At 44.4% G+C, this 239,603-nt stretch overlaps 6 protein-coding genes and 4 long non-coding RNA genes across 21 annotated transcripts; 3 read left to right on the forward strand and 7 right to left on the reverse strand.

The window, feature by feature from the left end:
* Positions 1 to 5,257: 5,257 nt before the first annotated feature.
* mrgbp (MRG/MORF4L binding protein) lies at positions 5,258 to 9,776 on the reverse strand. Its single transcript, XM_052058934.1, has 5 exons — positions 9,566 to 9,776; positions 7,932 to 8,053; positions 6,123 to 6,204; positions 5,957 to 6,031; positions 5,258 to 5,884 (listed from the first exon to the last, which is right to left on the reverse strand). The coding sequence occupies exons 1-5, from the start codon at positions 9,705 to 9,707 to the stop codon at positions 5,673 to 5,675; spliced, it is 633 nt and encodes a 210-aa protein (XP_051914894.1). The 5' UTR covers positions 9,708 to 9,776; the 3' UTR covers positions 5,258 to 5,672.
* Positions 9,777 to 19,367: 9,591 nt separating this feature from the next.
* Positions 19,368 to 45,096, reverse strand: hm13 (histocompatibility (minor) 13). Of its 4 annotated transcripts, none has more exons than XM_052058800.1 (12): positions 44,661 to 45,092; positions 34,893 to 34,928; positions 30,812 to 30,910; positions 27,834 to 27,916; positions 27,652 to 27,740; positions 27,488 to 27,573; positions 27,264 to 27,389; positions 27,135 to 27,192; positions 26,854 to 26,974; positions 22,197 to 22,299; positions 22,035 to 22,120; positions 19,368 to 20,526 (listed from the first exon to the last, which is right to left on the reverse strand). In XM_052058800.1, the coding sequence occupies exons 1-12, from the start codon at positions 44,883 to 44,885 to the stop codon at positions 20,454 to 20,456; spliced, it is 1,185 nt and encodes a 394-aa protein (XP_051914760.1). In that variant the 5' UTR covers positions 44,886 to 45,092; the 3' UTR covers positions 19,368 to 20,453. The 4 variants fall into 4 exon arrangements, with proteins under 4 accessions (XP_051914760.1, XP_051914761.1, XP_051914758.1 ...); XM_052058798.1 differs by lacking the exon at positions 19,368 to 20,526 and adding an exon at positions 20,538 to 20,785 and having other exon boundaries at positions 44,661 to 45,096; XM_052058801.1 differs by lacking the exon at positions 34,893 to 34,928 and having other exon boundaries at positions 44,661 to 45,091.
* Positions 45,097 to 49,126: 4,030 nt separating this feature from the next.
* Positions 49,127 to 79,210, forward strand: LOC127596397 (deoxyribonuclease-1-like 2). 5 transcript variants are annotated; one of them, XM_052058898.1, is made up of 11 exons: positions 49,127 to 49,336; positions 60,213 to 60,280; positions 60,484 to 60,648; positions 60,738 to 60,838; positions 66,042 to 66,053; positions 69,913 to 69,999; positions 73,785 to 73,882; positions 73,953 to 74,065; positions 77,804 to 77,961; positions 78,038 to 78,134; positions 78,587 to 79,210. In XM_052058898.1, the coding sequence occupies exons 3-11, from the start codon at positions 60,490 to 60,492 to the stop codon at positions 78,710 to 78,712; spliced, it is 951 nt and encodes a 316-aa protein (XP_051914858.1). In that variant the 5' UTR covers positions 49,127 to 49,336; positions 60,213 to 60,280; positions 60,484 to 60,489; the 3' UTR covers positions 78,713 to 79,210. The 5 variants fall into 5 exon arrangements, with proteins under 5 accessions (XP_051914858.1, XP_051914857.1, XP_051914860.1 ...); XM_052058897.1 differs by lacking the exon at positions 60,213 to 60,280 and having other exon boundaries at positions 49,128 to 49,336; XM_052058899.1 differs by lacking the exon at positions 60,213 to 60,280 and having other exon boundaries at positions 49,129 to 49,336; positions 60,738 to 60,826.
* Positions 70,006 to 73,366, forward strand: LOC127596448 (uncharacterized). Its single transcript, XR_007961479.1, has 2 exons — positions 70,006 to 70,972; positions 71,409 to 73,366. It is a non-coding gene; the product is annotated as an uncharacterized LOC127596448 (long non-coding RNA).
* A 17,392-nt stretch (positions 79,211 to 96,602) lies between the features above and the next one.
* Positions 96,603 to 135,616, reverse strand: LOC127596363 (uncharacterized). 5 transcript variants are annotated; one of them, XM_052058756.1, is made up of 6 exons: positions 134,865 to 135,616; positions 114,807 to 115,018; positions 103,972 to 104,068; positions 100,601 to 100,693; positions 100,025 to 100,508; positions 96,603 to 97,623 (listed from the first exon to the last, which is right to left on the reverse strand). In XM_052058756.1, the coding sequence occupies exons 1-6, from the start codon at positions 134,889 to 134,891 to the stop codon at positions 96,698 to 96,700; spliced, it is 1,839 nt and encodes a 612-aa protein (XP_051914716.1). In that variant the 5' UTR covers positions 134,892 to 135,616; the 3' UTR covers positions 96,603 to 96,697. The 5 variants fall into 5 exon arrangements, with proteins under 5 accessions (XP_051914716.1, XP_051914719.1, XP_051914718.1 ...); XM_052058759.1 differs by lacking the exon at positions 134,865 to 135,616 and adding an exon at positions 113,584 to 113,663 and having other exon boundaries at positions 114,807 to 114,839; XM_052058758.1 differs by lacking the exon at positions 114,807 to 115,018 and having other exon boundaries at positions 103,972 to 104,133; positions 134,865 to 135,614.
* LOC127596446 (uncharacterized) lies at positions 112,744 to 114,800 on the reverse strand. The gene is made up of 3 exons (XR_007961477.1): positions 114,000 to 114,800; positions 113,302 to 113,365; positions 112,744 to 113,263 (listed from the first exon to the last, which is right to left on the reverse strand). It is a non-coding gene; the product is annotated as an uncharacterized LOC127596446 (long non-coding RNA).
* LOC127596445 (uncharacterized) lies at positions 131,933 to 133,436 on the forward strand. The gene is made up of 3 exons (XR_007961476.1): positions 131,933 to 132,097; positions 132,261 to 132,381; positions 132,487 to 133,436. It is a non-coding gene; the product is annotated as an uncharacterized LOC127596445 (long non-coding RNA).
* A 217-nt stretch (positions 135,617 to 135,833) lies between the features above and the next one.
* Positions 135,834 to 171,747, reverse strand: LOC127596385 (peptidase inhibitor 16-like). The gene is made up of 6 exons (XM_052058812.1): positions 171,362 to 171,747; positions 152,536 to 152,686; positions 150,575 to 150,642; positions 150,146 to 150,255; positions 137,652 to 137,743; positions 135,834 to 136,986 (listed from the first exon to the last, which is right to left on the reverse strand). The coding sequence occupies exons 1-6, from the start codon at positions 171,596 to 171,598 to the stop codon at positions 136,475 to 136,477; spliced, it is 1,170 nt and encodes a 389-aa protein (XP_051914772.1). The 5' UTR covers positions 171,599 to 171,747; the 3' UTR covers positions 135,834 to 136,474.
* LOC127596431 (uncharacterized) lies at positions 140,873 to 150,129 on the reverse strand. The gene is made up of 15 exons (XR_007961459.1): positions 148,328 to 150,129; positions 147,171 to 147,248; positions 146,724 to 146,795; positions 146,268 to 146,344; positions 145,812 to 145,889; positions 145,356 to 145,433; positions 144,900 to 144,977; positions 144,453 to 144,524; positions 143,559 to 143,630; positions 143,103 to 143,179; positions 142,647 to 142,724; positions 142,200 to 142,271; positions 141,744 to 141,820; positions 141,288 to 141,365; positions 140,873 to 140,912 (listed from the first exon to the last, which is right to left on the reverse strand). It is a non-coding gene; the product is annotated as an uncharacterized LOC127596431 (long non-coding RNA).
* Positions 171,748 to 180,556: 8,809 nt separating the features above from the next.
* edem2 (ER degradation enhancer, mannosidase alpha-like 2) lies at positions 180,557 to 198,743 on the reverse strand. Its single transcript, XM_052058765.1, has 11 exons — positions 198,475 to 198,743; positions 194,699 to 194,809; positions 194,582 to 194,621; positions 194,400 to 194,505; positions 192,792 to 192,917; positions 192,450 to 192,661; positions 189,998 to 190,139; positions 189,799 to 189,923; positions 189,579 to 189,723; positions 183,690 to 183,811; positions 180,557 to 183,622 (listed from the first exon to the last, which is right to left on the reverse strand). Exons 1-11 carry the CDS (start codon positions 198,591 to 198,593, stop codon positions 183,167 to 183,169), a joined length of 1,704 nt encoding a protein of 567 aa, XP_051914725.1. The 5' UTR covers positions 198,594 to 198,743; the 3' UTR covers positions 180,557 to 183,166.
* Positions 198,744 to 239,603: the final 40,860 nt, after the last annotated feature.

Below are 239,603 nucleotides of genomic sequence, written 5' to 3' on the forward strand. Positions count from 1 at the left end.
GTCAGCAGCGTCATCTCTCCGCCATCGCAGAATTCGGATGCGAGATAGAGTACGTCCCTGGTGAAAAGAATCCAGTAGCCGACGCCCTGTCACGAGTGGAAATCAACGCCGTCCATCTTGGCGTCGACTACGGAGCCATCGCCGACGCCCAAGTGGCTGATCAGAAGGGCACCGCTGACTATCGTCAGTCCGTCACAGGCCTGAGATGGGAAGACGTACCGTTTGGCGACGACGGACGCACCTTACTCTGCGATGTGAGCAGGCAACGCCCTCGGCCACTCATCCCGAAAACGCTCCGACGTCAAATGTTCGATATTATCCATGGTTTATCACATCCGTCTGGAAGATCAACCGCCAAACTGATGACCGAGAAGTTTGTATGGCATGGAATCAACAAAGACGTACGAGCCTGGGCTCGCAACTGCCTCCAATGCCAAGCCAGTAAGATCGGCCAACATACAGAATCCGGTATCGGCCAGTTTCCACAACCCCGACGTCGCTTCGGCCATCTTCACGTCGACATAGTTGGACCGCTGCCACCTTCAGACAGCTACCAGTATCTCTTCACGTCCACCGAGCGGTCGACTCGATGGCCTGAGGCGATCCCAATGAAAGGAGCCACTGCACAAGACTGCGCCGCCGCCCTTCTCCAAGGCTGGGTCAGCAGATTCGGAGTCCCTGACGATATCACCTCCGACCGAGGTTCTTCATTCACGTCACAGCTCTGGACCGCCCTTGGTCAGCTCATGGGAACGACTGTGCATCATACGACTGCTTTCAACCCCGCCGCCAACGGAATGGCCGAGCGCACTCACCGCACGTTGAAGGCAGCGCTCATGGCCCGCTGCACCGGACCAGACTGGAGTGCCCAATTGCCCTGGGTACTTCTCGGAATGCGGACGACTCCGAAAGAAGGTCTCGGTGTCTCCTCAGCCGAGATGGTATTCGGTGAAACCATCGCCGTTCCCGGGGAGTTCTTCCCGTCCAGCCAAGACGCCGCCGACTCCACGGCCTATCTCGCCGATCTCCGACGCACCGTCGGAAAGTACCGACCCGTACTCCAGACCTACCAAGACCAGCGCAGCAGACGAGTACCGAAGTCGCTGTTAACCTGTACTCACGTTTTTGTAAGGAACGACGCCCACCGCCCGCCTCTAACTCGACCATACCGCGGCCCGTACGCCGTGGAGCAACGTAACGACAAGGCCTACCGCCTCAACATCCATGGTCGACAGGATTGGGTCTCAATCGACCGCCTGAAACCGGCCTACCACGACGACGACGAACCCGCGCCGCTGACCATCACTCGAGCCGGACGCGCCGTCCGCCCGCCCGACCGCCTGCACGCCCAACCATGAACTTTCATCACTATCCTAATTCGGACTCAGCCTGCCAAGGACTTTCTAACAGGGGAGTATTTGTAGCAACCACAAATGCCCTCTGAGAACTCTGACATTTGAATTTCGCGCCGCGAGACTGATCAGCCAATCGGCGGCCCCCGCTGCCGCTCGCTACCAACCAATCACAGCCCCCGGGTGGGCTGGACGTTTGTTTACACTAACGTCCGCTTTGCTGGTATATAAATGATCGTACGTTTGCTGAATAAAAACAGTGTACCACCGCTCTTCGAGTACTTCACTTCACTTCGCCGGGCCGTCGCTCCTTACAAGCCACACTAGATCAAAACACGCGGGAACATATGCAGCATGTGACAATCAGACCAGAAAGGGTGACATGCACGTAAAGGAGGGTAGTCGCTGAACTGTCCCCACTGTAAGTCCCAACTTGATACACCCATGATCGTCCTCGTAACCCTGGCGATATTCAGGTAATTGGTAACTAGTTTACCATGACGCATGTTAGGTGTTAATTTTGGACAGATGATTAATTAGTTGAATGGTATTTGTAGAGCACAATATCTGGAGTGGTTTGGGTTGGAGTTTGACATCTACCACTAGTGAGTCGTGTGAACAGCTGTACAGCGTAAGTGTTCGCAATGTTATAAGATTTAAATATGTTTTTTTACTGTAAATTATATGAACTGTGTTATCTGTTCTTTAGAGGGGAGATCATTTATGTTTGACCACGTGCTTTGTACACGCCCTGTACTTTGGAGTCAGCCAGTCCTCCATCAAGCGCCTTCAGCTGGTACAGAATGCCGCTGCTCGCCTCTTGACTGGTACTCGTAAGAGGGAGCATATAACTCCTACTTTGGCATCCCTTCACTGGCTCCCATTCATTTTAGAATTATTTTTAAGATCCTCCTCTTTGTTTTCAAATCTCTGAATAATCTCGCGCCACCTTACCTCTCTGAGCTCATACGCCCCTACACCCCTGCCCGGCGCCTCAGGTCTGTGGACCAGTCTTTGCTAGACGTACCAAGAACTAAACTGAGGCTCAGAGGGGGTCGAGCCTTTTCTGTTGCTGGTCCATCTCTCTGGAATGACCTCCCACTGAACATTCGGCAAGCCTCCTCGCTGCCCATCTTTAAAGCCCTCCTCAAAACTAACTTGTATTCTTTGGCGTTTGAGTCAGCATGACTTAGATTTGCTCTTGATTTTACTGCTTGGTGCTTTCTACCGCCTTATTACTTATTACTTATTACTTATTACTGATTCGTCTTACTGTTTATTGTATATGTTAAATCGCTCCATGTACAGCACTTTGTATGCAGCGATGGCTGTTTGAAAGTGCTCTATAAATACTGTTTACTTGACTTGACTTGACCCCACACACCGAAACATATCGAGTAAGTGTGGCTGCATCTCAAAACATTGGGTTGTAATGATTATTTGTTCTGCACTAAGAAGTATTGTGGCTTGTAAATAATGTATTTTATTTCTGTTTTCCTATTAAGCAAGCCACTGCTGTTGTCTATTGTGGTGTAATTGTCTGTAATCTGTTAAATAATTTTCTTTGATCTCTTAGATCCCTGTTCGACCTCTTTTAAAATTCAGTTAAGATCTCAGTCTTTCATCTTAATGCTGAACAATTCTTCATTGTTCAGTCGGGAATAAAGCCCACCTAAAAATTATTTTGTGTCCAGTCCAGTCTTTCCAAAGACCCGGCTACAGTTTGAATGCATTATTTGTTATTGATTTTATGTCATTCTATTTTTCAGTAATGTATGATTTGACATGGTCAGTCAAGATATATTTATCGTTAAATTAAGGGTTTAATGTTATATTTGAATTTCTATTCCAGTTACTAAAGCTATTTTTTGTTGTAAGTTGGACCAAGCATAAACTTGGTCCATATTTTTTTCTTTTTTATTCTCTTCTACGTTACAAGGATAAGTTATAAGGATACAGTGTTACGCAAAGGTGTACTTAAAACAATTTTATAGACAAATGATACCATTTATAGTTGTGTGTGTGTGGGGGGGTGTTTTCCTCTTCCTGGGGGGGTGGGGGGGGGGCATGACAGAAAATAATTGAGAACCACTGCTCTAGTCTGTGCTAGAACCAGCAGGATCAAGTACAGCAGGCGTGTCCAAAGTCCGGCCCGCGGGCCAAATCCGGCCAGCGGTCGAATTTCATCCGGCCCTCGGCCCCTGTCATAAAATCAGTGCCGTCTGGCCCGCAGGTTGGGCGCAATGGAACACGTGTTGCATTGACTGAGGTCTCGTAGACTGGTGAGTGATGTTTCATAGAGTACTGCTTCCCTCTAGTGGCTAAATGAGTAATAGCATTCACTAAATGAGTAATAGCATTTAGACACTAGAGGCCATCACTCACGAGTTAACAAGACATCTCTCCGTGTTTATATTGACTGATATGTCATATTTCAAATGATTCATTTCCCTGTTGTTCGAGTCAAAGGTTTTGTGACTATTGAAAAGTCATGGTGATACGTTTTATGTTTCAAATCAATCAATTTGCACTCAGGAGACTTCTATTTAAGAAAAAGTCCAGTGAATAAGCAGTTGTATGTGATATACCTGTTTCAAATGAACCAAAAGAAATTCTTATTCATTCATTCATTCATCTTCCGAGCCGCTTGATCCTCACTAGGGTCGCGGGCGGTGCTGGAGGCTATCCCAGCTGTCTTCGGGCATTAGGCGGGGGACACCCTGAATCGGTTGCCAGCCAATCGCAAAGAAATTCTTAAGATTGTTGAAATTAAAATAAAAATGGAAATGTGAAACAGACTGGCTTACTAAAATTTGTTGAACAATATTGTTGTTCAATGTAAAGAATGTCAGCCAAGGTCGGCCCCCCGACATTTTACCACATAAAATCTGGCCCCCTTGGCAAAAAGTTTGGACACCCCTGAAGTACAGCTTATTCCACCAGGCGTTCAGGATACTCAACTCCCTCGGTGTTCTGTAGGTACCGGTATATATGTCCATCCATCAATTTTCTAATTTGTTTATCCTCGTAAGGGTCGCGTGCGTGCTGGAGCCTCTTTGGGTAGGAGGCAGGGTATACCCTGAATTGGTTGCCAGTCACAACAGATATAGACGAAAAACGATTTATTCGCTACCTTCACCACAACTTGGAAATTAAGTCAGATAACTGACTCAATCGGCTTACTGGTCTTTTCACTAGGTTTGGTTTGCAAAAGAAGAAGCATGGCTCTCCTACAGACATTGTTCAATGTATCATTGAGCAAGTCCTGTTCCGAGTTTTACAGCGAAGTGGTGGAATGGAAACAAGCAGGTTTTCTTGGCAAGTTGACCAAGGGGATTTATACATGCATACATCTTCCGAACCGCTTAATCCTCACCAGGGTCGCGGTGGTGCTGGAGCCTATCCCAGCCGTCTTCGGGCAGTAGGCGGGGGACACCCTGAATCAGTTGCCAGCCAATCGCAGGGCACACAGAGACGAACAACCATGCACACCCTCACTCACACCGAGGGACAATTTAGAGTGATCAATCAGCCTGCCATACATACTTTTGGAACGTGGGAGGAAACCGGAGTACCCGGAGAAAACCCATGCAGGCCCGGGGAGAACATCAAAACTCCACACAGGGAGGCCGGAGCTGGAATTGAACCCGTTACCTCTGCACTGTGAAGTCGACGTGCTAACCACTGGACTACCGGACCGCCCGACCAAGGGGATTTGCCATTCTCAAAAGTGAACAGGTTTATCCATCCATCCAACCACCGATACGCTTATCCTCACAAGGGTTGCGGAGGGTACTGGAGGCTATCGCAGCCACCTTTGGGCAGTAGGACACCCTGAATCGGTTGAAATTTGGGGGAAATACTCATTGGTATTCAATTTGTAGGGTAATAATTAGAGGGTTGAGTGTGTGTGACATCAATTTAATAATGAGCATCATTTGGTTGTTGACAGAAAAACAGCGAAGTAAACAGGGGATTCTTTTCATACATCAAAATGGGACCAAAAAAAAGATCAATCTAAAGCCATGGCTAAGCTGGCAGGCTAATTCCGCATGCTAATCACGACAATACGGCTCCAGAAAAATCCGGATGTCATCTGCTGAGAGACAAAAATGAGATACCAGCACGTACACCATTTCCTGTGTACGCAGTGTGCCGGTCTTCAACTTTCTGTCAGCTAATCACGATTCAAACGCAACTGGGCATTGACTTCCAGTCACTAAAAAAAGGTCATAAAGCGAACCGAGCATTGACCTCTAGTCACTAACAAAGGTCATGAAGAGAGAGACACCAGCTCTTCTCAATTGACCAGTCGCACGGTCATGTACGTCTTCTCTTGGCTCCTCCGGGACTGGCAGGGTTGGACGACAACAACAGGAGCTTATCAGCACCACGACTCCTCTTCCTCTTTTCTGCTTCCTTCCCACCAGCTCCTCCTCCTCCTCCTCCTGTAGCTGCACCATCAACACCACCCTTCTCCTTGTCACGGCTACTGCTCATCCGCTCTGACATCTTGAGCGAGGAGTTACTTCCTGAAAGACGGAGGTGAATAAAGATTATCTCTCCATCCACGTGTGTGTTGCTTCAGTCATCTACATCAGTACCTTCTTCGTGCGTTGCAGGCTGCTCCCGCTCCAGCTCCAGCTCCTCCTTGGGCTCCTCCTCCAAGCACATCTTGCCTGAACCGAAGGGGGTCGTTTGGTTGGTTGAGACGCAAATTGTTTCAATGACACAATCAACAAAAGACCAGGTTAGCCAATCAGCTCCCACCTTCCTTCACTTCCTGGATGATGTCATCAGGCAGAAAGAAACTCTTCTCAGAGTTTGGAAAGGGCAAGATCTCCGACTCGTGCTGCATGCACAAACACACATTATATAGAGTGCAACACATTTCCTCTGTAGGAAAAAAACAAACATTAAAAGAATCCAGTAAAATTCCAGTTTATGCAATGTTCATAATAACTGCCACCCTGTCGGGGAATTGTGTAAAACAAAAATAAAAGTTTAATACAATGATTTGCAAATCGTTTTCACAAACCCTGTATCGGTGTGTGTATTGCTTTAAGAAAGAATCACGTTACCAATACAGGAACTGAATCGTTTGAATGTGCCGCACCAAAGTGTGTTTATAAGGAAGAGACTTGTGTTGGTGACGTAGATGGTGAATCTCACTTTACGCTCCGACGGTGTAGCCATGGTTAGCCTCCAGCTAGCTCCTGGCCAGCTATCCCTGCGCAGCCGACGTGTTTATGACAAGACAATTAATCAGTTTTGATGTGGAGGAGGTGAAGAGACACGTGCTGCTTTTTTTGTATAAGCCCAATCTCTCTCTCTCTCCCCCTGTCCCCTCGCACATACAGTAGCAAACACAACAGAATAAAGTATGCCAGAGATAAGCAGGCGAACGAGAGTTAACAGAGACACACTAATCAGAGTCAACAGCGTGACGAGACACAAGGGAAGATGCTGGCTGGGGCTCCAAAGATGCACAGCCAAATAACTCATGGGATAAATCCGCTCGTGCTGTCATTGGTTGACATTGCGCCGGGAACCAACAGGCATGTACAAAACCTCTGACTCATTCAACATTTTTTTTCTGTATACGGTACTTCGGAAAAAAATAACCCTAAGTAATGAAGCCGCGATAAATGAAGCGTAATACAGCGAAGGATCACTGTACCTGTATATCCTTCTCAGACCTTCATTAGTCCTCAGTCTTCAGGGGGCACATGAAATGCATTTGGATGCAATTATTTTGACCCAACTTGGTTTCGGCTATCACCAGTATTTAGGAGACCCACATACTCCACATGATTCCTATTAAAACTGAAGGATCTAAAATAAACTACGATCCATTGAAACTAAAGTATCAGCTCATCAGCAAGGTCTGAAGAAGCAAGATAACGATCGTGATCATTTGAATCGGTGTGTTGCAGCAGGGAGACATGGAAAACAGGCAGGACATCAGCCCTTGAGGACCAGGGTTGGACACCCCTAATTTATAGCCCAGTTTTAAGAATAATGTACTAGCCAAGCAAAATGTCTTTTTTTGTTTAATAAAAGAACATTTGACCACATATGAGGAAATTCTACTTATCAGAGATGAAAGCGGACTAGCTTAGCGTCATTATTTTGCTTTGGCAGAGAAGCATTACAAAAATGAAGAAATATGGATGAATCAACCTTCAATCTGCATAATTAAGGTTAATTATGTCACTTGAATGACCGTCTTTGAAAGAAAAAGTTCATAATTGAATTCAGCATGGCCACTTGCATAAATGTGTGAAGATCTGTAAAGTGATGTTGAAAAATAGTGAAATAACGTTTTACTGTAATTTAATGGTGCTTTCTTTGAACCAGATAATTAGAGGGGCGAAATAACAAAAGAATTCCCCCAAAACACATTTTTTTACCTTCCACGCAAAAAGCGCGGAAACCTTCACTGACTTTTGAAATCTGTCTGAAGTGGAGTTTCCCACCAGACTTTGCATTTTGAAAAACTTGTCACATTGCTACTCTTAGCAGTGTTTATTACACAACACTAAGTTTATGTGTGTTCATGCGTTTGTGCATCCTTACCAGTGCCTGCATGTCATACATGGTTCCCAGATGATCCCAGATGACTGAAGAGGAGATCTGGCGGCCAATGTTCTGACTAAACTTGTCTCGGATGCAGATCATGTGAAAGTGACGGTTCACTCCTGCGCATGCACACAAATGCACACAGAGACAATCAACTGAATGGAATACAGTAGATGCTTTTGTCTGCTGCCTTGAGGATGCAAAGTCAGCAATGATCAGAATTTAAATTATCTTTATTGGCCAAGTATGTAGAACACAGAAAGAATTTGTCGCCGGTAGTATAGGCTACACTAGTATTGCAATAACAAGAAACTACGACAAACGAAGATATGACATATAAGTATCGATAGACTTCCAATCATGTAAGGGTACCATTGTGCAGTAGTACCACCACAGCTGTGCGACAATGTGCAGAGTCATCGAGAAGAGCTAAAGTGATCAGTGGTACAATATAATATGACGGTTGTGCAGTTAATCGTTGGACCATTTTAAAGTCATCACAGTAGCAGTATTTGTAGAACAATTTTTAAGTGCGCAATTGCACAGAAAGTCCTTGAGTAGTAGCTGTAAAAGGTGGTGGGCCAGCTATTAACACCGAAAAACATGTGTGCGACAAAGTCCGAGCGCAGACTCCCTAATGTTTCTTAAGTCTTCTCGAGTAAGTAAGCGGCGTAGGGTCGACAAAAATGAACCAAAACGACAAAAAAAAAGATAATACTAAGGAGCGCGTAATCGAAGCAGCCACTTGTGCCGGCTCCATCTTGTCTAGAACATGCAACGTTGTCACTGGATCTCCATGTTCCACGATACTTTGCAAACACATCTGTCCATGGGTGCCTGCATTGTACTTGTTACTTTTAATGCCGGACAAAAACTTTAATGATTTTTTTGAATTCAGGTTGTAAAGGTCAGATTTCAGAGGTCAATCAGATCTCAATGATAACTTTGGTTGAATACCTTGGGTGGCTTAGCGTGCCCGAGACCTCGTCTGGTTCCCGGATAACGAAAATTCATTTTTCGATGGTTTAAAAAAAAGAAATATCTGCTAATTGTAGTCAATGATGTAGAGTTAACATTCACTTTGGTTTCTGTCACATCTTCAAAATTTTTGGGGCGCTCTTCTGGGACACTTTTCATTCTCCCCATCGTTGCCTGACCTCTGAGAAGTTACTTTAGAACATTATATCAAATCCAAACGACGACCGTGCATGAATTAGTTGGACAGATTACCGTAATGCACAGTATTAACAATCGCTGTGGCGGGTGGATTGACTTCAATTTTGCGAGTGGAGGCTCGCCTGACCGCAATAAAATAACGCTATCAGGACAGTTGCCGGTCACGGCAATAATAACCACGGCTATGACCATACTATCATATAAAACAACAAATTAGGCCCATTCGAGAATGTAAGTGGTATTATAAAAGACGAAATATAAACCTGACAAAGAAATTGAGGGACTTTTAACTATTTCAGGTTAAGATTTAATCATAAAAATATTCATAAAAGTCGCACGTATAACGGCAATTATTATTTTGAATGATAATGATGCTGAACCATTAATTCTATATGATAGAAGGAAAACGAACAGACAGATGAGCTAAGACAACAACAACTAGCATTTCGTTTTACCGACAGGCTTGTGTCCGATCATGGCGTGGAAAAGGCACACCTCCACCTCGTGGCTCCACACCACTGACTCCTCGCCGGGGATCAAGGACGCGTCCGGGGGCTTCTCGTCGGCTTGGTTCTGTGTCAGGTCGGCCTCCCCCATCGTCGAGACAACAGACTAGACTTGGCTAATTTGGTCGGATGTTTTGTTTGGTTTCTACCGGAAGTTCTGTCTTCGTCTACTTCTTCTTCTCGTTGCTACTTTTGGTGCATTACCGCCGCCTACTTAAATGACATGTGAGTGTGGATAATTATAGTGTATTATAAAACCTATTATTTAACCACAATGTTTCCCAAAATAAAAAAATAGAAATGTAAAACTTAACTCACTCATATTACGGTTGTTATGTCAAACTAATAAAACAAAAATTAAGAATCGATTCTTATATAAGATATAACGGCTATTCCAAATACAGTATTTATTTATGTGGGGAACATTTATGTTTGTACTGTATTTCAAAGACCAGGCAAAGAGCATTTGTTTGTGGAAAGTGGATAAGCCAAGGGATTTTTTTCTACTTTGTAGTCACACACAAAGTACAACAAGGTTAAGACCTCCCATTTGAGAAAATACAGTATATAATTTGGTATAAAGTTCCAAAGAGATGTGGGATAACACAAAAACTGTTTTATCCAATTAAATTTAAATGTATTATTTAGTGGGTAAAATCAAGGAAGGCCCTCCCTTCCATTTTAAATTTTATGGTCATTCTCATACACTTTCTACCACAATGTCTCAAGGTTTAACTACTTTAATTCCCAAACCAAAGATACTTTTCTGAGTGATGATTGGCATCCTATGTCGCTACTCAATAATGATTACAAAATATTTGCCTTGATATTTGCCAGGTTAAATACTGTGTTGAGTTCCATTATTGACGAGTCCAGCTCCGGCCTCCCTGTGTGGAGTTTGCAAGTCCTCCCAGGGCCTGCGTGGGTTTTCTCCGGGTGCTCCGGTTTCCTCCCACATTCCAAAAATATGCATGGCAGGCTGATTGAACACTCTAAATTGTCCCTAGGTGTGAGTGTGTGCGTGGATGGTTGTTCATCTATGTGTGCCCTGCGATTGGCTGGCAACCGATTCAGGGTGTCCCCCGCCTACTGCCCGGAGACGGCTGGGATGGGCTCCAGCACCCCCCGCGACCCTAGTGAGGATCAAGCGGTACGGAAGATGAACATGAACATGAATGAGGCTCTGTCAGAATTTACGCCCAAAAGACACATAAAAAAACATTAGGATAGTTATGCATATTCTGGATACAGCACTCCGGCTTTCCAACGTGACATCTCTCGTCCGAATCTGATTATGCATTTGGGAATAAGAGGCCTCTCTAATGTGGCAAGATGACCTTATTTCTGAAAAGGTGATCTGAACGCCTAACATGTTGACATTTTCGACCGTTTTGAAAAAATTCCTAAAAATTGAGTTTCCATTATTCCGTGAGGGCTTATTCCCAAATGCATAATCGGATTCAGACGGGAAATGTCACGTTGGAAAGCCGGAGTGCTGTAGTTATCCCTGATGGGATAATGGAAACTAAATTTTTTCAAAACGGTCAAAAATGTCAACATGTTAGGCGTTCAGATCATCTTGTCAGAAATCAGGTCAACATGCCAGTTTTCAGAGGCCTTTTATTTCAAAATTCAAATCTGATTAGGACGAGGGTGTTCTGGGTGGAGAGCCGGGGTACTGGATTCCTTCTTTTAGGATGCTCTATAAATGGGCGAAGAAATCAACATGTCAGAACGCAGGCCATCTTGTCACTTTTCAGAGGCCGACATCAGATCCGAATGGTCTTGTTAGATACCTGCAGTGCTCTAGTGTCCTGCAGGTCTGGTTTGATTGAGGGATAACTGAAATTCATTTTCAAGAATCTTTTGAAATAAGCAGAGGAGCTCAAAATGTCACATTTGAGAGGCATTTTAATTGGTAATGGAACTTTCAATCTCAATGCCAGTACTGTGGTTGTATACCTGGCGTTCCCTAGTGTGTTGACAACCTGGTGTGGTTGTGCGATCACCCAGACTGATTTTTTAATTATATATTTTTTAATATCAGATGAAATTGATGTGGAATTACCATTGACTGTATTTTCTATCTCCGCTTGAGAACGCTTTTTTGTGCTGTTGTGAGAGTTCTTGTTCTTCCGGGGTGAATGTATCGTTAACTGACAGCCAAGAAATTAATTATTTTATATTTTTATTAGGGCGGCCCGGTAGTCCAGTGGTTAGCACGTCAGCTTCACAGTGCAGAGGTACCGGGTTCCATTCCAGCTCCGGCCTCCCTGTGTGGAGTTTGCATGTTGTCCCCGGGCTTGCGTGGGTTTTCTCCGGGTGCTCCGGTTTCCTCCCACATTCCAAAAACGTGTGGCAGGCTGATTGAACACTCTAAATTGTCCCTAGGTGTGAGTGCAAATGGTTGTTCGTTTCTGTGTGCCCTGCGATTGGCTGGCAACCGATTCAGGGTGTCCCCTGCCTACTGCCTGAAGACAGCTGGGATAGGCTCCAGCACTCCCCGCGACCCTAGTGAGGATCAAGCGGCTCGGAAAATGAATGAATGAATGAATATATTTTTATTAATTTCTTTTAACCCGAACAAATGACGTTTGTGCATGAGTGGTGGCTCTTTTAATTTGAAGGTGGCCAACGCCGCTCGATGGCAACAGATTACCGTAATGCACAGTATGACAATTGCAGTGGCGGCTTACTTGACTTCGATTTTGCGAGTGGAGGCTGGCTTGACCACAGTGTCCAATCGCAGGGCTGTTTACAATCGGAAGATGGAAAGACTGATCGGGAGAGCTCGTGAAAACTTGACGATAAGGTACCTGGCCCTCCTAAAATTTTCACAAAATGATCAATTTAAGAAATAAAACGGCGGATTTTTTCGCCTGTCCGCGGACAATTGCCATCGCTGAAATTGAATTTTAAAAGAGTTCGAAAAAGGATCTAAGACAGGGGTGCCCAAACTTTTTGGACCGAAGATCTACTTTTCGATCAACTAACCTTCCGGGATCTACCCTTACCGGCACGCGCACACACGTGTGTACGCCATGAGAAACAGCCTGAAACTGAGGCATGCGACGCACTTTTGCAGCCTGTTAACTATCGTAGCTCACACGTACTGTTTTAAAGTGCTTCCCTGTGCCCTCCAAGATTCCTATTCTTTGCTCGTGCCCGAGGTGAATTGTACACGAAGCAAACTCTGAATGAGAATCATGACGATAAAAGATGGAGCGCAACAGCTCTGATCACAAGCTGCAATTACAAACTGCTGAGCGCTAACAACTTCCGGTGACGTAATCACGCGCCACCGTAAATTTAAGATTCACCTGCTTTGTTTTATTTAGATTTATATTAAATATATTTTTTTGTTGGTGTTCCATCGTCATGTATTTCTTCTACAGAGATGTAAGCTTCTGTGGGAAGGCCGAGGTCTTTGGGCTTCACGTCAATAATGACTAAAACAGAATTGGTACAGTACTGCTTGATGAGCTCATTGATGGCTATGTCATTCTTGTGCAACTTGGGCCCCGTATGGTACCACCCTACAATTTTTTCTCTGGCATTGACTTTTTTGAACATCCCATACATGTTCTCCAAGTAGTCGTGGTCCAAGAACCACACGGAGTCATCCCTGTCATCCTCGTCGAACGGTACTGCAAAGCTATTTGAAACGTCAAGTACTTTTTTCTGCCAGGACCCCAAGAGGACGCCCACCACTCTTTTCTGATTGCCAACCTTGCCTATTCTGTTAAAATGGTCGACAACGCTGAGCAATACCAACGGGTGAACGACCACATTTTCCAGCGCTAGCTCCGGCATTTTTCTTTTTTTTTTTGTCCCCTCCGTGAGTCGTCACCTTACCGTGGTGGAGGGGTTTGTGTGTCCCAATGATCCTAGAAGCTAAGTTGTCTGGGGCTTTATGCCCCTGGCAGGGTCACCCATGGCAAACAGGTTCTAGATGAGGGGCCAGACAAAGCACGGCTCAAAAGACCCCAATGATGATAAAAATAAATGGATCTAGGTTTCCCTTGCCCGGACGCTGGTCACCGGGGCCCCCCTCTGGAGCCAGGCCTGGAGGTGGGGCTCGTTGGCAGGTGCTTACACCCATGGCGCCCGGCCGGGCACAGCCCGAAGAGGCAACATGGGTCCCCCTTCCCATGGGCTCACCACCCATGAGAGGGGCCAAAGGGGTCGGGTGCAATGTCAGCTGGGCGGCAGCCAAAGGCGGGGACCCTGGCGGTCCGATCCTCGGCTGCAGAAACTAGCTCTTGGGACATGGAATGTCACCTCTCTGGCAGGGAAGGAGCCCGAGCTGGTGTGTGAGGCAGAGAATTTCCGACTGGATATAGTCGGACTTTCCTCCACACACAGCCTGGGTTCTGGTACCAGTTCTCTCGAGAGGGGTTGGACTCTCTTCCACTCTGGAGTTGCTCACGGTGAGAGGCGCAGAGCAGGTGTGGGCATACTCATTGCCCCCCGGCTCAGTGCCTGTACATTGGGGTTCACACCGGTAGACGAGAGGGTTGCCTCCCTCCGCCTTCGGGTGGGTGGACGGGTCCTGACTGTTGTTTGTGCATATGCACCAAACAGCAGCCCCTCATACGCACCCTTTTTGGAGTCCTTGGAGGGTGTGCTGGAGAGTACTCCTGCTGGGGACTCCATTGTTCTGCTGGGGGACTTCAATGCTCACGTGGGCAATGACAGTGATACCTGGAGGGGCGTGATTGGGAGGAACGGCCCCCCCCGATCAAAACCCGAGTGGTGTTTTGTTATTGGACTTCTGTGCTCGTCACGGATTGTCCATAACGAACACCTTGTTCAAACATAAGGGTGCACTTGGCACCAGGACACCCTAGGCCGCAGTTCGATGATCGACTTTGTAGTTATATCATCGGATTTGCGGCCGCATGTTCTGGACACTCGAGTGAAGAGAGGGGCGGAGCTGTCAACTGATCACCACCTGGTGGTGAGTAGGCTCCGATGGTGGGGGAAGATGCCGGTCCGTCCTGGCAGACCCAAACGTATAGTGAGGGTTTGTTGGGAGGGTCTGGCGGAATCCCCTGTCAGAAGGAGCTTCAACTCCCACCTCCGGCAGAGCTTTTCCCATGTTCCGGGGGAGACGGCGGACATTGAGTCCGAGTGGACCATGTTCCGTGCCTCTATTGTTGAGGCGGCCAATCTGAGTTGTGGCCGTAAGGTGGTTGGTGCCTGTCGTGGCGGCAATCCCCGTACTTGCTGGTGGACACCAGCAGTAAGGGATGCCGTCAAGCTGAAGAAGGAGTCCTATCGAGCCTTTATGGCCTGTGGGACCCCAGAGGCAGCTGACGGGTATCGACTGGCCAAGCGGACCGCGGCTTCGGTGGTCGCCGAGGCAAAAACCCGAGCGTGGGAGGAGTTCGGTGAGGCCATGGAAGCCGACTTCCGGACGGCTTCGAGGAAATTCTGGTCCACCATCCGACGTCTCAGGAGGGGAAGCAGTGCACCACTAACACTGTGTACAGTGGGGATGGGGCGCTGCTGACTTCGCCTCGGGACGTTGTGAACCGGTGGGCAGAGTACTTCGAAGACCTCCTCAACTCCACCAACACGCCTTCCTTGGAGGAAGCAGAGCCTGGGGACTCTGAGGTGGGTTCTCCTATCTCTGTGGTTCAAGTCACCGATGTGGTTAAAAACCTCCTCGGTGGCAAGGCCCCAGGGGTGGATGAGATCCGCCCGGAGTTCCTCAAGGCTCTGGATGTTGTGGGGCTGTCCTGGTTGACACGCCTCTGCAACATCGCGTGGTCAACAGGGAGAGTGCCTCTGGATTGGCAGACCGGGGTGGTAGTCCCTCTTTTTAAAAAGGGGGACCGGAGGGTGTGTTCCAACTACAGAGGGATCACACTCCTCAGCCTCCCTGGTAAGGTCTATTCAGGGGTGCTGGAGAGGAGGGTCCGTCAGGAAGTCGAGCCTCAGATTGAGGAGGAGCAGTGTGGTTTTCGTCCCGGCCGTGGAACAGTGGACCAGCTCTACACCCTTAGCTAGGGATGTGAATCTCAGCACTGAGGACGATTCGATACACATCACGATCCACTGCCAGCGATGCGATACTTAAACGATACATGGAATTTTCTGGCGATACGATGCGATACGTTTCACCGTCGTCACGATGCGATACGATTCGATACACATTAAGTTCAAATCAATGCGATCCGATACAATGCAATTTGTTGCGATATTGTGCAATTAAACATGATGCAAATAAGCAAAGAAAAAAAGCTTTTAAAAAGATGGAATTCAGTATGGTATTACAAAAAGGATGCCACTTTATTCCTTATAAAGAGTAGAACTTGTAAAACAACTTATTTAAGCCCTTTCACAATTGGGTTTTGTGCAAAGAAAATGTAAACAATTTGGCACCTGAGACTCACAGCTGTTGCTATAGTGTAAACACAGACTATTCTCACTGAGTGTCTTATATGAAATATAATAATAATATATATATGTATATGAATCTCTAGCGCAAGATGTCCACCCATCCACTGTAAGTGCAACTCTTTGCGCACTGTTCAGCGACACAGTAATCTCACTTCTCACTTTGTTGTACACATCGGGAATATGTTTGTAAGTGAACACAGACCTGTCTGGTATTTTATACCTGGGTTCCAAAACGTGCACGAGTTGTCTGAACCCCTCGTTGTCCACCACGCTAAGGCTGGAGGTCTTTGCATATGAAATAAGCAGTGGCCTTAGTTATAGCCATTGCGCGGTCACAGTGAGTTGCAAGGGGACTCCCAAAATAAGAGGCAATTTTTTTCTGATCCTGACCTGGTTTACCAAGAGTTTCTCCGGTGTCCGACGAGGAACTGGGCGGGGAAGCGGGAGGGAAACTTGTCGGTGATCTGGTGCCATCGGTTTAAGTGGGTCTGCATATTTGTGGTGCTGCCGTTGTGTGGCTTCTTAGTGCGACATTCCTTGCAAATTACGGAGGTTTTATCAAGCTTTCCGTCTTTCTTTTCGAAGCCGTAGTATTTCCAAACATAAGATTTGAATGTTGCGGCTGCATTAAATATAGTAGTTTCCTTGCTGCTGCGTGCGCTAACTTCCATAATGTTTCGCTCGTTGTGTACTGGACTTTATGTGACGCACGGCTACCGTCCGTATTCAACACAAACGCAAAGCAATGATGGTGCATTCATTGCGCCTAGGAAAGGGCAGATATGTGACGTTTAACATGAATAAAACGGCGATTGAATCGGATTTTACCGATACCCATCAATGCATCGTGATGAATCGCGATTTCACCCGTCAATCGCGTCGTACCCAGTGAATGAGCCGATGCACTCGGATCGCGCACGTGCGCATCCACACCCTTTTCCACACCCTTACCCTTAGCAGGGTCCTTGAGGGTATGTGGGAATTCGCCCAACCAGTCTACATGTGTTTTGTGGACTTGGAGAAGGCGTTTGACCGTGTCCCTCGGGGAGTTCTGTGGGGGATGCTTCGTGGGTATGGGGTACCGAACCCCCTGATACGGGCTGTTCGGTCACTATACCACCGATGTCAGAGTTTGGTTCGCATTGCCGGCAGTAAGTCGGAATCGTTTCCAGTGGGGGTAGGACTCCGCCAAGGCTGCCCTTTGTCGCCGATTCTGTTCATAACCTTTATGGACAGAATTTCTAGGCGCAGCCGAAGCGTTGAGGGGGTCCGTTTTGGGGGCCTCAGTATTACATCCCTGCTTTTTGCAGATGATGTGGTGCTGTTGGCTCCTTCAAACGGGGCTCTCCAACTCTCACTGGAGCGTTTCGCAGCCGAGTGTGAAGCGGTTGGGATGAAAATCAGCACCTCCAAATATGAAACAATGGTCCTCAGTCGGAAAAGGGTGGAGTGCCCCCTCCGGGTCGGGGAGGAGATCTTACCCCAAGTGGAGGAGTTCAAGTATCTTGGGGTCTTGTTCACGAGTGGGGGTAGGAGGGAGCGGGAGATCGACAGGCGGATCGGTGCAGCGTCTGCTGTGATGCGGACGTTGTATCGGTCTGTCGTGGTGAAGAAGGAGCTGAGCCAAAGGGCGAAGCTCTCAATTTACCGGTCGATCTACGTCCCAACCCTCACCTATGGTCACGAGCTATGGGTCGTGACCGAAAGAACGAGATCCCGGATACAAGCGGCTGAAATGAGTTTTCTCCGCAGGGTGTCCGGGCTCTCCCTTAGAGATAAGGTGAGAAGCTCAGTCATCCGGGAGGGGCTCAGAGTCGAGCCGCTTCTCCTCCACATCGAGAGGAGCCAGATAAGGTGGCTTGGGCATCTGATTCGGATGCCTCCTGAGCGCCTCCCCGGTGAGGTGTTCCGGTCATGTCCCACCGGGAGGAGACCCCGAGGAAGACCCAGGACACGCTGGAGAGACTATGTCACCCAGCTTGCCTGGGAACGACTCGGGATCCCCCGGGGAGAGCTGGAGGAAGTAGCTAGGGAGAGGGAAGTCTGGGCTTCCCTGCTAAAGCTGTTGCCCCCGCGAACCGGCCCCGGATAAGCTGTAGATGATGGATGGATGGATGGATTTTTTTGTGAAAATGAGACTGATAAGATGATTAGTGTGCAGTGTATATTAACGCAAAATATATTACTAACATGTACAAAGACACAAATGGTTGATTATTTTTTTTCTCCTCGACACTCCTCGGATCTACTTCGGACCTGTGTTAGATCTACCGGTAGATCAGGATCTACCCAATGGGCACCACTGATCTAAGAGATCAAAGAAAATTATCTAACAGAATAAAGACAATCGTACCATAATAAACAACATCACTGCCTTACTTGATAAGGAAAGAAATTATTTTCAAGCCACAACAATCCATGAAACTTAAAAGTGCAGGCCGACAAATCACTACAATGCAATGTGATGAGAGGACACACGCGACACTTTCCGGCATGTTGGGTGCATACAAAACACGTGGAAAAACACAAATGATCTCGAAAGTTGCTTTTTTAAAACGTACACTTTATGCCTTTAACAGTCTCAACAAACACCGACACGTCGAAGTCCGACTCCGTGCATTATCTTTTCTCGTTCGACTCGGGAGGCATTCAAAGACAGCCTCAGAAAAACGGAAATGGGGAAGTTTGTGAACACACAATAAATGAATGAATAACAAAAAAATCTGAGAGAGTCCAGTCTCCTACATACATACAGCATGTGTTTCCTTCATTGCAAGTTGTATTTTTTTTTTGCGGCTCCAGACCGTAAAAAAATGTTTTTTTGTCCAATATGGCTTTTTAAACATTTTGGGTCGCCGACCCCTGGTCTGGGTAAAAGGAGATTTCACTCCTTTATTGATATTGTTTTTCTTCTCCAGAATGAAGATGACTGTCTTAAGAGCAAATTGATTTGGCACTCCTAAGGGGATGAGAAGTTTGTCTTACCGCAAAATTGCAGAATAATTTAACCTTAAGAATGTTTGTTTGGTTTTTTTTACCATGTGCCCAAACCTTACGGACACCCTGTGTTGAGTGGAATTCGTGTTAACAGGGCCACATTGTATCGCCACAATTGATGGCGGGATTTTCTTATCTTAGTTATAAACTGCAAATTCGCAGATTAATTTCAATATGAATCCCCTCCGAACCACCCATTTAAAAAACGTTTTAGTTTGTGAGCGCATAGCATCGTGGTGAAGCTTGATAACCCATTGGGTCTTGTGTGTGAATGTTCCCATGACATTTTACAGGAAATTACCGAACATCAGATGACACGGCAACACAAACACTTGAGTCTGAGATGTAAAATGTATGCTTCTTTATGCATTGCCAAACACCAAAAACATGCAGTCCTCAACCAAAGGGAGTTGTACACAAGCAAGATAATTATTCATACATTTTCCCCCCTCTCAACATCAAATTAAAAAAAGGAAACTTGAGCAAAAACAAAAGGATCAACAATGGAGAATGAACCGTTGATAACTTGAGGGAAATGCAGCAGATTATGAGAGCAAATGTACCGTTCCAAACAATAAGCACTTCCTAAAAGTCCGTTAAGCAATCGTAACACAAAGCACAGAAACAACAACAAAAAACACACTGATGTGAACTGCGGTTTTATTGTGAAATACCCATTGCACCTTCTCAGAACTCCCTTTATTTTACCCTAATGCACCTAAAAACAAGAAGGATCTTAAAAAAACAAACAGAAAAAGACGCATGATGACAGCCAAACCCGGTCCCATTAGCATTTAGATGCAGGTGCGCAGATGAGGGCGAGGGGCTTTTATAATGAGGTTTCATGATCAAAATAAAGAATTATTTCACACCAAATGCTAGGACAGTACTTTGAAGGCAATTTTAGGATATTTATAACAATCTACATATGGAATATATTTCTACTGGGAGCCTATCTTTCCATGACAGGCTCAGACAAACTGTTTGGTTCGTCACTAATCATGAAGATTATAAAATAATTAGGGTGGAAAAGGCACATCCCAACCCTGTCTGCTTTTGTTGTTGTCTAAAGGATACATGAATAAGAATTAAAAGACAAAAGAATGCTCGTGTTAAATTTCTCAATCACTTCCAAAACAAAAACGTCCTTTTGAGTTCTGAATGCATCGTCCAGGTCAAATGTATGTTGTCACCTCTACCCATCATCCGATTATGACCGTGCCCCTCGCTTGTGAGAAGTCCCTGCCCCCCCATCTGCCCATCCTTGCAACTTATTGATGGAAGAGGGCTCCTGGGTCCCCGCCCTCCTGCAGACAATAAGGGTGTAGAATGCCAAGTGGTCGGAAGTGTTGGCAGGAAGCAGCTGAATGGGATGCGGTGGGCGGAGGCTGGCAAAATGTGGGTGTTTCGAGGCATGGGCGCTCAGTGAATGTTATTGGTCTTTCTTCAGTGGTTCGGACGAGTCATCTTTAGCTAGCCCCTCATCCCCAATGGACTCCTCGTACCTGGAGGAGAACAGATGACGATGATAATGATGATGAGGCCGGACAGGAAGAAGACGTGAGCAGTAGCCGTCTGATGGCAAATGCCATACAGGGACAGTCAGTCTACGTGGCGGCGGCCTGTAAGCGACGCCGGTGGGAGGTATCTGTTGCCATACTGGCAGCGTTCATGGACGCAGAGAGGCTGGCGGGGGAGCTGCTGATGCTTGGGAAGGAAGTGAGCCTGGGAGAGGCTGGAAGGACACCCTCGGATGACTCATAGCTACGTGCTCCAAGGGGAGGGATGGTGGAAGGGAGAAAGGGCCAAGAAATAGAATTAAGACGATGTGAGGAAGAAGGAGAGACTGAAAGGATGACAGTGCTGAAAGAAAAACGTCGACAGTAGGTGGGAGCAAAGGATTGGTGTACCGTGCAGTACTATTTTAGTACCTATCCGATATATAGTAAACGCAGGTCCAGTAATGCCGATGAGGTAGATACATCATCCAATTGCCATTTTCCAATGAATTTTCATGTCCTTTAAGTGTTTTGAGGACGTTTGCCTTTTATATTGGTCAAACGGTAAATCCAGGACATCATTAGGACGTTGGTAAATATAAAATTATACCCCCCCCCCCCACACACAGACGTCAGAATTTTTTTCTTAAACAAGTGATAATTTTTTTCCAGGTATTGTTTTGAAACAATCCAAACATCCAAAAGATTGCTCCATTCATTGAACTTTTCTGTATTTTATGTTTGCTTAAAATGAAGAAGTTGTTCAAGATCAACCCTTCACAACAAATATAAAACATTTCGGATAGAAAATGGTAACCTGGGTGTTCACCTGTTTAACAAAACCGCAATGGTGTATACCAGAGCAAAACTGGAACTAGGCTGTCATCACAATAGCTTCGATCAGATATAGATACCGACCCCACCACTACTGCACACAGGAAGAGAAAGAAGAAGACAGAAAGTGGATGCAGTGCAGACATGAGGAAGAATAATAGATAGATGAAGACAAAGGAGGACAAGGAAGGCAGGATGTGGACGCAGACAACGCGATGGAAGACAGGAAGCGACTACAAACAGTGCGGAGGAAGATGAAGACAGGGAGTGGATAAATACAGCAAAGAAGATAAAAACATGGGCAGTGAAAGCACAAAAGGAGGAAGAGGATAGCGATGAAGACAGGGACTGGAATCCAGACAATGAGCAAAATGAATAGATGAAAAGTGGATGCGGACAGAAGAGGAAGAAGACAGGAAGGGGATACAGACAGAAGAAAGATGATGAGACAGCATGTGGATGCAGAAAAGCAGGGAGAAAAATGAAAACACACAGGGGATGAAGAGGAATTCAGAGGGAGTGGATGCAGACAGATGAGGTAGACAAAGACACCGAAATGCCGGCAGATAGAGACGAGGAAGAGGAATGCACAGGACATGGATGCAGACTGTGTTCAACGAAAGGCGTTGCCGTGACGGCAGCGGCACAGATTGTATGACCTTCTTGCCCTGGTTACTCACCTGAACATCTCGGTAAGTTCTCCTTTGATGAGTGCCACCACAACTGGGAAGCCCACACAGGCAGGCACTAGATAAAGTAGAGCGGGCTGACCAGGACACAAATGCATGTTAGTGAGTCTGAGGGGCGGGCAGAGAGAACTTGAGTGACCCTAAACGGCTCACCTGTGCATGTTTGAAGGTGTGCATAACAAAGATGGTGAGGCCCAGTCCGAAGATGTAGGCCAGGAAGCTGGAGCAGAAATATGTCCTGCTGTTCTTCTTCAGGCTGCAGACAAAGAACAATAAAAAGTAGAAGAAGGAGAGAAATGATTGGCAGAACAAGTAGAATCATACAAAAAGAACAAGTAGAAGGATTAGAGCAAGTAGATGGAAAAACAAATTGGAGAGGTAAGGGATCAGATGGAAGAAACGGGAGTAAAAAAACAGAAGTAGAAGGAGTGCACAAGAACAAGTACCGGTAGTAAAACAAGAAGTTGAATAAGGATCAGAAGAAAATGTCAAAACAAGTAGAATAAGTAGATTAATGAAAGGAGGAAAAACAAGTGGAAAGAGGGCCATGTCGCAGAACACATAAATTTAACCCTTTGATGCACAACATGACCACACCCCCTCTAATGCACAACATGGGTCAAAAATGACCTGCATTCATTTTCCATGTTATTTCATGCTGGCTGAGTAATTTTTTATGTTCTCTTTTTAAATCAATTAATTTTATCATCAGGATTTCCAAGGGTTCCTTAGATACCTTGTTTTTGATTACCACTGATCATTATTTCCATTGTTTCTTTCATACTTCATGAACAAAAATAGTTTTTAATATTACATGACATTTACACACATGGGTCAAAGTTGACCCATTCATCAAAGTGTGACTAAATTACCTTAACTATAATAATTTGCGTCAGGTCATTACTTACGCAGGAGACCAAACATTTGTGTTTGATATTTGCAATGTGTTTGCCATTTTGTCACACAGCTTTGATAAGAGAGAACACGGCTATTGAGTTTCGCTTCATCAGTAGTTTAACAACTATGAACTGGCTGCAATGCATTGTATTCTATTCTGCCTATAGAGAAATCAAATAAAAAATAAACTATAATTTATGTAGGCATTGTGCTAAAACTTACTTTCTCTATTGTACTATACATTCACCTATCTGTGATTCCACTGCACAATTGTTGGATGACATTCTCCTAAATTTCTTTGAACCTCTGGTCTTGGTTGTCTCCCTGTAGAGACAGTTCTTTCTATTCCATAAAGTACCCTTGCGTCACACATCCAGAAGATTCTTAGCCCATATTTTGCAGGCTTTCTGGACATGTCCCGGCGGGACATGCACCTGCCTCGGAATGGCACGAACTACTCATCTATGGTGACACAATCCCGATAAAGGCCATGAATTCTTCTTTGTCAATGTTTCTCCACTATTTCCCTTTTATTGTGGCAGTTCTTCGTCCCTCTAAGTTGGTGCATTTTAGAATCTCCTCAAAGATGTCACTCATGAACAGGTGTCACCAACATTTTTGAGGGTGAGAGCAACTTCATGTGTACCGATTGTGTGAAGGGCTACCAAATTGATACACGTCTGAAATAACATATTTGTCCAAAATACCTTCAATAATATGAGGATGTGTTATTTTTAATACTTGATGATTTAAATTGTCAGACTTTGATCGTGTTTCGAAATGTCTCACAGTACTGCCAATGTTTGCATTTTTAAATCATAATTTCTACTAGCAAATCACAATGTCCAGGCACTGGCGGGCTACTCAAGTGGTCTTCACGGGCTACCTGGTGCCCGCGGGCACCATGTTGGTGACCACTGCTCATGAACATATCCCATGCATCTTTTGGTGAAACAGCTGATGTTCTAGGACAGGGGTGGGCAAACATTTTGGCTCAGTGGCCACATTGACTTAAAATTTGATAGACGGGCCGGGTCAGCACAAGATAGATTTATTAACATATCAGAACATATTAATCATGAACAGAACAAAAGCATTAAAGTATTAACATACTTTTTAATGGGAGCAGTCTGGTTGGAATCGTGTTGTCGCAATTCTCAGAACAGATCTGAGGTGTTCATCACTCATCCGGGATCTATGGGGTGCTTTGTTTGTGTTCATCACACTAAAAGTCTGTTCACACACATATGTCGAGCCAAACAACACCAGCATTCACCGTGCCATAGTATGGATGTTTGGAAATTTGGCTGCACTTAACGAAGCATAAAACTCATCGAGTTTCAGGAAGTGGAACTTGTCCTTTAACATCATGTCACATTGGAGATCTATCAGTTCCAACGGCAACTCCTGTGGCACTGTTTCCGGGTCTTGTGAGAAGGGACATGACACCAGCTGAAGTGCCCTGTCAATTTTTCCAAAAATCACAAAAGCGACAGCAGAATTCCTCATGCAGGTCATCCAGCGATTCTCTGTATTTTTTCCCATGTTGTGGGGCCTCCTTTAACGTAGCCAGTGTGGGGAAATGAGCAAATGACTTGGCTGACTTTTGCTTCGAAATCAAATCAGCTTGCTTTTGAAGGCTTTGACGTTTGCTTGCATTTCATGCACAAACTGGTTTTCCCTTGGAGCTTCATATTCAGTTCGTTCATATGTGTCAGTATGTCCACAGTAAAAGCAAAATCACAAAGCCAATCTGTGTCATTCAGCTCAGGAAATTTGTCACCATTATCAAATTGCTCTAAAAATGAAATAATCTCCCGTTTGAGCCCACACATACGTTGACATACTTTCCCCAACTTAACTAGTGGATATTAGAATGGTACAATAAATCCGTGCGATCTGCGTCAGCTTCTTCAAGGAATTGAATAAATTGACGATGGTGAAGTCCCGTCGCTCGAATAAAATTGACAAGTTTCACAACTGGCTTCACTACGTGGTCAAGCTGCAGCATGGATTTACACAGTGCTTCCTGGTGAATTATGCAGTGTAGGAAAATTACCTCCTGCTCAGGGTTGTCCTCTTCCACCCTGTCCTGAACTCTCTTCAGCATCGGATTCAGATTCGGTGATCCGTCTGTGGTAACGTTGGTGAGCGTTCTCCAAGGTAATTTGTGCCTCTGTATGACCGTTTGCTGGCTCTTGCTAGTTTGAATGTCAGTAAAAAAATTGTCATCGTGCTTGCTTCTTGGATGCAAGTAAAGTAAAGGTGTTTTGTTGAGCCTGCAAACTTGCTAGCAACCTGTCAGCGGTGGCTGTACGTTCTTGTGTTGAAAGGTTGCTGGCGTAATTAGCATGTTTAGTGGTAAAGTGACAGCTGATGTTGTATTCTTTTAAAACCGCAACAGTTTCTTAGCATGTATGACATACAGCCTTGGATGGGACTTTGGTAAAAAAGTATTTAGGCCTTCCTTCTTAAACACCCGGCACTCACTGTCGACTTTTCTTTTCTTTGACATTGCTGCAGATGGCTTGCGATCTAACCAGTAGAAGTAGAGCGATTACTGAATTAGAAATGGCTCGCTCTCTAGAGCGCTCTCTCTCTCTCTCTCATTCTTTCGGGGTACGGGCACTGCAAAATAAAGTCACAGCGCCACCTGGTGTTGAACGCCAGTCATTGCAAGTAAACATGAAATAAATTAAGGGAATTCACATCAAACCTTGTACTGTATTCTGAACCAATCTTCGGCGGGCCGGATTAAAAACCCCAACGGGCCGGATCTGGCCCGCGGGCCGTAGTTTGCCCATCCATGTTCTAGGAGGAGGTCCTGGACATCTCCTTCAAGATGTTTGTGGCTTCTTGTTCTGCCATGAGTGTGGAGGATTCTAATTCCAGGCAGATCCATTTTTACTCAGTCTATTGGACTGAGTCCGAGTTTCCTCTTCAGACGATTGATCAGAAGAGTCTTCTGTGTCATGAGAGGACTCTTCTTCATCCAGGAAAGCTGGATTTCCAGATACACCTAAACCTAATCAAATATGTGCAATTCACAATTGTCACCAAACGTATTTTGAGGCAACATTAGAGCAATTGAAAAACAATGCATGTATTAGAGATGAACAAAGGGGGACCTTTGCAAAGCTGTGAAATATTTTTTCACTCCAAGTGCAAAAGCTAGTAAATACATGTGGGTCTTTCTGGCCCATGTGTGTAACCTTGAAGTCGAAATACAAAAGCTATACCAAAAGAAAGGAAAAGTGGAAATAATGACCAGTGGTAATCAAAAACTAAATATTTACTGCATAGTTGGAAGAGTAATTGATCAAATTAAATGTTTTTAAAGTTACATCATAAAAAAACTCAGCCATGAATGAAATAACATGAAAATGAATATGGGTCATTTTAGACCCATGTTGTGCATTAGAAGGGTAGTGATATGAAAATGTTTTTTATTCAAAAAGTAAGAAAGTAAAAAATAAAATAATTGTGTATGATGGTCAAAAAGAAGTTAATTAAGGAATACCTTGAACACTGAATGATGAAATTAATTTTCACTTTTGACCCATGCTATGCATCAAAGGGTTCAAATAAGTAGAGGTCAGACAGTAGACAGGGAATGAAAGCAAAGGACAGACAAGAAGAAGTACACATTTACAGTCGTTATACGCATATGACGTACGATAAACAGAAGCAGAGAACCAAAAATAAGTACAACAAGAAGGATAAGCACAACAACAAGTAGAAGTAGAGAAACAAATACAAGTCAAATAAGTGGCAAAAGAACCAGTGGAAGAATGACCAGAAGGAGTAGCAAGAGGAAAGATGAATACAACAAGAAGAATAGCAATGAGAAGAAAAATGAGAAAAGAGCACAAAAAACGTACAAGACATATCATATATCAGTCTGCAGGCTTACCTGACGTCAAACCGCAGCAGCAGCGCAATGAAGATACCCGGGATCACAATGTCACCGAGACCGAGCATCGCAAAGTTGCTGGCATCCAGACCTTTCTCCAATAAGTCTTGAGGAAAAACCACTGGCAGGGAGAGACAGTGAGGACGTCAACACGTCAATCTCGGTCTCTTTGAGTAATAATCCCATTGGCGGAGTTCCAACAAATTGGACCAACTGAGTCACGTCAATGCATGTGATGAGAAAAAAAAAAAGTCTCGTTATCAAAAACAACCGATACTCACGTTTAATTGGCGCCTCAAAAGACTTGGCGACGGTCACCATGACATTGGTACCAAATACCTGAAAAACATCAAGAGTGAGTGTCAGCACCAATATTACGTTTATTCATTTCAGGTGAGATCGGCTGTTACCCAGAAGATATCGTAGACAAACAGTCCACCTAGAAGGATGCATCCGGTACTGACATTGTTCAGGTGCAGAAGTTCCACCCCGTTGAGAGCAAACGCCAGGCCAAAGAGATTGTTGGCGATCCAATGCTGTGCGGCCACATCAACGCCGGTGTGTTATTGGCCGGTTCGATGTAAAAGATAATTGGCTTCGAGTGTCTTATCACGCCGACCGCAACGTGCAATACCTTTTTGAGAATGTACCAGACGCCAACCACGCCGCTGGCAAGCAGACACACCAGGTTGTTGGTGTCAAACTCGTAGTTGATGATCTCTAAAGAGACAAAACAAAATTTGACAATCGGCGCGTTCAGGCAAGGGGAAGAGGAGGAACACGTTTTCTTGGACCCACCTTCTTTGTTCTCCCCAGTGCCCTGCGTGAAGAGCAGCTGGTACTGCTTGTTTGGCACAGAAGAGGGAATGACTCTGGACAGAAGAGGACTTTTGGAGATCAAGAAGAAGAAGAAGAAGATGGGTTAACCCATGTTAGATTCCAACCGGGCGCCTTTCAATGTGCAAAGCTGTGCGAATTACCTTATCGTGTGGGATAGCGCCAGCACGCCAAGCACAAAGAAGTAGACAGACAGCAGCAGGTTTATGTATGCTTGAGAAAACACCTGCAATAGCACCGCACCAAACGTTATGTTAAATTATTATGTTAATTTCACCAGCTAATACGTAACCGCAAGTTTGCTGCTAAGTACGTGCTATTGTTGACTGCTACGTTCAACAGCTTGTGCCACTAAATTCACTGATCTAGTCGCCAGCTGAATGCTTCCTTGCCTTGAGTAGAGACCTGCACCCCTGTCAGTTACATCTCTCTAATAACGACTTCTGAGTATTGTGGCAGAGCAGGTTATTGTGCATATTATTTGCACCATTTTAAAATCAACCAGGTCATAAAATTTTCAGCGTGGTCACTGTATCTTCTGCATTATAGGGCGTTTCGGAGTATATGGCGCATCTTCAATGAATGGCCTATTTTAAAACTGGTTTCATGTATAGGGCGCACCGCATTGTAACGCGTATTGAATAGAAGCAACAATTATGGCTGTGATTGCGTTATGCAGCCACTAGATTGAGCTACGCTAAACAGAATGCAGTATAATACAGGTTGATTAATGTAGCGCGTTCACAGGCGCTGCAGCTAAACAAAGCGCTTTAAAGAACATTTAAAATACTACATCCAAGAAATCTGAATATTGATCCATATGTAAGGCACATCGGATTATAAAGCTTTTGAGAAAATTGAATGCTTTTAGGTGTGCCTTACAGTGTGGGAAATATGTTAATTGGATAAATGTGCATATGTTGGTTCAGTGTATTTTGATCGATTAACAATTCAAATTTATATTTCCACACAGGAAAACTGGTCTCACCGCTCACACGGACATTTATACAACTCAACTATCCGTCTACGAGGATTCCATCTCGCAAGTAAAATCACAATACTACTCTGGACTCGTCTGCTCCAACGCTGGAAATACAAAGACTCTCTTTTCTCTCTGGAACAAAATCACTCAATCCCCTGTCTCCCTACTACCTCACTTTTACTCCTCTGACACCTGCAACACTCTTCTCCTATTTTTCAATGAAAAAACAAAAAACAAAAAACAAAAAAATCAACAAAATCCACCAGCACCTGGGGTCCTCTGTACCCCTCCCATCCTCTGACCATCCTACCCCTTGCGAACCGTTATCTTCTTTTGAACTCCCCCATCTCTCATTAATCTCAGACCTCATCATCAAATCCAAGACTTCCTTCTGTCAGCAAGATCCCCTCCCTACAGTCCTCGTCAAATCCTGCTTACCCCTCTCTGCTTCCCTTCATCTCAGCCATGATTCATTCCTCACTGTCTACTGGAATTGTTCCTATCCCCTTCAAAACTGCAGCCGTCACCCCAATCCTGAAAAAAAATGGTTCAGATCCCAATGATTTCAATAAAAAAACATCTCCTTCCTTTCATCTCTAAAATTCTTGAGAAAATTGTTGCCTCTCAGCTCCACTTCCACCTCACCGACAATAGTCTCTATGAACAATTCCAGTCCGGCTTCTGTCCCCGTCACAGGACTGAAACAGCCCTGATAAAAATCACAAATGATCTTCTCATGGCAGCAGACTCTGGCTTAATCTCCATCCTGATCTTCCTTGACCCGAGTGCGGCTTTCAACACCATCTCTCACCCCATCCTCCTTAAAAGACTCTCCACCATAAGCATCACCCACAACCCCCTACGTTAATTTCACTCTTATGTCACTGGCCGCTCTCAGTTCATCCAACTCAATTCTTCACTTCACAATCCCTCCTCTTCTGGTGTGCCCCAGGGTTCTGTCCTGTGTCCCCTCCTTTTCATCATCTACCTTCTTCCCCTTGGCAATATTTTTCGCGATTTTGGTATACACTTTCACTGCTTTGTGGATTACACCCAGCTCTACCACTCCAGCAAACCTGACGCCTCCCTCCTCCCTCTCACACCGTCTCTCAGAAATCAAATCTTGGTTTACCCATAACTTCCTCAAACTTAACAGCAATTAAACAGAACTCCTCCTCGTCAGTACCAAATCGAGCCTACACAAAGCCGTCATTTTCTCCCACACTATTGACAGCTCTACTGTGTCCCCCTACCTTCAGATTTAGAGCCTGGGTGTCATCCTCGACAGCTCACTATGCTTCCACTTCCACATCAATAATAACAATACCCAACAATAACAACATTACCCAGTCCGCATATTTCCACCTATGCAACATCAACCGTCTACATCCCTCACTCACTCCTCACACAACTGCTATCCTTGTTCACAGTCTCGTCACCTCCCCTATCGGCTATTGCAATTCACTTCTCTTCGGTGTCCATCACAAATTCCTCCATAAACTTCAACTTGTTCAGAATTCAGAAGCCCGGATCATCACGAGAACCCTCTCCTTCCATCATATCACCCCCATCCTCCAACAGCGCCACTGGCTCCCTGTCAAACTTAGAATTAATTTCAAAATATTTCTCTATACATTCAAAACCATCCATAACCTTGCCCCCCCAACTCCCCCATCTGTCAAATCTTCAAATTTCCATTCCCTCTCGCTCACTCAGGTCCTCATCCTCCCTCCACCTCTCTCTACCCTCTGCCTTCAGCCGCTCTGCCCCCAAGCTCTGGAACTCACTTCCACAATATTCGTAATATTGACTCTCTTCCCACATTCAAAACCCACCTTTTCAGACTAGCATATCCACCTTAAACCTTTCTCTTCTTTTATTTATAATTTTATCTGTGGTTTTACTATTTGCTCTTGGTTGTAAAGTGTCCTTGAGTGCCGTGAAAGGTGCCTACAAATAAAATATTAAAATAAATAGTATTCTTATTATATTATTATTACAAGCGGTCAGGCATGGTCATCCTAATGAACAATAAATGTGTATGTATTAGGTCCTACCGCTAGACACCAAGTGTTTCTTAGCCATTTACAATCCTATGAATACTTTGAGTCAAGTGTAAGGAAGAACTTGCAAGATGACCTTGAAGAAAAGGTAGAGTCCAAAGAGAGTACAACTGGCAATGATTGGGAATCTGGCAGCATCCCGGCTGGTAATGGTCTCCGGCATGTCAGAAGTGTTCTGCAGACAGCAGCAGGGGTACTTTTAACACTTCCAGTTAGTTTTGTTTGTCAAACCTTTGAATGTGATGAACCACGTATGGCTGCTGCAACTCTTCACCAAAGGACACAGACGTCAAAAAAGACACAATCATAGGTAAATAAACATGGATGTTTATATGACTGAGAAAAGTATAAACGAGCAGGCAGCTGCGTTGAGCCCTGCACAAAAGGTTGGGGGTATTTGGCTTTTCTGTGAAATTAATTTGTCGAAATCTTTGAATGCACACGACCAACCATCCCACGTCTCAGTGCTTTTGGCTCAATTAATAGCTGGATTCAGAACAGGTGTTTGAGTCATGAACATTTCCAAGGATATCCTCGTCGAATTCACAACAGGTGTTTGAGTCATGAACATTTCCAAGGATGTCCTCATTGAGTCCTTTCTGGGACTCTTACAGTCACTCAGAAACCGGCTAATGACTCAAACTCGAAGCTCAGTGGCAATTTCCCTCTGAAAACCTTCATTCCAAAGCCTCGCGATGGCAAAGTGCTGCTGGTTGGTTGTTACGAAGTGTCGTCTTGCGCTCACAAGGTGAAAAGATGAACAGCATGATGAAAAGGACTGCTAAATACAAATTTGAAATCAACCATAACTTTTGGCGGGGAGGATGATCAAACAACTTCTTGTTTCAGATTATTGAAAAAAAAAAAAATCAGCAAAAACCTTGACCAGTTTGACATTTACATTCAAAATGTTTAAAAAGATCAAATTAAGGTTATTTCATCTGCACAGGTTGGAGTGCATTTTAGGTGCAACTTTTACCCAAATGTATTTATTATGTCATTGAAAGAAATCTAACCCAAAAACGCAACTTTTTGTGAGTACCATATTTTCCGCAATGTTGGGCGCACCAAAAAGTCTTCCATTTTCTTAAAAGTTCACCGAGCGCCTTAAAATCCGGTGCGTCTTTTGTATGGTCAGTATGGGAATATGTCGACTCCAAGATGGCTCCTTCCTGGAGACATGCTTCCAATGTTGTAACTTGCTGTTGTTTCACTGAACTGTGTCGCTGCTTGATTAAATAAGTATGTGTTGCAGCTCCGAAAAAAGGAGAGCTGTGGTGTTAATTTTTTAAAACAGTCTCAACAAATACAGGTACATCTTTGTCTATCTCCGTGCTTTCTTCCGTTCAACTCGAGAGTCGTTCAAGACCGCCACCGAAAAACGTAAACTAACGATTACTTCAATGAAACTACAAAAATTGAAAATACATCAAAACTGAAAAGCAAGCGAGGATATAACAAAATAAATTCTATTGCCCCCCCCTACATTATTTATATTGTGATTTCATCATTTGTGAATACACAACAAAGGAATAAATAACTACGACTGACATCTTGTTGTGTTATTTTGACTTCAAGATGGCACCGCGAAAGTGGCTGCCTTTCCAGCAGCTCCTATTTACAGGTACTGTACGTCTTTGTCCGTCTCCGTGCTTTCTTCCGTTCCACTCGAGAGCCGCCTCCGAAAAACGTAAATTAAATCTGACTTCAATGAAACCACTAAGAAAATCTAGCCAGGAAATCACAAAATAAATTCTGTAGGGGGATATATAATTTATTTTGTGACGTCCTCGCTTGATTTTCTGTTTCGATGCATTATTTTCAATTTACATTTTTCAGAGGCGGTCGTGAACGCCTCTCAAGTTGAAAGGACTCTCAAGTTGAACGGACGTCTCTCGAGTTGAATGGAAGGAGCGTAGCACCATCTAGTGGACACATTGTAGATTGTGTCTTTTAGTTCGAAGCGTCTAACATGAAAAAAAAATTACAAAATAGCCATTCATTGAAGGTGCGCCTCATAATCCAGTGCATCTTTTTGTGCGGAAAATACGGTAGTGTATTCTATCTGAAGCCATTCTGTCTTCTAGTTTGCTGATTTGCAACGGGTTTATTTTAATGATACAAATAAGATCCATCCATCCATTTTCCGATCCGCTTTATCCTCACAAAAGTCGTGGGGGGTGCTGGAGCCTATCCCAACTGACTTCGGGCAGTAGGCGGGGAACACCCTGAACGGGTTGCCAGCCAATCGCAAGGCACACACAGATGAACAACCATCCACGCTCACACTCACACCTAAGGACAATTTAAAGTGCTCAATCAGCCTGCCATGCATGTTTTTGGAATGTAGGAGGAACCAGAAGAATACCCACGCAGGCCCGGGGAGAACATGCAAACTCCAGACAGGGAGGCCGGAGTCAGAATCAAACCCCACACCTCTGTACTGTGAGGTGGACGTCCTAACCAGTGGCCCACCAGGCCACGCCAAATTTCAATATGATTATCACATATAGGGGCATGAATTACTGGGAACTTATTCCTGCATAAACACACTTAAGGTTAGAAGTCTACGAATTAAAACACAATCCCGCCACTAGTTTAACCATTCCAAGCAGAAGCAATAAAAGCTCAAAAACGGTTCTCAAAAATATATACTGAATTGAGATTTAAAACCCTCATTATATCTCTGCAGCTCTTCTTTAGGTTATTGTGAAATATTTGCAACTCATGTTGGGTCATCTTTTCGGTTCTTTGCTAAAATCTGAGTTAAAATATTTAAGTAAGTATTTAAAATCTGAAATAAAGGACTGAATGAATGAAAATACAGTATTCCCTCACGTTCAGCAGATGATACATTCCATCATCCCCCCCCCCCCCCCCCCCATGGGAGAATTTCCACAAAGGAGAGGCCGACAATTTTTAAATGATTTGTACCTCAATTAATGGAGGGCTTATTTAATAACTTATTTAAGGTAACCAACTCACGGGGGGAGCCCAAATGGTGTGAGATTAAGCGAATGGTGAGCCCATTGCACAGGACCACGATGACCAATCTATGGAGCCCTGAACTGCTCATCCAGGAGCATTCAAACCTCACACAAATAAAGTGCAGGGGTACCATCTTGTTGGAAAACGACTTGCTGCGCGTTACCTACAACTGACAGTAATTCATCATCATTTTAGTCACGCGGTGCTCAGCAGCCAGGACAGAGATGCGGGTACTTATTTTACCACATTCTTCTTCTGTGGTTATTGCAATTTCGTTTGATAAATGACAAGGTAACACACGTTTAAATGGTTAATCAGCCTTAAAAGACTTTGGAGGCACCGTTCTGGTTACATTACAAATTGTTGCACCTGACTGTTATCAAAGTGCACTTGAGAACCTGATACTTGTTGTTCATGAGATGCATCACATCAACATTAAGACCAAAGAGGTGATCTGATTGGTTCATGTACCGGAGGTGGTAAAGTGTAAAACAATCTTGATTAGTTAATGATATGGCGGGGTTGGGCGAGGAAGTGTGAAAAAACTTTCATGCGGTCGATGCGATTCAGGGTCGTCATGGTGGTATATTAAGATATTTTGTGATGTTTTCTTTAACCAATGTATATTTTCTCAGAGGAAACTCTTGAACCTGCTTTGGAATGATTGCAAGTAAATGATTACAAGTCCGTGCCACTTGGTTACACAACAAACAGCGTGGCGTAGGGAGGGTTGAGAATGGCCACTCACCCCTCCCGATGCACACACTTTAGAGGATAAAAGGAGGGGAGCGATGCTAATTCAGCAGAGTCCGCTATGGGTTACCGTACGAACGCCTAGCTCGTATTGAAGCTCACTCTGCTGAGGGTGTTGGCTCTCCACCCAACTGGCACACGGTAAGAGTTCTTTAGCTTCATACAACTTGTTTGAACTGTGTTATCATTTCTGTGTGGGACCAATAAAGTACCTATTGTTGGTAGCCAGAAGTGTCTTGTCGTTATTTCTGAGTGCCTATCTCCGACGATCCTTTATAAAACTTGATATTCATTCAAATTGAGTATCAGAAGTGTTTCAAAACACATGGTGATATGATGGCGGTTAATTTGTTGCACACATACACGTACAAAGTATGTACGTTTTCATGCTTACAAACAGCATCTTTCATACTCACTCGGATGCCTGACTCGCACGCTTTTTCTCCGAGCTCCTACAGACAAGACAAATGTAAACGGACAAGACAGTCAAGTCAACAGTATTTATAGAGCACTTTCAAACAGCCATCGCTGCATACAAAGTGCTGTACATGGAGCAATTTAACATGCACAATAAACAGTAAGACAAATCGGTAATAAAGGCGGTAGAAAGCACCAAACAGTAAAACCAAGAACAAATCTAAGTCATGCTGAGTCGAATGCCAAATAATACAAGTGAGTTTTGAGGAGGGCTTTGAAGATGGACAGTGAGGAGGCTTGCCTAATGTGCAGTGGGAGGTATATGTGCTCCCTCTTACGTGTACCAGTCAAGAGGCGAGCAGCGGCATTCTGGACGAGCTGGGATGTGACAAAGGCATGAATTACTGTCTCAAAGTGTTCACGTGAGAGTAGAGGTTTTATTTTGGCCAGCTGTCTAAGGTGAAAGAAGCTGGATTTAACAACGGCACCAATCTGCCGATCGAGTTTGAAATCACTGTCCAGTTTAAGGCCCAAGTTTGAGACTGTTGACTTAAGATAAGGAGACAGGGGCCCCAAGTTTACAGGATGGAATGTACAAGGGCCACTGGGACCAAACAATATCACTTGCGTCTTCTTTTCGTTGAATTTCAAGAAATTTTGTGCCATTCAGGTTTTGATTTCTTCCAGACAGGATAGGAGTGGCCTTAATGAGAAGGCGTCTTTCTTGCTCATAGCAGTGGAAGGGAATACCATGTTTCCTTAAGATGGAACCCACAATGGGAGTAGATACAGCGAGAACAGCAGAGGCCCCAGAATTGAGCCCTGTGGAACACCACATGACAGGGGAGCAGTGCGTGACTCAGAGCAGCCAAGGCTGACACAAAAGGTTCCGTCAGCTAAATAGGACCTAAACCACTCAAGAGCACTGCCGCCAATGCCCACCAAGTGCTGCAAACGAGTCAGCAGAATACTGTGATCCACTGTATCAAATGCTGCAGTTAAGTCCAATAAAACTAGACACACGTGGTCTCCAGCGTCATTTGCCAGGAGGATGTCATTAGAAACGCGTAACAGGGCTGACTCCGTGCTATGCATTATCTTGAAACCTGACTGGAAGACCTCCAAGATGTTATGTTCATCCAAGAAAAGTTTCAACTGCATGTGCACCACTTTTTCCAGAATTTTGGAAATGAAAGGCAGTTTGGAAATGGGCCTGAAACTTGACAACACATCTGGATCAAGACCAGGTTTCTTGATCAAGGGTTGGACCACAGCATGTTTAAACTGTTGGGGAACTACACCAGAAGAGAGGCTGCTGTTGATGATATCCAAGACCGATGCGCCAACACTCGGGAGAACCTCCTGAAAGAAGTGCGGGGGAAGAGAGTCGCAAGGGGAGACGGATGGCTTCGTCTGGCGAACTACATCCTCCAAAAGCGCCAAGGACACAGTTTCAAAAGAATTTAGTACAGCTGAACATGGAACATGGACAGAGGGGTCAGATGCAGTATTTGAGACCGGAGTCCTAGCTGTAGAGACCTTATCAATGAAAAACTGAAGGAATCTGTTGCACATCTCGGGTGAAGAATCCGAGCAAGTAGGCACAGAGGGTTTGAGTACAGAATCTATCGTTTTAAATAGTGCGCGTGGATTGTGACGGTTAGCTAGAATAAGGTCCGACAGATATTCTCTTTTGGCCTCTTTTACTGTGAGCTGGTAGTTACGCCAGCAGTCTTTGCAAATTTGATAAGAGACGTGCAATTTGTCTTTTTTCCACTTGCGTTCAGCTTTGCGACACTCCTGCCTAGCTGCGCGGATAATGTCGTTAAACCATGGCTCGGGTTTACGCTTTGGGAGCAGTTTTTGAAGCAGCCACCAAACCCAGGATGGCACGGCATGACGAGTCGAACCAAGAGGTGAGTTCCTCTGTGTTAGACGAGGGTACGCAAAGGTTATTAAAGGCATCAGAGAAACGACTAGCAGTACGAGGGTTAAAAATTTGGCGTTTACAACTTTGAGCGCCAGATTTCACAGCAGCATGCGATAAGACTACCGTATTTTCACAACTATAAGGCGGCATTAAAAGTCTTAAATTTTCTCCAAAATGGACAGGATGCCTTATGGTGCGGAGCGTCCTTTATATGCGCCGAGTTCCAAAATCTGACTGACAGCCGACACGCTGTTTATATAGAGAAAAGGCGGAAGTGACTGTGGCCAGGCATGCGGGAAAGAAGTCGGCCAATCAGGGAAGGGTGGGCGTGTATATATACATATATGGAGAGGGAGAGAGAGAGAGAGAGAGGACAGGCAAGCTAGTCCGCCAATGGTGAAGGGCGGGCTTGTAAGTGGACGCTAAAGGGAGGGACGCCTCAAGCCAGTACCAACACTTGTTAGAGTGTGGCAATGTGCATTGTTGCAAAACAACTCCGGTTTTGGTTTCTAAGAACCCCTGAAAATAAATTCGACAAAAAGACACGCCTACGAAACTCAGTTCAAACTTAAAGCCACCGGTTATCCTTTTGGCATGCGTGCCCATCTCACAGCAGCGGTGAAAAAACAAGTGAAGCAAATGAACTCTGAGTTGCCGTTATTCCCGGAGGCTTGACTAAAGAACTCCAACCGCTGGACATTGGCATCAACCGGATGTTCAAAGTAAAGTTGCGAACGGCATGGGAACAATGGATGATCGGTGGCAAACAACTTTACAAAGAGTGAGAGGCAGCGCTTGGCGAGTTACGCCACAATACGCGGCGTTTTTGATGGATTACGGTACTTGCACAATTGTTCAATTCTTTCTACACACGCACGCACTGCCACCATGTTTCGCTCTGTTCTTTACTTTCAAATGTGGGAAAGCTTCACACGAGAGAAATGTTGACTTTGCTGTTGCTACTCCTTCTTTCCGCTCGGCAATGCGTAGCAACTCACACTAGCATGTGATGCATTCAATGACAACTGAGATGTGCAGTCCTCTGCTTCTGATACAGAGGATGAGGACTTTGATGGATTTCTGGGTGATGATTGATCGAAAAACCTGAGAACATTGTACGATGGCTAAATAAAATACACCCGAACTCAGTTCTGCTTTCGTTGCCTTTTTAAAAATGTGTGTTTAGCTTATCTGTATGTCTTGGCGTGCTACCGTATGCTTCAAGCTAATGTGTTAGAGTGCGCGCATGCATGCCGTATGTTTAAGCTGGCGTATGTTTTACCACTGTAAAACTGCGGCCAATAATACAGTGCGTTTTGTCTATGTGTAAAATACAGAAATGTCACCCATTAATGAGACTGTGGCCATTAGTACGGTGCGTCGAATAGTCGTGAAAATACGGTATGTCAAATAAAACTGCCATGTGATCAGAAATCCCATTTTCAAGGACTTCCAGATTTAACACCGGTAGACCATGAGCAAAGACAAGGTCTAAAATATGTCCTTGTTCATGTTCATGACAGGAAGAAAGAAGCAGGATCAGGACTGAATCCAATTAGTCATGCAGAGGGAAAAGCACACAATTGAATGTTCATAAATGAGCAAAGGAGAAAGAATGATGGCAAAACAAAGCCACAGTAAATTTGATTCTTTTCCACTTTCTCATCTCCAGAAATGTGTGCATGGACCATTTCCAGGGTTTGCGTTTTCGCTCACTTCCTCTTTGCTAGTGGAATAAAAGGTAAACTGACCATTGATGAAAGGAAGACATTTTCTATCAATATCAAAGCAAAGTCAGCGGTAAATATCAGTGTGGCAGTTTAGTTTTTAACGTGAACATCTGATGTCAAAGTTACTTTATATTGCTTGTGTACAAATTAGAGCTGTCGGTTTAGCATGTTTTTATTGGCATTAATGTAAATGAATTTTAACGGGATTAAATTTTTTTCTCGCGAGATTAACGCGGCACACGTCACAGCGGATGTTACATTGCTCTACAAATAAACCAGAAACAAAACAACAAGCGCGCTGCATAGGTCCACACACGTTTGTTTTGCCAGCCACGGCAGCGCGAGACACCGAAAATGGATACTTAAAGAGTTTATGAATGGAAAGTTTACTTTTAAAAAGTTGCCAGATTGTTCCACTGACTAGACCAAAGTTACCTATATGTTTTGCAGTCGTAAACTGAGCTATCATCATTGCACGTCGAGTCTGAAATACCACTGAATGGCCAAGCACACAGCTGATGTGAGTACTCCGCCCCCCGTCTCAGATAAACAGCTATGGAGGCTGTAAATTTCCCCAGTGTGGGACAAATAAAGGATATCTTATCTTATAATTTCAAAGCGAGGAAAATGGATAACACGACGAAGAACAAATTTGCTGAAGCCGTAGCTAAATGTATGGTTACTGCATGTTAGCCTGTCAACATTGTCCACATCTTGGCTCAAGCTGAAATCATTATCAATAACGACTCCACTACGGATTGCCAGCAAGTGCCTCCATTACAAGCTATGAACAGAGATTGTACGTAGCGGAAAAGACTATGGTACACCAAGCGGGAGAAGACACTGTTTTGGGAGAGAAATAAGAGACGAGGTTGATAAGCCTCTGGTGAATAAAGAGCAGGTAGCCTGTCCTGGTTACGACGTTAAACTGCATCAAACTGGTCCTCCAGGTTGAGGGTTGGGCGTGAGGTTAACAACCTCACCCTGTAAAACAAAAACCTGTTACAGAAACGACGAGAGGAAGCCATTCCGGTAAACCACGGTGAAGAAGAGACGGCACATCCTTGGATGTATCTATGACGGGTGAAAACCAGCAGGAAGCCCGACCCCTGATGACCCCGATCTTTGGAACCAAAACCAACACCAGAGTAGGCACATGGAATGTGCGCACAATGTTCCAGTCTGGTCACATGGACCAGGTGCTGAGAATATGAGGGACTATCGCCTGGACATCTTAGGCGTTAGTGAAATGAGGTGGACGGGGCAGGGGCGCCTCATGGTTAATGGACCAACTTTTCTATACTCTGGGAAGCAAGACCACCATTCCCATGGAGTCGGCATCATCCTCTCCAGTAGTGCAGCAAAAGCATTGAATGGATGGAAGCCGGTGAATGAACGGATTATTACAGCAAGGCTCTACACCAGATATGCCAAAGTAACCATCGTACAAGTCTATGCCCCAAGCGAAGCTGCCTCAGCGGACGATAAAAACACCTTCTACAACCAGCTCCAGACCGTGCTTGAGGAGATGCCCAGACATGACATCAAAATGCTGATTGGAGACTTCAACGCAAAACTGGATAATGACAGAAGGGGCCTGAATGCCACAGTTGGACCACATAGGTCTGCAAGCTCCACAAACGACAACGGAGAGAGACTGTTGATGCTAACCAGTACCAACGGCCTCAGCATTGGCAACACCTTTTTTGAGCACAAGCGGATCCACAAAGTAACCTGTGTTTCACCTGGTGGCGGGACCCGGAATGAACTGGACTACATCTGCATCAACACAAGGTGGCGCTCGTCGTTGCTTGACATTCGATCCTACAGAGGTGCAGATGTGGGTTCAGACCACTTCCTTGTGGTGAGTAAAATAAAGCTGAAGCTGAAGAAGGTGAAAAAGGTGCAGCCCAAGAGACCTTACGCAGTGGACAAGCTAAAGAATAAAAACTTCTCAGAAAGCTTCTGTGAGGAGTTGAGTAGGAAGCTCAAGGTATCACAACACCTTGCAAACATTGAGGAGCAGTGGAGTATGTTCTCTTGTGCCATTGCTGAAACTGCAGAAGCAGTTATAGGCAGAATGACAGGTACCAACAAAGAGAGATGGATAACAGACAACACCTGGAAGTTGATTGATGAAAGGAAAGTGGCTAAGATAAAAAGAGAACAAAAGTGGAGGCTCCGGAGCTGGAGGATGGAAGACGAGGAGTACAGACGCGTGGACAGGGCAGTGAAGAAGAGTTGCAGGAAGGATAAAATACAGTGGCTAGAAGAGAAAGCAAGAGAGGCACAGGAAGCAGCAGAGAACAACAACACGACGACCCTATACAAGATCGTGCGGGAGCTAACCAATTCCAGGAGCAGCTCTAGCGTGCCAATCAGGAGCAAGGATGGCAGGACACTTCTAAGCGACGAGGAGCAAGAAGCAAGATGGCTGGAACACTTCAGGGAGGTTCTCAACCAACCAATGCCTCCCGTGCTCTTCAATTTCGATCAAGAGACACCAGCTCCAGCTCAAAATATTACATCGAAAGAGATATCCGAGACTGAGGTTGCCAAAATGATCGGCCACGTACTCCGACTGCCAAGAGAGAGACCGGCAAGTGTGGCCATGGACTGGATGCCAGAGGGTGGATAGAGGAAGAGAGGTAAGCCAAAGAAGACGTGGGGACAGACTGCCAAAGAAGACAAATGGAGGAAACTCGTCGCCCAATGTTCCAAATAGGAACGGGCGCAACTAACTAACTAACTAGTTCAGATGAACAAATGAACAGGACAAGGACTGGGCAGATGGACTGAACCATTTTTTCAACCGTTTCGACCAGTCGTCTGTCCCTTCCCCCAACCACAAACTGCAACCTCTCTCACTGAGGACTTCTTCTCCTCCCCCTCCTCTTTCGACCAGCTCTCATCAACCCAGTATGTCACCTGGTTCCTGCCTGTCCGTCACAACAGAGTAGGTAAGGAACCAACAGAGGAAGATGAATGTGAGGAAGGCAGCAGGTCCGGACAAGATCAGTTCCCGGCTCCTCAGGACCTGCTCTGACCAGCTGTGTAACATTGTCCAGCACATCTTCAACCTGAGCCTGAAGCTGGGCAGAGCTCCACAGCTATGGAAAACTTCGTGCCTGGTCCCAGTGCACAAGACCCCCCACCCTAAGGAGCTGAACAGCTACAGACCGGTGGCGCTGACGTCTCACCTGATGAAGACGCTAGAGAGACTCATCCTCGCCCACCTTCGACCGCTGGTGAGCCCGTCACTGGACGCGCTGCAGTTTGCCTATCAGCCTGGCATCGGCGTGGAAGACGCCATTATCTACCTCCTCCACTCAGTGCTATCACACTTGGAGAAGGCTGGGAGCACTGTGAGAATCATGTTCTTTGATTTCTCCAGTGCCTTCAACACCATCCAGCCCAATTTGCTGGGAGGCAAACTGCAGAACGCCGGAGTGGACCACCATCTCACAGCATGGATCATAGACTACCTCACAAATCGGCCGCAGTACGTGAGATTGCAGAGCTGTGAGTCGGACCGGCTTCTCTGCAGCACTGGAGCGCCGCAGGGGACTGTTCTGGCTCAAATCCTGTTCATCCTCTACACCTCGGACTTCAGACACGTCACTCCAAACTGCCACCTTCAGAAGTTCTCCGATGACTCCAAGATTGTTGGCCTCATTACAGAAGGGGGCGATCGGGAGTACAGGGGACTGACAAAGGACTTTGTGGACTGGTGCCAGCAGAATCTCCTCCAGATCACCCCTAGGAAAACTAAGGAGTTGGTTGTGGATTTCTGCAGGAATAAGTCCTCACCAGCACCGATGAACATCCAGGGTATGGACATAGAGAGGGTGACCTCCTACAAGTACCTTGGTGTTCTTCTGAACAACAAACTGGACTTGTCTACAAACACGGACACCATGATTAGGAAAGGACAGGAAACTGAGGTCTTTTGGGGTTCAGGGGTCGCTCCTTAAGACGTTCTATAACTCGGTGGTGGCCTCGGCCATCCATTATGGCATTGTCTGCTGGTCAGGCAGCATCTCAGCCCGGGACAGAAAGAGACTGGAGCGACTGGTCAGGAAGGCCAGTTCTGTCCTAGGTTGCTCCCTTGACACTCTGGAGGAGGTGGGCAACAGAAGGATGCTAACTAAGCTAAACGCTATGATGGCCTGTCCCTCCCACCCCCTCCAGCCCACCCTGACAGCACTTGGTAGCTCCTTCAGCCAGAGACTGTTACACCCACGCTGCAAGAAGGAGAGATACCGACGCTCGTTCCTACCGACTGCTGTCAGGCTGATGAATAAAAAATAACAATCATAACAATAATAATAATTAAATGATGTGAAGGAAAATTGTAAATAGTACTGCGATTTATCCATTTTGTGTTCATATTGCATTTAATTGAAAGATGTTTGTTGTTTTTTTCTCTTTCTTCTTTCTACATACATTCTTGCTGCTGGAGGCTGTAAATTTCCCCAGTGTGGGACGAATAAAGGATATCTTATCTTATCTAACTAACTAACTAAGCCTGTCGAATACGATGTATGCCACTGGCGCGATTGTTACTCGTTTGGAACTATTTTGTGTGGAAGGTTACAGTGTTCCGTGTCCATATAAATAAAGTGGATGGACCTTAGATGTGTGTAGATAATGTTATATTGCTCTGTTTTGATTTCATAAAAAGAGCTGTTAAAGCAGCTGTTGTGTGACAAAATATTTTTTTCACTGTTGTTGATGGACAGTAATATTGTGTGAGAGATTATGTGTGAATAACTGCTCCAAGTGAAAAATGTTCATGTAAAATTGAAAATCGAAATTGTTATTTCAGTAAATATTTGCATTTTGCACATAGAAAACTGATTTATGATTCTGTGTTGATGAGAGCATTAAAAAAATTAAAAAATAGGACAAAAAAATATAAAAGGAAATACAGAAATGAAAAAATGTGTGAGTAATCACGATTAATCTTTGTTAATTTGAGTTAATTATGACAGTTGCATTTTTAATTTGATTAAATATTTTAATCGTTTGACAGCTCAAATACAAATAGATTTGGGTTTGAGGTTTTCTTCCTATTTCTGAAAATATGTCTGTCTGCAATTTGTGAAGACTAAATGTATGAGCTGAAGTAACATAACGAATGGTGAAAGAATGGATTGTGACATTCATTAAAGCCGATACTTGTAAGCAACGCATGAGGTCTGTTTGGAATGTAACCATAACGGCGATATTGCAATATTAACATTGTGACAAAATTGTCGTTATGTTACGATATCAAAAGAAGCATATTGAGACTGATTTTTTTTGTTTTAAATTACTCTTCACCCGCTTCAACCGAACAAAGCATTGTGAGCTACACAGACCACAATGCTTTGCGCCGCTGATTGAATACAAAGACAATGACATAACAAATAACTGGCTAAGTCACTTCTGTTGTGTGCAAACACAATGCTTTTTTGTGTGCAATACGATAAGCTTTATTTTTTAACAGTATTGAGAGTTTTTAAACAGTACTACAAGCTTTTTTTATCATGCCAACCGTGCCACTATATCGTGACAATTATCGGATCGTGGAGTTCATATTGTGATTCAAGACATTTCCATTACGAATCATGATTTAAATTTTAGTTTTAAAATTTGTGATCTTTACTTTGAACTTTGAACAAGCTAGTGGAAAATGAACTTCCCCAACACTGTTGGGGACATTCAGCCGTTTCTCAGCGAACACTCAAAGCAGCCCATCTCTACAGAAGACGAGAAGACAAACTGTTTTCGAATGCAGCAACCGCGTCTTCAACAACTTTAATCGATCACCACGTTCTCTCTCTCGACCAAGTTCTTGCGTGATCCAGGTCGCAAACGCCGGTGACGGCAAAATAACCACTACGTGTGCAACGAGATGACGTCAACAGTCGTCACACAATTAAACGAGCCCGAAACAATGTTAAAGGACGTAAAAACAAACACAAGCTCAAAATTCAACAACGGTTAACATATTAATTACATAGGCAGCTTTAGGAATCACATATTGTGATATAAGATAGCTTCTCTGGTCGAGAGCTAGCTCGATAGTGCGCGCTGCTACTGCCTGCTAACGACAGTCTTACCTTGGACTTCGAGCAGGCCACGGAGCGCAGAGCTCCGAAGAAGATGGGCACCAGAGCCATGAGCACCAGGCTGCCGTACGCCAGTGCCGTGCCCTCCGGCGTGGCCACGAACTTGACGGTCGCGTTGAACGCGTCCGTCCCGTTGGAGTCAGTGGCGTTCAAGGCTTCCATGAGCGCGGCGGCGGTCTCCTGAGCCGAGGTGCTTGCTTTTTCCACCTCAGACATATCTCACCGGGGATCGCAGCTGTAAAGGCAGGGGAGGTGGATGGCGCTGAAAGTGTGTAGAAAACAGGTCGAGAAACGGAGGACGAAGCCGGAATCGCATGCGTGTCACTCGTGGAATAGATGCGACCCAGCCGGTAAACCACTAAGGCCACGTTTCTTAAAGCAAAGATGCACCACGAGGGAAGACCTCTCACTCTGATGCTATTGTTGTTATTTTTTTCTTCTTCTGCTTCTTCTTCTTCTTTTACTTTTACTTAATGGCAGTTGGCAATTGTCTTGTGGTGCGTTACCGCTACCTTCTGAAATGGAGTGTGGGTCTGGATACAGTAATCGAATATCTGACCTCCAATAATCGAATCATGACCTCCAACTCAAAGATAACTCACTGGTCTTATAGTCAAAATGTCTTCTGTATTCAAGACCATTCTCTGACCCCTCAGCTCTTCAACCAGCTTCCTGACTATACTTGAAACAAGATTCTCTCGATCTTGATGACCCATTTCGAATACTCAGCAATGCAAAGGCTACTCCCACATGCTCCATTATGCTAGCGTGCTCTGTTACGCTTGACCCAAGAAGGTGTTAAAAGAATCACAACTCGTTCTGCTGTATCTACAACTAGATTATTACTTAACTTTTATCTTCTATTGATGAGAATTTGGAATCATAGCTGGCAACTGATTCAGGGTGCCCCCCGCCTCCAGCCCGAAGACGGCTGGGATAGGCTCCAGCAACCCCCGCGACCCTAGTGAGGATCAAGCGGTTCGGAAAATGGATGGATGGATGGAAATGCAATACCCACTTGATCTTCAGATTTTGATGCCTTGGAATACAGTACAATACTGTCACCATAATTATCTACAATATGTCCTTCCACGATGGATCAGATAATTCCACCTGATCTTTTGAGGTCCAAAAGCCAGAAGTCAGCTAGTGGACTTCTCATCAACCACATGTCGGGGTTGATGGATAGATATATGGGGTATGATCCATCCAAAACTTTTAACTGGTGTTTTAGCTCTGTCTTGAGATCCTCCTTATGTCCTCTGAAATTTGCCTAGTACATCTATGCCAATTTATCTTGTCTAATCCAAAGAGCCTTTTCCCCATTTTCAATTTGTAATGCATGTATATGTGTGGTCTCCCGAGCTCCACAGCATAGTTTCAACGCTTGGCTCTGAAACACATCCAATTTTCTTAATAGAGTGCTAGATGCCAACCTATACACAACACTAATCCAACCCTGATCTTAAAACCCAATACAGATATTTGATATTTGGCCCATAGCATTTTTTCAGTTATAAGCGGATTTATCCTTTTCATGGGCTACCCAGTCCTCTGAGCTCCATCTTGATCAATCACATGATGTTTACTTCGTTCTGCACGTCACACGGCTGTATGCACACTGATGTTCTGATTAATATGGTGGCAATGTAATGGGTAGAGCAGAATACCTGGCATCACATGTAAACAGTTACCCAGAGATCTTGAATTGTACTGGTTTCAAACAGATTGACTAAAAAAGTCTCCATGTAACCCCAGTTAATGTAGAGATGGTGGTTTCCATAAATCAGCCAAATTATTTTATACTCCTTCCAGTCAATACATCTTATGCTTATCCTAAACACTGTTGTAGACAGGCCCTGTGATTGGCTGGCAATCGATTCAGGGTGTCCCCCGCCTACTGCCCGGAGACGGCTGGGATGGGCTCCAGCACCCCCCGCGACCCTGGTGAGGATCAAGCGGTACGGAAGATGAATGAATGAATGAATGTTGTAGACAGTATTATATTAACTCTCTCAGCTATATCACATATTTTTAGAACATTTTTCAAAAACAAGTAAATGCATATCAACGTCAGAAATGTAGGATTCTTGATAACTTGAAAGCCAGCTGCTATCTAGCCTCAGGGCTAGATAGTGACCTTCCTATGCGTAGTTTGTATTCTCTCCTGGTTCTAGGGTGGGTTTGCGCTTGGTCCTGCGGTTTCCTCCCACATTCCAAAAACATGCATGGCGGGTCTCTGCGTCCTGCGATTGTTTGGAAACCAGTTCAGGTTGTCCCCCGCCTACTGCCTCAAGCCAGCTGGACAAGGCTCCAGCATCCCCACGACCCTCGTGGGGATAAGCGGATTAGAAAATGGATCAATGGGTGATATTCATTTAGGACAAGATCATCATCATGTTTATTCATTCATTTTCCAATCTGCTTTATCCTCACAAGGGTTGCAGGGCTTGCTGGAGCCTATCCCAGTCGTCATTGGGCAGTTGGCGGGGGACACCCTGAATTAGTAGCAAACCAACGGCAGGGCACACAGAAACGAACAACCATCCACGCTCACACTCACACCTAGGGACAAGTTTGAGTGTTCAATCAGCCTGCCATTCATGTTTTTGGAATGTGGGAGGAAACCGGAGTACCCGGAGAAAACCCACGCAGGCCCTGGGAGAACATGCAAACTCCACACAGGGAGGCCGGAGCGGGGATTGAACCTCTGCACTGTGAGGTCGAAGAGCTAGCCACTGGACCACAGGGCCACCATCATGTTTATGATTTTCATAATTAAAGGAAACGCAACCCTTTATTTGTATAACTTTCTGCCAGTGTTGACATTTTCAAGTGATCACTTCTATAACATTCCTAGAAACTCACAATGTCCCATCACTAATGAGCTATTTTTAGAAGAGACCAGCGGGCTACTAATGTGATCCTTGGGGGCTTCCTGGCACCCATCGGTACCACACTGGTTACCCCTGTGTTAAATGATCAAGCCTACACATGGGTGTTTTCAATAAATAAAATGCTTTATACTATTTAATCACATCATGAAAAGGCAAGATAGACATTGTAAATAAAATTTTAATAATAAAAGTAATTTTCAAACGATTCAATCTGTGAATGGAAGTTAGAAAGAATGAAGCCCCCTCACCATAGAAGCAACCATTGCACACAAAACCCATTAAAGAAAGAAACATTTTCTTTGTAAAAATTATAATAAAAAAATAGACGATCTTTGATATGAAGCCCAGTAACCTCTTTTTGGGAAGAACTTTTCAAGCTACACAGCAACAGCCCCTCTTACCTACAAGGGCGCAAAATTACACCCCAATACATGTCAGCCGAGAGCCCGAGACTGATACGCGTGCCATTGTGCAGTGAGATGACCTCGATATTCATGAACACCTCGACGACTTGAAGTAGGGGCAGACGATGTTGACTCAAAATAACACACTATTTCAAGGAAATTTGCAACCACTACATTTCTGACGTTGAAGGGGTAATTAAAAAACTGAACAATATATCAGTGATTGCTCCTTTGGACCATTATTTTTTAACTTGATTTTTCTCTTCAAATTTTAAGCATGACAAAGTTAGAAACGAAACACAGCACGCAACACAAAAGAAGAAAAAAATCAAAACATGGAATAGGTGCAAAAATCAAAATAATAGGAGCGCTGGAATCTGCGAGTTTTCACCCAAATTAATCAGTTCAGTGATGTAATCTAATACCCTCCCCCCGGCCCCTCTTATCCTTTAAACATTGATGTTGTTTTTCTATACAGTGTCACCTGAGGGATCGAAGGTCAGGCATTCAATTTTGATTATCAGCCTTTGATTTTCGCTTACATGTAGTGATTTCTCCAGATTTTCAGAAGCTTTTGATGATATCGTCGACTGAAGCGGATGACATCCCTAAATTCCTTGCAATTCCTGTGTCTTATTCACAGGATTGAAATTTCTCTTTTCGTGGGTTTCAGGGGCTGGAAACTCAAATTATGAACAAGTAAACAAATTAATACTTGAAATTAAATAAAATTTAAATTACAGGCTGGCATCGATAATTTATGGAATTTTATCTTTTTGAATGGCATTCTGGAAATAAATACACTTTTCCCTGACATAAAATATTTTTGGGAAAGGGTTTGTGTGTTTATATGCGAGGCTAAGTAAAAATGATCCGCACTTTATGCTACAGCGCGAACTTGTGCTTGAATTCGGTGCAATTCTCGTCTTTACGAGAAACGTTCTCGTTCTCGCATGTAATCTGTGTCATTAGGATGTGAAACGTTCTCGATAGGACGAAAAATTAGTTTGCGTGCATGGGAGACTCTGTAGCGACATTTCGGTTTGTATTTCTGTGTGAACATGAATTCGGTTTATTTCCTTTTTTTCATGTCACTCAAGTGGCTCCGGAGCGAAATTGGGAATTTTCAATTTTTTGAATACGTTTGAATGCAGCATAGCTCGGGGCGTGTTCCACTGCTGAGTCAGGAAGGTAGAGCGCTGAACAGGTAGAGAGAGAACAATCAGAGACAGAGAACCAGCTCCAGAGTGTAAAAGAAAGAAAAATAAATTAAGAAAGAGAGATATAGAGGTCCCACCCCGTCAATTCTATGGTTCTATTGCCCGACCAGAGCACCGCATCAACCAACGCTGAATTTTGACCACAGGTACGAACACTCGGAACTGAGCGTCGTGCACTTTACCTTGGCTTCTGTTCACTTGATGTTGAGAGGTAAAAGCAAACGGTACAAAGTAACGAAAAACGCATTTGTTAAGGTGTCGCGATCGTCATTGTTACTAGTTTTGAATCGTCCCCACCTTATGCAATTAAAAACCAGCGTGTGCATTTCCATCGAAACACGAATGTGATCAAATATACCCAAATATTCTCTGCTGTGTGGAGCAACAAGTGCGTCTTGACAATTGATAGTTGAATTCCGTGTTTTTATACAGTATGCTAATGAATAACAGGAGGTAAATTAAAGTTTACCTGACAAATCCAGATTTGCTGAGTTTGAACGCGGATATAACTGAACTCAGTAGCACCAATGAGTCATTCTCGTGGCTAGCTTTTGACAGCTGGCCCATGCTGTAAATTGTGAAGTCATAGGCCAAAAGTTTGATTGACAGGGGCACCATTTTTTTCACCCAACAATAGCAGCAGTGTAGGAATATTTTGGGGGGAATGTTGAAGGGCTGATCAGTAACCAATGTCACTGTCGCTTACTGGTTCTGCCACCTACTTGTTGGTGTTTGCCCCTACAAGCCCAAACACGCTTAGAAAAGGTTTCTCCCCGTTGAGATGTCGCAATTATGCATACATATACTGTAATACAGTATATACAGTAACTGTATATATGCATGTACAGTAACTGTGTGCGTGTGTGTATCAGTTTCTCCAATGTAGGGACAGGCCTAACACTTTGCACAAAATGTGAAATTACTATTTAAATCGATTCCAAATTCAATGGACCAGCTCTACACCCTTAGCAGGGTCCTCTAGGGTATGTGGGAATTCGCCTAGCCAGTCTACATGTGTTTTGTGGGCTTGGAGAAGGCGCTTGATCGTGTCCCTCGGGGAGTTCTGTGGGGGGTGCTTCGTGGGTATGGGGTACCGAACCCCCTGATACGGGCTGTTCAGTCACTATACCACCGATGTCAGAGTTTGGTTCGCATTGCCGGCAGTAAGTCGGAATCGTTTCCAGTGAGGGTAGGACTCCGCCAAGGCTGCCCTTTGTCGCCGATTCTGTTCATAACCTTTATGGACAGAATTTCTAGGCGCAGCCGAAGCGTTGAGGCGGCCCGTTTTGGTGGCCTCAGTATTGCATCCCTGCTTTTTGTAGACGAGGTGGTGCTGTTGGCTCCTTCAAACAGGGCTCTCCAACTCTAACTGGAGCGTTTCACAGCCGAGTGTGAAGCGGTTGGGATGAAAATCAGCACCTCCAAATCTGAAACCATGGTCCTCAGTAGGTGTCAGGTTGGTCCAAATTGACACTCAAGAATAACCAAAAGGAGGAGACAGGAGACTCGATTCTGGTACCAGGAGGGAACGAGGAGAAGCGTTCGGTTTCAGTTCTCCACACGGAACCCTAACGATCTCCCCCTTCACCTCCTCATTTATTGGGAAAAGCTACTACATAGGTGTGTCCAACCTAAAGGGTGGGGGCTGTTGAACACACACTGAACTTGTTTGACTATGTGTGTGTATGTGAGTGCAATTTACGTACATGTGTGCAAATAGACATAAACATCCCGTTGCAGCTGGTGTTGATGTCTCCATTCACGGTTCAGCCTTGCTCGCTGTTTAGTCTTAACAGTTATCTCTTCCCAGCCACGTCCTCGGAAAGGTGGTTGCGACCCTAACTTCTCACACAGTACAGCAAGCAAAAGTGAGCACATAATGAAGAACATATAATGATTATAGATGTGAGTAAATAATAAAGGATAAATCTTTATTGAAAGCATAAGCGTTCTTCATTGCAGGCAAAGCCAACTAATGATTGCAAGCATAAGCGTTCTTCTTTGCAAGCAAAATCAAACTATACTGACAGGCAGAAGCATTCTTCATTGCGAGCATAAAATGGCGACACGAGAATCAACCGAATAATACGTGAATGTATGATTACTAAACAATAATAAACCCAACATTCCCCCCTGTTCATCCTACATTTGCACGTATCATCACACAGAACCTTCCCGACGGTCTTTATTCAGTGGAGTCAATGCCGCACACGCAAACATAGTAACACCCAGGGGCAGGGAGCAAAACGACTAAAAACCATCTATGACCCCCTGACGCCGAAGCGAAATCACGTCATCATCCGAAGAGGCATAATCAACACCAGAATCACTGCCATCAAACAACAACAGAGGATACATCTCATTCACTTTAGACGTCGTGGGCGAGACAGCCGTAGTAATAAGCCGGATAAGCAGCACTCTGATACAGGGAATGCAACAGCATCCACACAACGTCAAGACAGCTGCAAAAAGAGCAAAAGAGATTAGTACATAAAACACCAAATCCTTGTACTCTCCGAAGGCCTTATGCCACCACTCCGCCCAGAAGGACTCATTCACGCCGGAATGGGCCCTTATTTGGCGAGTCAGGGTGCGGAGGCCTCCAATGGCCTTGGCGAGGGCGCCATCAGGCGCGGTGTTGTTAGGTATGAACGTACAACACTGGTCACCAAACATCGCACATACTCCATTGGTCTCTGCCAAGAGCATATCAACCGCGATGCGGTTCTGAAACGCCATCAGGGAGGTGGCCGCCAATTGCTCTTTTATAGCCAAGACGGCTTCTTCAGTAAAATTTCCGAGCCTCTGGACGTTGTAGTGGAGGTAGTTGATCCTGTCAACATTCTTATTAGGGGTAACCCAAATGAAAATGGATTCCCAACCGGCAGCAATCTGGTTAACCAACTTATACTCATCTGGCACGCCACGAGGAACCCCAATTGCGTCTATATAGGTGGGATCGCCATCCCTCCAGGAGGCGTCACGCCGGAACCGGAGAAGGCTACTCTCCGTCATCGACGATAACGCAGCCCCCTGTATATCCTCCGCTGTTGATGGAAACACAGTTACTGGCAAAAGCAGTGATACCAATGCGCAGACACCAGAAAATGAAAAACACTCGCCTGCGATAACCATAATTTGCCTTCAAAATCATTAGAAGTACACCACTTCATCACACCGTATCCGCAGTAACATAAAATAAAAATAAAATAACAAAAGAATGAAAAATAGCTCAACTTTCTGCAGAGAATAACTACATCACCGTCGGGTCGTTTTCCTTTTTCCTTTTACCACCAAAGAAAAGATCGTAAACGCATAAAATCACCTAAGAAATGTATTTAAAATCCATATCTGAACCATTACGACCAAATCAATGCACCATTTGAACTAGAAATAAATCAAAAAACGGTTATAAATTCAATTTCAGCCGAGCAACATCACCAGAGGAGCACAGTACACAAATCACTTCAATCTCCAAAACAAACCCAAATAAAAAAGTTGTGCTCTTTTCTACCACTCATGGTGTGTTCACTTCTCAATTTTTATTTTTTATTTTCATAATGAGATCGACTAGATCGATTATAAATAAAATACTTTTTCCACCAAAACAAAAAAGTATACAACAATTTGTGCCGCAATGTGTTTCTTCATTTCCCTTCCCCAGATCATCTAGATCACAGGTGTCAAAGTCGAAACCCCATGTACTTATGTGGCCCGTGAAAGCAATTGACGCGCATCAACCTCCATAAACCCTGCTAAAATCTGTACCGAAATGCCCAAATTCTATATGAATAATGTCGAGATTTTGTGATAATTTTGTTACCTGTTAAAACACTCAACCAAACAATAATCGAACAAAATATGACTGGCTTCAGAATTGGCACAATTCATCCATATACAATTAATAAAATATAACCATTTAATCAAATTTCACCGTCGTACCGGCCCACGGAAGGAAGGTGTAACCCCAAAGCGGCCTCAAAGATGAGTTTGACACCCCTGGTCTAGATCTATTCGCAATAATGTAGTTTATTAAAAAAATACACCCCCATTCACATGTGCTAAAGGAGAGCACAAATACCATATAAAAAAGGAGAACAGTCGATCATGTGTTAGTGTGATCATATAACAGGAAATGACATGCCACCACTGATATTCTAGCATGTCGACAGAAACACACCCTAAATGAGTGCAAAGGTGTCTTGAAACTTCTTCCGCCGGTCGTTTGATGTTCCCAGTAACTAAAATACTGTGCCCATCGCGTCACCGGACTTCGCTCACCTTCCTCAGTGGATGTTTCTGTCGAGATGACCTTTTACAATGTCCATCAAACGGTGTGGTCATCAACACTTCAAAGAAACACAATGTTTGTTTTTCATGTTTCGAATCAGAGCCATGCCCGCTGGAACCTGCTGTGGAAAAGCACAATCATCCTACAGCAATCTCAATTCATTTTTTTCTAAACATTCTCACATATTGTCAACCGAATCAGCTTAATTTCCTAGTTCACAATTTTGTAGAAATTATCAATAATATATATAGTCTCCCAAACAATATTTCGAACAAAGAAGAAAACACCATTCTCGTAATATTAACATATAAGTCAATTCAATTTCAATTCAATTTCTTTAATCGAATTTTAACCATATACTTTCAGACTTGCTACCAATCCTGCAGATTGTGGATGGCAGGAGCAATAGTGTCTCAAATAAAATGTGAAACATGCATTCCATTTTATAAATTTTCGACCCATTTTGGAAAAGCCTCAACCAAACCCCCTCATTAATTGAAACAATGGTCCTCAGTCGGAAAAGGGTGGAGTGCCCCCTCCGGGACGGGGGGAGATCTTGCCCCAAGTAGAGGAGTTTAAGTATCTTGGGGTCTTGTTCACGAGTGAGGGCAGGAAGGAGCGAGAGATCGACAGGCGGATCGGTGCAGTGTCTGCTGTGATGCGGACTTTGTATCGGTCTGTCGTGGTGAAGAATGAGCTGAGCCAAAGGGCGAAGCTCTCAATTTACCGGTCGATCTACGTTCCAACCCTCATCTATGGTCACGAGCTATGGGTCATGACCGAAAGAATGAGATCCCGGATACAAGCGGCCGAAATGAGTTTTCTCCGCAGGGTGTCCGGGCTCTCCCTTAGAGATAAGGTGAGAAGCTCGGTCATTCGGGAGGGGCTCAGAGTCAAGCCGCTTCTCCTCCACATCGAGAAGAGCCAAATGAGGTGGCTTGGCCATCTGATTCGGATGCCTCCTGAACGCCTCCCTGGTGAGGTTTTCCGGGCATATCTCACCGGGAGGAGACCCTGAGGAAGACCCAGGATACGCTGGAGAGACTATGGCACTCAGCTGGCCTGGGAACGCCTCGGGATCCCCTGGGGAGAGCGGGAAGAAGTAGCTAGGGAGAGGGAAGTCTCGGCTTCCCTGCTAAAGCTGTTGCCCCCGCGACCCGGCCCCGGATAAGCGGTAGAAGATGGATGGATGGATCTATTCCAAATTCAAATTGAGGGGGCGACCTATTCCTGGTAGTTAACCCATTAACTCATTAATTTAATTCACAGTAAGTGTGGGTGTGTGTATATGTATGTCTTTATGGATGTACACACTTTTAGAGTGTAATCTACCATCAGTGGCTTTATTCTTTCAATTTTGTTTTAACAATCTTGTTCTCAGCAGGAGTGGCTATAAACTCCGGTGTCATATCTAATTTATTTACCTTACAGTGGTCTTAACTCACCTTTTGTTGCACTGTTGAGCCCAACCTTTTTCTAGGTTGCACCAGTGCTAAAGTTAGTTACACCAAAATATTTGACATTAACAAAGCTGTAAATGGAATGGAAAATGGAAATTCACTTCCTGAACAATAATTTTAAAAAAAGCCCTAGTTTTGCAAATCTAACAGCAACCTTGCAGGCATACTGCATGTGGGACTGCGAGGCGCCCCGGTGATCGAGCGGTTAAAGCATCAACCTCATGATGCGTTCGATCCCGTGTGGAGATTGCATGTTCTCCCCGTGCCTGCGTGCGTTTTTTCCGGGTACTCCGGTTTGCTCCCACATTCCAAAAACATGCATGGCAGGCTGATTGAACACTCTAAATCAGGGGTCGGCAACCCAAAATGTTGAAAGAGCCATATAGGCCAAAACGCAAAAAAAAAATGTCTGGAGCCGCAAAAAAATAAAAGCCTTCTATAAAACTTACAAAGAAGGAAACACATGCTGTATGTATGTAGGAGACTAGACTGTCTCCGAATTGTTTATGCTATTCATTCCTTTGTTGTGTGTTCACAAACGCCCCCATAGAATGTATTTTGTGATTTCCTCGCTTGATTTTCTGTATTGGTGCATTATTTTCATTTTTCTTAGTGTCATTGAAGTGAACATTAATTTCACTTGTCTGTGTTTGTGTTTGTCGAGACTTAAAAAGCATAAATAAAGTGTACGTTTAAAAAAAACAACACCACAGCTCTCCTTTTTCAGAGCTGCAACATGTATCTATATCTATATGAGCTATACCTATCGCGATCGACCTGCGCATACACAACGCACTTGTCTACCTACCTTCGTCGAGATCTGACGCGGAGGCATGGGGACGCACTTTTGTAGCTCACGTGTACCGTCTTAAAAATGCTTTTCACGGCCCTCCAGATTCTCTTTGCCAGTACCCTCTGTGAATTGTACATGAAACGCCATTTGTTTGCTTATTTATTTATTTATTTGCAACAGCTACCTGCCTTGCATCCCGCCCTGCTAAAAGAAACGTGTGTCGCAGGCTATGACCCACATATTTGTTGAGAGAAATGTTGAAATGTAATATTTATTCTGCACATTTTATAGCATTGGGAAACATTCAGAACATGTGTGTTATGCTTTTACTCCGACAGAAAACATATATTTAAAACAAAAAAAAAAGAATTTCCCACATCTTTTTCCATTTGAAACATTTTTATAAAGCTCCAGGGAGCATGCGGCTCTGGAGCAGCGTGTTGCCGACCCCTGCTCTAAATATTGCCGTTAGGTGTGAGTGTGAGCGTGGATGATTGTTCATCTGTATGCCCCCAGCAATTGCAACCGTTTCAGGGAGTCCCCCGCCTACTGCCCGAAGACGGCTGGGATAGACGTCCCCCGACCCTTGTGAGGATAAAGCGGATCAGAAAATGGATGGATGAATGATGGATGGATACACTGCTTACGTTGCCTGCCAGACAACAATTCACAGAGATCCCGATGTTGGTTATGCTTTCTTGTCCTCGATGTTGTAAATGCATCGAAAACTTGTGAGAACTTGTTAGTTGATATTGAAATCCAATGTCGATTAAGTCCACATGATTACATCACCCAGCAATGAGGGGTACAAGTAGAGAAACGAGAAAAAAGCATCCTATCTTTCTGTGAGCTACATGAAACCGCCACCCTCAAGGTGGGGCCACAACAGTTGGGAGCCTTGGCTGCGAATCTCATTCAACTGAATGGGACCTAGTCAGGGGTATATGTGCTCATTAACATTTATTACTATTATTTAGAGCCGTCAAAAGATTAAAATATTTCATCTATCGGTGATGAAAAATGCAACTGTCATAATGAACTCAAATGAACTAAAAATTAATCGTGATTACTCACACAATTTTTATCGCTTCTGAATTTCCTTTTATATTTTTTGTGCTATTTTTCCCCATTTTAATGCTCTCATCAACATGGAATCATGAATCAGTTTTCTATGTGCAAAATGCAAATATTTACTGAAATAACAATTTCGATTTTCAATTTTACATGAACATTTTTCACTTGGAGTAGTTATTCACACATAATCTCTCACACAATATTACTGTCCATCAACAACAGTGAAAAAAATATTTTGTCGCACAACAGCTGCTTTAACAGCTCTTTTTATGAAATCAGAACAGAGCAATATAAAATTATAAAGTGCACATCTAAGGTAAACTAGCACTCAGCCTATAGTGGATTTAAGCCATGGTTGCATACTTAGTTTTTATCAAGTTTGCTTTGAACACAGCAGTCAGGCTATGTTGATTCTGTTGGTCCTCCTTGCCTGGAAGTCTCTCTACGGTTTTGTGTAGACATCATTTCGGATGACTACATTTGGTTCGATGACAGCACTGGAGACTTTATTTTTAGTGTGGTCGCTAAAACTGCACCGCTGAACTTTCAACGTGCCTCAGCGCACCGTCACTGTCAGATTAACACAGAGAAGCTCTCTTTATATGGACACGGAACACTGTAACCTTGCACAGAAAATAGTTCCAAACAAGTAACAATCACGTCAGTGGCATACATTGTATTCGACAGTCTACCTGCTCTTTATTCACCTGAGGCTCATCAACCTCATCTCTTATTTCTCTCCTGAAACAGTGTCTTCTCCCGCTTGGTGTACCTAAGCCTTCTCCGCTATGTGCAATCTGTACACAACTTGTAATGGAGGCTCTCACTGGCAATCCGTAGTGGAGTTATTTATAATGATTTCAGCTTGAGCCAAGATGTGGACAATGTTGACAGCCTAACATGCAGTAGCCATACATTTAGCTACGGCTTAAGCAAATTTGTTCTTCGTCGTGTTATCCATTTTCTTCGCTTTGAAATTATCCATAGCTGTTTGTCTGAGACGAGGGGGCGGAGTACTCACGTCAACTGTGTGCTTGGCCATTAAGTGGTATTTCAGACTCGACGTGCTATGATGATAGCTCAGTTTACGACTGCAAAACATACAGGTAAGTTTGGTCTTGTCAGCGGAACAATCTGGCAACTTTTTAAAAGTAAACTTTCGTTTCATAAACTCTTTAAGTATCCGTTTTCGGTGTCTCACTCTGCCGTGGCTGGTAAAACAAACATGCGTGTACCTGTGCAGCGCGCTTGTTGTTTTGTTTCTGGTTTATTTATAGAGCAACGTAACATCCGCTGTGACGTGTGCCGCGTTAATCTCGCGAGAAAAAATGTAATCCCGTTAAAATTCATTCAAATTAATGCCATCAAAACGCGCTAAACTGACAGCCCTACTATTATTTTATTTTTTTACCCCAAGCTTTAACATTTAATATTACCTAAAAACCTAGCACCTAAAAATATCAAATTTTCTCGAAAGTCGACAGTGCACCCGAATGTAAGGAGCCTGTAGCTCTCTCTTCCCCACTGAGTTGTTCCCCTGTTAGTGTTCCTATACTATCCAATGGTGATTATTTGCAGGAACCAATTGTAACCTAAACGGGTTCTGCCCAACACAAATTGATGATCTATTATAATCTAAACTGCGTGCTGAACTTAAATCTCCAGCGCCGACCACAGATGACATGAGAGAAAAGCGAAAGATTACTAAAACTAACATCCAAACCTGAAAAAAAAATAAAGGGGCATTGTGAATTGAGTGGAAAATTTTGTTACATACATCAATTCAATCGATCAAAAATAATGGTCGAGTGCCTATTGATGCATCTTGGACGAGGGCAGAAACATTGTTTAAATCTATGTTTTGTTCCACCCCAAATGTATATAGGGGTGTTCACACGGCAAGATTTGCTCCGGTGCTACGCTGGCGCTGCGCCAGTAGAGCGTTCACACGTGCAAATTAGCTCAGGCGTAGCACCGGAAAACAGCATACAACGGAGCAAATTTGATCCACCTCAGGGAGATGGTTTAAAAATTTGCTCCAGAGCAAATGCTCGAGAAGAGTAGATTACGTACGGCGAGAATGCGTTGCTTTCGTGCTTGTCACGTTGTACCCGAAGCGATAGAATAATTGCTTCGTGCACAACAAAATAAGGAAGTGGATCCCAGAAACAGCAGACACAGAAAAAATAGTCAGAAAAAATGAGATTTAATATAACACAAAATACCCGTCTGGACGAAACAACAGAAGACGCTGGTCAAAATAAGGACCAGGAAATAAATAAGGAGACAACAGAAAACGGCGGCCCGGTAGTCCAGTGGTTAGCACGTCGGCTTCACAGTGCAGAGGTACCGGGTTCGATTCCAGCTCCGGCCTCCCTGTGTGGAGTTTGCATGTTCTCCCCGGGCCTGCGTGGGTTTTCTCCGGGTGCTCCGGTTTCCTCCCACATTCCAAAAATATGCACGGCAGGCTGATTGAACACTCTGAATTGTCCCTAGGTGTGAGTGTGAGCGTGGATGATTGTTTGTCTATGTGTGCCCTGCGATTGGCTGGCAACCGATTCAGGGTGTCCCCCGACTACTGCCCGGAGACAGCTGGGATAGGCTCCAGCACCCCCCGCGACCCTAGTGAGGATCAAGCGGTACGGAAGATGAATGAATGACAACAGAAAACGCTTGCGGAAAAATAGCAAGGAGAATAATTTTGGTGAACGAATATAATCTCACACGAGAGGGTATGAAGGCGAGCAATAACAGCCACAAGGCTTTAAGGTAATGAACAAGTCGAGTAGTAATGGGCGAGAGAATTGGCACGGCGTGGAATGCTCCGGCAGTGAGTCGACTGCCAGAGCGTCCAAATAAAGCCTGTGTAATTAACTACAAATGGGTGGCAGGTGCGCAGGCGGCAAGCAGGAAGCTTGCCCCCTGCTGACAAACTCGGGACGTGACAGTGCTCTGTCGGACTTCCGTCATGTGTTTGTTTAATAACGACACAAGACATGGTTGGTAACAGTTGCAAGCACCTCTTGGGTTATACCATCTCAACTAGAACAGGGGGGTGTGGGAAATAGTCCCCAAACGTCACCTTTCCTTTTGTAGGAGACTGGACTGTCTCTGAGTTGTTTGTGTAGTTTGTTTCTTTGTTGTGCGTTGACAACCCTTCGTCCCCCATATAATTTATTTTGTGATTTCCTCTCTTGATTTTCTGTTTGTCGCATTATGTTTGCTTTTCTGAGTGTCATTGAAGTCATTGTTGATTTACGTTTTCGGGGGCGGGCACTCTCGAGCAGAAGGCACAGAGACCGAGAAGGAGAAGGACATGCCTGTACAGTAGTTGCTTGAGTTGTGTATAAGTTAAAAATAACCAACACGACAGCTCTGTTTTCTGTCGTTTTGCTCTGCTGCAGAAACTGCCGTATGACCGGAAGTGGAGCTGCACCGACACTGCGCCGGTGCTGACACGCTCAGCGGCTTTGTACGTGTGACCGCTCCACAAAATTTGCTCCGGTGTAAAATATATCGGTGCAAAATACATCGGTGAAGCGCCGGCGCAAATGTGTGCCGTGTGAACACCCCTTATGTACAGTATATGTGCACAAAATGAATATGTATATGTATGTGACCAGACTTCCTTCAAGTGCCACTTGACAAACAGGGTTTATGTGTTTTATTTCACAGTTGATCATGAGACAGAGTGCTGCTTACCACGGTCTCTGGCTGACCTTCCTGTGTGTGGTGGTCTGGGGTGGCGCCGCATCAGCTTTCAGGATCTGTGCCTGCAAAGTGCACAAGCTCGACTCTCAGAAGGCGTCACACAAGAGACTGCTGCATACGCTTACACGGGTACCTTCCAGATGCACATCAACACACATGCAGACACACATTACTTGCAGTCTTACTTTGTATATGCTCAAAATTGTGCATGTGTATAGATCACTTCTCGCTGTGACGTCACATTCCTCCAGGGAGTGATGGCTTCTGATGGCTCCATTGTCAAAATACTGCTGGCATCACTCAACAGGTATAGTGGAAGGTACTGATTTAAGCCAGACCGACTTGGACTATGACTAACTGCTGTCACATTCCTTTCTATAAGTTAGTGGTGTGAGCCTCATATTGTGGGTCTTGCTTTACCCCTTTTAATGTGTCCATATTGAAAAAAAAAATCTCCGCTCATGCACGCAGCACTTCTGCATTTGCTGTAAGGTGGTGTTTCAACTTCAAGTTGGCAGGTAAACAAATGGTGACAAACAAGAACACAGTCAAACTTGTCACTGTTCTCGCTGTCTGCTGGAATTAATTAGGTACCGTAAAAAATTTATGAATTTCTCCACGAATGTGACCTATTAGACCAAGGGTGCCCATTAGGTAGATCCTGATGTACCGGTAGATCTAAGACAGGTCCCAAGAAGATCCGAGGAGTGTCGAGAAGAAAAAAAAACAAACAACCATTTGTGTGTCTTTGTACATGTTAGTAATATATTTTTTGTGTTAATATACACTGCACCCTAATCATCTTATCAGTCTCATTTTCACTATTTTTTAAAAATAAAATAAAGCAGGTAAATCTTAAATTTACGGTGGCGCGTGATTACGTCACCGGAAGTTGTTAGCGCTCAGCAGTTTGCAATTGCAGCTTGTGATCAGAGCTGTTGCGCTCTATCTTTTATTGTCATGATTCTCATTCAGAGTTTGCTTCTTGTACAATTCACCGAGGGCACTAGCAAAGAATAGGAATCTAGGAGGGCCCAGGGAAGCACTTTAAAACAGTACGTGTTAGCTGCGAAAGTTAACAGGCTGCAAAAGTGCATGGCATGCCTCTGTTTCAGGCTGTTTTTCATCATGGCGCGTGTGTGTGTGTGTGTGTGTGTGTGTGCGTGCGTGCATGCGTGTGTGTGTGTGCGTGCGCGTGCGTGTGCGTGTGCGCGCGTGCGCATGCACATGCGCGTGCCGGTACGGGTAGATCCCGGGAGGTTAGTTGATCGAAAAGTAGATCTTTGATCCAAAAGGTTTGGGCACCCCTGTATTAGACCGAACTTGAGTTCAGCTATTCTTGCAATGCAATGAGATCCAATTGCACTTTTTGCTGATGAGTGTGAATCCTTGCCAGGTGGCACAAATGACACGTTCGGGCGGCACAAATGACACCAGGATGCCAGCACATTCGCGCAAGTACAGAATCACACAGATGGTGTCAACACAGCCAATCTGCATTGTATTTGCCGTAATGTCTGGACTATAGAGCGCACCTGATTATACATTTTTGAAGGGAGTAACATTTTGTACATGCATAGAGCGCACCTGTCTATAAGCCACAAGTGCCAACATTTTACGGACATACTGTATTTTACAGAGGTATTTACAAAGAAAGGTGGTACACAGAAAGCGCTTTCAAAGTTACATACCTTAACTTTCCTTTCTAAATTGTGCCCTGTAACGCGCCAGCACCACAGCAGTAAAACAGCACTAACTGGGCTAGTTAAAAAAAAAAAAAACTCACTGTTCGCCGTCAAGTAATGCTTTTTTTTCAATGAAAAAAATCCTCACTTACGTTAACATTCGGTCAACCATTCCTTCACTAGGCTTTCTAACATCCACACGTTCCTGTCAACTTTCATGACAATGTCTTTCGGGAGGTTTTTTTTTTGGCATAGTAATCCTTGGTGGATGCAGTGCAGCCCAAAACACAGGTAAATGCGCCCTCTAACGGCCAATTGCTTTCAGTGTGACAGATGTCTTCCTCAACATACATGTCAATATCACTCTTAAATTTTCTGCTCGAGCGCTCCTTGGCGGCCTTTAGTAAAATCTTTATATAGGCCGCTTCATTAAATAAGCCGCAGAGTTGAAAGTGTGTGACAAAAGTCGCATTTTCTAGTCCAGAAATGACTATATTTGGTCATGCACTTGGCAAATAAACATGTCATGTGTATGTACCTCCAAGGTGGCATGGAGACACAATGTAGGACAAAGTAATTATTACGGTCTGTGGGCGAAATCGAGATACAAAGAAGCATGTTTGGCGAATGGGGAACGAGGAAGGTGGCGTATTTGGTAAGTGTGACAACTTATTTACGGCTGTTGAACTATGAACTTATATCAATAGCATTTAGCATCAGCCAAAGTCACTGTGTAAAAAAAATTAAAAAAGGTTGAAGAAATAGTTAAATAGCTGGACATATCTGTTGGCAGACCGTAATGTTGGCTAGAGGGAGCGCTTGTCTTTAAAAAGTAAAAATTTGTGATTGGATCTCGAACGCTATCAGCACGGAAATCTCTAATACAGTGGTACCTCTACTTACGAAATTAATTGGTTCTGGATTTCTTAACTGGAAAATGTTGTAAGTAGACATGCGTTTTGTATGTTAACAGAAACTCTTTTTCGGTTCCGTTAGATTACCCTATAGGAAAACACTGTAACTAATTTGGTAATTTTGTTCCGTAATCGTTCATCATGGGAACCCATTTTTCTATTTTGACTGATATTCACAATCAAGAATTCAAAAGTATAATATTTAAAGGGTAAATGTTTGAAAACTATGCATGAACAATGAACATAATTACTTCAGCAGCTGTATGCTCCAGGTTTATTCAATAAAATAAATTGATTTTTCCAAATATGTTGTTTACACTTTTATTGTGCCCATATGGCATCATGAATACAGCATACCACAAAATCTGGATGTATACCATGGGCCACAAGTAAAACTAACACTGTTAACATGATTATGTGTGTGTACTATTTATGTAAATAAACATAATATCAATGGCTACTCACACCCTTTATTAATACAAAAGCATGTCTTAGGAATTGAATGATTACAATCATGTGATGAATCTTTAAAAAAATGACCTTATTACTATGTATAGACTTGTCGTATTGATATGGCTTGATATCCTCTTTGCAACCCCAAGACAATACACTGTGTAATCTACTGTCAATTTGACCAAAGAATCTACCACACATCATCGTTACCTACCGACAGTTAACATTAGTATTACTGCACCTTGTGACGAATGTTTTATTCATAAAGTTACCATGTCTATAAATACTAAATTTTGGAATAACAGACTGTTTTGTCATATTTTTCATAGCGATTAGCCTTTAGATCAAATGACCAACTTCAAGTTGAATCATGCCTCCAGTCATATTTCGCTTTCGTGTTTTGTGCATACATCACATGCCAGCTTGGTAATACGTCCTTCTTTGGATGATTCGAAAGAAAAATCCGATTGGCATTCCCATTTCTTAAATGTAGTAACTAATAGACTTTTTGGTGGGTTTTTTCGGCGCCATCTCTATCCATCATCTACATGCTTTCTCAGTGTGCAGACTAAAATAGCAACCCGCATGCGCACATAATGTTTCCTGTTCGGCCCCGCCACCACTTCATAAAAACAAAACGAAAGTAGAATCGAAGAAAAACACTCACACACCACACTAGAAATACACATACGGTCACAGTGAAATCGCATTGCTCACACAGGATACACACGTTCAGTCAACTAGTGCACAGTGATTTTGACTTTTTGGTACCGTACAAATAATCCCACGGAAACGACACGCTACCGGAAACGATTGTTGCTGTGAAATCCTCAGGCATTTAACCTCCTATTCCAGAGGTCCCCTACCTTTTTTGCCCCACGGACCGGTTTCATGTCAGACAATATTTTCAGGAACTGGCCTTTAAGACCGTATATATACAACAATATATGATATGAGCTGCATGAAAAGTGTGATATTTTCAAAACATAATTAACACGAATCATGACACGAGGAACGACATATACGACTCACCATCGCAACATACGACTCACCATCGCCGCTTATTACGCAGAGGAGGCTTGGTGCGTGTGAATCTCCCGTTGAGATAAAGCCGTATTCGAAAGAGGACTTCTGATACTGTCTATGACATGTAGCCTTCTCTTTCTTGAAAGTCGTAGGCTCCTCTTCTGTCTCCTGGCTGGGCCTTTTCCCCTTCCCGAAAAAACTTTTCAAAGACGTTAGTTTTTTATGCGGTAACCTAGCACATGGCCAAGAAGCGCGGATTCACCTCCGTCAAAAGTAACATACTGTAGACTGATTTAACAGAGAATCCGGTAATTTTTCAAAATAAAACACCTTTCAGATTTCGAAATGAATGAAACGGAAGGAATGTAAGTTATTTATTCTTTCAGTGCAGCCCGGCACCAAATGTGACCCGCGGACCGGTCGCGGTCCACGGCCCGGCGGTTGGGGACCCCTGCCCTAATCCGCCCCCCAGCCCCCGCCCCCAAAAAAATCAGACAGAAATGTTTTCTAAAGCATAGAAATGCATAAGAATATGTAACAAATTCATGTTACAATCATATTATTGCACAATAAATAACAGTTGTGCATAATGTAAAAAAACAATGAATAAAAAATAAAAAGGATGGTTATTTAACTTTTAACTGCGCCCTCATCATTTTTGTCCTCTTTAGTTGATGTTCTCTCTCAGAAGTGGTTTTTGCCTGCCGTTTTGTAAAGAACTCATCCAAGGACGTTTACTTTTGTTGACTTTTAACAATCCTTCAGAAATGTGCAAGGCAACCATCAGCATAGTGAGAAATCGCCGGACTGGTGATCGCTTTTTCTGATTGATTCACATTTACCTGAAATTATCGGAACGCCTCGTGGCCCGAGGGGCGAATAACGAAGATGCTGCACATATCTATCTATCTACACACACAGACACATACGGTAGAAGTCCCTCCAAGCCAATGGGATGCCAGGATGATGCTTGGTAATAGCCAATGGCATCAGAGCTAAAAGTATGTTGCATTCAGGAAACGAATAGCAGCCCATACTGTATTCTTAACTTTCATATCTTCACATTTCTTTCGTAACAAGAGGCAATATTTTCCTATTGAGCCGTTTCATAACTTTTATATGAAGAGATGTTCATAAGTAGAGGTACCGCTGTTGGCTGTACATATTACACAACTCCAGACTATAACATATCGAATGACAGTTATTTCTCTGTTAAATGGCATCCCAAGTGTTTCTAAGATATTGACAGCGGAAACTGTTTCACCCCCCGGCCTTGCAACTGGAAATGCTTCATGTGTTGTTGTACGTGTGGTCCACGAGGTCATCATGTTATTATTAGTTTTGTCAAAATGCATTAGAGGTGTCAGGCTATCTGACCAACAAGATGCTTGTCGTAACCTTTTAACTTGCAGTGATGTCATGTCTGCTTTCTGGCCCTCGACAGGGAAGCTCAAAGGTATGATGGATTTTCCGAGCATGCGCCGTCAAAGCTTTTGCAATAAGCTTTATAATCCAATCTACTAATCTTGATTGGCTGCGTTTGCATTAATCACAACCTGCCAATGCAACATATCGACGGACTTCGAAACTGTCACTCGAGGCTTATGATGCTCTGTGTATGGCTCGACATCACAAATGATATATTTAATTTAGACTATCTCAAATTAGGACTTAAAAGAATAAGTGTGTGTGTGCGTGTGTCTGTCGTTTTGAGTGTCTTGACAAGAACAATATAAGTTTCCATTATTGTTGTTGTTTTTAGGTATGCACGATATTTTTAAGCCAATACTTTTTCAAGATGATAGCAATAGCTTTTTCATTCCTTCATTTCATTCCTACCGACTGCTGTCAGGCTGCTGAAAAAAAAAACAAAAAAAAACAATTAATTAATTAATTAAATGATTTGAAAAACAATTGCAAATGGCACTGCGACCTTATCCATGTTTGTATTTATATTCCACTTAATTGAACGGTGTTTGTTTTTTTTCTTCTTTCTACCCACAATCTTGCTGCTGTAGACTGTAAATTTCCCCAGTGTGGGACAAATAAAGGATATTTTAATTTTAATTCATTTTTAACATTTTCAGCTGAACGTAGTTTGTGCATACCTGGAGGAAACAAATACACAAACCTTTGTGCTCGTCAAATGTGACACCTACCTCAATCACAACAAAAATCAAAACCAGATCTGTGTCCTGAATTGCACGCTTATGTTATTTATTTATTTATTAAAGAAAATACCCTGTTTTGAATAGCTCATCATCGTAAAAAGTGGCAGTTTATTTGCAGCGCAGGCATCTTTGGAGGCTCTTCAAAACACCGTTTTCGTGCTAAATGTTTCAAGTAGCTGATATTCAGTGGTAAGAGTAAGTCACAAATGGCCTAAGTCTCAAGCAAGTCCCAAGTCACTGTGGGGGAAAAAAGCAAACAAATCAAGTCAAGCAAGCCATTACTGTACTTGTTTGAACCAAGTTACAAGTCATAAAATCTTGCTCAGTGACAACATATGGTGGAGTAATTTTTTTTTTTCCCCGACTGATCATCCATCCATCCATTCCCTGATCCACTTTATCCTCACAAGGGTCGCTGGGCGTGCTGGAGCCTATCCCAGCTGTCTTCGGGCAGTAGGCAGTGTACACCCTGAACTGGTTGACAGCCAATCGCAGGGCACACAGAGACGACCAACCATACACGCTCACACGCACACCGAGGGACAATTTAGAGTGTTCCATTGACCTGCCATGCATGTTTTTGGAATGTGGGAGGAAACCGGAGTACCCAGAGAAGACCCACGCAGCCACGAAGAGAACCTGCAAACTCCACACAGGTCGACATGCTAACCAGTTGACCGCCGGGTCGCCCTAATTAAATATGCATCACCAACCAAGAAGAGAACAATAACTAGCGGCATGAATCACACAATAGAACTTAGATAATATATTCAGATGCCCCGCGACCCTTGGGAGGATAAATGGATGGATGGATATATTCAGATGTTCCTGCATAAAATATATATATACAGTATATATATTTCTTTAGGGCGGCCCGGTATCCAGTGGTTAGCACGTCGGCTTCACAGTGCAGAGGTACCGGGTTCGATTCCAGCTCCGGCCTCCCTGTGTGGAGTTTGCATGTTCTCCCGGGCCTGTGTGGGTTTTCTCCGGGTGCTCCGGTTTCCTCCCACATTCCAAAAACATGCACGGCAGGCTGATTGGACGCTCTAAATTGTCCCTAGGTGTGAGTGTGGGCGTGGATGGTCTCTGTGTGCCCTGCGATTGGCTGGCAACTGATTCAGGGTGTCCCTCGCCTACTGCCTGAAGATGGCTGGGATAGGCTCCAGCAACCCCGTGACCCTAGTGAGGATCAAGCGGTTCGGAAAATGGATGGATATATTTCTTTAAGATTGCATCTGATTGGTTAGGTGAAGTTAAAGCATGCGATTCCTTTTGAATTCATTGCACATCTTTTGCATGCGCCATTATCAACATTTTTTTTTCAATACTTAAATTAGTATCCCCATCGAGCTTATTTACACTATAACAGTGAAAATAGAGTAGGGAATATTTTGTTGAAGATGGATTTTCTACAGAAGGGGTATTGCTTTGAACATTGTCATATTTAAGTAAGAGTTCAAAAGAAAGCTACTATTATTATTATTATTTTTTTTGCTTGTTTCATTCTCTACCCATACAAGAGGTGGCATAATTAAAATTAGGGATGCATTAACAAAGAAAAAAATGTCACTTCAGTCTTGAGTTTTCTTCCTATGTGAACGGAAACACTACAGTCAAATCAGTGACAAACAATTCCACCACAAATTATCCTACTCGGTTGTACTGCAACGTTCACAATCACATATTTTTTACTGGTCCCAAACCAATGTGCGGGTTGCTTGCTAAACTGTAATGCTAGTTGAGTTTTGTTATGCCTTCTTAAGTCAGATGTCTTTGTCGTTGAGAATTCATTCCACAAGGTTCAAACAATGCGTATGCCTATTTTTGCCACTGTCATTGAGAAAGTAAGACATTAATTCAAATGAATGATCCACATCGTTGCTTACTTTGCTGTCAATGTTTAGGTCACCTCTTGGCACCAACAGGTGATGGACTGTGTTGCCAGATTGGCATGCATGAAACAAAAAGATGCTTTGTTTTCTTTTTCCCCCTTGCTTTCCTTCCAAAAAAGGCCAACTGTGATGAAATGGGTTTTTTTTCTTCAAACTTTTAAACAAGATAACTTAAACAAGATAACGCTGAATTGGTTGCCAGCCAATCGCAGGGCACACAGAAACGAACAACAATTCGCACTCACACTCACATCTAGGGACAATTCAGAGTGTTCAATCAGCCTGCCACGCATGTTTTTGGAATGTGGGAGGAAACCGGAGCACCCGGAGAAAACCCACGCAGGCCCGGGGAGAACATGCAAACTCCACACAGGGAGGCCGGAGCTGGAATCGAACCCGGTACCTCTGCACTGTGAAGCCGACGTGCTAACCACTGGACTACCGGGCCGCCTATTTCTAAACTGAATTTTGTAATTCTTGGGTAGTCTTGTACGTTAAGTCTAGAAAAGAGTGTATCAACAGAAAAGTATGGCTTCCTTGCGTGTTCATCTTCATTCTTGGATTTTTTTTCCCTTTCTTTGCTTATCTAAGTTTTTTTTTTTTCAATTTTACTGGATTTATTGAAGTCATAATTCCTAATATTGCCCAGATAATTATCTGGTCAATAATTATCGTGCATGCCTATTAATTATCATCATCATCATCGATAGTTGAGTTCATTTAACCCTGCCCTGACTAACGGGCTTACTAACAGCAGCCATGTTGATTGTACTCAGTGACTGGTTGGTGGAAGTGCTTGACCTGTAATTGGGAGATGCGGCGCTTGCATGTGGGATTGTTGGACCGAATGTGGACCGTCATAACGTGGCAAGATGCAGGGTGCCATATGGTGATGGGTGTTGCCCATGACAAATAATCATGTGATGAGTGGTTCTGAAACTGGATTACAGAGAGCTGTATGCATACATATTTTTTCTTGTTTATTTCAAACATGTATCAGCTAAAATAAACATACTAATAATGTGAGAGGGACACTAAAAGACAGGGCAAACAAATTTTGTTTAAGCTTTTAAAAAAACAAAAAAGTCAAAGTGTATATTGGTTAAAAGATATTCAAAAAAGTTAGGGAAGACACCCCCTATCAACAAAAATATGCTTGTGCTAGTGATTGATTGTGTGAGACGCTCGCGGTTGACTCTCAGTACTTTGTGTGTGTGTGTGTGTGTGTGTGTGTTTGTCTCATTTGGAGGTATGACGATTACCGCTACGGCTCAGTGTCCAGCCCCAGTCTGGGAAATTCTGCTGATGACCTGCAGAAGTACGTCTTCATCTACAGGTGAGACACCATCCCCATTTCCCATTATGCACCTCTTTGTGTTGGATGACATGTTGACACGCGGTAGTAGCTAGGGATGGGTACTGACCCCCATCATGAGATTAGTACCTTCTACCTTTTTGATTTTGGTTCTACACCAATACATCCATCCATTTTCTGATCCGCTTATCCTCACGAGGGTAGTGGGGCATGCTGGAGCCTGTACCAGCTGTTCGGGCAGTTGACGGGAGACCCCCTGAACTTTGTCAACCAGGCTGCGCAGCCGAATGAAGTTCACTGTTTTCATGACTGTGGTCACAATGTCCTCCATCCCTGGCACCTTCCCACACTTAGCTTCTTGATGAATAATGGAATGATACGTTATCAGAGGCGTGTGACAATTAATTTTTTGCATTTTCCCCTCCATTAGTGCAACTAAACCCACTTTTCCTCCACACATCGCCGGTGCACCGTCTGTAGTTAATCCTACCGAGTTTTCCCACTGCAATGCATTTTTACTTACGGACTTCTCCACCGTATCAAAAATGTCCTCTCCCGTCGCGGTGCCATGCATTGCAGCCACATCCAATAGCTCCTCAGTGATAGAGAGGTCCAACTTTACGCCTCTAATAAAATTTGATAACTGCGCTCTGTCCGTGTTATCTGTGCTTTCATCAACAGCTAATGAAAAAGCTGTGTAGCTGCGTGTCTCCTCGGACAGCTCTGTTGTAAGATTTTCTGCTTGTTCCTTCCCTCGGCTGCCGATGGTGTTTCTTGATAAACTGACATTTTTAAAAGTCTGGTCGGGACACACCTGCGCATCGACCTTCAGCATGCACTGCTTCAAAACGCTCCCTCTGAAAAAGACTTGGAAGCGTGGGCGATTTCTTCAGCCGCAATGAAGCGAGCTTTCACCGCGGCCTCGTTTTTGGCTGTGGATTTCAAGAAAAAACTCTGCTGCGACCGCAGTTTGCCTTTTATTCTTGAGCAATTTGTTGCTTTTCTTGAAGGCTTTAGCGTACTTAGCTCCGTGTTTGCCTCGGTCAGGCGGCCGCGTCGCGGTCACCCCCGACCCCTCCCATTCATCCTCTCCCTTATTACATGTTATGTCTTATGACTTGTTGTAACTGTCATATGCTTATTTATGTGCTAGGGTCTTTTTTTTATCCTGGACTTAAATTATCCTCAGAAGAGGATAGTTCGAGCGTGTTTTTTTTTTTTCCCTCTCTCGACCCATCGTTTTCCTTTCTGAATTCTGATTGTAATTTCCCCATTGCGGGACAAATAAAGGATATCTTAATCTTAATCTTAAAATGTTGATGCAGATTGTACTCTTTGACACCCGACACCGCCTCGTAACACAAAAGACATACTGGTCTTTCTCTTTGAAGCACAAACAAGTATTCGCCTTCCCATCTTTCTTGAAACAGTCTTCCGTCTGCATCAACTTTTCTCTTTCTGGACGTTTTGGGTGAGGATGAAGCGGTTCGGAAAATGAATGAATGAATATTTATATCTCAATTCCACTCGTTGGCATGGACACTGCCGCGGTTCGTGTAGTCGAAAGGCATTGTGGGAAATGTAGATTTTGGTCAAAGCGCGCTCTTTGTTTTTTGGTATTTATTTTTAGACACTCAAAACTTTTAAGCTCTCGCGGGCCATACAAAATGACATGGCAGGCCACATCTGGCCCACGGGCCTTGAATTTGACACATGATGTAGGACAGCAACCCACTCTGATGTGTGCTCTCTATGCTAGCGGGAATAAATGGACCAAATCGGTAATCCCATCGTGTGCAAATTACAGCACGGCACAGAATCGAAATGCAAACAATAATGCTAGGCCGGGGGTTGGCAACCCGTGGCTCTGGAGCTGCATGCGGCTCTTTAGTGCTGCCCGAATGGCAACCTGGAGCTTTTTCAAAAATGTTTGAAAACGGAAAAAGATAGGGGAGGGAAATATATTTATCTTTTAACATGGTTTCTGTAGGAGGACAAACATGACACAAACATTCTTAACGTTTTACAATGCTGTAAAAATGTGCCAAATAAATTTTAAATTTCAACATTTCTGTCAACAAAGATTTCTGTCATAGCCTGCGATACACATTTCTATGAGCAGGGTGGGATGCCAGGCAAGTGGCTGTTGTTTAAAAAAACAAAAAACAGTGTTTCATGTAGGTTACTGGCAAAGAATGGGAATGTGGAGGGCCGACAGAAACATTTTAAACGGTACATGTCAGCTATGATGGTTAACACGCTGCAAAAGTGCATCCCATGCCTCGCGTCAGGTCTTGACGAAGGTAGGTAGGCATGCATGTGTAAATGCGTGCGAATCCGCGTATGCGTGCGTGCGGGAACGGGTCGATCGCGGGAGGTTAGTTGATCGAAAAGTAGATCTTCAGTCAAAAAACGTTGCGCACCCCTGCTCTACAGGATGCAATGCAGGGAAAAAAAAACATTTAATCCTGAAGGCTCATTGTGTATTTGCAGCCAAGTTAGTCATTTTGATAGTAGGCTAATATAGGTAATATCGATACATACAGCGTATGTGTTGCCTGCATTATCAGGCTCATATAAGGCTTTTATTTTTTTTACGGCTCCATACATACATATATATTTATTTTTTGGGGTCCAATATGGCTCTTTCAATATTTTGGGTTGCTGACCCTAGCGCTAGGCTAATAACAGCAGCCTATATAGTCTACTGTTCTTTCAATCCAGATGGGTTTTGTCTCCACTCCATGTCAGGCCGTTCGGGCAAAACATTTTCTGCATTCTGAGCATTTGGCTCACATATGTAAGGTCCAACATCTTGCCAACAATGTCCTCTTCCTCCAACTCTTCAAAGACCCGGATCCCCTAAGATAAGGCGGAAACATCACTTTCCAAATTGATTTCTGACTGGCTTTGTACAATTTCCATCATGAGCCCTGCTATTGTGTCCCTTGAAGTGACGTCACACTTCCAGGTTTGTCGTACGCCAGGATCTCACGTCAGGAAAACGATCACTTTGTCAGATTTACGAAATACCAATTTTTTTTCATGCTTTTATTTAAGGTATTTTGTTTAATGACAAAAATGTTTTATTCTGGATTTTCGAAAATTACTTAACTATTGAAACTTTCAGTGGAAGAGGTCGATATAAATGTGCGAGCTTGCTTTCAACCCTCAAAGATGAGTTAATTCCACCACCATTTGTTTATTATATTGTTTGTTGATGTCCACAGCAACAAGTTAAGCTATTTAAAACGTGTAACCAATTTAGTTTTATTTAGTTTGATAGCTTTTGTGAAAACATCTGTTGCAGTGGATACACGTGCTGGCCAATGTGTGTAAAGTGTGTAAGCTGCTTATTTATATTTGTTCTGAGGAGAACACAAGTTTTTTTTTTTAATTTGTGTATTTTTTTAAAGACTTTTCCACATGTTAAAATGAATCAGGGCAGTTGTTCGCGCGTCAACCTCACAGTGCAGAAGTGCAGTGTTCAATTTCAGCTCTGGCCTCCCTGTGTGGAGTGTGCATGTTCTCCCCTGGTCTGTGTGTGGGTTTTCTCCGGGTACTCCGGTTTCCTCCCACATTCCAAAAACTTACATGGCAGGCTGATTAAATGCTCAAAATTGTCCCTAGGTGTGAGCGTGTGTCATGTAAATCAATAATACGCTCACCAGTTACAATGACTTTTATACATAGCATGATACTATTCCCAATTCTGTGTAATTTTAGAGTTATGTGAAAATTTCAGACTTGTATTTGAACGAAACTGACTGATTGGACTCAGCTTCACAATGCTGTTTTATTATCAGGACAGAGACAGCGCAGGTAATGGGTCAATATCAGTACCAAGGCCAGAATCAGTTTGCCAGAGCGCCATTTGCTGTTAACTTCCACAGCAACGCCACCGGTAAGCAAGCTAACCGTGAACCATTTTCATTTTGTTTGTCGTGTTTTATGACACTTTCTCTTGTCGTCAGCAATCAAGGACTTTGTTCTGGTCGGGCTAAATGCGGACCCAAGCAGAGCTGTGCAGGAAATCGACCGCCTGTATGATGTCCTCACGCAAGTGCTGAACAAATGGAACAACAAGGTGGCATCCACACTTACTTGCTGATCACCTGACTACTGCTTAATGAACTTGCACCTACATACCGTGGCAAAAATTATTGAAATGCACCATTTTGGAGAATAAAGCAATATCACAGCTCTTCCACAAAATCCTACCCTTACGGCCTTACGAAACACAAAAAATATAAACGATGAACATTTTTTAGAGCAAGTAGATGGGGAAAAAAATATCAGATGAGTCATTTCAAGAAACGTGTGTGTGTGTGTCCACAGGGAGAAAATATCAGTCATTTGCCAAGTCTGAAGTAGCGCACAGAAAGTCACCGGAAAACAGAAAAGAAACCTGAGCATAAAAGAAGATGGCAATGAAAAAAAGAAGTGTAGTTGTAACAATATTGGACAATTCAGCAAAATCACAGAAGGAAATTTTTGATTGGAGGGATGAGGAGGTTGCAGACTTTGTATCGGTCTGTCATGGTAAAGAAGGAGCTGAGCCAAAGGGCGAAGCTCTCAATTTACCGGTCAAGCTACATTCCAACCCTAGTCTATGGTCACGAACTATGGGTCGTGACCGAAAGAACGAGATCCCGGATACAGGCGGCCAAAATTAGTTTTCTCCGCAGGGTGTCCGGGCTCCCCTTAGAGATAGGGTGGGAAGCTCGGTCATCCGGGAGGGGCTCAGAGTCGAGCCGCTTCTCCTCCACATCTAAAGGAGCCAAATGAGGTGGCTCGGACATCTGATTAGGATGCCTCCTAAACGCCTCCCTGATGAGGTGTCCCACCGGGAAGAGACCCCGAGGACGACCCAGGACACGCTGGAGAGACTATGTCACCCAGCTGGCCTGGGAACGCCTCGGGGTCCCCCGGGAAGAGCTAGAAGAAGTGGCTGGGGAGAGGGAAGCCTGGGCTTCCCTGCTAAAGCTGCTGCCCCTGCGACCCAACTCGGATAAGCGGTAGAAGATGGATGGGATGAGGAGGTGGTGCTTTGGGTCATCACAGTCATCCAGTAAAGAGTGGCAGCCAGGTGAAGCTTCATGAAGCATTTCGGCTTTCCTTCAAATTTGGCTGAATCGGATTCAGAGCTTTTGGTGCTCCAGTGAAAACAACATAAGTGACATCAAGTGGAAGACTCAAGTGAAAGCAACCTATGTCACTTGAGTGAAACATTTACTCACTCTTTCAGAAATAAAAGTAAAAACAAATATGAGCAAGTTCGCAACATATTTAGCCAAACTAGTAGCAAGTGAAGCTTGTTGCTAGGTAGCTGGTTTGGCATGAGCAGCACTGAGCTTGACTCGACCGCCAATGTCCCATGTGTCGGTGATGTACGCACGTTGTGGCAACATGAACATGCGTGCCTCCAGACAATCTGCAGTTTGAAAAAAAACTCTGAATTAGTGATTCTCAGTTTTTCTATTCAATGAGGCTCAAAATGCAAATTTTTACCTGTAAACTGCAATGCAAAACTGCTTATTTTGAGCCTTGTAAGGTCAAAAGTTAATCAGAATCAGAATCACCTTTGTTGGCCAAGTATTTAGAACACACAAAGAATTTGTCTCTAGTATTATTGGTTACACTCGTATTGCAATCACAAGCAACTACGATAAACAAAGACATGACATATACGTCTCAAAAGACTTTCCATCATGTAAGGGTACCATTGTGAAGGAGTACAATTCAATAACAGATATGCAACAATGTGCAGTGTCATCAAGCAGAGATAAATTGGTCAGTGGTGCAATACAATTTTTGTGACCAGTAGCAGTATTTGTAGAACAACTTTTAAGTGTGCAATAGCACAGAAAATCCTTGAGCGCTTTAAAATGTCTGGTACTGTGGAATATTGATCAATAACAATTGTTCAAGTATATACAGAGCTGGAGCTACAACAATCATTGCGGTGATACTGTCCCACAGGAGTGTGCAAAAATGCAAAGAGACACTTTAGATTTGAGTTCCTGTTTATGGAGCTAATAGCAAGAGAGAAGATGCCGTTTGAATCGCTGCTGCTTTTGGCGCACATGGTTCAACAGTGCTTACTTGAAAGTTGTAGTTGGGAGAGGTGGTGGGCAAGGTGTGGGAGGGTCCAGGAGAATTTATTTTGTCTTGGTTCTTGCAGTGTGCAATGCAGAAATATCTCGGGAGCTGTGATTACTATATCACTACTTGGGGCACACATCACGACACCGTTCAACTCAACAGCACACAGCTTAAAAAAAACAATGACTTTGAGTAAAACAACAGTCTTTTCTGAAGCGGCTTCCTATGAGCCCTGATTTAAATCCTATTAATTCATTTAATGCCAAAAGGTAAAAATAAATTTTTCCAAAACCCAATCAATTAGTGCAAAAAGTAAAAATACATTTTGGGCGTTTTTTATTAAAACATATTAATGAATTTGAATGAATTTGCGCACCTCAGTCAGTATCAAGGGTGTGGGAATGATTATAGAATGATAAATCACCACTAGATCGCAGGAATGGATTTGATCACATCTTGGTTGCACACAGTGTGAGTGGGTGTGGGTTGTGGTACAGTGATCCTAGTCGCAAGGTGACTTATGGAAGCAGTGTGGTGTTGAGAACATGGATAAATAACAGCAGCTAATTCTACAACAGAGCTTTTTCAAATAAAACAAAGACGACAAAGTCCCATCGTCATCCTTGACAAACGCGCACACACGCACGGAGGCACACAAAGTTCAACATTCATGAAAACTTCATGCATACGTCATGCATCAGTGTTTGTCATGCAATAAACTGCTATTTTGTAATCTAGGAGACCTTTTTGTGTTTATGTTGTTGTTTAGAGGGAAAGAGATGTTAAGATATTTGTGGTATAGCAAATAAAAAAACATTGCATCAAAATGAAAGTTCTGCTTGAAATGCAGCCTTTCACAAAAAGCTCTTTTTCTCAGGTTTTTTTTTCTCTTGGAAATGGGTGTTTTCAACAAACTTACTAATGTTCAAATGCTGTTTAGTCAAGAATGGTAAAAGGTAAAATGCACTTTTTTCCTGATGAAAGATGAGGACTCAAACTTTTGTTTGGTAGTTGAAATGCTTTTATAAAGCAAAAGAATAACGTTTTCTGTCGGCCTTAAAAAAATGAGTCAAAATGGTCAAAAATGGCTGGTCCCCACTTTCCCAATTGGAGAAAAATGGCTGGCAGTGAGTGAGTTAAACATCTGTGCAAGAAGCTGAAAAAATGGCATCTGTGGAAGCACCCTTTTAACCTGAGACAACTCGAGCGCTTTGCTCAATGAAAAGTGGGTCAAAATACTGCCGTGAGAGTTGCAGAAATCTCAGTAAAAATTCCACAAATCCTTTCTGTCTATGCGTTTTTTTTTAGTTTGCTTTTTAACAAAATTATTTTGAACCACAATTCAAAAGCAATGTCTGATTTTCACTGTTTAATTTTCATATTTTTTTTCTTAGTTATAATTACTTTTGTCAGATTCAAGTCATTTCAATGACTGCTATGGGTTTTTCTTCTCATTCAGCTGAAATAAAAACAGGACACAAAGATTCAAAGTATAGTCAGAAACGCACAGACCAGAGGCACGGGCATGCTCACACACACACAACACAAAAGTGACTTGGCTTGACATCATGACCAAATGGCCAGTGACCACACGAGTGCACCTATGTCCACCAGGTCCCCATCCCACATGTAAATGGTGTGTGTGTGTGTGTGTGTGTGTGTGGGTGGGTGTGGGTGTGTGTGTGTGGGTGCGGGTGCGTGCGTGCGTGTGCGAGCGTAGAATGTGATGTTCTTGGGAAATTTTCATGCTGGCTGCGCCTACATGATGCGCCGTGACAAGAAGAACATCAGACTGTTCACCAACAATAGCTTCTACTGGCTCATCGGGGACAAAAGTGACACTACCATCACGGACAAGACAAGCTGCGCATATAATCGGTAGGTGTGTGCCCGCATGAGCATGCGTGCATGTTGAACTGATGACTGACGTGTGACGTTGCATCTTTTCCCTCAGGATCGTCGTGTACGGGAAGTCCTTCCTGAAAGGAATAATGCCGTTCTCTGCCAATGTCTTCAACTTTGCTCAAGAGTTCAAACTGACCAGGACGACAGTAATGCATGCTTCTGCTCTTGTCACACGTCCTTGTACAATGTTTACATATTTATTGACACTATCAAAGCTTTCTTCACTTACATTCGGCAAAGAAGTGTGAAACCTCCCCTCCACTTGAAGACCCTGGTCACTTTTCAGAGGGAAGAGGATATTGCGGACATTTCAATGCTCCTCAATAGCCATGATGTGTTCAGCAAAATGATATTTCTGTGAGCAGTTTGCATTTGCTCAATTGAAATATATTTGAGTTCTGCAGTCATTTGCTCATCTTCAAGTACAAGCAATGAATGCAGTTGACATTATTGCACAGTGGTGTATTACCTTTTTGTGATGTTCCATTTCACCCTTCTGCGGTGACAACACACCAAAAAAAAAACAAGAAAAAGCAGAGGTATCTTCACTTGGGTGTAGTTGATTCTTGATAACCGAGTCTGTTGTTTTTCCTTCCAGGCTCTGCAGCTAAGCGACAACTTTCCTGTGGAGGTGCAACTCAAGAGCTCCGCCCTGCTACTTCAGGCCATACCGCTCCTATTTCTGCTTACCGTTGCTCTCCACTGCTTCCTGCCGTCTCTGTGAATTCCATTTCCTTTTATCATATTGGCATCCTCAGGGGAGATCTTGCACCACGTGACCACGACCGCTAAACATTCCTGATCGTATGTGACAAAAACATCAATTTTTTGGGCTAGTGTACTGTTTTGTCTCGATGTGGGGAAATTTTTTTTCTACTTTTCTTTTCTTTTTTTAAACCACGCTGACGTGCTACTTTCTTCATGAACATTGCTTTAAAGAAAGAAATGTGTGTGTGTGTATATATATATATATATATATACACACAAACATAACTGTCACAAAATCAACCTGCCATTTATTAATTTCCTTTTGAAGATTTTTGGGGTCTTGGTCTGTTTTGCACAAATCCTAAGAGAAAAAAAAATACCAAAGATACAAGGTGTCAATAAAACCTCAAAAAGTACTTTTTACGATTTGTCTTTGTACATGGTGTAATGATTGCTTTTTAAATTCTGTGAAATAAAATAATAAATGAATATTTAAAGTGTTTGTTCATTAAAACAGTAAATACTGTACAGCATATTATATTAGATAAATGCATTGTGTCTGAAAATTTACATTTCGATTGTTTATTAACCAACCACAACATTATTTTTGCAATTTCAAATTAATTTTCCAATTTAAGATTCCTTGAGCCACGAGAGTAGGCCAAGTGTTCCCTCTAATTTTCCATGTTTCTGAGCATTCACACAAACCTGAGCTTTTCATTGACCATAGTGAGCAACATCAGACACAGGGCTGAACCAGTATAACACCTGTACAACAAGCTGAGGTCAGAACAACTTGATATACTTTAGGGAGGACTGGACTGGCACAAAACCGCAACCCTGGCATTTTGACCAGCCCACGTGACTCCTGGCCACCATGTAGCTCTGCCTCTGATTTTGATAGGTTGTTTGCTTTCTATATTGTACATTCATTAATGGACTGCTCCTTCTAAACTGCGTGCCAGTCTCTTGGGATAGTAAAATGGAGGAAAAGAATTAAACAGAACCACATCACTTTTAAAACACGCTGGCCCATCTGGTATCTGCCCTGAAAGCCAAATGGCCAATCCAGTCCTGAATGTAGGTTTGTAACAAAAACAAAACAACAACAACGACCTATTGACAAAACATATGAATGAATAGAGATTTGTGACACAAATAAAATGAGTGCACGTTATTTTTACTAAAGTCTCAATACCATGTACAGTATATAAATATGGTCCAATATTGTCCACTCATAAATACAGTAATCTGAATAAAAGTTTATCGCGGGGGTTACAAACACACACATATACTCACGCACACACGTGCGTGCGCGTTGCGCACACAAGCACGCGTGTAAACAACACTTAGACACTGATCAAAGATAAAAGAGGAGGAAGGGTACTCAGCGGAGCTGAGAAGATGCAAAGCCATGTTGATTGGCTGTGCATACTCTCGTCCCCCCCCCCCCCCCTCCCTCGTGCTGCCATTGGTGGACGTCGGCGTTGGGAACCAATCAAGTTACAGGCAGGCACAAAACCTCTTAGTCTTTCGGCATTTTTTTCGAATACAGTACTCATTCATCCATTCATTCATACATCTTCCGAGCCGCTTGATCCTCACGAGGGTCGCGGGGGGTGCTGGAGCCTATCGCAGCTGTCTTCGGGCAGTAGCCGGGGGACACCCTGAATCGGTTGCCAGCCAATCGCAGGGCACACAGAAACGAACAACCATTCGCACTCACACTCACACTTAGGGACAATTTAGAGTGTTCAATCAGCCTGCCACGCTTGTTTTTGGAATGTGGGAGGAAACCGGAGCACCCGGAGAAAACCCACGCAGGCCCGGGGAGAACATGCAAACTCCACACAGGGAGGCCGGAGCTGGAATCGAACCCGGTACCTCTGCACTGTGAAGCCGACGTGCTAACCACTGACTGGACTACTGGGCCGCCGAATACAGTACTTTGGGGGAAAATAAACCGTAATGCACTGAAGCCGCGCTAAACAAACCGCGATAGAGCGAGAGATCACTGTCATGGAAAATGTGCCCATTTGTAAAACAAATACATTTCCAGTGACCTGACCTCTGAAACACGCAAAAGCGCCTCACTTATAAGGGGCTTGTACACTATGCACATGTTACGACTTTTTAGATGGAGCGGTGGCCTTCAGCATCTCGTTAGTGGTGAGTGTGGGTATGCGTGTCAATGTATACTTTAAACTACAGTTGAAAAACTGAGTGCGCACCCTCGGTCGCATGAAACCTGTGAAGGAAATGGGAATGGTGTAGTGTTCTGTTTGTCGACTAAACTGTGGTGAAATTAAGGAATGAGTGTAGAATGTGATGTATGTTTGTGCCTTCTGGTGCCCAGTCAATATTGAAGGAGCCACTCCTTGTATGGGCTGAAATATGTGCCACCAAATACTGAATCTAGATCATTTGTATTTCAATTTGAATCGCTACCTTGAATAAGTGGATGGAAAAGGTGAATTTCAATTACATAAATTGCATAGTTTAATTTGAATAATTGAAGAAATTAATATGTACTGTCATTTAGATTTGAATACCTAAATGAGATTTGAATTCTGGATATTTTGTGCCATTCAGTTTTACGGATACACATTTAATCTTTTCAAACACAGAATCAGTTTGCTTGACTTTTCACATTCAGTTTCACGAGTAAAAGTTAGTTTTAAAGAACAGTTTGTGTGACAAACATCCAGGTACCATATTTTCACGACTATTCGACGCACCGTACCGTTGGGCGCAGTCTCATTAATGGGTGACATCTGTATTTTACACATATACAGACCGCACTGTACCAATGGGCGCAGTTTTACAGTGGTAAAACATACGCTAGCTTAAACATACGGCATGCATGCGCGCACGCTAACACGTTAGCTTGGAGCATACGGTAGCATGCCAAGACATACAGATACCAGCTAAAAACACGTTTCTAAAAAGGCAACGAAAGCAGAACTGAGTTCGGGTGTATTTTATTTAGCCATCGTACAATGTTCTCGCGTTTTTCGATCAATCATCACGCAGAAATCCATCAAAGTCCTCGTCCTCTGTATCAGAAGCAGAGGACTGCACATCCAGTTGTCATTGAACGCATCACATGCTAGTGTGAGTTGCTACGCATTGCCGAGCGGAAAGAAGGAGCAGCAACAGCAAAGTCAACATTTCTCTCGTGTGATGCTTTCCCACATTTGAAAGTAAAGAACAGAGCGAAACATGGTGGCAGCGCGTGTGTGTGTAGAAAGAATTGAACAATTGTGCAAGTACCGTAATCCATCAAAAACGCCGCGTTCCCTCTCGTTGTTGCGTATTGTGGCGTAACTCGCCAAGCGCTGCCTCTCACTCTTTGTAAAGTTGTGTTTGCCACCGATCATCCATTGTTCCCATGCCGTTCGCAACTTTACTTTGAACGCCCGGTTGATGCCAATGTCCAGCGGTTGGAGTTCTTTAGTCAAGCGTCCGGGAATAACGGCAAGCTCAGAGTTCATTTGCATTACTTGGTTTTTCACCGCTGCTGTGAGATGGGCACGCATGCCAAAAGCATAACCGGTGGCTTTAAGTTTGAACTGAGCTTCGTAGGCGTGTCTCTTTGTCGAATTTATTTTCAGGGGTTCTTAGAAACCAAAACCGGAGTTGTTTTGCAACAATGCACATTGCCACACTCTATACAAGTGTTGGTACTGGCTTGAGGCGTCCCTTTAGCGTCCACTTACACGCCCACCCTTCACCATTGGCGGGCTGCTCCCCAGCTTGCCTGTCCTCTCTCTCTCTTTCTCTCTCTCTCTCTCTCTCTCTCTCTCTCTCTCTCTCTCTCTCTCTCTCCCCCCCTCTCCATATATGTATATATACACGCCCACCCTTCCCTGATTGGCCGACTTCTTTCCCGCATGCCTGGCCACAGTCACTTCCGCCTTTTCTCTCTATAAACAGCGTGTCGGCTGTCAGTCAGATTTTGGAACTCAGCGCATATAAAGGATGCTCCGCACCATAAGGCGTCCTGTCCATTTTGGAGAAAGTTTAAGACTTTTAATGGCGCCTTATAGTCGTGAAAATACGGTACTTAAAGACGATCAATCTCCTCTTTGTCCAATCAGCATCTTTGTTTTGAGAAATTGATACAAGCTCATCATAAATAATGAAAAATAAAGGTACTTTAGAATGGCCATGAATTAATTCACTTCACTGATGTAAGTTAATAAAGTGGACATGTGGTGGTCAGAAGGAAAACTATGTATGGCAGGGGTGTCAAAGTCAAATGGACGGAGTGCCAGATAAAAAATTTTGCTCTAAGCCGAGGGCCGGACTGAAAAATTGAAAAATGACCACATATAGTTTATTGGTTTTCTGCCAGCTTACTTGGAGGCCCAGCTTTGCTGCTTCTGTTTGGTATATGGAGAGGGCACTGCTGAGGTGTTGGAGGGAGTTGCTGAACAGGGTGGTGTCATCAGCGTATTCAAGGTCGGTCAGGTGGAAGTTGCCGAGCGACATGCCTGAGACTTGCTCCCGGACTCGGATCATAAGGTGGTCAATGACACAGTTAAATAGATCAGGAGCGGCCACGCAGCCCTGTCTGACCCCGCTGTTAATGGGGAACCACTCTGATGGCCAGATGGCTTGATGTCATCAGAGAAGATCTCAAACACCAGGGCCTTACCCTGGAGGATGCAGCGGACCTGGCCCATGACCGTGGTCATTGGCGGACCCTGGTGAAGCTGATCGGCTCTACGCACTGCGACGACCCAGCCGAATGAGACTGGGCCCCCGCGTCGCAAGAGCATTATTATTATTATTATAGTTTATTGAACCAAAGTTAATTGACTGAAAACCTAACTTACTTACTTACTTACTGTTTATTGTGCATGTTAAATTGCTCTATGTACAGCACTCTGTATGCAGCGATGGCTGTTTGAAAGTGATCTATAAATACTGTTGACTTGACTTGACTAACAAATACATTCCAATATGATCAGATAAATAGAGCAACATTTTCTTATGACTCTGTCAGTAAACTTTAATTTTCAACAGGCACAAAAAACAAATTTCCTTTGTATAAAAATACCCATAACATGAATGAAAGAAGCCGGTATTCAAGGCACCATCAATAGCCCATATTTTCTCTTTTAGCAAAAGTAGGCTAAATTTACTTCCAAGAAAGAGAAATAATAGCAATTTTCGATCATTTACTCGAATGAAATATTTTAAAAACATAATTGGATTTAAATACAATAAAATAAAGTACAAACATTTATTAACCAAAAACAACACTTCAAGGAGAAGTAACATTCAGTGAAAGCCAATATTATACTTTAATTTTTAAACTTGAAGTGAGTAAAAACTCTTAATACTGTATGTAATTGCACAGTAATATTCACTTCTTTGATGCTGAGGCTGATACTCTGTGGTGTCTTATCTTTTCTACAAGTTCATCAATATTTGGGGTCAGGCTCTGGGCTTAGCAAATCTTCAAAATTGAGTGAAGGTGTTCAGCAGTAAGTTGACTTTTGTGTGATGCTTTGTTCAGCTTCATCAAAGAAAGTAGTTGTTCACACAGGTATGTGCTGCCAAACTTTTGACAACGTTTGATCAGCCTGGATGAGCAGCGGGGTCACTGTGTCGGGGAGGAAACGGGCAAACTGCGCAGCACCCACTGCCGTATCTTTTTCTGCATAGGATGTAAAGCCAAAAACTCCTGTCACGCTTAGGCTGGAGTCCACTCCGCGGATGAAAATTGACAACTGGGCAACGTCAGAAACTTCAGCGTTCTCATCCACAGCATCTTTTAACACATCTTTTCCGTTTTCCGTCTTTTAGATACATGGACAACTGCTCTACTCGCTCGGCAATTGCGTTTCTGCTCATGCTCACATTTAAATAGAGTTGCTTTTTTTCGGGGCAAACTTCGTCACAAACTTTAAGTATACAGTTTTTCATGAAATCCCCCTCACCCCTCCATGTCCATATTCTTGTTTTTGTTTCATTTGTTACGTTTTATTTCATGATGTCATCTCAGATGACACACTTTCAATACAGCCACACTTTCTCCACACAGAAGACACACAGGTTTTCCAGCTACGTCCATGAACATGTACTCCGACTCCCACCTTGTTTGAAACCCCCAGTTCTCAGTGTCCACCTTCCGTTTTGCATTTTTGATGGGTATCTGCAAGCTAACGTCACTGCTGTTGGAACGACTGCTGCACTAAGATTGAAATAAAGCGGCCACTGCTTGTCGTGTCACTGTTGCATTGTGGGAAATGTATTATTGGTGCGTGTAAAAGATCTGCGGGCTTCCGGCTTGCTGCGGTCCGTGGGCTAATAAATCAATATCAACCCAGGGACCACTGAAAACATTCTCGCGGGCCGGATTCGCTCCGCGGGCCGGCACCTTGACATATGTGATGTATGGTATCCAAATGCATTTTGGTTACACTGGTTTACTTAAAGTAAGCTTCTAATAGCTTGCGGGACCTTTCTGTCAAAGACACCATAGCAGGTAACGCATGCAGAAATACTTGCTGCTCCTTAGCTGCTCAGAATGGAGCTGTGACACTGCGTCTATTGCCAGAGATGGGCATTCATACCCTGGGATGGAACAGGATGGACAAACGCCCACTTTCAGTCCCTCCAGAATTTCAGGGGCATTTTTAATTCTTGCGAGCTAAAATGCCTGATTTTGCAAGCTGTTTTTCTAAAAATTGCAATAAAAGAGGATTTTTTTAGGGAGGCTCATAACTCAATTACTAACGTCTTTTCAGACTTGGTCCAGAATTGGCTGGGACTGAATGAGATAAAAGATGCATTAAAAGATGTAACAGAAGCGCCATATCAGATGAGGTTGGATTTAAATGTGATGGATTTATTGTGAAATAAAGTCATAAGTTAATGGGATAACTCCCAGTACAGTATTAGATAGTTCCTCTGATTTGAATTTGGAATCAATTTAAATTTTGATATCCGATTAACCTGGCATGTGATCGTTTTCTTTGGGAGCGTCTGGCATGGTGTCCGTGTGGACCATGCTCTGCGCATCTATTGTTGAGGCGGCCAATCAAGAGTTATCGCCATTATGGCGGCAACCCACAAATTCCCTCGTGGACACCGGCAGTAAGGGATGCCTTCAAACTGAAGAAGGAGTCCTATTGGGCCTTTATTGCCTGTGGAACTCCAGAGGCAGCTGATGGATATCGGCTGACTAAGCATAACGCAGCTTCAGCAGTCGCCGGAACTCGTGGGAAGAATTCGGTGAGGCCATGGAGCCAACTTCCGGATGGGTTCAAGGAAATTCTGGTCCACCACCCGTGCTCGAGAGGAGGGTCCATCAGGAAGTCAAGCCTCAGGTTGAGGAGGAGCAGTGTGGCTGTCGTCCCGGCCGTGGAACAGTGGAATAACTCTCCACCCTTAGCAGGATCCTCGAGGGTATATGGGAGCTTGCCCAACCAGTCTACATGTGCTTTTTTGACTTGGAGAAGGTGTTCGATGTTGTCCCTTGGGGAGTTCTGTGGGGGGTGGGGGGGGGTGGTGCTTCGGGAGTATGGGGTACCGAACCCCCTGATACGGGCTCTTCGGTCCCTATATCAACGATGTCAGAGTTTGGTTTGCATTGCTGGCAGTAAGTCGGAATTGTTTCCAGGGAGGGTTGGTCTCCAAATCTCTTCATAACCTTTATGAACAGAATTTCTAGGTGCAGCCAAGGCGTTGAGGTGGTCCGGTTTGGTGGCCTCAGTATTGCATCGCTGTGTGTGTCACGTTGTGCCCGAAGCGATAGAATGATCGCTCCGTGCACAACAAAATAAGGAAGAGGATCCAGAGAGTCCAGGATGGCACGAACCGTGTACACCGGGTCACCGTCGACGACCCGCGGAGGAGGGGGCGGAGTGGGAGACGGAGCCAAGGGACTGGAAGCCACCGGTTTGAGCAGGGAGACGTGGCATACGGGGTGAACATTCATGGTGGGCGGCAGCCGGAGCTTGACCGTGACGGGGCTGATGATGGAGTCGACCACGAACGGTCCGGTGAATCGGGGCCCCAGTTTCGCGGATGTGCCGGCCAGGTGGAGGTCCTTCGTTGCCAGCCACACCTCCTGCCCCACCACGTAAGTAGGTGCCGGGCGCTGACGACGGTCCGCGATCTGCCGGTTCCGGGTCGCCGTGCGGGACAGTGCAGCTCGGGCCTCCTTTCCCACGCGGTGGGCTCGCTTGAGGTGATGCTGCACAGACGGGACCTCCACCGGTCCCTCCTGGGACGGGAACAGCGGCGGTTGATCCCCGTAGGCCGAGATGAAGGCGGACCTACCAGTGGTTGAAGAGACGAGGGTGTTGTGCGCATACTCCACCCACGGTAGGTGGTCAACCCAGGAGGAGGGACTGCGTAGGCATACACAGCGGAGGGCCGCCCCCAGATCCTGGTTGGCACGCTCAGCTTGTCCATTGGACTGGGGGTGGTATCCCGAGGTCAGACTGGCTGTGGCCCAGAGGGATCGGCAGAACCGCTTCCATACGCGGGACACGAACTGGGGCCCCCGGTCCGAGACGATGTCCATCGGGATGCCATGGAGCCGGAAGACGTGTTGGACGAGGAGGTCGGCGGTCTCCAGTGCAGACGGCAACTTAGACAGAGGAACAAAATGAGCAGCCTTAGAGAATCGGTCCACGATGGTGAGGACGACTGACCGCTCACGGGATGGAGGAAGACCCGTGACGAAATCCAGGGCGATGTGTGACCACGGTCGAGGAGGGATGGGCAATAGCTGGAGCAATCCCGCTTGAGGCCTACGTGAGGACTTGCCGCAGGCGCAGGGGGAGCAGGCATTGATATAGACCACCACATCCCTCCGAAGCTCCGGCCACCAGAACCGCTGGGTGATGAGATGCACAGTCCGGTTCACCCCAGGATGGCAGGCCACCTTGGACCCGTGCCCCCACTGCAACACCTCCGAGCGCAGAGGTGGGGCACAAACAGCTTCCCTGCGGGGCATCCAGCCGGGACCTGGACACCATCCAGAGCTTCCTAGATCTTCTGCTCGATCTCCCACCTCAACGCCCCCACGATGCACTGGGCCGGGAGAATGGCCTCCGGCGTCCGGTCCCTCTCCACGGGGTCGTGGAGACGGGAAAGGGCATCGGGCTTGGTGTTCTTAGAACCTGGAGAGTATGTGAGGACGAAGTTGAACCGGGTCAATAATAGGGCCCACCGGGCCTGACGGGGGTTGAGTCTTCTTGCGGAGCAGAGATATTCCAGGTTCTTGTGGTCGGTGTAGACAGTGAATGGCTCCTTAGACCCCTCGAGCCAGTGGTGCCATTCCTGTAAGGCGGCGATTACAGCCAGCAATTCGCGATTGCCCACGTCATAGTTCGACTCGGCTGTACTGAAACGACGAGAGAAAAAGGCGCAGGGGTGCAACTTCTGGTCGACCGGGGAACGCTGGGACAGCACTGCCCCCACCCCCGAATCCGAGGCGTCCACTTCTACGACGAATGGGAAGTCAGGGTTAGGATGTTGCAATACCGGAGGATTAGTGAATGCGGCTTTTAAGCTAGCAAACGCAGAGTCCGCAGCCGAATCCCATTTGAATGGGACTTTAGTGGACGTCAGACGGGTCAACGGGAGTGCCTTTTGGCTGTAGCCGCGAATAAAACGACGGTAGAAGTTAGCGAACCCCAAGAAGCGCTGTAACTTTTTTGTTTGTTTGTCGGTGTTGGCCAGTTTGTCACCGCCTCCGTCTTGGTGAGGTCTGCTCTCAGTTTGCCCTGCTCAATAATAAACCCCAGAAAAGAGATGACAGGTACATGAAATTCACACTTCTCTGCCTTGACGAAGAGCCTGTTTTCTAATAAACGCTGTAACACCAGTCTGACGTGTTCCTTGTGTTCTTGAATTGACCGGGAGAAAATTAAAATATCGTCAAGATAGACGAAACAGAAAATGTTCAGCATGTCTCTCAACACGTCGTTGATAAGGCTTTGGAAAACGGCGGGAGCATTTGTCAGCCCGAAGGGCATGACTAGATGACTAGTGCTTACCAACCAAGTGGTAAGCACTGCGTAAATCTAATTTTGAAAAGATTGTGGCTGATTGCAACGGAGCGAAGGCGGAGTCCAACAATGGTAGCGGATACTTATTTTTGATTGTGATTTCATTCAAACCACGATAATCCACGCACGGTCGCAGCGTCTTGTCTTTCTTCCCCACAAAGAAAAATCCCGCCCCTAACGGTGATCGCGATGGTCTAATTAGACCTGCAGCGAGCGAGCTGTTTATGTACTCTGTAAGAGCCTCTCGTTCGGGTTGAGACACCCGGGAATTCGGCAACGGAGCGCCCGCCTGCAGGTCTATGGCGCAGTCGTAGGGACGGTGCGGGGGCAACGAGCGTGCGCGATCTTTGCTGAACACTTGTCGCAGGTCATGATAGCAGTCTGGCACTCCGTCAAGGCAGATAGTTTCGGGGGTGTCGTCACCGGCACGTTCGAGCTCCCCTACGGCTGAACCTAAACAACTTTCATAACAGTTCCGGCTCCAACTCTCTATTGCCGGGCGCTCCCAAGAAATCACGGGGTTGAGAGTCTTGAGCCAGGGCAAACCGAGAACAACCGGAGCGGCTCGAGACCGCATTAAATAAAACCGTCGATGCTCGACATGGTTTCCGGATAATTTGAGTCTTAATGGTTCTGTTCTTTGCGTTACGACCGCCAAAAGGCGCCCATCGAGATCACAAACCCGCTTTTTATCGGCCAACTTCTCGACATAACAACCCAGGTCAGCGGCGAAGTCGGTGTCCATAAAACAACCATCAGCCCCCGAGTCTATCAGAGCCCTAACCCGCTGCGACCGGGACCCCCCATATATCTCGCCTTCGAGTTCCAGTCTCCTGGGGTGTCCCGGCCGGGAGTCGGTTCGCCGAGGCACGGGAGGCTCTGCGCGTGGTCGTGAGTCACAACTTTTGGAGAACGAGGATGGGGAAGGTTCCGGACGGCTGGGAGCAGCATGAGGTCCTCGTTGACTGCTGTCAGACCGAGCCCGATCGTTGAACCGGCGCCTTCTCCGCTCCGATCCAGCGCTTTCGCCACCCAGCTGCATCGGCACCTCCCCGCAGTACATGGCACGCCAGGACGGGAAACGATCACCTCCCCGCTCCCGGTTTCTCTCATTCAGGCGGTTGTCCAACCGTAGGGAGAGCTCGATTAACTCCTCCAGGTCGGAGCTGTGGTCGCGGGTCGCCAGATCGTCCTTGAGCTCGGTGTTTAATCCGCGACGAAACAGTCCACACAGCGCCCGGTCACCGTAGCCACTCTGGGCGGCCAAAATCCGGAACTCGATTGAGTAGTCCGCCACCGATCGCCTCCCCTGCTGGAGTTCGAGTAACCGGCCCTCCGCCTCTCTGCCCCGCACGGGATGGTGGAACACCCGGCGAAACGCCGTGGAATGAGGACCGGAGGCTCGGCTTCACGTCGCTCGTCGCCATCGCCCATGATGCCGCCAGACCTGTCAACAAACTCATAATATATGCCACCTTCGCGGCGTCAGTAGCATAGAGGGAAGGTTGTTGGTCGAAGACGAGTGAGCACTGGTGGAGAAAGTACCCACGCTGCCCGTGCTCACCCCCGTAACGTGGTGGGTGTGGAAGCGAAGGCTCTCTCATCATTGTGGGAAATGATGCGGGTGCCTCAGGGGTGGCAGGACGAATCACGGAGGGAGGTGCTCTCTGTTCCTCCACCCGTAAAAGACGGGGTTCGAAATCATCGAACCTGTGAGCCAGCATGGAAACCGCGCCGCTGATCTCCGTAATGGCTTGGCCCTGCTGACTCAACTGTTGCTCTCGGCGGGACAGAGCGGACAAAATCCTTTCTAAGTCTGCGGGATCCATTGTGGCCGGAGAATTCTGTCACGTTGTGCCCGAAGCGATAAAATGATCGCTCCGTGCACAACAAAATAAGGAAGAGGATCCCCGAAATAGCAGACACAGAAAGATGTTTGTCAAAGAACAAAAGGAGTCTTTAATATGAACACAAAATAACCCGACAGGGAGAATAACAAAAAGCGCTGGTCAAAATAGGGACCAGGGATTAAATAAAAGGACAACAGAAAACGCTTGCGGGAAAAGATAGCAAGGAGGGTCAGATTAGACATTCATTCATTCATCTTCCGAGCCGCTTGATCCTCACTAGGGTCGCGGGGGTTGCTGGATCCTATCCCAGCTGTCTCCGGGCAGTAGGCGGGGGGCACCCTGAATCGGTTGCCAGCCAATCGCAGGGCACACAGAAACGAACAACCATCCGCACTCACACTCACACCTAGGGACAATTGTAGAGTGTTCAATCAGCCTGCCACGCATGTTTTTGGAATGTGGGAGGAAACCGGAGCACCCGGAGAAAACCCACACAGGCCCGGGGAGAACATGCAAACTCCACACAGGGAGGCCGGAGCTGGAATCGAACCCGCTACCTCTGCACTGTGAAGCCGACGTGCTAACCACTGGACTACCGGGCCGCCCTCAGATTAGACAATGAAGATAAATTTAATTCGCAAGAGGAACAACGACGCGTAATAACAGCCACAAGGCTAAGAGGCAACGAATCAAATGCAAGTAGAAATAGGGCGAGAGAAATTTTGGCACGGCGTGGAATTCTCCGGCAGTAAGTCAACTAACTGCCAGAGCGCACAAATAAAGCCAGTGTAATTAGTCCTTAATGGGTGACAGGTGTGTAGAATGGCAACAGGGCCTGCCCCCTGCTGGAAAACACGGGACGTGACAGTGTGCTTCTCTAAATTTACCAGTTGATCGATGTTCCAACCCTCAGCTATGGTCACAAGCTGTGGGTCATGACTAAAAGAACCAGATCCAGGATACAAGCGGCGGACATGAATTTTCTCCGCTCTCCCTTTGAGATAAGGTGAGAAGCTTGGACATCTGGGAGGGGCTTCGCTAATAAATATTTGAAAAATATAAACTACATGTATTCTTGTCAACCTTATTATTTTATTATGCACTCACCCACTCTTAAATGAAATTGCCTGTTGCTATTAAGGAATCCAAGTAGTAACTCGGGTTTTGTATCAAATTATAAAGTAGTCCTTGCAGTCTTACCAAAGGCAGCTAAAACCCATCTAAGTCTTAACAACTGCACCAGGTCTACAGAGGGGACTACCATCAAAAAGAAGTGGCCCACGTTCACCTTACTTCTATGAAGGTTACTCAACAAAGGTGAATGTAAGGTCTTAAAACATAACTCACTTCTTAAAACCAAGGTCATGAGAATTTAGATGAGTCCCTCAACATGACTTTAGGAAAATTCCGGTCCCCCCGTTAGAGCAGTTGAGGGATTGGGGGAGTTTTTCTTTGAACGTACAGTCAGCCACGATTTTCCCGATAGTCCAACCAGTAAGCGGAATCCAACAAGCTGAACACCTGATAAGTTCATCATTGAACAAGTCACATTTGTTGGAAAAGTGCAAATAAATGGACTTCATGGACATATTTAAGTCTCTGGTGGTTAACATCTGCAACTAATTCAGTATTTTTGAAGGCACCTGCTTAAAATGTCTCAACACACCGGCAAAGTCTCCGCACCATAACTGCCCATCCATCATTTTCAATGCCACTTATTCTCATGGATGAGCTGGAGCCTATCTCAACGATTGTTAATCAAAAGAGAGGTTACACCCTTGATTGCCCGTCAGCCACTGCAGATAATATATTTGTATTGTGTGTAAAAATGATAACCTGGTTGCTCATGAACCAAAATGTCCACATTTGGTAAATTGAATATCCATCCATCCATCCATCATCTACCGCTTATCCGGGGCCGGGTCGCGGGGGCAACAGCTTTAGCAGGGAAGCCCAGACTTCCCTCTCCCTAGCTACTTCGTCCAGCTCTCCCCGGGGGATCCCGAGTCGTTCCCAGGCAAGCTGGGTGACATAGTCTCTCCAGCGTGTCCTGGGTCTTCCTCCGGGTCTCCTCCCGGTGGGGCATGACCGGAACACCTCACCGGGGAGGCGCTCAGGAGGCATCCGAATCAGATGCCCAAGCTACCTCATCTGGCTCCTGTCGATATGGAGGAGAAGCGGCTCGACTCTGAGCCCCTCCCGGATGACCGAGCTTCTCACCTTATCTCTAAGGGAGAGCCCGGACACCCTGCGGAGAAAACTCATTTCGGACGCTTGTAACCGGGATCTCGTTCTTTCGGTCACGACCCATAGCTCGTGACCATAGATGAGGGTTGGAACGTAGATCGACCGGTAAATTGAGAGCTTCGCCCTTTGGCTCAGCTCCTTCTTCACCACGACAGACAGATACAACGTCCGCATCACAGCAGACGCTGCACCAATCCGCCTGTCGATCTCCCGCTCCCTTCTGCCCCCACTCGTGAACAAGACCCCAAGATACTTGAACTCGTCCACTTGGGGCAAGATCTCCTCCCCGACCCGGAGGGGGCACTCCACCCTTTTTCGACTGAGGACCATGGTTTCAGATTTGGAGGTGCTGATCCTCATCCCAACCGCTTCACACTCGGCTGCGAAACGCTCCAGTGAGAGTTGGAGAGCCCTGTTTGAAGGAGCCAACAGCACCACATCATCTGCAAAAAGCAGGGATGCAATACTGAGGCCCCCAAAACGGACCCCTTCAACGCTTCGGCTGCGCCTAGAAATTCTGTCCATAAAGGTTATGAACAGAATCGGTGACAAAGGGCAGCCTTGGCAGAGTCCTACCCCCACTGGAAACGATTCCGACTTACTGCCGGTAATGCGAACCAAACCTTGACATCTGTGGTATAGTGACCGAACAGCCCGTATCAGGGGGTTCGGTACCCCGTACCCTCGAAGCACCCCCCACAGACCTCCCCGAGGGACACGGTCAAACGCCTTCTCCAAGTCCACAAAACACATGTAGACTGGTTGGGCAAATTCCCACATACCCTCGAGGACCCTGCTAAGGGTGATGAGCTGGTCCACTGTCCCACGGCTGGGACGAAAACCACACTGCTCCTCCTCAATCTGAGGCTCGACTTCCTGACGGACCCTCCTCTCCAGCACCCCTGAATAGACCTTACCAGGGAGGCTGAGGAGTGTGATCCCTCTATAGTTGGAACACACCCTCCGGTACCCCTTTTTAAAAAGAGGGACTACCACCCCAGTCTGCCAATCCAGAGGCACTCTCCCTGTTGACCACGCGATGTTGCAGAGGCGTGTCAACCAGGACAGCCCCACAACATCCAGAGCCCTGAGGAACTCCGGGCGGATCTCATCCACCCCTGGGGCCCTGCCACCGAGGAGCTTTTTAACCACTTCGGTGACTTCAGCCACAGAGATAGGAGAGCCCACCTCAGAGTCCCCGGGCTCTGCTTCCTCCAAGGAAGACGTGTTGGTGGAGTTGAGGAGGTCTTCGAAGTACTCTGCCCACCGGTTCACAACGTCCCGAGTCGAAGTCAGCAGCGCCCCATCCCCACTGTACACAGTGTTAGTGGTGCACTGCTTCCCCCTCCTGAGACGTCGTATGGTGGACCAGAATTTCCTCGAAGCCGTCCGGAAGTCGGCTTCCATGGCCTCACCAAACTCTTCCCACGCTCGGGTTTTTGCCTCGGCGACCACCGAAGCCGCGTTCCGCTTGGCCAGTCGATACCCGTCAGCTCCCTCTGGGGTCCCACAGGCCATAAAGGCTCGATAGGACTCCTTCTTCAGCTTGATGGCATCCCTTACTGCTGGTGTCCACCAGCGAGTACGGGGGTTGCCGCCACGACAGGCACCAACCACCTTACGGCCACAACTCAGATTGGCCGCCTCAACAATAGAGGCATGGAACATGGTCCACTCGGGCTCAATGTCCCCCGCCTCCCCCGGAACATGGGAAAAGCTCTGTCGAAGGTGGGAGTTGAAACTGTTTCTGACAGGGGATTCCGCCAGACGCTCCCAACAAACCCTCACAATACGTTTGGGTCTGCCAGGACGGACCGGCATCTTCCCCCACCATCGGAGCCTACTCACCACCAGGTGGTGATCAGTTGACAGCTCCGCCCCTCTCTTCACCCGAGTGTCCGGAACATGCGGCCGCAAATCCGATGATACAACTACAAAGTCGATCATCGAACTGGGACTAGGGTGTCTTGGTGCCAAGTGCACATATGGACACCCTTATGTTTGAACAAGGTGTTCGTTATGGACAATCCGTGGCGAGCACAGACGTCCAATAACAAAAAACCACTCGAGTTCTGATCGGGGGGGCCGTTCCTCCCAATCACGCCCCTCCAGGTCTCACTGTCGTTGCCCACGTGAGCATTGAAGTCCCCCAGCAGAACAAGGGAGTCCCCAGCAGGAGTACTCTCCAGCACACCCTCCAAGGACTCCAAAAAAGGTGGGTATGCTGAGCTGCTGTTTGGTGCATATGCACAAACAACAGTCAGGACCCGTTCACCCACCCGAAGGCGGAGGGAGGCAACCCTCTCGTCTACCGGTGTGAACCCCAATGTACAGGCACTGAGCCGGGGGGCAATGAGTATGCCCACACCTGCTCTGCGCCTCTCGCCGTGAGCAACTCCAGAGTGGAAGAGAGTCCAGCCCCTCTCGAGAAATTCTCTGCCTCACACACCAGCTCGGGCTCCTTCCCTACCAGAGAGGTGACATTCCATGTCCCAAGAGCTAGCTTCTGCAGCCGAGGATCGGACCGCCAGGGTCCCCGCCTTTGGCTGCCGCCCAGCTCACATTGCACCGACACCTTTGGCCCCTCCCATGGGTGGTGAGCTCCGCTGCAGAAACTGTGTCGGGGGCTGCCTCGCTCAGCGGCTTTGTACATGTGAACGCGCCGCACAATTTGCTGCGGTGCAAAATGTATCGCAACAAAATATATCGGTGCAGCGCCGGAGCAAATGTGTGCCATGTGAACGGCCCTAATTAGACAAGACAAATCGCGGGACGTTTCGATTGTGTGCAGTTTTGCTCCCGTCTACCTGGGGATCTTTGCAGCTGTTTAACAGCAGAACACCACAACATGTTAAATGAACATCCCAATGGCGTCCTCAAATAATATTTGCATGCCTCAGACATTGCATTCACCTTTAGTGGAAGAACAGCACTGCACATTCCTGTGCTCCCTTGTGTCAGTATTTAAAATGGTTCTTAACTCCTCTTCTGATATATTTTTCAATTATTTCAGAGGGGATGTGAAAAGGGGAATTGTACAAATAAATGAAAATAATATTTTTGTTTTCATTTTTAGTATTTATTTTGGTAAAATGAGTATTTTGATTTGCTTTTGTTAAATTAAGGGAAAAAAAGACAACTACTGTGTCTTATTTCCCTAAAAGGGCTATTTCTATTATTAAGCAGGCACAACTTAACAAAATAAAAGAGTTTCTCTGCCTCAACACAATACCTCTCATTATTTGCTGTGTACTGGCAAAGTGAATAATTGTTATTTTCACACACACCATTATTGGTTGGTTGTGAGGAGTGTTGATTTTTATAAGCTTGGCTTGACCATACTAAATGGGCATATAGCCCTGCTCCCCATGACCACCGTGCATGGGACCGGACCTAGGTCTTATAAAAAAAAAAAAGTGGACCGACAGCATTTCTAGTTGAGAACCACTGATGTAGACCAACAAGTGAACGCTGGCGCGTTTTGGCTGCCGCTGCTCAACCCGTATTGTTTTGTGTTTTTTGTTATTGTAAAGTGTCCTTGGGTGTCTTGAAAGGCGCTTATAAATAAAATGTATTATTATAATAAGCTATTCTAGCAGCTCGCTAGGTAGGTCCTGTGAAGCTAATAATAAAATTATCCATTTCTGTTTATGCCAAATTAACAACAGTGTTTTGATTGACTAGTTGGGTGGAACTCTCATAAAGAAAACACACCCAGGTGGACTTGAAGTGAACTGATGGCTGATGACTTATGTTCTCTTATGGTCCATAATTTGTGTCAACGTTGACACCTGACTTTTATTGATGATGAGAAAAAAGTGGAACAAAGTGTCGATCTAGCCTCATCAGATGTAAGGCTCCAATTCCTCAGACAGTAGTAACAGATAGCAGTGGGCTAGGACACAGCTGAGTGTCCACTTCCACTCGGGTCCCGTGGGTGAGTAGTTCCTCTACCGTTGTCCAATCATCAAGCAGCTTGCTGTTCCTCAGTCGGTTCTGTTTCCTGTGGCTCAACTCCAGAACCATCTGGGATGACAGCGAGCTCTGACCTCCACCAGCCAAAGCCTCTTCACCATTGCGTCGCTCTCTGAGTTGCCGTGACAGCACAAGGTGACGTCTCCTCTCAGCCCGGTTGCAGTACCGGCCAGCCCAGGACTCGCCAATCCCAAGGTGGTCCCCCGGTTGCTCCAATTCCCCACGCACCTCCTCGTCCGTGGTGACCTCACTGCGTTCCTTCGCCAGCCTGTAAGCTCTGGCCCGGAGCAGCTGATTCCTGACAGATTTCTGATTGGACTGCCGACAGTGTGGGGAAGGTGGAGATCGGGGTTTCTGGTGTGCTCCAAAGGTGTTGTAATATGGACCAGTAGAAGTTTGGGGGATTTTGGCTTGATTTCCCAGAGTCTGAAACACTCGCCAGTCTGGTGAACTACAAGAAAACAAATCACGACACCTTGAGTCATCTTCCCTCCTGCTGCTTGTTGCACTCTGCCCAGTTCTTGTTGTGTTAGGGTGACTGGTCTGGCTGGTTCTATTTGTGATGAGGGGAGCATGATAACTGGCTTGGCTGCTCAGTACCAGGCTGTTGTTGGTTGAATGTGGTTGGTTCCGCTGAGCCTGCTTCAGTACCTGCTTTGATTCAATATTCATTGGGTGACTTGCCCTGCGGTGTCGTTGGGCCTCACTCAAATCCATTAGAGTCTGACTGCGTCCTGGCACCTCAATTGTCCAGCCCCCACCTGCTTGGCGCTTCTCCAGCCACAGCGCCCTCCGCTGGCATGGCTCTGTATGGCAACCTGGAAGCAGATACGAGCCATCAGCCTGGTGCTGGCTCTCGGATAGTGCAAATCGGCTATAATGCAACAGGATATCTAATCCTATTATTCTCCAAGCACTAAGGTTGAGTTTAGTTTGGTGTGCATTTTTCTAGCTTTTCAATTGTGGAGGATTCCAAAGATATCATTTCTGCAGCATCCAGGGTTTGTCAAGAAAAAAAAGTGCAGTGTGCCTCCATATGCATTAGTGGAACTGCACTTGACTGATTTTGGTTATGATGGAGCTTCGACTGTGATGTACCTGTAGTGCCTAGTGGAAATGGGTTTCCGACCAGTTTGTAAATCTCTTCTGGATCTGCTGTGATTCTTCTGCCCTAACCATGTGTTTGACCTGATAGCATGGTAGAGACGGCGAGCTAAATAATCCTCCAATAAAAACACAATGATGAGAATCCACCATTTGGAATTTTTATAGAAGTCAATAACAATCAAGTCAATGACAAAAAATAACTTGCACAACAAAGAGTAATATCTACAACTGTGTTAAACAGGGGTCGGCAACCCAAAATGTTGAAAGAGCCATATAGGAAAAAAAAACAAATATGTCAGGCGGCGCATGTCATGCGGCCGTCCCATGTTCCCCCTTCAGGCGGCGCATGCCATGCAGGCCCCATGTTTTTCGCCTCGTCAAGCCACGTCTATGGTAGGCCGAGCCCCGTCCGCATCGACGTTGAGCTGTGCCTCATTACGTGTCTGATTGAATCGAGTCACATTCACGTCCATGACGAGACGTGCCACGTCCACGTCAGGCCTGGCCCCGTACACGTCCGGCTGTCCCATGTCCACCGTCATGCCGAACTCTGTCCACGCCAGGCCAAGCCTAGCCATTTGGGACTTCTGGGATCAGTCCCTTAAGGGAGGGGGTACTGTCACAGTTCTGTTTGTGACCAACAGGTGGCACTGTAGGGCTCCACCTGCAGCGTCACACCTGTTGGTCGTTATGTAATTGTTTAAAAGGACTCCCGGCATGACCACTCAGTGTCGGGTCATTGTTTCTTTACTGCTGTCTTGTTTGATTTTTGTCATTGTTTCTGTTGCTGTTAGTTTTTTTGCTTCCGCCGTAGTTTTTGTTTGTTACTTTGGATTCTTTTGTTTTCCTGACTTTGTTTGTCTTGGATTTAGTTCCCTCAGTATTTTGTTAATACAATTTGACTAGTTTACCCTGCTCCTCCTTCATGCGTGCTTTATTGGGGTCCTCCACCACCACACATCATGACAGCTGCTTCAACAACACGTCAGACATTCATGTTTTGGAAAGGCGGTGACAAAAAGCCGTTGCCTCCTCTCTTGGTAAACATATCGGCTAATCTCTTCCGTGTTCATGCGCCCCCTTCACGGAAGCGGCGCCGCCGCGGCAAACGAAGCAGTCAGCTCGTGAAGCTAAAACGGAAACTGAGACACATTTCGACCGCTGCTAGTTCCCGAACGCACGGAATTACTCCGTCGTTGGCTCTCCCGCAGCGCCAAGGCATTTGTACCCGCCACGCCTTTTTCGGTGAGGGGTTCATCGAAAGCTTTTGAGTGAATTTCCCCGAGCGCAGCGATCAGAAGAGGTAGCCCCTCTCATCGCTGCTCCCACAAGGATTGCGTTGTTAAACGCCCAGTCGTTGACGAACAAGACCCATATAATGAGGGAGTTTTTCCTGTCCAATGACTTGGATTTCCTGTCATCTGACAGAGACTTGGACAGGTACTGGTGAGTACAACACTTTAATTAATTTGCTGTCACCAGACTGTGCATTCGTGGACACCCTGAGGACCTCAGGCCGTGCTGGAGGAACGGTGAGTATTTTTAAGAACAATTTCAAATGTAAACAGTGCATATTCACAATCAACCACCAGCTTTGAAGCAATCTTCTTTGAAGTTGGCTGTGTTTTCCCGGTGCTCCGCGTTGTCGTCCTAAATAGAATCAAGACTTTTGAAGCGACTTTTCATTCCTTTTTACAGAAATCAGGCTCAGATATGATCATATCCTCCTCAGGGGGGATTTTAACATCCATTTGTGCTGTCCGGAAAACCACTAGCAAAGGACCTCTTAAGACTTATCGACTCTTTTAATTTTGTGCAATATGTGACCAGCCCGACACATGAACAGGAACATATTTTAGACCTTGTCCTTGCTTATGGTCTACCGGTGTCAAATTTGGAAGTCTTTGAAAATGGGGTTTCTGATCACATGGCAGTTTTATTTGACGTGTGACCTGACCCAGCTGTATACAAAGGTTAAAAAAAACAACGTATGACAACATACAATAACATTGTAGTTAGTTATTTTGGAACCCTTCACAACCTTTCATACTAAACAAGACAAAGGCAAGATAAAGGAGACAAACTGGAATGCAATGACAAAAGTCCACTAACCAGATGAAGGTGAAGGTGGGGAGCGGTTGCGTGGCAAAGTTGGACTCCTCTCAGCTTGGTGGAAGTGCACCATGGTGGTTGTCCTGTTGGCCACTGTGCAGGAGGACGACGGCTGCACCCTCGTGTGACTCAACGGCATTGTCTCGGGGATGGACTCCAGATCCCAGCAGCCTCTCTGTTCGTGAGGAGAGTGGCCCAAGTGTAGGTGATGGGAGTGTCTGTGGATCTTGTGGAGACATCTATGCTCGCCGGTGCTAACACTGTGGAAGCCTGAGTCACTGGGCTCTGAAGAAACCAGAGACTCTGAGGAAGAGGAGGAGCCGTGTGAGGAGGGGGTGTGGCCCGGGAGTGACGACATGGCGTCAGTCTCTGCTTCGGAGAGCACCACCTGGTGATGTGGACTGTCTGGGCCGCAACACAGTTTGCTGTCCAGCTCATTGAGGGGAATGTAGCCCAGAGGACGCCAGGGTGCGCAGTAGTTGGACTGTACGTAAGAAAACAAGAGAATAAAATGTTTTTCTCCTTCTTTGTCAAAAATTGTTTTTGGTTGAAAATAATTGTTTCAGGAAGAAAAACCTGTCTTGAGAAGTTCTTATTCATTTCTCCAGAGTTGTAACAGCCAAGAAGACAACTCTCTGAATTGGGGTGATATGATGACATTGCTGGAACCTGTACCAACAAAGAAATACATTTTTAGATCATATTCTGAATCATCAAGACCTTATAAAGCAAAAGTCATGAATAGTTTTGACAAAAATGAAGAGTTCCCAGTGGTCTTAATAACATGTTTCTCTCAAAAAAAGCCTTGTTTAATGCAGCTGCTCTTTCTCCCACAAATGAACCACTGCTCATCCCAATCCCTCTATTAGTCAAGTCAAATTTATTTATACAGCCCTTGATTACAAAAATAACTTTCAAAGGGCTCCACATGCCCACAGTTGAAAAATATTAACGACATCCCCTGATGTAACTCCATAGGAGGGAAAGGAAAATCTTTTTAAAAATCTGGGGAAAAATAAGAAACCTTGAGGAGGGGCCACAGATGATGGAACCCCCCATCCAGGATGACCAGGCTGCAATGTGAGTCAAGCCAAGTCAAGTCAAGTACAAAATTATTGTCAAATGCGCTGTATGTGCAACATACAGCACAGATGAAATTTCAACAAGCGGAGCCACTGCGCCGCCATAAAAATAACAGTTAACATAAAATGACAAAATAATACAACATAACACATAAGACATAGACAGTCGTGCAATCTTAACTACTTTCCCTGCATTTAATACAATATGATACTATACAATGATAGACTAGTGTTAGAGTCCATTTAATAAGATGAAGTTCTGCAAGAAGATGCTTTCGTAGAAGTGGGTCCTCCTCAAAATTCCGGATTGGTTGGCCAATGCGGAAATCTCCACAGCAGCGCCTCCAAGATGGTGGTCCAACTCAGATCTTGTCCCCATCATTCGGTGCAGAATACATTCAGCTCTACATACAGTACAATTTGGTCACCTGCCCCTTTCAAGCCAGGGAGGAGGAGTTAGGAGATAGAAAAGACGCAGCAGAGGCCAACATGTAGTGCAACTAAATTAAACATTTCTATTTCTGTGGGCAGGGCATTCCAAAGCAATGGAGCTCGAATAGATGTTTAACATTTTACTACACTACATCAAGATTTATTGAGAAACGATTATGCTCGATGTTTAAGATGGAAAACAGATTGCCTCAGATAACTTCAGCTAATGCTGTCCAGACACATTGAAATGATTGTTTGCCAAGTGATTAGCAAAGCCTTACCTGCCATGTGGTCACACCTGCTCTCCTTAAAAACTCTGTGAGTCACACCAAACACTTCAATGATATCCCAATAGAATAACAAACAAATTAAAATCAGTTGAGCTGATCCATGGCAAGTTAACATTAGCAAGCGTTACATTAGGCCAATGGTGTCAAACTCATTTTTGTCCTGGGCCTCTTTGGAGTTACGTCTTACATATTTGGGCCATTACGACAGCGAAACTGAATAAATGTTTACGTAATCATCTCATCATATTATTTGTACACAACAAATTGATGGATTACAAGTTGTGTAATCACTCAAGTCAACTATCTCTTTGTTCAATTAGGTTTAAAGTTTATTTTTTTCTTCAGACAATGATCTCTTTTGATGAAGAGGAAAAACTCTTACCTAACTGACAGTTTCGGCTGTCACTTCAACTTTCGTCAAACCTGCCACTGCTTCCTTGTGACGCATCTTAAAAACAGCTATTTGTTTGTCATTTGTTCAATTATTTTTAAAGTGAGTTTAAACAGGGTAACAAAATGATTGCATAATTTCAATGTTATTTATTACACAATCACAATTTGACATTTTGGTACAGACGTTCGCAAGGGATCATGGAAGTTGGCACATGAATTGCTTTTGCGGGTCACATAAAATGATGTGGCCCCCAGGCCTTGACTTTGGCACTTGTGCAAAATGCCATGCTATCCATTTTGATAAATAACACAGTCAAAAAGCAGAAATATAACCCAAACACGACACCTTACATTTTTACTACACTACATCAAGATATATTGAGAGCCGATTATGCTTGATGCTTAAGATGCAAAACAGATTGCCTCAGATAAAGTTAGCTAATGCTGTCCAGGCACATGAACATAATTGTTAACCAAACAATTAGCAAAGCCATTGCTACCGTATGGTCAAATCTGCTCTTCTTAAAAACTCTAAACTTAAAAAACAAGTGAACATTAGCAAACTTGAATGGAGGACAGATCAGTTGTAGAAATCCAATAGGATAAATGGAAAGGTTGATCGCCAAGTAATTTAATGATGACACTTACCTAAACAAAGTGCTCCTCTCTCGAACATGTCATCCGAATGTAAGAACTTACTGTGTGCTGCTGTTCCTTCAATTGGCTAATAAGAATAATTCCTACAAAAACAACAGGCACCTTGCACCCATCGCTGCTCAGCCCCTAATAATTAATTTTTAAATGAAAATGCAAGGGACCTCGCTGGTTGAGCCATAAAAGAACATTCATTCATTCATTCATTCATCTTCCGAGCCGCTTGATCCTCACTAGGGTCGCGGGGGGTGCTGGAGCCTATCCCAGCTGTCTTCGGGCAGTAGGCGGGGGACACCCTGAATCGGTTGCTAGCCAATTGCAGGGCACACAGAAACGAACAACCATTCGCACTCACACTCACACCTAGGGACAATTTAGAGCGTTCAATCAGCCTGCCACGCATGTTTTTGGAATGTGGGAGGAAACCGGAGCATCCGGAGAAAACCCACGCAGGCCCGGGGAGAACATGCAAACTCCACACAGGGAGGCCGGAGCTGGAATTGAACCCGCTACCTCTGCACTGTGAAGCCGACGTGCTAACCACTGGACTACCGGGCCGCCTACCCATAAAAGAATAATTCGAACAAAAAAATAGACACCTCAAAGTGGTCGCTGCTCAGGCCCTAATAAGAATAATTTCCACAAAAATTATCCTTGACTTAAATTATCCTCGGAAGAGGATAGTTCGAGCGTGTTTTTTTTTCCCTCTCCTTACCCAGCGTTTTTCCATTCTGAATTCTGATTGTAATTTCCCCATTGCGGGAAAAATAAAGGATATCTTAAAAACAATAGGGACCTCGTAGTGGTCATTGCTCAGGCCCTAACAATTACATATATTTGATAAAACAATAGGCAACTTGCAGTTGTTGCTGCTCGGAGCCCTAATAAGAATAGCCGACACACTCATGGTTGAGTGTGTCGGCTCATGGTCATTTCAGGAAGCTCAATCACAAGGATTCGTTCCTCCGAATGAAATGCACATGAATGACAAAGCACTAGTGGGAAAGCACTCCAGAGTCCCAACTTTTAAATTTGTGGAAAAGCTATTAAAAGTCCCTTTTACATTTGTATGTATTCCCTTGAATTAATTGCTCACCTGGTAGTCCAGGCGGTCCAGATGGTCCAAGCTGTAGGAAACATTTGGCAGGTAGTTGGTAGTGTGATGCTGGGAGGTGGACCCTCTGGACAGGTAACTGTTGGATCGACATCAGGTGACATCACGATGTCATTGGCGGTGTACACATTGTCATATAAGTGTCTGTGCCGAGACAGTCATTAAAAACGAACATTAGTCTTCACCTTAATGTTTAGTATCTATCTATCTATCTATCTATCTATCTATCTATCTATCTATCTATCTATCTATCTATCTATCTATCTATCTATCTATCTATCTATCTATCTATCTATCTATCTATCTATCTATCTATCTATCTATCTATCTATCTATCTATCTATCTATCTATCTATCTATCTATCTATCTATCTATCTATCTATCTATCTATCTATCTATCTATCTAAATTTAAATTCACCTCACGAGTACTAATGAGGTTAGCACATTGTTGTGCATTGTGAGGACCTTTGTGAAACTTTTTTTCTGACTTCGGAACTCGGACCTCCCAGTTCAAAGCATGGTCGAGTGCACTTTTCCTGGTCGGATGTCTGAAAAGTCATTACTTAGTCCTACATAAACGCAGCATTATGTAGGAAAATGGCTGACTCATTGGGTAACTCATCTCTTGGTGACGTGGCAGGTAGGTAAAATGGTAGGTTGTACTTCCGGGTTTTCAGACAGCGTTTGTGGAGAGACTTTCTTTTTCCCCCTAGTCCCTTTACCTTCATTCGTGTATTATGTTATTATGTTTTGGAATACATTTTTTCTCATTTCGATCTTTGTATTGAATAACTTTTTAAAAAATATACAGGCGCTCCTTTTTCTCATCCTTTGTTCATACCAACTACCCTTTTCGTCAGCGACAGGTTATCGTCAGATGCACTCATTTTTATGGCACTATCACCCGCTGTTATCCTGGAGCCAAAATTATGGACAGAGTAAACCTTCTGCCTGGTCTTCTCGACTCTTCCACCATCTATACCCCGGGTCATTGTCCATGTGGGAATGAACAAGATATTCTGGGGCAGAGACCAATGTCTATCGAACAGTTGACAGTTGCCCTAGGCTGTGCGGGACAGGGCATCTCTGGCATGTTTCCATCCGGCATGACAAGAAAAGAAATGGAACAGTGAAGTCTTGCTCCTGGGAAAGGAATAGGGGCAGCTGATACTCATAGGTGACCGTGAATGGAGAAATGCCTGTGGAGGAGGAGATTGGGAACTATAGGAATACTTGACCCATGGAAGATGTAGTCTTCAGTAGGCTGGATGGCGGGCCGAGATACGACTCCAGTTCCTGAGGGAACTGGATGCCATAGCTGGGATGTGAACTGGGGACTCCAGTCAGAAACAATGTGAATGGGGATGCCATGAAGCTTGAAGATGGAGTTCACTAGGATGTCTGCAGGTCTGCAGTGTCAAGGATGTAGCGAAGTCTGGGTAATGGAATGAAATTAACCATCTTGGAGCATCGGTCAAACACAGGCAAAATGACTGTGTTGCCATTTTAGGGAGAAAGACCATAAATGGAATCAATCGACAGGTGGGGCCAGAGACGGCTGAAGATACTGCAGGAGACCTATGGGGTGATGGTGAAAGGATTTCCTTTGAGAGCAGATGAGGCAGGATGAGTCCAAGATGTCAGAACTCTCTGACATCTTGGACCATCCAGGACCAACAGAAACATTGTCACAGGAACTGGAGAGTTTGAGTCGCCGCAGGATGACAAGCCAACTTGGAAGAATGTCTCCAAAGTAAGGCAGTGTTTTTCAATCTTTTCGAGCCAAGGCACATTTCTTTCATTGAAAAAAATACCGCGTCACACCACTACTGGAAAATGTGAAAAAAAAAAACATTATTTTAACAGTTGTTATATTGTTACGATAAGCGTTTTTTAACATTGAAAATTAACGCAATATTATAACACATTGAATCGGAATCAAATCAACATCAATCCAATATTTGGTGCATTTGTTTTAATGGCAAGTAAAATATAGTCAATTACAACTTTAACTTGCTCAAGGTCTGATTTTTCTCTTTGTGACAGCCGGTTCTTTTTCTCACGTTTGCGCTCTCCCGCAATATTGTACCAATCCCTTTTCCCACATTGATTCTTTGTATAATTCCAACATCATTTAAATGACTTTTCTGCTGAATGTGTCGCTTGAGGTAGTCCAGCTTCCATTCAGTTCGTATTTTTCCATCGGAAAATTTACTTACAGCTGAAGCTTTGCTGCATGTTTTGCCGAACAGACCTTTCTCGCTCGAAAAAGAAATATCTCACCCAGTTTCACTGCTTGTTCTTCTATTTGCACATATTCCGACAGCCATTCCAACTTAAAAGACCTGCAGTTCATTCTGATTTTTGTTTGGGGAGTCGACGTATCACGTTCAATGCCTGGTCGTTTCGCCATGATAAAGGAGGAGCATTAGCGTCACTTATCGCCGCCGGAGTTATTGTTATGGAGCAGCGAACATGCGCAAGTACTGTCAATGTCGTGATTGGCTGCATAGCGTCAATCACTGTATTGTATTGGGGACCAGAACCCCCCATGAAAGAGGAAAATCCATGAAGTAGGTACCCGCCCTCCCTGATGGATGTACAGGTATATATATGCACATGTGTCTGAGTATATATAATATTTCTAAGGCCAAATTTAATGGTATACATGCATGTAGAAGTCAATGTTTGTGGTAATTGACATTACTTAATGCTATATACTCGTCGGCGGCGGCATCCGTTCATCTCGGGAGATGATGGTGTAGCGCGATTATGTACAATTACATTTTCTAGAGTGGCTGTACAACCCAACGATTCCAGCCAGCTTCATATCATGCTTGCAGACATCTTTGAAGCGGAGCTGTGGCCTTTCAGTTCTACACATGCTTATTCAGCTTGTCCATGGTGGCTACTGCCTTTCCGATTCTTGCGCTGATCTCAGTATCCAGAGAGAGGGAGCTGGAGATGGCCGAACCGAGGTAGGTGAAGGAGTCTACCACCTCGAGGTGCGTGCCATCAATGGAGATGTCTGGTGGAGTGGGAGTGTCTGGTGCTCGGATGTTTGTCTTCTTCAGACTAATAGTCAAGCCAAACTCCTTGCGGGCATGAGACAGGCGGTCCACTAGCTCCTGCAGACCAGCTTTTGTGTGAGACATCAGACCTGCATCATTTGCGAAGAGTAAGTTGCGGATCAGTATTTCCTGGACTTTGGTCTTTCCTCGCAGACGGGCGATGTTGTATACTTTTACATCAGCTCAGGTGTGGAGATAGATGCTTTCTGTACAGTCGCTGAAGGCATACTGTATAAGCATGGAGAAAAAAATCCCAAATAGGTTTGGGGCGAGGACGCACCCTTGTTTCACGCCACTGCTATAGACTTGAAAAAACCACACTTGAAGCCAATGGCAAGCCACTTACCAAAGTGTCCATCAAATGTGGCATATACCAAGGTGATGCACTTTCCCCACTGCTATTCTGCATAGGACTGAACCCCCTAAGCCAAGTGATCACCAAGACAGGCTATGGATACTGCCTCAGAAATAGGGCTACGATCAGTCACCTCCTCTACATGGATGACATAAAGCTGTATGCTAAGAGCGAAAGGGACATAGACTCCCTGACCCACACAACCAGGATCTACAGCAGCGACATCGGGATGTCATTTGGGCTTGAGAAATGTAGTCGGATGGTGACTAAGAGAGGAAAGGTAGTCCGCACTGAAGGAACAATAGCAGGCATTGAGGACAGCTACAAGTACCTCAGTATACCACAAGCCAATGGCAACCTCGAACTGGCAACAAGGAAAGCGGCTATGGCCAAATACCTCCAGCGAGTGAGGCAAGTCCTAAGAAGCCAGCTCAATGGCAAGAATAAGACCGGGGCAATAAACAGCTATGCCCTGCCAGTGATCAGATACCCTGCATGAATAATAAGGTGGCCAAAGGAAGAGATTCAGACCACGGACGTTAGGACCCGAAAGCTCCTAACCATGCATGGAGGGTTCCATCCCAAATCCAGCACCCTGAGACTGTACGCAAGCCGAAAGGAAGGAGGGCGGGGACTAGTGAGTGTGAGAGCCACTGTCCAGGGTGAAACATCCAAGCTCCATGAATACATCAAGGAGAAGGCTCCAACGGATGACGTCCTCAGAGAATGTCTCAGACAATGGGGAACAGTTGATGAGGCGCTGGAAGAGGGACCATCATGGGAGGCCAGCCCCAATGAATGAAATGCTGAGCGAGGCAGCAACTGACCTGAAAGCTAAGATCATGGTACGAATGAAAGCTGGGCAACCTAGAAACCGATTACAACGGCTATCTGAAGTACCACCTGAAAGCCTCGTGGAAAGTGTGAATGCAGCACTGAGGGCGATCCCTACCGTAACGATCACGGAAACCAATGAGCTGATATACGCTTCAGCATCAGTAATCCTTGAGAGGCTTAGCTATAAAACAACCATGGAAGCCATGAGATACGTTACCCACCATGGAAAAGACGGTTGGAGGCTCAGATCAAGGCGGCTCGGAAAGATGTGAGTCAATTGACGGAGGCCCAGAGAGGTGTGATGAAAGGGCCGATACCCGAGAGGTACATCCAGATGACCATACCTGAAGCACTCAAAACTGCCAAACAAAGGCTCCAAGCCTTGTCCAGCCGCCTAAAGCGGTACACGAAAGAGAATGAGGCCAGACAAATAAACAGGCTGTTCGCAACACAACCTGCGAAAGTGGACGCTCAGTGGCAGGGTCCTAACAACAGAGCAGAACACCAAGACTGGAAACTGAAAGGTACTGGAAAGGCATACGGGAGAAGTTGAGTGAACGCTGGCACGTTTTGGCTGCCGCTGCTCAACCCGTATTGCCTTGTGTTTTTTTTTGTTATTGTAAAGTGTCCTTGGGTGTCTTGAAAGGCGCTTATAAATAAAATGTATGATTATTATGATTAAATATTATAATTGCTTGACAGCTCTTATATATATATATATATATATTAAGGGTGTGGAAAATAATCGATATTAATCGATACATCGATGCGCACGTGCGCGATCCGAGTGCATCGGCTCATTCACTGGGTACGACGCGATTGATGGGTGAAATCGCGATTCATCACGATGCATTGATGGGTATCGGTAAAATCCGATTCAAGCGCCATTTTATTCATGTTAAACGTCACATATGTGCCCTTTCCTAGGCGCAATGAATGCACCATCATTGCTTTGCGTTTTGTGTTGAATACGGACGGTAGCCGTGCGTCACATACAGTCCAGTACACAACTAGCGAAACATTATGGAAGTTAGCGCACGCAGCAGCAAGGAAACTACTATATTTAATGCAGCCGCAACATTCAAATCTTATGTTTGGAAATACTACGGCTTCGAAAAGAAAGACGGAAAGCTTGATAAAACCTCCGTAATTTGCAAGGAATGTCGCACTAAGAAGCCATACAACGGCAGCACCACAAATATGTAGACCCACTTAAACCGATGGCACCAGATCACCGACAAGTTTCCCTCCCGCTTCCCCGCCCAGTTCCTCGTCGGACACCGGAGAAACTCTTGGTAAACCAGGTCAGGATCAGAAAAAAATTGCCTCTTATTTTGGGAGTCCCCTTGCAACTCACTGTGACCGCGCAATGGCTATAACTAAGGCCACTGCTTATTTCATATGCAAAGACCTCCAGCCTTAGCGTGGTGGACAACGAGGGTTTCAGACAGCTCGTGCACGTTTTGGAACTCAGGTATAAAATACCAGACAGGTCTGTGTTCACTTACAAACATATTCCCGATGTGTACAACAAAGTGAGAAGTGAGATTCCTGTGTCGCTGAACAGTGCGCAAAGAGTTGCACTTACAGTGGATGGGTCGACATCTTGCGCTATAGATTCATATACATATATATATTATTATTATATTTCATATAAGACACTCAGTGGGAATAGTCTGTTTGTGTTTACACTATAGCAACAGCTGTGAGTCTCAGGTGCCAAATTGTTTACATTTTCTTTGCACAAAACCCAATTGTGAAAGGGCTTAAATAAGTTGTTTTACAAGTTCTACTCATTATAAGGAATAAAGTGGCATCCTTTTTGTAATACCATACTGAATTCCATCTTTTTAAAAGCTTTTTTTCTTTGCTTATTTGCATCATGTTTAATTGCACAATATCGCAAAAAAATTGCATTGTATCGTATCGGATCGCATTGATTTGAACTTAATGTGTATCGAATCGTATCGCATCGTGACGACGGTGAAACGTATCGCATCGTATCGCCAGAAAATTCCATGTATCGTTTAAGTATCGCATCGGTGGCAGTGGATCGAGATGTGTATCGAATCGTCCTCAGTGCTGAGATTCACATCCCTAATATATATATATATATATATATATATATATATATATTAGGGATGTGAATATATATATATATATATTAGGGATGTGAATCTCTCTCTCTCTATATATATATATATATATATATATATATATATATATATATATATATTATATAGACGGGGGACACCCTGAATCGGTTGCCAGCCAATCGCAGGGCACACAGAAACGAACAACCATTCGCACTCACACTCACACCTAGGGACAATTTAGAGTGTTCAATTAGCCTGCCACGCATGTTTTTGGAATGTGGGAGGAAACCGGAGCACCCGGAGAAAACCCACGCAGGCCTGGGGAGAACATGCAAACTCCACACAGGGAGGCCGGAGCTGGAATCGAACCCGGTACCTCTGCACTGTGAAGCCGACGTGCTAACTACCGGGCCGCCCATATATATATATATGGGCGGCCCGGTAGTCCAGTGGTTAGCACGTCGGCTTCACAGTGCAGAGGTACCGGGTTCGATTGATGTAGATTAGGTGAAGATGTATAGGTTAGGTTAGTGTTTAAATAACATCTGTCAGTAAACTCTCTGTCAGTGGCAAAAACATTTGATACGCCCTTCAAAGCGGTTGGATTTTGCAGGTAATGCTCAAACAACAGTAGAAAAGCTCATAAGGGATTTTGTCGCTGTTATGAGTTCCAGTGCCACACCACAAGTCATCTCTCTACCACCGGAGGTTTCCTGGCAAGGCCAGTGGAGGATGACTCTAGCTTCTGGGGTCCACTTGATCACCATGTTGATGCCGCAAACCAAGTTGGCAGTGCCACAGCGAATGCCACAATGGAAATCCAGAGATACATATCTGCAAATGTGCTGTATAATCCTGACTTCTCTCATCCCATTTTTTCCTGTTTTCATAGGTATCTGAAAGAGCCACATCTGCCAAGAACAGGAGACGCTTTGAAGTAGTGGGCCACTCGCAGGACACTACCCACACTTGTGGATAGTGGTGTGAAAATAGTTGTCTTTCAGCTTTATCGGTGCCAAAGAAAATAACCTGTGTGCAAAAGGTCGGCAAACGGTCGGATCACGTCTACAAGCCGTAAGGGTCCCATGCTCCGAGCAGACTAAGTGAAACTTGTCCATCTTCAGTCGACGTGATTATTGAAACACTCTTCTTGCTGGACTCCCTTCAAAAAAAGCATCAAACAGCTGTAGCTAATTCAAATTGCTGCAGCTCGGGTTCTGACCACAACAAAAAGATCAGAACATGTTACTGCAATCCTAAAGGCTAAAATTCTGCTACTGGTCTGTAAATCACTCAATGGTTTGAGCTCTGAATACCTTCGATGAATCGTGATTGAATTTCCAAATCCCTTGCGATAACACGGTTCATCTTTCACAGAGCTTTTTTTTCACAGAGCTTTTTTCGTGTTTTTGTTTGTTTGTTTGTTTGTTTGGCGACCCGGTAGTCCAGTGGTTAGCATGTCGACTTCACAGTGCAGATTTTGCATGTTCTCCCCAGGCCTGCATGGGTTTTCTCCGGTTTCCTCCCACATTCCAAAAACATGCATGGCAGGCTGATTGGACGCTCTAAATTGTCCCTAGGTGTGAGTGTGAGCGGCAATGGTTGTTTGTATCTGTGTGCCCTGCGATTGGCTGGCAACCGGTTCAGGGTGTCCCCTGCCTACTGCCCGAAGACAGCTGGGATAGCACACCCACCCACCCCCAGCACCCTCCGCTACACTCGTGAGGATTCAGCGGTTCAGAAAATGAATGAATGAATGTTTGTTTGTTTGTTTGTTTTACAGTGCATTGTGTTCTGCATCCTTATTTTTTGCTTGGCTCTCGACGAGGGTGGATGCTTTTTTGCTCTCCTCCTGCCCCCTTGCTCGCCACTCAGTCTATGTGCTGTCCATGTGCTGTCTTCCGAGCCTCCGCCGTATTTTCATCCTAAAATTCGTGCCTGTTCTTCTCGTCGAGCAGGCACGAAAAGTGGGGAGCCTGCTTGCCCCTCGGGACATTTGCTGCCAGGTATACCCTAGATCAGGGGTGGTCAAACATTTTGGACCGAAGATCTACTTTTCGATCAACTAACCTCCCGGGATCAACCCTTACCGGCCGGCGCGCGCGCATACAAACATACACACACGCACACGCACGCCATGATGAGAAACAGCCTGAAACTGAGGCATGCGGTGCACTTTTGCAGCCTGTTAACTATCATAGCTCACATGTACCGTTTTAAAGTGCTTCCCTGGGCCGATGAATTGTACACAAAGCAAACTCTGAATGAGAATAATGACGATAAAAGATAGAGCGCAACAGCTCTAATCACAAGCTGCAATTGCAGACTGCTGAGCGCTAACAACTTCCGGTGACGTAATCTCGCGCCACCGTAAATTCAGGATTTTTAAAATATTGTTTTTGTGAAAATGAGACTGATAGGATGATTAGGGTGCAGCATAAAAATATATTACTAACATGTACAAAGCCACACAATTGGTTGTTGTTTTTTTCTCCTCGACACTCCTTGGATCTACTTGGATCCAAGGAGTAGACGCTGCCGGTCATTTTGGGATGGCACGGCGCAGATGTACAACACTCAGACTCAAGTGATGACTGAGCTCAACCCCAAATGGATGCGGATTTGGAGCATCTCCGTATGATGGTTATGAACTGGAGAAGTTGAATCCGCGCTTCGGAAAGTAATGGCGGATTTGGCTGATCGGCGCCAGTGAAGGGATACAGCCACAGACTAAACGCCACCTGAAATTGTTGGCGGCCGTCCCTCCAAAACAAACGACGCTATTTGGAATTTTTCCCCTGGATGGAAGTACGCACGGAAGCTAGTGACCCCACCATCGCCCCCTCCTTCTCGGCCATGGATTGATAGGCTGGGACTGTCTCCATGAGCAGACCTTGACGAAGCAGCTGTGGCCTTTACGCACACACAACCAGACTATCACAGGCGCATACACATCCTTATCATCACCGCCTTCATCGTTCCTTTTTTTATTTCCCCGGGACGTGACCTGATCTGCTATGCTCTAGATCAGGGATGCCCAAACTTTTTGGATCGAAGATCTACTTTTCGATCAACTAACCTCCTGGGATCTACCCTTACCGCTGCCCGCATGCGTATGCACACGCGCACGCGCGCGCGCGCACACACACACACACACACACACACACACAAGCCTGAAATGGAGGCATGCGACATACTTTTGCAGCCTGTTAACTATCGTAGCTCACACGTACCGTTTTAAAGTGCTTCCCTGGGCCCTCCTAGATTCCTATTCTTGGCTCGTGCCCTCGGTGAATTGAACACGAAGCAAACTCTGAATGAGAATCATGACGATAAAAGATAGAGCGCAACAGCTCTGATCACAAGCTGCAATTGCAAACTGCTGAGCACTAACAACTTCCGGTGATGTAATCATGCGCCACTGTAAATTTAAGGTTTACCTGCTTTATTTAAATTTTTAAAATATTTTTTTGTGAAAATGAGACTGATAAGATTATTAGTGTGCAGTGTATATTAACACAAAAAAATATTACTGAGATGTACAAAGACGCAAAAATGGTTGTTTGTTTTTTTTCTTTTCGACACTCCCCGGATCTACTCGGGACCTGTCTTAGATCTACCGGTAGATCAGGATCTACCTAATGGGCACCCCTGTTCTAGATGGACTGGAAGCACGCCGGTCGGGCCGCGTCGCACCCCCCCCACCCATCCGCCCCCTCATTACATATTATGTCTTGTGACTTGCTGTAAATGTCATATGCTTGACGTGCATGGATTTCTTTTTCTCGAAGACTTAAATTATCCTCAGAAGAAGATAGTTCGAGCATGTTTTTTTCCCTCTCTTTCCCTAGTGTTTACTTTCTTAACTAAGATCTCGGGGCGCTGTACATATGGCGAGTACCGACAGGCCCTTCGCACTGTCTCCCATGTTCGTCATTGTTTTTCATGTTTCTTGTGCAGAGCTTGCCTGTTAAGTCCAAATTACACCATGGGGATAGATAAAGTTTTCAGAATCTGAATCTGAATTATTGACTGAGGGACTGTAGACTAATGTTAAGTCTCTGCGCCTCATCGCTGTACTGCTTCCCAAATTTTCTCCATGACAAAACCCACAAAACCTCTGAGTTTGAATGAGGTCCTTTAAACAATTTTAAATTATTTTTCTTTTAGTTATTTTTGAAAACTACTTTTATTTTTTTTACTTTACTTTGAAACGTTTATTTTTAAGTTTTCTGGCAATGTGCTAAATTGCTGCCAGTGTACATTCTGGTAATTTTTGTTAGCTACTTTTTTTCTGCTTTGCTTCTGAATATCATTAACAGTTGTGTTTGTGAGTCCTTGTAGGAGTGTCTTTGCTTGTGTAAAGCACAATGAGTTGCCTTGTGTATGAAGAGTGCGATTTAAATAAAGCTTTCTTCCCTTGCCTGAAGTGTATGCTCCGATACATACAACATACCCAGTATATGTGCCTTTCCCCTCCTCGACTTCCACAAGTCCCATGTCTCTCAGTGCTTCCCAGTGTCTCTCTGAGGGGGTTCTGTGCTCCACCGGTCTCCTCCGGTTACCTCGCTTCTTTTTGCCCTCCACCTGCATGCCACTTTGCTGTCCATACTGGTCCAAGAAGTGCTGCTGGTCATCATAGTACCTGTGGCTGGTTGATTGTCGAGCCTGGCAAGAGGGGCAACACATAAGAGAGGCTCAAAAACTCAGAGGAAAAACACCTTAACAACCAACCAAATGTTACAAGAAAAAAAAAGACACCACAATAACAGCATCTAATGCAACCAAGATACATATCTTGTTTCCCGGCAAATGTGCAGATATGTTTCCTCATTCTTTCAGCTCATCTGCATCATCAGACAATATTTTGTTCTGCGCCAAGCCAACTGGTGAGTCCACTATGAGAGTTTCGTAGATCGCCAAGCAGGACCTTGACCACCGTCAAGATCACCAAGCAACACCTTGACCGCCGTTTTAAACGGCAATATTCAGAGAAAGTGTCCTTTGTTGTCTGTTTGCTAATTATTGTTTTATGAATTCATATTTATATATTAATGTCTTTATGTATCTTTATGCAGTTCAGTTTGCTGCACTTATTTTTAGCTCTGTGTGTTTCAATGCACTGCATGTTTGCACTGTGGTTGAGAGAGGAACGTAATTTCATCTGTGCTGTATGTTGCACACAGACAATTGACAAGCTTGACTTGTCTTGAGAAGTGTATATATATATATATATATATATATATATATATACCCAAGTGTCCATCAAATGTGGCATATACCAAGGTGATGCACTCTCCCCACTGCTGTTCTGCTGTATGCTAAGAGCGAAAGGGACATAGATTCCCTGATCCACACAACGCCCTGGCAATAAACAGCTATGCCCTGCCAGTGATCAGATACCCTGCAGGAATAATAAGGTGGCCAAAGGAAGAGATTCAGACCATGGACGTTAAGACCCGAAAGCTCCTAACCAGGGTTCCATCCCAAATCCAGCACCATGAGACAAGCCGAAAGGAAGGAGGCCGAGGACTAGTGAGTGTGAGAGCCACTGTCCAGGATGAAACATCCAAGCTCCATGAATACATCAAGGAGAAGGCTCCAATGGATGACGTACTCGGAGAGTGTCTTAGACAATGGGGAACAGAAGATGAGGCGCTGGAAGAGGGACCATCATGGGAGGACAAGCCCCTACACGGGATGTACCACCGGACCATAACTGACGTGGCCGATCTCAAGAAGTCCTATCTGTGGCTCGAGAGGGCTGGCCTGAAGGACAGCACAGAGGCACTCATCCTGGCTGCTCAGGAGCAGGCCCTGAGCACCAGAGCCATTGAGGCCCAGATATACCACACCAGACAAGACCCAAGGTGTAGGTTGTGCAAAGAGGCACCTGAGACGATCCAACACATAACTGCAGGGTGTAAGATGCTGGCAGGGAAAGCCTACATGGAACGCCATAACCAGGTGGCTGGCATAGTCTACCGAAACATCTGTTCGGAGTATGGACTGGAAACCCCAAGGTCAAAATGGGAAACACCTCCGAAGGTGGCGGAGAATGACAGAGCGAATATGTATGAGGCGTATGTAGCGCTTGGCTTCAATGTGACTGCGGTGGCAGACGAGGAAAGATCGATGTGCTTACTGTGTCTAAAAATGTTGGTAGCAGACAGCATGACGGCAAATAAATTAAGGCATCACTTTAAGTCATTACACCCCAATAACGCTTGTATGCTGCATGAGTTTTTTTCAGCGAAAACGTGGCGAATATTGCCAACAATCATGCCGCTTTGTGACTGCTACTTCAGTAAACTAAAATACAGGTCCCGGCTACACATTGAGCAGGAGCCGAGAGTTGCTGTGTCCTGCTTTAAACCTCACTTCGAAAAGCTGTGCATTGCAAAACGTGCTCATTGTCACCCTCAATCCAGACATCATCTTTGATTTAAAAAAAACACACACAAATTATTTTATATATTTTTGTTTTGCTGGTTAAAGTTTTTTTTTAATATTGTGCTCCTGAGATATTGTTGGTCATTTGTTTGAATGCATTATTAGTTATTGTTTTATGTAATTTTATTTTTCAGTATCATATGCTTTGACACGGTCAGTCAAAAAATATTTATTGTTAAATTAAGGATTTAATGTTATTTTTGAATTTCAGATGCACTTTAAATCTTTTCTGTTCCAGTTACTAAAGCTATTCTTTGTTGTAAGTTGGTGCATAAAGTTGGTCCATATTTCTTTCTTTTTTTAATTCTCTTATACGTTAATAAGGATACAGTGTGATGCAAAAGTGTACTTATCACAATTTTATCGACAAATCATACTATTTATAGTCATGCGGGGGGGGGGGAGAATTTTTCCTCTTCCTTGGGGGGTCATGACAGAAAAATAATTGAGAACCACCGGTGTAAACAGAACGTTCAAAGTGAAGTTGTAAGGGGTGTGGGAGCGATAGATGACAGATGGCGAACATAACTTTAAGAAGACTGGGAGGCAGCGCCGGGTGAGTTACGCCACAATTTTTGAATGGATTGGGGACGCTTGGGCTAACAGGTCTGCTTGCAGTGTTGTTCAAGCTTTTGCAAAAGATAGCATCATTTCAGAGGTGCCGTGTGGCAACAAGACTGACTCTGACCATGCTGAGAGAGAACCTGGCGTGTTTGAAGAACAACTTGCCCAGCTGTTCATTTCAGATACAGAAGATGAGAACTTGGATGGATTGATGTGGATGAGGACTGATCCAAAAAATAATATGAGTGGCTTTTTAAATACTTCAATAAAGTAAAACTAAACTCAGTTTTGTTCCCACTGCCCTTTTAAACACGTTACTCTAGCAGATTTTTTAAACTAGCGTGCATTTTACCATGCGAGCATTCGATAATACAATGCGCAGTGTTAAATACAAAATAGCACCTGTAACTGACATTACGCCTTTTAATGTGGTGCATCGTATGTTCATAAAAATATAGTACTTGAATGACACTGTATTTTGGTTATTGAGTCAGCAACGTTGAAATTAAGTGACTGGACTGTAACTTTTGAGATTAAACGAGTTCACGCAGTAGAAACATGTCAACTTTGTCTCCTCTTTCTATTGATCCACAGAGGTTCGGCAGTGCTTTTTAGCCTGTGTAATCCTAGCTGCCGGTCCAGATTACCCTTGGATCTGGTGCCGGTAATTAGACGAATGATAGATTTCATGAAAGGCTCAATTGGCATTTTGTTCAGGAATATGAAATGTGTATAAATCTGATTTAACAGATTCAACACATTTACAGATATGAAAAATTTGGGCTGGCAACACTTTCACAGCCATTGTGGCGACATTTTGTTTCATAAGTATCTGCGATGCTTCTGTTTCCACAGAGACAACTGCAGTCAACACACAAAAAAGATGAGACGGGATGTAGGTCAGCAGCACTTGTTCACCCAGCCTGCCTCTTTATGCTCACTATGCAATCCCTCAGGCACACACGAGCACAGTCATGCGGCGATGCATGTTGATGGTAACACAAATGGATTCAAGTGTCGCTACATCCTCGCTTTGGCTTTCACTCATTTGTTTCCACTTTGCTCTCAAATATACTGCCCTCTTATTTGCCACTTTTTCATTATATAAGCACACTTCTGTATATTGCATATGCATGCATCTAGTTTCTATCCATCCATCCATCCACCCATCCATCATCCGAGCAGTTTATCCTCACGAGGGTCACGGGTGTGCACTGGAGCCTATCCCAGCTGTCATTGTGCAGTCGGCGAGGTACGCCCTGAAATGATCGCCAGCCAATGCAGGCATCTATCTCTTGTTTGTCCTCATTGGGATTGCAGGCAAGCCGGAGCCTATTGAGCTAACTGCAGCGAGGCAGAGTACACCCTGGACTGGTTGCCGTCTGTTGGCAATATATAAATTGGCACGTTGACACCTGTGGACAACTAACTCATGTCTTGATATGTGTGGAAGTTCGAGTACGTGGAGAGATAAGCCAAATAAGCATGGGAAGAACACGTAAACTGACACAGGAAGGCCAAACTCAGATTCAAAGGTCGAACGTCAGATTGACATACGGTTTACAAGAACACATCTCACCTCATCTCACTGTAGCATCTCATTATATTTATGTGACGTCACCATCAGAAGGTAACCAGTGTTGGCAGAGAAGAAAAGTCTGATGACAACTACAGAACAGAAAATGTAACTTATCACACAGGTCCATCCTAGCTGCTCAGTTCTATATGGTGAAAGTTGATGATGGCATTAAAATAATTGAATGAAGTCCTCTTCATCTTTATGTGAAGAGACTCACCTCCCAGTCAGGCATGTAGTCAGAGAGGAAGTCTTTCTCTCTGTTTTGTTACACATATTTCATGGTGGCTTGTCATGTTCCAATGTTATTTGGTGAGCAGACGATGTCCTAGTTCATGGAAGATGATGAACAAGCGGGCAGTGGCAATATATAACTCCTTCATCCAAATCCTAATCAAAATGGCTTGAATTAGGTTCATCCCTTGATGTCTGAAGTGAACCAATATGGGGATGATGGGGAAGAAATGCTGTATAAAAACATTGCATAAGCGAGTGATTATGTTGTCAACGTGGAGGAGGAAAAGGAGGAGGAGGATGAGTCACCCTCTTTTCTCCTTTTTTGGACACAACATTATTTCATTAATTTATGGTGAGGTATTGTTTGGTATGAATAGAAGTTACATTTCCCGGTTTTGTACTGTGTTGTCAAAGACATCAAGTATCAATGTCAAAGTGTCACAATGATTCACCAAACCAGCTTTTCATTGCGTACGAAAGTACGAAAACATATAGCAAGATATAGGCACAAATATGTCACAATAATAAACAGTATTGCCATGGGGCTAGTTTAAAGATCTGTGACATACACTTCAAACATGCATTAAGCACGTGAAGCAAACATTGAATGATGTCAGTCATGTGGGTTTATACAAAAACAAAAAACATCAAGCTAAACATGAATTAAGCATTGATGTGAACCACGACAGCAAACATGCAAATAAATGCTTGAAATCCTGCATATCATCCTCAATGAACACAAAGCTATACCCACAGTATAAACATGGTAATCATTCTTCACGACTGATGAACATACTATAAACAAAGCGCTATGAAAAACGGCTCTTCCATTTCACAAATTTTTTTTTGGCATAGTATTCTCCCTTGAATTTTCAAAGATCATCAAACAAATTTGAATATTAGACAAAGATCATCCAAGTAAACCAAATATAGTTTATAAATTGTGTTTTTATTTATTAAAGAGGTAGGGTGAAAAACTATTCAAAGCTTCCTGGCCCTTTGTGGAAGAAGTCCATGCCCTCCTCGTTAAATCACGAGTTAATCACATTTTTGGGTAATCTGAGTTCATTTTCACTGACCACACCAAAGCTTGATTACAGACCTGTTCAATCAGGAAATCACTTGAATAAAACTTGTGTGCCAAAATATCCCCAAAAGCTTCAACAAAATACCAAAAAGAAAATCAAGAACAGATGACAAATAAAGTAATGTGACATTTATTTGTCCAAAAAGGGTTACAACACAATTTCCAAAGTTTTCATTCTCCAGCATACCACGGTGAGATCCATAATCCTCAAATGGAGAAAACAAGGAACAGCAGTCAACATCTGGCCTTCAGAAATTACCCCAAGAGCACAGCGACGACTCAACAGGTCATAACATCTGACTGATTCCGAAAACATTTGGAAAGGATATTCTATTCTCTGGCAAGACAAAAATTAAACCTTTTGGAAGCTGTGTCCCTTATAACACAGCATTTTAGAAAAAGAACATAATTTGCAGGAGAATAATTCATGCCAACAGTCAAACATGGTGGTGGTGGTATGATGGTGTGAGGATGCCAGACTTCTCCAGGACCTGGACCACTTGCTGTGATTAATGGAACCATGAATTGTGCTCTTTACCAGAAATGAGAAAATGTTCGTCAATCACTTTTTGACGTCAAGCTAAAGTGCATGTGAGTTTGGCTGCAGGAAAATCCAAAACATAAGGGCAAATCAATTTCTGAATGGGTTAAAAGACCAAACAAACCCAAATAAATAAATAAATAAATAAACAGATAGATAGATAAATAAATAAATAAATAAATAAATAAATAAATAAATAAACAAACAAACAAACAAACAAATAAATAAATAAAAGAAACAAGGTTTTGGAATGGTCTAGTCAAAGTCTAGACTTGAATCCAATTGAAATGCTGTGGCATGACCTTTAAAAGGTTATTCATGCCCAAAACCCAGGGCATTGGGTTTTGGGCATGGACCAGTGGTTAGCGCGTCAACCTCACACTGCAGAGGTCGTGGGTTCGATCCCGGCTGCGCCCTTCTTGTGTGGAGTTTGCATGTTCTCCCTGAGCCTGTGTGGGTTTTCTCCTGGTACTCCGGTCTCTTCCCACATTCCGATAACATGCATGGCAGGCTTATTGAACACTCAAAGAGAGAGAGTGTGTAGTGAGGTAAAGAGAAAATCTACTCACAACACAGAACCGGAACCTGAAATGAATACAGTACGCTACGCTGTTTGTCAACCAGGAGGCGTGGCCTATAAGGGTAAAAGTATATTCATATATTAGTAGACCAAAACATTTGTGTCAGTATTATTGTTTGTTGGTTTTCACAATAGAGTTCTGACTGTTGATTTCGACTTTTGGGGTCTGTAGAATCATCAATCTATCCATCCATCTATTTTCTGATCCGCTTATCCTCACAAGGGTCGCAAAGGGTGCTGGAACCTATCCCAGCTTCCTTCGGGCAGTAGGCGGGGGACACCCTGAACCGGTTGTCAGGTAATCGCAGGGCACACACATATGAACAACCATTCACGCTCAAACCTACTGTAGGTGTCATGCTTTGGTTTGTGACCAACAGGTGGCACTGTGGGGTTTTCCCCTGCAGCTGCACACCTGTTGGTCGGTAGCTAATTAGTGGCTTTAAAAGGACTCCCAGCCTGACCACTCATTGTCGGGTCATTGTTTGCTCTTGGCTGCTGTCATGTTTGTTTGTTGCCGTTTGTCTGCTGCTGTCAGGTTTGTTTCGGTCATGTTTTGGTCACGGTTCTGTTTTAGCTACAGTTGTGATTTTTGTTTGCTATTTTGGACTATGTTTGTTTTGGATTTAGTTTTCTCTGTTTCAATACACTTCTTCAAGTTCACCCTGCTCCTCCCTCCTCCCCTGCTTTTTTTTGGGTCCACCACCACCTCGCAACGTGACACTAGGGACAATCTAGAGTGTTCAATCAGCCTACCATGCATGTTTTTGGAATGTGGGAGGAAACTGGACTACCCCGAGAAAACCCATGCAGGCCCGGGGAGAACATGCAAACTCCATACAGGGAGGCCCGAGCTGGAATTGAACCTGGTACCTCTGCACTGTAGGGTCAACACGCTAACCACTGGCTCACTGGTCGCCCCTCTGTTTTTCAGCAATTTAGATTTGCTTCTTTACAAGAAATACAGTTGGCTGTGTATTTAAGACATAACCCTTTGTTATTGATATAAAAGAACACATTTGTAATAGAACACTTGTTATAGTGTCATATTTTGGTAGTTTGACAAAACCCTTCCTTCATGTCCCGCCCACACACCCCAAAAATGAAAATAAAAACTAGCTCTATGAAATTAGGAAGTTGCTACCCAATAAATATGATTGACGCTGCCATGGCTCAGGAGGTCCAGCAAGTCATTCAGTCAGTGAAGGGTCGGCTGTTTTTTTTTTTTTTATCCCTCTCTGTCTGAGTCATGTGTCGTTGAGTCTTTGGGCAAGACATTTCACCCACCTTGCCTCCAGTGTCACTCACACTGGTGTACGGCTGGGTGTGGAAGTTTGGTGGTGGTTGGAGAACCGTAGGCGCGCACACTGGCAGCTATGCTACAGAACGTAGTTTGCCAGAGTGTGACGTGAGGCAATATTTTCATCAAGTCATCTTACAGCTTTTATCAGACACTTTGGTACTTTTCTTCAATCATCTTTGGTATTTGCAAATACTAAATGCAATTCTCAAAACAATAAATAGAAATGGCAAAACACCATGAATCCTCTGCAAAAGCCTTTGTTCTCATGAACACGGTGCCATCAGAATGACCAGCAGGTAGTGTCGTGGCCTATGGGTGAGATTTTCTACTTTGCTTATTCATGTTGTCAAAATACACTTTGGAATGACATTCTGATGGAAATTGTAAGTTACACCTGAGTGCATGTTGTAGATCAGGGGTGCCCAAACTTTTTGGATCGAAGATCTACTTTTCGATTAACTAACCTCCCGCGGTCTACCCTTACCGGAACGCGCGCGCACACACACACACACACACACACACACACACACACACACACACACACACACACACACACACACACACACACACACACACACACACACACACACACACACACACGCACGCACACGCACGCCATGATGAGAAACAGCCTGAAACTGAGGCATGCGACGAACTTTTGCAGCCTGTTAACTATCGTAGCTCACACGTACCGTTTTAAATTGCTTCCCTAGATTTCTATTCTTTGCCCGTGCCCTCGGTGAATTGTAAACTCTGAATGAGAATAATGACGAGAAAAGATAGAGCGCAACAGTTCTGATCACAAGCTGCAATTGCAGACTGCTTTATTTTATTTTTTAAAATATTTGTTTGGGTGAAAATGAGACTGATAAGATGATTAGGGTGCAGTGTACATTAACACAAAACATATATTACTAACATGTACAAAGACACACAAATGGTTGTTTGTTTTTTTTTCTCCTCGACACTCCTCGGATCTACTTGGGACCTGTCTTAGATCTACCGGTAGATCAGGATCGACCGAATGGGCACCCCTGTGGTAGTCCACACACTTGAATAAAAACACAGATGAATGAATGTATCCAATAATCAGCAGATCTGGGAACCATTTGGAATTGGTTCGTAGTGGCTTAATAGAGGCATAAATCCCTCATTAAATAATAAAATATAACATGATACAAATATTTACTACAACCGCTGCTTCTAATAACAATAAACATGAACATTATTTTTTTTAAAAGTCAACCTCTGCTTTGCAGAAATTCACCTATTGCGAGGGGGGCGGGTTTTGACGCGCCAGTCCTACGACCAGATTTATATGCTCAAATGAACATTGAGCCTGGAATACTTACAACACACCCTTTATAAAATGGCTTAAATTATAGTCGTGTCCTTGATAGGTGGACAAACAAAGCAAAGCATCTCATAAGGGCGCTTTGTGGTGGCCGAGGTACAATCGAACAAAATACGTCATGGCTAAACTACTGTAACACCTTTGCCTTGCCTTTTGATTTTTATTTATTGTTCCATCAGAAGGAATAAGGGAGAATAAACAGACAGCACACAAATAGAAGTTGTCACTTGGTTTCCAACCATCTTGGCGAGACAATTCTCGACCCATGTTTTGCTTCTCATGTAGTCACGTGAAAATATATGGCATTTAATGCCATTTTCGCAATATTTGTTCAACAAATGATAAAATAGTCACGAAAAGACATTGAATTCCACGCCAGCGACAGTGAGCAAAAAGCTGCAAGATAGCGCCTCGAAAATCATGTGACCGCTTTCAGCCTACCAGCGTCCAGCCAGACTGTTTAAGTACGCCCTGGTGCAGCAAAGAAATGTCTGCCATTTCGTCGTGATTGTGGTGGTATGATATGCTTACTACTGTTGACCCCTAATCACAGTTCAAAACAGCAAAACAGGCAGCTTCAGAGTTTCATTTCTGTTATTTATATACAGTAAATATATAAATACTATATATATATATATATATATATATATATATATATTTATTGGGCAAGATCCTTCACGCTAATGCCTACCTCATACAATGATGAGAGACAATAAAACGAATGACATGCTCAGACGTCGCCCGGCCAAAAAAGGTCTGCGTCAGGTGCTGGGGAACCAGAGCACCTTGATGAAAAATGGGCTACTGGAACAAAGCGGAGATGGGCGAGATGCGATAACATGGCTCTGTTGGAATGCTACTACTCAAGCAACCCTAGTCATAGGGGTTACATGCAGAGAATGTGGGCTAAATGGTTACTTCGAAACCCACAGTCACGGTTGACCACGAAACAACTAGTAGCTCAGTGTTCCAACATCCACAAACGGCAACTGCTGTCACAACTTGAGATTGATGAGGTACAACGCAGGTTCCATGGTGAAGGGCCCCAGGCTGCCAGATCAGAGGAGGAGGTCATACAAGACATTGGGAGGCAAGCCCCAATGAATGCAGATGATGAGATTGGGTGGCCAGCCCCAATGAATGAAATGCTGAGCGAGGCAGCAACTGACCTGAAAGCTAAGATCATGGCGAGAATGAAAGCTGGGCAGCCTAGAAACCGATTACAACGGCTATGTGAAGTACCATCTGAAAGTCTCATAGAAAGTGTGAATGCAGCACTGAGGGCGATCCCTACCGTAACGATCACAGAAACCAATGAGCTGATACACGCTTCAGCATCAGTGATCCTGGAGACTCTGGGCTATAAGAGCAACCATGGAAGCCATGAGATACGTTACCCACCATGGAAAAGACGGTTGGAGGCTAAGATCAAGGCGGCCCGGAAAGATGTGAGTCAATTGACGGAGGCCCAGAGAGGTGTGATGAAAAGGCCGATACCCAAGAGGTACATCCAGATGACCATACCTGAAGCACTCGAAACTGCCAAACAAAGGTTCCAAGCCTTGTCCAGTCGCCTAAAGCGGTACACGAAAGAGAATGAGGCCAGACAAATAAACAGGCTGTTCGCAACACAACCTGCGAAAGTGTACGCTCAGTGGCAGGGTCCTAACAACAGAGCTGACCCACCAAGACTGGAAACTGAAAGGTACTGGAAAGGCATATGGGAGAAGGAGGTTGCACATAACAGCAGTGCACATTGGCTGGTAACCCTGGGAGAGGAGCACAGCAACCTCCCTGAACAGAACCCAGTTACCATAACAGTGGCAGACATACAGGAAAGAGTCTCAGATATGAAGAACTGGACAGCACCAGGCCCGGACATGGTCCACACCTACTGGCTAAAGAAACTCACAGCACTCCATGAGCGCCTAGCCGTACAAATGAACCAGCTGCTGAGGGATGGGACTCACCCAGAATGGCTAACCGAAGGGCGAACGATCCTGATCATGAAGGATCCCTCGAAGGGTGCAGCCCCATCCAACTATCGGCCAATAACCTGTCTCTCCACAACATGGAAGCTCATGTCAGGCATCATTGCGGCTAAGATAAGTGGACACATGGATCAATACATGAACGAAGCACAGAAGGGCATTGGTAGAGATACCAGAGGAGCCAAACATCAGCTCCTGGTTGACAGAACAGTCGCACAAGACTGCAGGTCCCGACGTACCAACCTGTGCACAGCTTGGATTGATTACAAGAAAGCCTATGACTCGATGCCACATACATGGATCACTGAATGCTTGGAGTTGTATAAGGTGAACAGGACCCTAAGAGCCTTCGTTGCGAACTCGATGAGGATGTGGAAAACCACACTTGAAGCCAATGGCAAGCCACTTACCCAAGTGTCCATCAAATATGGCATATACCAAGGTGATGCACTCTCCCGACTGCTGTTCTGCATTGGACTGAACCCCCTAAGCCAAGTAATCACCAAGACAGGCTATGGATACCGCCTCAGAAATGGAGCTACAACCAGTGACCTCCTCTACATGGATGACATAAAGCTGTATGCTAAGAGCGAAAGGGACATAGATTCCCTGATCCACACAACCAGGATCTACAGCAGCAACATCAGGATGTCATTCGGGCTTGAGAAATGTAGTCGGATGGTGACTAAGAGAGGAAAGGTAGTCCGCACTGAAGGGGTCTCACTCCCTGAAGGAGCAATAGCAGACATTGAGCACAGCTACAAGTACCTCGGAATACCACAAGCCAATGGCAACCTCGAACTGGCCACAAGGAAAGCGGCTACGGCCAAATACCTCCAGCGAGTGAGGCAAGTCCTAAGAAGCCAGCTCAATGGCAAGAATAAGACCCGGGCAATAAACAGCTATGCCGTGCCAGTGATCAGATACCCTGCAGGAGTAATAAGGTGGCCAAAGGAAGAGATTCAGACCACAGACGTTAAGACCATAAAGCTCCTAGCCGTGCATGGAGGGTTCCATCCCAAATCCAGCACCCTGAGACTGTACGCAAGCCGAAAGGAAGGAGGCCGGGGACTAGTGAGTGTGAGAGCCACTGTCCAAGATGAAACATCCAAGCTCCATGAATACATCAAGGAGAAGGCTCCAACGGATGACGTACTCAGAGAATGTCTCAGACAATGGGGAACAGAAGATGAGGCGCTGGAAGACGGACCATCATGGGAGGACAAGCCCCTACACGGGATGTACCACCGGACCATAACTGTGGCTATATATATATTAGAGCTGTCAAACGATTAAAATATTTAATCTAATTAAAAATGCAACTGTCATAATTAACTCAAATGAACTAAAAAATTAATCGTGATTACTCACATATTTTTTATCGTTTCTGAATTTCCTTTTACATTTTTTGTCCTATTTTTCCCCCATTTTAATGCTCTCATCAACTTGGAATCATGAATCCGTTTTCTATGTACCAAATGAAAATATTTACTGAAATAACAATTTCGGTTTTCAATTTTTCATGAACATTTTTCACTTGGAGCAGTTGTTCACACATAATCTCTCACACAATATTACTGTCCATCAAAAACAGTGAAAAAAAATATTTTGTCACACAACAGCTGCTTTAACAGCTTTTTAATGAAATCAAAACAGAGCAATATAACATTATAAAGTGCACATCTAAGGTAAACTAGTACTCAGCCTATAGTGGATTTAAACCATGGTTGCATACTTCGTTTTTCTCAAGTTTGCTTTGAACACAGCAGTCTGTTTCTGTATGTTTGTTAGAGAATAACGAGCCCCGGACACCAGTGTTTGTTATGTGCCGCTGTATTCAAAACTGCCGGCCGTATAAGCAAGCGCAAGCACTTCCCCTGTGCTGCTGGGGCAAACCATTCTGAAAGAGGGGGGTTTCACTCCCCCGAACAAAGTCAGGCTATGTTAATTATGTTGGTCCTTCTTGCGCGGAAGTCTCTCTACGGTTTTTGTGTCTACCTCATTTCGGATGACTACACTTGGTTCGATGACAACACTGGAGACGTTTTATTTTCGCTAGGTCGGTACCACTGCACCGCTGAACTTTCGTTGTCATGTCACCGCCTCTGCGCACCGTCACTGTCAGAGACGAACACAGAGAAGCTCCACCCACTCTATTTATATGGCCACGGAGCGCTGTAACCTTCCACACAAAATAGTTCCAAACAAGTAACAATCGCGTCAGTCGCGTCAGTCGCTACCACTGTCTGACAAACAGAGAAGGTTTGTCAGACAGTGGTAGCGACTTAGCGAAAATAAAACGTCTACAGTGTAGTCATCGAACCAAGTGGAGTCATTCGAAATGAGGTCTACACAAAAACTGTAGAGAGACTTCCGCACAAAAAGATAAGATAAGATATCCTTTATTCGTCCCACACTGGGGAAATTTACAGCCTCCAGCAGCAAGAATGTATGTAGAAAGAAGAAAGAAGAAAGAGAAAAAAAACACCAAACATCTTTCAATTAAATGCAATATGAACACAAAATGGATAAATCGCAGTACTATTTACAATTTTCCTTCACATCATTTAATTATTATTATTATTATTATGGTTGTTATTTTTTATTCATCAGCCTGACAGCAGTCGGTAGGAACAAGCGTCGGTATCTCTCCTTCTTGCAGCGCGGGTGTAACAGTCTCTGGCTGAAGGAGCTACCAAGTACTGTCAGGGCGGGCTGGAGGGGGTGGGAGGGACTGGCCATCATAGCTTTTAGCTTAGTTAGCATCCTTCTGTTGTCTCTTTCTGTCCCGGGCTGAGATGCTGCCTGACCAGCAGACAATGCCATAGTGGATGGCCGAGGCCACCACCGAGTTATAGAACGTCTTAAGGAGTGACCCCTGAACCCCAAAAGACCTCAGTTTCCTGAGTAGGAAGAGTCGGCTCTGTCCTTTCCTAATCAGGGTGTCCGTGTTTGTAGACCAGGACCAACACAATCAACATAGCCTGACTGTGTTAGGGGGAGTGACCCCCCCCCCCCCCCTTTCAGAATGGTTTGCCCCAGCAGCCCGGGGGAAGTGCGTGCGCTTTTTTGTACGGCGGGCAGTTTGGAATACAGCGGCACATAATGAACACTGGTGTCCGGTGTCTCGTTTTTCTTCAACAAACATACAGAAACAGACTGCTGTGTTCAAAATAAACTTGAGAAAAACGAAGTATGCAACCATGGTTTAAATCTACTATAGGCTGAGTACTCGTTTACCTTAGATGTGCACCTTATAATGTTACATTGCTCTGTTTTGATTTTATAAAAAAAAAAGCTGTTGTGTGACCAAATATTGTTTTCACTGTTGTTGATGGACAGTAATATTGTGTGAGAGATTATGTGTGAATAACTGCTCCAAGTGAAAAATGTTCATGTAAAATTGAAAACCGAAATTGTTATTTCAGTAAATATTTTCATTTGGTACATAGAAAACGGATTCATGATTCCACGTTGATGAGAGCATTAAAATGGGGGAGAAATAGGACAAAAAATGTAAAAGGAAATTCAGAAACGATAAAAAATGTGTGAGTAATCACGATTAATTTTTTTGTCCATTTGAATTAATTATGACAGTTGCATTTTTAATTAAATATTTTAATCGTTTGACAGCTCTAATATATATATATATATATATATATATATATATATATATATATAAAATTTGTGATGGGTATAATTAGTGATGGGTCCATCAGGCCTCATGAGGCGTGTCGACACAATGACACACTGTGTTGATACAGTGCTGATACTGTGTCGCTGACCACTGCCACCTGCTGGACCTTCAAAATCCCTGCAGCCAACCCACTTGACAGACTGAACAGACTGATTTGATGATGAAGTGTATACAATGCACTACCTCACTCTACCCACAATAGCCACAAGCGCCATTGTTTATGTTGTTGTTTATGCTGTTTATATTGTTTATATTGTCTACACTGTTCAGATTACATGCCTTTTTTTATACAGTGTAGCTGCTATCCTTTCTTAGCTGTGTGTGTTTAATGCACAGCATGTTCGCATGCACATATGCACTGAGGATTGAGAGGAAGAAATTTCATCAATGCTGCATGTCATACATAAAGCATATTTGACAATGAAGATGACATTGACCCTTGACAATATCATTCACATTCATGCATTCATATTGTATCATTCAATGTGTTTCAATAATGTGAGAATCATGTGAATGAGGATGCTTGTGGGCTTTGTCTTCACAAATTTTGATTTAGAAAAATAAGATGCTCCAGTGTTTTAAATTTCAGTCTGTTACTCTTAATGCATGCTATTTCCCCTGTTGTGGAGAACACACACAATGGAATAAGACATCTCAAAAATCCAAGAGGCACTTGGTGAGACAAGGAAATTTTAATAAATACCTTATTCTCCAAAAGGAGATCAAAATGGCTCTACACGACGGACAATTTGTGTTTGTCCGGAAGCTGCTCCTTAATATGCACGTACTGTAGCAACGTCACTCGAGTGAAGCTCGTCTCAGCAGTCGATAGTCCGCTGCTCTCTGCTGTGCGTGCGTGAGCGCGAGCACATACTCGTGACGCCGACAAAACCCACGCCACATATTAAGCTTTGAACTACGACAACAGCTAAGCTAGCCTAGCCGATGTAATGATGGTCAGCAGACAAGGTTTACGTTTTATATTACTTTTAACAACAACGTGGCAGAGTCATCAAGCATGCGGTGTGGTCACTTGCAGTCACTTTCTGGAACTCCCCCTTTTCGGCGGGACCTCTCTGTCACGGTTCTGTGTCAGTCTGGCCAGCAGGTGGCATCAGCGGACGTTTTTGCACACCTGCTGCCAATCTATGATTAGTCTCAGTCTGTATTTAAGGAGCCCTCTGACATGCACATATCGCTGGAGTATTGAATTTCGCCTTGCTACTTCTTTGCTCATTGACTGCTATTGCTACAGACCTCGTCGTGTTTCGCTTTTTGAACTCTCGGTGCTCAGTATTTTGTAAGTATGGTTCTTAGTTTGTGATTTGGCTCTCGCTTGTGTGTAGTGGTTACATTGTTTTTTGTTTGCCTTCGCGATTCCTATTTTCCCCCCTTGCCTTTTGTGCAAGTGCTTTTTGTTATTCGTTTTTGTGCCCTCTGGTCCTTGTTTTGACCAGCACTTTATGTTACTACTTTGTCGGTGCGAATTTTTGTATATTAAACCCTTTTGTTATGGAGACCTTGTTTGGTGTCTGCATTTCGGGGATCCACTTCCTTATTTTTTTGTTGTGCGCGAAGCAATTATCCTATCGCTTCGTGCACAACGTGATGCTCTCAATCAACTAGAGTATGACGTACAATACAAACGTTCATAAAGCACTTCTCAAATAATAAAAGCTTATTATATGACAGCCGACATGACGCTAGAAGTCAGACGGACACATTTTTTCTGATAATCACTGTGTTTTCCGTAGTGATGGGTCCAGCGACACCGATGCATTGACACATGCGCCGGGCTCACAGAGCAAACCACGTGTCGATGCATGTGCTGGCTCATTACATCACGTGATTGACACGTGAACTGCGTTGACACAGTCCAGGCTTCTAATTGACACACCGGCTGCGTTGACACAGTCCAGGCTTCTAATTGACACACCGGCTGCGTTGACACAGTCCAGGCTTCTAATTGACACACCGGCTGCGTTGACACAGTCCAGGCTGCTAATTGACACATCGGCTGCGTTGACACAGTCCAGGCTGCTAATTGACACGTGAACTGCACCGGTGCAGTTTAGACCGCATCAGCTGCTTGGCACAGTACAGGCTGCGCCACTTAGTCCAGGGGGCGTCGACTCAATGCAGAGGGCGTTGACGCAGCAAAAGCCCGCCGCACAGTGTTTATAAGGAATTGGGTTTGGCGACACAATGCCACTTGCCGAAACAAGCCAGACCTCACTCACGCTCGCTTGTCGAAGTTCGTGTCAGTGCAGACTTCGTGTTCGTGCCTTGCCTTCCTTGCCGATTATGGAGCAGAGACGCAAATCATCCGCCGTGTGGGACCATTTTGATGTCGCGGAGAATAAGGTATTATTTATTTATTTATTCAAATCGCCTTCTGTCGCCGAGAGCCTCTCGGCGAGAGTCACTCGCCGAGTGCCTCTCAGATTATTGACATGTGTTGTACCATTCTAATCCGAATACATTTCAAGGTAACTCTTGGTTACTTCTTATTCACATTTCATTACAGGTGAAATGTCGAATTTGCCGGGTCGAATTGTCATACACCAACAGAAGCACCTCCACCATGCTGAGGCATTATCGGGCCAAGCATGAGAATGAAGTTCGCGATACACCCGGTATTACGCCAGGTATACAAACGTTCACTCATCTTTTCACGGTTGCTATGTTGATGATTTAATTGACAATCAGTAATTATTATTGGTTGACTCTCCACTCCATGTTTGACAATCAAGGTTCCAGGAAGCAGCTGTACTGGAAGGACCAACACACTTCTTTCCCAAACCTCTCCCACCTCGCAAAGGAGTTCCTTTTGTACGCCAGCCTCATCCGTCCCTTGTGAGCGTGTGTTCTCCACAGCAGGAGAAATCGCTTGTAAAAGACTCAACAGGCTGAAGTTTAAAACATTGGAGCATCTTATTTTTCTCAATAAAAATTTGTGAAATAAAAGCCCACAAGCATCCTCATTCAAATGATCTTCACATTATTTGAACACATTGAATGTTGCAAAATGAATGCATGGATGTGAATGATATTGTATACACTTCATCATCAAATCGATGAATGACCTTATGAAAATGTTTTGGAACAGTTGTAGATGCAAAACCGTGCTGGCAGCTACATAATAGATAATAAAAGAAAAATATCCCAAACCATAGGGATCCTCCCAAAAACTAAGGATGTGCTGAATAAGAGATCCTTGTTCACATACTTTTATTACTTCCATATTTGACCTATGGTGTGGGAATATGGGGAAATGCCAGTAAAACACTGTTTTAAAACTACAATACAAAGCAATCGGAACAATCACTGGTTCCAAATGGACGGAACCCACAAATCCACTGTTTATCAAATTAAACAATGAAATCTCATGACCTGATTGACTTCAAAATCGCCCAATTAATGTACAAAGCACACAATAACCTTTGCCAAAAGATCCAGAAGCTTTTTAAAATTCGAGAAAGTTGTCATAATTTAGGGGGTACTAATCTATACAAAAAAATCCAAAACACGAACGAACATCACACAAAGGAGTGTATCTGTAATAGGTGTAAATCTGTGGAATGATTCTGAAACGGACCAGTAAAATGAGGAACTCTCTTGCTGAGATTAAAAATGAATTCGAGAGTAGTACAAGACAACTACACAAATCAGAATTAAGATGATAAATTCGATGCACTCATGAAATATAGCAATACATCAGAAATACATTGATGAGATTATTTAATATATTCATGAAATGTAGCATCCATTATGAATATGAGAAAATCGACATATACATGTGCTCTAAAGAGTATGTACTGTATATACAAACCTAATGTAAAAATGTATTAGTACAGCATACATAAGGGTAAAAGCATTTGTTGATATTTAGACTTTCTTTCCTATTTAGAAAAATGATCAATTCATATATAAGAAGGGGTAGGACTCGGGGTAGGTTTTTTGCTTCTTTCTACTCCTTTGAACACATATTTGTGATGATGACTATTTTCTTTTCCTTTTTTATATCTTACCTTCACCTTTTGCCAATTTATTACCAAATTGTATATTTTATATGTTCAATATACAAAACAATTTATCAGTCAGTTAAGTGGGTTGGCTGCAGGGATCTTGAAGGTCCAGCAGGTGGCAGTGGTCAGTGACACAGTATCAGCACAGTATCAACACAGTGTGTCAGTGTGTTGACACGCCTCATGAGGCCTCATGGACCCATCACTAGTTTTCCGTATTGCCCAAACATATATTTTTATTCGAGCGAGGGTGAGGTCTGGCTTGTTTCGGCAATCGGCATCGTGTCGCCAGATGCACTTCCTTAGATACACTGTGCGGGCTTTTGCTGCGTCAATGCCCCCTACACTGAGTCGACGCCCCCTGGACTCAGTGGCGCAGCCTGGACTGTGCCAAGCAGCCTGGACTGTGTCGACGCAGCCGAGACAGTCTAAACTGCGCCGGTGCAGTTCACGTGTCAATCACGTGACGTAATGAAGCAGCACATGCACCGACACGTGGTTTGCTCTGTGAGCACGGCGCATGCGTCAACGCATCGGTGTCGCTGGACCCATCACTAATATATAATATATATATATATATATATGTTTTTTATTTTTTCCCCACGATTTACTTGTGATTTGTTTTCACCCTCATCCTGATTGCCTCATATTTTTCATGGAAAAGGGCCTACTTGTAGTGTGGTCATGGGTCGCCAGTTGCTCACGCCCGTTTTGAAGGATTGCAATACATTTTGATGAACATGAGGAATAATAAGGAATTCACAATGTGGTCAAACAGCTTAGAATTGTACATGATCTTTTGCATGGACACACCAAAGCAACTTAAAAAAAATAATAAAAATATGAAGTGATTTTTTTTGTTTTACACGTTATACAATGATGATGTGAAAATTTAACAGGTAGTTTTGAGCATTTAAATGCCGATCTGAGAAAGGTACCAAAGCGACTGAGGAAAAAAGGCTTGCTCAGATGTTGCCATAGCATGTGACTACTGTCACTTTCAGGACAATATTTTGAAACCGTGTTTCCATGGTAACCACATACCCACAAGTATCAAAAAACATGCCTCCTCGTTGATCTTCTCCCTGGAAGAGGTCACTCACCTTTGTCCGAGTGAGGTGACAGCCCATCCTGGCGGCAGGCCAGGTCTTACGAGGTGTCAGGATGGCGAGGAGGAAAAGGGGGAGGAGGAGGAAGAAGCGAATAAGGAGAGGAATGACAGGAAGAAGAATCCACGACGTCGGCCGCTCAGTCTCCCTCCTCCTGCTGCGAAAAAGCAGTTGTCATGATGGTGCCGTGTGCAAGGCATTCCATCGCAGAAAGCATAGAAGGGAATGATGAAGAGGTTCCTCTTCCTCCTCCTTCCTCTCTCCACTTCTCTCATTGCCTCTGACCAGCATCCAATCACAAAGCCCAGATGATAGCCACACGCTGTGATTGGCCAAGAGCAGCATCGCTGTAAACTTCCATTCAGGCTTTTCTCGTTATCCCTCGCCGCTCATTTTCTCTCGACCCCCTCCTCCTATGCCTCATCCTCATTGTCCAAAACAGTTACCTCACAAAGGACATTTCATTTGACAGCCAAAGGAGCACCAATAAGTTCTTCTTGCTCTGCTTGAAACATTGCATCCAGTGGCGGATCGGTAATTCGGACACAAGTCCTGAATGGTTGGTCGACTCCAAGCTGACTTGGTCTTGTAATTTTTGTTTTGTAGTTAAAAAAAAACTTTTCCTGTAATTATGGGAGATCGTTTACAGTAGCTCTTGTGTTTGTTATTTGCAGGATATAACAGTAATGTTGTTAATTCTGAAAGCTGACCAAGAAGAGAGACTATTTATGTTTAATTGAATGACAGGACCAGTACTCTCAAACCTGTTGTGGCTCATGCAGTTTGTTACAAGATTGTGGTTTTAACAACATTAAGCAACACTTCCAAACAAAAGGCATATCCATAGACCTCACATGGTATGTGTGTATGTGTGCGTGTACTAGCAAGTTGCAATCATTCAAAATAACAACACGTCTTATGACAAAAAAAACAACCCTCCCAAAAAAAAAATACGCACTCTGATTTCCTCTGAGACAATAAACTTATTTTATTGTTTAAGTCATCAGATTATGGCAATGAAGTTCTGCGTGCTACAGGCTGAGGCTTGCACTGGGAGGAGGCACCAAGCTCATCAGACATGCACTCCGTTAGCTTATACACATCATGCCACCTACTTCCTGTTTTTTAACTTTAGACCTTAAAGAAGGCTCGTCAAACTCAGAAATAATCCGTAAAAATGTCAAAATACTTGTAAATTTTTGTTTGTAGTTTTGGTTTCCTGCTTGAGGGTCCTGCCATGTCAATCCAGTTTATTAAATGGACACTGGACACAGAAAAGTTTATATTTAGCAGCTAACTGGGAAAAAAAATCCACAACAAAAAAATGTGTCACCCTCGCCCAGTTCCCTCACCATGGCAGTTTGTATCCATGCTCATTAGCGCTCCAATTCGCCTCATAAAACTTCCTCACTGGAGGGGCTAAATTGAGATTCAAACCCAGAACCTCCAAACTGTGGTCATCACAGTGCTGCTTTTAATTATTATTACTATAATTAAGTACATTTTCATACATTAAGTACATTTTAAATGTATACATATTATCATAACAGGTACCCAACCTTTTTATTAGTAGTATTTTTTGTGCGCATCTTTTGTCCACATCCTCACAATGGCAACCCACTGAGGATGAAGAAGATAATGGAGAGTAAAGGAAAAAGCATTAGCGGAAATGGTGATGGTGTTGAAGCGTCACTCGTCATCTCTTTGTGAGATATTGTGATGATTGGCAACCCTTCCACTCTTGTTTCTTGCGGTCCTCCCTTCAAATCTTCCTCTTTCCTCATGGCTGCTTTCCGCTGGGCTGAAGTGGAACTCAGTGGGGGAGGGATTGTCCTGCTGATGATGTCCTCTTGGTGGTATGACTCTGTTGTTGTGAGAGAAAGAACAGGCACATCCTCCTTCTCCTCCTCTTCCTCACCTGAGAAGAACTTAGGTTGAGAGGTCACTTGATAAGGAGGAAGAGTGTGGGTCAGCAGCAGAGGGGGGGTTTTGCTAGTTCTGCTGGTTCTGGTGGTGATGCCCCCCTGGTGGTATGACTCTACTGTTGTGGTAGGAAGATGAAACACAGTCTGCTCCTCTTCCTCCTCTCCAACCTCATTGTCATCCATGTCAGGAACTGCAAACCACACACCAAATTAACATATTATTAGCTTTTACCGTTGTTTTGTTTTCCCTGAACAGACTTAAGATGACGTAAATGACACATTTCACAAAGCAAGTGTCCAACATCATCAAATAATACAGTGTGTAACATACAGTAGTCAATTACATATTATGTAACATTGTCTGTTTAAATTAATACGCAATGTGGTCAAATACTGGAATAATTAATGTGCCATCATTAAAAATGTGCAACCGTAGGCACCATAGTGTGTTTTGTAGTCAGATAATGTAGTATGTAATGTCGTGTCATTATTTTTTTGTGCAAATTAACTCAATCAAGACTTAATGTGGTCAAATAATGTATCAGGAAAACAATACATTAAGTAAGTTACTTAATATAGATATATACAATTGTAAACAGCACTGTGATTTATCCATTTTGTGTTTATATTGCACTTAATTGAACAGTGTTTGTTGGGTTTTTTTCTTTATTCTCTCTACCTACATTCTTGCTGCTGGAGGCTGTAAATTTCCCCAGTGTGGGACAAATAAAAGATATCTTAATCTTAATCTTAATGCAGTCAAAAACTGTGTGGCATAGTCAAATACTGTAATGTCATATGTTCTGTAATAAAGCTGTTTTCAAAAACTGAGTTTGTGTGTGTGAGTGTGTCATACCACAGAGGTTGTTTTCACATTTTTGAAGTTTTTCCGGACATTGGGAGCAAGAGTCTCCTTCCACGTAAGGGCGCTCTTCTTCATAGTTCCCACTGCATGCATGCGTTCACATGCCCACAGTGGCGTGCGTGGGCGCGCGCACACACACACACACACACACACACACACACACACACACACACACACACACACACACACACACACACACACATACGTGTTTTAGTGCATTTTCAGGACGTCCGTTTGTTCACCCGACATATGGGTACATGCCTTTCCCGTGGTCCTACAGGCTCCAAAAAAATATGGTAACCATGAAAAAAAATCAGGAAGACAGCCATCTACTCAGATTTTGGCTAGGACGAAATTTTTTTTTGATTTATGACAAAACTACTACATATGAGGACATTGACAGGTTTTTGTGTATTATGGAGACAGTCACCTCAAACACACTACCATTTCATGTTTTTGTGAATTTTGAGCCCCCTAGATACACATCATTTTCAAGTATATATGACTTATGAAGACCTGCTAAGAGTAAAGTGTGTATTTTTAAATTGACTCATGTTACATACCAACAGTATATGTTAGGCACATGTGTCCAATTGTCATGCTCGGGCATGGGGAGAACTCTACAAAGGAAGGAAGCCCAGATTCAAACATTCAAATATCAATTGCTGAACTGTGAGGCGAATGTGCCAAACAGTCGTTACACCCGTCATCCCTCAAATATTCACATTAACAATACAAGATAGTAAAATAAGCTGTGAAGAAGAAGAGACGGTTAAATATGTGGTCAGTCCATTTTATTATTTTTTAATTGCTGACAAATATGAAATTATGAACACAGAAAACATGCCACCTCCTCTCCATGACACAAAGCACTGCAATAGATGAGGGTTGTTTGAACTGAAGAAGATTATGTCAAAATGTGAATACTGCGATGAAGAATTTTTAATGAATCTGGCCATATATTGTGCCATGTGTGTAGCAACTTCTTTAGCTACCGTTAGACAAAAGCAACTTTTATAAAAGTATTGAAATTCTTGAAATAGGATGAATCCAAATGTTTTAGGGTTTTTCCGAAATATCACCTCAAACCTAATAAGCCTATCTTTTGTGAGAAGTTTGTATATCGTACGTACGTTCATATACAGCAGGGGTGTCCAAGGTCGGTCCTCAAGGGCCGCTGTCTTTTTGTTTTCCAGCTCTCCCAGGATGTTCAAATGCTGCATCAGAGCTGACTGATGAACTGATCATCTGAAACAGGTGTGATGCAGCCGGGAAAGCTGGAAAACAGGCACGACAGTGGCCCTCCAGGCCCAGATCGGGACATGCCTGATATACAGTATAATTTACATGTTCATACATCTTCAAGGATTTTCCAAATTGCTCTTGAAGATCATGAAACAACAAACGTGAAACACAGTATTAAACAACAAATATGAAATCCATAATTGACCATCCCACCCTAAATGCACCATTGCTATTGCTTTAGTTAACTTGAACTGAAATGTACCCAGACGTGCTCGCATTTCAATGGACTAGCCATTCATTTCCCTTTTTAATGCAGTTATATCCTGTTGTGGATGTAGTTTTTGATGGACACCCAGCCTCTGTCTTTCAGAGCTGCTGGCTCTGCGTGGAGACAGGACTCACAGCTCGTTTTACCTGAAACTTTCTGGCTTGTTATGAAATCAAACATATGTCGCTCAACAGCCTTCACTTCATCATCTGTCCACGTGCGTCTCTTATTCCCACCTGTAAAAGAAGGCATTATTTATTAAAAATGGAAAAATAAAATAATCAAGATATTCCAGGAAATAATGAGAATTTTAAAAATTTGAGAATTTTTAGAATTTATCTCTCATTCCATTCATGGTCTCCAGAGGGTTCAGTCAGGTCACTTGGTGTCTGGAACATAACATTACGGTGTCAAAATATTCAGCATTCTTCATTCTGACCAGTTAAGAAATGAATAAATATTAATTATCATTGAACATTGCTCACGGCAGAGTTTGGGATGAATATACCACACTATAGAAAGTTAACACTGTTCAGTTCTGTGGAACAGCAATATGGGGACATTCGAACACAGGCTCTCCAGAGTTAGGTTAAGACAAAAGTCATGTCACCTGAAACACACTCAGGTTTTTCAGGTCTGAAGAAATATGAGGACATGACGACTGAAATCATGGAGAGTCCATGTTTCTGATTTATAACTTCTCCTGTGTTTGTCAAAGAAGGCTGAAAACTCAAACCTAGTATATCATGATAAGAAGTAGTAACCTGTTGTAAGGATGAAGTGGATCTCTCACTCCATTCTTGGTTTCCAGAGGGTTCAGTCAGGTACCTGTCACTTGATGTCTGCAACATAACAACATTACGGTGTCAAAAGTTTCAGCATTCTTCATTCTGACCAGTTAAGAAATGAATAAACATTATTTCTCATTGAACATTGCTCACAGGAGAGTTTGGGAATAATGTACCACACTATAGTAAGTTAACACTGTTCAGCTCTGAGTAACAGCAATATGGGGACAATCGAACACAGGCTCTCCAGAGTTAGGTTAAGACAAAAGTCATGACACCTGAAACACACTCAGGTTTTTCAGGTCTAAAGAAATATGAGGACATGACGACTGAAATCATGGAGAGTCCATGTTTCTGATTTATAACTTCTCCTGTGTTTGTCAAAGAAAGCTGAAAACTCAAACCTAGTATATCATGACAAGAAGTAGTAACCTGTTGTAAGGATGAAGTGTATCTATCATTCCATTCATGGTCTCCAGAGGGTTCAGTCAGGTCACTTGGTGTCTGCAACATAACATTACGGTGTCAAAATATTCAGCATTCTTAATTTTGACCAGTTAAGAAATGAATAAATATTAATTATCATTGAACATTGCTCACGGGAGAGTTTGGGATGAATATACCACACTCTAGAAAGTTAACACTGTTCAGTTCTGTGGAACAGCAATATGGGGACGTTCGAACACAGGCTCTCCAGAGTTAGGTTAAGACAAAAGTCATGTCACCTGAAACACACTCAGGTTTTTCAGGTCTGAAGAAATATGAGGACATGACGACTAAAATCATGGAGAGTCCATGTTTCTGATTTATAACTTCTCCTGTGTTTGTCAAAGAAAGCTGAAAACTCAAACCAAGTATATCATGACAAGAAGTAGTAACCTGTTGTAAGGATGAAGTGTATCTATCATTCCTTTCATGGTCTCCAGAGGGTTCAGTCAGGTCACTTGGTGTCTGCAACATAACATTACGGTGTCAAAATATTCAGCATTCTTCATTTTGACCAGTTAAGAAATGAATAAATATTAATTATCATTGAACATTGCTCACGGGAGAGTTTGGGATGAATATACCACACGATAGAAAGTTAACACTGTTCAGTTCTGTGGAACAGCAATATGGGGACATTCGAACACAGGCTCTCCAGAGTTAGGTTAAGACGAAAGTCATGTCACCTGAAACACACTCGGGTTTTTCAGGTCTGAAGAAATATGAGGACATGACGACTGATATCATGGAGAGTCTATGTTTGTGATTTATAACTTCTCCTGTGTTTGTCAAAGAAAGCTGAAAACTCAAACCTAGTATATCATGATAAGAGGTCATAACCTGTTGTAAGGATGTAGTGGATCTCTCACTCCATTCTTGGTCTCCAGAGGGTTCAGTCAGGTACCTGTCATTTGGTGTCTGCAACATAACAACATTACGGTGTCAAAAGTTTCAGCATTCTTCATTCTGACCAGTTAAGAAATGAATAAACATTATTTCTCATTGAACATTGCTCACAGGAGAGTTTGGGAATAATGTACCACACTATAGAAAGTTAACACTGTTCAGCTCTGTGGAAGAGCAATATGGGGACATTCAGCCACAGCATCTCCAGAGTTAGGTTAAGACAAAAGTCATGACACCTGAAACACACTCAGGTTTTTCAGGTCTAAAGAAATATGAGGACATGACGACTGAAATCATGGAGAGTCTATGTTTCTGATTTATAACTCCTCCTGTGTTTGTCAAAGAAAGCTGAAAACTGAAACCTAATATATAATGATAAGACGTAGTAACCTGTTTAAGGAAGAAGTGGATCTTCCACTCCTTTCTTGATCTTCAGAAGGTTTCATCAGGATCGGAACACTTCATGTCTGCAAAATTGCAACAGTGCAGTGTCAGAAATATTCAAATGTATTCATCCTGATTAGTTAATAAATGAATAAACATTGTTTTTCATTGAACATCGCTCACAGGAGGGTTTGGGATTAATATAAGACACTATAGAAAGTTAACACTGTTCAGCTCTGTGTAACAGCAATATGGGGACATTCGAAAACAGGCTCTCCAGAGTTAGGTCCAGACAAAAATCATGTCACCTGAAACACACTCAGGTTTTTCAGGTCTAAAGAAATATGAGGACATGACGACTGAAATCATGGAGAGTCCATGTTTCTGATTTATAACTTCTCCTGTGTTTGTCAAAGAAAGCTGAAAACTCAAACCAAGTATATCATGACAAGAAGTAGTAACCTGTTGTAAGGATGAAGTGTATCTATCATTCCTTTCATGGTCTCCAGAGGGTTCAGTCAGGTCACTTGGTGTCTGCAACATAACATTACGGTGTCAAAATATTCAGCATTCTTCATTTTGACCAGTTAAGAAATGAATAAATATTAATTATCATTGAACATTGCTCACGGGAGAGTTTGGGATGAATATACCACACGATAGAAAGTTAACACTGTTCAGTTCTGTGGAACAGCAATATGGGGACATTCGAACACAGGCTCTCCAGAGTTAGGTTAAGACGAAAGTCATGTCACCTGAAACACACTCGGGTTTTTCAGGTCTGAAGAAATATGAGGACATGACGACTGAAATCATGGAGAGTCTATGTTTCTGATTTATAACTTCTCCTGTGTTTGTCAAAGAAAGCTGAAAACTCAAACCTAGTATATCATGATAAGAAGTAATAACCTGTTGTAAGGATGTAGTGGATCTCTCACTCCATTCTTGGTCTCCAGAGGGTTCAGTCAGGTACCTGTCATTTGGTGTCTGCAACATAACAACATTACGGTGTCAAAATATTCAGCATTCTTCATTCTGACCAGTTAAGAAATGAATAAACATTATTTCTCATTGAACATTGCTCACAGGAGAGTTTGGGAATAATGTACCACACTATAGAAAGTTAACACTGTTCAGCTCTGTGGAAGAGCAATATGGGGACATTCAGCCACAGCATCTCCAGAGTTAGGTTAAGACAAAAGTCATGACACCTGAAACACACTCAGGTTTTTCAGGTCTAAAGAAATATGAGGACATGACGACTGAAATCATGGAGAGTCTATGTTTCTGATTTATAACTCCTCCTGTGTTTGTCAAAGAAAGCTGAAAACTGAAACCTAATATATAATGATAAGACGTAGTAACCTGTTTAAGGAAGAAGTGGATCTTCCACTCCTTTCTTGATCTTCAGAAGGTTTCATCAGGATCGGAACACTTCATGTCTGCAAAATTGCAACAGTGCAGTGTCAGAAATATTCAAATGTATTCATCCTGATTAGTTAATAAATGAATAAACATTGTTTTTCATTGAACATCGCTCACAGGAGGGTTTGGGATTAATATAAGACATTATAGAAAGTTAACACTGTTCAGCTCTGTGTAACAGCAATATGGGGACATTCGAAAACAGGCTCTCCAGAGTTAGGTCCAGACAAAAATCATGTCACCTGAAACACACTCAGGTTTTTCAGGTCTAAAGAAATATGAGGACATGACGACTGAAATCATGGAGAGTCCATGTTTCTGATTTATAACTTCTCCTGTGTTTGTCAAAGAAAGCTGAAAACTCAAACCAAGTATATCATGACAAGAAGTAGTAACCTGTTGTAAGGATGAAGTGTATCTATCATTCCTTTCATGGTCTCCAGAGGGTTCAGTCAGGTCACTTGGTGTCTGCAACATAACATTACGGTGTCAAAATATTCAGCATTCTTCATTTTGACCAGTTAAGAAATGAATAAATATTAATTATCATTGAACATTGCTCACGGGAGAGTTTGGGATGAATATACCACACGATAGAAAGTTAACACTGTTCAGTTCTGTGGAACAGCAATATGGGGACATTCGAACACAGGCTCTCCAGAGTTAGGTTAAGACGAAAGTCATGTCACCTGAAACACACTCGGGTTTTTCAGGTCTGAAGAAATATGAGGACATGACGACTGAAATCATGGAGAGTCCATGTTTCTGATTTATAACTTCTCCTGTGTTTGTCAAAGAAAGCTGAAAACTCCAACCTAGTATATCATGATAAGAAGTAGTAACCTGTTGTAAGGATGAAGTGGATCTCTCACTCCATTCATGGTCTCCAGAGGGTTCAGTCAGGTCACTTGGTGTCTGCAACATAACATTACGGTGTCAAAATATTCAGCATTCTTCATTCTGACCAGTTAAGAAATGAATAAACATTAATTTTCATTGAACATTGCTCACGGGAGAGTTTGGGATGAATATACCACACTATAGAAAGTTAACACTGTTCAGTTCTGTGGAACAGCAATATGGGGACATTCGAACACAGGTTCTCCAGAGTTAGGTTAAGACAAAAGTCATGTCACCTGAAACACACTCAGGTTTTTCAGGTCTGAAGAAATATGAGGACATGACGACTGAAATCATGGAGAGTCTATGTTTCTGACTTATAACTTCTCCTGTGTTTGTCAAAGAAAGCTGAAAACTCAAACCTAGTATATCATGATAAGAAGTAGTAACCTGTTGTAAGAATGAAGTGGATCTCTCACTCCATTCATGGTCTCCAGAGGGTTCAGTCAGGTCACTTGGTGTCTGCAACATAACATTACGGTGTCAAAATATTCAGCATTCTTCATTCTGACCAGTTAAGAAATGAATAAATATTAATTATCATTGAACATTGCTCACGGGAGAGTTTGGGATGAATATACCACACTATAGAAAGTTAACACTGTTCAGTTCTTTGGAACAGCAATATGGGGACATTCGAACACAGGCTCTCCAGAGTTAGGTTAAGACAAAAGTCATGTCACCTGAAACACACTCAGGTTTTTCAGGTCTGAAGAAATATGAGGACATGACGACTGAAATCATGGAGAGTCCATGTTTCTGATTTATAACTTCTCCTGTGTTTGTCAAAGAAAGCTGAAAACTCAAACCTAGTATATCATGATAAGAAGTAGTAACCTGTTGTAAGGATGAAGTGGATCTCTCACTCCATTCTTGGTTTCCAGAGGGTTCAGTCAGGTACCTGTCACTTGATGTCTGCAACATAACAACATTACGGTGTCAAAAGTTTCAGCATTCTTCATTCTGACCAGTTAATAAATGAATAAACATTATTTCTCATTGAACATTGCTCACAGGAGAGTTTGGGAATAATGTACCACACTATAGTAAGTTAACACAGTTCAGCTCTGAGTAACAGCAATATGGGGACATTCGAACAGAGGCTCTCCAGAGTTAGGTCCAGACAAAAGTCATGACACCTGAAAAACACTCAGGTTTTTCAGGTCTGAAGAAATATGAGGACATGACGACTGAAATCATGGAGAGTCCATGTTTCTGATTTATAACTTCTCCTGTGTTTGTCAAAGAAAGCTGAAAACTCAAACCAAGTATATCATGACAAGAAGTAGTAACCTGTTGTAAGGATGTAGTGGATCTCTCACTCCATTCTTGGTCTCCAGAGGGTTCAGTCAGGTACCTGTCATTTGGTGTCTGCAACATAACAACATTACGGTGTCAAAATATTCAGCATTCTTCATTCTGACCAGTTAAGAAATGAATAAATATTAATTATCATTGAACATTGCTCACGGCAGAGTTTGGGATGAATATACCACACTATAGAAAGTTAACACTGTTCAGTTCTGTGGAACAGCAATATGGGGACATTCGAACACAGGCTCTCCAGAGTTAGGTTAAGACGAAAGTCATGTCACCTGAAACACACTCGGGTTTTTCAGGTCTGAAGAAATATGAGGACATGACGACTGAAATCATGGAGAGTCTATGTTTCTGATTTATAACTTCTCCTGTGTTTGTCAAAGAAAGCTGAAAACTCAAACCTAGTATATCATGATAAGAAGTAATAACCTGTTGTAAGGATGTAGTGGATCTCTCACTCCATTCTTGGTCTCCAGAGGGTTCAGTCAGGTACCTGTCATTTGGTGTCTGCAACATAACAACATTACGGTGTCAAAATATTCAGCATTCTTCATTCTGACCAGTTAAGAAATGAATAAACATTATTTCTCATTGAACATTGCTCACAGGAGAGTTTGGGAATAATGTACCACACTATAGAAAGTTAACACTGTTCAGCTCTGTGGAAGAGCAATATGGGGACATTCAGCCACAGCATCTCCAGAGTTAGGTTAAGACAAAAGTCATGACACCTGAAACACACTCAGGTTTTTCAGGTCTAAAGAAATATGAGGACATGACGACTGAAATCATGGAGAGTCTATGTTTCTGATTTATAACTTCTCCTGTGTTTGTCAAAGAAAGCTGAAAACTGAAACCTAATATATAATGATAAGACGTAGTAACCTGTTTAAGGAAGAAGTGGATCTTCCACTCCTTTCTTGATCTTCAGAAGGTTTCATCAGGATCGGAACACTTAATGTCTGCAACATTGCAACAGTGCAGTGTCAGAAATATTCAAATTTATTCATCCTGATTAGTTAATAAATGAATAAACATTGTTTTTCATTGAACATCGCTCACAGGAGGGTTTGGGATTAATATAAGACACTATAGAAAGTTAACACTGTTCAGCTCTGTGTAACAGCAATATGGGGACATTCGAAAACAGGCTCTCCAGAATTAGGTCCAGACAAAAATCATGTCACCTGAAACACACTCGGATTTTTCAGGTCTAAAGAAATATGAGGACATGACGACTGAAATCATGGAGAGTCCATGTTTCTGATTTATAACTTCTCCTGTGTTTGTCAAAGAAAGCTGAAAACTCAAACCAAGTATATCATGACAAGAAGTAGTAACCTGTTGTAAGGATGAAGTGTATCTATCATTCCTTTCATGGTCTCCAGAGGGTTCAGTCAGGTCACTTGGTGTCTGCAACATAACATTACGGTGTCAAAATATTCAGCATTCTTCATTCTGACCAGTTAAGAAATGAATAAATATTAATTATCATTGAACATTGCTCATGGGAGAGTTTGGGATGAATATACCACACTATAGAAAGTTAACACTGTTCAGCTCTGAGTAACAGCAATATGGGGACATTCGAACAGAGGCTCTCCAGAGTTAGGTTAAGACAAAAGTCATGACACCTGAAAAACACACAGGTTTTTCAGGTCTAAAGAAATATGAGGACATGACGACTGAAATCATGGAGAGTCCATGTTTCTGATTTATAACTTCTCCTGTGTTTGTCAAAGAAAGCTGAAAACTCAAACCTAGTATATCATGATAAGAAGTAGTAACCTGTTGTAAGGATGAAGTGGATCTCTCACTCCCTTCTTGGTCTCCAGAAGGTACAGTCAAGATCCCGTCACTTGGTGTCTGCAACATAACACCATTACGGTGTCAAAATATTCAGCGTTCTTCATTCTGACCAGTTAAGAAATCAATAAACATTATTTCTCATTGAACATCTCTCACGGGAGGGTTTGGGATTAATATACCACACTATAGAAAGTTAACACTGTTCGGCTCTGTGGAACATCAATATGGGGACATTCGAACACAGGCTCCCCAGTGTTAGGTCCAGACAAAAGTCATTTCACCTGATCACACTCTGGTTTTTCAGCAACATTACAGTATCAGAAATATTCTAAAAAGTATTCTACAGTAACTGAAGAAGTATGAGGGCATGACTGAAATCATGAAAATCAACATTATAGCAACCATAGAGTGTCAGAAATATGTCGTAGTTACATGACTTTTGAATAAATTAAACTTCATACACAGCACAAGCCGGCTCTTTATGGTAGTTACCACTGTACAGCTCTTATAGCTAACAATTTCAGGACAACAGACATGACTGAGTTCAAATAATAAAGACAACACCCGAAACATACTCTTTCAGACTAAAACAATGTAATGACTGAAAAATAATTCCGGTGACCATTCATTGTTTTCAACTAAGTATAGACTTTTGATGGGCAGTACAAATTGCTGATAAAAATGTGGATTTGTCAAACAGCTACCACAGCCTTCTTCAATCAGGTGAAATAAGCATTATGAAGGAAGTTTAAAGGCATCTAATTTTCCTTGACTATTACGGATAGTATGCGTTTTTATGAATTGTGATATTTGGTGAAGCACAATATTTTAACAGAAGCCGAATAATTTCTATTTCTATTTTTTCATTCCAAGATATTCCTAGTTCTACATGGCAATACAATATTCTCAATAATTGAATGATAATGGCTGCTAAACATTTTCTTCAAAAGTACTTCAATTATTTTTGCTCCAATATGATCAATGGCATAAAAAAAACATGCTGTTGTTTATTGTGACATTTTTGGGGTAAATACAATAGGAATAAAATCTGTCACTGTGACAGGCTTTGGTTGCAGCTCTTGTCATGTGCTTGCGGTAGTCATAAGAATTAGATAGCAGGTAGATTGATAGCATACCTTTATAATCATTGATCCACTGGGCTTTCAAACAAGGCTTGTTGACTCCAGCTAAAAGGAGCAGCCTCAGATTCAGGGCTCAGTCTGGTTCTTCTTTGTGACATTATCACCACCAGTAAACATCTACAATGGAAAGTGAGAAGAAGTCAGCCAGACAAGCAAGCACAATATTATGGCAGCACTTATTTTGGCTCAAAAAGTACTGAGCCAAAGGAATATTATTTTCTTCCTCAAAAATACAAAAATTCATTTCATCAAACATTTGCTGGTCAGACTAATAGATTCGGGCAAACCATTTGTCAGGCAGATAACAATGTAAAATTAAAATAGAGTAACACAATATTGTCTTGACCAAATGTACCAACAAAGCTGAATTCTGCTATAATTTCATTGCAAACGTTTGTTTGTTTTTTCATTGAAACGGTGTACAATTGATTCAGCACAAGAATAAACAGTGTAAATACACCGGGCTTAGCGTAAATGCTAGAAGTGCCTGGCCCACTTTCATTATGCTACCTGTACTAACTAATTTAAATTAACTGCAATCAAATAAAACAAATACTGCACTGAAATAAACATATGGCACCAAAACCAAGTTCCACAGACTGTGTTGTTAAAGATTTAGAAAGGTTTTCCAGAACCTTGCCTGCAGGACATGTCCACATTACTTTTACTGGAAGCTTATTAGCATGCTAACGATCGAGCTAGCTAGCTAGCTAGCTGTCTTATTGAATGATATTACCTTTGGTGGGCACTGTTAAACACGGTTATATTGAACAACTTCTATGTTACGGTAAGATAAACGAAAAGGAATTGCTTACCCGATGGTCATCCACGCGTGGTCGTGTTTGAGAGTAGGATTGTCTGGCTGCTTCACATGTTGGATTTTGTGTGACTGCTAATTGATGTGACTTATCAGGACGAGGGCGGGGAAAATGTGTGAGTCAGTCCGAAAAAGATGACATTTGAGGTCCTGCACAATGACGTCACTGAAAGTGTGTTAAAAGTGTGTTAAGTACCGAAGTTGGCCACTAGTTTTCCAAATGAAAAGTGAGTCCAAAGTTAAACACACTTAAACACACAATTTCTGAAAATTGTGCTCTTTCAGGACATCACTTATTTTTGGTGTGGGAGTATCCTCGTGAGCTCTAGAGTAGTGTAGACTGCGTGGAAATATGAGGACGCGAAAAATGTCCTCATTTTTCCACAGGTCCTCATTGTGAAGGTGTGTTATCATAAAATTGTCCTGAGATGTCATGAATACAAACGCACACACACACACACACACACACACACACACACACACACACACACACACACACACACACACACACACACACACACACACACACACACACACACACACACACACACACACACACACACACACACACACACACACACACACACACACACACACACACACACACACACACACGCACGCACGCGCGGACGCACGTACACACACACACACACACATACGCACGCACGCACGCACGCACACACGCACACACACACACACACATCAGTGGCGGCACAATGCAAACACTGATCTCTGGAAGGCTACTCTCACTCCACTGTAGCACTCCAGTATTTAGCATTAGTTTGCATAAGGGTCTGATCATGATGAAAAAGGAGGGCTGGCACTGTGCTGTAGTACTCTTAACAGTAGCATTCGCTGTGGTAACATAAGAGGACAACTGCGAGGCGCAGTACTGTTAGCAATAGTATTAACAATGGTAATATTGAAAAGGTAGCACTGTCATCTAGCAGTGCTATTACCATTAGCTCTAGTACACTGGAGAAATTAGCACTGACGCTGGGTAGTAGTTGCACACCAGGAAAGAGATCTTCTCCCATGCCAGGCCCTCCATGTTGTTACACAGGTGGGCGGCACAGCCCACCCTGTGAGTATCCGACCACACCATCTGCAAAGTCATAGCAAAGTCTCACATGTCACTGACATTCACCAAACTGGAAGAAGGCAGCAACCTTCTTGAATGTGCTGAAAATGACAATCATTGAGATGGACAAATGGTTATAATGATATACAGTGAGAGTCCATCGTGAGATCAACAAAGTTTAGATGATATTTGAAGAAGGAAGATGAAGCTTGTTCAAGGACAAATTTTGGATCTAATGCTGGATGTACCTAGTTTGGCAATATGCAAGGAGACAAGGTCTCATGTTGCACCCCTCTGACCCAGGGACTCTGTGTGTGTGTGTGTGTGTGTGTGTGTCACTGACCTGTGTGTAGTGTCCACACATCTTGTCGTCATTACAGCTGTTGTTATGGAAGTCATAGTAGAGATGTTCTACACACACACACACGCACAAGGACATTTTTAGTTACTGGATTTGGAACAAGTACCGGGTGAAGCTCTCCACTCTTTATAATTAATTTGAGAGATAGTTTATGTGCTCATCAGTCTGCTTATAATTTTTTATTATTATAATAAAAAATAACAATCATAATAATAATAATTAAATGATGTGAAGGAAAATTGTAAATAGTACTGCGATTTATCCATTTTGTGTTCATATTGCATTTAATTGAAAGATGTTTGTTGTTTCTTCTTTCTACATACATTCTTGCTGATGGAGGCTGTAAATTTCCCCAGTGTGTGACGAATAAAGGATATCTTATCTTTATTTAAAAAAAAGCACAAATACTTTTATATATTTTTGTTGGTTAACGTTTTTTTAATATTGTTCTCCTGAGATAATGTTGGTGATTAGTTTGAATGGATTAGTTATTGATTTTATGTAATTATTTTTCAGTATTCGTATGGTTTGACATGGTCAGTCAAAAAATATTTCTAGTTAAATTAAGAATTTAATGTAATTTTTTCAGATGCACTTTTCTGTTCCAGTTACTAAAGCTATTCTTTGTTGTAAGTTGGTCCGTATTTCCTTCTTTTTTTATTCTCTTATACGTTAATAAGGATACAGTTGTTACGAACTCGGGTAAACCGAGTTAGGGAGGGGGATCCAAAAAACGTAGACAAAAACAAGGTCTCCGATGTAAAGACAATTTAATGTCCAAATCGAATCGAAAATAAGCGAGAACATAAAGCGCTGGTCCACAATGAGGACCAGGAGGTAAATCAAAAATGACTAACAAAAGGAGCTTGCACAAAAGAGCAAGAAAAGGAAAGTAAAGCCACAAACTACGAACGAAAAACTATGTAACACTTTGTACACGCAAGAAAAGCCAGATCATCAAAACAAAATGGTACTTACACACAACCTTGGTACCGAGACTACACGCAAAAACACGACGAGGTCAAAAGCCACTAGTCAATGAGCAACGAGGTAAGCAATGCCATAAACAATACTCCCACAACAAGTGCAGAACGCAGGAGTCCTTAAATAGTGTCTCTGTTGATTAATGATTGCCAGCAGGTGTGCTAGAGAGACCGCGCCTGCCACCTGCTGGCCAGACCGAAAAACCGAAATGTGACAACAGTGTTATGCAAAGGTGTTCTGTTACAATTTTATAGACAAATGATACTATTTATAGTCGTGCGGGGCGAGGGTAGCGCAAGATGTTTTCCTCTTCCTAGGGGGGGGGGGGGGGGGGGATGACAGAAAATAATTGACAACCACTGAGTTAAGCACAAACACAATTTACAGTAGTGTCGAAACAAATGGGTCTGTACAACCAAAAATGTGGAGACTTCGGTACCCATCCCTAGTATTAGTTAATGTGGTCAAATAATGTGTGTAATGCAATGTATAATGCAACATATAATGTATTCAAATATTATCGCTTATAATCTGGTTAAATGACGTAATATGCAACGTGGTCATATAGTGGAGAATGTAAACCCTGTGAATATTCTCAGGGGCATTGAATCAATCAGCCGTTTGGTCTTTCATTAGCGCATACTTCATCAGTTCATGCGCAAGGCTAGGACAGTCGTAGCACTGTCGTATATACTGCAGTCAAATCATGAACAAATATCTAACATCTTTAGTTTGCAATGTGTCAAATTCATGTGATCATTATTGCATAATGGAGAAAAAAATGAAACAAATGACATTGTACATATCACAGTCAAATATGGTGCATAATGTAATATAATAATTTAGTTATAATTTAATGTAATGTGGGCAAATAAGTTAGTGTCTCATAATGTAGTATGCAGTGTAGTCAAATGTAGAGTGTAATGTAGTCAAGTAATGTCCTCAGCAGTCTCACTCACCCAGGAACCACTTCTCCATCGCCACCCGCAGGTCCAGGGGTCCAGTGCCAGCAAACAGGTTTTCTCCGGTGTCCTCCAGGTCTGGGTTGTGGTTCCAGATGCACTTGGCGGCGTAGCCCTCAGCCACCAGTTTAAGCATCGGGTCCCATTTCTGAAGAAAGAGAGTAGGTCAGTGCTAGCCGCATCATGTCTTGTCTCTCATACTCATATACAATACAATACAATACATTACATTGTTATTCATATAGCGCTTTCACAACAACAGAAAGAAAGCACTTTCCAGAACAGTTCACATAAAATAACAAAATACAGTAATATAACAACACAAGACAAGGACAGTCATGCACTCTTCAACTTGAAGACCCAAGAGCATTGACATGAACTCATTCTACTGCCCTTTTTCTTCAAATGGGCCATCATTTATGCCACTCCCAGCTGGAGGGAGACCTTTAATTGTCTCATGAAATACGGCACAGTGTTCGATTCGTTAGCACCCCCGCAACACAGAGCAGAGATGCTGGATTCGATGCCGGCTCCGGCCTCTCTGTGTGGGGTTTGTATGTTCACCACATGCCTGCGTGGATTTTCTCTGAGTACTCTCCGCTTTCCTCCCACATTCCAAAATCACGCATGGCAGGTTAATGGAACACTCAAAATTGTCCCTAGGTGTGATTGTGAGCGTGAGTGGTTGTTCATACACGTTGAGGGTGTAGCCCGCTTACTGCCCAAAGACGGCTGGGATAGGCTCTCGCACACCCGTGACCCCTGTGAGGATAAGTGGATTACAAAATGGATTGATGGATCGAAATTAGAGACAACTAACGCTATAACAATCGAAGTATAGTTCCATGCACGCATCTTTTTAGGCTAATGCAGAATTACATCATGGGGGCAGCAGTCGAACCAGAAAAGCCCAAATTCCCTCTGGCCAGCCACTTCATCAAGCTGTTCCATGGCATCCTAAGGCACCCAGTCAGAAGAAAGATATAAGGCCCTATTTTCGTACAATACAATACAATACAATACATGCTGATTTATATAGCGCTTTCACAACAGCGGCAGCTGTAACAAAGCGCTTTACAAAACAGTTAACATAAAGTAAAATAATAAACACAACACATAACATAAAACACGGACAGTCGTGCAGTCCTAACCACTTTTCCGTCACACGCTTTGTTGTTTGAAGCGGTTTGAGATGAAAGAGGAGAGAATCAAAGTGTCCTTTCACCAGTGGATCAGAGACGTCATGCTCAAAATGTGCACACGTCGGCTACAAGCTAAGTTTCAAAGTCAACAAGAAGCTGTAGCATCCATTGACGAAAAAAGAGATTGGTTCACTTCTCCTGTCCCATGGAAATCCACTTCAATTCCAAGCGGCGACTCACGGTTCCAAATACGCATCGGCGCTCTTCGCCAACGCTCCTCTCTCCTCATCCTCAACTTCAGCGGCCATCCATCCTGCCGCACCAACGCCGACTGTCCAACAGCGCCGACATAGCCACTGAACAAATCGGGGTTGTGAAAAATGCTGCCCATTACTGGCGCAAAAAACACAAGTGCCCCAGGTCTGTCCAGCACCGACGGTCAATGGCGGCGACATAAAGCGCAGTCTAACCGTGGGCGTGGGTGGAGTTTTTTTTCTTTTGGTGTTTTGCAGGTAGAATTGGGCATAACAAAGCATTTACGCCTCTGTGCATCGGTGTGCGATGTAAGTTGTCTTTTCCCAGCTAATCCTAGTAGCATCCCTCATTTGCATCAAAATCATGACTTTACATTGCGTAAACTTAAATAGACTCGCTGAAGTCCACACATGACATTGAAAGGCAAATTGCAAGATCTCTCCTTGGAGGTAATGTAGTTAGTTGTGCATGTAACATGGGCAATTGGAGACTGCCTTGCGTTCATGTATGACACCATCCCTGATAGATGACATCCACTACACACGCCCATAGAGTGCCGTATTGGTCTGCCTTCACCTAGATCATTCATTCATTCATTCATCTTCCGAGCCGCTTGATCCTCACTAGGGTCGCGGGGGGTGCTGGAGCCTATCCCAGCTGTCTTCGGGCAGTAGGCGGGGGACACCCTGAATTGGTTGCCAGCCAATCGCAGGGCACACAGAGACGAACAACCATCCACGCTCACACTCACACCTAGGGACAATTTAGAGTGTTCAATCAGCCTGCCATGCATGTTTTTGGAATGTGGGAGGAAACCGGAGCACCCGGAGAAAACCCACGCAGGCCCGGGGAGAACATGCAAACTCCACACAGGGAGGCCAGAGCTGGAATCGAACCCGGTACCTCTGCACTGTGAAGCCGACGTGCTAACCACTGGACTACCGGGCCGCCCTCACCTAGATCAAATACATCAAAATTGCATTGCACCACCTGCGCCAAGACTTAGAGATGGTTTTACCAAGTCTAAAATCTAGTCTACCTTCTCTAACCCAATTTGCAGATGCTCCAGGAGCCGTGTAAGGGAAAACGGGGTTGTTCCCCGAAAGGCACACAGTGCACGTTCTACCAAGTTCACAAACACACTGAACTAGACCAGGGGTGAGCAATTATTTTCCCGGGGGGCCCAAATGAGAAGCAGAAAATATTGTGGGGGGCCGGGCCAAAAGTTAGAAATAGAAATAGAAAATAAAGAAGATAGCACAATGTCTTTGTATGCCAGTAATAATGTAACATTCTCCTCCACCATCACACTCAGCACCGGTTCTCCTCAAGGATGCGTACTGAGCCCCCTATTGTTCACGCTCTAACATTTGACTGCTCTCCGACTCTTGTTAGCGGTCCAGTTTGCGGAAAGTTTTTCACATGATAACAATCAAACCATTCTAGGAAATGTTCATTTACTCGAGCCACAAGCAATTCACTCTGAGCATGGATTTGCCAGAATTGGACTGAGTAAGAATCGCTTCTATGTTCTTCAAACTCTCGTAGATTTGAGTCTTTCCGACTCCAGGCGTCTCCTGAATGTTTCATACTTTGTTACCCGCTTCGTTGAATCAGATACATAACACTTTCTCTTCCATGGTCATTACTCTTTCCCTCTTTCTTCGTCTTCTCCTCCTTCCCTGTGCTCTGCAACTTGAAGTAACTGCGCCACCTGGTGTTGAAATACCTGTCATTACAGGTCTAAACAAAATGACTGCAATCAAACCTTAGTTGTGCACAATCTTCAGCGGGCCGGATTAAAAAGATCAACGGGCCGGATTCGGCCCGTGGGCCGTAGTTTGCCCACCCCTGAACTAGACCATTGTCTCAACACAACAATAATGATCAGCCTGTATTTACATCGAGCGCAGACTACTTTGTGTTGTCCCATTGTCGGATGAGTCAGCGGTGAGGCAACACAAGGCGGTGAAACACCAAGAAAGGCGCAACTCAGCCCCAAACACAGTAGATTCAACTTGTGTTGGCAGAAAAATTAAATCGCACCCGTTTTTACGCCGAGTGCATGTGTGCCAGTCTACCAAAATAGGGCCCAGCATGTTGGTTCCTCCACATTAACTTGACCATGGAGGTGAGCATACTCTGAGCTGGACAACTAATCTTCTCACCATATCTCTAAGAGTCAAGTCAACTTTTTGCTGCTTGTATCTGTGATCTGATTCTTTCAGTCACTTGTGAACAACACCTCAAGATACTTGACCTCCCCCATTTAAGGCAAGATATCCTCTCCGACATGGAGAGTCAGTCTTTTCCGTTTGAGGACCTGAGTTTCAAATTTGGATCCATTGATTCTTGCCTCAAGCTCATTTGGGAACTGATTGAGTTACAGTGAAAGATCATGTCATAATGAAGCCAATGGAAATACATGAGCTGACTCACACACTTACTGAAAACAAACCTGACTCAGAGCCCATAATTTGGCCTAAACTCTGACTCGTTGTACAGGGAGCAAACAGTGTATTACAGTGTAGTTAAAAACAAAAGAATAATAACTATAGGGGTGTTCACACGGCACACATTTGCTCCGGCGCTGCACCGATGTATTTTGTTGCCATATATTTTGCACCGCAGCAAATTGTGTGGAGCGTTCACACGTACAAAGCCGCTGTCACGGTTCTGTGTCAGTCTGGCCAGCAGGTGGCATTAGCGGACTTTTGTGCACACCTGCTGCCAATCTATGATTAGTCTCACTCTGTATTTAAGGAGCCCTCTGATATGCACATGTCGCTGGAGTATTGCATTTTTGCCTTGCTACTTCCTTGCTTATTGACTGCTATAGACCTCGTCGTGTTTCGCTTTTTGAACTCTCGGTGCCTAGTACTTTATATGTATGGTTTTTAGTTTGTGATTTGGCTCTCGCTTGCGTGTAGTGGTTACATTGTTTTTTGTTTGCCTTCGCGATTCTTATTTTCCCCCCTTGCCTTTTGTGCAAGCGCTTTTTGTTATTCGTTTTTGTGCCCTCTGGTCCTTGTTTTGACCAGCTCTTTATGTTACGACATTGTCGGTGCGAATTTTTGTATATTAAACCCTTTTTTCTACAGAGAACTTGTTTGGTGTCTGCACTTCTGGGATCCCAACCTTATTTCGGCTTTCCCGAACGTGACAGAATACTCCAGCCAACATGGATCCCGCAGAGCTCAACAAGGTTATGACCGCCTTGACCAGCCAAGGACAACTGGTGGGTCAGCAGGAACAAGCGCTCGCGGAACTCCGGGGCACAGTCTCCCTGCTGGCCCATCGACTCGAAATTTTGGGTTCACCGGTGGAGCGGGAACTCGATATCCCACACCCACCGCGTTATGGTGGTAAAATTGGGCTCGGTGAACAATTTCTTCACCAATGCTCGTTGGTGTTCGACCAACAACCATACAGCTATGCCAAGGATAAAACTAAGGTGGCATTCATAATGAGTCTGTTGACTGGTCAGGCGGCGTCATGGGCGTTGGAAGTGAGCAATGCTAAACCCGGCCTTCGGTCTTCCTTCCCTGATTTTGTGGCAGAATTTCGGCGTGTCTTCCACCATCCAGTGATGGGAAGAGAGGCCGAAGGTCGTTTACTAGATTAGCGGCAAGGAAAGCAATCAGTGGCCGAATACTCTATTTCTTTTCGTATTCTGGCCGCCCGTAGTGGTTACGGGGACCGCGCCCTGTGTGGCTTGTTTCGCCGCGGGTTGAATGTATCATTAAAGGACGAACTGGCAACCTGCGGTGACAGCACCAATTTGGAAGAACTCATTAAGCTGGCCCTTGTTATGGACAACCGCCTGCGGGAACGTAGGGACGAACGGGGAAATGCCAGTGTCCAGCCCCGACGTGCGAGCGGTCGGCCGTATTACCGCGAATCCTGGCGGCCGTCTGGACCAGAGCAGCACCCCGGTGCCAGGATCGTCGCCGCTGAGGGAGAGCCTATGCAGGTGGGCGGAGGACGTGTGGGGCCGGAGGTAGGACGAACACGGATTCGTGACCAGGCCTACGGCGGCCAACAAGGACATCGAGTTGCCGACCGTCCGATGACCCCAACCCACTTTTCTACTCGCACGTACAACCGTGAGTCTGCACCCAGCACACAATATCGGGAGCCTAGAGGAGGGGAGTCTAGGTCGAGACTCCCCAAGAGACTTGAGCTGGACAATCTATGGTCCTTCACGGGCTTTTCCGGTTCGGGCACTGGTGGACTCAGGGTCGGACGATTGTTTTATTGACACTAAGTTGGCTAATGACCTGGGTTGTCCGATAGAGGAGTTAGATGTGGCTAAACGTGTTCACGATCTCGATGGGCGACTCGTGGCGGAGATAAAACAGATCACGGGCCCCTTAATGTTAAAGGTCTCTGGTAATCACGTTGAACAGAGGCGATTTTATCGTATGCAGTCTCGATCCGTACCTGTTACCCTGGCTAAAGACCCATAATCCTGTCATCGCGTGGGATCGCACCGCAATTGAGAATTGGAGCCCATTCTGTTACGCGCATTGTCTGCGGTCGGCAGCGGGGGGTAGAGGGCTATCTCGCACCGACCCGCCCAAAGCCATTTGCTTGGACAACGTCCCAAGCATCTATCATGATTTACGCCAAGTGTTTAGTAAGGATCGTGCTCAATCCCTACCTCCACACAGACCTTACGACTGTGCTATTGACTTGCTGACTAACGTCCCTCTACCGAGTTCTCGACTTTATCAGGTTTCACAGCCAGAACAAGAGGCTTTAAGGGAATACATTGATAGTTCACTCTCGTCTGGCCTCATTAGGCCATCTAAGTCCCCATTGGGGGCCGGGTTCTTCTTTATTGAAAAGGACAAGTCGTTACGACCATGTGTAGACTATCAGGGACTAAATGAGATCACCATAAAAAACAAATATCCTCTTCCACTATTGGATTCTGCATTTGCCCCCCTCCAATCAACAACCTTTTTCTCAAAACTAGATCTACGCAGTGCTTACCATTTGGTCCGCATTAGGGAGGGGGACGAATGGAAGACTGCTTTCAAGACACCATTGGGCCATTTTGAATATTTGGTCATGCCTTTTGGGTTAACCAACGCTCCTGCCGTGTTTCAAAGTTTAATCAACGACGTGTTGAGAGATTTTTTGAACGTGTTTTGTTTTGTTAGATGACATATTGATATTTTCAAGGACAATCAAGGAACATCAACACCACGTCAGGCTGATTTTGCAACATCTAATGGAAAATCGTCTTTTTGTCAAAGCAGAGAAATGTGAGTTTCACGTCGAGTCTATTTCATTCCTTGGGTTCATCGTGGAGAAGGACCAGCTGAGAGCCGATCCTGCCAAGATTAAGGCGGTGGTGGAATGGCCGACACCCACTATGAGGAAGCAGTTGCAACGTTTCTTGGGGTTCGCTAATTTCTACCGTCGTTTTATTCGTAATTACAGCCAGAGAGCACTTCCATTGACCCGGTTGACGTCCATCAAAGTCCCGTTTCGTTGGGATTCAGAGGCCGCATACCTCGCAGAACCTCGCATACATTAGCTCGGCCAAGCGACTGAACTCCCGTCAAGCCCGGGTGGGCACTCCTGTTTACACGCTACAATTTTACGCTCACCTACAGCCCCGGATCCAAGAATGTAAAACCTGACGCCCTATCTCGGATCTATGACCCAGCGGCCGAGAGCGGTGTACCCCAGAGCATCCTACCGGACCACCGCATCATGGGAGCGCTTAGGTGGGAGATTGAGCGGAGGGTACAGCAGGCCCAAGAGGGAACCCAAGTTCCGGCGGGATGTCCTTCCGGAAGGCTATTTGTGCCCCCACATCTGCGCGCGGAGGTGTTGCAGTGGGGACACACATCGAAGGTGGCATGCCATCCCGGGGTTAACCGGACATTGCATCTCGTCACTCAGCGGTTTTGGTGGCCTGAGCTTCAAAGGGATGTTTTGGACTATATCAAGGCCTGCTCCGTCTGCGCATGCAGTAAGGTCTCACATCAGCCTCCGGCTGGTTTGCTACGACCCTTACCTGTTCCTCCTCGACCTTGGTCCCATATTTCAATGGACTTTGTCACTGGCCTCCCTGTTTCCCGGGGAAAGTCCCTTATCCTCACCATTGTGGATCGCTTCTCCAAGTCCGCCCATTTCATTCCGTTGTCCAAGCTGCCGTCCGCCCTAGAAACCGCAGACCTCCTCATCAGCCACGTCTTTCGCCTCCATGCGATCCCGCTGGATATTGTGTCGGACCGGGGTCCCCAATTCGTCTCCAGGGTGTGGAAACGGTTCTGTCGCGCCATGGGGGCAACGGCAAGCCTGTCGTCGGGATACCACCCCCAGTCCAACGGACAGACCGAACGGATGAACCAGGACCTGGATGCGGCGCTACGATGTGTATGTCTCCACCGTCCCTCATCTTGGGCCATCCAACTGCCTTGGGTGGAGTATGCGCAAAACACCCTGGTCTCCTCAGCCACAGGTCAGTCTCCCTTCATGTCTGCCTATGGCTATCAGCCTCCGCTTTTCCCATCACAGGAGGGGCAGGTGGAAGTTCCGTCAGTGCAGCACCATCTCAAGCGGGCCCATCACGTGTGGAGGGAGACCCGGGCAGCCCTGTCGCGTACCACCACCAGAAACCGGCAGATTGCAGATCGGCGACGTCGCCCGGCACCAAGCTATCAGGTGGGGCAGAAGGTGTGGCTGTCTACGAGGGATCTGCGTCTGGCCGGCACTTCGAGCAAGTTGGGGCCCCGCTTCACGGGACCGTTCGTGGTGGAATCGATCGTCAGCCCCGTCTCCGTCAAGCTCTGGCTGCCGCCCACCATGAAGGTCCACCCAGTCTTCCACGTTTCCCTGCTTAAGCCGGTGGCCTCCAGTCCCTTGGCTCCGCCTCCCACCTCGCCTCCTCCTCCGCGGATTGTCGACGGTGAGCCGGTGTACACGGTGAGGGAAATCCTGGACTCTCGGCGCAGGGGTAAGGGGTTCCAGTACCTGGTCGACTGGGAGGGCTACGGCCCGGAGGATCGGCAATGGGTCCCCCGCTCCTGGATCTTGGATCCGTCCCTTCTCCGCGCCTTCCACGCTGCGCACCCATCGAAGCCAGGTGGTCCGCCAGCCGTCCGCCAACGCGTCCGTTGAGGGGTGGAGGGGGGGGGGGTACTGTCACGGTTCTGTGTCAGTCTGGCCAGCAGGTGGCATTAGCGGACTTTTGTGCACACCTGCTGCCAATCTATGATTAGTCTCACTCTGTATTTAAGGAGCCCTCTGATATGCACATGTCGCTGGAGTATTGCATTTTTGCCTTGCTACTTCCTTGCTTATTGACTGCTATAGACCTCGTCGTGTTTCGCTTTTTGAACTCTCGGTGCCTAGTACTTTATATGTATGGTTTTTAGTTTGTGATTTGGCTCTCGCTTGCGTGTAGTGGTTACATTGTTTTTTGTTTGCCTTCGCGATTCTTATTTTTCCCCCTTGCCTTTTGTGCAAGCGCTTTTTGTTATTCGTTTTTGTGCCCTCTGGTCCTTGTTTTGACCAGCACTTTATGTTACGACTTTGTCGGTGCGAATTTTTGTATATTAAACCCTTTTTTCTGCGGAGAACTTGCTTGGTGTCTGCACTTCCGGGATCCCAACCTTATTTCGGCTTGCCCGAACGTGACAGCCGCTGAGCGTGCCAGCACCGGCACAGCGTCGGTGCAGCCCCACTTGCGTTCACACGGCAGTTTCTGCAGCTGAGCAAAACGTCCTTCTCCTTCTGCTCGAGAGTGACCGCCCCCGAAAACGTAAATCAACGATGACTTCAATGACACTCAGAAAAGCAAACACGTAATGCGCCAAACAAAAAATCAAGAGAGAAAATCACAAAACAAATTCTATAGGCGGCGGGGGCTTGTGAACACACAACAAAGGAACAAACTACACAAGCACCTCCGAGACAGTCCAGTCTCCTACAAAAGGAAAGATGTTACCAGCAAAGTCTTGTGTCGTTATTAGACAAACACATACGGAAGTCCGACAGAGCACGAAAGTAACGCATTCTCGCCGTACGTAAACTCTTCACAAGCATTTGCTCTGGAGCAAATTTAACCCAGTTGCGTTCACACGTGCAAATTTACACCGCTGCTTCTTCGCAAACGAGCATTTGCTCTGGAGCAAATTTTTAAACCACCTCCCTGAGGTGGATCAAATTTGGTCCGGTGTAAGCTGTTTTCCGGGGCTACGCCGGGGATAATTTGCTCTACTGGCGCAGCACCGGAGCAAATCTTGCCGTGTGACCACCCCTTATGAGTGGTGGAAGAAGCAGAGTTCTCCCATCCTTATTCATCCATAGCAATTTGAGACACTTCTGACTCCATGTTTGGCAGCGGTGATTCACTCGCATGTCTCCGTAGACACGTCTAAGGGATTACGATGCTTAGTGTGGGACCACTCAAATTGCTACTCGCAGCCCTTTTTATTATCGTACTGGCCTCTCATTTACACTCAAATTCTTTACAAGGGTTTTTGCATAGCAGCAATCGGTACACCTGTTCTGCCTCTCTGTTCTGTCCTATTTAATATTCCTTGCTACCCTTCCTCACAGGGTGTAGCTCCAACTTCACTGTGCACATGTAATGTAGATGATATCGAACACTTTTGTAACAATATTGTTGACGGATGCAGGTTCCTGAATTGACATCCTCCTCCAATCCGCCAAATGCAGGTTAATATTGATTTTGCCTTGTGTTGATAAAAAACTATTTGCCAGTTTGTTCGTGATGCATGAGGCAATTGTGTCTGTCAGACATACCGAGAGTTGGGTATCGAGTGGCAAGAATTGATTGGAACCGGGACTAGCATTCCAATTCATGTGAAATCATTCGCATTTTAAATTTCCGGATCTTCATTTCGGTGTTTCGTTTGCCGACTTGATGATCAACGAAGAAGTGCGCACAGGCACGCATCGTGGCTTCACCTGACGCTCATCACAAATGCAGCTTAACTTTGCTCGTGAAGAGTCGCCTCAGTGCAACATTTACAGAAAGATTATCTTGTGCAAAGGGGGTTCAATGATGTGTACAAGCTAACGGAGTGCTGTATCTGATGAGCTTGGTGCACCCTCTCACTTCAAGGCTCAGTTCACAGTGCGCTGAATTTTGTGCCATAATCAGGTGAGTTAAACAATAAAATAATCTAACAAAAGTTGGGTTGAGTCAAAAGCAAATAACCACCTAACATTATGTACAGTATGTTCTGTACCAAGCAAGCTTATGTTGTCATCTGCAGTAATAGATACAACAACTCTTTACACAGCAATCACATTTTAAACACACACTGTACTTGCTGCTAATCTGAAGTGCGTTACCATCAAATAAAGCCACCCCCCCCCACCCCCTTCGCCAGCCCTAACTGAGATGCTCAACTCATTTTTCAACTTTGGCAAACAGATCTGCAGGTATATTTATGCATTTCATCAATTTTCACAAATAGAATCAGGAAACAAAAAAAATCAATGTTCACACACTATATTTTTTAAAATAAACCAATAGTGTTGTGTCCGAAAAACGTGAGGAGACGACTTACTTTTTCAACGGTTTTTATTCAACTGGCGTAACAGGTGTGAGTCGTCACTCAACTAACCACGGCTTTGCGACATTGCCGTAACGTCATGTAGCAATATTGTATACGGCCATATGGTACAAATAGTATATTTTTCAATCATTTCTATAAGTAAAAATACATAAAAACATGGTACCATGCGGCGCTGGGCTTCGGTCCAGTTAAACCAAGTGGGAATTATGGGCCTGGCTGTAAAGGTGAATTGTTATAGTGTGGACACCCCTATTAGAATCAAAATCAAAACATTTGTGACCAGAATTCAAACAAGAAACCCGAACCAGAACCAGAAGTTCAAATTCATATGGTCCACGCTATGTTTCATTATTGGTTATTTGTGCATCTGGCAGTGACTTCTACATTTCCAATAAATATTATGCCGTAATGCTACATAATGAATGTTTAATACGCCCACTGGCTGCGTGAGTGCCGGTATTCCACCCTCCAGTCCAGAGTGCAACAAGTGCAAGAAATGAACAGAGATAGTGTGAGAGAGCTAGTTGTTAAACTGTCATTGTTCTTTATTGTTCTTTGCACTGTTCTCTTTTCTCCGTGTCTCACCCCTCCCCTTCAATCTGTCCATAAATATCCTCGCTCATAACACCAATAAACACAAAGGGAGTATATATATCAAACTCCCCTGTTGCACAGCATAACTGTTCCTCCGTTAAAAAAAAAAAAAAAAGAATAAACAAAACAAAACCTCCTCCAATCAAAAAAGGCAGCTCAGGAGAAAGAAGCAGAGTGGACAACACACACACATGGACACGAACAACATGATGGAGCAACAATATGTAAGAATTTACTAATCCTTGTTAAAGATGCCAGCGCTCCATAGCATATGATCATCTTTATCCCGTTTATCCTGTTTTTGTGCGCTTGTGCTGTTTATTTTATTTTATTTTATTTTATTTTTGGTTAGCAGCTGACAGAAACAGAATTTCTCACACTTAATACCTGATTTTGGTCTGGCAAGAAAAGGAAAGTTATTTGGGCCGAGGCATTTATCTGCTCCAAAGGTTTCATGTGCACAAGTGACACAACGATGTGAGCATCAGACAGGCAGTTTTTAGAATTTCACTTCCGATATTAGTGACAGAGAAAAACTAATTAGGATTGTTTTGACGTGCATATGTGTGTGTGTGTGTGTGTGTGTGTGTGTGTGTGTGTGTGCATGTGTGTGTATGTGCATGTGTGTTCTTGATTATTTGTGACACGCAACAAATGCAACAAAGAATTGTCAAGGGCTGCAAATTTTTCTTTTTATTTGCAGGCTCTCATCTGGACTTACTTAGTGTTTGGACACATACGCACACATTCACACAAACACATGCACACTAAATCAAAACGTATCACAGTTTTTCTCTGTTTGCTTTGGTATCTACCAAGGCAAAGATCAGAATTGAAATTTTCAAATGTTTTTGTTCAATCCCCACATCAATGTCTCACTTGTACACACGAAAAGAGCAGTTTGTCTTTTTGTGTCAAGTTTTAAAGCCTTTGTTACACAGTCTAATTTTTCCAATGGTATCTTATGAAAATGTGTTTTAATGCGTCTCTATGGAAATGAAATTGAAATGAAAACCACACGTCTTTGTTGATCAAGTTGTCATATAGATCTTTCTGTCTCTCTCTCTCTCTCTCTCACTCTCTCTCTCTCTCTCTCTCTCTCTCTCTCTCTCTCTCTCTATATCCAGACTGACAATGGCGAACCAACCAGATATCGTGATCGAACCAACCAGATATCGTGATCATAGATAAAGGGCAGAGGAAAGCCCTTGTAGTGGATGTAGCGGTCCCAAGTGATGGAAACATCCAAAAGAAGGAACACGAGAAACTTGAGAAATACCAAGGGCTCAAAGAGGAGCTGGAGAGAGCCTGGGAGGTAAAGGTGACAGTCGTGCCTGTGGTGGGGCAGTGACCCCCAAACTAGATGAGTGGTTGCAACAGATCCATCATCGGACATCTCAGTCCAGAAATGTGCATTGCTGGGAACAGCAAGGATACTGCGCAGAACCCTCAAGCTTCCTGGGCTCTGGTAGAGGACCCGAGCTGAATGAGGAACGAACACCACCCGAGGGGTGAGATGAGGAGAAAAAAAATTATATATTGCATCTGGAAAGCATTTGGCCATTTGCAGCATTTTTACATGCACCGTTTTTGCTTTACTGTGTTTTTTTTTTTTTAGTTTGCATTTATGTGGGGGTGTTTTTTGCCCTTTTTTTGGCATTCTGCCTGTGTTTGCAGCAATTTGCAGCACATTGATCCTGTTGGCCACCCTATTAAAGAATACCAACAAAAAAAACACAACAATAATTGGTTAACTAAGAGTTATTACAGAAACCATGTTTTTGTAATTCACTTCAATGTAGAAGCATTTTTATTTAATTAATTGATGAAATAATCAAAACAACAATCAATTCTAAAAAAAATCAATTGTGACAGCTGTATTGTTTATTTTTATGATTATTATTACTTATTTTTTTTAGAGATGCCAAATGATTAAAATATGTAATCTAATTAAAAATGCAACCGTCATAATTAACTCAAATTCACAAAAAATTAATCGTGATTACTCACGCAGTTTTGATTGTTTCTGAATTTCCTTTTATATTTTTTGTCATATTTTTGCCCATTTTAATGCTCTCATCAACGTGGAATCATGAATCAGTTTTCTACGTGCAAAATGCAAATATTTACTGAATAACAATTTAGATTTTCAATTTTACAGGAACATTTTTCACTTGGAGCAGTTATTCACACATAATCTCTCACACAATATTACTGTCCATCAAGCCTATAGTGGATTTAAACCATGGTTGCATATTTTGTTTTTCTCAAGTTTGCTTTGAACACAGCAGTCAGGCTATGTTGATTCTGTTGGTCCTTCTTGCGCGGAATTCTCTCTTCGGTTTTGTGTAGACATAATTTCGGATGACTACACTTGGTTCGATGACAACACTGGAGACGTTTTATTTTTGCTAAGTCGCGACCACTGCACCGCTGAACTTTCATTGTCATGTCACCGCCTCAGAGCACCATCACTGTCAGACGAACACAGAGAGGTTCCACCCGCTTTATTTATATGGACACGGAACAATGTAACCTTCCACACAAAATAGTTCCAAACAAGTAACAATCGCGTCAGTGGCATACATCGTATTCGAAAAGTCTGCCTGCTCTTTATTCACCGGAGGCTCATCAACCTAGTCTCTTATTTCTCCCGAAACAGTGTCTTCTCCCGCTTGGTATACCTGAGCCTTCTCTGCTACGTACAATCTCTGTACACAGCTTGTAATGGAGGCTCTCGCTGGCAATCCGGAGCGGAGTCGATAGATTCTTGCTTGGCTCTCGACGAAGGCGGACGCTTTGCTTTCTGCGCTGTCCCCCACCCCACCCCACCCTTCCCTGCTCGCCACTCAGTCCTTGTACTGTCTTTTGTCTGACTTTTCCTAGTCTCCTGTCGTATTTTCATCCTAAAAACAAACATGGAATTGTTTGGCTGGTCTCTCAATGCCATCGACAACATTTTCTCGATGAGAAGAGCAGGCAGTGGGGAGCCTACTTGCCCCTCGGGGACTTTTGCTGCTGGGTACACCCTAGATCCGTGGAGGAAGCGGAGAATGGTGTGCCTGTCAACACTGTCCGTTGAGGATTTGGATGACATCTACATTTTCGGCCTTCCGATAACAGGTATGCTGCTGTTTGGTGTGAGCAGTTTCCTGATCTATCGAAAATTCAACCGACGGGAGCGGCTCTATTGGACGAGGCTGCCGCGTTATGCCATCTAAGGATGGCATAACGCGGATGTCCAACACTCTGACTCAGACTGTGCTCAACCACAAACTGTTGCGGGTTTCACAGCAGGATGGTCAAGAACTTGGAGAAACTGGAATCCGTGCTCAAATCTTGACTGAAATCACAAATTTGGCTGATCGACGCCACTAAAGTAGGGATGTGAATCTCAGCACTGAGGACGATTCGATACACATCTCGATCCACTGCCAGCGATGCGATACTTAAACGGTACATGGAATATTCTGGCGATACGATGCGATACGTTTCACCGTCGTCACGATGTGATACGATTCGATACACATTAAGTTCAAATCAATGCGATCCGATACGATACAATGCAATTTGTTGCGATATTGCGCAATTAAACATGATGCAAATAAGCAAAGAAAAAAAGCTTTTAAAAAGATGGAATTCAGTATGGTATTACAAAAAGGATACCACTTTATTCCTTATAAACAGTAGAACTTGTAAAACAACTTATTTAAGCCCTTTCACAATTGGGTTTTGTGCAAAGAAAATGTAAACAATTTGGCACCTGAGACTCACAGCTGTTGCTATAGTGTAAACACAAACAGACTATTCTCACTGACTGTCTTATATGAAATATATATATATATATATATATATATATATATATATATATATATATATATATATATATATATATATATATATATATATATATATATATATATATATATATATATATATATATATATATATATATATATATATATATATATATATATATATATATATATATATATGAATCTATAGTGCAAGATGTCCACCCATCCACTGTAAGTACAACTCTTTGCACACTGTTCAGCGACACAGTAATCTCACTTCTCACTTTGTTGTACACATCGGGAATATGTTTGTAAGTGAACACAGACCTGTCTGGTATTTTATACCTGGGTTCCAAAACCTGCACGAGCTGTCTGAAACCCTCGTTGTCCACCACGCTAAGGCTTGAGGTCTTTGCATATGAAATAAGCAGTGGCCTTAGTTATAGCCATTGCGCGGTCACAGTGAGTTGCAAGGGGACTCCCAAAATAAGAGGCAATTTTTTTCTGATCCTGACCTGGTTTACCAAGAGTTTCTCCGGTGTCCGACGAGGAACTGGGCAGGGAAGCGGGGGAGCGGGAGGGAAACTTGTCGGTGATCTGGTGCCATCGTTTTAAGTGGGTCTGCATATTTGTGGTGCTGCCGTTGTATGGCTTCTTAGTGCGACATTCCTTGCAAATTACGGAGATTTTATCAAGCTTTCCGTCTTTCTTTTCGAAGCCGTAGTATTTCCAAACATAAGATTTGAATGTTGCGGCTGCATTCAATATAGTAGTTTCCTTGCTGCTGCTTGCGCTAACTTCCATAATGTTTCGCTAGTTGTGTACTGGACTGTATGTGACGCACGGCTACCGTCCGTATTCAACACAAAATGCAAAGCAATGATGGTGCATTCATTGCACCTAGGAAAGGGCACATATGTGACATTTAACATGAATAAAACGTCGCTTAAATCGGATTTTACCGATACCCATCAATGCATCGTGATGAATCGCGATATCACCCGTCAATCGCATCGTACCCAGTGAATGAGCCGATGCACTCGGATCGTGCACGTGCGCATCGATGTATCGATTAATATCAATTATTTTCCACACCCTTACACTAAAGAGACATAAGCCACGGACTCAAGGCTGTCTTAAATTCTTGGGCAGCCTGCTACCAAAACATCTGCTATCTCGACCTTCCCCTAATGAAAATATGCACGGAAGCTATTCCCCCACCATTACCCCCTCCCTCATACATTCCCTTGATTCACCGTCTTCATTGTTTATGTCTTGTGACCAGTTGTAACTGTACGGAAGAGGATTAGGGCCAATGAAGAAAGAAAAAATAAGGTTGGCAAGATTCTGACTTTAAAGTGAGAATTATGACTTTAAAGTGAGAATTCTGACATTAATCTCAGAATTCTGACTTTAATCTCAGAATTCTGACTTTAAAGTTAGAATTCTGAGATTAAAGTCAGAATCTTGCCAACCTTATTTTTTCTTTCTTCATTGGCCATAATCCTCTTCCGTATAACTGTCATATGCTTGTGCAGGAGGTTTTTTTTTTGCCTCACTCAAATTATCCTCAAAATGAGGGTAGTTCGAGCGTGGGTTTTTTTTTCTCCCTCTCTCCCTCCCCTGTAGTTTCTTCCTGACCTTCGGGTTGAGCGAACGCTGGAGCGTTTTGGCTGCCGCTGCTCAACCCGTATTGTTTTGTGTTTTTTGTTATTGTAAAGTGTCCTTAAGTGTCTTGAAAGGCGCTAAATAGATAAAATGTATTATTATTATTATTATTAGATGCAATGCATTTCTCGATGCTATGCATTTCTCGATAAGAAGAGCAGGCAGTGGGGAGCCTACTTGCCCCTCGGGGACTTTTTCTGCTGGGTACACCGTAGATCCTTGGATGCGAATGATTTAAGTTTGAGTTTTGACACGATATTTCTACTCTATAACAATGGCTTTTCTGTAAATAAACATACATTAAATAAAGGTAACTCCAAGTCATCCGCTCCATTGATTTTATTTCAAAACCAATTCAGCGTTACTAATTCCAAAATGTAATAACTACATCGACATCCGAACATTCTCTTTAGCAAGACAAATGGACCTTGTTCGCAGATCAACTGTTTCTTTTTAGGCATCAACAAACCCTTCTTGAAAAGTGCTTAATTTATCTAAAATATATCTCAACGCTCTACACGTTTGACTGCTCTCCGACTCTTGTTAGCGGTCCAGTTTGCGGCTATTTAAAAAATATATTTTTCATATATTGGACGCACTGGATTATAAGGCGCAATTTACAATGGATCCGATAGGTGTCACTACGCTCCTTCCGTTCGACTCGCGAGGCGGTCACGAACGCCTCAGAAAAGGGTAAATTCACATTACTTCAATGAAACTACTTGACAATAAAGCATCAAAACAGAAAAATCAAACAAGGAAATCACAAAATAAATTCTATAGCCTCCCTTGGCATTTCCTTAAGCGCAGCTCCAACAGAACGATCAGATGTCAGAAACATGTAGGAGACTAGACTGTCTCAGAAGTGTTTGTTATTTATTCCTTTGTTGTGTATTCACAAATGAGGAAATCACAAAATAAATTCTGTAGTGGTGCTCCAGAATAATATCCTCGCTTGATTTTCTCTTTTCAATTTTCGTAGTTTCATTGAAGGAATCACTAATATAGGTTTTTCGGAGGCGGTCATGAACGGCTCACGAGTCGAACGGAAGAAAAGAAGGCACAGAGACGGACAAAGACGTACCCGTATTTGTTGAGACGGTGAAAACCATTAATAAAGTGTGCGTTTTGAAAAAAACAACCCCAGAGCTCTCCTTTATTCGGAGCTGCAACAAGAACTTATTCAATAAACCAGCGACACAGTTCACTGAACCAACAGCAAGTTATAACATTGTAAGCATATCACCAGCAAGGAGCCATTTTGAGTTCTACGTATTACCGTAATGACCATTCACAAGGCGCACTGGATTTTAAGGCGCACTGTGAGCTTTTAAGAAAACAGAAGACTTTTCAGTGTGCCTTTTACATATAGATATAAAATACGGTACATGGAGATGATATGCATATATATGAGGCTCACAAATTAGCTGGAGTCTGTCACAGGTGACTTTAGGCAAGAGGTAGGTTATACTCTGGAGTCATCGCTAGCCACTCATCAGGCACATATAGAGAAACAGCCATTCACATTGACATTCAAAGCTCAAGACAGCTCAAGAGTATTCACCTAAAATATGAAGCATTTTTGGAATGTTTGTTGAAGCTGGAGTTCCTGAAGAAAACCAATGCAAGTATGGGAAAGATATGAAAACTGTACAAAGAGCCACAGCCCAGATTCAAACCCCAACCTTATAATTGTTAGGCAGATGTGCTAACCATGCAACCATCGTGCCTCACCTACTGAGTATTCAATATTTGCCATGGTGCATATGAATGTATGCATTTTCTTTCTGCTTACCAGGGGCAGCATGGCAGAGGCACTCGGGGACACCTGCCCTCTGTAGTAGTTGTGGAGCTCCACCAGCAGCTCTTCCTCTTCACCGAGGAGGCTCCAGGCTCCAGGAGCCAGCAACGTGCTCAGCAGCAGCCAAGCCCACAGAGGAGCACCTGAGCCCTTGGAAAAATTGCACACGCGCCCCCTCCTCACTGGCACCTGACTGACCTTCTGTAGCTGTAATGTGACCTGCAGTTGCATGTTGGGAAACAGAGTCCTGGGAGTGTTGGAGGAGGGTACGTCCAGAGGTGTCTTTGTGTGCGCGCTGTGTGCGTGTGTGTGCGTGCTATCGTCTCCAAGGTGCAGATGTGTGATTTGATCGCCCCCACAGCAGCTTTAAGCGCAAGGGTCCTTCCCACAGGCACACACACACATATTGCATCCTCCTCTTCCTCCTCCATGAACCCTCCCTCTTCCATCAACTGAACATCAGTCGCAACATGCCATGCAGAATTTACAAAAAAACAATTTAGCGCGATATTTAAGTAACTGTGTGATTACTCACAGCAATGCGGCATCCTACATTCAAATTATTTCATGTCATCTGCAGCAGTGTGTAGTGTCACATATGAACTGATTTTGCTTTTAACGCAATGAAGAAGGAGAGAAGGTCATTGTCGGGTGTCTTTGCTCCAACACAGGCTATTACCTGACATAAAAATTTCTGTTTCAACGGTAGGGAAATCTGGGGTTGTGAAGGCGCACCCATTACATTTTGGTGCACCTTCACGCAAGACCTATGAAAAGTCTTGGTTCTTTTTTGCTAACTTTTCTTTGTTTTTTGGATCATGGCCTGATTCTTGATTTGTTCTTGGCTTGGTTCTTGATCCTGGACTTGATTCTTTGGATCTTACTTGATCCTGACTTGGTTCCACAAACTATCAGACTAGCTGGCTATATTACTCACCCTTGACATGCAAGTTGAGTTGGCCGTGATCTAGTTCTCCTTTCTGTTGACATCTATTATTTAGACTAATATTTGCGATTCTTTAAAGATTGTCATTGCGCATCCTGATTATGTCATTTTTGTTTACAAACTGGAAATGTGTTGACAGATTTATTTTTAGTTAATTCATTCTATTTTAGATTTGGTGTGCTATTTAGAATTTGGTGTGCGATGTAGTCCTTGGTTTTTGGACTTGGTTCATTGTTTCCTGCCTTTTAACTTCGGCTATGATCATACTTCAGGTCAATTCCGATTTGTGCATGTGTGTCACATTACGGACGTTGTTAAATCAAGCTTCTTTCACCTTAGACAGCTGGCCAAAATAAAACCTCTCCTCTCACATGAACACTTTGAGACAGTAATTCATGCCTTTGTCACACCCCAGCTGGATTACTGCAATGCCCTGTACTTTGGAGTACGCCAGTCCTCGATTAAGCGCCTTCAGCTGCTCCAGAATGCCGCTGCTCGCCTCTTGACTGGTACTCGTAAGAGGGAGCATATAACTCCTACTCTGGCATCCCTTCACTGGCTCCCCATTCATTTTAGAGTTATTTTCAAGCTCCTCCTCTTTGTTTTCAAATCTCTGAATAATCTCGCGCCACCTAACCTCTCTCTGAGCTCATCCGCCCCTACACACCTGCCTCAGGTCTGTGGACCAGTCTTTGTTAGAAGTACCAGAGGGGATCGAGCCTTTTCTGTTGCTGGTCCCTCTCTCTGGAATGACCTCCCACTGAACATTCGGCAAGCCTCCTCGCTGCCCATCTTTAAAGCCCTCCTCAAAACTCACTTGTATTCTTTGGCGTTCGACTCAGCATGACTTAGATTTGTTCTTGATTTTACTGCTTAGTGCTTTCTACCGCCTTTATTACCGATTCGTCTTACTGTTTATTGTGTATGTTAAATCGCTCCATGTACAGCACTTTGTATGCAGCGATGGCTGTTTGAAAGTGCTCTATAAATACTGTTGACTTGACTTGACACTCTGTTCACATTTGAAGTCACATTTGTTTTTGCAATGTGAATGAGTAAAAAAAAAAATCAGATTCAACAATAAATAAATAAATAAATCCAAATTTGTTGTTATGCCGTGCGTTGCCTTCTGTGAGTAACCAATATGATTAAAATTCAGTTTAGCAAGTCAATAAAGAAGATAAATCACACATACAAATACACACACAGTGTATGAGTGTTTATGTGATAAAGGACAACTCAAAAGAAAAGAACCACAACAAAACGTGACTGAATCACATCCAGGAGGTTCTAAATGTTCCTAAGCTGCAGGGTGGAGTCACCAACATAAACACACACACATTAAACACACACAACATGTGCAGTCATTTATTCGATTCACACGTCATGAGAGCGCCTGTGCGTTTGCGTGCGTGCATGCGTGCGTAGTGAGCAACAAGCATGCTAACCTTGGATGGAATTCCCCTTGAGTCACAATATGAAAATGATGAAAACACACGCACACACACACACACACACAGACGCACACACACACACACGCATCATGAGAAGACTATGCAGTATTGTGTGAGCCTCGCCCTTGTGAGTTTGTTGCCATTGATTGATAGTTACTAATGGCTAACAGATGACAGTGTGTACATGTATTAATGGCTTCTTATGCTTTTGTCCTTACAGGACGACAATTCAATCACGCATGTTTTGACATGCTGTGTGTGTGTGTGTGTGTGTGTGTGTGTGTGTATTGTGTTGTGTTGGGGTTAGGGATCCGCAGCTTCACATAACAAAATTTAAAGCAGACACATGTTGTAAAATGTTATAACAAAAAAAAACCCCTCCTCCGTTAAGAACTTGCCTCTATTCTAAAGTGTCAAACTAGGCGTTCACATCCAGTGCTCATGAGAGCCGATGAAGATGATGATGTCATGGCTGTGGAAGCTGACGCCTCCTTAGAGACCACGTCAAACATTTCAGCAAACATCTGGACCAGTGGACCCCAACCCAGGAACTGCTTTCACTTGAGGTTTGCTCAGCCCACACATCCAAGACCAAAATATGTCATGGTCCTTCACCTTTACATGCTTGTGCTGGTTGGAGGAAGCTCGTCTATTGCGGTAATGGCATCAGCTCTCCCCACCCCAAACTGAGCTGTAGAAGCATACCCCAGTTTTGTGTTCCACTTCACCAACATATCTCCTTTGATGACTAAATGAATGATTTAAATAAACTCATGATTATTTAAAATATTGATTCATCTGTTGACTATTTTGAGAATAAATTGATTAATTGGAATAATAAACAAAACAAAAAAACTTGCTTCAGTCCCTTTCTTCAAAAACAAATCGTTATTTCAAAATGAAGTGCATAAAATGAAAAGAAATTAATCTTCAAGTATAGTCAAGTCAAGTACAACTTCAAATGTACTGTACAGCAGAGATGAAATTTCTTTCCTCTCAAGACAACATGCAACAAGATTCAAAAATCCTGATTGAGTTACCAGCTTGGCTAGTGACAAAATCAAAAAATCAGCAAAACCCACAGCAAGATAACGTGTCTTAGACCGCCCAAAAAGTGTCGAAAGCTAGCTGGCACATTTATAATTGACTTTGTGCACACAATGTTTTGGTATTTGCAGACATGCTGAGGAACTTTCATCAAATGTGTACAACGTCGAGGAAAACTATACATCTGAGTAAAATTTAGCTCAATTCCAAAATTTGTGTGTGTGGATGAAACAGGTCTATAGCGTTCCCTCTGTGCGCAACTCTGCATGACACAAAAACCGACTTTACTCGTATGTGCAAGTAGGTACACATTCATGTTCACATATAGTTAGTGGACATAATACGTTGCTCAGTGGCCTACATTACTTCTGAACAATGCTGTCCTACCTGAGTGACTGTTGTTCTAAACACTTGTGCACTTTTACATTTTCACAGAGGATATTACAGTTGGGTGCAATGACCTCACGAGTACCTCTTCCTGGATGAGCCTGGCTTCAACTTGCAAAAGGAAGGCAAAGAGACCCTAACATCATTGGCCAAAGAGCCATCACTAAGGTTCCTGGACAACGGAGGGGTGATATTACTCTTGGTGCCGAGAAAGAACCTCGGAAGGGCAATGGAGCTGGCCTGCGTAAACATCCCAGTGGAGGCCTTCCAAGGATGAATTTGTCATTCCAGGGCGATGTGGATGAGGTGATGTGGCCCGATGCAACACAGTGATTGTGGTGTGAATAAAGTAAAAAAAAGAAAAAATCACACCCTTAACATGTTTTCAAGAGTACTGTTGTGTGGAATAGGTTCTGTTTTTGCATTTAGTTGTGTTACAGTCGTGTACATGCAGTATTTTCTATCGATTTACACTCTTCATATGAAACTCTCAAATCTAAATGCCTAATCCTCTACAGCAGGGGTGTCAAACTGATTTTTTGTCGCTAGCTTCCCTCGGAGAGCCGCTGCAAATTCTCGACGTTATTTATTACCCATGACAACTTGACATTTCGGTACAGATTTCAGCAAGAATCGTGATAGTTGACACACATGATTTGCGCTCACGGGCCACATGAAATGACATTGGGGCCGGATCTGGCTTTGACAACGTTCTACAGAAATCTCAGATCTTTGACTGTAAGGTTTCTAAAAATATGCATTGGCAGTTATGATACAAAGAACCTTCTCACAAATTGAGCATTGTTTTGCTGTAGTGTGTAATGATGTGCATTGTGTTTACATTGTTGAAAACTTCGAGATGCTCTTTTGGTGTGAAAGTTTGAGTTTTGAAGTGAGAAGGTGTGGTTGTGTTCATGTAGCTTTAGCAAAGGGTGTTGTGTTTTGACATTAGGGAACATAGACAAAACATTTGTGAAATGTGCTTTAGCATTTGAGAAAAACTGTAACGCTGAAAGGTACATACAGGTTTTGGAGAAACAGATGCTGATCAAAGCAACGTGTTCTTCATAGACGCCCCTGCTTATTTCAACAAGACAATGCCAAACCACATTGTGCACATGTTACAAACAACGTGGCTTTGTAGGAAGAAAAGAGTGCAAGTAATTGTCTAGCCTGCCTGCACTCCAGACCTGTCTCTCATTTAAAATGTGTGGCGAATTATGAAAAATATAGCAGCGGAGACCCAGAACTGAAGCTGTACATCAAGTAAGAATGGGAAAGAATTCCACCAACAAGACTTCAGCAATTAGTTTCCTCAGATCGCAAAGATTTTTTTTGAATGTTGTGAAAAGAAAAGATGATGTAACACTTGGTAAACATGACCGTGTCCCAGTTTTTTTTGGAAAGCCATAAAATTCTAATCTAAGTCAATGATTATTTTCTGAAAACAAGTCTCTTGGGTTGAACATTGAATATCTTGCCTTTGTAGTGCATTCAATTAAATATAGGTATCACATGATTTGCATATAATCGTATTCCGGTTTTATTCATGTTTAACACAATGTCTCAACTTCATTGGATTTGGGTTAGTACAAGAAACTCACTCTGATTCATTTAAACTTTCAGACCCCAAGTATGTAGCTTGTTCAAATGTTAATATCCATATTCACACCATGCCCAGCCTTGTTCAGCTGTAAACATACAAAAGAATGTTTACAGCTCAAACTATTTTAGTTCGAGAATTCCTGCCTTCCTGAAAGCTCGGACCACGGTTGAGATTGGTATATCAACCCAGGGATTCACAATCCACTGGCAGATCGTGGCGGATGTGGCTCGGCGCTGTCTCCCCGTCTTGGTGAACGTGTGTTCGCCTTCGGTCAGCCACTGCTGATGTTTTCTCAATCCACCCGGAATGACGGCAAGCACTGAATTAGTGTGCTTCACTTGTTTTTTGACGCCATCAGTGATATGGGAGCACAACGAGCCGCATCAATAGGGACGGAGCTGCATGAAAAAAGCTGCCCGGTCTCTTGATGTAAATTTCTCTTTGCCACTCACTCATTTTTTATCTCCATTCATTCATGGATCCCTTCGAGTTAGCTTAAGATGGTGACGCCGGCTGGAAAGTTTTCTTTTGGTACGGTCTTCCTCTTGAAAATAACCATGGGTTTTCGTTAATGGATGCTACAGCTTCTTGTTGCTTTCAAGCTTAGCTTGTAGCAGACGTGTGCACATTGCAGCATGACGTCTTTGACTGGTGAAAAGGACACTTTGATTCGCTCCTCTTTCATCTTTAACTGCTTCAGACAACAAAGTGTATGCAGGAAAGTGGTTAAGAGTGCATGATTGTCTGTGTCTCATGTACTGTTTTGTAATATTTTGTCATTTTTTTGTTAACTTTTCTTTTGATGGCGGCGCGGACACCCGCAGCGGCTCCTCTTGTTTTGTGTTGAGAGGGAAGAAATTTCATCTATGCTGTACGTGCACATTTGACAATAAAGGTTATCCAATCCAATGGGTGGAAGTTTCTGGCCATAAACCTGGCAGGCGAGAACTACGGTGGATGCTTTCTCATTACCTATGTCATCACCGTACGTGCTCCCGTTGTATCCACAGTGCGGTTCACAGCAATATGAAAGATCAGTGTAACATCCTCCATGTTGAGGATGTGCTCTGGTCGGATCTTTTTTTCAGTGATCTTATTTTTACAGTGTGCGTGTAAAGTGGCCCACTTTTCTTGGTGGTCCTGAGGCACTTGCTGCGAAACAATGTGTGGATGGAGAGATGACATCTTTTCATAGAAGAACCATCTCTTATTTTAAGTTCCTGTGCCAGCGCTTTTGCTATTATTAGAGACATTTCTACTTGCTGCTCTCTGCTCAACAACCCATTATTCAAGTTGGTCCTCCAACTGTGGCCACCGTGCTTTGTTTCCTCAGAAGCTCTGTTTAGCCTTCTTTACCTGGCGCAGGGCGTCTTGTTGCTTCCGCCACATCCGCACCATTGATTCATTCACGTTGAACTCTCTCACCACTGCCCTATTTCCATGTTCAACTGCGTAACCGATCGCCTTAAGTTTAAACTCTGTGTTGTAAGCATGTCTCTTGCAAGGAGCCATTTTGGGGTCTTGAATCAGTCAAATAAAAAAAAAAAAAGCCACGAAATATTACCGTAATGGCCATATACAAGGGGCATCGGATTTTAAGGCGCTCTGTCAGCTTTTAAGAAAATGGAAAGCTTTTAGGTGCCCCTTTTAGTGCAGAAAATACATCCCATGCAAAATGTGTGCTCTTAATATTTTTCATTATTCATTTCACAACGCATTTATAAAAGATGCACCATCCTCAACCAACAACAAGTGGTTTGAAACATACGACTAAGTAACTACATACATGATCAATTTGTTTAAAAAAAAAATAAACAAACAAAAAAAAACATTCCCCCTCTCCCCCCCACACAGAAAAAATATTTTGAAAATTAATTGGGGGGGGCGGCCCGGTAGTCCAGTGGTTAGCACGTCGGCTTCACAGTGCAGAGGTACCGGGTTCGATTCCAGCTCCGGCCTCCCTGTGTGGAGTTTGCATGTTCTCCCCGGGCTTGCGTGGGTTTTCTCCGGGTGCTCCGGTTTCCTCCCACATTCCAAAAACATGCGTGGCAGGCTGATTGAACACTCTAAATCAGGCATGTCCAAAGTCCGGCCCGCGGGCCAGATCCGGCCCGCGGTCGAATTTCATCCGGCCCTCGGCCCCCGTCATAAAATCAGTGCCGTCTGGCCCGCAGGTTGGGCGTAATGGAACACGTGTTGCATTGACTGAGGTCTCGTAGACTGGTGAGTGATGTTTCATAGAGTACTGCTTCCCTCTAGTGGCTAAATGAGTAATAGCATTCACTAAATGAGTACAGGTAATAGCATTTAGACACTAGAGGGCATCACTCACGAGTTAACAAGACATCACTCCGTGTTTATATTGACTGATATGTCATATTTCAAATTCCTGTTTCAAATGAACCAAAAGAAATTCTTAAGATTGTTGAACTTAAAATAAAAATAGAAATGTGAAACAGACTGGCTTACTAAAATTTGTTGAACAATATTGTTGTTCAATGTAAAGAATGTCAGCCACGGTCGGCCCCCCGACATTTTACCACATAAAATCTGGCCCCCTTGGCAAAAAGTTTGGACACCCCTGCTCTAAATTGTCCCTAGGTGTGAGTGTGAGTGTGAATGGTTGTTCGTTTCTGTGTGCCCTGCGATTGGCTGGCAACCGATTCAGGGTGTCCCCCGCCTACTGCCCGAAGACAGCTGGGATAGGCTCCAGCACCCCCCGCGACCCTAGTGAGGATCAAGCGGCTCGGAAGATGAATGAATGAATGAATTAATTAGGGGACCACTCAGGGCGTGATCGGGGACCGCATCCAGTTCCCCATCTTTGACTGAGAAGAAGACCCCATTTTCACCCCTCAAACTCAATGGTTGTCCCCTGCGATGATCCAGTCCCTCCTCAACATCACAGTGGTACTTGAGCTCCAAATACTGTGGTGCAAATTCAGCACTGACACACAATGTTTGACACACATTTCAAAATGTCTTCATGCAAATTGATGTTATTTCTATTTACCTTTATGTTTTAGATTGAACAACATGGTGTACATTCATTTAAAATATTTTGCATGAGCAATATCGCCAGTTTGCACATCTTTACAACTCCTCAGATATTTCTCTTGTCACCTCAAAAAGGGACATGGGTCTCTGTCTAAAAAGGGTTGAGGACCAATCCCCACCCTGGGAGATGCACACGTTCCACAGTCATGTGTCACGCAAGAAGAGTGCAGTGGAAGCTGCAAATATATTTTCTTGCATTGCTGAAAAGACCATTAACAAGGTCATGAATAAAAATGTATTGTTGTTTGTAAAATAGTTACAGCTTTAGTAATAATAATAATACATTTTATTTATAAGCACCTTTCACAACACTCAAGGACACTTTACAATCAAGAGCAAGACAATAAAACCACAGATAAAATTATAAATAAAGGAAGAGATGGATTTAAGCTGAATATGCACGTTTAAATAGGTGGGTTTGAGATGGGATATGAATGTGGGAAGAGAATCAATATTGCGGATTTTGCTTTGAATTACAGTATGTAATTTTCATCTGAATCATTTATGCTTGATTGAACATGTTTGATTTCAAAGCTTTATTACACACGAAGTATAATTTTTCAATATATTACTGAAGATGTGGCCTTGAATAACTTCACTCATTTTTCAAACTTCCCCCATTGCCCCTTGCCCCAGAAGGGACTGCGGTAGTGACATTTTTTTCCCCGCTTCACGCATTTCTCTCTTTTGTTCCTCCTCTGGCCGGACGACAGAATTTTTGGGCCATGTGCCTTCGACTGGGTCCTCTGTCTGGGGTGCCCCTTTTTTCCTCGCCGCCACATTTTATATACTTCAAAAATCTTTTTCTTCCCTTTTCGCGTTCAGTGCTCAAATCTTGTGCGTTTACCCTACAAGGACGAGGCCCACAGGTGTATACTATGCTCATGCTCTGCTGCCAGGCCCGACAAACGTGTCGACCACACGAGCTCTCCCAGAACTCCCTCAAGAGCACATCTGAAGAGGGCCAGAGATTTCAGCTAACAGCAAGGTGCACCGCACCCGCCTCATGGCACCGGAGACCACAATTTTCCCTTTTCTTCATTTGTTTTCCCCTCCCATTCTTCCTGCCACTTCCTGTCTTCATAACTTGACAAATTCATACAGTTCATACAAAAAAATGGGTGCTTAAACTGGGTGAAAGGTATTGCGTTGGTTCATTAGTCTTGTTGGAACATTAGCACTATCTCATGCTAAGATCTTTCATTTGTAGTTGGTTTTATTAATTTAATTTGTTTTATCCTATTCTATTCTCCTTATGACGTAATGTACATCATTTAATTCCTATGCTGGTCTAGAGCAGGAGTGCCCAACCGGTCAAACAGTAGTCTGTGAAATGGTCCCAGATCGACCACGAGGAGCATAGGGTGAAAAGGAAAAAAACCCCAAACATTTTAAACATATTTTTGCATGTATGCATGCTATCAATATTATATTTTATGTTAGTGTACACAACAGCCAACATATTCTATAAATCTCTGATCAACAAAAGAGTCTTAAAAAAAAGGAAGTCACCTTTAACCAATGGTGGTTAGTTAGTGGTCAGCAGCCTGCAATTGCAGCTTGTGATTAGAGCTGTTGAGATGTACAGGTATCTATTTTTGTTGATTCTCATTCAAAGCATGTTTGTGGAGATGTGTATGGGATCACGGAAGATTAGATACTTAAAATGTAGATTTTAGACAAAAAAGGTTGGGCACCCCTGATTGACAGAATAAATGTTCACATCATTTTGATGTGTCAACTAGTCAAGGCGTTGAAAGGGTCCGATTTGGTGGACTCAGTATGGCACCTGAGCTTTTTGCAGATGATGTCGTACTTCTGGCTTCTTCAAACTGTGATCTCCTGTTCTCACTGGAACTGTTCCCAGCCGATTTTGAAGCGGTTGGAATGAAAATCAGAACCTCCAAATATGAGGGAATGGTCCTCAGTTGGAATAGGGTGGAATGCAAATATCCTGGGGTGTTGTTCACAAAACTCCTCAAATGTAGCCAGCTTCTAATTGATGACTGGTTTCACTTTCTTTTGGTCTGTTTAAGCCTTGTAAATTTCATTTCAAAAATTCATTTTTCATGATTATTTTAAGGAGAACAACCTGATGAGACATGTATTTCAAAAGTTGCTGTATATGAATCTCCACAAAAATTATAACGGGTTAAATACAAGCCTCATCTTACAATTTTCATTGTGCCATGGTTTGAGGCCTACATGAAGTAACCAACGGCGGGTTTTAAGAAATTAGCTGCCTCCGTGACATGCACCTCCAAAATTGACCACCATGGTTGAAATGTCACACATCCAGACATCTCGTAGTGTGACATGGCTGCATCAGGATGTGTCCCGGTAAATGTCACTTTGGGACTTGATGAGTTAAAAGTCAAACATAAGCACGTTGAAAGAGGATTCCAGGACATTTGAATATTGTGTGATATCGGTGTCATTGTGGGTTCTTACAGGATGCATCTATGGATACATCTCTTCCAAATTTCTCTGATACGGGTACAAATGGACACTTTCATAAAGGCTAATTAAGAGAATAGTAAGGAGTACACTTCCAAGTGAAGCACGAGCTGCGCCTGATGGAATTGAATATTTGTATCAACAGTTTTGTGATTCCTGGTAAGACAGATCAACCTGTATCATTCATTTGTGTGTGTCACTGATAACAAATAAACAAAAGTTTGGTTCTCAAAGCAAATATGAAACTTTCAAAGCTTCAAATGTAAAATCCAAATATCTCAGTTCTCTCTGTTCCAATTTTTTTGCGATTAAAATTTTTTTTTTCAAGTGCAAAAACACAAACGTGCAGTGCACAGTTATTGAACTGCATGTTTACAGTAAAATAAGTGAACATAGATAACATAAAACCATAGGCGGACACAAGATAAGCATGGAAACGCATGGGATGGTAACAGAGAATGATGACACATGGGAAACAGTGGAAAATGAGACAAGATGAGGGGGTGTCTCATATGAGGTCATAGCGCTTCTATAGTCGATTGGCTGGCAACCAGTTCAAGGTGTACCCCCCCCCCCCCCCCGCCTACTGCCCAAAGAAAGCTGGGATAGGCGCCAGCACGTTCCCGACCCTGGTGAGGATAAGCTAATTAGAAAATGGATGGACGAATGGATGGATGCTTCTGTAGTCAGCCAACTTCAGACGTTTTTTTTCCTGGTCAACGCTGCCCCCTCATGGTGATGTTCAGTAAACAAAGATGATGTGACACAAGGTCATAAATAAAAATATATTGTCGTCTTGATTTAGTAACCACAGACACAGCCAGTAAGTCACATGACACACAAGGTCAGGTGTTATCAGTGAAAACTTGTCCCAATACGGCGAGTCGAGCGCTGAAAGGCTGAGCGGGACAGGACAGGGTGGGGGGCGTCTTCCGCTCACCCGCTTTCAGAGCGATGCTCTCTGATTGGCCATGCAGCGAAGGCTCTTTCGAGCGGCCGCTATGTTCCTTAGCAGGCTGTGATAGGCCGAGGAGGATGTCGCGGAGCTCCTGTTGTTCACGGCCGTGACGGCTGCAACAGTAGAGCGCTGCCGGGTCCAGCGGATGGGCCTCTGTGTTGAAGATGTAGCCCCCCGAGCTCAGGATGCACTGGCCGTCCTCTCCTCCCTCAACCCATGACTCTGAGTCACTACTATGCAGGAAGTTGGTGGGGTCAAAGAGTAAGTAGAGGTACTTGATAGTCTCAGCCAGGAAGAAGGATTCCATTCTGTTGTCCAGCTGATGGTCTCGCAGGTCTTTCACCTGAAAGCACAAACACCGTCAGCTTGGACCGATGCTTTCACGCCACCACTGACAAAGAGGCACTCACGCTGGCGTAGCCGCATGGCGTCTTGGCGATCCGCTCAACAGACTCGACAGCGTCCAGGCCGAGCTGTAGGTACGTGTGATCGGCTGTCGCCTTGAACAGGTACATGGCACTCTCGACCAACTCTAGATCCGTTGGAAAAAGTTTAGTTGGTTATATTAAAATGACATATCTACTCACGTTAACGATAAACCTTGCTCTGGATCTTAAGTCTTTCATTTCATTAATGAGGGTGAGCACCATGGTGAAAAAAAATGAGCACCAAATAACAACCCCTCGTGCTCATCTGATAACCACTACAAAATGTTACGGTGCACTTCTGATCATAATGAAAAAATAAACCGAGTTTTGTTCAATTTTGAGATAGTCGGGTTAACTCCATCAGTTGAATTGAGCTGGAATGCCCGGCACGTCCCGTGTTTGCCAGCAGGGGGCGGGCTTTCTCCCCGCCGCCTGCACACCTGTCACTCATTTGCGAGTGATTACTCTGCCTATATTTGGACGCTCTGGCAGTCTACTCACTGCCGGAGAATTCCATGCCGTGCCAATATTCTCTCGCTCAAATTCCTATTTGGATTATTCATTGCCTCTTAGCCTTGTGGCTGTTATTACGCGTCATTGTTCCTTTTACGTATGAAATTTATATAATTGTTTAATCAGACTTTCCTTGCCATTTGTTTTCCGCAAGCGTTTTCTGTTGTTTTCTTTATTCTATCCCTGGTCCTTATTTTGACCAGCGTTTTTTGTTATTCTCCCTGTTGGGTATTTTGTGTTCGTTATTAAAGACTCCTTTTGTTCTCTGACAAAATCTCTTTGTGTCTGCTATTTCGGGGATCCACTTCCTTATTTTGTTGTGCACGAAGCGATCATTCTATCGCTTCGGGCACAACGTGACAGAATTCTCCGGCCACCATGGATCCCGCAGACATAGAGAAGATTTTGTCCGCTCTGTCCCGACGAGAGCAACAGATGAGTCAGCAGGGCCAAGCCATTTCGGAACTCCGCGGCGCGGTTTCCATGCTGGGTCACCGGTTCGATGATTTCGAACCCCGTTTGGTACGGGTGGAGGAACGGAGAACACCTCCCCCCGGGGTTCGTTCAACCACCTCTGAGGCACCCACATCATTCCCTACAATGATGAGGGAGCCGTCACTTCCACACCCCCCACGTTACGGGGGTGAGCACGGGCAGTGTGGGCACTTCCTCCAGCAGTGCTCACTCATATTCGACCAACAACCGTCCGTCTACGCTAATGACGCCGCGAAAGTGGCCTGTTATGAGTTTGTTGACAGGTCCGGCGGCATCATGGGCTATGGCGACGAGCGACGCAAAGCCGAGCCTCCGGTCTTCGTTCCACGACTTCGTAACGGCGTTTCGCCGGGTGTTCCACCATCCCGTGCGGGCAGAGTGGCGGAGGGCCGGTTACTTGCACTCCACCAGGGGAGGCGATCGGTGGCGGACTACTCGATCGAGTTCCGGACTTTGGCCGCCCAGAGTGGCTACGATGATCGGGCGCTGTGTGGACTGTTTCGTCGCGGGTTAACCACCCAGCTCAAGGACGAACTGGCAACCCGCGACAACAGTGCCGACCTGGAAGGGTTAATCGAGCTCACCCTTCTGATGGACAACCGCCTGAGAGAGAGAAACCGGGAGCGTGGAGGTGATCGGTTCCCGTTCCGGCACGCCACGTACCGCGAGGAACACCGTTGGGCGCTTCGGGCAGCAGGGCCCGGAGACCACCCTCGATCCCGGAACATGGCCACCGCGGAGGAACCGATGCAGCTGGGTGGAAAAGACGTTGGATCGAAGGGGAGAAGGCGCCGATTCAACGATCGGGCTGTGTCTGACAGCGTCCAACAAGGTCCTCACGCTGCTCCCAGCCGTCCGGAGTCTCCGTTTTCTTCATTCCCCGAGTACTGTGAGTCACGACCCCGCGCAGAGCCTCCTGAGCCTCGGCGAGTCGACTCCCGGCCGGGGCACCCCAAGAGACTGGAACTCGAAGGGGAGATATTTGGGGGCTCCCGGTCGCTGCGGGTTAGGGCCCTGATAGACTCGGGGGCTGATGATTGTTTGATGGACACCAACCTTACATCTGATTTGGGTTGTTTTATCGAGGAATTGGTCGATAAGAGGCGGGTTTGTGATCTCGATGGATGCCTCCTGGCGGTAGTAACGCAAAGAACGGAACCTCTAAAACTCCAACTATCCGGAAACCATGTCGAGCATCGACGGTTTTATTTAATGCGGTCTCGAAACGCTCCGGTTATTCTCGGTTTGCCCTGGCTCAAGACTCACAACCCCGTGATTTCCTGGGAGCGCCCGGCAATAGACAGTTGGAGCCGGTACCGTTATAAACAGTTTGCGATCAGCCGTAGGGGAGCACGAACGTGCCAGTGACGACGCCCCCGAAACTATCTGCCTTGACGGAGTGCCAGATTGCTATTATGACCTTCGTAAAGTATTCAGCGAGGATCGCGCACGCTCTTTGCCCCCGCACCGTCCCTACGATTGCGCCATAGACCTGCAGGCGGGCGCTCCGTTGCCAACCTCACGGCTGTATCAGGTGTCCCAACCCGAGCGCGAGGCGCTAACGGAATACATAAACAGCTCGCTCGCTGCAGGTCTAATTAGGCCATCGCGATCACCGTTAGGTGCGGGGTTTTTCTTTGTAGGAAAAAAGGACAAATCCCTGCGACCGTGTGTTGATTATCGTGGTCTGAATGACATCACGATAAAAAAAGTATCCGCTGCCATTGTTGGACTCCGCCTTTGCTCCATTGCAAACAGCCACAATATTCTCGAAACTAGATTTACGCAGTGATTATCATTTGGTCCGCATCCGGGAAGGGGACGAATGGAAGACTGCTTTTAAGACTCCGTTAGGTCACTTCGAATATTTAGTCATGCCTTTCGGGCTGACAAACGCTCCCGCCGTATTCCAAAGTTTAATCAACGACGTATTAAGGGACATGCTTAACATTTTCTGTTTCGTCTATCTTGACGACATCTTAATTTTCTCCCGGTCGTTACATGAACACCAGGAACATGTCAGACTGGTGTTACAACGTTTATTGGAGAATCGGCTCTTCGTCAAGGCAGAGAAATGTGAATTCCATGTACCCGTCATCTCTTTCCTGGGGTTTATTATTGAGCAGGGCAAGCTAAGAGCAGACCCCAACAAGACTCAGGCGGTAACGAACTGGCCGATTCCAACCAACCGGAAGGAGTTACAGCGCTTTTTGGGGTTTGCCAATTTCTACAGACGTTTCATTCGCGGTTACAGCCAAAAGGCGCTCCCATTGACCCGACTGACGTCCATTAAAGTCCCTTTCAGATGGGACCCGGCTGCGGACGCGGCATTTAAAGAACTGAAGGCGGCATTTACCAATCCCCCCGTATTGCAACATCCTGACCCTGATTTCCCTTTCGTCGTAGAGGTGGACGCCTCGGATTCAGGGGTGGGGGCGGTGCTGTCCCAGCGTTCCCCGGTCGACCAGAGGCTGCAGCCCTGCGCCTTTTTCTCTCGTCGACTCAGTGCAGCCGAATCAAACTACGACGTGGGCAATCGTGAACTGCTGGCCGTAGTCGCCGCCTTACAGGAATGGCGACACTGGCTCGAGGGGGCGAAGGAGCCCTTCACCGTGTACACAGACCATAAAAACCTAGAATACTCTCTGCCAAACGACTGAACGCCCGTCAGGCCCGATGGGCCCTGTTCCTGACCCGGTTCGACTTCATCCTCACCTCTTCCCCGGGGTCCAAGAACACCAAGCCCGACGCCCTTTCCCGTCTCCACGACCCCGCAGAAAGGGACCGGACACCGGAGGCCATTCTCCCGGCCCAGTGCATCGTGGGGGCGTTGAGATGGGAGATTGAGCAGCGGATCCAAGCAGCTCTGGATGGGGTCCAAGTTCCGGCGGAATGTCCCACGGGGAGGCTGTTCGTGCCCCCACCGCTACGTTCGGAGGTGTTGCAGTGGGGGCACGGGTCCAAGTTGGCTTGCCATCCTGGGGTGAAACGGACTGTGCAACTCATTACCCAGCGGTTCTGGTGGCCGGAGCTCCGGAAAGATGTGGTGGACTACATCAGTGCCTGCTCCTCCTGCACCTGCGGCAAGTCCTCACATCGGCCCCCGGCGGGCTGCTCCAGCCGTTGCCCATCCCTCCTCGACCTTGGTCCCACATCGCTCTGGACTTCGTTACGGGTCTTCCTCCATCACGTCTGGAAGCGGTTCTGCCGGTCCCTCGGGGCCACGGCGAGTCTGTCCTCGGGATATCACCCCCAGTCCAATGGTCAAGCTGAACGTGCCAACCAGGATCTGGGGGCGGCCCTCCGCTGTGTGTGTCTCCACCGTCCCTCCTCCAGGGCCGACCACTTACCTTGGGTGGAATACGCGCACAACACCCTCGTCTCTTCAGCCACTGGTAGGTCCCCCTTCATGTCAGCCTACGGGTACCAACCGCCGCTGTTCCCGTCCCAGGAGGGACAAGTGGAGGTCCCTTCGGTGCAGCACCACCTCAAATGGGCCCATTGCGTGTGGAAGGAGGCCCGGGCTGCACTATCCCGCACGGCGACCCGGAACCGGCAGATCGCGGATCGTCGTCGGCGCCCGGCACCTACATACGTGGTGGGACAAAAGGTGTGGCTGGCGACGAGGGACCTTCGCCTGGCCGGCACGTCTGTGAAGCTGGGGCCCTGATTCACCGGACCGTTCGAGGTCGAGTCCGTCATCAGCCCCGTCGCGGTCAAGCTCCGGCTACCGGCCTCCATGAGGGTTCACCCCGTATTCCACGTCTACCTGCTCAAACCAGTGACTTCCAGTCCCTTGGCTCCTTCTCCCACTCCGCCCCCTCCTCCGCGGGTCGTCGATGGTGACCCGGTGTACACGGTACGAGCCATCCTGGACTCTCGGCGCAGGGGCAGGGGGTTCCAGTATCTGGTCGACTAGGAGGGCTACGGGCCGGAGGAGCGGCAATAGGTCCCCCGCTCCTGGATCCTTGATCCATACCTTCTGCGCGACTTCCACGCTGCTCATCCGTCCAAACCGGGTAGGCCGCCGGGAGGCGTCCGTTGAGGGGGGGGGGGGGGGGGGGTGCTGTCACGTCCCGTGTTTGCCAGCAGGGGGCGGGCTTTCTCCCCGCCGCCTGCACACCTGTCACTCATTTGCAAGTGATTACTCTGCCTATATTTGGACGCTCTGGCAGTCTACTCACTGCCGGAGAATTCCACGCCGTGCCTATATTTTCTCACTCAAATTCCTATTTGGATTATTCGTTGCCTCTTAGCCTTGTGGCTGTTATTACGCGCCATTGTTCCTTTTACGTATGAAATTTATATAATTGTCTAATCAGACCTTCCTTGCCATTTGTTTTCCGCAAGCGTTTTCTGTTCTCTTTATTCTATCCCTGGTCCTTATTTTGACCAGCGTTTTTTGTTATTCTCCCTGACGGGTATTTTGTGTTCGTTATTAAAGACTCCTTTTGTTCTCTGACAAAATCTCTTTTTGTGTCTGCTATTTTTGCTATAAACTCCTCATCCTGCAGCAAGATTTTGTTGTGCACGAAGCGATCATTCTATCGCTTCGGGCACAACGTGACAGCCCCCAATTACAATATAAATAACCCCCAGAGGCAATAAATCCAACTCTGCTGTTTCACATAAAACCAGTTTGGGGTTTTGTTTTGTTTTTTGCATATCATCCATTCTGCATCACTAAGCAGTCAAACAGAATATGTTTAAATAAACAAAACACATGAACCACTTGACTTGCGATCTCAGTACAGATAAGAAGAAAGGTGATGATGACAGGGCAACCGCAAGAAGAAAGGTGATGATGACAGGGAAACCGCAGACAAAGACACAGAACGAAGGAGAATGTTTAAATAACCAGACCGGGTCTGAGTGGGTATCCCTCCCTCTTGTCCACGGTGTAGCCCTGAGAGATGCTGTAGAACTCGGGCAGACCTCCAAACTGCCTCCACACTGAGTAATAGTTCTGGAAGGTTCTGACAGCACCGTCCAGGTTGCCTAGCAGAGTCTGAAATCAAGACAAAGCACTTTCAACCAACTGCTCGCTGATCACCGAGCGGGAGGATGTGGGCTGCATGGCTACCTGCAGACCGGGCCAGAAGGCTTCAAGGGACTGGAACACGGGCATGGACACAGTACCTTTGTGCATCTGCACCCATAAGTACCAGTCATCAAAGCGCGTGTAGTTCTCAAGGGCCCGATCGTAGGCTGTAATACCAGAGTGAGGGCTCATCACACACTGACCGTACCTCTGCAGGTGATGGGCGGATCATGTAACTCACCGTCAAACATGTGCAGCAACTCCTCATCCTGCAGCAAGATGGCTCCCTTCGCCAGATACTCAAAGTAGGAGTCGACGCCAGCGCCGATGCCGGCGTCCTGAGCCACCCACTTTTTGGAGACCACATCAATGTGGTTGCCCACCTGCAAGCCCAGAATGACAAAGACTCATATTTCAATTAAATAAGAGCTCAGTTCAGTCGGTGTCTGAAGATTAACTCGCCATGTGATTTTGCTTTCCTCTGCCTGACACGTATTCCAAAGATGCAACAGCCTCAACAATAGCCTATGCCATGGTAGTTTAAGTTTTTCACAGTTAATGATAGTCATATACTGTATATGATTTTGTTGCAGTGTGAATGTTGCGAATGTTGCCTTGTCGGCTAAAAACAAATCAGGTTTTTAGCCGACCCAAAATTGTTCTTCATTCATTTGCGAGTTAAAATCTTTCTTGGATGAACCTAACATCATGGACGTCTTCCAGTCAGGTTTTAAGATGAGGCATAGCACAGAGTTAGCCCTGTTGAGTTTTTCATGACTGGGAAAATGACACTGGAAACAATGGGTGTCTGGTTTTGGTGGAGACAAGTGCAGCGGTTTTATTTGGTGGTAAAGGAAAGGTTTGAATGTATTTTCGGCTCGGCCTGAATTTTCACTCAAAAGCCAAATATTCCTCTCCTACATCGCGTAACTTGTTATGATCCCAGCTTTTGGGCAGGTGTGATATTGGTTTAGCCGCTGTGTGCACGTTGCTCACCGTGGTCCATGGTATGCTCAGGGAAGTTTGTGTAAATGCTCAGTTGCATTGAAAATTACACGCAACATTGCTGATCAGAAATTCATTTCTCATGGTCATAAACATGAAACTACACTTGCATTACACATTTAGACCATAAAGCAGGGGTCCCCAACCCCCGGTCCGCAGGGCATTTGGTACCGAGCCGCACAGACTCACCTTAATTCCGTTTTATTTATTTCGGAATACGAAATATGTTTTATTTTGAAAAATTACCGGATTCTCTGTTACATCCGTCTCTGTCACGCTTGACACACATCAAGCCACTCTTCTCTGTCACATGCCCGATTACGCTGAAAAGAAAACACTGGAGATCGCAAATGACGGCGGCCTTAAAAGTACGTTCGACAAAACTGGATTAAAGTTATGGCTGAATACTCCGAGATCGCCACAATTGCACTGCTGCTATTTCCGACATCCTACCTGTGTGAGGCGGGGGTTTTCTGCAGCAGCAGAAGGGACTAGAACTAAATTACGAAGTAGACTAGACATAAACCACATACATGAGGTGTCATTGTCTCCCATTACCCCGAGATGGGACCGTCTGGTTGCAGAAAATCAAGCTCGGGCTGTGGTGAGTCGGCATTTTCATGCACTTTGAATTTGCGTTGAAAATACGAATTTTCAAGGCATTAAATTACCATAGCGATCAGAGTGTTGTGGCCAGATTAGACGCTCCTTGTGTTTATTATTATATTTCGAAAACACCAGTTTTCATGCAGCTCATACCATATTATTTTGTTGTATTATTTCCACCACACCTTAAATGCCGGTCCCTGAAAACATTGACATAAACCAGTCTGTGGGGCAAAAAAGGTTGGGGACCCCTGCCTTAAAGCACAACAATTTCTAATTTCATGCAAAAAATTTCAGATCCTAAAGGTCCATGCTCAGGAGCTACTCAAACTGAGAACAAATCCGTATCTTAACTCAAAGCTGATACTGCATCATCAAAAGCAAACACTGAAAGTGTCATTCTTCTGTGATTTTGTACAAACGTATTATAATCAGAATTTAAGAGCTCCACGAATAATAGATCCACACCTCGCAATTTGGTATCAAGCATATTGTTTGGATACTCAAGGGGCATAACGAGACACGTTGCAGTGTGATGACTGTTAGACACAGAAGCGTTTATATCAGGGGTGCCCAACCTTTTTAGACCGAAGATCGACTTTTCAAGCAAGAGACCTCCCACGATCGACCCGCTACTGCACGTGCACGCATACACATACGCATGCCATGATGAGAAACTGCCATAACGGTGCCGAACATAAACGAAACAGAAAAATAAAGTTGATACAAGAGCTTGTGAGTTTGTAAAAAGGCAGCAGTGCCTACCTGAGTCGAGACCTGACGCGATGGCATGGGACGCACGTCTTCAGTGCAACAACGTCACTATTGTAGCTCATGTGTACTGTTTTAAAATGCTTCTCATGGCGCTCCAAATTACTATTCTTTGCCAGTGCCATCGGTGAATTGTACATGAAACTAACTTTAAATGAAAAGAATTAAAAAAAAAAAAGATATATCGACTTGAGACCAGTTTGCGATCGACTTGGTTGGGCACCCCAGGTTTATATTCACTCCCTTGTCACCTCACACGACTATATCACTCTATTTACATCACTGAGTCTGCCGACACGCGTTACATTTACCAGTCCGATGTCCGACCTGGTCTTCCACAGAGCCCTCAGCGCCCTGCGTGCAATGTCCTCATATGTGGCATTGCCCGTCAGTCGACTCAGTGTGGCAAATTCCAGGATGAAGGTTCCCACGCCAGCGGTGCAGGTGACGGATGTCTCTGTGGGACTGACGCCCCGCAGCAGGTTGACCGTGCCATATGGCATTCCAGTGGGAGTCTCGAACGCTGGAAATGTGCAGACAATGCGGCTATATAGGTTTATAGTTTTTATGATCTTCGTTAACCTTCCAAATGCTCTGTTGTTCAACTAAAAACAGAGTCTTCAAACATGCGTGCGTGTGTGTGTGTTGAGCACCAGGGAGCAGTTTTCTAGCAGCATCCTCAGCCATCCTCAGGAGTGGTCCGGAACATGGCCACCCAGGCTCCAGCTCCACTCCGGCTCGGCCTGAGAGCAAGTGGGCGGACAGCAGACCCCCCACCACTGAGGGGCCGACAATGAGAAAACATGTTCACTGATAGCCCTGGTGGCCCCTTTGTCACTCCCCGCCTGCTGCTACTTGGGGGGAGGGGGGGGGGGTTGAAAGTGACAAATGGAGGAGGCCATTTCAATGGGCCAATCCTCCAAATGATCAGACGTAGGGAAGAAAGCTTGACTTTTATATATGGTGGTATTAGCCCCCGTTGAACTTTCTGACCTGATGCTGCAATTCATGCTTCAAACAAAGATATCGAATCCACCTGTGTGTAATCTAGCGTCAGTATAAATGCAGTTGTTAAGTGATGGTCTCAGACGTTAAAAGAATATTGGGGAGCAAACGGAGCAAATTCTGATTTTTTTGCACATATGCGACACATATCAGATTTGTTTTCATGCATTATGAACATTTGCATGAAGATTTTTTCACATTAGGAGGTATATTCACCCATGTAGGTTTAGTTCTAGAGGAGTTTCACTGTACCGTCAAAATGACACCACAGAAACAACACGCTACCGGTAACGATCGTTACCGTGAAATCCTCAGGCCTGCCGTAGTTTTTTGTTGTTGTTGTTGTTGTTGACCTTACCTCTCTGAGCTCATTCACCCATACACACCTGCCCGGCGCCTCAGGTCTGCGGACCAGAAATCATTAGAAGCACCAAGAACTAAACTGAGGCTCAGAGGGGATCGAGCCTTTTCTGTTACTGGTCCCTTTCTCTGGAATGACCTCAGACTGAACATTCGGCATGCCTCCTCGGTGCCCATATTCAAATCCCTCCTCAAAACTCACTTGTATTCTTTGGCATTCGACTCAGCATGACTTAGATTTGTTCTTGGTTTTACTGTTCGGTGCTTTCTACCGTCTTTGTTACCGATTTGTTTTACGGTTTATTGTATATGTTAAATTGCTCCATGTACAGCACTTTGTATGCAGCGATGGCTGTTCGAAAGTGCTCTATAAATACAATTGAACTGAATTGAATTGTTTTGACTGAGAAATTTCCTTGCGTCACAAAAACGCACATTATTTGGAACTGTGCGTACCGTGGAAAATTATGCATCTAGGACGCGGGACGGAGAGCGAGATGGCTGACTAATAGTAGTAATTCAGCCAAGATGGTTGATTTATTATGTGCGGCAATGACATCACGTCATCTTTCGTTGACGTCACCTTGAAATGAGGAGAGGGAGGACTGTTGCTTCATATCCTCAAAAATATTAATTCCTCCTCCTATCTTACTACTCTGGCGATATGCATGGTAAAAGGAGCCCCTGGCATGCAGGACCATATTTACTTCCATAAACACTGCACAATAAAGTTGTGGGTGTACATCACTCGATGTCGTGCTTTGTGCACTTGCTTGTGCACTCGCATCATAGACATGTTGTGTTCACATTATGAGTACATAAAAAGAATAAATTTCACCAAAAAAAATCTGAATTGGGCATCACGCCCTACAGTGTGAATGCAGCCTTGTACAAACCTCTGATGTTGGTCTCAAAGACGGAGGCATTAATGTCAATGTCAAAGTCAACTGTGTCTTGGAGAAGTGATGCCACACGCTGAAACTCAGTTTGGTTTCCCAGCACCTTGACACACACGGTTGCCTTTATCAGATGTCAATCACAGGATTCCGCACAACAGCAAAGCCATTTCCAATCTCACCAGCAAGGTATCCAGCGCGTCGATGAGCGTCAGTGAGAAACTGAAGAAAAAAAAGAAGAGGGGAAGAGGATGGTGATTTTAAATAACTACCACTTGGAAGGAAACCTTTAACCTCACCTGCCCCAAGTGTCCTGACCATCACACGTCAGGGGGCGAAGCTCATCATAGGGGAAGGCATTGTCCAAGTAACTGTTGTAGGCATGATAGAACATACCTTTGATTCGTTGTCTGAAAGGGATTCAAGTGCATCTTAACATCATTGTTACTATTCTTCAGTATACACGTCTAATGCAGCATCAATACATTATCCTGTATTCAATGTACTATAGTACAGCCCTCTCATACAACATGCAGTGGATATAAATTCTACACGCCTCTGTTCAAATGTGACCAAATTACCGGATCATTTCAAAACGTGCTCATGCGGCTCATGGTTGTGACCTTTAACCTATAGAAGTGTTAAACTGTCAATGTGGAGTACGTAAATAATTTTTACAGGGCCAAGTCGTTCAAATGTTCTGCAAAGTGGTTTGAACTAGGGATGCACGATATTCGTCAGACCGACAATTATCAGCCTGATATGGGGGAAAAAAAATTAAAACACTTAACGGTCCGTGACAGCCAAATTGGGCCAATATTGAGAGCCGCATTAAAATACACTAACCTTCAACCAGCTGAAGTCTGCTCAACTCTACCAAACAATATTTAATATATTGATATTCTCTACTCATCAACTATGTGTGGTTTCATATGTTTTTCTTATTTGCTGTATTTTAGTTTATTACAAAACATCGACATTTTGACTCCAGGCCCAGGAAATTCCCCAGTCCTTAATCAAAGAATTTGTGATCAGTCCTCCAAGAGACAAAACAAACAGAATCTCACAAATTCTGACAAACTCCAGGCTTTGATTATGCAAGATTGAGTTGCCATCAGTCAGGATGTGGCCTAGAAATTAATTGAAAGCATGCCATGGCGAATTGCAAATGTCTTGAAAAAGAAGTGGTCAGCACTCCAAATATTGACTCTTTGCATGAATTATACTGTAATTTTATATCAAATTCTGCCACTTCAGTTTATAACGGCAACATGTTACTAAAATATCTACAAACATTGAAGTAGCAAACTTTTCTACAGAGCGAGAAGTTGACATCATGCTGAAGGTACAGCTGGTACTGTAGCAATGCCACTCGAGTTAAGCGCGACTCAGCAGTCGATAGTCCGCTGCTCTCTGCTGTGCGTGAGTCAGCGCGAATATGTACGCATGCGTGCGTCTTTTGGCTTCAACCAATCAGTGCTGACACAACGGACGGTACACATCAAAGAGCTTTTATCTACGAGAACGAACTAATTTAGTACTACTAAGTTAGTTAGTTCTTTTTCCAAGAAAAATTCTGAGAAAATGAGCTTTTTGTGAAATGATGCTTCTCAAGCAGAACTTTCACTATGATGCTATTTATTTAATAAAGAAATGAGGCGTGTCGACACACTGTGTTGATACTGTGCCGATACCGTGTTGCTGACCACTGCCACCTGCTGGACCTTCAAAATCCCTGCAGTCAACCCACTTGACAGACTGAACTGACTGATTTGATGATGAAGAAGAAGAAGAAAACCTTTATTAGTCTCACAATGGAGAAATTCCCAATTCACAGCAGCAAAGTTATGAAAGTAAGAAGTAGTGTATACAATATCATTCACATCCATGCATTCATATTGTATCAATCAATGTGTTTCAATAATGTGAAAATCATGTGAATGAGGATGCTTGTGGGCTTTGTCTTCACAAATTTTAATTTAGAAAAATTAGATGTTTCAGTGGTTTAAATTTCAGTCTGTTGCGTTTCTTGTATGCTATTTCGCCTGCTGTGGCGAACACACACACTATGGAATAAGACATGTCAAAAATCCGAGACACACTTGGTGAGACAAAGAGATTTGAATAAATACCTTATTCTCCAAAAGGAGATCAAAATGGCTCTACACGGTGGACAATTTGCATTGCTGCTCCATAATATGCACGTACTGTAGCAACGTCACTCGAGTGAAGCGCGTCTCAGCAGTCAGATAGTTCGCTGCTCTCTGCTGTGCGCGTATGAGCGCGAGCACGTACTCACGGTGCCAACGCAACGCACGCCACATATTAAAGAAGCTTTGAACTATGACAACAGCTAAGCAAGCCTGTCCAATGAAATGATGGTCAGCAGACTAGGTTTACGTTTATGTGACTTTTAATAACAACGTGGGAGAGTCGTCAAACGTGCGGTCTGCTCACTCGCAGTCACTTCCTAGACTCCCCCTTATAGGCGGGACCTCTCAATCAACTGGAGTATGACATACAGTACAAACTTTCATAAAGCACTTCTCATATAATAATAGCCTATTATATGACAGCCGACACAACGCTCGAATTCAGACGGACATGATTTTCTGATAATCTGTTTTCTCCTTTTTGCCCAAATATATATTTTTATTCTAGCGAGGGTGAGGTCTGGTTTGTTTCGGCAGGCGGCATCGCGTTGCTAGATGCACTTCCTTCTAAACACCATGTGGCAGGCTTTTGCTGCGTCGACGCCGCCTGGACTGTGTCATGCAGCCTGGACTGAGTCGACGCTGTCCAAGCTGAGCCAACGCAGTTCACATGTTGATCACGTGATCTCATGAAGCAAACGCACCAACACGTGGATTGCTCTGTGAGCCCGACACATGCTGGACCCAACACCAGTTAAGAAGTAGTAGTAGCTTCCTCTTCTACTTCGCTGACGTCAGAGTCATCGTAGGGTTTTTTTGTCACTATGGAAAGCATCAACACAGGCCTAGAGCCCCCTCTTGCGGTTTAATGTGAAAATAACATGTCAAATGATATGTGTTACTTATTTCACACATAAATCACACCCCCTTCCAAACTATGAAAAAAATTTGATTTATAGTGCGAAAATACGATAATCTGAAGGTCGATGCATGTTAACTGTCTTCTGGGAAGCAACTTCACACAGTTGCTCTGTTGCTGTAAATATATTGCCCAATCCGTTCCGTCCATATGTGCCGTTCTGTCGCTTCAAAAACGTTAATGCTTCTTTTTTACTGTCATTATTTTTTTCCTCTATGCATAGATGAACTTGTCATCATAGATATCGGCACACATTAGTACGTGGGAGTGTCATCATCTAAACCTAAAGGTGTAAACAACACGATGTTGAGTAGCTTCCCAGAAGCCTGTCGAGCACCAGATAAACAAGTGCCCTCTAGGGAGCTTGTTTAGATCTGCAAGTACGAATTCTACGCTACAAAAAGTGTGCTAGCTAGTGGTATACAGTCGTGGGAAGAGCAGGTGCCCCCCGATTTGTTCCTTCGTGTCACGGGTTCAAACACCGCTCTCTCCTTTGTTTTTATTAATTAAAAATTTTACTGTTTGAAAAGTTATAGTAGTCAGCGGGGAGTTGTAAAGAGACCTTTTGTTTTACATGTTTTTTTAAAAGAATTAAACTGGTATCTAGTTCGACAATTTCGATGTAACTTGTGACGAATCTACAGAGAGGAAACTGAATGTGACTCGAGGGAACATAGCCCAAACGACCACAGCTGGAATCGCGAGCCAGTTTATGTGGAAGTCAGTTGAACTGTAACACCGGAAGGCGGCCTACCAGTTAATGACTTCTAACTTGAAGTAATATATTAAATGAGCAGTCGCCCATGATGATGAATGATCATATCTTGGTGGGCAAATTATTGAAAACAAAGTTGACCTTTGTTTTCAGGACAACAACATAAAATATCTCTCGCGCCAATTGCGGTGCAAAGCCATGTTGTTCGTTGACGTTCAACTTCAATAATGTATTTCAGACAAATGGAAATGCGAGACATTTCCCGAAGTTCGGTGCGCGTGGGTTTACCTGACATCTTGCATCTCTTCCTCGGTAAATTGATGAGGTGCCACCGTGCTCATACACACACAAACGAGGAATGCGCAGACCGGAGCGCGCATGTTTGGCCGAGGGGACAAATATATCATAAATAAGTAGGCAGCAACACCATAAAACCTATTCTGCTTAGCAAACAAAAGTAACCGACCATTTACATGAAATATTTCGCATAAATTGTTGGTAACTCCTCACTGGTTCGAAACCGACCCGGAAGTGTTTCTTACGCCACCATATTAAGTGGCGTTTCAATCGTAGACCCGTATAGAAGCCGTGGCGCCCGTGTCTGCTGTAGTGATGTGTCGTTCGCAAACGAACCGGCTCTTGGGAGCCGACTTTTTTTCTCCATTTTTTTCCCTCCTTCGGGTAAAGCCGCACGTGATTGGTTAAGATCCGTGGTAGAAGAAGGAGGGGAGGGTTACAGACACACGCAAGCGCACATACACACACTCACACAAACGCTGTAGTGATGGGAATCCGGCTCCTTTTAGAGAGCCGGCTCTTTTGGATCGGCTCACTAAAAAGAGCCGGCTCTTTTGGATCGGCTCACTAAAAAGAGCCGGCTCTTTTGGATCGGCTCACTAAAAAGAGCCGGCTCTTTTGGATCGGCTCACTAAAAAGAGCCGGCTCTTTCGGCTCACTAAAAAGAGCCGGCTCTTTCGGCTCCCAAATGGCTCCTCAGTTATGGCATTGTCTGCTGGTCAGGCAGCATCTCAGCCCGGGACAGAAAGAGACTGGTCAGGAAGGCCAGTTCTGTCCTGGGTTGCTCCCTTGACACTCTGGAGGAGGTGGGCAACAGAAGGATGCTAACTAAGCTAAATGCTATGATGGCCAGTCCCTCCCACCCCCTCCAGCCCGCCCTGACAGCACTTGGTAGCTCCTTCAGCCAGAGACTGTTACACCCGCGCTGCAAGAAGGAGAGATACCGACGCTCGTTCCTACCGACTGCTGTCAGGCTGATGAATAAAAAATAACAATCATAATAATAATAATAATTAAATTATGTGAAGGAAAATTGTAAATAGTACTGCGATTTATCCATTGTGTTCATATTGTATTTAATTGAAAGATGTTTGTTGTTGTTTTTTTCTCTTCCTCCTTTCTTCTTTCTACATACATTCTTGCTGCTGGAGGCTGTAAATTTCCCCAGTGTGGGACGAATAAAGGATATCTTATCTTATCTTATCTTATCTTATCTTATCTTATCTTATCTTATCTTATCTTATCTTATCTTATCTTATCTTATCTTATTAGTGAGCAGTGTATATTAACACAAAAAAAATATATTACTAACATGTACAAAGACACACAAATGGTTGTTGTTGTTTTTTTTTTCTCGACACTCCTCGAATCCACTTGGGACCTGTCTTAGATCTACCGGTAGATCAGGATCTACCTAATGGGCACCCCTGATTTAGAGTGTTAAATCAGCCTGCCACGAATGTTTTTGGAATGTGGGAGGAAAACGGAGCACCCGGAGAAAACCCACGCAGGCCCAGGGAGAACATGCGTGTGGGCCGGAGCTGGAATTGATGTGCTAACCACTGGACTACCGGGCCGCCCAATATCCAATATCAAATTTTTGATTTGTTGTGTGGTAATCAAAGCTTACGTATGTTGTGTTACTGTAAGCTTATTGTGAGCAGAGTCACTTCACAGCACGTGCAGATTGGCATCCTTCTGCCTAATATCCAAGAATGACAAGTTGAGCGAGGTGTTTCCATCAGCCATGTATCGGCGTGTTTTATTGAACAGGTGGAGAGAAGGAGAGAAAAAGAAAAGGTGTGTCCCTATTTATAGGGCCGACCACGTCACTCACTATGAAACAAAAGTAGAGCTATATTGCCCTCTACTGGCTCAGTCGGGAAAGGCAATCATACAATCCCAACACTTATAACACAATCAGCGATTGGAAATTTTTGCTCACCTTGTTTTGAGATGGGTCTTTGTTTTTGTACTTTGTAATTTATTTTTTGTAGCACTCCATGTTGTACTATATGTTGAGTATGTTTCGAAGAATATAAATAAAGCCATATAAATAATAAATATTTGATATACTGTATATTTTTTACTTTAGTAATTTATTTTACGCATACTTTTGTATTATTTTTGGTAGTAAATATATATAAGCAACAAAAAAACTGAGGAGCCATTTTTATTGAGCCGAGCCAAAAGAACTATCACGTAGCAAGGTGGTGGTGGACCCCAAAAATCAGGCAGGAGCGGGGTGTATTTGAAGAATTGTATTTAAAACAAAGAAAACTAAATCCAAAACACACAAAGTCCAAAGTATCAAACAAAAACCATGACTAAATCCAAAACATAACAATGAACTAAACAAGTAGTAGGGCGGCCCGGTAGTCCAGTGGTTAGCACGTCGGCTTCACAGTGCAGAGGTACCGGGTTCGATTCCAGCTCCGGCCTCCCTGTGTGGAGTTTGCATGTTCTCCCCGGGCCTGCGTGGGTTTTCTCCGGGTGCTCCGGTTTCCTCCCACATTCCAAAAACATGCGTGGCAGGCTGATTGAACACTCTAAATTGTCCCTAGGTGTGAGTGTGAGCGTGGATGGTTGTTCGTCTCTGTGTGCCCTGTGATTGGCTGGCAACCAATTCAGAGTGTCCCCCGCCTACTGTTAGGAAGATGAATGAATGAATGAATAAACAAGTAGTGATGTGACGTTCGCGAAGTGAGCCACTTTATGCAAAAAGCTATAAAACCAGCAAAACAGAACACAATTGATGAGGAACTGGGTAAAATGATTGCAAGGGATTTTCATCCATTTAATGTTGGCTGTGTGTTGTCGCAACATCTGTCCCCTCAGAGAGAATCTTCTCCAAAACAGGGCAAATATTAACAGAGAGGAGAAAGAGGATCAACCCCTCAAAGCTGAGGCACTTGGTTTTTCCTCATGCCAATCTTCGCTAAAGACAAGCTAAAACCTTTACCTGGATGCTGCTTTTTTTCTTTTTGTTTTACAAATTTTCATTTATAATTTCATTCATTCATCTTCCAAGCCGCTTGATCCTCACTAGGGTCGCGGGGGGTGCTGGAGCCTATCCCAGCTGTCTTCGGGCAGTAGGCGGAGGACACCCTGAATCGGTTGCCAGCCAATCGCAGGGCACACAGAAACGAACAACCATTCGCACTCACACTCACACCTAGGGACAATTTGGAGTGTTCAGTCAGCCTGCCACGCATGTTTTTGGAATGTGGGAGGAAACCGGAGCACCCGGAGAAAACCCACGCAGGCCCAGGGAGAACATGCAAACTCCACACAGGGAGGCCGGAGCTGGAATCGAACCCGATACCTCTGCACTGTGAAGCTGACGTGCTAACCACTGGGCTACTGGGCCGCCTGTATTTATAATTTGTTGTCTGGTATTCAAAGCTTACTTATGCTGTTTTACTGTAAATAGTTAAAAGCTTATAAATATACACATTCAGAGATTGGAACTTTTTGACGACCTTGTTTTGAGATGGGTCTTTGTACTTTGTTTTTATTTTTGTAGCACTCCATGTTGAGTATGTTCAGAAGAATATAAATAAAGCCATATAAATAATAAATATTTTATAATGTCTATTTTTTGCATTAGTACTCCATTTTACACATAATATTACGTTATTTTTGGTATTAAATTAATTTAAGCAACAAAAAAACTGAGGAGCCATTTGGGAGCCGAAAGAGCCGGCTCTTTTTAGGGAGCCGATCCAAAAGAGCCGGCTCTCTAAAAGGAGCCGGAATTCCCATCACTATAAACAAGACAGAAAAAAGAGCAAACAGCATCACACATGACAGTATCGAGAACAAACAATGACCCGACACTGAGTTTTCGGGCAGGAGTCCTTTTATACAACTAATTACCAAATGGCCAACAGGCCCTACAGTGCCACCTGTTGGTCCCTAAACCGAATCATGACAGTACCCCTCCCTCAAGGGACGGATCCCAGACGTCCCAAAGTAGTCCAAAAGCTTGCCTCGCCGGGGAACGGGAACTAAAAGCGACGGCAATCCTTGCCTCGCCGCAAAACAGGAACAAACGCTTTTTGGGGTCCACCACCACCCTGCTACGTGACAAGAACCGGCTCTCTAAGAAGAGCCGGAATTCCCATCACTAGTCTGCGGTAGGCCAACGGGTAAATGCTGCATTCAGTGTGGGAAAATCGGATTTTTGAGATCCACAAAAATATTTGTGATTTTCACGTGTTTTTCGAGATACACGAATGAATGTTGGATTTTCACACGTGTTCTTTTAATTTTATTATGACTTATGAATTGTGAATATTATATTCTGTTTGTGATTGTCGACTGTGCCTTTGCGCACGTCAGCGAACTCGCTCAATCACGCTGTTTTCCACGATACGCACGCACACAAACACACTCACGCACGGCTCTAAAAAATATATACTGCAGTCAAGCCAGCCTCCACTCGCAAAATTGAAGTCAAGTGAGCCGCTACTGCGATTGCCAGTGCTCTGCATTACGGTAGTGTGCCGCCGGCGAGCGGCGTTGGGGACCTTCAAAATAAAAGAGCGATCACTCGTGCATAAACGTCATTTGTTCGGGTTAAAAGTAGAGCTGTCAGTTTAGCGCGTTTTTATTGGCGTTAATTTAAATGAATTTTAACGGGATTCAAATTTTTCTCGTGAGATTAACGCGGCACACGTCACAAGCGGATGTTACGTTGCTCTATAAATACACCAGAACAAAACAACAAGCACGCTGCAGAAGTCCACGCCCATGTCTGTTTTGCCAGCCATGGCAGCGCGAGACACCGAAAACGGATACTTAAAGAGTTTATGAATGGAAAGTTTGCTTTTAAAAATTTGCCATATTGCTCCACTGACAAGACCAAAGTTATCTGTTCTTCTCTCTCTGTGTGTATCATACAGGTATACGATGTATGCCACTGACACGATTGTTACTTGTTTGGAACTATTTTTCAGAATGGTTTGTTCCTACAGCAGGGGGGAAGTGCGTGTGCTTGTTTGTACGGCCGGCACTTTCGAATACAGCGGCACATAATGAACACTGGTGTCCGGTGTCTCGTCATTCTTCAACAAACATACAGAAACAGACTGCTGTGTTGAAAGCAAACTTGAGAAAAATGAAGTATGCAACCATGGTTTAAATCCACTATAGGCTGAGTACTAGTGTACCTTAGATGTGTACTTTATAATGTTATATTGCTCTGTTTTGATTTCATAAAAAAAAAAAAGCTGTTAAAGCAGCTGTTGTGCGACAAAATATTTTTCACCGTTATTGATGGACAGTAATATTGTGTGAGAGGTTATTTGTGAATAACTGCACCAAGTTAAAAATGTTCATGTAAAATTGAAAATCGAAATTGTTATTCCAGTAAATATTTGCATTTGGCACATAGAAAACTGATTCATGATTCCATGTTGATGAGAGCATTAAAAGGGGAAAAAAATAGGACAAAAAATGTAAAAGGAAATTCAGAAACGATAAAAAATGTGTGAGTAATCACGATTCATTTTTTAGTTCATTTGAGTTAATTATGACAGTTGCATTTTTAATTAGATTAAATATTTTAATCGTTTGACAGCTCTAGTTAAAAGACATTAATAAAAGTATAAAATAAGTCATTCCTTGGCTGTCAGCTAACGATACGTTCACCCCGGAAGAACAAGAACTCTTACAACAGCACAAAAAAGCGTTCTCAAGCGGAGATAGAAAATAAAGTCAATGGTAATTCTACATCAATTTCATCTGATATTAAATTTTTTTTTAAATCAATCTGGGTGATCGCGCAACTAGACCAGGTTGTCGAAACACTCGGGCACCCCAGGTATCCAACCTCAGTACAGGCATTTAGATTGAATATTCCATTACCAATTAAAATGCCTCTCAAATATGACATTTTGAGCTCCTCTGGTTATTTCAAAAGATTCTTGAAAATGAATTTCAGTTATCCCTCAATTAAACCAAACCTGCAGGACACTAGAGCACTGCAGGTATCCAACAAGACCATTCGATTCTGATGTCGGCCTCTGAAAAGTGACAAGATGGCCTGCGTTCTGATATGACCTGCATTCTTTTGGCCCATTTATAGAACATCCGAAAAGAAGGAATCCTTTTTGAAAAAAATTCTAAAAAACATATGACCGTTATCCCGAGAGGGCTGTAGGTCTGGGGCTAACTGCAACACTCCGGCTTTCCAACGCAACCACTCCCATCTGAATCCGATTATGCATTTGGGAATAAGAGGCCTCTCAAATGGGGCAAGATGACCTGGGTCCCGACAAGTTGATCTGAACGCCCAACATGTTGACATTTTAGACCGTTTAAAAAAAAATTCTAAAAAACATATGACCGTTATACCGTGAGGGCTGTAAGTCTGGGGATAAAAACAGCACTCCGGCTTTCCAACGCAAACCCTCCTGTCTGAATCCGATTATGTATTTGGGAATAAAAGGCCTCTTAAATGTGGCAAGATGACCTGGGTCCCGACAACTTGATCTGAACACCTAACATGTTGACATTTTCGACTTTTTTTTTAAAAAATCCTAAAAAATATATGACCGTTATCCCGTGAAGGTTGTAGGTCTGGGGCTAACTACAGCACTCCGGCTGTCCAACTCCCATCTGAATCCGATTATGCATTTGGGAATAAGAGGCCTCTCAAATGTGGCAAGATGACCTGGGTCTGAACAAGGCGATCTGAACGCCAAACATGTTGACATTTTCGACCGTTTTGAAAAAAATCCTAAAAAATATATGACCGTTTTCCCGTGAGGGCTGTAGGTCTGGGTGTGAGTCCCTCGGTGTGAGTGTGAGCGTGGATGGTTGTTCATCTGTGTGTGCCCTGCAATTGGCTGGCAACCTGTTCAGGGTGTCGCCCGCCTCCTGTCCAGAGACGGCTGAGATAAACCCGCTACCCTTCTGAGAATAAACGGATTGGAAAATGGATGCATAGAGAGGTGAAAATGACTAATGACGTATTATTTATGAATTTCATTCATTGAAGGAAAATTGAGGCAACTGACCTGAAATACGATATTACCTTCATATAACTCTTGTACAACATGCTACAGTTACAAACAGGCCACCAACAACATTACAGGACATGCAGAGTTGTAAACTAGCCATCACCCAGTCTTTCAACCAGTTTGTAAACTCTCAACGACTCATCACTGACAAAATGAACTGCGTTATCTTCATAAGGGTTGCTGGCGTGTTGGCGCCTATCCCAGCTGTCTTTTGGCAATAGTTCGGGTCATGTTGGTACCCTAAGCATAAATGCTTTGTGGTGACACACACACACCCTTCACCACCCTTGACAGAAATGAACAATATTATCAGAGTATATCAGTTTTGTTTTGTTTCACACAATAGCTTGTCAATATTAATGTTTCAAGAGATGGACAACAAGAGATGGATGCTGCTGCAAAGCCTATGGAACTGCTTGCTGGTTGTCAGGTTGGTCCAAATTGACACTCAAGAATAACCAAAAGGAGGAGACAGGAGACTCGATTCTGGTACCAGGAGGGAACGAGGAGAAGCGTTCGGTTTCAGTTCTCCACACGGAACCCTAACGATCTCCCCCTTCACCTCCTCATTTATTGGGAAAAGCTACTACATAGGTGTGTCCAACCTAAAGGGTGGGGGCTGTTGAACACACACTGAACTTGTTTGACTATGTGTGTGTATGTGAGTGCAATTTACGTACATGTGTGCAAATAGACATAAACATCCCGTTGCAGCTGGTGTTGATGTCTCCATTCACGGTTCAGCCTTGCTCGCTGTTTAGTCTTAACAGTTATCTCTTCCCAGCCACGTCCTCGGAAAGGTGGTTGCGACCCTAACTTCTCACACAGTACAGCAAGCAAAAGTGAGCACATAATGAAGAACATATAATGATTATAGATGTGAGTAAATAATAAAGGATAAATCTTTATTGAAAGCATAAGCGTTCTTCGTTGCAGGCAAAGTCAACTAATGATTGCAAGCATAAGCGTTCTTCTTTGCAAGCAAAATCAAACTATACTGACAGGCAGAAGCATTCTTCATTGCGAGCATAAAATGACGACACGAGAATCAACCGAATAATACGTGAATGTATGATTACTAAACAATAATAAATCCAACATTCCCCCCTGTTCATCCTACATTTGCACGTATCATCACACAGAACCTTCCCGACGGTCTTTATTCAGTGGAGTCAATGCCGCACACGCAAACATAGTTACACCCAGGGGCAGGGAGCAAAACGACTAAAAACCATCTATGACCCCCTGATGCCGAAGCGAAATCACGTCATCATCCGAAGAGGCATAATCAACACCAGAATCACTGCCATCAAACAACAACAGAGGATACATCTCATTCACTTTAGACGTCGTGGGCGAGACAGCCGTAGTAATAAGCCGGATAAGCAGCACTCTGATACAGGGAATGCAACAGCATCCACACAACGTCAAGACAGCTGCAAAAAGAGCAAAAGAGATTAGTACATAAAACACCAAATCCTTGTACTCTCCAAAGGCCTTATGCCACCACTCCGCCCAGAAGGACGTATTCACGCCGGAATGGGCCCTTATTTGGCGAGTCAGGGTGCGGAGGCCTCCAATGGCCTTGGCGAGGGCGCCATCAGGCGCGGTGTTGTTAGGTATGAACGTACAACACTGGTCACCAAACATCGCACATACTCCATTGGTCTCTGCCAAGAGCACATCAACCGCGATGTGGTTCTGAAACGCCATCAGGGAGGTGGCCGCCAATTGCTCTTTTATAGCCAAGACGGCTTCTTCAGTAAAATTTCCGAGCCTCTGGACGTTGTAGTGGAGGTAGTTGATCCTGTCAACATTCTTATTAGGGGTAACCCAAATGAAAATGGATTCCCAACCGGCAGCAATCTGGTTAACCAACTTATACTCATCTGGCACGCCACGAGGAACCCCAATTGCGTCTATATAGGTGGGATCGCCATCCCTCCAGGAGGCGTCACGCAAGGTGTAACCCCAAAGCGGCCTCAAAGATGAGTTTGACACCCCTGGTCTAGATCTATTCGCAATAATGTAGTTTATTAAAAAAATACACCCCCATTCACATGTGCTAAAGGAGAGCACAAATACCATATAAAAAAGGAGAACAGTCGATCATGTGTTAGTGTGATCATATAACAGGAAATGACATGCCACCACTGATATTCTAGCATGTCGACAGAAACACACCCTAAATGAGTGCAAAGGTGTCTTGAAACTTCTTCCGCCGGTCGTTTGATGTTCCCAGTAACTAAAATACTGTGCCCATCGCGTCACCGGACTTCGCTCACCTTCCTCAGTGGATGTTTCTGTCGAGATGACCTTTTACAATGTCCATCAAACGGTGTGGTCATCAACACTTCAAAGAAACACAATGTTTGTTTTTCATGTTTCGAATCAGAGCCATGTCCGCTGGAACCTGCTGTGGAAAAGCACAATCGTCCTACAGCAATCTCAATTCATTTTTTTCTAAACATTCTCACATATTGTCAACCGAATCAGCTTAATTTCCTAGTTCACAATTTTGTAGAAATTATCAATAATATATTTAGTCTCCCAAACAATATTTCGAACAAAGAAGAAAACACCATTCTCGTAATATTAACATATAAGTCAATTCAATTTCAATTCAATTTCTGTAATCGAATTTTAACCATATACTTTCAGACTTGCTACCAATCCTGCAGATTGTGGATGGCAGGAGCAATAGTGTCTCAAATAAAATGTGAAACATGCATTCCATTTTATCAATTTTCGACCCATTTTGGAAAAGCCTCAACCAAACCCCCTCATTAATTCAACGAAAACCCTCTACATTATCTGAAATGGAGATGTAGTTCAAAATGTACCGTATTCCAACATTGGTTAAAACCATAGGTTGTATCATGTTTCCGAACCAGAGACACCATTCCCCCTGCCAATGCGTGAAATAATCCATGACACAAAAAAGAAGTTTGGGTTCACTGCCCAATTTGTTGCCGCATATAAAACAGAAGTGAACTGAACCCAAAACGTTATCATGTTGCTGTTAGTCAGCAAGTCCCCCCTAAAAAAAAAGAAATCGCTGCCGTGTGAGCCGCGTAACTATCACAACATGATACAAAAACGAACAACATTCGTCACACTGAATTAACAATACTTCACGTGTTATACAACATACTCCACTTAACAAGGCACATTCACAACAACCGCGACCTTAACAAAGAAAGTAAAAATAAATTTTCCATGTCCTCGTCAAAAAGACCGTCAAGCATTAGAAAGAAAAGCCAAATGAGCTCCTGCTGCAGGCATCGCACGTCAAATCTCGAGTCGCTCGACAGTATGGACCCTGACGACTTGGACATCAAGATGGCCGTTGGTGCTGACCAGAAAATGTGCGACCCACCCGCTGTGTCCAAAAGAGGTCAAAAAGCAAACCGCAAAATAACTATACAAATCAGCACTGTGCATCTTTCCAGCGTTAAAGGGGATCGACATAACAACATAGACACACAAAATAAATGCCAACCATGCGACAAAAAAATGTCATGTTAGTGTGCAACAGCTCATCCCTTTATCTTTTTTTTTTTTTTCTCTAGCACTCTTCCAGCATGCAGAGTTCGCACCATACACTGCTGCCAAAAGGCTTATCTATGCCACAACTGTCTTTGGTAAACACCACCTAGGGTGCGTGATACTCAAAAATGCCACTGACCTTAAAACGTGCAGTCATACTAAGTTAACGAAGCCAATTGTAAATTATTCTTACGTGACCCTGAAACGTGCTGATTAAAGCTGGAAGATTTTGCTCTTGTGACAAACGAAATTAGAAATCCAGCCTGTGTATGCACAAATGAGATGTGTCGTAAAATCTGACGGTTTTTTTTTATGACTCAAACCAACAAGAATTTGTATGTTCGACGATAGCTTCAACTCTAGTCATTAAATTTCATAATGACGGAAGGCACAACACAATCCACGGATAACAAAGTTGTAACAGAATTTTCCAAATTCATGAGACAAGACCAACATTCCTCCCACATCAGGAGCCGTGATGGCTCTTCTCAGGTTTCAAGAGAAATGTGCATCTTATGAACGTAATCTAAAAAAACATTGGAACATAATCGGAACATCCTGGCAATTAGCAGCATAACAGAAGCATTTATAAAACAAATAAGATAACTGAAACCCACAGACATTAACATTCACAAATCATCCAGATCAAGGCCTTCACTGTATACTTACACATTCTAACTCCTCCCAGAAAGTTTACAACGTCCCACACACGTCCACTGTTTACGACTTACAAACAACCATCTAAGCATCTCGTGACCTTCCGGCCCTTTTCAACCTAAACACACGGTGACCTCCTCATTCGTAGCATCACTGTGTCAAACCTCACCTGCCCGTGCCTTTCTTTATTCTCAACATACTCAACTTCCATCATCACCTTACGTCTCACCATCAATATTTTCACTTGCCTGTCACCCACTATAAGTATCCAAAACTCTCTGTGTCACCACACCCATACTCAACCATTTTATTTCTTTACCTGATTTACACATACTTCATGTAGCGCCGGTTGAAATTATGAAGCTGAAGTGGTGTTAGGAATTATAATAAAAACAGTTTCAATTACAAGTACCGGTAATTATAATAGATGCCATACAAACCTTCTACACTGCAAAAGCCAGAAAACAAAACAAACAAGACTCCATGAGTCGCGCCAAGAGTCACGCATATCTACACACCCACACGCAAAGACTAATCCAACACATATTCGCAGACACAACCCTACAGACAAACCAAAATATTCACCTTACTACCGCTCACAACCAAGTTAAGCACATCCAAACTTTTAATTTTGTCATCCGCAAGAAGACTTCACTGCATCCAAATATCGATACAGTATACACCATCAATTTACTGTCAAACAAGCCGCCATCCAAACTTGTTGCTCCTCAGCTCCATTTAGATGATATGATTTTCGCAGATCCCCCATTTCCTGGACAAATTGTACCACGTCAATTTTATGTGATGTAATGCCGTCTACGGCTTTTTTTTACATCTTCTTGTGTCCATGTTCTATAAACAAGAATGACAGGCGACTCACCTTTTATGTCTGGATCTGCAACTTCAATCATGGGAAAAGCGTCTCGTACCTCACTCCCGGATGAGTCAACCTTCGTCGCAGCAGGGGAAAAAACACTACTCCAATTTTTTTTTGAAAATTCCACTCCCAAATCTCCTTTTCCCCTGGTGGCCATCGGATGGCCCCCTCTGTAAGAGGGTGGAGAGGATGGTGGAAAAGGAGGAGATGTCGGAAGAGTCGGATATAACGGTGGTGTATTTTTCTATCCACGTATCTAAATGTTTTATCTTCGAAGGACATTGGCTCTCTACGAATCTCCAGTCCTTACATGTTAACTTCTTTTTGGGATCACCTCTCTCCACTGTCTTACTATTATGAACCCCCATTGCGAATTAGGGGGTGGAACTTTGAGAATTTGAGAATTTTTTGTTTAGAGTCAGCGATTTACCTAGGGTAACTAGGCTGACTATTCCCTTGAACAGGGTGGCAATTTCTCAGACTGAGGTAATTTCCAACCTTCTACCACCAAGGTGGCGGGAAATTCTTGCCTCTGCTTCCTCAGACAGTTGCCACAACAAATGTCCTGTTCAGATGAGGTAGCGAACCTCCACTCACACAGTTACACAGTCATACATTTATGCGCATTTAATTTGGTTGTATCCTATTACTTTGACCAGAGGTAACGCACTATATAGACATTATTATTATAAATGTCCCCACTTTGGGACGAATAAAGGATATCTTATCTTATTTATACCCGGGGTTTAACACACATTATTTACACACGGAGTTTAAGCACGTGCAGGACACCGTCGCCCTCATCAGTTTAGAGACTTGCACGGTCTGTATGCCTGATAGGGACTAGTATGGCTCAGGGCTTTGCGGCTTAAAAAGACCTCGTCTTTTTGCCGGCGCGCAAACACTCAATCACCGTTGAAAGAGTTCCTTCTCAACAAACCCCTCTCAGGCTCACACAGGGTCTCGAACCAAGCGTTCGAACCAAACTACAACACCTGCCCTGAGAGTGTTTCAATTGAAAACAGGTTTAAAGACCCCGACCTCCGTCTTTACAAACCCGGCGCGCAAACACTCCTCGAGTGTCGATGCGGAGTTTAAGTACGTACAGGACACCGCCGCCCTACTTACCAAGAGTAGTCCTCTCTCCTCTGGGATTCGCTTCAACCCTCAGCCCCCAGACGAGGAGCCGAAACCCAGTCCCAGAAAGGGTGTCTTTGCCGTGGCCACGGTCTTCCTGGCCGTCGACTCAGCGTCTGGAGGCGTCAGGTATGTTGCGATCCCGGACGAGCCCCCAAAAATGTCAGGTTGGTCCAAATTGACACTCAAGAATAACCAAAAGGAGGAGACAGGAGACTCGATTCTGGTACCAGGAGGGAACGAGGAGAAGCGTTCGGTTTCAGTTCTCCACACGGAACCCTAACGATCTCCCCCTTCACCTCCTCATTTATTGGGAAAAGCTACTACATAGGTGTGTCCAACCTAAAGGGTGGGGGCTGTTGAACACACACTGAACTTGTTTGACTATGTGTGTGTATGTGAGTGCAATTTACGTACATGTGTGCAAATAGACATAAACATCCCGTTGCAGCTGGTGTTGATGTCTCCATTCACGGTTCAGCCTTGCTCGCTGTTTAGTCTTAACAGTTATCTCTTCCCAGCCACGTCCTCGGAAAGGTGGTTGCGACCCTAACTTCTCACACAGTACAGCAAGCAAAAGTGAGCACATAATGAAGAACATATAATGATTATAGATGTGAGTAAATAATAAAGGATAAATCTTTATTGAAAGCATAAGCGTTCTTCATTGCAGGCAAAGTCAACTAATGATTGCAAGCATAAGCGTTCTTCTTTGCAAGCAAAATCAAACTATACTGACAGGCAGAAGCATTCTTCATTGCGAGCATAAAATGACGACACGAGAATCAACCGAATAATACGTGAATGTATGATTACTAAACAATAATAAATCCAACACTGGTTGATGACTGATCTTTCCTACTTGTGGTGAATGGTTAATCATCTGAAACAAGTGACCAAATATATGTTTGTACGTACAATTGTGTGGACATGTCATTGACTAAATATGCGCTACAACGCGCTCAACTTTTGTTCCGAATCAGCTTCTTATTACTGGTTACGACACGACTCTCTTATCATTCATTCCCGCAGCTTCACTGTGTTTTAAACTGTGTGGACGCTGAGCTTCGACCGCGTGGACGCTGGGCGTCTTGAGAGTTCAGGGATGGTTGACCCAATGCTTTGAAACGAGACGAGTCATTGGATAAATGCTGGTTTTGTCGATTCATCGGCCGCTCAGTGTCTCTGGGAGTCTATGTACAGTGGGCATGTATTGCCTGGCCCAGACGCTGAGCTTTTCTGCATGATGATTGGATGATCTGTCTGAGGCTGAATCTCTTTTTGACTGACAGCAAAATGAGCCAATTACCAATCTTATGGTGAAAGCATCCTTTTCTTTTTTTTTTTTTTGAAAAGGAACGGAGGGTCGAATTCACGTGTAAATAGACTGATACATTCTATGATGTCGGCCAAAATTGAGCTTCCCCTCCTTGACAGACCAGCATCCGTCACTGGTTTTGAACCACGCTACAAAGATTTTCTAAATTAATTATGTTATTATGTAGGCTATATTTAAAACACAGGTACCGGTACATGAAAATGTCAGTATTCTACCTTTATAGACAAGGACTGAGAGGGCACTATATAAATATTCCGGACATCATGAGAAAACAGTGAATATGAAAGGGAGAAATCTCCACAGATTTATGACCGATTTTTTTTTCAAAATTACTTCACTTTCACCAGTAGAAATGGCCTACGAACCTCTCGAAAATGTTGGCATAGTCTGTCCCTGAGCATTCCATTGTCTCCAGCACACCCACGACCCTTGTGAGGATAAAGCGGATCGGAAAATGGATGGATGGATGTTTACATTCTGAGAGGGCTGTGCGTTATCCTCTCCCATTAGCCTGTATATAAAAGGTTAAAATTGAAAAAATAAAACATTCTCTAAAGTATTACTTTGATGAAATTTTGATGACATTTACTCCAGCATGCCCGCGACCCTCGTGATGGTAATGCAATTTAGATGGATGATAAATTTGTGGAAAAAAATCAAAACATATCCAAATAAAATGGATAAATAAATGTGATGACAATACAGGTACTTGCAAAAAATGAAGTACTATATTTGACACATACAAAAGGTTGGTGTTTCTGAAGGACACATGAGTGCTACAACTTGTATAAATGCGACCAAAGCATTTATTACAGGAATAATTCCATAAAACCATTATTGCTCTACAATCACATTCCTTGCCTTTGCTAGTTTAACTTTTGTTAGCCTTTACAGTGGTTAACTTCTTCTTACACTTGAATATTAGAATGTCAAACATTGGCTGCACAGTTATGATGGTCGCAGTTTGACTCAACAACAAATTATTTCCATGACTACCTATGGGAAAGTCATCACGACAACAGTGCAGTTTGTCATTCATTAACTGCTGCTATGAGGCATTTTATGACTTAACTTCATTGGCATCATGTGGAATTCAGTCATGGAAAGAGGAAGTGAGAAGACTTCCCTTTGTTATTTGCATGAAAACAAATGAAGGCAACGAATAAGAGTCTTGACAGTGATGCACCAGACCACAGCAATGGACAAAATTCTACTGGTCGTAGTTATCGTTGCATCAGGCAAGTATTTGACTTTTTGAATGTGGATGTCTACAGTACACGTGTGTCACTTTCGTTCTTCTTCAGGCTCATGTGCATTGTGTGCCAGTGCTCGCCTTCACTTCTATGTTGTTAATCAGCCAAAGACATGGAATGAGGCCTTGCGTGACTGCAAAGCCAAACATCACAACCTCGCCACTGTGCATAGTAAGGAGGACGCAAAGGCCATGACGGACCTGGGCAAAATGCTCAAGGGAGAACAGGTAATGGGATGACATGAGACAGACTTACAATGTTGTCTTTCCACCGGAGTAATGAGCAATATTTGAAGGAAATTTGTGTGTTTTCATCACATAGTCTACATTTAGTTCCGGGATAATTTATCTGGATGGAAAGAACTAGAAGTGGGCAGGGGTGGGAGGTTTCTACTTGTGAAAGGTTCTGAAACTTTTGGGGAGGCTCTGCAGTGATTATTGGTTCACATACTATATTTTTTCTTTTTTTTTTTTGTGAGGAGAAAATCAATGCGATTGTCACGCTTTTGGTTCCAAACAGACCTCGGCCCCTTCAGAGAACGGCAAAGTTATTTGGCCCTCACAGGAAAAGGTTTGGGAACCCCTGTACTTGATTCTCCTTAGATGTGATTGTTCGAGTAAATGGTTGTTGTTTTTCCTGCAATCGGTTGTCCCGCACCTCCTGGCCAGAGACAGCTGGGATAGGCTCCACCATCACTGGGCGGCCACCAGGCACTCGTCAGCGAACCCACCTCCATGCAGGGCTCTTTAGGTGAGCTGCGGTCAGGCAAGGGAAAACGTAATTAAGTAGTTGTATTCATCATAGGGGTATTTTGAGACATGATTAGTCTGGTCCCTCATCTAGGACCTGTTTGATATGGGTGACCACGGTAAGGTGACAGCTCACAGAGGGGCTTAATAAGTTTCGGATCAATTAAATATGCCCAAATTGCTTGATTTGGGTTTTTCAATGTGGTGGCATGGAGACCACGGAGGACCCAAGCACAGAGGAATAATATAAAAGTGTTTCCAAAAAGCCAAAACTACAAGATAGTATGATCAAAAATACTAAATGAACAATGACCGAGTGGCAGGCGCTATGTTTCCACCCAAGAACTTCAGTGGGGATTTAGGTAACCTAACAAGTCTATCCATCCATCCATTTCCTGACCGTTTTATACTCACAACGGTTGCGGGGCATTCTGGAGCCTACCCCAGCTGTCTTCAGGCAGTTGGCGGGGGAAACGCTGAACTGGTTGCCAGTCAACAGTGATGTGTTCCTCGAGCCGGTCCTTGGCTTCGAACACTGGAACAATAACAAAACAAACTATTCTTTGAAAATAAAGTTAACAGATCATTTGCATTTTGAGAATAGGCTATACAACAACAAATAACTGATGATGTTGAGCAACTGAGGTTGAACGAACTTTCGTGCAAGTGACTACAATGCACCATTATAAATTGCAGGTGAGCAGATTTATTTGATACATTTTTGTATCTGTCATTTTATTTTGTTACCATTAATTTAATACTAACGAAATAAAATGACAAGAAGAAATGTAAAATAAAATTCATTTACTCACCAATGTAGTGCCTGTTCACCGAGCTGCAGATCTACGCGAGTGTCCCCAAACATTTTTAAACGCACCGTAGTTTGTAAGCGCCCAGTCGTGCTCTGATGTTTCCTTGCTGCCTGGGTAAAACAACTTAAATGGGTAAATCCACTGTGGCTCCAAACACAAAATCGTTCCGTTGCAAGCAATAGGCATTCCCAGCAGTGCAATTTGCAGCGTTTCTCAGAGGCTGTGAACCACGGGTACCGTTTATAATTGCTCGTCTGAAAATGACGGACAAACCCTTTTCCTTGCTGGGACAGGCTACCTAGCGCAGGATTTGGGCGACATCTTCGCAGCTTTTCGTGGAAGGTCCGTCTTGAAAATCGTGTGGAAAGTAGTTCCGCAACCAGATCAACGTCTTCTTCTTCAGCTATTTTGGGTTAAAAAGCAGCTATAGCTCCCTCTACAGGTGCTAAACCAATCACCGAACATGCACGTCCAGTCTCAACGTAGGCATTCTAGCTGGCCCCGGTGCGCAGACTCGTGATCTGATTGGCTATTGCAACCTGACTGTGCCCGTTCATTTACAGCGCACAGGGGCCTGCTCTGTTTAATCTGAAGGCCCCGAGCAAATTTAATTTACCTGACAACACAAGCTAGTTGAAATATGATTGGTTAAAAACTCTACCATAATAAGTTATTTATCAAGTGGCTTTCAATGTTATTTAGAATAAAATTGAAAGCCACTCGACTAAGTGGAAATAATATGACCTAAAGAATACAGAGAAGTGATTTTGTTTTCATATGTATGAAAATAAAATAACTTGAATTAAATTTATGTTAGGCGGCCCGGTAGTCCAGTGGTTAGCACGTCGGCTTCACAGTGCTGAGGTACCAGGTTCGATTCCAGCTCCGGCCTCCCTGTGTGGAGTTTGCATGTTCTCCCCGGGCCTGCGTGGGTTTTCTCCGGGTGCTCCGGTTTCCTCCCACATTCCAAAAACATGCGTGGCAGGCTGATTGAACACTCTAAATTGTCCCTAGGTGTGAGTGTGAGCGCGAATGGTTGTTCGTCTCTGTGTGCCCTGTGATTGGCTGGCAACCGATTCAGGGTGTCCCCCGCCTACTGCCCGGAGACAGCTGGGATAGGCTCCAGCACCCCCCGCGACCCTCGTGAGGATCAAGCGGTACGGAAAATGAATGAATGAATAAATTTATGTTATTGTATGAATGTTTAGGCCAGCAGAGAAGGCCTTGCTGGCCCTGAGGGTCCGCCACTGGGTTTGGATAATGGATGGATGGATGAATCTGCAAGTTTTTTTGTGTGGCATTATGTAATATGGCAAGACATGTCTGTAAAATATTTACGTATTGGGAAATAACGAGAGCCGAGGACACTGCGGTAGACTGGCACTTGGGGCAGCAGTCTAAAACTCAACATAAGTTTAAAAAAAGCTTATGTTGCTTGTTGCTGAGTCAGCAGTCTAAAACTCAACATAAGTTTAAAAAAAGCTTATGTTGCTTGTTGCTGAGTATGTGATAAAAACTGCAATCACTCGTCACAAAAATGTATCTTCTTATCCCCACACCAAGCTAAAAAAATTATCACAATGATCGCCCCGATATTTTGTAACTTATGGACGAAGGGCTCCACTCATTAAGTGACATCAAGCTTTGTTGTGAGTCCCTCCATGGAAAGGAAAACACCATTGCCATAAAATTCACAATACTTGGGTTGTCATTCAGATTTATTTTCAGATCTTGATGTGAGCGTAAATAGAGATGTCAACATATTTTGGTGACTTGATTGCAGCTTTTGGACATTAGGCATCGTTTACTTTCCTACTTTTCACGTTGACTATCGTGGCACATCACACTACGTCAAGTGAGGAGGGACAGAAGCTAGTGTTGGAAATTTGAGAGCCATTTGAAACAGCTTCATTCAATACACCACGGGAGCTACTCAGCCTTTGACTATAAAGGGAAGATGAATTTTCTTTTCCATTTTTCTTTTCGTTTTATCCCGCAGACAGCCCTTAAACTGGGTTGCCTGTTCGAATTCATATGTCTTTCACCATTTTGGATGTGTTAGTTGTATTCGCCATAAAATCAGAAAATAACATTTGTAAAATTGAGTTAGAATGTCATTACACAATCAAAAGCAATGCTTTGGTAGCAATTCACGAATGGCTTCACTTTGCCACATACGATATAGCTGCAATGTCGATGTACTCAAGAAGGCATCAATGTCAATGTACAGTTTTGTATATGATGATGATACTTGCCAACGGTTGTTGCAAAGAGCATAATTCACGACTACTGACGAGGAGTGCTGGTATATTAAGATATTTTGTGATGTTTTCTTTAATCAATGTATATCTTCTCAGTGAAAAACTGCTTTGAGATGATTGCATGACTTGGTGACTTGCTTGCCTAAGCAATTTCAGAGATGGACTCTGGAGCCTGCCTTGACGACTTCATAGTCTGCTTTGCTTGAATTGTCAAAACTTGATTGTGATCAATGCCACTTGATTACACAACAGTGTGGCGTAGGGAGGGATGAGAATGGCCACTCACCCCTCCCGATGCACACACTTTAGAGGATAAAAGGAGGGGAGCGATGCTCCTCAGCAGAGTCCGCTATGGGTTACCGTACAAACGCCTAGCTCGTATTGAAGCTCACTCTGCTGAGGGTGTTGGCTCTCCACCCTACTGGCACACGGTAAGAGTTCTTTAGCTTCATACAACTTGTTTGAAATGTGTTATCATTTCTGTGTTGGACCAATAAAGTGCCTATTGTTGGTAGCCAGAAGTGTCTTGTCGTTATTTCTGAGTGCCTATCTCCGACGATCCTTTATAAAACTTCATATTCATTCAAATTGAGTATCAGAAGTGTTTCAAAACAAGTGCTAAGTGTCGTGTTATCAAGTCATACACACGTGAGTCCAGCTGTCGTGTTAACGTGGATAACTTTTATTGAGCTTTCCCGAAGCGTGTATTCTCTCACTAGTCACTCTCTCGTCTCCCGCTCTCGATGCACACCCATGACGTAGTCGCCCCGCGACTCTATCGTCATGCTGTACACAATTACACCACATCTCCCCTTTCTAGAATCATTGGGTAGACTGCCAATGATTCAACAGACCTTGAGGATTATTGTGCCTCATAGTTGAGAGGTCTGCTCCTATCTCAGCATGTGTCAAAGGATCACATGCACAAAAACAAATGTGTAACAAGGGCTTGTTTTATAATTGCTGGAGATGATAAAACACTATGGGTAGACAACGGGTTTCTACTTGGACCAGTAAGGGGACACTAGGTTCGATTCACTGGAGCCAATGATGTCACTATTGAGGGGGTGGCATGGGCAAAGAACAAGACATTCATTCATTCATTCATCTTCCGAGCCGCTTGATCCTCACTAGGGTCGCGGGGGGTGCAGGAGCCTATCCCAGCTGTCTTCGGGCAGTAGGCGGGGGACACCCTGAATCGGTTGCCAGCCAATCGCAGGGCACACAGAGACGAACAACCATTCGCACTCACACTCACACCTAGGGACAATTTAGAGCATCCAATCAGACAACAGTTGTAAAAACAATTAACTTTTATATCAAACAGACACAGGACAACAAAATTATTATCACAACAACCACAGTGGAAAAAAGAAAGTAAATAAATACAATTTAGTCTCAACCTCTTAGTTGACCTTTCCCTCAAACAAAATAATTGGTGATCACCTTTCTCAACACCGGTGTGAGTTCTTTTTTTTTTCTTTCAATCTGAATGAAATAACTAAACACAAAATGTTCTTGTCAGCTCCTGTCGTACAAAATAAATTCTTCTAAACATCACCAACACAAATAAAATAAATTAAAATGTATCAAATGTAATATATTGTGTGTTCTTTGGTTGGCTCGCCACCACCACTGTACCCCCTTTTCCAGCACTTTTGGACGTCAGGGCACCGTAATGGAATCCACTCCACTGAAGGCACGCTAATCCCAGCGCTGTCCTCAATTGAAACTCCACAAAAGACCCGGCCAGAAGAATGTTGAACGATACTCCGACGATGTTATACGGGCGGCGAAATCCCGGCGGTACGTAATGCTAACAGCTACGTTAGCCCAGTGCAGTACTCGAGGTTGCGTAGAATGACTCTCTTTCTCCCGAAACACTTCCTCACAACGGCGAAGAATACGTCCGCTCGCGTTCAGGTCCCGCCAGAAAAAGAGACCGAGATGCTCCGCGTTGCGCCGCACGCTCGTGACGTCACGAAGGTGAAAAACTGCACCTCTCATTCGCTGACACCCCACTAGTATTTTGTGCCCTGATTCGCTCGGGCCACGGCAATATTCAATTCTGTTTAATTAAATAATTTTTTAACGACGCTACTCTTTTAAGTCAATATAGATTTTGGTTATGTCCGCTCCCCATTGCCTCATGCCATAATCCGGGTTACAAATGTCATTCTTAATAATAATAATAATAATAATAATAATAATAATAATAATAATAATAATAATAATAATAATAATAATAATAATAATAATAATACATCACATTTGTAAGCGCCTTTCACAACACTCAAGGACACTGTACAGCCAAGACCAATAGTAAAACACAGATAAAATAATAAATAAATAAAGAAATATTTAAGGCGGGTAGGCAAGTCTGAATAGGTGGGTTTTGAGCTGGGTTTTGAATAAGGAAAGAGAGTCAATATTACGAATTTTGGGAGGAAGTGAGTTCCAGAGTTTGGGGGCAGAGCGACTGAAGGCTCTGCACCCCATTGTATTGAGACGGGCAGAGGGTAGAAAAAGGTGGAGGGAGGATGAGGACCTGAGTGAGCGAGAGGGAATGGAGATTTGAAGAAGATCTGACAGATAGGGGGGCGCAAGGTTATGGATGGCTTTGAATGTATAGAGAAGTAATTTGAAGTTCATTCTAAGTTTGACAGGAAGCCAGTGGAGCTGTCGGAGGATGGGGGTGATATGATGGAAGGAGGGGGTTCTCATGATGATCCGGGCTGCTGAATTCTGAACAAGTTGAAGTTTATGGAGGAATTTTTGATGGACACTGAAGAGGAGTGAGTTGCAGTAGTCAATACGGGAAGTGACGAGACTGTGAACAAGGATAGCGGTGGTGTGCGGAGTGAGTGAGGGACGGAGGCGGTTTATATTGCGAAGGTGGAAATGAGCGGACCGGGTAATGTTATTGATGTGGGAGTGAAAGGATAGTGAACTGACAAGGATGACACCCAGACTCTTCACCTGGGGGGAAGGAGATATAGTGGCATTATCAATTGTGAGGGAGAAACGGCTTTGTTTAAAGTGGATTTGGTACCGACGAGTAGGAGTTCAGTTTTATTGCTGTTTAGCTTGAGGAAATTGTGGTTGAACCAAGATTTGATTTCTGAGAGACAATGAGAGAGGGACGAGGGTGGGAGAGGAGCGTCGGGTTTGCTGGAGAGATAGAGCTGGGTGTCATCCGCAAAGCAGTGAAAGTGTAAGCCAAATTTGCGGAAAATGTTTCCGAGTGGAAGGAGGTAGACAATGAAGAGGAGCGGACCGAGGACAGAACCCTGGGGAACACCAGAACAAACGGGGAGGGATTGTGAAGTAAAAGAATCAAGTTGAATGAACTGAGAGCGGCCAGTGAGATATGAGTGGAACTAACGTAGAGGGGTGTTGGTGATGCCTATGGTAGAGAGTCTATTGAGGAGGATGGGGTGAGAGATTCTGTCGAAGGCTCCACTCAGGTCAAGGAGGATGAGGATGGAGATAAGGCCAGAGTCTGCTGCGATGAGAAGATCGCTTGTGATTTTTATGAGGGCTGTTTCAGTACTGTGACGGGGACGGAAGCCGGACTGGAATAGTTCATAAAGACTATTGTCGGTGAGGTGGGAGTGGAGCTGAGAGGCGACAGTTTTCTCCAGAATTTTCGAGATGAAGGGAAGATGGGAAATGGTGTAGGTAGGTTATTGAAGTCATTTGGATCTGAACCAGGTTTTTTCAGGATTGGGGTGACAGCTGCAGTTTTGAAGAGCACAGGAACAATTACAGTCGACAGAGAGGAATGGGTAATGGCTGAGATGAAGGTTAGCAGAGAGGGTCGGCAGGATTTGACCAGAACTGTGGGGAGGGGATCGAGCTGACAGGAGGAAGTCTTGGAATTAATGATGAGGTCTGAAATTAATGAGAGATGGGGGAGTTCAAAAGAAGAGAACAGTTTGGTCAGAAGGGGTGAGAGGGTCAGATGAGGGGAAAGGTACAGAGGAGCCCAGATGCTGGTGGATTCTGTTGATTTTTTCATTGAAAAAGAGGAGAAGTGCGTTGCAGGTGTCACGGGAATAAAAGTGAGGTGGTAGGGAGTCAGGGGGTTGAGTGATTTTGTTCCAAAGGGAAAAGAGAGTCTTAGTATTTCCAGCATTGGAGCAGATGAGTCCGGAGTAGTAATGTGATTTTGCTTGAGAGATGGAATCCTTGTAGACTGTAGAGGGATAGGGGTAGCTGCATAGATGTCCTTGTGAGCAGTGAGGCCGGTTTTCCTATAGTCTCTCAAGCTGCTGGGTTTGGGATTTCAAGGAACGGAGATGAGGGGTGATCCTAGGGGCAGACCGAGTAAAAAGGACAGAGCGGGACTTGACAGGGGCGAGCGTATTGAGGATGCTGGTGAGACCAGAGTTATATCGGAAAACCAAATCATCAGGAGTGGAATCAATGTCCGGAGTCAGGGTGGTCAGCCATGCAGTGAGAGAGTGAATGTTAATGTCTTTAATATTACGGTAAACGATGGTCCAGGGTGATTTGGCAGTTGAGAGCTGGAGTGTAATGTTGAATGAGATAAGGAAGTGGTCCGTTATTGGAAGTTCGGCAGCAGTACAGTTGGAGGGGGAAATACCAGAGCAGCAGATCAGATCCAGGGTGTGACCTTTGATGTGTGTGTGAAAATCTACAAATTGATCAAAACCAAAACTGTTAATTGAAAGAATGAAGTCAATGGTGAGAGGACGAGCAGTGTTGTCCATATGTATATTAAAATCTCCCAGGATTATTACATTTGGTGACAGAGAGGAGAGATGGGTGAGGACAGCAGACACTTCATTTAAGAAGTCGTGGTGGGATTTTGGGGAGCGGTACACTGTGGCAATAATCGTGGGAATGGGTCCGGATATTTGACAGGCAAGGCATTCAAAGGAGGAAAGTGGAGGGAGAGAAACCGGAAGTACTTTCCACTTCTCGCGGTATACTATCGCGAGACCTCCTCCGCGACCAGAATCGCGGGGTTTGGAAATGTAAACAAATCGTGGGGGAGTGGAATCGTTCAACTGTTTAAGCAAAGAATGTCAAGCTTATGGTCCGTGAGGATATCTTGAATGAGATTACCCTTCCCAGTAAGCGAACGGATATTAAGTAGCCCGAAGTTGACGGCGGCAGTCTCGCTGCTGCGGGGACCATTAGCCGACCTAGCCAAGCCGGCTAACGCACGATGGTCGATGGATCTGCCGGCGTTTCTGGATAGCCGACGGGAGGAAGACCAGAAGGAGGTGATGGTGTTGGATCGGTTGAGGCAGAAGCCCCGACAAGACCCACGATGAATGTATTTCCGGGAAGAAAAACATTTTCCAGCAGCCAAAGTCTCCAGAAAGAATAACGACCAAAGTAAGGATAACAAAAGTCATAGAAAATGCATGTAAAAATAAAAACAATTTATACAAATTGTTTATAAAATTGAGAACTAAAGATGCTGAAATAAAATATAAGACCTATAAAAATAAATTAGTAAATATTATAGAACTAGTCAGAGAGATCATTATCATGCATTATTAGAGCAGAATAAAAGCAACACTCAAGAAATATGCAAAATACTTAATCATGTCATTAGAAAAAAAAAGCAGATTATCCAGAGTACTTTATTAAAGACAAAAATACAATAACTGAGAAAACCGAAGAAATAGCTAATGCATTTAATGAGTATTTTGTGAATATAGGCAGTAACCTAGCAAAAGGAATTCCTGATTAAACAAACCCGTTTGAAATAAATAAATAAATAAATACATTAAAAAACTCTTCAACAATGTTCCTTACCACTGTGAATCATAATGAAGTATTAAATATTGTAAAACATTTAAAAATAAAAAGTCAACTGATTGCTTTAACATTGATATGACAAGAGTAAAACAGGTTATAGAACTTGTCGTGCGACCTTTCCCATATACAGGGTATATGCAACCTGTCATTCAAAGCCAGTATATTTCCAACAAAAATGAAGACTGCAAAAGTCATTCCAATTTATAAAAGTGGAAAAAGACATTTATTTACAAATTATAAACCAATATCACTGTTACCACAATTCTCAAAAATATTGGAAAAACTATTCTCATACAGACTTGATAACTTTATAAATAAACATGTTCTATTAAGTGAAAATCAAAACGGTTTTAAGTCAGGTCAACAGTATTTATAGAGCACTTTCGAACAGCCATCGCTGCATACAAAGTGCTGTACATGGAGCAATTTAACATGCACAATAAACAGTGAGACAAATCGGTAATAAAGGCGGTAGAAAGCACCAAACAGTAAAATCAAGAACAAATCTAAGTCATGCTGAGTTGAATGCCAAAGAATACAAGTGAGTTTTGAGGAGGGCTTTGAAGACGGGCAGTGAGGAGGCTTGCCGAATGTTCAGTGGGAGGTCATTCCAGAGAGAAGGACCAACATTTCATGGTCATTAACTTTTATATTGCTGTATTGCGGTTTTATAGTCACAAAATGCTTGCTTTTTGTCAGTGCTGCCTTTCATGGGCATAGATGATTCAGGTGAAGGTTTGGAATGCGTGACTGCAAATAAATGACTGTAAATGATCGGGGCATATCACGATCAAAGACAAACTCTGCAGCCGGGACATTGAGCTGCTAGCCATTAGCCTCAGGCCCCATTATCTCCCGAGGGAATTCTCACACGTCATAGCTGTGACAGTGTACATCCCCCCGTCGGCTAATAGTGATGCAGCGTGTGATGCCCTGATGACTGTCGTGAGCAGGCTGCAAACACAGTCCCCCAACGCCCTGCTGATCATCTCTGGGGACTTCAACCATGTCTCTCTGTCGTCCTCCCTTTCAACCTTCAAGCAGTATGTAACCTGTGCCACTAGAGACGATAATATTTTGGACTTGTTTTATGCCAATACCAAGGAGGCATATAAACCCCTCTCCCTCCCCCCTCTTGGAAGAGCAGACCACAACTTGGTATTTCTCGAGCCTGTGTACAAACCCCTGGTGCACAGGCAGCCAACTGTGACCAGAATGGTAAAGAAATGGTCATCGGAAGATGAAGATGCTCTGCGGGACTGCTTCGCAACAACCAGGTGGGAACTCTTCAGCGAGGTTCATGGGGAGGACATTGATGCACTCACTGACACCATCACGGACTATATAAACTTCTGTGAGGAGAACACCGTACCCACCAGAACTCTGCGGTGTTTTTCCAACAACAAACCATGGATTAATCCTGACATAAAGACCCTGCTGAAGGAGAAGAAGAGAGCTTTTCGGTCGAGAAACAGAGAGGAGCTGAAGGCCGTGCAGATTCGGCTGAGACGAAAGATCAGGGAGGGGAAGAAGATATACAGGATGAAATTGGAGGTCCAGTTACAGGCCAGCAATGTCACTGGTGTCTGGAGGGGCCTGAAAACCATCTCAGGCCATGACAGCCCAAAGACAGTGATCGAGAAGGACAAGGACTGGGCAGATGGACGGAACCATTTTTTCAACCGTTTCGACCAGTCGTCTGTCCCTTCCCCCAACCACAAACTGCAACCTCTCTCACTGAGGACTTCTTCTCCTCCCCCTCCTCTTTCGACCAGCTCTCATCAACCCAGTATGTCACCTGGTTCCTGCCTGTCCGTCACAACCGAGTAGGTAAGGAACCAACTGAGGAAGATGAATGTGAGGAAGGCAGCAGGTCCAGACAAGATCAGTTCCCGGCTCCTCAGGACCTGCTCTGACCAGCTGTGTAACATTGTCCAGCACATCTTCAACCTGAGCCTGAAGCTGGGCAGAGCTCCACAGCTGTGGAAAACTTCGTGCCTGGTCCCAGTGCCCAAGACCCCCCACCCTAAGGAGCTGAACAGCTACAGACCGGTGGCGCTGACGTCTCACCTGATGAAGACGCTAGAGAGACTCATCCTCGCCCACCTTCGACCGCTGGTGAGCCCGTCACTGGACCCGCTGCAGTTTGCCTATCAGCCTGGCATCGGCGTGGAAGACGCCATTATCTACCTCCTCCACTCAGTGCTATCACACTTGGAGAAGGCTGGGAGCACTGTGAGAATCATGTTCTTTGATTTCTCCAGTGCCTTCAACACCATCCAGCCCAATTTGCTGGGAGGCAAACTGCAGAATGCCGGAGAAGACCACCATCTCACAGCATGGATCATAGACTACCTCACAAATCGGCCGCAGTACGTGAGATTGCAGAGCTGTGAGTTGGACCGGCTTCTCTGCAGCACTGGAGCGCCGCAGGGGACTGTTCTGGCTCCATTCCTGTTCATCCTCTACACCTCGGACTTCAGACACGTCACTCCAAACTGCCACCTTCAGAAGTTCTCCGATGACTCTGCGATTGTTGGCCTCATTACAGAAGGGGACGATCGGGAGTACAGGGGACTGACAAAGGACTTTGTGGACTGGTGCCAGCAGAATCTCCTCCAGATCAACCCTAGGAAAACTAAGGAGTTGGTTGTGGATTTCTGCAGGAAAAAGTCCTCACCAGCACCGATGAACATCCAGGGTATGGACATAGAGAGGGTGACCTCCTACAAGTACCTTGGTGTTCTTCTGAACGACAAACTGTACTGGTCTACAAACACAGACACCCTGATTAGGAAAGGACAGAGCCGACTCTTCCTACTCAGGAAACTGAGGTCTTTTGGGGTTCAGGGGTCACTCCTTAACGCATTCTATAACTCGGTGGTGGCCTCGGCCATCCATTATGGCATTGTCTGCTGGTCAGGCAGCATCTCAGCCCGGGACAGAAAGAGACTGGAGCGACTGGTCAGGAAGGCCAGTTCTGTCCTGGGTTGCTCCCTTGACACTCTGGAGGAGGTGGGCAACAGAAGGATGCTAACTAAGCTAAAAGCTATGATGGCCAGTCCCTCCCACACCCTCCAGCCCGCCCTGATAGCACTTGGTAGCTCCTTCAGCCAGAGACTGTTACACCCGCGCTGCAAGAAGGAGAGATACCGACGCTCGTTCCTATCGACTGCTGTCAGGCTGATGAATAAAAAATAACAACCATAATAATAATAATAATTAAATGATGTGAAGGAAATTGTAAATAGTACTGCGATTTATCCATTTTGTGTTCATATTGCATTTAATTGAAAGATGTTTGTTGTTTTTTTTTTTCTCTTTCTTCTTTCTACATACATTCTTGCTGCTGGAGGCTGTAAATTTCCCCAGTGTGGGACGAATAAAGGATATCTTATCTTATCTTATCTTAATGATGTGTTGCTGAGTGTAAAAAAGAGACTGTTTGTTTGCATTTGGTTGTGATTGAGAAAGAGGAGGTGCATCCAGGATGTGAGGAAAAAGTGGGATTTGGCCCCTGATTGTCACGTCGCGTGTCCGCCAGCAGGTGGCGGGTTTTCTCCTCCGCCATCGGCACACCTGCCCGTAATTTCGGGCTGATTACCCCCCTTTATTTAGAGACTCCGGCAGTCATCTCACTGCCGGAGAATTCCACGCCGCGCCATTGTTCCTTCGCGAAAGTAAACCCTAAATTAATATTACTCATTGCTTCCTAGCCTTTTGGCAATTGTATTGTCGTACCAGTTATTGATTGCATGTAAATTATTCCTATAGTCTATTCAGATATTCCTCGCTTTTGTTTTCCGCGAGCGTTTTCTGTTGTTACCTTATTTGTACCCTGGTCCTTATTTGACCAGCGCTTTTTGTTATTCTTCCTGTCGGGTATTTTGTGTTCCGTATTAAAGACTCTTTTTGTTCTTTGACAAGATCTCGTTTTCTGTCTGCTATCTCGGGGATCCACTTCCTTATTTTTGTTGTGCACGAAGCGATCTGTCTATCGCTTCGGGCACAACGTGACAGAATTCTCCGGCCGACATGGATCCCGCAGACATGGAAAAGATCTCGTCCGCTCTGTACCGACAGGAGCAACAGATGAGTTCGCAGGGCCAAGCCCTTACGGAACTCCGCAGCGCGGTTTCCATGCTGGCTCATCGGTTCGATGATCTCGAACCCCGTTTGGTACAGGTGGAGACACGGGGAACACCTCCCCCCGTGGTTCGCCCTACCACCACTGAGGCTCCCGCATCATTCCCCACAATGATGAGGGAGCCCTCGCTTCCACACCCCCCACGTTACGGGGGTGAGCACGGGCAGTGTGGACAGTTTCTCCACCAATGCTCGCTCGTGTTCGACCAACAGCCTTCCGTCTATGCTAATGACGCCGCTAAAGTGGCATATATCATGAGCTTATTGACAGGTCCGGCGGCGTCATGGGCGATGGTGACGAGCGACGCGAAGCCGAGCCTCCGGACTTCGCTCCACGAATTCGTTACGGCGTTCCGCCGGGTGTTCCACCATCCCGTGCGGGGCAGAGAGGCAGAGGGCCGGCTACTCGAACTCCACCAGGGAAGGCGATCGGTGGCGGATTACTCGATCGAGTTCCAGATATTGGCCGCCCAGAGTGGCTACGGAGACCGAGCGCTGTGTGGGCTGTTTCGCCATGGATTAAACCCCGAGCTCAAGGATGAACTGGCGACCCGTGACCACGGTTCCGACCTGGCGGAGTTGATCGATCTCTCCCTACGATTGGACAACCGCCTGAGGGAGAGAGACCGGGAACGTGGAGGTGATCGGTTCCCGTCCCTGCATACCGCGGAGGAACCGATGCAGCTAGGTGGCAAAGACGCTGTTTTGGAGGAGATAAGGCGTCGACTCAGCGATCGGGCCATGTCTGACAGCGCCCAACAAGGTCCGCACGCTGCTCTCGGCCGTCCGGAGTCGCCGCTCTCCCCTTACACCAAGTACTGTGAGTCGCGACCCCGCGTAGTACCTCCCAAGTCTAGGCGTATCGACCCCCGGCCGGGAAATCCCAACAGACTAGAACTCGAGGGGGAGATATTTGGGGAATCCCGGTCGCTGCGGGTTAGAGCCCTGGTAGACTCGGGGGCGGATGAGTGTTTTATGGACACAGCTCTCGCGTCCGAGTTGGGTTGTGGTATTGAGGAGTTGGTGAATAAGAAGCGGGTTTGTGATCTCGATGGGCGCCCCCTGGCGGTAGTTACGTGTAGAACGGAACCACTGAAACTCCGCCTCTCCGGTAACCATGTCGAGCATCGCCGTTTTTATTTAATGCGGTCCCGTAACGCTCCGGTCATTCTTGGGTTGCCCTGGCTCAAGACCCACAACCCCGTAATTTCCTGGGAGCGCCCAGCAGTAGACAGTTGGAGTAAATATTGTTATAAACACTGTCTACGATCGGCCATCGGGGAACATGAACGGACCAGTGTCGAACCCTCCGAAGCTATCTGCCTTGACGGAGTGCCAGATTGCTATCGGGACCTTCGTGAGGTTTTTAGCGAAGATCGCGCACGCGCTTTGCCCCCGCACCGTCCCTACGATTGCGCCATAGACCTGCAGCCGGGCGCTCCGTTGCCGACCTCACGGCTGTATCAGGTGTCCCAACCCGAGCGCGAGGCGCTAACGGAGTATATAAACAGCTCGCTCGCTGCAGGTCTCATTAGACCCTCGCGATCACCATTAGGTGCGGGGTTTTTCTTTGTGGGGAAAAAGGACAAGACCCTGCGATCGTGCGTGGATTATCGTGGTCTTAATGAGATCACGATTAAGAACAAATACCCACTACCATTATTGGACTCCGCCTTCGCCCCTTTACAAACGGCCACTATTTTTTCCAAACTTGATTTACGCAGTGCATATCATTTGGTCCGCATCCGGGAGGGTGATGAATGGAAGACGGCTTTTAAGACCCCGTTAGGTCATTTCGAATATTTAGTCATGCCTTTCGGGCTGACAAACGCCCCCGCCGTATTCCAAAATCTTATCAACGACGTGTTAAGAGACATGTTGAACATTTTTTGTTTTGTATATCTCGATGACATTTTAATTTTCTCCCGGTCGTTGCAGGAACACCAGCAACAGGTCAGGCTGGTGTTACAACGGTTACTAGAAAATCGGCTCTTCGTCAAGGCAGAGAAATGCGAATTCCATGTACCCGTCATCTCTTTCCTGGGTTTCATTGTCGAACAGGGCAAGTTACGGGCAGACCCCAGCAAGACGCAGGCAGTCACTAACTGGCCGGTTCCGACGAGCCGTAAGGAACTACAACGCTTTTTGGGGTTCGCAAACTTCTACCGACGTTTTATCCGCGGTTACAGCCAGAAGGCGCTCCCCTTGACCCGACTTACATCTATTAAGGCCCCCTTTAGATGGGACCCGGCCGCGGACGCGGCATTCAATAACCTGAAGGCGGCGTTTACCAGTCCCCCGGTATTACAGCATCCTGTCCCTGATCTCCCGTTTGTCGTGGAGGTGGACGCCTCGGATTCGGGGGTGGGGGCGGTGCTGTCCCAGCGTTCTCCGGTCGACCAGAGGCTGCATCCCTGCGCCTTTTTCTCCCGTCGACTCAGTGCTGCCGAGTCGAATTACGACGTAGGTAATCGAGAACTGCAGGCCGTGGTAGCCGCCTTACAGGAATGGCGGCACTGGCTCGAGGGGGCGAAGGAGCCCTTCACAGTTTATACGGACCACAAGAATCTCGAGTACCTCCGCTCCGCAAAACGACTGAACGCCCGTCAGGCCCGGTGGGCCCTGTTCTTCACCCGTTTCAATTTTATCCTTACCTACTCCCCAGGGTCCAAAAATACCAAACCTGACGACCTTTCCCGTCTCCACGACCCCGCTGAGAAGGACCGGTCTCCGGAGGCCATTCTCCCGACCCAGTGCATCGTGGGGTCTTTGCAGTGGGAGATTGAGCAGCAGATCCAAGCTGCTCTGGAGGGGGTTCAGGCTCCGGCAGAATGCCCCACGGGGAGGCTGTTTGTGCCTCCGTCGCTGCGGTCAGAAGTCTTGCAGTGGGGACACGGGTCTAAGGTCGCATGTCATCCTGGGGTGAACCGGACTATACAACTCGTTGCCCAGCGGTTCTGGTGGCCGGAGCTCCGGAGGGACGTGACGGACTTCGTCAGTGCCTGCACCTCCTGCGCCTGCGGCAAGTCCTCACGTCGGCCCCCGGCGGGGTTGCTCCAGCCGTTGCCCGTTCCGCCTCGACCTTGGTCCCACATCGCCCTGGACTTCGTGACGGGTCTACCTCCATCCCGTGGGAGGACCGTCGTCCTCACGATCGTGGACCGGTTCTCCAAGGCTGCCCATTTTGTGCCTCTGTCCAGGTTGCCCTTGGCGCTGGAGACCGCCGACCTCCTTGTCCAGCACGTCTTTCGCCTCCACGGTATTCCACTGGACATTGTCTCGGACCGTGGGCCCCAGTTCGTATCCCGCGTCTGGAAGCGGTTCTGCCGGTCCCTCGGGGCCACGGCCAGTCTGACCTCGGGGTACCACCCCCAGTCCAATGGACAAGCCGAGCGTGCCAACCAGGATCTGGGGGCGGCCCTCCGCTGTGTTTGCCTTCACCGTCCCTCATCCTGGGTCGACCACTTACCCTGGGTGGAGTACGCGCACAACACCCTCGTCTCTTCTGCCACTGGTAGGTCCTCCTTCATGGCCGCCTACGGGTACCAGCCGCCGCTGTTCCCGTCCCAGGAGGGGCAGGTGGAGGTCCCCTCTGTGCAGCACCACCTTAAGCGGGCCCATCGCGTGTGGAAGGAGGCCCGGGCTGCGTTGTCCCGCACGGCGACCAGGAACCAGCGGATCGCGGATCGTCGCCGTCGCCCGGCTCCTTCATACGTGGTGGGACAGAAGGTGTGGCTGGCAACGAGGGATCTTCGCCTGGCCGGCACGTCTGCGAAACTGGGACCCCGGTTTACTGGACCAATAGAGGTCGAGGCCGTCATCAGCCCAGCTGCAGTCAGGCTCCGGCTGCCACCCACCATGAAGGTTCACCCCGTCTTCCACGTCTCCCTACTCAAACCCGTGTCTTCCAGTGACTTGGCTCCTCCTCCCACGCCGCCGCCCCCTCCGCGGGTCGTCGACGGTGACCCGGTGTACACGGTTCGTGCCATCCTGGACTCTCGGCGCAGGGGAAAGGGGTTCCAGTATCTGGTCGACTGGGAGGGCTACGGGCCTGAGGAGCGGCAGTGGGTGCCTCGCTCCTGGATCCTTGATCCGTCCCTTTTGCGCGACTTCCACACTGCACACCCTTCCAAACCGGGTAGTCCGCCGGGAGGCGTCCATTGAGGGGGGGGTACTGTCACGTCGCGTGTCCGCCAGCAGGTGGCGGGTTTTCTCCTCCGCCATCGGCACACCTGCCCGTAATTTCGGGCTGATTACCCCCCTTTATTTAGAGACTCCGGCAGTCATCTCACTGCCGGAGAATTCCACGCCGCGCCATTGTTCCTTCGCGAAAGTAAACCCTAAATTAATATTACTCATTGCTTCCTAGCCTTTTGGCAATTGTATTGTCGTACCAGTTATTGATTGCATGTAAATTATTCCTATAGTCTATTCAGATATTCCTCGCTTTTGTTTTCCGCAAGCGTTTTCTGTTGTTACCTTATTTGTACCCTGGTCCTTATTTGACCAGCGCTTTTTGTTATTCTTCCTGTCGGGTATTTTGTGTTCCGTATTAAAGACTCTTTTTGTTCTTTGACAAGATCTCGTTTTCTGTCCGCTATCTCGGGAATCCACTTCCTTATTTTTGTTGTGCACGAAGCGATCTGTCTATCGCTTCGGGCACAACGTGACACTGATAGGTTGATTATTTTTAGTTATCATACATTCGCTTATCATTAATGTTATTATTAATCTTATATTGATATTGAATGATTGATTGATTAATTATGCTCGCAAAGAAGAAAGCTTGTGCCTGACATGATAAATTGATTATGCTTGCAAAGAAGAACGCTTATGCCTGCAATCATTAACTGACTATGCCGAGAATGAAGAACGCTTCTACTTTTAATAAAGATCTATTCTTCATCATGTACTCACATTTATCCTTTATATAGTCACATTAATACTCAAGAATGCTTGCAACGTAATGTTTTTGTAACAATTGTACACATGTACGTAATTTACACTCACATACACACACATAGTCAAACAAGTTCAGTGTGTGTTCAACAGGTCCCACCCTTTAGGTTGGACACACCTATGTAGTAGCTTTCCCAATAAATGAGGGGGTGAAGGAGGAGATCTTTAGGGTGACGTGCCGAGAGCTGAAACCGAACGCTTCTCCTCGTTCCCTCCTGGTACCAGAATTGAGTCTTCTGTCTCCTCCTTGTGTTTTATTCCTGAGTGTCAAATTGGAAAAACCTGACAGCCCCCACAGCAGGGCGACCGCTTCCAACAACAAAAGGTGTGGAAGACCAGATCCACATCAAAGGAAAACTCACAATACAAGGACAATTCACACTTAATCTGATGGATGCAGTTGATATCACAAGACCTGAGCGCGCACACACACACACACACACACACACACACACACACACACACACACACACACACACACACACACACAAACACCCTTTTTTGTTGTATTGATTGTATTGATTGGTCAAATACAGGTAGTGGGGAATTCCGCCTTCACTGCCAAACGAAGTTATCAACCCTGAGTGTAAATGCTTTTAAGTCCAGGTTAAAATCTTTTTCTCCCGTACCTTTGATTAAAGTCCTTGAAAAAATGTTGATTTTTTTTTCTGTTGGATATTTTAGGAACCTACATTTATTTCTGTACTTTTTAAAATGTTTTAAAATTTAAAATTTTCTATGTTCTGGTTATTTGTTAAAATACAGAATACTGTGTTCTCTGCTTTGCTCCTGATGCTCATTAACTGTTGTATTTGTAAATGCTTGGAGGTCCTGTATCTTTGTTTGTGTGAAGCACATTGAGTTGTCTTTATGAAATGTGCTATATAAATAAACTGCCTTGCCTTGCCTTATTGCAGGGCCTTATTTTATGGCTCTGATGCAGCTAGTTTAGTTGGAAATACCTCTGTGAAATAAATGTGCATATTGTTTGACAACAATTTTATTCTTGCTTGGTATTAATGATGGTGTGGGTAAAGAAAAGTCAACTGTGGTTTCTCTCTCAGCTTGCCTGGATTGGCTTGTACATGCGAAACTGGAGGTGGTCGTCGTCGGAGCACCCTTTCGAGGTGGAGACGGACTACCACTACTGGTATGGTGAGCAATTAAACAAAGAGCAACGCACAAAAAATTGTGTTCTGATGGACGACGATGGATTCTGGAGGATTGACCAGTGTGACCATCCACATCCGTCCATATGCAGTGAGATGCTCCCTTTTCCCTTTTCATCCAAATCTATACACTCATATTTTAAGGGTTATATTTGAGGTCGTGCAGGTGTACCTTCAAGTTGTACTCCCACAAAAAAAATCGAATTCTGATGGACATAAACAACAGCACCATTTTTCGGGTTTGAAAATCTTGAGGACTATGCAGCAGGTGGTGGGCAGGCCCTATTAGAATGAAGTCATCCGTTTGGCACTGTGAATCACTTAGTTTTCTTGCAACTGAGTGGGTGAGTTAGTCAGTTTGCTTTGTACATATTTCATCCTAAATCCCGTATCCCATTGAGTTTGTTTTTGTTGTTTGCAACGGCCTTCACCCTGGGCGGGTTGAACCGGCTTCTTCCTTGGCGCGCACGACATCCCTGATCATGGCGGCCCAAGCGCGGCGATCCTGTGCCAGGTCAGCCGACAGCTTCAGCCAGTCCTGGTTCCACCGTCTCAGACCCACCACCAAGGGGCCGGAAAGATACGCGAGGTCTTCTTTCATCGTGGTGGCCCAGGTCTTGACTTGTCCACCACGCCGCTTGCGCCAGGCTGGCAAAGGAGCAGGAAGGAGAACATCCCTGATCAACTCGCCCTCCTGGTGGCGTGCCGCATGCCCGAACCAACGGAGTCGACGTTGCAGGAGACACGCTGGTAAGGGGCTAAGGTGCAGGCAGCGACGAAGGTCAGCAGTGTCGACCCGGTCCGATCGGCGGCGGCGGAGAATACGGCGGACGCAATCGTTATCAAAGACTTCCAGCTTGCGCTGGTCAGCCACTCTCATAGGCCAGGTCTCACAGCCATAAAGCAGGATGGTCCGCACGATCGCCTGGTAGACACGCCCCTTTGTCACTGACGAGATCTCGCGCCGACCCCACAGATGGCGTTGTAGGCGCACGAAGGCGGATCTGGCAGCCCCGATGCGATGCACGACTTCTGCTTCTCCTTGCCCCGACGGAACCACAGAGCAGCCGAGATATGTGAAGGAATCAACGTTTTCCAGGGTCACGCCCTCCAGTGACAGCGACCGTTGGTCAGCTGGGTTGGTGAGGGAGGACATGATCTTGGTCTTCGAGGCGTTGATGCGCATTCCAACGGTCAGGGCCGTTCGATGGATTTTCATCAGCGCGTTTTCAACTTCCTCGAACGTGTTTCCAAGTAGAGCGATGTCATCTGCGTATGCCAGGTCCGACACTGCGACATCTCGGCCGACCCTCACTCCCTCAAAGCCATGGAGAGCAGTGTTGAGAATGTGGTCGATGGCATAGTTGAATAAGGTTGGTGAGAGCGCGCAGCCTTGTCGGACACCCGACCGCACCTCAAAGGTTTCTGATTCGCTGCCGTAGGCCCGCACTCGGACTCGGGTTGACCGGTAGTAGCCCTGGATGAGCCGAAGCAGTTTCACAGGGATCCCGTCAGCCTTCATGATCATCCACAACACACCCCGGTCAACTGAATCAAATGCTGCGGCAAAGTCGATGAAGCAGTATCCCATTGAGTGGGTGAATGTTAATAATAATAATAATAATACATTTTATTTGTGGGCACCTTTCTAGGAACTCAAGGGCACCTTACAACAAGCAGTTAAAATCACGAATACAATGTTAAAAACAACATCAAATAAGATCAGAAAAAATAAAACAAAATAAAAATAATGGATTTATTTGTTGTGAGTGTTTGCAAAGGTAGGGGATGTTGCGTTTTCTTCAGGGTTCGTTCAACGTTGCAAACGTTCGCCAAATGTCCTCCAGACGTTTCTTTTCTTTTCACAAGGGAATTTTGAACGTGTTCAAGATTTCCTTCCAAAAGGCAAGTTTAAACACCTTGCAACAAGAATAAATATTAAAACTTTTGGCAAATGTCTGGCAAATATCTGAAGAACTTTTGGCCAATGTTTGCGACCTCAACCAAATTCAATTGTCTGTCTGTTTGTTACTTAGCATATTTGTTGGTCGGTCAATCAGTCATCAAGCTTTCAAGCCAATAGCAGTGGAACACAATAGAAACCTCCCCGCCCTCAAACGAATGCAATACATTGGAATGAATTGGATACAACTTTTCTTGTCATCTGTGCTGTATACTGTATACAAATAAAGGATATCTTAATCTTAATCTTAACCATATGGCGACATGAAGGGCGACCAACCTGTGGCGGAAGAGATAAGATATCCTTTATTCGTCCCACACTGGGGAAATTTACAGCCTCCAGCAGCAAGAATGTATGTAGAAAGAATAAAGAGAAAAAACAATGAGATGAGCCCTGTAAAACCGTTTCCAGACTTGTGACGTAAGCGGTGACCAAATCGAACAGGGTGCCAAGTCAGGTTCGAAGTGAACCAAATAATGTTCTAGGATCCCAGAATTCTAGACACGAGAATTGTACTGTCGCAAAAAATATTTATTCACACAAAATGCACCGACAAAGTAGAAACAGAAATCGCTAGTCAAAATGACCATGGAAAGAAAAATAATACATTGACCAAAAGCCTTTGCAAAAGGTAAGGAAGAAATAAATCCGAGAATACCAAACAAAATGCCAAGAATCCAATTCACTCGAGGCAAGATCAAATAAAAAAAGTAAGACGATACTGACAAAAAACAAATAATCCAGAGAACCAGAACTAATATGACGAGAACAAGGGCTCTAGAAAAATGATCACTTGGGCAACAGCGAGGTCAACAATAATCCGACAAACTGCTGAAGGTTTGTTGGTCCTTAAATACATGGCTCCCTGATGACAATATTGGAAGCAGGTGTGCACACTGGAGGACTGGCTCAAGTCTGCCACCTGGTGGGGACACAAGAACAGGAACATGACAGTACCCCCCCCCCCCCCGCACCCCCGCCCCTCCCCTCCTAATGGACACCTCTTGGTTCCGGGTGCCGTTGACGGTCTGCAATCTGCCGGTTTCTAGAAGTTGTACGTTACAGAGCTGCCCTGGTCTCCGTGCACACGCGATGTCTTAGGTGGAGCTGTACCGACAGGAGTTCCACCTGCCCGTCCTGAGATATGAAGAGTGGAGGTTGACAGCCATAAGCAGACATGAATGGAGACCAACCTGTGGCTGACGAGACCAGGTTGTTATGCGTGTACTCCACCCAAGGCAGATGGACAGCCCAAGTTGAGGGACGGTGGAGACACACGCATCGCAGAGCTGCCTCCCGGTCCTGGTTCATCCGTTCCGTCTGCTTGTTGGATTTTGCGTAGTAACCAGATGATAGGCTTGCTGTGGCTCCAATGGCAGGACAGAACCGCTTCGACACTGTTAGGTCTCGGACAAGCCGAGTTTGGTTTGGATCCTAAATCGTAGACGAAAACAAGGTCTCCGTATAAAAATATATTTTAATGTACAAATCGCACGATAACGAGGGAACAAAAAGCGCTTGCACAAAAGGGCAAGGGAAAAAAATAAAGACCGAGAATACTAGTGATGGGTCCAGTGACACTGATGCGTTGATGCATGCGCCGGGCTCACAGAGCAAACCACGTGTCGGTGCATGTGCTGCTTCATTACGTCACGTGATTGACACGTGAACTGCACCGGCGCAGTTTAGACTGCATCGGCTGCGTTGACACAGTGCAGGCTGCTAATTGACACGTGAACTGCACCGGTGCAGTTTAGACTGCATCGGCTGCTTGGCACAGTCCAAGCTGCGCCACAGTCCAGGGGGTGTCGACTCAGTGCAGGGGGCATTGACGCAGCAAAAGCCCGCACAGTGTATCCTAAGGAAGTGCGTCTGGCGACACGATGCCGATTGCCGAAACAAGCCAGACCTCACCCTCGCGCGAATAAAAATATATGTTTGGGCAATACGGAGAACACAGTGATTATCAGAAAAAATGTGTCTGTCTGACTTCTAGCATCATGTCGGCTGTCATATAATAGGCTATTATTATATGAGAAGTGCTTTAAGAACGTTTGTACTGTACGTCATACTCCAGTTGATTGAGAGGTCCCGCCCATAAGGGGGAGTTCCAGAAAGTGACTGCGAGTGAGCACACCGCATGTTTGAAGACTCTGCCACGTTGCTATTAATAGTCACATAAAACGTAAACCTTGTCTACTGACCATCATCTAGGCTAGTTTAGCTGTTGTCGTGGTTCAAAGCTTAATATGTGCCGTGGGTTGGGTCGGCGCCGCGAGTACGTGCTCGCGCGCACAGCTGAGAGCAGCAGCCTATCGACTGCTGAAACGCGCTTCACTCCAGTGACGTTCTACAGTACGTGCATATTATGGAGCAGCTTCCGGACAAATACAAATTGTCCGCCGTGTAGAGCCATTCTGATCTCCTTTTGGAGAATAAGGTATTTATTAAAATCTCCTTATTTCACCAAGTGCCTCTCGGATTTTTGACATGTCTTATTCCATTGTGTGTGTGTGTGTCTTCTCCACAACAGGGGAAATAGTATGCATTAAACGCAACAGACTGAAATTTAAAACACTGGAGCATCTTATTTTTCTAAATCAAAATTTGTGAAGACAAAGCCCACAAGCATCCTCATTCACATGATTTACACATTTTTCCCCCTCTCCCTACCCAGCGTTTTTCCTTTCTGAATTCTGATTGTAATTTCCCCATTGCGGGACAAATAAAGTATATCTTAATCTTAATCTTATTGAAACACATTGAATGATACAATATGAATGCATGGATGTGAATGATATTGTCAAGGGTCAATGTCATCTTTATTGTCAAATATGCTTATGTATGACATGCAGCATAGATGAAATTTCTTCCTCTCATTCTTCAGTGCATACATGCATGCAAACATGCTGTGCATTAAACACACACAGCTAAGGAAGGATAGCAGCTACACTGTATAAAAAAAGACATGTAATCTGAACAGTGTAGACAATATGAACAATATAAACAGCATAAACAACAACATAAACAATGGCGCTTGTGGCTATTGTGGGTAGAGTGAGGTAGTGCATTGTATATACGTCATCATCAAATCAGTTTGTTCAGTCTGTCAAGTGGGTTGGCTGCAGGGATTTTGAAGGTCCAACAGGTGGCAGTGGTCACTTTCAAACAGCCATCGAGTATCAACACAGTGTGTCATTGTGTCGACATGCCTCATGAGGCCTCATGGACCCATTACTAAAGAATACAAACAAAAAACAATGTATCTCAAATACATGCAAGAAAGCCCAATCACAAAACAAAACCAATACTTACTACACCATGGGTACAGAGAATACAAAGCGAAACACGACGAGATCTAAAGCCAACTAGTCAATGAGCAGAGAAACAGCAATGCAACAATACTCCAACAACAGGTGCAC

This window comes from Hippocampus zosterae, chromosome 2, assembly GCF_025434085.1.
Source record: "Hippocampus zosterae strain Florida chromosome 2, ASM2543408v3, whole genome shotgun sequence".
Classification (NCBI taxonomy): Eukaryota; Metazoa; Chordata; class Actinopteri; order Syngnathiformes; family Syngnathidae; genus Hippocampus; species Hippocampus zosterae.

Excerpts from the sequence above, each read along its gene's own strand:
- mrgbp (XM_052058934.1), bottom strand. The coding sequence starts at position 9,707 with ATGGGGGAGGCCGACCTGACACAGAACCAAGCCGACGAGAAGCCCCCG. Across the intron at positions 8,054-9,565 it reads GATCGGACACAAGCCTGTCG|GAGTGAACCGTCACTTTCAC; the intron begins GTAAAACGAAAT and ends GTGCATGCGCAG. Across the intron at positions 5,885-5,956 it reads GCCTGCAACGCACGAAGAAG|GAAGTAACTCCTCGCTCAAG; the intron begins GTACTGATGTAG and ends TCCGTCTTTCAG.
- hm13 (XM_052058798.1), bottom strand. The coding sequence starts at position 44,885 with ATGTCTGAGGTGGAAAAAGCAAGCACCTCGGCTCAGGAGACCGCCGCC. Across the intron at positions 34,929-44,660 it reads TGGCCTGCTCGAAGTCCAAG|GAGCTCGGAGAAAAAGCGTG; the intron begins GTAAGACTGTCG and ends TCTTGTCTGTAG. Across the intron at positions 27,193-27,263 it reads TTGTCTACGATATCTTCTGG|GTATTTGGTACCAATGTCAT; the intron begins GTAACAGCCGAT and ends GATGTTTTTCAG.
- LOC127596397 (XM_052058898.1), top strand. The coding sequence starts at position 60,490 with ATGAGACAGAGTGCTGCTTACCACGGTCTCTGGCTGACCTTCCTGTGT. Across the intron at positions 60,649-60,737 it reads TGCTGCATACGCTTACACGG|ATCACTTCTCGCTGTGACGT; the intron begins GTACCTTCCAGA and ends GCATGTGTATAG. Across the intron at positions 77,962-78,037 it reads ACAAGCTGCGCATATAATCG|GATCGTCGTGTACGGGAAGT; the intron begins GTAGGTGTGTGC and ends CTTTTCCCTCAG.
- LOC127596363 (XM_052058756.1), bottom strand. The coding sequence starts at position 134,891 with ATGGGCTGTCACCTCACTCGGACAAAG. Across the intron at positions 115,019-134,864 it reads GTCACCTCACTCGGACAAAG|GCTCGACAATCAACCAGCCA; the intron begins GTGAGTGACCTC and ends CCCTCTTGCCAG. Across the intron at positions 104,069-114,806 it reads GGGAAAGGCACATATACTGG|TTACCTGTCCAGAGGGTCCA; the intron begins GTATGTTGTATG and ends TCGATCCAACAG.
- LOC127596385 (XM_052058812.1), bottom strand. The coding sequence starts at position 171,598 with ATGCAACTGCAGGTCACATTACAGCTACAGAAGGTCAGTCAGGTGCCA. Across the intron at positions 150,256-150,574 it reads TGTGTGGACACTACACACAG|ATGGTGTGGTCGGATACTCA; the intron begins GTCAGTGACACA and ends ATGACTTTGCAG. Across the intron at positions 137,744-150,145 it reads GTGTGCAACTACTACCCAGC|TGGGAACTATGAAGAAGAGC; the intron begins GTCAGTGCTAAT and ends GCATGCATGCAG.
- edem2 (XM_052058765.1), bottom strand. The coding sequence starts at position 198,593 with ATGATATATTTGTCCCCTCGGCCAAACATGCGCGCTCCGGTCTGCGCA. Across the intron at positions 194,810-198,474 it reads GAAGAGATGCAAGATGTCAG|ACAACGAATCAAAGGTATGT; the intron begins GTAAACCCACGC and ends AATCCCTTTCAG. Across the intron at positions 192,918-194,399 it reads CTTTGAGACCAACATCAGAG|TGGTGGGGGGTCTGCTGTCC; the intron begins GTTTGTACAAGG and ends TCGGCCCCTCAG.